This window comes from Schistocerca americana, chromosome 7 (genome assembly GCF_021461395.2).
Source record: "Schistocerca americana isolate TAMUIC-IGC-003095 chromosome 7, iqSchAmer2.1, whole genome shotgun sequence".
Lineage (NCBI taxonomy): Eukaryota > Metazoa > Arthropoda > Insecta > Orthoptera > Acrididae > Schistocerca > Schistocerca americana.
The window spans coordinates 356,134,415-356,422,772 of record NC_060125.1 but is presented as its reverse complement, the minus strand read 5'-3'; the positions used below and the strand labels follow the sequence as shown (position 1 = coordinate 356,422,772).

At 42.0% G+C, this 288,358-nt stretch overlaps 1 protein-coding gene and 1 non-coding gene across 2 annotated transcripts; one reads left to right on the top strand and one right to left on the bottom strand.

Annotated features, from left to right (window-relative positions):
• Positions 1 to 99,108: 99,108 nt before the first annotated feature.
• LOC124622927 (nose resistant to fluoxetine protein 6-like) lies at positions 99,109 to 229,339 on the bottom strand. The gene is made up of 11 exons (XM_047148717.1): positions 229,282 to 229,339; positions 228,965 to 229,107; positions 218,903 to 219,162; positions 203,247 to 203,332; positions 195,522 to 195,703; positions 182,867 to 183,199; positions 180,492 to 180,685; positions 161,147 to 161,279; positions 139,979 to 140,162; positions 113,565 to 113,707; positions 99,109 to 99,294 (listed from the first exon to the last, which is right to left on the bottom strand). The coding sequence occupies exons 1-11, from the start codon at positions 229,337 to 229,339 to the stop codon at positions 99,109 to 99,111; spliced, it is 1,902 nt and encodes a 633-aa protein (XP_047004673.1).
• On the top strand, positions 105,034 to 105,108 carry Trnal-caa. Its single transcript has one exon. It is a non-coding gene; the product is annotated as a tRNA-Leu (tRNA).
• Positions 229,340 to 288,358: the final 59,019 nt, after the last annotated feature.

The window sequence follows — 288,358 nt, the reverse complement described above, 5'->3', positions numbered from 1 at the left end:
TCAACAATTTTGTGTATCAGACTGAGATATCATTACATTCAGTGATTCATGTGATGGAGTCACTTAAATGAACCACTGAAGTATAATAATGTTTAAAAAATTCCAAAAGAATCATGCTAAATTTGAAATGTCCCATGATAAATCAGGGCTATGATAATTTCATGAAAGTGGGAACCTCGTTTTGCGCCACAATGGAACAGCTTACTTCCCTTTGAATTGCACTTGCTGGCCTGTAGACTTCTCCTAATGATTGTTTCTAGTGTAAAAACTAGTAACTGTTATTAATAACTGAACTTCTCCTGAATAAATTGTGTGTGTTATTGTCAACTAAACTGTCGCTGTTGTGCACATTTTTGAGCATCACCATTCCATACTTATGGCAATCAGCCTCAAGGTGATTAGGAGGAGGTGCTAACTACTTGAGGCTACAAATCACAAATCAGTTTTGTCACATTTGGTGCCCAATCAATTGAGAAGTGTTCTGTCCTGGCAAAGTAATTGCAGACTCATGAAAACTGAAAAACGTGACATTTTAGTAAACTGTTTGTTAGACAGTGAATTATTTATATAAAGAGGAGTAATGGCTATTGGACAGTGTAAATATATGCGTGTGATACAAGCACACTAAAATTATGTTAATGCTGGAGAATGGGACAGGGCACAGACAATTTTCAGAACAGTGTAAATTTTATGTTTTGAAATATGCGGGTGCAATTATACAGAGAGAACTTCAGCCAATGGGAGAGCAGGACTGCTTGACATCCTGGCAAGTGCCAACTTGGACAGCAGCCCAGCAGCAAATGATCTCAGTCAACATCACATCATGGAACACAGAAACTGGCTAGTGTGGAGTAGATTGAAAAGCCAACAAAGCAACATAGAGGAGACAACGTGGAGCTTATAAGCTGGAGCAGCTAGCAGATGATGTGAGGGTAGCCACAACTGATACAAAAACTTAGAGGTAAAATGTTGAGGGCTTCACCTACTGATTAGTGTAATGTGAAGGAGGAGGACAGTTCCAAATAGGTGGAAAAAGTTAACTTGGACTCAGACTCACGTGAAGTCAGCTGAGGAGAAGAGAAAAAATTTTGGGCTGAAAACATTAAATTGTTGGTAGATAAGATTAAAAAATGGACAAAAGCGATAGAGGAATTGGTGGGATTAATAATAGCCTCACAAATGTGGATACAAAAATTGAATCTTCAACATTTGATATTGAAAATGGAATAAAAAAACTGGTACAAAATACTGAGGTGAACTTAAATGAAGTCATCAATGTTTGTGCAGCAAGCAAAAATTAAATTGTGTAAACTGATAAAAAGGGAATGGAATCTGTTATGAGGTCATCTCATAATAATTTATGAGTATCAAAGAAATTTTGCTCTAACTGTAGGAGATTGAAATTCAGTTTGATCAGATTAAAACAGATGTAGATGATACAACAAAGACAGTAAAAAAAGAAGTAGAACCTGAATATGTGTCCATCACTGAAAAGTAAATGGAAAAAGTCAATGAAGATATAGATTCCAAGTTTGTTGAAATTGGAAAGAAAGTCAGCAAGTACAAAGTGTTATACATGATGTTTGTACAGTATCTAGTAGAGCTTCTTTTGTTATTTGTGTAGTGGCACAGGTTGAGACCTCTACTGTAGTCAGGTTGATGGAGTGTGGAGAGTGGTGGAGCAGGCCAGTTGGCATGTCAGGCGCTAATGATACAACATTAGCGGATAATTCACTAAGCTTTTATGTGAGAAAAAGAGGTTATAAATTAAAACATCATCTCTGATGCTAAAGTTTTACTACACAAAGAGTGAAAATGTAGTAAAGTTTGTTGGAAGTCACGACATGCTCTCATTCTCAAATACCACATATGAAAAGATCTTGCATAAAGTAAAACAAAAGTAATTAAGACTGAATCTCAAAAAATCTTGATGAACATTTCTCAGCTTACTTTTTCAACACTTTCTTTTAAAAGTGTGCTGAAGAAATTGAGGTATTAAGTCTACACATGAAGTAGAATTACGTCGACAGAGGCAATCTATTCCAACTAAAAGTTGATATCTTAATTAATATTAATTAATTATAACATCAATCCAAATACATCATTAACTTAGCAAACATATTACTTTGGCAATGTCTGAGTTCAGATTTGTAATCGATGTATCCAGTAATCAAATGACTGGACTGGATTCACAGATTACAAATATGAACTCAGAATGTCATTAATATGTATCAACAACATTCTCTTTAGATTTTTAAATTGAATTTACAATCTGTTTTATGACCATTAGTTTGGCTTTATGACAAGCAAAGACACCAGAAACATAGTTCTGATGTTGCACTTGACAATGGAAGCAAGACTGAACAAAAATCAAGATAAGTTCATTGGCTATGTCGACTTAGCAGAAGTGCTCGACAACGTAAAACGACGTAAGTTGGTCAAAATTCTGAGGAAAAATAGGAGTAATCCATAGAGAAAGATGGGCAATATGCAATAAGTAACAGAACCAAGAGGAAACAGTAAGATTGGATGACCAAGAACGAAGTGAATCAGATTAAAAAGGGTTTGAGACAGAGCTGCTACTTTCTGCCCCTACTATTCAATCTGTATGTCAAAGAAGCAATGACAGAAATAAAAGAAAGGTTCCAGAGTGGGATTCAAATTCGATGTGAAAGGATATCAATGGTAAGGTTCAGTGATGAAATTGCTGTCCGAAGTGAGTGCAAAGGATTTCAGAATCTGTTGGATGGAATAAACACTTGCAAAGTAACAGCGCATTTTTCATAAGGTTTAGAAGCTGATTTAGATTGCCTGATTAACTCTTAAATCTTTAAGTAGGAGCCATATATGGAACTTCGCCTCTTGAGCTCTGCTATGTGATTTTCAACAACTTCATAGTAAAGTATGGGCTAATAGTAAGTCCCTCTGTTGGTTGAAACATATATCATTGATTCATTTGGTTGGTATTAAGGTTTTTCACTTATAAAAAATTGGATAACAAAATAAGCTCCAAATATAATGTATTTTATAATGTTAAAAACCTATAAAAACTCTGTCTGTCATGCTGTGGACTTGCAATTCTATTGTTTAACATAAAAGCATCTAATTAATTCATAATTACTGCAACTGACAATAAGAAAATAATTGACAATGTAAACAAACTATTTATTTAGGCTATTGAATTGTATACTGAATTTCTATGTACACTAAAAAATTATGTACTCATATTTGAAGCATGAAGCATGGAGGGATCCTTGGAATAATGTAGTTTCAGTGCAATTAACAAAAATGTAATCAGAATTATTTGCTTGAATTATTTCACTTATTTGTCCATGAAAACGACAGTATATATTTGAGTTTGTTTTCCATTTCATGTATTTAGATTTTAATCTGCGATTCATAACATTTTTTGTAATTTTGAATAACCTCTGTGACTGTAAGTAACGAAATTACTAAATGCAATGGTGTTCGAATTATTACTGGGAGTTATAAGACCTGCAAGAAATCATGCAGGAGAGCCAATACACGTCAGAGTTTTGGCTGTACTGTGTGAGATAATGTCAAATAAGTTTGTGTGTTTTTATTTGATAATGATTGTCCCCAGCAGGCTGGCTATACTGCTAGATGGTGGGGTGAGCTGGAATAGTGATTTAGCTTGGATCAAAGTGATAAAGTAAGCTTGTGAGTTTCAGGCGTACCATTCTAAAATCAAGACTGAAAGACAATATTATTTGGCAAGCAAAATTTTGGACTGGATGCTGAAATATTCTGGAACCAAAAGATTATGAGGATGAGGGAAATGGACTATGGAAGTAAGAGTACCAATGGCTACAGTAATTTGGACATCACAAGAACTGAGATGTATCATCTTCTATTATTTCATCTATTCCTTAGTGTTGTCAGTTCAATAGGCCCTTTGAAGAACTTGTTGTTTAGGTAGTGTCTTTCATTTGGCTTCATGATCTGCGATGGCAGTAACGCTGACAGTCAGGAGGTGGAGAAGGTGGTAAATTTGATGCAAGAGCATGAGGAGACAGTTCAAATTAATTTTAGTGATATACAATCAGAAAGGGAAACAGTAGGTGAAGATTCAGACAGTATCTTCACTGATTCAAGGTTACAGTTGTGAGGAAATAGTTGGCAACAGCAGCAACATTTTTAATATGCTTGCGAAATTCACTGGAGAGAAATTAAACAGTGTCAGAAGCTAGACAGGCGGACTGAGAAAAAATCTGAAAAATAGAGTGTGAAATTAGACAAAAATTAGAGTATTAAGAGGCAAGGTCAAGTACTAAACTTCATCAAAAAATATTTAGACGATGTCAGAGTTTTGGTAGAAAAAACTGTAGAGATAACTTAGTGTTTAGAAGTGGATTTAAATGATTTTGAAATGCATGCAAACACAGTGCATAGTACGATCTGTAAAAAAATCTGTAGAAAACAGTAGCGAGAATGCAGGAAACAAACTGATCAACGAACAGAGAGAAATGATAGGAGCCTAGAAACCTTAAGTTACATTAAAAATGAAAATGACAGTATTCATTTGAAATTAAGTGATTGAAATAGAATATTTAATTAAGAACTGTTAGATGTAAAAACTGATGTTGTGCATATGTTAGTGATATTTCAAATGGTAAGGCAAAGTTAGATGAAACCGAGGAATATGTTACAGCCAGAAGTATTTGTAGAAACAACGGTATTACTGGGAATTTTATAAACATGAAGGACTTACCTGGGTAAAACAAACTTCCCTCCATGGACTTTATTGTCCAGTGTTGGAATAAGTTTACTGATAGTGTGTCAGACAACTTGAAAATTAAATTCGTAAAGAAATTTTTCGATGGAAAGGCACTCTCGTTGACTAAACAGAATGTATGTACGGAGCTGACTTTCGCAGAATTCGAAAATGCATTCTGAACAGTTTGGTCTGAAACCAAACAAGCTAGGATTAAATTAGAAGCCTTGATTGGTCCATGTTTCAAAGAAGGTCTGGCAGTTTCCGGTGATTAAGGGCGGAAGTGTTGTACTGGTGTACAAGAAGCACACACCCCCTTGGTTACAGAACTTACTTTGAGTTGTTTCGCCAATCTTCTTTTCAGGATAGGCGGTTGTGATGTCCTGCACAACTTCTTCGCCGAAGATAAGATGCTACTTTGGAGGAATTTTTGTGTACTTTTAAAATAACTCCGTACACTCGAGAATGTTTTGAACTCAATCTCACTCTATTTTCAGCACACATAACAGTTTTCATACAACTAAAACATTTTTCGTAAACTCGACGCCTTCTGGTCCGTCAGAAACTACAACATTAATTCTTCCATAAATACAGTCTACAAATCTCTCCAAGTTTAATAAGACAACTTTCTGGACCTTATGAAAGTGAGAGAATGAATGAATAAGTAATTGTCTCTTCTCTTCTTTCAATAACATTCAAATGTTCACACGATAATGTTTGATGTCGCATGGAGTACAGCGCGTTTATTCCTTGAGCTGGACATGTCACTTCTTAGGCGGGCTTGGCGACTACCTGCCCGCGCCGATCATCCGTCTGCTACACGTCCGTCCTGCACACACATAATTGTGGTGCAGTAGATGCAGGTCTACTTTACGACACTCATCTCTAAAATAACGCGTGTTCGAGATGGTGGAAATACGAGGGTCTCTAGAATTTACCCCAAAATTCTCGAGGCACTACAAAGGTGGCATTCACATGAAAGAATTTTGTGAAGTGCAGCTTAAAACACTTGTACACTTAGGTACACTGATATGTGAGATAATGAAGGTAGATGCATTAAAGAGGCATTTGCCACAGAAAGTTGAGTTGAGGTTAGCAGAGGGACCAGATGACTCTACTGAACCTTTTTTAAAATATGTTGACGAATTAGATATGGCATGGGAAAGAAATGAGGGACAGAGGAATTGGCAAAACGAATATGGATTTTATCAGAATGGAGGAGGGAGAGGTGGTCGCCCAGTGATCATCATGGAGACAAAGACAGTAGAAGAGATAACAGGAACAATTACCATAATACTAGTAATAGTATGAACAACCACTGGAATGAGAGACACACAGATGACAGCAGAAATAACAATTGGAATGATACACAAAGGGATGATGGGTCATGACCTAAGCAATAGGCAAGGGGAAGGTAATGATAAAATGTTTGATAACAGCGATTTTGAAAACAGGAGGAATGGATCACAACATTAAACTGTGCCTCATGGGGAGGACAATGGTTTGGGGCAAGAGAACAGAGATACCAAAATCAGGCTAATCATTTTGGGAAAGGAAGAGGTAATTTTCTGGGGGTTCTGCAGTAGAGATTACAGTAGTTCATATTAAGTTAATAGGATAGAGTTTAGTGGAGAATTTTGGAAAGATATATTAATGGATATGAAAGAGGAAGAAAATAAGGAGTGGAGATGAATCTTGTAGTTAAACAGAGTGTTGATTAAAGATATTAGCGATGATAATTGTGACAAGTTGAGTCTTGTGAGGTTAATGAGTGTTGAAGATACAGAGGAGAACAATGAACCTATTTGTGCTAAGGTTGAATGTGTTTAGACTTAGAATCAAGTATTTGAGAGAGGAGAATGGAAGACAGCTGCTAGCTATGTTGCTGGTGATACTGATGATGCATGTGCTGTAAAAGTGCTGTTATTGATGACAGTATAGGTAATGTCACTGTTGATGATGTTTCTGAGGTTGAAAAAGGCGATGGTGTTAAGCTTTGTAAAGAATTAAGTGGGGTGATTTATGCTGAGATTAAAGAGGAAAGGTTGATCAAAGATGATGATAAAAGTACAGTTGTAGGTCTTGATGCTGCTGATTAAGTGTAGAATAGGGAAGTATATGATGAACTACTTGTACCAGTTAATATCATGTAATATTGTTCACTGCTTCTGATGCCAGTGAGCCGGTAAGCAAAGTGAGCTAAATGCTGATGGTATTTGGAAGGTTGCTTGTGATTGTTTTGATAATGATGTTAATGGCCATGAAATGCATCATGTTTCCTAGGAAATCTGTCAAAATATACATCCAAAAGGGTGGGTGAGTTTTGAGCCTAATAAAGGGCCAATGGATTACAATGCAGTTTTGGAAAGTTTACAGCCTGTGAAAAGTGGAGAATCTGTAGAAAAATAGAAAGGTATGGGCTGCAGAGAAATAGAAGAAATTTGTTGTACAAAGATGGAAACGTTGGTAATTGTGATACACAGGGGAGTCCAGTCCATATTCTGTGTTGAAACTGATAATTGGGGGGGGGGGGGGTAGTTCCCTCGTTAACATGGGAAGTCCTGTTCGTGGAATATCAGGAAAGCTTAGAAAGAGAATAAAAGATGTGTAGAAATTTGCTGAATTTCCTGTAACTGGAGTCAAGATTAAAGGCACCACTGAAAAATGTAGTAAAGTGATTACCGGATAAGTTATGTTGTTTTTAAGATAAATGAAGTTTCTTTTGTGCAGGGAAGTTTAGTGATTGAGGATATGAATGAAAGTTTAGTATCAGGAATGAACTCAATTATCAAGGCCAAAATTGTTTTTAATTGGAATGAGATGAAATTCTGGGAAGACAGAGATTGTGATGATAAATAATGGTAATATCAGTCAGATCAAGGGGTAGATCAATTTAATGATAGAAGATGCTATGAGGAAGATGAAGGATTTTGTGATGGGGAAATTAACTTCTAGCAAAAAAGACAGGGGAAGCTGAACTTTGATGCAGAGGATAATGGGGAACTAGAAAACTTTTTATGGGAATGTAATTATATTTTTGATGAGAGACCAGTTAGAGTGAAGAATTATCAATGTAAACTAAAGCTGACCTCAGGACCTGTTTTTCATTGGGCCTTAAGGTTACCCATCTGTAAGAAAAACGTTGTTGAAAGGGAGTTACAGAAAATGCAAAAGTGAAGGATAGTGGAAAGGCATTGTAACCACTATAATAATTTATTGGTGGTGATTTCTAGACAAGATGCTGGGATTAGACTAGTTCTGGACTATCATGTAATTTGAACAAGTTCTTGGAGAGAGAGGCTGATCACACAGAAAACCTAGATGAGTAACTGAATAAATTTGAGATTGTAAAATACATGACTTACCTCAACCTAATTTCTGGTTTTCATCGAACTGAATTAGAATATAAGTCTAAGAAGTATGCTGCATTTTTATGTAATGATAAATGTTTTCAGTATTGTGGGTTTGTTCATTTGGCTTGAATGATTCTGTAGCTGAATTTATTAGGACTCTGATTTAGTTTTGTGTGAGGAACTTTTAGCCAAATTAAGTATTTGTGTAAATCGCGTTCTATTATCCACTGAGAGCTCGAAAAATCATATGAGTAATTCAAGGGCAAATGGAAAAACTGAAACGAGGAGGTATTACTTTGAAATTAGAGAAATGCAGATTTCCTGTGAAACAACTTAACTAACTTGACCACAGAATAAAGAACAACAGGGGAGGGATTTTGCTTACCAATGAGAAAACCCAATCAATTCCCAAATTTCCCAAGCCAAAGTCTAATAGGGAGCTAAAACTTTCTTTGGTCTTGTACATTCCTATAGAATATATGTCAGGACTGGAGCTTTAAGTGCATCTTGTTTAAGCAATCTGTTGAAAAAGAAGGCTATTTGGGAATGGAGTGAGGAGTGTTATACTGCCTTTGATGAGATTAAAAAACAACTTAGTAAGAGTGAAATTATACATAGACCAGATTATTCTTTGCCATTCTGTTTAATGACTAATATCAGCGATTCAGGCTTGGATGTTGACATGTTTCAGGAAAAGGTAGTAAAAGTGGGTTGCAGAACATCATTCGGTTGCATTCAAAACCAGAAATTTGCAGAAATGTAAGAAAATGAGCGTTTAGCAATAATTTGGGGATTTAGGAAATTCAGAAATTATTTAGTTGATCATGAAGTTAAAGTTAACTGATATTATAAAGCATATATCACACTGTGGAATGTAAATTGTATCATGGAAGGATCACAAGGTCTATTTATAAAAATTTGATTACACAGTAGAGTGCATCAAAGGAAAAGAGAATGTTATTGTTTATGCTTGTCTATGTTACCATTTGGGGGGGGGGGGATGAACATGGAAATGGAAGTCAAGAGAGAAATTTGTAAATTTTACAGTCAATTCAGGAGAAACCAAAATCATGATGATCATTGAAAGGTAGTTAGAAGTTTCTTGGTGCAGAAGGGTTATGAGAAAGTGCAGCGTTATTATCAGGTTCTCAAAGATGTATCGTTCTATAGACATGGCCCATACTTTGACAGATGGAAAGTTTGCTGGCCTGAGCAATACACTGACACATATGAATGCTTTTGTCGCAGCAGTTCATTGAAATGGACACAGAAAATTCAAGAAAGTGCTTACTTCTGTAATATTTTTGGAAGAGTCAGGAAATGTTTTGCTACTTGTGACAGATGTCAGAAAGTCATAGTTAACAAGCAGATAGACAGAGGTCATTTGGCTAAGTGTAATTCCTAGCAAACAGATGGAGCTAGTTGGTTTTTATGTATTTGGCCAACTGGCTAAAGCAAAAGGAGGATACTGCTATATATATATCATGGTAGACTTATTTTCTAAATTCATTAAAATTTATCCTTTGAAAGAAGCTGCTGGTAGAAAAGTTATAACCAAAATTACCATGACTATTTTCACACTGTTAGTATTCCCAATACTATTCTTTCTGAAATGAGAGTAACTTTATGACAAAAGTTTGGAAGGAGTTTACTGATGGTTACGTATTTCTGTTTATTCACCATCTTGTAATCCCACTGAGACATACACGAGGGAAACAGGCTGTCTGTGCTGAAGTGCAAAGATTACTCAAACTGGATAGATTATATTCGTTACTTTGAAGATGTACTAAACACTTTACAAAACACCACAACATGAAATTTTATATGATAAGAAACCTGTCTATATTGTCAACGAATTGGTTGAATTTCCATCAGGTAAGATTATTCATGCGCTTGAGAGAGAAGTCTTTGTTAGGAAGACCTTGGAACAACACTATAGAAAAAAAAAAGAGTTCTGACAACCAGTGAAACCTACACAATTCAGTATTGAAGACTTCATATTAACCAAAAGTCATACCAAGTCAAAATTTATAAACAGTGTGATTAAGAAGTTTTTTAATGTATGTGTTGAACCCTTTGAAGTTTTAGAAAATTCACATCCAAATGCATTCAGAGTTATCTATAAAATCCAGGAAACTTTATAGACTTTGGGATGTAACACAGCGGATATTACACAAACAAACTGAGCTGCTGACTGACGTATACTATTTTGTTTACTTGAAATTCTGTGTTGTACTACATTTTGCATTCTCTCAGGAGAATTTGTGAGTCATGAGTGTGGCAAATGCAGGCCCCAGTCATGTGACATTTGCTTCTACAGTCATCCATATCTGATATCACATATTTTCTTAGATTATTATTTGTTGTGAATCATAGTAGTAAGCAGCGATTTATAGTCTTAACACAACACTTCATTTAGAAGTCACAGATCGTACATATATCAAAGAATGCAAAGATATAAATGTCCTGACGACTTCAATTCAAGATGGCGTGCGGCAATCCACAAATGCTACCATATCTCTGAAAAACCATCAAAAATGTGTTGGTATTCATATTGGAGCAGAGCTCTAAATATACTGCATGTGTTGTTGCGCAAGTGAAGAGTGTTATTTAGTCCTTTTCCATGGTTAAGCCTGTCTTGATGTAAAGAGGTCTGTATAACACTCTTCACTTGCGCAACATGTGCAGTGCACTTAGTGCTCTGCTCAAATATCAATACTAACACATTTTTAATAGCTTTACAGAGATTTGTTACTAGATGTTGATTGCTCCACACTGCCTACATTGACAATACAAAAAACTTTCACACCTCTAACTATGAATTATTGGAACTATGGAACCCACTAACCACCTCAGAGACCCACGGCTTCTTCACCAAAAACTTAATCGCTTGGAAGTTCATTGCGCCACAGATGTCTTGGTGGGGAGGATGGTTGTAGAGGATGGTGGGTACCATCGAGCGATGCTTACAGAAGATATTGGGACGTTCAAATCTAACTGCAGAACAACTCTATATCATTTTGGTCAGCATCAAAGCTACAGTAAACTCAAGGCCGATCTCTCCAGGAGATGATGCAGAAGTTCTCACAACAGCACAAATTCTGGTTGGTAAAGGCCATTTAAATGTGTGCATTGGACCAGAATCTACCATTACCCACAATCTGACTAAAGAATTTAAACTACAGAAAAAACTAGCAGACGACTTTCTGAAAAGATGGCCCAAGGAGTATCTCATGGACCTCAGGAGCTTCCACAAAGTTAGAAGCACCTCTGCAAGATGCATTGACTTCTGACCTACTGACCATATTTCTCGAATCACACTAGTAAGCAGCGGATTGTAGTCTTAACAAAACACTTTCTTTACAAGTCATAGATGATACATATATTAAAGAGTTATATCTTACAAAGATATCATTATTCAGAGATATAATTGTCCTTACAAAGAGTATCAGTATTCAGAGATACAAATGTACCAACGACTTCAGTTCTCAACATCCTTGATCTCTAACTTGCACACCTATGTATATACACTTATTTATTTTGCCTGTACACTTTGATGTTTCGATATGTTTATAATTGGTGAAAGATGGAACTTTGAATATGAAGATGTACTTAATTTTTTTTACACAAATACAATGAGATAACAAAAGTCATGGAATATCTCATAATATCGCATTGGACCTCCTTTTGCCCAGAGTAGCGCAGCAACTTGATGTGGCATGGACTCAAGTCGTTGAAAGTCCCCTGCAGAAATATTGAGCCATGCTGCCTCTTTAGCTGTCCATAATTTCGGAAGAGTTGCCAGTACAGGATTTTGTGCATAAACTGACCTCTAAATTGTTTCCCATAAATGTTCAGTGGGATTCATGTTGGATGAAAAATGTCCAGAATGTTCTTCAAACCGATAGGGAACAATTGTGGACCAGTGATATTGTCATCGTTGTTTTGGAACAAGAAGCCCATGAATGGCTGCAAATGATATCCAGGTAGCCAAACATAACCATTTGCAGTCATTGACTGGTTCAATTAGACCATGTATACACATCCAGCACCATTACAGATCCATATCACCTTGCAAACTGTATTGTTGGCAACTTGGTTCCATGGGTTCACATGGTCTGCATCACAATTGAACCATACCATCCTCTCCTATCAACCAAAGTTGGGACTCATCTGACTAGGCCATGGTTTTCAAGTTGTCTAGGTTTCAACCGATGTGGTCCCAGTAGAGGCGCTGCAGGTGATGTTGTGTTCTTAGAGAAGGCACTTGCGTCGGTCATCTGTTGCCATAGCCCATTAATGCCAAATTTAGCCACTCTGTTCTAACGTATGCATTTGTCGTTTGCTCCGCATTGATTTCTGCAGTAATTTCACACAGTGTAACTTGTCTGTCACCACTGACACCTCTGCACAAACGGCACTGCTCTTGGTCGTTAAGTGAAGGCTGTTGGCCACTGCATCGTCTGTGATGAGAGGTAATGCCTGAAATTTGGTATTCTCACACACTCATGACATTGTGCAGCTCGGAATATCAAATTCCCAAACGATTTCAGAAATGGAATATCCCATGGACTGAGCTCGAATTACCATTCTGCATTCAAAGTCTGTTAATTTCCGCTATGCAGCTATAATCATGTTGGCCACCTCTTCGCATCAGCCAACTGAGTGCAAATGACAGCTTTCTCAATGCACGGGCCTTCTAAATCTTGTGTACACAATACTACCGCCATCTGTATGTATGCATATTGGTATCCCATGACTTTTGTCAACTTAGTGTACACTGCTCTTATAATATTTATGCCAGGAATACTTCTACCATGTTACGATAAGAAGATTTTGTTTACACTATGTCATAAACACTTATATATCTCTCTTGTTTGCTGGAAGTTTATGATTTGTGGATTGACTGTACTCTGAATGCGAAATGCAGGAAGATCTGCAGCAGATAGGCACTTGGTGCAGGGAGTGGCAACTGTGCCTTAACATAGACAAATGTAATGTATTGCATATACATAGAAAGAAGGATCCTTTATTGTATGATTATATGATAGCGGAACAAACACTGGTAGCAGTTACTTCTGTAAAATATCTGGGAGTATGCGTGCGGAACAATTTGAAGTGGAATGATCATATAAAATTAATTGTTGGTAAGGCGGGTACCAGGTTGAGATTCATTGGGAGAGTCCTTAGAAAATGTAGTCCATCAACAAAGGAGGTGGCTTACAAAACACTCGTTCGACCTATACTTGAGTATTGCTCATCAGTGTGGGATCCATACCAGATAGGGTTGACGGAGGAGATAGAGAAGATCCAAAGAAGAGCGGCGCGTTTCGTCACAGGGTTATTTGGCAACCGTGATAGGGTTACGGAGATGTTTAATAAACTCAAGTGGCAGACTCTGCAAGAGAGGCGCTCTGCATCGCGGTGTAGCTTGCTCGCCAGGTTTCGGGAGGGTGCATTTCTGGATGAGGTATCGAATATATTGCTTCCCCCTACTTATACCTCCCGAGGAGATCACGAATGTAAAATTAGAGAGATTAGAGCGCGCACGGAGGCTTTCAGACAGTCGTTCTTCCCGCGAACCATACGCGACTGGAACAGGAAAGGGAGGTAATGACAGTGCCACGTAAAGTGCCCTCCGCCACACACCGTTGGGTGGCTTGCGGAGTATAAATGTAGATGTAGATGTAGATGGATGTGTCTGGAAAACTACTTGGTTCTTCCATTTGAGACTTCAACACTTCTCATCTCTATGATACACATTATTGGATCAACAATCATGAATATAATCTTACTGCATTGATCTTGATAAGGCAAGTGTTTTTGAACCACATACTCAGATGCAAGTCTCGCTACTTAAAGATCAATGCATATGCAGTAGCTTCTACATACATACCTAGAGTACACAGTTACTTACAAGTGGATGATTTATTTTGCTATGATAATTACAGTGAAGTACTTTTGATTATGGATGCTCTTCATTACACTGCACTATGATACTTTATCAAGTGAAGGAGGAGGTGCTGCCATCTTTATTTGTTCATATCACTATTGCATTCAGTTTTTGTATTGTCATGTAAAGCACTTGATGAATAGGTACATATACAGATGAAGAATGATGATGAGTTCTGAAAGTATTTCATATTTTGTTTTGCATATTATGTGTTATGGTTTGTGGTGTTAAAACACTGGAGAGACGTTCAGAATTGATTTGTGAATTACTCTGTTGCAAATTGAGATACATACTGTTATGTGGAACAGAAATTAAAGTTTAACAACTGAATGAATCACTTAGTAAGTCAAAACTGTAACTGACTTCCTAATGGATAATGATACAACAGTGCTCATGTCAACATTTGACCTAGTCTAAACTGTACTGGGCTACATAGTTTTTTACATTCAAAAATGTTCAAATGGTCAAATGTGTGTGAAATCTTATGGGACTTAACTGCTAAGGTCATCAGTCCCTAAGCTTACACACTACTTAACCGAAATTATCCTAAGGACACACACACACACCCATGCCCGAGGGAGGATTCGAACCTCCACCGGGACCAGCCGCACAGCCCATGACTGCAGCACCTTAGACTGCTCAGCTAATCCCGTGCAGCTTTTTACATTCCATCTTTCCAGATAGGGAATGTAGGTTTTGTGCTACTGCCTGCCTATAAGGTGAAATCTGATTTCCATACAATTAGAGTGATTGTTGTGCTTCTGTTTTGTGAGTTGCAGTAAATGCTATAAACATATATGGCACATTGTAGTTATGTTATGTTCATTGTTCGTTTCATCATAAGAGAATGGGAGATGTAAACTGATATAGACATTTTGATGTTATTTTTATGATTACATGTTATGCACTTGCTAGTAACTTTGATGAATTGATACACTTACTACCAGAAATGTGTATATACATATTTGATTTTATGAACTGTATTATTGATTATGTGTAATCTTGAGGCGAAGACATATTGATTAGGCTGCGGCAAGAAATTTTTACATTACAAGAAAGACACTATGATACACAACCAGATGTATAACACAGTAGTACTGACAAATTCATTGATGAAAAGTTGACCACTCATGTCATTGCACTACCCTGTATTCAACACTGCACTTTGTTAATGCAGAAACACTGAGACAGAAATGTAGGCTCTGTTTATTTTTCACCCATGCCATTTTATATGTGTTTGAAGAAATGGATAGAAGGACGGGTTTACTTTTGGTTTTAATTTGAAGTCTGACCTTTTGTTGATTGTGCAACCATGCAACAACATCAACAATTTTGAATGTACTCAACATCACCACATTTAGCAGTAGCTGACATTACCAAAAGATATATATATATATGCTTGAATTTGTGAACTGATTTGTCATTGCCAGACACATGATGTACACCTTAACATTACTGTGTGTATACACAGTAATGTTTCTTAGGTATAAGTATGTGATTTCTTGAATTGAGTATTACCATTTATACTAGCAAAACTGATATAAACAGTACTTATTTACATTACTTACCTTGTACTTATGTGATTGTATAAACTGAGGGAATCTTTATTTGATTCTAACACTTACTGTATGACTGAGAGATGACATACTCAAATAATTCTGGAAAGAGAGAACCGATATTTTAACTGAAAATGCCTTGTCATAGGCAGCAGAACTTATATTGCTATGCTCTGTGAAGAAAGAAAACGTGTATTTGGATGTAAATGATTTATGCTGGGAAAATATTGATAGCTTATTCTATGTGCTTTTAGCAAATGTAAAGTATTTATGGTTGACTGTCACAGATTAAACAGAGAGAAATGATATACTGAAATGTCCCCTTAGAAAAATTATAAAAATGGCAGTACTGGAAAACCTCTTACGTTATTTGATTTTTCAACAGCTGAGCAAAATTGAACGCACTCAGACATTTCTCTCTTTACTTATTCTGATCATCGCTTAACTGACACACAATATTTTTAGCGCAACACAATCTGATTTTCAATAATCCCTACAAAAGAATGGGCCTCACTAACAATAACCTATACCTTTCATGAATCACTTACCTCACAAAAATCTTCATTACTCGAGCTACTGCAATACAGCGAGTGCCAATACTGCCAGCTAAATAAAAGATTCTAACTACTGAAGGCACTAACTACTGACAGGTGTAGTTAGCAAATGAAATATTTTGATAGAGAACAAACAATGTATTTACCTTAATAATGTTCAAAAGTCATCATATATATATATATATATATATATATATATATATATATATATATATTGCACAAAGTCTGACCAGTAAAAGAAAATGCGCACGGAAGTAGTGGATTTCCATGCAGTCTTGAAGACGTAGTGTTGTCCTTCCAATGGAAAGACAGTGCTGACTCTTGGTATGCAGATAGGTAACAGGCCACAACAGAGCAAACCCACAGCAGAGTCAGTCGAAGTTTTGAAGAATATTGGTAGGTAGGTCATCACAGAGCAGACCCACTGTAGTCCTGGTAGAGATTATGGTATTGGTGGGCCACCAAAGGAGCAGTCCTAGTAGAGATAATAGTATTGGTGGGGCATCAAATGTGCAGACCCACTGTAGTCCTTGTAGAGATAGTGGTATTGGTGGGCCATCAAAGGTGCAGACCCACTGTAATCCTTGTAGAGATGGCCAGTAGCCATCTGTTCCGACTGTGTGGGTGCACAGTCACCATCGAAGAGTCTTGTAGACAATATAGCAAGTCTCTAAACCACCACTTGTGCTCTTGCAAACTTTTTGGAATGTTCTTAGAACCAGCAGTGCTGTTAACCAGTCCCTTCATGAATTATCAGCACACATGCGAGCACTAACAGCCCCCCCCCCTTTTTTTTAACTTCTCAAATATTGTGCATATACTAGACCAACAGAAATGTGTGCAGTGAAATGAAACAACTTGAAGAACTGGTGTCTATATGATTACAAATTTATGACATGAGAATACAATTACAAAGATACAAAATACATTAAATAACATAATAATGCAGATAACATTTGTAGTAATACGGGCTTTACAAAAAAATAGAAATAAACATATACATCAGTGTTACAGGAATTATGACATAAGTAAATAAATATAATAATGAGAATAGCTTTCAAAACATTCACTTTACACATGAGTATTAAGACAGAACAGAATAAATAATGTCTAAAGATCTTTACAAAGTAAATAACATATTATTAATGAATTTTATATTAGAGGATAACAGTATTCCTCATCATAGTGAATGTAGTATAGTATTAGAAAAATTCTACAACATAACTCTTATCAGATGAAAACCTAAAGACAGGAAGAACACAAATACACAAGGGTACACAAACACATAGCAGAATAACACAAAAGGAAAGGACAGGGTTTGTTTTCAGTGTAACATTTGGTACTGCAACCCAAAACTTCGTTCCATAGATATTTCCTCTTATTTCAACGTTTGTTCCCACAAAAAAAAGAAAGAAAAATCCTATCCAAGCATGCTTTCTGTATGTGTATGTTCACATATTTCTTACCTCATTATTTATTTTCCCTTATCTCACCTCATCATTTGTTTCCAAGAAAATTCTACCTAAACCTTTTTTCCCTAAACCCTACTTTTGTGATCATATCCTCTTTCAAAATAATTATTCTTCATTGTATTCTACTTTTTTGGCCAAACCTTTTTCTTATACCTTGCCAATGCATTTCTTCCAATTCATCACAACTCATTCTCTTATACAGCCTGTCTACCCCCTCTTAAGCTAACTCAAATCTACTTAGCTCAGGTATAAATACTAGAGAATGAGCCAATGCAGCAACACAAAGCAATTAACACAAACAGCAGGGAAAAAAAATGCAAATTGGCAAAGCAAGCAGCAAAAAATATAAATTAACAAAGCAAATGCAGAATTACAATTAATATGAGCCAATGTGCAGTAACAAGAAAAATACATCAGTAGTAAAACTGGCTTAGTACAACGTAAAATTCAGTAGGACAATGCCTGGCAAACAGCAGCAGCAAATGCAATAACTTGTACCAAAACATGACAAAGTTCAAGCATAAAAAATATTACAGTAAAGTTAGGAAATGTCTAATACCTATGTCACATCTTAACACTAGAATGATGCATCACAATAACTTACTCTACCAAACAAGTTAAAAAACAAATCGTTAAAAAATTATGTAAGCAATTCCTGTGATCTTAACACTAGAGTGATGCATCACAATAACTTACTCTACCAAACAAGTTAAAAAACAAGTCGTTAAAAAAATTATGTAAGCAATTCCTGTGAAGGGAAATGTCTATTTACATCCTAACGTCTATATCAGTTCTCCTCCCTGTAGTTCTTTCGTTTCCTAGTGCTCCCTTTCTTTCATGCTTTCCTTTTTTTTAAGAAAGTAGATGATAAAGTTATTATTTAATGCATCTGTAGAAAGAAACATTTCTATTAGTACATCTCTTAAATTTTATTTTAACCAATGCTGCAGTGCAGCTACAAACTAGATATTAAACAAAATGAGCAAATATATACATAAAGCAAGGCATGAAACATCATTCACTAGCCATATGGCATTTCATAAGACAGTAAAAAAATCTCAGTAGATGTAAAATGTTTCTTATCATTTCGTTGGGTATTTCAATAAAAATCAGAAATTTCGAGTTTCAAAGTGTAATCATATGTTTTCAAGTATGAACATGTCATATTTGCGATGCTTTCTACAAAGAAATGTCAATAGCGATGTTAATGGCTTCATTTTTCTCCAATGGCTTTTTCCAAGCGACTGTTGCGCAGCTGGGCGCCCACAGCGCATTATGTCAAGGTCACTTACCTTCTTTACCGAAACATTTACAATGGCAGTTTCTGCTACAGTGACAATCTCGTATAAAAATTTCACTGGTTGAAAATTTAAGTTACAAATCTGTAGAAACAAAATCCCGTAAATATAACAGTGTCCAAAAATTGCCATTGGCATTGTGATATATTCACGCATGTACACACATTTCATAACTCTTAAAGTACGATTCTTGGTTTCCAACATCCTTTTCACAAATCAGTCCCTAACCACTACTCATTACTCCTTACCTTACTACACATATACATATTTGTCGACACTTCTTCAATATTTTATCATAATAAATAAGTAGCATAATCAAATTCCTCATATAGCATCATCTCATTGATCACAAACATACCTCAACAGCATAATAGACATCGTCATTGCTGTAATATCATAACACCTCAGTCAAATCTCAAAATCGTCGTAGCTTCCTCCAGTAATTTCAAAACCTAAAGAAAATGCTCTCTGTTCGTTTCAATAAAGTCATCTACCGCAAATGTACCTCAAAAATCATGATCCCATACCAAATACATCATTGAAAGCTCTCATAGTATCATACTGGTTCCAAAAAAATATGAACATTTTACAAAGTATAGACAAAATACAAAATTCATGAGTGTGAATTCACTGACATAGTAAAAAAAATATTTTTCTCTCTTAAATGATCAGACAGCTGTGTAATTCTGTGTTAGAGAAATATGGTACTGATGTGTAAAGTTGTATAAGCAAACACCATTTTAACTAGGGCTGCTAGTGCTTGCCACACGCTTAGTACTCATAGCAAATGTGTACCCCCTGAGGACAAAAGTAATTATACCCTCAGGTGTTACAGATTACAGCAATGGAATGAAATGTATCACGAAAAACCTTTGTATCTTTGTAATTCAAAAATCTTTAAAATAAATGTTTTAAGTACAAAATTAATCACTCAAATAACGTGTACTGTAGCGCTGAACTGTGCATCTTGTTGTAAGATAATCTCTGTCATTACTTAACGGTACAAATGTGCCAAGTGTCGTAATTATCGTCGTCCATAAGCAAAGTTCTGCAGAAGTCAATGTACTTACCTCGTCATAAACAAAAGTGAAATGATTTGCGTATAGATATCGTAGTTATTACGCTTATTGTCGTGATGAAGAAAGTACTATACTGTAACATATTGTTGTGCTACAGAAAAGGCTGTCTCATTGTAGCTATACCACAAAGTTCCTACTAAAGTATGTTTTACTTTCCAGTATAATATAGAAAAACTGCGCAGATATAAAACAGATACACCGCAAAAGCAACAATGTAAATTGTGTCACACATTAGTAGCATCGTGATATAATCGTATAGCTGTCCAACAAACCAAATACTAAGTCATCTGTAATCTCACAGAAAGTACTTTATATAAAGAATGCCTTATCAAGTAAACCAAAATGTTGCATTAAAATCTCATTAGCAGTATATGTTCCAAATATGTAAGCCTCATAGTCGTTACATAATCGTGCAACTAACAAGAAAGAATGTACACACAATAACACTGTGTCGTCTGTTCACTATAAAAATGCATTCGTAATTATTGTCTAAATAAGTTCCCTAGGTTCTTGCCTGGATAGTTGACTTCAAAACATTGTTGCATGTTAACAGTTTCTAAGAGTGACAAAGCATACAAGTAATGTGACGTGAAAAATTTTATGGCAACGATTAAGTTAAAAAGCAGATGATCTCTTAATAAACGGTTTTACATGTGAAATGTGGTGTAAACCTTTACTCTTCCAAGTATGTAGAGTTTCAAATTGAACGCAATTATTGTGCAGTATACGTCTGTAAAAAATGCTCAAATTTTTCTCAAGGTTAGCGTCTATGTTATTTTTCTCTGAGCCAGCTGGCGCAATTGGCTGCCTGCGGTGTGAGTCATTGTCTACTGCCTCTTTGTTGGTGCACGTCGTTTTGGGATTAGGAGACCTAACTTCTACCAATTCACCTTGCCAAGAGGGCCCTGCCTGGTTTGAATCCCACCAGTTCTGATGAAATTCAGTTCTGTCGTTATGATTATATCGTCTGTCGTCATGTCGGTAGTTTCTATAATTTCTTTCTTGTCGGTCATATGGTGGAGAATTTCTCCTGGAATCGTAACTGCACAGTTGACCGTTACATCTAAAGTTATACTGTCTCCCTTGATATTAATCATTCTGGTTCCCATATTGTCTGTTTCTCTGATTGTCTTGGTCATAGTCATTACTGCAGAGAGGTGACCTTTCCCTGAAATTATTATTACTCTGCCAACGGTTGTCATACGGGTGTTGTCTGTTTTGGTCACGATTTGCGTTGTAACAATAGCCTTGTCGTGTCCAGTTATTATTTCTGTCGTCACAATATTGTGATGGATGTGACCTGAAACTGTCGTTCTCCTGGTTTTGGGTCCCGCGACTGTCTGTGTCAATTTCTAATTCTTGTAAAACTCCCTGAAAACCTTTGATGTCGTCTTTGCAACGTCCTGCCAAAATAATATGTCTTAAATGTTCAGGCAATTTGATTAAGCAAATGCATTTAAGTTCCGAGGGGCTTTATGGGTTTGACAGATACTGATTCTTGTGCACCATATCTTCAAAATATTTGACGAGACTGGAAAATTCAGACTGTTCGAAATGTTTCATCATTATGATGCTATGTTTTACGTGATCTTGAGTAACTTGAGACCAATATGCTGAGAGGAAGGTATGAAAATATTCTCCTTCACTGTGACAACCGTGAATGACCGGTCGCATTCTTACAGCTGGTTCATTCTCTAAGTAGCCACACATAAATTCTAATATGTTCTCTAATGTTCATTTGGGCGGAAAACAATGTGAGAATTGATGAAGCCATGCTTGTGGATGAATGCCGTTGCCAGAATTCTTAAATGTTTTGAATTTATGTTTAGTAATGAACAGCTTATAGTCAAAGTCATCATGATGGCGAGTCGCATATCGGTCATTGTTACGTCGAGTCCACATTTCCGTCTCAAAATTCGGTGCACCTTGCCAATTTCTTTCATAATTTCCGAAATGCCCTGTGTTATTATTTTGTGGCTTTTCCGTATTTATAAGTCCCTCTTCCCATGTTGGATCGCGAGTGTCTTCCGAAATATGTAATTGTTGTAATACTTGTGCCAACTGATCTTGTACTTCCTGGATTTCTCTTCTGTGTTGTGTATTAATTTGATTCTAATTTTGTTTGAATTTCCTAATTTGTTCGTACTCTTCTGTATCAGTAAAGACTACTGGTCTTGTATCATTCAGATCATTATCTACCTTTGTAGATAAGTTAGTGAACTGATCCGAAAGCTAGCTACTTTCTCTGATAATGAACTGATTTCCTCCGTGTGTTTTTCTGAACCAAGTTTTAGAGTATCTACTGAGTCCTTTAAGTTTTTCTGAGTTTTTGCAAGTTGTGTAACCTAATTGGTAGATGCAACTGAGTCAATTTTAGTCCACAAGGTCTCGTGACTTTCATGAACAATAGTTTGTAGTTCTTTTATGGCTGCCTCGTGATTCTGTAATGCATTTTCATGCCACGAAAAAATAGGTTCAAAATGCTCACAAATTTGTGTTTTTACGTCATTACAGACTTTTTGACATTTAGATTCGATGTTAAGTAACTCAGCAGTTAAATCTTCGTGTGTTTGTTGAAGCATTGCGTCTAACTTTTGAAGCTTTTGCTGTGTTTGTCTCTGATTTTGTTCCAATGTGTCTAGCTTTTGAAGCTGTTGCTGTGTTTACCTCTGACTTTGTTCCATTGCGTCTAACTTTTGAAGATGTTGTCCCATTTATTGCATTAAATTGTAATAACAATGCACTGGTGTCTGAAACATGTCCCTCTGTACTTTTCGGCAGTGCATTTATACCGGCAACATTTGCATTTTGAAAGGCAGAATATGTGTCTTGACTTGATTGAGAAATGGGTAATGACACAAAACCTGAATCTACAGTATTTGCAAGACTGAGTCCTGTCATTTCAGATTCCTGGGGCGAGCTGTTGCCGACCGGCCGATCGACAATACTACCCTGTTCACTAGCTGTTTCACTGTCTACACCATTATTTATTGCCTGTTCCATTTCCCTATCCAGAATTACCAAATGACTGTGTAGAACATTAGTTATTTAATTACACAGTGGCGCTAACAAACTACTGTCGTCTTCACTGTCATTTATCAGTTTACTTTTGAGTCTATTATTACGTTTTTCACATGCCATACTGTCACAATATTTCACACGATGACAAAGAAACGCACAATTTGAAGAGAAAAATAAGAAAACATATTAACATAGCACTGAAAATAAAATCTAATTAATTGTAAGCACAGCTGCGAAATATATGGTGCAAATCTACATGCATGCTACAACTGTTTTACAGTACAACAAAGAAAAACTACAACTACAAAGGAGATTCTCTCTACAATTACACACCAGCAATAAACAACAGCTACATTAATTCCACAAACTACAAGAAAAAATCAGAAGATTCAAGTGAAGTATCCTGGCAGGGTCGCCATATGAAATGTCCCCTTAGAAAAGTTATAAAAATGACAGTACTGGAAAACCTCTTACGTTATTTGATTTTCTAACAGCTGAGCAAAACTGAACATACTCAGACACTTCTCTCTGTACTTATTCTGATCAACGCTGAACTGACACACTATATTTTTTAGCGCAACACAATCTGATTTTCAATAATCCCCACAAAAGAATGGCCCTCACTAACAATAACCTATACCTTTCATGAATCACTTACCTCACGAAAATCTTCATTACTCGAGCTACTGCAATACAGCGAGTGCCAATACTGCCAGCTACAGAAAAGATTCTAACTACTGAAGGCACTAACTACTGACAGGTGTAGTTAGCAAATGAAATATTTTGATAGAGAACAAACAATGTATTTACCTTAATAGTGTTCAAAAGTCATTATATATATATATATATATATATATATATATATATATATACATATATATACACAGGGTTATTACAAATTATTGAAGCGATTTCACAGCTCTACAATAACTTTATTATTTGAGATATTTTCACAATGCTTTGCACACACATACAAAAACTCAAAAAGTTTTTTTAGGCATTCACAAATGTTCGATATGTGCCCCTTTAGTGATTTGGCAGACATCAAGCCGATAATTAAGTTCCTCCCACACTCGGCACAGCATGTCCCCATCAATGAGTTCGAAAGCATCGTTGATGCGAGCTCGCAGTTCTGGCACGTTTCTTGGTAGAGGAGGTTTAAACACTGAATCTTTCACTTAACCCCACAGAAAGAAATCGTATGGGGTTAAGTCAGGAGAGCATGGAGGCCATGACATGAATTGCTGATCATGATCTCCACCACGACCGATCCATCGGTTTTCCAATCTCCTGTTTAAGAAATGCCGAACATCATGATGGAAGTGCGGTGGAGCACCATCCTGTTGAAAGATGAAGTCGGCGCTGTCGGTCTCCAGTTGTGGCATGAGCCAATTTTCCAGCATGTCCAGATACACGTGTCCTGTAAAGTTTTTTTTTGCAGAAGAAAAAGGGGCCATAAACTTTAAACCGTGAGATTGCACAAAACACGTTAACTTTTGGGGAATTGCGAATTTGCTGCACGAATGCGTGAGGATTCTCTACCACCCAGATTCGCACATTGTGTCTGTTCACTTCACCATTAAGAAAAAATGTTGCTTCATCACTGAAAACAAGTTTCGCACTGAACGCATCCTCTTCCATGAGCTGTTCAAAGAGTTTGACTTTGTCATCGGGTGTCAGGGCTTGTAGCAATTGTAAACGGTAAGGCTTCTGCTTTAGGCTTTTCCGTAAGATTTTCCAAGCCATCGGCTGTGGTACGTTTAGCTCCCTGCTTGCTTTATTCGTCGACTTCCGCAGGCTATGCGTGAAACTTGCCCGCACGCATTCAACCATTTCTTTGCTCACTGCAGGCTGACCCGTTGATTTCCCCTTACAGAGGCATCCAGAAGCTTTAAACTGTGCATACCATCGCCGAATGGGGTTAGCAGTTGGTGGATCTTTGGTGAACTTCGTCCTGAAGTGTCGTTGCACTGTTATGACTGACTGATGTGAGTGCATTTCAAGCACGACATACGCTTTCTCGGCTCCTGTCGCCATTTTGTCTCACTGCGCTCTCGAGCGCTCTGGCGGCAGAAACCTGAAGTGCGGCTTCAGCCGAACAAAACTTTATGAGTTTTTCTACGTATCAGTAGTGTGTCGTGACCATATGTCAATGAATGGAGCTACAGTGAATTTATGAAATCGCTTCAATCATTTGTAATAACCCTGTACATATATATATATATATATATATATATATATATATATATATATATACAATAATTATTTGCTAATTTTTTTATATTAATGGTAACAATTATTGATACAATGTTGATCAAAAGCAAAAATTCTTCCCATAAAGACAGCCCTGATCATTCATCACAGTAGAAATTACATTGCACAAAGTCCACCACTGCTGGTGGCTCACCTCCAGCTGCCCAACGCTATGTGCTGTTCACATTCCACTGCCCAACACTACACAAGCGAATATTCCAAGAATGAGCCCAATCAGCCACACACTGCACACAGCACAGTCAGTGACTTTCATACAGAGCGCTATGTTGCATTACCAGCATAAAAACCTAAACAGCCTACTTACAATACTGATTACTGACTACAAAAACGTGCATGGGGAGATCTATTACACAATCAATATGTATTATATTTTAAGTTAGAGACTGAGATATGAGTTGTGCTTGCCTGTCTCAAAATGAAAGTCAAGTGATATGTTAGATTTGTCTGCGCCATTCCAACATTATTAAAATGAGTCGTGTTAAAGAAGAAGACTGATCTTTAGTATATAAGGGAAAACTGAATTTTGTTGGTTTGTACACAGTATTACATTGCATTACTATTTCACATAAGTGATCAATTCTAGAGGATGTATGAATACATATGTTACTGTATTTTGTGAGCTTTCTCACAGATTGCCTGCAAACGTTTTGTCCACCCATGTTTCTACAAGACTTTTGAAGGAGAATGGCACTGAAATGTAACAGCCCATTTTTCATAAGATTTCTGGCTTAATTTGGATCGCCTGATTAACTGTTAAGTAATTGGGTAAGACCAATGTATGTAACCTCAAACCTCACCTTTTGAGCTCTACTATGTGGTTCTCAACAACTTCATAGTGAAGTATTGGTTAATATTACGTCTATCAGTTGGTTGGAACATGTATTGGCGATTCATTTAATTGCGAATAGGACTTACCATTTACAAACAATTGGATAATAAAAGAAGCACCAAATACTCTGTGTTATACTGTTAGAAACCTGTAACAACTCTGTCTTTCATGCTGTCAACTTTCTATACTGTTGTTTAACATAATGGCATTTAATTACTTCGTAATTGTTGTAATGTATGATAATGTAAAGAAAGTATTTATTTAGGCTGTTGGAGTATACAGGGTGTTCAAAAAGTCTCTCCACAGTGCTGTATGACTGTTAGCCACACATGCCGTATGCCGCAGTGAATATACCAAAATGAAACTCAGTGAAATACAAGTTATTAATTTATCGAATATTCATTTTTACTGAGGTAAACGAAACAATGGAATGGTGGGAGAGTCAACTTGAAGGGAAGTATCCCAGGCAGGCGAACACTCATACAGCACACATGGCTAACAATCATATGGCACTGCGGAGATCCTTTTTGAACATCACGTATATTAAAATTCTGTAGACACCAAAATAATAATGTACTCATATTTGAAGTATGAAACATGGTAGGAGTACTAGGGATATGGTAGTTTCAGTGCAGTTAACAATAATGTAATCTCCATTGTTTACTTGAATCATTTCACTTATTTTTCCATGAAAACGACAGGTTCGTATTTGAGTTTGTATACTCTTTCGTGTATTTAGATTGCAATCTCTGAATGGTAGCATTTCCTGTAACTTTGAACAACTTCTGTGACTGAAATTAACAAAACTGCTAAATCTAACAGTGTTCAAATTGTTAGCAAGAGTATGCAAGACCTGCTAGAAACTGTGGGGAGAGCCAGCACAGTGTGAGATTTTGAGCTGCACTGTTTAATGTAATGTAAAATAAATTTGTGTACACCTGAACTTTTCTTTGACTTTTCACGTTATTACAGAACTGTGGTGTACTCTGGCCCACTATCGCTTAAGAAATTTACAGGAAGACTCAACTGCAATGGAGCAACGAAAATGTGCGACATTCACACCAACATTTTTTGAACAATATGATTTATACCCATCGAAATTCAAGATTAACATTTGTGAAAACTTTTGGTTAAATTTACTTTTATTTGACAATTATTATCTCCAGCGAGGTGGTTACACTGCACAGTCTAATGAGTTTGCAATATAGATTGAGGTAAACCGAAAAAAGACAAAGGTAATGAAGTGTAGCAGGAATCAGAATAGCGAGAAACTCAGCATAAAAATTGGTGACCACAAAATAGACAAATCTGAGTAATTCTGCTGCCTTAAAGCAAACTAACTCATGGCAGACAAAGTAAGATGGACATACAATGCAGACTAGGACAGACAATGAGGTCATTCCTGGCCAAATGAAGTTTACTGGTATCTAACAGAGTTCTTAATTTGAGAAAGAAATTTCTGAGAATGTACGATTGGAGCCTAGCATTGTATGGGAGTGAATCATAGACAAAGGAGAAACTGGGGTGCAGGAGAATTGAAGGGATTGGGATGTGGTGCTACTGAAGAATGTTGAAAATTAGGTGGACATTGAGATAAGAAATGAAAACGTCCCCTAAAGAATTGGCGAAGAAAGGAACACTTGGAAAACGCCGACAAGAAGAAGGGACAGGATGACAGGACATCAGGAATTAACCCCTGTTGATCTAGAGGGAGCTGTAGAGGGCAAAAACTGTAGGGAAAGGCAGAGATGGAATATATCCAACAAATAATTGAGGATGTGGGGTGGAGGTGCTACTCCCAGATGAAGAGGTTAGCACAGGAGTGGAATTAGTGACAGACTGCATCAAACTATGCAAAATACATATGACTAAGAAAACGTTTTTAGGTCTAACCCCAAGTCATGCCGGTTAAGTCAATATATTATAAACATGATTTGCATGTGAACAGAACCAGCAATCTGTGAGGATTCCCAAATTTGATCCACTGAATCATACTGAAAATTGGACTCCAGTGTCGCTTGATATTCTACGAATCATAATTCGATTCATAAGACATTTTGCATTTCTGATGAAGAGTTTGTTTGATGATATAAGAAAACGTCCAAAGCCACCATAATAAAAAGGAACTGCCTTAGCTGAAAGTCAACAGTTCCAAACGTCAGTTCTGGAGGGTTCTCAGTAATCTCGCCAGTTATTAGGAGAGAGACAAAAGCGATAGTTCCAGATGATTCAATTCTAATAAATAATATAGTGGAAATACTGATGACAGGATACTGGGAGGTGCAATATATTCTTATTTGTCGATGAATAATAATTAACAAATATTAGGCAAAGTTTTGTTCTTTATTTATTATTTTAAAATCAAATCAGTCATGATATGAAGCCATGAGCCTATAACCTTGGGCAAATCAAAGAATACAAGGTAAGTATATCCACTAGAGCTCTACATTAGCAACTGTAGTGACTGCAGCTCACCTTTCCGTCAAAATAATGGATGCACATATAAAGGTTTTACGTGTGTTATGTCTTGCAGCTCTCAAATACAGAAGAAAAGACTTTTTTCAGTTTTACCACCAAAGCTGCTATTTGTTTATTGGTTGACTAGTTTCAGGCTTTGCCCAGTTTCACAAGTCACATATTTTATATTTGGGATATACTCTATGTGACGGTCCTGTTTATGTCATCACAGTTCAGATGTAGCTCAGATACTCATTATTCAGCATGATCCGAAATATCGTTATCACATGGATCAAATCGTGTTGGATAATCGTCTGAAACACACCTAAGTGAGATGACATAAATAAAACTGTCTACACCAGTTATATTCCAAATACAAAACATGTAGTTTTTGAAAATGGGCAAAGCTCGAAACTAGTCAGCCAATAAATAAATAGCAGCCATGTGCAAACAATTTTTCTTCAAATAATATATATATACATACATATATATATATATATATATATATATATATATATATATATATATATATATATATATATAAGTAGGTCTTAACTGGGGCCCCTTGTTCTTTGATATCCTGTATTTTGAGATGAGGTTTTGTAAGTAGGCTGTTTTCTTGCAGTCTTTCATTGTTGTACTGTAAAACAGTTGTGGCATGCATGTAGATTTGCACCAAGTATTTCGCAGCTGCGCTGGTAATTAACTAGATATTATTTTCAGTGCTATGTTAATGTGTTCTCTTATTTTTGATCTTCAAATTGTGCTTTTCTTTGTTATCGTGTGAAATACTCTGACAATAATGGCGTGTGAAAAACGTAATACTAGGCTCCAAAGTAAACTGAGAAATGACAGTGAAGACGAAAGCAGTGTGTTAACGCCACCATGTAATGAATTAACAAATATTCAAAGTAGTAATTTGGTAACTGTGCATAGGGAAATGGAGCGGGCGTCAAATAATGGTGTAGACATTGAAACATGTAGAGAACAGGGAAGCATTATCGATCGATCGGTCGGCAACAGCTCGCCTCAGGAATCCGAAATGACAGGAAACAATCTCGCAAATACTGTAGATTCGGGTTTTGGATCCTCACCGTTTTCTCAAATAAGTCAAGACACATTTTCTGCTTGTCAAAATGTGAATGTTGCCGGTGCAAATGCACTGCCGAACAGCGTAGAGAAACAGATTCCAGACACTAATACATTATTATTGCAATTAATGCAACAAATGGAACAAAATCAGAGACAAACACAGCAACAGTTAGACACAATGGAACAAAATCAGAGACAAACACAGCAAAAGCTTCAAAAGTTAGACACAGTGGAACAAAATCTTAAAAAGTTAGACTCATTGGAACAAACACTTGAACAAACACGTGAAGATTTAACTACTGAGTTACATAACATTGAATCGAAATGTCAAAAAGTCTGTAATGACGTAAAAACACAAATTTGTGAGCATTTTCAACCTATTTTTTCGCGGCATGAAAATGCATTACAGAATCACGAAGCAGCCATAAAAGAACTGCAAGTTATTGTTCATGAAAATCATGAGAGCTTGCAAGCTAAATTTGACTCAGTTGCATCTACCGATTCGGTTACGCAACTTGCAAAAACTCAGGAAAACTTTAAGGACACAGTAGATACTCTGAAACTTGGTTCAGAAAAACACACTGAAGAAATAAGTACACTATCGGAGAAAGTAGCCGAACTTTCGGATCAGGTCACTAACTTATCTACAAAGGTAGATGATGATCTGAATGACACAAGACCCGTAGCCTTCACTGACACAGAAGAGTATGAACAAATAAGAAAATTCAAACAAAATCAGAATCAAATTAATACACAACACCAAAGAGAAATCCGGGAAGTACAAGATCAGCTGACACAGGTAATACAAGAATTACGTATTTCAGAGGACACTCGCGCTCCAACACGGGAAGAGGGACTTAGAAACACGGAAAAGCCGCAAAATAATAACACAGGGCATTTCGGAAATTATGAAAGAAATTGGCAATGTGCACAGAATTTTGAGATGGAACGGCCGACACGACCTAACAATGACCGATATGCGACTCGCCGACATGACGATTTTGACTATAAGCTGTTCATTACTACACGTAAATTCAAAACATTTAAGAATTCTGGCAACGACATTCATCCACAAGCATGGCTCCATCAATTTTCTCATTGTTTTCCTCCCAACTGGTCATTGGAGCACAGATTAGAATTTATGTGTGGCTACTTAGAGAATGAACCAGCTGTGAGAATGCGATCGGTCATTCACGATTGCCACAGTGAAGGAGAATTTTACCATGCCTTCCTCTCAGCATATTGGTCGCAAGCTACACAAGACCGTGTAAAACATGGCATCATAATGATGAAACATTTCGAACAATCTGAATTCTCCAGTCTTGTGAAATATTTTGAAGACATGTTGCACAATAATCAGTACCTGTCAAATCCATACAGCCCCTCAGAACTCATCCGCATTTGCTTAATCAAATTACCTGAACATTTACGACATATTATTTTGGCAGGACGTTGCAAAGACGACATTGAAGCTTTTCAGGGACTGCTACAAGAACTGGAAAGTGACACTGACAATCGCGGAACGCAGGAGCACAACAATTACAGATCACATCAGTCGCAATTCCGCGATGAAAGAAATAATAACTGGACGCGACAAGGCTATTCTCACAACACAAATCGTGACCAAAATAGACACCACCCGTATGACAACCGTTGGCAGAGTAGTAATAACTACAGGGAAAGATCACCTCTCCGTGGTAATGACTATCACAGAGACAATAAGAGAAACAGACAATATGGGAACCAAAATAAATACTATCAAGGGAGACAGAATAACTTTAGACGCAACGGACCAGCGCGCAGTTACGATTCAGGGAGAAATTCTCCATCATGTGACCGACAAGAAAGAAACTATGGAATCTACCGACATGACGACAGACGATATGATCGTAACGACAGACCTGAATTGCATCAGAACTGGCGGGATTCAAACAGAGCAGGGCCCTCTCGTCACGGTGAATTTGTAGAAGTTAGGTCTCCAAATCCCAATAACGGCGCGCGCCAACAAAGAGACAGACAATGACTAGCACAGCAGGCAGCTGCGTGCGGCCGCTGGCTCAGGGAAAAATAACAAAGACGCTAGCCTTGAGAAAAGATTTAGCATTCTTTACCGATGTAAACAACATGATAATTGCTTTGAAGTTGAAAGTCTGCGTACTAGGAAGAGTAAAGGATTGCACCACATTTCTCATGTAAAACCATTTATTGACAGATAATCTGCCTTTTAACTTTGTCTTTGCCATATAATATCACGACGCTACTAATGAGTGACAATTTACAATGTTGCTTTTGCGGTGTATCTGTTTTATATCTGCACAGTTTTCTGAATTCTTCTGGAAAGAAAAACATGTTTTAGTAGTAACTTTTGTGGTATAGCAACAATGAGACAGCCTTTTTCGTGGCACAACATTACGTTACTGTACAGTACTTTCTTCATCACAACAATAAGCATAATAACTAAGATATCTCTACGCAAAGCATTTCACTTTTGTTTATCATGAGGTAAGTACATTGGCTTCTGCAGAACTTAGCTTTTGGAGGAAAATAACTACGACACTTTCACAGAGATTATCTTACAACAATATGCACATTTAGCGCTACAGGACACGCATTTCAGTGATTAATTTTGTACTTAAAACATTTATTTTTAAAGATTTTTGAATTACAAAGAAAGTTTTCCGTGATATATTTCATTTCATTGCTGTAATCTGTAACACCTGAGGGTATAATTACATAAATCCTCAGGGGGGTACACGCCTACTTTGTGTACCATGTGTGTGGCAACCACAAGGAACCCTAGCTAATATGGTATTTGCTTATACAACTTTACACATCGGTACCATATTTTTCTAACACACAATTTACACAGCTATCTGATCATTTAACTGAGAGAGACAAACATTTTTTTTACTATATCAGTGACAGATGTTTACGTAATTACACAGTTGGATAACTTCACACTTACGAAATTGTATTTTGTCTGTACTTTGAGAAATGCTCACATTTTTCGGAACCATTGTGATACTATGAGAGCTTTGAATGATGGATTTGGTAAAGGGATTATGATTTTTAAAGTACGTTTGAGGCAGATGACACTTTTGACATGAGCAGAGAATTTTTTTAATTATTGGAGGAAGCTACGACGATTTTGAGATTTGACTGAGGTGTTATGATGTTATTTTTACGACGACGATGTGTATTATGCTGCTGAGGTATGTTTACGATTACTAGGATGAGGCTATATGAGTTATTTGATTATGCTTCATATTTATAATGACGAAATATTGACGAGTGTCGATGGATACGTATATGTGTAATAAGGTAAGGAGTAATGAATAGTGGGTAGGGACTCTTGACTTGTGAAAAAGGATGTTGGAAACCAAGAATCGTGCTTTAAGAGTTATGACATGTGTGAATCATATGTGAATGTATCACAATGCCACTGAACATTTTTTGGACACTTATATTTATAGGATTTTGTTTATACAGATTTGCAACGCTAATTCTTGACCTGTGAAATATTTTTATGTGAGACTGTCACTTTAGCGAAAAGTGCTGTCGTAAATATTTCCGTACGAAAGTTAAGTGACCACCTGCACGTAATGCGTCGCGGGCACCCAGCTGTGTCAGACGTCTGGAGAAAAAGCCATTATTGTGAGCCCTTGTCAGCGGCACAGGTAGAACAAAAAAAAGGGGAGGCCATTATCCTCGGAAATATTTTTACATCTGCACACCTGATTACGACAAGCATCTTTCTACGAGAGTTGAGAGAATTTCTACTAACTTATGAAATGTCACATGACTATTGAATGATATTTTTATGCTTTGGTTTGCGTAATTGCTTATTTCATTTGACATCTGTTTTCCAGCTGTGTTGCAGCATTGGTTTCATAAAATAAAATTAAATGCATTTGCTAATGTGAACACTTTCTGTCAACAGATCTATTAAATAATAATTTTGTGATCCACATTCTTCAAAAAAGGAGCACTTGGAAAGGAAAGAACAATAAGAAGGGACTAGTAACAGTAACTGCATACATAATATTCTTTTCAAGTACATGGTAATTTTTTTTTACAATAAGTTGTTGTGGTGCACCACTTTAATTACATAGATATTAAGATGTGAATACACATTTCCCTTATCTGCATTGTTGTTTTTACTGTAATATTTTTTCTGCTTGCGCTATGTCATGTTTAGGTATAAGTTGCTGCTGTTTGCCAGGCATAGTGTTATTGAATTTGACTTTTGCTAATTTATACTGTAGCTTGCTTTGCAATTTTCCATTTTTTTATTGCTGTTTATATTAATTGTTTTATGTGCTGCTGCATTGCCTCATCCCTTAGTTTAGCATCTGAGCTCAGTAGATTTAAGTTAGCTTAAGAGGGGGCAGCCTCTAAGAGAATGAGTTGCGATGAATTGGAAGAAATGCATTGAGAAAACAGGTTTAGGTAGGATTTTCTTGGAAATAAATGTTGAGGTAAGAAATGTGTGAACATATAAATACAGAAAGCATGCTTAGATAGAATTTTTTTTGGTGGAAACAAAGGATGAAATAAGAGGAAAGATATATGAAGTTTTGGGATGGAATGCAGTACCAAATGTTACACTGAAAACGAACCCTGTCCTTTCCTATTGGTGTTATCCCACTATGTGTTTGTGTACCCTTGTGTATTTGTTTTCTTCCTGTCTCTGTGTAGTTTCATAGAATTTTTTCTTATTTTAATATTAAGCTACATTCACTATGATGAGGAATACTGTTATCCTCAAATATAATTTGCATTAATAATATGTTATTTACCTTGTAAATATGCTTAGAAATTATTTATTCTGGTCTGTTGCTCACATGTGAAGGTGATGTTTCAAAAGTTCTTGTGATCTTTATGTATGGACTCATGTCATAATTCCTGTAACACTGACGTATATGTCTATTTCGATTCTTTTGTAAAGCCTGTACTACAAATGTTCTCTGTATTGTTATGTTCTTTAATGATGTATTTTGTACCTTTGTTATTGTATTCTTATGTTATAAAATTGTAATTGTTACCAGTTCATGATATTATTAACTTGTTAGTTACATTTCACTGCACACGTTTCTGTTGGTCATAGTATGTGGACAATATGTGAGAAGTAGGGACTGTTAGTGTTTGCACGTGTGTTAATAACTCAGCAAGGGACTGGATAACAGCATTGCTGGTTCTAAGGACAATTTCAAAAACTTTGTGAGTGCACAAGTGGTGGTTTATGGACTTGCTATATTATCCGCAAGACTCTTCAACGGTGATTGTGCACCTGCACAGTCACAACAGATGGCTGCTGGCTATCTCTCCAAGGACTACAGTGGGTCTGCATCTTTGATGACCCACCAGTACCATTATCTCTACAAGGACTACAGTGGGTCTACATCTTTGATGATCCATCAATACCATTATCTCTACAAGGACTACAGTGGGTCTGCACCTCTGGTGGCCCACCAATACCACAATCTCTACCAGGACTACAGTGGGTCTGCTCTGTGATGACCTACCTACCAATCTTCGTCAGAACTTCGAATGGCCCTGCTGTGGGTTTGCTCTGTTGTGGCCCATTACCTGTCTGCATGTCAAGAGTCAGCACTGTCTTTCAGTTGGAAGGACAACAGTACTTCTTCAAGACTGCATGGAAATCCACTACTTCTATGTGCATTTTCTTTTACTGCTTGGACTTTGAGAAAAACTCTGCATTTTTACTGTGATGAACAATGTGGACTGTCTTTATGGACTGTGAGAAATTTTGATCTTTTGACCAACATAGTATTAATAAGTGTGTGCATTTTATATCTTTGTTACTGTAATTGTGAAAAATTTTTGTCAAATCTGTATTGGCCAGTGCCCAACACCATTTGTAAAAATTTTTGTGGGGAGCATGGGGGCTATGTAAGTAGGCTGTTTATGTTTTCTCTATGTAAGTAGGCTGTTTATGTTTTCTCTATGTAAGTAGGCTGTTTATGTTTTCTCTATGTAAGTAGGCTGTTTATGTTTTCTCTATGTAAGTAGGCTGTTTAGGTTTTTTATTGGTAACGCCACCTCTGTATGACAATCACTGGCTGTGCTGTGGGCAGTCTGTGTCTGCTTTGCATTGTTGTAATACTCGCCATTGTAGTGTTAGGCAGCTGGCTGTGAACAGCGCGTAGCGTTGCGCAGTTGGAGGTGAGCCGCCAGCAGTGGTGGATGTGGGGAGAGAGATGGCGGAGATTTATAATTTGTCATGAACTGATATATATATTATGACTTGTGATGATATTAAGGTAAATACATTGTTTGTTCTCTATTAATATCTTTCATTTGCTAACTATCCCTATCAGTAGTTAGTGCCTTCAGTAGTTTGAATCTTTTATTTAGCTGGCAGTAGTGGCGCTTGCTGTATTGCAGTAGCTTGAGCAGCGAAGATTTTTGTGAGGTAAGTGATTTGTGAAAGGTATAGTTTAATGTTAGTCAGGGCCATTCTTTAGTAGGGAATTTTGAAAGTCAGATTGCGTTGCGCTAACAAAATATTGTGTGTCAGGTTAAGGACAGTCATGCATAAATTGTTAAAAAGGGGACGTTTCAGTTTAATTGTTGCGATATTTTTGCAACGAATCTCCTCAGAATGCTTGACTGAGTGGAATGTTTGTCAGACACAAGAAATGTAACTGTGTATTAGAGGCCATGAAGAAAGAGGTGGGGAGTTAACATAGCTGCTAGAGCGCCTGCTTTGCATGTAAATGGTCCCAGGTTCAAGTCCAGTCCTGCAAATTTTGGAGTTGTGTTACAGTAAGCCTTCGCCACTGATGCCTTGTAAGTATCTTGTGATTGTGTGCTGTCCTTAACGTGGGTGGGTGCTGCACAGTCATGTGAAATATGTAAAGACAACAGCAGTCACACGGTATAGACAATGACGTGATGAGAGGTTGACTGATGAACCAGGGGATTGGTTGCACTCAACGTGTCCTTGTAGGGGAAAAGACTTACAGTATAACAGTTTAATACCGATGGAGACATGAGAGCAGGTAATCTGCTTCATTCAGAGGGCGACCTAAAATTTATTATTGACATAGCCATGCCTCTCTGACTGCAGTCAACTAGGAGTAGATCAAAGGCAGGAAGCACTGCAAATGATATATTCACCTGACATATTGGGAATAGTGGACTTGAGCCTATAATAAAGCGAATGTTCGTGTGTTTGCCATGAAACTGCCCAGAAGAGACCATAGACTGCAGAAGATTGCACTGGCAAAGTGCGCATTTATAGTACTGCAGTATTCGCTGTTGCCAAATACACTCCGTGTGGTGAGCTTAGAGTACATACTGCGTACACCTGTATGTATAAATGTGAATACAGTTGACTAACGATTGCAGTGATGTTGTACCTAGCTAGGAAAGATACCCTGAAGCTTAAATTGACGGGAACATTACTCAACAAAATTAGTTTGAAATAGAATCCTGGCTAGAAGTAGTACCGGAAATAATCTATAAAGATGTTATGGCTATTAACATATCTATAGTGAACTGCACTGTCTACATCAAAAAGAAAAACTCTGAATCGATTGAAAAAATAGTAGAATCTTACAGAGATGTAATGAACTTTAAACTTACAGACATAAATATTAGTGATGTACGAGTAGCAGTTACGCATGCTTTGTCATCCACACTGTCAAAATAACTCTGGGGCAGATAAATGCTGTAACATAACTTCGTGGCAACGTTATCAGTAGATTCGCCGAAAGGTGATCCAACTGTCAGGTAATTCCTTTGATAAAAGTGGTGAGGCAAGTTTATATAACCGTTCAGTGGCATGTTAAACTATGCAGACGTCACACTGTAGTAATATATGACTTTAGTGGCGAACTTGTGCTGCCTATGGTTCGGTGGACCGTTTACAAGCAGTTTTAACAATTGCGAGTGGTCGAGATACCTGCCGCTTGAAGTGCAAGACCCCCCTTCACCCCCACCACCCGTTGTTACAACAACGCTACCCGTGACATAAGCAGTGGCAGCCAGTGGACTGAAACTCTGGTCAGGAACCATAGATGTCACCTTAACTGATAATATACGAGACCTGGATTCTGTCATGGAAAAACGTAATGTCACAGAGGTGACTTTGCCAAAACAAGAGGAAACAAAAATGACCAGTGTTTTTCATGAAGTGCATGCTTCTGTAATCCAGGATGGATCAGCACAAAAGTTCAATTATAACGCTGCAAAGTAGAAAATCCTAAAGGAAATTCTTCTATACAGAAGAGCAGACTGACACACCAGGGCGCTAAACAAGTAGCACCGCTATTACGACAAAACGTGAAACAAATCAGTTGCTAATTTAACAAGAAAAATTCTGAAATTCTGCAAGAATGTGGAACAGAAGAGTTGCCAAAGTACAGCCAGAAGGATGTAGAATGTTTTAACAACAGTGTAATGCAGGAGATAAGGAGCAAAACTGAAATTTCTGAATGCTCTCAGCTAGAAGAATTGCAAGAAGGAATGGAGGTGATTGTTAAAGCTATAAAAGAGATAGTTAGCAGGAACAATTGATATGTATTAGAATTTGAGAACAAACTGTCTTTCCATTTGTCAAACTACTGCGTGGAAAAAGAAGGTTTAAATTACGAAGTAAGAATTAAGCTAGATGCTATAAAAGTTACACCTACCAAAAATAAAGAGTGATTTTTGTGTGTGTAATGTATGTGTGGAAAAAGCAATAAAGATTCTGCACAAGAATATTTGTTTTCGTATTTGCTCCCCCACGAAAAATTCTGAAATACTCTGCTATTTACGACTCAGTGGCCGTGTTAAATCTGACATTCGACTTCTTGGTCAAAGAAACTACGATTTTATAACTAGAGTTACTGACTGTACACAGACAAGATGTTTTACAATGTTCCATACTGGATGTCCACTGGTGTCATAAGATAACAATCTTCTGTTTAGTCAGAGGCGAAGAAATACTCTCGCAAGTCTCAGTGCTGGACTAGGCAGCTGTCATGGTTGACAGATGAATAGGCGGCACATATTAGTGTGGTGTGGTTGCTGGTGCGGCACTGGCTGCAGCGACTGAGCAACCTACTTTATGGGTCTGCAGACGATCACGTAATTGAAATAAAACAACCAGATAAACAAAACAGTACCCAAATCCTAGAATAAAACACCAACCCACTTCCCTATACTACTTCAAAAGTAGTGGTAACACAGTACATGTTTTTTAACCTTTTATTTGGCACACATTGAAACATCATGAAGCAAAAGAATGAAGTTACTTAAATGAGATGCCTACAGCCATGCAAACAATTTTACATACATTACTTCAAAATACGGTACGTCACTGGTAAGAATCATTGCCCACAAAAGGTCCATGGCTGGTACAATAAAAGTACTGTAGTGCTGTTCCTGAGGTTGAGAAAATGATTGCAATTTTTACTATTGCATGTGAAATGTCTCAAAACAATTCCTTTTTGCTACAGAGCACAGAACAATTTCAAATTTTCCGCATTTTACAGTCAACTGTACCAGAGGCCAAAGTCTACACTTTCCTTTCAGCCCGTACTCTGGCCAGTGACGAAAACTATCCTTTATATGAATGCGTGGTCTCTGTCCGAAAGAACAGACACGACACAGAATCCTCAGCTGTGAATCATTCCATACATCTTTCACTAAACAGGCGCTGCTGTTTTCTTCTCCTTCTGGACTTGTTGTCCACCGTATACACAAAGCCAGGCTTCCTTTTTCCAGAAAAGATAAGTCCATTTTCAACGACTCAGATAAGATTTCGCTAACACGTTTGTATAATAATTCACCTTCAAGACTTTCTCCTTCCGTTGGTAAGCAGTTTTCGCTGCACGTTAAAAAGCAACACCATAGAATTGAATGAAACTGATACATCGAAAACCGATGCTCATATAAATTTGCAAGATGTCTACTAAAGATGCATACTATTCAGAAACTTTTCACCAGACACAACAGAATATCGCTGTATATGAGGGCTTAAATCTTGTTTGCAAGAACAATTACCCATTCACGAAGGAAACTTGAAACATGTTGCAGAAAATAGTGTGCAACGTTGCTTGAGACCGGCATTGCCGAATAAAGGGTTAAGGAAAAATAAAAGAAACGAGACACACATTTGTAATTTTACTACTGTAATCATTTTACTAGGCGCATGGGGAATAGAAATGAGCGTTTGGCGTCATTCGCCAGGAGGCCCCCCTGCGGGGCACGTCCGGCCGCCTTGGTGCGGGTCTTATTACGTTCAGCGCCACAGTACGGATGAAATGATGACGAAGGCAGCACAACACCCAGTCCCTGAAGGGAGAAAATCCCCGACCCAGCCGGGAATCGAACCCGGGCCCGTAGGACGGCATTCCGTCACGCTGAGCACTCAGCTATCGAGACGTACACTAGTCTTATAACATGCTCTGATCTGCGTCCTCCTGACTACAGGAAGATGCATTAAGCTTTTATTTATAACTCGATGGTGGTGCAATGCATTATTTTCATACTAAAATACATCCCTGCTATAAATGTCACTATTGTGCTGTAAACTGCCGAATGGTATATTACATTTAACAACCATTGGTTTGTTAAAAGTAGTGGAAAACCTAGTTCTATACGGAAAAAGTATGGTGGAGAAGTGTTGCTGACGTACACCAAGGAATATTTCCAATATGAGATTTTCACTCTGCAGCGGAGTGTGCACTGATATGAAACTTCCTGGCAGATGAGAACTGTGTGTCGAGCCGAGACTCGAACTCGGGACCTTTACCTTTCGCAGACAAGTGCTCTACCAACTGAGCTACCCAAGCACGACTCACGCGCCGTCCTCACAGCTTCTGTTAAGTTTGGAAGGTAGGAGACGAGGAACTGGCAAAAGTAAAGCTGTGAGGACGGCGCGTGAGTCGTGCGTGGGTAGCTCAGTTGGGCAGTCTGCCTTCGGCAGTGACACAGTGCGGACCGTGTTGCCTGCCGGCCGCACTGTGGTGCGCGCACCTGTTTGTTTACGCCGGAGCAGCTTCGCGTGTGCGGTGTTGTGAGTCTAGAACGAGATGGCACACTCGTACAGAAAAACTACTTTGAAGCTCAATTTTGCGAACGACTACACACGACCAAACGCACACGAGATTGAACGTTTCTTAAGAGAAGAGGTAAAAATCGATCCACAGGAAATCGTGGGAATCAATTTATCGATCGTTTCTAGCGTCGTCTATGTCAAGCTTGTTGACGAGGCTACCTGCGAAAGACTTCTACAACGATCACCGAACGGGTATCGTTTCTGTCATGCTGACGGGAATGTTGGTGCGGTTACAGTCGATCACGCGGGAATGGGGATCCGCACTAAACGAGTCTTCGAACTTCCGTTTGAGGTCCCATCTGAACTTGTTACCGACGCCTTTCGACCATACGGTACAGTTCTATCCCATGTGGCCGAAAAATGGACGAGTTTTACCACGTACCCCGTTTTAAATGGGGTGAGACAAATACGGATAGAACTGCGAAAGCACGTCCCCTCTTATTTGTACATAGGAGGTTGTCGAGCGATTATAATCTGTGATGGGCAACCTCGCACTTACTCGGGGTGCGGGAAAGAAGGTCACATCCGCTCGGAATGCCTCCAGCGACGTTTAGTGCAAACTCCACAGGATGACGTTCAGGCGCCACAACAGATGACTGTCTTACCGTCGACCTTTGTGGAAGCCCTGAGAGGCGATGTGAGGGAGATTTCCGATGGCCACCAGCAGCTGCCCCCTATAGAGAATATGGACACCAACGGACTGGAACTCCGAACACCGGTTCCACCACAGCAGACACAGGACACCACACAAGAGATGCAGCTGACGGACGCTCCAGGATCATCCGTGGTGGCTGCCAGTGCTTCCACCGAGAGCGTGGTAGGCCAGGCCCAAGACGGAGGATACGCAACCCAAACAGCCGATGCGGAAGCAAGGCAACGGAAACAGCGTTCGCCGAAAAGAAGAAAGAAGCGCCGACTGACTTCTGCTGACGATAGCCATAGTCCCGAGGGGACAGTGGACGACAACGACAGTATCGACCTGAGACCAGTTGATTCAACAGATACCGAGATGACGATGCAGGAATTACACAGCGACGATAACTTGAACTGTCCTTCTGGTGACCGGAAGGCAGAAGTGGAGATGACGACTGTCCAACACCAGAGCGGTGACGACGTTGCCTCCCATCCTTCGACCAGTTCCGTAAACACGCTGGGGGACTGGGCGCAAGAAATGGACCACCAGGAACAGAATGAAAATACGAACGCGACGATTGAGGATAGTCCTGGCCAGAGGCCGGGAGGGGTCGGGAAATGTTGAACAACTTAGTGTGGTGAGGAGCGCCGGGGGTGCAGATAGACGCTTAATGTCACCGCCCTACAACTGATGAACACACGTCAGGCGTACCGCATTGCCACGATAAACATTAATGGCATTCGGACACCGCTTAAAATTCAAATGCTGAAAGATATGTTAAGCGCTGCGGTCGTGGATATTGTACTCCTACAAGAAGTGCGTTCCACATCGCCGCCAGAGTTCTACGGCTACGAGGCACGTTATTCAGTGCACAATGAAAATGGATGCGGTGTGGCGATTCTCACCAGGGAAGGAATAGGACTGGAGGACGTCATGTCTCTCCCTTCGGCACGTGGCATAGCGATCACTGTAGACGGCGTTCGTTTCATCAATTTATACGCGCCATCTGGCTCCACAAAACGAAGAGAAAGGGCGACCTTTTACACCGAAGAGATAGCACCGTTGTTCGCTGGACGCTATGATAACTGTATAGTGGGCGGCGACTTTAATTGTGTCGTCGACAAAAAGGACCAAGTACCTCATTATGTACCATGCATGGAACTGCGTGCGTTGATTACCGAAATGGCGCTTCTGGATACCTGGGAACTGCAGCATGGCGACAGACCGGGTTATACGTTTGTAACGGGACACTCGGCGAGTAGACTTGATAGAGTGTATGTGACACGAGCTCTACGGACGGCGATACTGGATGCCAAAATCTGGCCAGCGGCTTTTACGGATCATATGGCGTACGTCTGTACGATTTCACTAACGCGTCAGAAGTTATGGCGGAGTAAGGGTCACTGGAAAATGAATTGTGCACTTTTACGTGACACTGAATGTCGCCGGACGATACAAGCGGCCTGGGAGACCTGCGTTCGCCGCCAACGAGCATACACCTCGGTTCTCCAATGGTGGATTAAATGCGCAAAACCAACGTTACGGAGAACTTTGATACGATACGAGCAGGACAAATCGCAGTGGAACCGCACGACGGCTGATTTTAATTTTACAGCCCTGAGGGAGCTGATGACCCAACAACCATCGCCGGAAAGGCACACGGCCATGCGCAGGATAAAAGCCAAGTTATTACAGCTGACGAGACTAAGAATGGAAGGTATAATGGTCCGGGCGAGATTGGCGGACACAGTTGCTGCCGAAACCCCCTCCATGTACCACGTAGTACGTGAACGCCAACGACGACGCAGGACATTGATTAGGGAACTAATCTCTGAAACTGGCCAGCAAGTTGTGCACCAGCGTGATATTGCGCATGTGTTTACTCACTATTTCCGCCAGTTATATGGACTTGTACAAGGTTGTAGAGAGTTTCAGGGAGAGCATAAGGGAACAATTGACAGGAATGGGGGAAAGAAATACAGTAGAAGAAGAATGGGTAGCTCTGAGGGATGAAGTAGTGAAGGCAGCAGACGATCAAGTAGGTAAAAAGACGAGGGCTAATAGAAATCCTTGGGTAACAGGAGAAATATTGAATTTAATTGATGAAAGGAGAAAATATAAAAATGCAGTAAATGAAGCAGGCAAAAAGGAATACAAACGTCTCAAAAATGAGATCGACAGGAAGTGCAAAATGGCTAAGCAGGGATGGCTAGAGGACAAATGTAAGGATGTAGAGGCTTGTCTCACTAGGGGTAAGATAGATACTGCCTACAGGAAAATTAAAGAGACCTTTGGAGAAAAGAGAACCACTTGTATGAATATCAAGAGCTCAGATGGCAACCCAGTTCTAAGCAAAGAAGGGAAGGCAGAAAGGTGGAAGGAGTATATAGAGGGTTTATACAAGGGCGAAGTACTTGAGGACAATATTATGGGAATGGAAGAGGATGTAGATGAAGACGAAGTGGGAGATAAGGTACTGCCTGAAGAGTTTGACAGAGCACTGAAAGACCTGGGTCGAAACAAGGCCCCAGGAGTGGACAACATTCCATTAGAACTACCGATGGCCTTGGGAGAGCCAGTCATGACAAAACTCTACCATCTGGTGAGCAAGATGTATGAGACAGGCGAAATACCCTCAGACTTCAAGAAGAATATAATAATTCCAATCCCAAAGAAAGCAGGTGTAGACAGATTTGAAAATTACCGAGCTATCAGTTTAATAAGTCACAGCCGCAAAATACTAACGCGAATTCTTTACAGACGAATGGAAAAACTGGTAGAAGCGGACCTCGGGGAAGATCAGTTTGGATTCCGTAGAAATGTTGGAACACGTGAGGCAATACTAACCTTACGACTTATCTTAGAAGAAAGATTAAGACAAGGCAAACCTACGTTTCTAGCATTTGTAGACTTAGAGAAAGCTTTTGACAATGTTGACTGGAATACTCTCTTTCAAATTCTGAAGGTGGCAGGGGTAAAATACAGGGAGCGAAAGGCTATTTACAATTTGTACAGAAACCAGATGGCATTTATAAGAGTCGAGGGGCATGAAAGGGAAGCAGTGGTTGGGAAAGGAGTGAGACAGGGTTGTAGCCTCTCCCCGATGTTATTCAGTCTGTATATTGAGCAAGCAGTAAAGAAAACAAAAGAAAAATTCGGAGTAGGTATTGAAATTCATGGAGAAGAAGTAAAAACTTTGAGGTTCGCCGATGACATTGTAATTCTGTCAGAGACAGCAAAGGACTTGGAAGAGCTGTTAAACGGAATGGACAGTGTCTTGAAAGGAGGATATAAGATGAATATCAACAAAAGCAAAACGAGGATAATGGAATGTAGTCAAATTATATCGGGTGATGCTGAGGGAATTAGATTAGGAAAAGAGACACTTAAAGTAGTAAAGGAGTTTTGCTATTTAGGGAGTAAAATAACTGATGATGGTCGAAGTAGAGAGGATATAAAATGTAGATTGGCAATGGCAAGAAAATCGTTTCTGAAGAAGAGAAATTTTTTAACATCGAGTATAGATTTAAGTGTCAGGAAGTCGTTTCTGAAAGTATTTGTATGGAGTGTAGCCATGTATGGAAGTGAAACATGGACGATAACTAGTTTGGACAAGAAGAGAACAGAAGCTTTCGAAATGTGGTGCTACAGAAGAATGCTGAAAATTAGATGGGTAGGTCACGTAACTAATGAGGAGGTATTGAATAGGATTGTCCCATACATCTTGCACACAAGAGTAGAGTTTTGCCAGGACTGGCTCTCCCAAGGCTGTCAGTAGTTCTAATGGAATGTTGTCTACTCCTGGGGCCTTGTTTCGACTCAGGTCTTTCAGTGCTCTGTCAAATTCTTCACACAGTATCATATCTCCCATTTCATTTTCATCTACATCCTCTTCCATTTCCATAATATTGTCTTCAAGTACATCACCCTTGTATAGACCCTCTATATACTCCTTCCACCTTTCTGCTTTCCCTTCTTTGCTTAGAACTGGACTTCCATCAAAGCTCTTGATATTCATGCAAGTGGTTCTCCTTTCTCCAAAGGTCGCTTTAATTTTCCTGTAGGCAGTATCTATCTTGCCCTTCGTGAGATAAGTCTCTACATCCTTAAATTTGTCCTCTAGCCATCCCTGCTTAGCCATTTTACACTTCCTGTCGATATCATTTTTGAGACGTTTGTATTCCTTTTTGCCTGCTTCATTTACTGCATTTTTATATTTTCTCCTTTCATCAATTAAATTCAATATTTCTCCTGTTACCCAAGGATTTCTATTAGCCCTCGTCTTTTTACCTACTTGGTCGTCTGCTGCCTTCACTACTTCATCCCTCAGAGCTACCCATTCTTCTTCTACTGTATTTCTTTCCCCCATTCCTGTCAATTGTTCCCTTACGCTCTCCCTGAAACTCTCTACAACCTCTGGTTCTTTCAGTTTATCCAGTCCCATCTCATTAAATTCTCACCTTTCTTCAGTTTCTTCAGTTTCAATCTGCAGTTCATAACCAATAGATTGTGGTCAGAATCCACGTTTGCCCCTGGAAATGTCTTACAATTTAAAACCTGGTTCCTAAATCTCTGTCTTACCATTATATAATCTATCTGATACTTTTTAGTATCTCCAGGATTCTTCCAGGTATACTACCTTCTTTTATGATTCTTGAACCAAGTGTTAGCTATGATTAAGTTATGCTCTGTGCAAAATTCTACAAGGCGGCTTCCTCTTTCATTTCTTCCCCCCAATCCATATTCACCTACTATGTTTCCTTCTCTCCCTTTTCCTACTGACGAATTCCAGTCACCAATGACTATTAAATTTTCGTCTCCCTTCACTACCTGAATAATTTCTTTTATCTCGTCATACATTTCAGCAATTTCCTCATCATCTGCAGAGCTAGTTGGCATATAAACTTGTACTACTGTAGTAGGCATGGGCTTTTTGTCTATCTTGGCCACAATAATGCGTTCACTATGCTGTTTGTAGTAGCTAACCCGCACTCCTATTTTTTATTCATTATTAAACCTACCCCTGCATTACCTCTATTTGATTTTGTATTTATAGCCCTGTAATCACCTGACCAAAAGTCTAGTTCCTCCTGCCACCGAACTTCACTAATTCCCACTATGTCTAACTTTAACCGATCCATTTCCCTTTTTAAATTTTCTAACCTACCTGCCCGATTAAGGGATCTGACATTCCACGCTCCGATCCGTAGAACGCCAGTTTTCTTTCTCCTGATAACGACGTCCCCTTGAGTAGTCCCCGCCCGGAGATCCGAATGGGGGACTATTTTACCTCCGGAATATTTTACCCAAGAGGTCGCCATCATCATTTAATCATACAGTAAAGCTGCGTGCCCTCGGGAAAAATTACGGCTGTAGTTTCCCCTTGCTTTCATCCGTTCGCAGTACCAGAAGAGCAAGACCATTTTGGTTAGCGTTACAAGGCCAGATCAGTCAATCATCCAGACTGTTGCTCCTGCAACTACTGAAAAGGCTGCTGCCCCTCTTCAGGAACCATACGTTTGTCTGGCCTCTCAACAGATATCCCTCCGTTGTGGTTGCACGTACGGTACGACTATCTGTATCGTTGAGGCACGCGAGCCTCCCCACCAACGGCAAGGTCCATGGTTCATGGGGGGGGGGGGGGGGGAAGATATTAACGATGAATAATGATTAGAAAAATGAATTATCTTAGTCAAGCCAGACATTGGGTAATAAAATGAGGTCGTTGGACACCAAAATTGGTGAACAGGTATAAAACTCTGACGCAACAAATGGACGATGAAATAGCTACGGAAATATATGAACTAGACTGTAAAATTGACAGTAAAATGGAGTCTTTAAAGAAGGTAGTAAGCGATGAAATCACAAAGCAAAGTCGAGAATTGTACGATGTAGTTGGTGGTAAAATAACTGAAGATTTTGACGCTCTTCATGGGGATTTAAAAACGAAGGTAGACCAGGGGATTAAAACAGTAAATGATGAGCAGGAAAAAATTCGTGGCGAATTAGATCGATCTGTTAAAACTTTAAAGGGATAGAGCATGGAAGTTCAAAACGAGACAGAGACCAAATTAAAATAAACCATGTCTGGTATTAACACTGGCGTGCAGGCTAAAATTCAGACGATAGAAGTTAGCTTCAATCACAAACTGGTGAAATTTAAAAATAAATAAGTAGAGAGTTTGGGATCTGAAAGAAATAAAATCAAAGAACAAATGAAAAAAACTAGAGAATGTGAAGAATAGGGCTGCTACATTTCTGTAGGAAAAACTTGCTCTAACTATGTAAATTTTGAGATTGAAATGTTCCACCCAAAAGACGGAGGCCATCCTGTTATTTTTATGGACGCATGCAGGAAAATAATCCCTTCAGCATTTCATGAAGAGAAGCGAATTAGAACTGCATGAACAAAATTAACCAGTGACGCTAACAGCTGGGCAGTCCACACCAAGGCCTATTGTCGCACTTGAAACGACTTTTTAAATAAGTTTGAGGTCTGTAGATAAACAGGACGAAGTATTGCAGGAATTTACGCAAGTTTCTCCATGCCAGCCAGGCAAAAATACAAACATGAAATCTCGTTGCGAGGAATTGCTTAAAAGAGTCGAGTACGTAAAAGGCCAAATGCCAGAAAGGTCTTTTTAACGGTGCTGCGCGGAAAATTACCATGGAGTGTCAGAGGCCACTTTGTGAGCGAAAATGACAAAAATTCTTTTCTGAAAAAGGTAGGCGACATTGATGTTTGGTACCGAGACAACGAAGATAGGTGCCACAGCGACAACAATCACCAAAATAGGAACAATTTTAACCATGACAGCCTGAACAACAACCGTAACAATGATTACGAGGTGTGCTCACGTACAAAGGGGTAGGAGGGGAGGAAGGGGTGGCGGTCGCGGAAGACGAAATCAGAATGGACGAATGTGAGAAAATCACTGTTCGGAAAACGGAGATCCACAACAATAATGGAGCGCACTGGTTCGAAGAACAAGGTTATTGTAGCAGTCATAACACAGTACTCAGTAAGCAACAAAGTGAAGCATGTAAATACGAGCATGTTCAAGTAAGAAACAATGCGGATGAATATCACCGCAAGGATTATGACTTTTGTGAATAAAGTAAATCAAATGCGGTAGTGAATGAAATCAGAGGTGTTGTCGAAGCGACGTCGGGTCCGGCGCGTACGAGTTGTACGGCGGCCGCCGATAATGCATGTGTCCGGTCGCGAAGAAGCGTGTTGTCGTTTTCAAGTACGTCGGATCGGTAGGCAAGGAGAAGAAATGACTGATGAAATTAAGTAAACTGTATGATGGGTTTGAAGAATGGAAGGTAAATAGGAAAATAAGTTTCAGTGGGAAGATAAGTGGCCGGCCGTGGTGGCCGAGCGGTTCTAGGCGCTACAGTCTGGAACCGTGCGACCGCTACGGTCGCAGGTTCGAATCCTGCCTCGGGCATGGGTGTGTGTTATGTCCTTAGGTTAGTTAGGTTTAAGTAGTTGTAAGTTCTAGGGGACTGATGACCTCAGAAGTTAAGTCCTATAGTGCTCAGAGCCATTTGAACCATTTGAATTTGAAGATAAGTAAGAGTAATGATAATTATGAAGCGTGTGCTGCGAAAGGGGCAAGCAGTATGAGAGAGATGCTGTCCGATGTAGATGAAGTTAATAAGTGTGTGTTACGAGTAATGTCGATGATATTAATGAATATAGTGAGAAGGTGGGGGCACGTGAAGGGCGAGTGATTAAGAACTTCGCAGATTCCATTCCCGATTCAGAAATCGGCAGATGTAATCAAACAGCCAGAAACTGTAATATACGGCAAGAGTATGTAGCTTCTGACAACCGAATGAAATTAGTAAGCGAAACAGATGGTTGCAATGTGTTCGAAGTGATGGTTGATGAGATACGTTCAGATGACAGTGAAAATGAAAGTGAACCTCACAATTACTTATGTTAGATGCATCGATGGTTAAACATCTCTTGTGTCAAAAGGAGGGAAGGGATAGAGGAAGATTGAAAAAAAAAAAAGATAAATTAACTGAATGAGGTATCGTTTTGTGGAACGATCTGGAAATGGAGCAAGACTTGTTGTGGGAAGATGAAGGGAATGAATCGAAGCGTTGTGAGCAATTTATGTTGCCTGTTGAGGTGTACGGAATAGAAACTCAAGTATTAATTGCTAGTGGTAGTCAAATTAGTGTCATGTCTCAATCATTTTATGAGCATACCAAGAGAGTGGTAGATATCGTTGGATGCCTGTTGTGGGAGTAAAAGTTATTGGTGCCACTGGTGCCTATTGAAACCGATTAAGAAGCAAGTCTCGCTGCAATTTCGTATTAAAGACATTTTATGTCAGCTTGACTTCTTAGTGGTGTATCAGTTAAGTACTGAAATTATTATGGGTATGGATTGAATGATTAAATATAAAGTAATTGCTGACTGTCAGAAGAAGTTAACGACGTGTTCTGTAGGAGACGGTGAATTAGAAACGAATTTTGACGATTTTAATCAGGTAATTGATAATCACAGTACAAGACTGAGTTTAATTGCTTACCTAAAAGTGAAGAGTCTGAGGCTTATATTGTCAGTAATGTGGACGTGACATCTTCTTCCTATGACGACCTTGCAAAGATAGTGGAGAGTGTTTCGGGTGTATCTCCCGAACACATGGGTGAGTTGTATAACATTTTGATCGTTACTAGAGAGGTATTTTCAGACAAACCCAGCCGCATACACGATTTTGGGTACAAAACTGAAACGATACCCCGTGAACTAATTTTTGGACCAGTGTATCAGGCACTGGAAAGCAGTAGAAAAAGAGGTAAACCGTGTGGAGGAGTGGGGCATAATAGAATAATCTAAGAGCCAATATAATAACCCGCTCGTTTTGGTAAATAAGAAAGATAATAGCATGAAGATCCAGATAAATGCATGCCACCTTAACAAGGTTGTGAAATGTGAGACAGGTCGTCCTGAGTGTTTAGACGAGGTTTCTATAATGTGCGGTATAAGATGATCCTTGACCTGATGGCCCTCAATTGGTAGATCGCTCTCGAACAAGAATCGCGAAAACTGATCGTACTCTTGTTTGCAGGAAAATGTTACCAGTACAAAGTCATTCATTTCGGATTTAACATGTCTGTGTCAGTTTTCATACGAGCATTGGATAGTATACTAGGGAAGAACTTGTTGCCAGAATTACAATTGACGTTGACGATATGTTAATAAGGGCTCTTCATGGGAGCAGCATTGTGAACTGTTGAATGAGGTTTTCCAAGCATTAAGACGCAAAGGAATGACACTGAAAACAAAAAAGGGTGAATTTGTGAAAAAAGAAATAGAGCTTCAAGGATTGCTGTACTTCAAGGATTTAGACGGAAAAAAGAAAATAGAAAATGTATGTAAGAATATGTGTCGTTATCAGAACAAAGATGAGAGTGTGCCAAGAATGAGAAAGGTGAAAAATTGTGGAGATAGCATAAGATCTATAGTGGCATAGTATACTCACGAAAGAAAACCGACAAGGAAGAGTGGCAAGTAAAGTGGGCAAATAAGTATGTACCTGAGTTGATTGATTATTTTTAGTTAGCTATTGGTGATTGCAGGATAAAAAGTGTGTAGACAAGAGAGCTGAATGTGTTTTACAAAATGAACTGAAGAGTGGCAAAGAGAATACAGACGTGTGACAGATGAATGCAACTAGCCAAGGTCCCTTACAGACTATTCAACCAAATGATAATTTAGAAAAACTTGCGACGGATCTTCAACGTCTGTTACCTAAAACAACTGGTAATTCTGCATACATTTTGGTCTTGTTGGATAGCATTTCAAAATTTGTGAAACTGTATGTTAGTTAAAGCCACAGCCAAAGAAGTATTTAGTGAATTGGGAGACGATTATTTCGTAAAGATAAGGGAACCAAAAGCTATATTGTCGGACAATGGACCTCAGTTAATATGCAGAATTTGCAATGAAGGCACGAAGGAAAAAGGTTTAGCGGTGATTCGTGTATTGGCCTATTACCCGTCGGGGAACCCCTCGGAACGTTATATGCGTGAATTAGGCAGGTATTTTAGGATATGTTATCGTAATAACCACACGGCGAGGGACAAATATGTGGCTGACATTGAAAAAAATTATAAACTCTCTGCCTCCCAAAAGTACAGGTTTTATGCCTGAGGAAATTATGTTGGGTGTTAAGTCAGAGAGTATAACAGCAGAGATGATGGTTTTTGCGCCACGACAAGACCTAGACATTGCCCAACAGAAAGAGATGTTACGAGAAAAAAATGAGGAAGTGTGCTGAGGCATGAATTAGAAGACACTATCCTAATCTGAAAGCAGTAAAGTTTAAGATAGCGGACACTGTCCTGAAAACACACGAAAAATCTAGTGAGACAGTTAATGAAACCTCCAAGTTAAAGTGTATTTCCAGAGGGCTTTTCCAAGTTGCCAGGCCTCCTCACCCTAATGTTTACTGTTTGATATACCCTCAATCAAGCAGAAAGTTAGATGTGCAAAACTCTGTAGATCTGAAAATGTATCAGGGCAGAAACAGTTAATGTTGACGCTGACTGTAAATAACAATGAGTAATTAGAATAAGAAAGACTTTTGACTTTTTCATTTAAAATCAGCAATACTAACACCATATTAAAGGATTATGAATAATGATTACGTTACACAAAATCTCGCTACGTTTTGTTTTGTAAATAGTAATTAATTTAAAGAGATAAACATAATTTTTTACCTCAGATGAACTTCGACAGGTGAAAACCTAAAATGAATGGATGCTTATTAAAGGGCGGAACTGTGTGTTGCCTGCCAAAAGGACGAAGAGAAAATGATGTAAAAAAATTGTACTTGTGGACATGTATGGCATGCATGTGCAGGAGTCAAAGCTGGTGAAAATGCACAAGGCAGTCCTCCACTAATGTTTTTTTATTTTCTGGAAAGACATGTGCATATAATGTTTATGTGAACTTTGTAATTTTAAAGGTTTAGTTGTGATTACAAAAAAAAAATATTCACATGCACACAGATAATATTAGTGCCTGTGAGATGAAATTGCTTTGAGTAATAGTAATTCAAGACATTAGTAAATGAGAAGTGGTAGGTTTAAAAAATAGACGTTGCTTTCAGATTTATGCGATTACCAATTCATTTACTTTGCAACGAAATATTAATTAAAAATGACTTATGTAAGGTAAACCACCTGTCTGTTCCTATAATGAGATTTTTTTGTAGTGGATAATATGTTAACTGCAAAAGGATGTCATGTGAATAGTGTAAAATGTTTCAAGCAAAAGACAGTGCAAATAAGTAATCAGTTTTTTTAATATTTTGCTAAAAAGAATGAAAAAGCCTAGCCACTGGTTGTTGTTTGGACGTTTACTTAAGTCTATATTAGCCAATATAAATCAATGAAACTTGGAGCACACGTAACACAACAACACAGTGTCTGACATAAGAGGTTTTCCCAGAATTAATGTTATAATTTTCAGTAACAGGTATTTTTTGTGTAATATATTGTGTCATTAGTTTGTAAATATTTTCTCATGAATGAATATGATTATGTGATTTAAATGCAGTATCTAAAAAAGAATTATGTAATAACATTTAATAAACACGCTGGTCTAGGCAGGGCAGTTTGCTTTTCTTGCAGTCAAAGGGTTTATTTGAAGTAGGGAACACTGTAGCTGAGCGCAGACATTCACAGTTCAGGTCTGCCTCTCGCGAGCTCTTTGGCAGCGGAGTCTGAAAGAAGCGCTCAGGCATAGTGGTTATTAGCGGCATGTAGTGCGGTACATTGTAAGGTACCAAATTGGAAGAATGGTATGTTATGGCCAGGTTCAGTTATGGTGTTAATTGGGCACAGTGCAAAATTGTTTGTTGCAAAACAACTCTAAGAAGAGCCAGTTACCATGCATTGTTGACTATTATTACCCTATGTAGCACCAGCAACAACTCACCGAAGTAAGACTGGACCAACTTTAATATTTAGAAGTTTGTCAAGGTTAGTCAGCATAGCAGTTTCATTTTGTGAATAATTACCAACTTAACATCAACGCTGTGTTAGAAATCCTTAAACATGAACTATTTCCAAGGAGGGACCTTTCCTGTCATTATTAATTAAAACCAAGTGTCACTGTTGATGGTAAAAAGAGTGAAATTGCTGAGCTAGTTTAATTTTGATAATTTATTTAAAAAATTGAAAGTTATCAAAACTTAAAAAGTAACTGAGACTGATAGTTAATGGACTTCGTTCCTCAGCGAAATCTTCACTTGAAAAACCAGTATTAATATCAAATGACCATGAAAAAGTAATTCCAGTGAGTTTTTAAAGATTACTGTAGACCAGAATGTTTAATTTCTTTCTGTGACGAATAATTTCTGCTTTAATTTCCAAAACACCTAACACTATTATGCAAAAGTTAACCAGTACTTATTTAATGAAAGTTGCATGCTAATTAGACATATTTTGCTTCACAGAAAATATTTATTCAAGAAAAACTACAATAGTAGAAATATTAACAGTAGCCATTATGGTAGGCTGTGGAAAGCTATTTAATACAAAAACTGAGTGTCAAACAATTAGCAGTGAAGTGCATATGCTTAGCACAATTTGCTTTACTGATTTCGCTATTAGATTTATTTCCTGTTGCTAACTGTGATTTTGATTCTGAGTTCGAGTCAGTGTTATTGTGCCTGTTCCCCCCTGACTGTCTTGCATTATTTACTATGTAAACACTTTTCCAAATTGATTAACAACTATACATATTGTTCTCTCCAACTCTGAGCTGGCGACCGCTTTCTATAACCATTATAATTTAAACTAAAAAATATTTACCTTCATTATCTGAAATTTTACTAATTACTTTGCAGCTTTTATCATTTGTCAAAATCCTTTCGATTGTTATTGAGTTGAAGTGGTACCACAATTACGATTCGGTTGTAACTGATTCTACATGTTTTTTGAATTTAATTTGTTCTTCGGAACCGATGCTTTTCCCCAAAAACTAGTACACTAGGAACACATGCCATCAATTATTTCAATTAGCTGAAAGTGTAGGTCTGTTATAAATGAGCCATTCCACTCAAGAACAAGCCCACCATGTTGCATATAAATACGTCTGCCTAGTGAGGCTAGCGAATGGGATTAGCGAGTCATTGAGTCGGTGTCCGCTGTGAGGACTTCCACAGTGAGGCCACCACCATCATTCAGTCGTCATCCTGACACGACCCCTGGCGTGATGGTCCAGCTGCAGCACCCATGGGCCGAGAAGCGAACTGAAGCTTTTTCAGTTGTAGATCTATCGAGAGTCCGCCATAATCTGAGGCAGATTGCTAGCCCTCTTTATCTACAGCCTAACCAGCCCAAGGTACCTTGCAACCAACTGACCCAACAGAGCTATGTCACATCCACATATCGTACACTGTGGTTCATGTGTTCGACGCCCACCATGTGCATGAGTCTTCTCTAATAAACTATTGGAAAATAAATATTGAAATGTCTTCAAGCTGTAAATGACTTGTGCTTCTCATCCATGTCCGCCAGAGAACTCGGCACCCATTCACTTCCCTTCCTTTCTGGTTTAATGAAACACTGTGCTCATTCCATGTGTGTGGCTGGTACCGATGTTGAGGTTTTTATCCTATGTCTGGTTCTTCAGTTGGATCTCTCTTTCTTCCTCGTTCTTCCTGTGTCTTGCGCTGTATTTGTATGTGTGAGACTTACTCTCCGTTTAACACTATGGAGACCAATCCCTAACACAGCTCGGGCTGCCACTGTGTTACAAAGACAGCACCCGAGTAGTGGTCGGACCGCGATTTTATTGACGCGCGGGCTACCAGTCGCTTTAAAACTGGACTCAGTTCATATAACAACCATGTACGAAAGTCCCACAACCCGCCCCTTCACTGGTGCTGCATTGTTTTGTTCATTTCTAGAGTTATTTCGAAAGAAACAGTGAACGTAATAGCTGCTGTCGTTAATGTCTGAGCCAATACGAACACTGACGTAATTTTTTGCGTGTACTCGATGGATTTCGCTGTTCTCTGTAATTCTGCTACAAACACGTCACGTTTGTTGACTGAGCAAGTAATTTTGGAAGTTCAAGGAGAAGAAATTTGCTCAATAGCTCGCCTCGCATTTTTTTTTTTGGGAAAATAATTATACTTTCTGTCATTATTTTAAAATTTGTGATCTATCGAAGAACTAAATGTGAAAAATAAATATTGAAGCTTGGCCCCTTTTTAGTATGTATTACTCTTTAAGATCCATCAATTACATGTGTGCCAGAAACGCTTTAAGTAACGGCAGAAATGGCCGGTTCCCTAGGCCCAATATTCCTCGAAGTGCATGCTCTCTGAAGTGTTAATACCTCTTTGTTGGTTTTGCTGCTCAATTATTTTAGCGTACTGCATAGTCGTATATATTCATTTAAAACCTGTTACGATTCTGCCACCATCCTCAGTATGCTGGAGCTTTCATCTATGGTGAATTTTTGGTATATATCGTGGCTGGATTGAAGTATTATTGTGTCCTTGTTTGTTGGCTAATGGCTGTGGACCATTTCATGCTCAGTGTATGTGGAATGTGAGTTACTGAATTTTTTTCTTCTGTAGTGTTTCTGATGCAACATTCTGTAAATGGATTATTTGCAACAAAAATGACAGTTCTTCAAATAATATTACGTGTTTCATTAACCCAAACGTTCTTAAAGTAACTTAAATTTTAAGTAACATAATAGAATAGTACATTTAGATTTAAATTTTAATGAGATGAGTGGGGCTGCTTTTTTATTTTCGCAGATACTTAATATTAGGCTTTAAGGATGAAAGGTCATTTATCACGACAAGTTCATCATCAAATGAGTAGCGTTATTTTTTTTTCGACACATAAACTGAGTACTCCGTTTCTGAAATATATGTGCTTTCAAATGGTAAAAGTACTAACATAACCCTTTGCGAGATTTGAGGTTACTCTTTTTTAAAACCACATCTGAATTCTGAAAGCATCGTTGATTTAAATTTAATTTAAAACGAATTGGATGTTATTTCAACAAAAGCTTCGTATCCTTCTGCTGACAAGACAGAAGGTCATGTTTTGACAATAAATGGTTTTTAATCGACCATTAATTTTGATATTTAATCTGCTTTCATTCTGAAACTATTTATTGAAAGCTTCATTCAACTTCTTCAACAAGTGTTTCTGCTGTTTCAACCACCTCCTCCCTCCTCTAAAAAAGCTTTTACTTTTGGGTAGGAGTCAAACTCAGTGAAGTTTGTGTTATAGTCTCAAATAATTCTGAATTATTCGTTGTAAGTGTCGCATTTGTACTGACTATCCAAAGAAGTATGAATTTTAATTTTGTAGATCCATTAATTGGTACTGTTTTGTTTGGTTGCTTTCTTGAACTGAAAAATAATGCCTTCGAATTTTTTTAGTCTGTTATCAATATCAGTTGAGATATTCATGTAATGCATATTACTCATCCGATTTTCCCACATGGCTGACGCAAGTTGCAGCCCTTTGGCGGTAAAGGGCTCCTAATTGTAACATGTAAATTTCAGTGTGTAATGTAACTAATTCGGTGCGTGAAAAACAGCGTGCTGTAATCCTTCAGAAAACTGAAAGCACGAATTCGAAGAGTTTGTACAAACATGGAGCGCCCTTTCCTCCAGCATGATGGTGCCAGACCACACACGAGTGCTGCGACATATGCAACAGTCTGACGCCTCGGGTTCACTGTCATCGACCATCCACCAAACAGTTCTGACTTGGCCTCATCCGTTTTCATCTGTTTCCAAAACGTGAAGAACACATCTGACGATTTCACATTGATAATGATGAAGCAATGTGAGCAGAGGTGAGGTTGTCGCTCCGTCAACAATGTCAAACATTCCACAGTCGACTATCAGAAAACTGGTCTCTTGCTGGGAGAGATGTGTTCATCGCCATGGTGACTTTGTTGGCAAATGAAGATACACATATGAGGAATAAAGATGTTGAACGTTATTAAAGTTTTTTATTTAAAAAGCTTTAATGATTTTCATATAAAAAATTCGGAGGCGTTACCTTTCAGTAAGTCCTGTATTAAGTTATGAATTCCGAGTTTGGTTAGTTGATATAAAGCTTTACTGTCGTGGAAGGGGGCTTAGTTGTGTAAAGTTTACAGAATATTGCTTCTTTTTCTTCGGACATGTTGCATGTAGTTTAATCTGTTGCCTGATAAAGCTCCATATCACTCTAATTATTCTTAACTGTATGTGTTTTCTTGTAAATAGCGTCATGATTACCTTCCCTGTAGTAAGGCACAAGGAAAAGAACGTACATCGACGGATGCAGTATTTTCTGCCCATCCCCTTTTCCTTTCAGTCGTTGTTTCCCGTATCTTTTTCCTGCCTTTCTTTCCTGCGCCAGGGAGTCCCTTAGCTTCATTGACCCAGGAGCATAGCCCTGGGAGCCCTGCCTTGTTTACAATTGTCAGTCAACCTAATGGAGTGAAGTCTCATCTGTCATCTGTCTGTGCCTCGTACAAACTTTATTTTGTATGTTGTCGTATTTTAACCGTTTGTTTGAGACCAACCAAGCATTTGCCTTAAGAAGCGTGGCAAACGATACACTGTCTTTCCTGATTCTGGCCATAATGTAATTTTTGAATTTATAATTGAAAAATAAACTTTAAACTTGACTAGAATAAATATCGCTATTATCTCATTTGCATGACGTTACTTCTTGAAATTAAAGTAGGTAATGTCTTTCCTTTATACAGAGTGGCCCAAAAAAATGTATCCATTGTTTAAAAGTCCATAACTTACAAACTAATTGATGGAGTTGTCTCAGTTTTGGTGAAAGTGTTGCTTAAAGTCTTATACAGTGGAATATATCAAACCAACCACATCCATGTATTCTAGTGGTCACGAGCTGCTCCGCACTTCTACATTGACTTGCTGATACTTTCGTAGTGACGCCCAACAGTTGGCAGCACTTCGCATGATGGAATTTGAGACATTGAAAATGTGTACTTCAGGTTTTAATTGAAAAAAAAAATACTTCTGTTGCAGCTAAGACACAGTAAGAGTTAATGTACACCATTGTAGCTAGAGGGTCTGGAAGGGTTAATCATACCTGAATGTCTTCGCATATGCACCACTAACCAGACCTGCCTTTAGCTAAGATTTTTGCTGCTCACCTCTATACTTTCTAGAATGCCTTTTGTTTTTATTTTTTGTGCCTGCTTATCTCTCTACAGCGTTGCATCTCCAAGTGCATCATGTTTATTGTGCTGCTTCGCGTTACACAGTCCGCCTACTTAGCTGGGTGTTAACGTGCTTGCCTCCAGTGCAGCGGTCCCGGGTTCGATTCCTGACCGGGTTGGAGATTTTCGCTGCTCTTGGACTGGGTGTTGTGTTGTCCTCATCAACGACCACAAGTCGCCCAATGTGGCACCGACTGAAATAAGACTTGCACTTGGTGGTCGAACCTGCATGGGAACTCCCGGCCGACAATGCCACACGATCATTTCATTTCATTTTTTACCGTTACACAGATCCACTTCAATATGATGCCGTGCTCCAAAAATGCGTTTTCAGCAGCATCTTCCTGAGTTTCATTTGAATATTTGGTACCACTAGAGTAGTTTCGTTGAAGAAAGCTTCTTGATAAGCCCTTTCTTGCATGTCTTTCCTGCTTAAGATGTACAGAAGACTCTGTTATCCTTTCTATTACCCTTCACTTCCGTCTCTGTTTTCTCTATCCTTAGCTATAATTCTGTGCTAAGTTGCCTTTTAATTGTGTGTTTATTTAAGGATTTAGGATACTGAGCTGCGACAATATTAGAAACCTTACAGAACTGTGAAGCGTTATTACAAAACTGACTGTTACCCGCAGCTGCGCTCAATCGTTTTGTTATGAGTGATGGTGAGTAAGTAGGCAGCTGTTCGTGCAATAACATCAGCTGCCCTCGCATGTCTGCCTGTTCGGATAAGCAGAGCTTGTGATATGTGTGCCCCACTCTCCTGCCTCCCAAGCTGTCCCAGTGCATGATGTGTCGGGATGTGCAACGTTGATCTACCAATAATGTTATTGAAGTAACTATACTGTACATTGCACAAAGTGTATATTCTAGAACAAATAGTGTGGAAGTATGGGCTGAAGACACTGAAGATTGTATAAGCACTGTATTCATTAATTTGAATCGTGTCATGTAGCACGTTTCAGCCTATAAAAGCATTTTCACAAATATGATAAAGATCACAAGTCAAAGAGTAAATAGCTTTTTCAAATAGTAAATATTTTTCACGCAATATTCTTCAAATCAATGAATATCTTGTACTATAGATTGAGGTGACGAAAGCAGTATGTACATACACACATGGCGGTAGTATAGCGTACGCAAGGTATAAAATGGCATTGCGGGAAATTCATGTGAAAAGGTGTCCGACGTGATTTTAGCCGGACGACGGGAATTAATAGACTTTGACCGCGGAATGGCAGTTGGAGCTAGACGCATGGAACATTCCATTTTGGATATCGTTAGGGAATTCAATATTCAGAGATCCAAAGTGTCAAGAATGTGCCGAGAATACCAAATTTCAGGGATTACCTCTCACTGCGGACAACTTAGTGGCCGACGGCATTCACTTAACGACCGAGAACAGAGGCGTTTGCATACAGCTGTCACTGCTAACAGACAAGCAATAATGTGTGAAAAAACCGCAGAAAAAATGTGTGCATGCTTTTTTTTCTATTTAACAGTTAAGCTTATACTTACAATTTTTCTTTCTTTTTAGCTTCTTGGAGATTAGAGCATTCTATTATTTAACCAACGTCAGAATTGTCGTCATTGATTTAACGCAACACGAAATATTAGATTTAGTTGTCAATCGAAGCAGGCTACATACATCACTATTGTTATTTGTTAGATCTGCGAGGCGTTTCGGAGGTTGGTACAACACGAGAAAAAATTTGGTAGCAACTGAAATGTTGTTTAATGCCTATCTGTACAACATGTTGGATGATGTGTTTGACAAGTACGAGAAACTACAAAAAAAATTTCAAATTCAACATCACTCCTGCAGTGCTATAGTACTCCATCTGCACATGGTTAAGTGAAATAATCGACGCGCACCTTGGAGATAATATGTGATAATAGTGACTGTATGTTTTATTTGTCAATTGGTTTCGTAATATTCGTAGACTGAACCTCAAATCCACGAATATTAGTTGTTGGTGTTTGAAGCCGGTCTGGCCTACGCACAGGTCACTCACACTGACACACATATGTGTGTAGACACACACACATACACACACACACACACACACACACACACACACACACACACACACACACAAAATTAGTCTCTTTCCCGCGGTTCTGACCAACAAGGTCTTCCGGAATTTTTCTTGGTTATCAGGCGAATGCCGGAACCAGAAATCACTGCCCAAATATTACCATTTGGGATTCCCAGTGTCCCATTCCTAGCCTGCTGAGACGTCTGAATGAAGCGAACCACATCTCTTTAATGGGTCGGATCTGAAACAGTACGCTCTGCTCCTTGGGTTAAATAATGGAAAGCACTTATATAAAATTTCGCACGCTTTCAGACTGCACCGTCTGCAGCTCCTGCAACAATTAAAACCGGAAATTTATGGCCATTATGGCCAGCGTCTTCAGGTTTGCATTATAGTACAGGAAACATCTGAGGATGAAAATTTCGCCTCGAAGCCGACATTCAGCGATGAAGCAACCACTCATTTATCTGGACGGATTAATCGCCACAATGTGAGAGTGTGAGGCACAGAATATCCTCATGAAAATTGTGGCGCATGAACGAGATTCACCGACGGCCGGGGTGACCGAGCGGTTCTAAGCGCTACAGTCTGGAACCGTGCGACCGCTACGGTCGCAGGTTAGAATCCTACCTCGGGCATGGTTGTGTGTCATGTCCTTAGGTGAGTTAGGTTTCAGTAGTTTCTAAGTTCTAGGGGACTGATGAGCTCAGAAGTTAAGTCCCATAGTGCTCAGAGCTATTTTGAACGAGGTTCAGCAAAGATTGTTTTCCGGGCAATGTCACAGACAAAGGTCTATGCGTCGTTTTCCTTTTCTGAGAAGACTGTGATATGTTGAAGTTGTAGCTATTCCCGCAACTGACCCGTGATTCCGACAATTTCACCTTCCAGGACGACGGAGCGTCTCTCTCACTAGAGCATCAATTTTCGTTGCTGTCGAAAAGACTAACTTCCCCATCACTGTATTGGGCGTAGTGGTGAAGGTGAAGTGTTTCTGGTCGCCCGACCTTACTCCTTGTGACTTTTTCCTTTCAGGGTACGTTACAGACGCTGTTTACGTACACTGCTGCCAGGAATACTGGAACAGCTCAGAGAACGCAAGAATCCTGCTATTGTAATCATTGACAGGATGTTGTTACGTAAGGTAAGAAACATGACTTCCACTTGGATGTGTGCCATGTGACCAAAGGGACACTCGCAGTACATTTATAGAGTGCAAAATGCAAAGTTGATGAGTTTACGGTTCTAGTCGTGCACCATTCCGGTCTGTGATGTAATACCTTGAAAAATACAGAGATTAGAAAACTAAGATATTAATTATAGTATCCCTGTAAGACATAAAATAAAACGACAATCCGAGCACGTGTCGATTCCTGTACTGTCGGTTCATTTCCCGACATTTGACAAGAAATTCAGCCAATTTAACGAATTAATTGCGCACAAAGCACTTTTTTTTAAAATTTCATATAACGCTTCTAGTGGAGCGATAAATCAGTATTGTTTCTGCTTCGTTGTTTTCGAATGGAGTTTCCTATGATGGTCCACACTTATTTCATTCTTCCAGAATCTTGTTCCTTCTCTTCTAGTTCCTACAATTCTCGATTTTTTTTGGTCCTGAAAGCTTGCTTTTGTATTGCTTCTTTAAAATGTCTTGTGTTGCTTGTTGTGACTGAGTAGACTCTCACATTTTGGATATATCTTTCTATTCCTCTCACCCATGTGACCACGCGGTCTAATTCGCCTTGTCACGGTCCATGCGGCTCCCCACGTCGGAGGTTCGAGTCCTCCCTCGCGCATGGGTGTGTGTGTGTTGTCCACATCGTAAGTTAGTTTATGTTAGACTAAGTAGTGTGTAGGCTTAGGGACCGATGACCTCAGCAGTTTCGTCCCATAAGACCTTACCACAAATTTCCAAATTTCAGCCATGTGGTTTTGGATTTGTAATTGTTTAGCAAGTCAAAGATTGAAGTTGTCATTCTCTCTTTATTTTTCCTGCGTATAAAGATCTCCGTCCAAACAGGCCATGAAGGCCCAAAGGTAGCGACCGGCCGCCTTGTCATCCTCAGCCCACAGGCGTCACTGGACGCGGATATGGAGGGGCATGTGGTCAGCACACCGCTCTCCCAGCGGTCAGCGGTATGTCAGTTTGCGAGACCGGAGCCCCTACGTGTCAATCAAGTAGCTCCTCATTTTGCCTCGGAAGGGCTGGATGCACTGTGTCCATAGAATTCCGTTTGTTATCATACGAATGCCAGAACATTACTGTTTTCTATGACATCCGATAGAAAAAAGTGGGAACAGAGACAGCTTTAATTACGAATGTAAACTTTGTCCGATGTAACAATACCAAACACATCGAGATCTGCACTGATATTTGGTAAACTATCTGTTTTCATTAGAAGATATTTGTGTATCGTTATAATAACAGTTCGCTTTTAAATGTGCACATACATAGACGAACAAACATATCATGATCCCTGCTTAATAGCATCATGATCCAGATGTGGAACGCAATACAGCAGCGATTCCGCTTGGCAGGGATTCGACAAGTACTTGGTAAGTTTACGCAGGTAAGTGGCACCAGATGTCTACGTGCTGATCACACGATTCTGTAAATTATGACCTGGTAGTCTGTGAGCGTGGAGGTGATGCGCGGTAGCGTCCCAGATGTGTTCCATGGACCTTACAGCTGAAATCAAGGCGGAACCACAGCCGTAATTTTTCCCGAGGGCGTCCAACTCTCTTGTATGGTTAAATGATGACGGCATCCTCTTGGGTAAAATGTTCTGGAGGTAAAATAGTCCCCCATTCGGATCTCTGGTCGGCGACTACTCAGTAGCATGTCGTCATCAGGAGAGACAAAACTGGCATTCTACGGATCGGAGCGTGAGACGTTAAATCTCTTAATCCCGCAGGTAAGTTAGAAAATTTAAAAAGGGAAGTGGATAGGTAGAATTTAGATGTAGTGGGAATTAGTGAAGTTCGGTGGCAGGAGGAACTGGACTTCTGGTAAGGTGAATAGACGGTTATAAATACAAAGTAAAATAGGGCTAATGAAGGAGTAGGTTTCGTAATGAGTAAGAAAACAGGAATACGGATAAGCTGTTGTGAACAGCATAGCGAACGCAGTTTATATGCCAATTAGCACTGCACATGGTGAAGAGACTTAAGAACAGTATGATGAAATAATAGAAATTCTTCCGATAGTTAAGGGAGACGAAAATTCAATTGTGAAGGGCGGCTGGAATTCGATAGTAGGAAAAGGAAGAGAAGGAAAAATAGTAGGCGAATATGGACTGGAGGCAAAGAATGAAAGATAATGCCGTCTGGTAAAATTTTGCACAGAGCATATTTTAATCATTGTTAACACTTGGTTTAAGAATCATGAAAGACGGTAGTATAGGTGGAAGAGAACTGGAGATACCGGAAGGTTCCAGATAGGGGTAACACAGAGATTTCAGAATCAGATTTTAAGCTGTTAGACGATTTCCAGGTGCAAATGTGAACCCTGACCACACATTATTCGTTATGAACTGTAGATTGAAAAGGAAGAACCTGCAAGAAGGTAGGAAATTAACGAGATGGGACCTGGATAATTTGGAAGAACGAGGGGTTGGTGAGAGCTTCAGAGGGAGCATTAGGTAACGATTGACTAGAACGGGGAAAATGAATGCAGTAGAAGACGAATGAGTAGCTTTGAGAGATGAAATAGTGAATGCAAGAGAGGATCAAGTGGGTAAAAAGCAAGAATACAAGAGAGGATCAAGTGGGTAAAAAGCAAGGCCTAGAAGAAATCCTTGAATATCGCAGGAGATAATGAATTTAATTGACGACAGGAGAAAATACGAAAATGCAGCAAATGAAGCAGCAGAAAGAAAATACAAATGAGTAAAAAAAGACATTGATCGGAAGTGCAAAATGGCTAAACAGGAACGGCCATAGAACAACTAGGGGCAAAATAGATACTGCCTATAGGGAAAGAAAGAGATCTTTGGAGAAAAGAAATGCATCTGTATGAATATCAAGACCTCAGATGGAAAACGAATACTAAGCAAAGAAAGGAAACCTTAAAGATGGATATAGTTTATAGAGGGGCTATATAAGGGAAATGACCTTGGAAACAATATAAATGGAAGATGATGTGAGGGTGAGATGAGATATATGGTACTGCAAGAAAAATTTGACAGATCACTGAAAGACTTAAGTCGTAAAAAGGCCCCTGGAATAGACGACTTTCCGTTAGAACTACGGATGTCATTGGGAAAACTGACCATGCCAAAATTATTCCGTCAGGCGTGCAGAGACAGGAAAAATACATGCCGACTTCAAGAAGAGTGTAATAACTCCAATTCCAAGGGAATCAGATACTGACAGGTGTGATTATTACCGAAAAATCGGTTTAAAAAGTAGTGGGTGCGAAATACTAACACGAGTTCTTTGCAGAAGAGAGGAAAAACTAGTAGAAGCAGACCTCGGGGAAGATCTGTTTGGTTACTGGAGAAATGTAGGAACATGCAAGGTAACACTGACCCTATGACTTATGTTAGAAGATACGTTAAGAAAAGGCAAACCTACGTTTATAGCTTCTGCAGATTTGGAGCAAGCTTTTGACAGTGTCGAATAGAATACACTCTTTGAAATTCTGCAGGTAGCAGGGGTAAAATACAGGGATCGAAAAATTATATACGACTTGTTCAGAAACCAGACGGCAGTTGCAAGAGTCGAGGGCATGAAAAGAAAGCAGTGGTTGAGAAGGGAGTGAGACAGGGTAGCAGCCTATCCTCGATTTATTAAATCTGTGGATTGAGCAAGCATTGAAGGAATCCTAAGAAAAATCTGGAGAAGGAATTAAAGTTCAGGGAGAAAGATAAAACTTTGAGGTTTGCCGATGACATTGTAATTCAACAAGACTCAGCAAAGGACGTGAAAGAACAGTTGAATGTAATGGACAGTGCCTTGAAAGGAGGATATAAGATGAACATCAACAAAAGATAAATAAGAATAATGAAATATAGTCGAATTAAGTAAAGCAATCCTGAAGGAATTAGAAAAGGAAGCGTGACATTAAAAGTAGCAGATAAGTTTTGCTATTTGGGAAGAAAAATAATTGATTATGGTCAGAGTAGAGAGGATTTAAACTGCAGTCTGGCAATAGCAAGAAAAGCATTTTTGAAGAAGAGAAATTTTTTAATATCGAATATAGATGTAAGTGTTAGCAAGTCTTTTATGAAGGTATTTGTTTGGAGTGTAGCGATGTGCGGAACTGAAACGTGGACGGTAAACAGTTTAGGGCACTGTCTGAGACATCAAAGGACCACCAGTTTGGTATTGGAGGGAAGTGCAGAGGGTAAACATTATAGAGGGAGATCAATATATGAATACGGAAAGCAGGTTTAAATGGATGTAGGTTGCAGTAGTTGTTCGGAGATGAAGAGGCTTGCACAGGAAAGAGCAAGGTGGAGAGCAGAATCAAATCAGTCTTCTAACTGAAGGCCGCAACGAGACCCGGGTTCAGATCAGGCGAATTTGGTGGTAAAAACCTCGCCGTGAATTCACTATTATGCTCCTGAAACCAGTTCTAATCTTGTGGCAGTTATCCTGCTGGAAGATGCCCTTGCCGTCGAGGAAGACTTCAAGCGTGAAGCGTTTCAGGTGGTCCGCAATAATGGTCGCATAGTGCACAGCAGTCATGGAGGCTTTGATTACAATGAATGGTCCGAATGAAGGCCAGGTGAATGTCCTCCATGGCTCAATATTGCCACCGTCGGCCTGCGTCCGTGACTCGATGCATGTTTTGAGCGAGAGCTATAGCAAATAGTGAAGAGTATTACAAGAAGGAACGAGGAGTATAGAATGAGGATGAATGTAAGAAGGAAAAAGTGATAAAAATAAGCAAGTATGAAGCACCAGTTGACACATTCTTAGACTGAAAAATGATCGAACAAGTAAAATCCTTTCTATATATGGGAAGTTTATTGACATGGAACGTAAGCTATAAAAAAGACGTAAGGAGGAGGATCTCTATGGCAAAGAGAGACTTGAAAAGGTAAGGTGGTTACTAACAACTAAAAGATTTCCAATGAAGCAAAGGGAAAGCTTTGGTAAATGTTATGTTATACAGCAATGAATCATTGACACTTAAAAAGGAAGAAGAAAGATAATGGAAAGTTTAGAAATGTGCATATAGAGACGAATACCTAAGGTGAAACCCACTGATAGACACTCATTCGCAATTTTCGAGACACTTGTTGCCAGTTGACGGCCCATAACATCCTGCCATATGTCAAAGTCGTTTAATTGATGTAGGTTTTGGATGTCTGCATTGATGGAAACCATTCTGATTTAACTTTGCCCGAACAATGTTTCGGCAAAGTTTTACCATCGTCTGTGGGTCTTCATTTCTGAAAATGAGAAATAAAATTAAAATGTACTGTGAAAATACAATATTGAAATTCTCTCTGGTTTTACTATTCTCACGTACTATCTCTTTCGGTTCTTTAACTCACTCAAACTTATTTATTTTCTAAACCAATGTGCCATCTGCAACATGAATGCTTTTTACAACGGTGAAATTTACTTTTCTCCGCTAATTGGTATGCAAAACAAATCTGTTGAGCTCTTCAGAAAATTAACAGTCACGATAAAAGGCTCTTAAGCTTTCTCGTTTAACGTCACATTAACTTGATGGAGAACTGATTAGAGCGTCTGCTCGCGATGGAATACAATGACGCATTCTTTCGGAAAAAATTCTTACACTTACTTTACATTAGTCGTCTTTGTCTGAGACCGCTATAATTACAGAGCTTCGCTATGCATACACGCCCCGTGCTAAAACAGGCAACTCTCACCGCGTCACCGATAGGGTCGCATACGTGTGAGCTTTCGTCGCCTTTAAATGCATCATTAATGAATACCTTTAAGCAATTAATGAGTACATCAGCGGCAAAGCACTTAGCTCACTGTAAATGCGATACAGTGCTCTGAATGAACGTCTTGCACATATTTTCCACGTTCTCTCGGCGCATTTAGCTCAGGACCAACTGTTAGTTGCCTTACTCTTTCTTTTTCAGTCCTTTACTGTCTTACTTCTCACATGGAGGTTTCACAAAACGACAGTATCTTTTCCCTCGATATAATCAACCATAAAAGAACAGTGGAAATTTTAGATTGATTTTTATGTGTGTGATAATATATATTGCGGGTATCATCTACGGAACATGTTGTAGGTAATTAATTATTTAAAAAAGCAGATTCCGAAAATTTTCAGCAAACGGAAGTGGCTCTAGTGCCTTACCATTTTTTTCCGTTTTTAGCAGATGTCTTTAAAATACTCTTTTCTGCCAGTATGAAGCCATATTATTAACTGTTCGTGAAATATTTGGTTCAATTGAAATATTCGTCTTCATGAAGTCTATCGTGAATGTGATCCATGGAACTTGCAACTAACTGACTAACTAGCACCTGTTACAAGAAAATCACACTTTTACACTTGGACCATAGCCTTTCCGGTCTTGATAGCGGTCAAATACATGTGCTGATCACATGCTCTGTAGGAATAAACATATGTGATTGGCTGAGAAGTATGAAAATGCCTTAAATAAATGTGTTATGGAATGAGAATTAATGACGGAGCTGAACAGATGGTTCAGTCCAGGTTTTGACGGGAAGAAGTTCTCTGGCTTGACAAGTATCAACACAGGGCGATCAGTCTTCTTCATGCACTGGTACACACGCCAGAGAACGACGTACTATCACAGATGAATGAACCCACGAGCTCTCAATATATCAAGGTGATTTTAATGAACTGGTGGACTCTATGAAGGAACGGCTCTAAAGGAATCCCATTTTATAACACTAGCGTACCTGATACGCGAACGTGTTTTAGTTAATGTTCAAGAGCTGAAGGGAGTATGTTTTACCGCGAAACATTGGTTGAAAGTTGCTTTCTCCACTGGGAGCAAGGTTTATGACTGCAAGTTCGTATATCAACAGCAGAAGATCTGCGCCGAGACGACAGAGATTAAATATTAGCTACCATACAATTATTTTGCAGCCTCATGTCTCATCAGAACTCGTCTTTCCGAATGGAGATTCTTTTTCCGTATCGTGACAAACTCTCTATTGAAGTGGACAAGCCTCAGGCCTATATATAAGGGGCGTACGAAAAGAAACGAGCCGGAGTCTGGAATGCACAAACCGGTGACAGGAGGGTCATATCGTGGCGTTTGTAACGAGGTGTGGTTCCGACAAGAGCGTGGAAGTTCACAACCCGTCGCTAGAGGGCACACTTGCACGTCGCGTGACTACACAGAGCTATCAGCAGCATGCATCAATCGTCCAACGCTGCCAGTCGCATTACAAATAGTGACATGGAGGCGTCAACAGAAAAGCAAAGAGGTGTTGTTCGTTTTCTGAAGGAGTAGGAGAAACGGACATTCATCGACCAATGTCACAAGTGTACTGCGAACACTGCATGTCCCTTGCAAGGGTCAAGGCGTGGCGCAAGAGCTTCAGGGACGCACCGGTGTCGTTAGTCGATGATGCACGCTCAGGAGCACCACACTGCATTACCGATGACATCGTCCAGCTGGTGGATGCACCCATTACCCAGGACCGCCGAGTGACAGTGAAAGCCATAGCCGCCGTGGTCGGATGAGCGTTGGGAAGATCGCACCAATCTCTCATTCTTTCAGATTATCAAGGTCTCATCTCGTTCATGAAGGAACGACTGTAAATGTGCAAAGTGTGTACCCGATGGATGTCTCACAGCCTTCAACCACACCAGGCAGCATGTCGAATGGCCCACTGTCTTGCTCATCTGGAGCGCTATGCTCGGGAACGAAATGCGTTCCTTGCACGAGTGGTGGCTGGAAATGAATCATGGTGTCATCACTTCGAACCAGAATCGAAACGACAGAGTCTCCAATGGAAGCATCCAGGATCACTACCACCAAAAGAAAGCCAAGGCCATCCACACACGTGCAGGAAAGGTTATGCTGACGTTCTTCTTTGGCCAAGATGGCCCCCTTCTGATTCACTTCCTGCAGCACGGGACAACAGTGAATGCCCAGCATTACTCGCAAACCTTGACCGCACTTCGCCAAGCGATCAAATCGAAACGACCAGGCAATCTCACCTGCGGAGTCATTCTGCTCCACGACAGCGCAAAGCCTCATATGGCCAACACAGTCGCGGCACTCCTGCAGAAATTCAAATGGGAGGTTCTCGTCCACCCTCCATACAGTCCGGACCTCTCTCCCTGTGATTACGCCATCCCCTTAAAAAGGCTCTGAGGGGCAAACGATTCACCTCGAACGACGATGTCCAGCTGTACATGCGGAACTGGTTAACATCGCAGCCCTGGAAATTTTATGAGACAGTCATTCACCGCCTTGTGTCACAGTGGGACAAGTGCCTCAGCAGCCAGGGTCAGTACTTCTAACATACAGGTACTGGTTTCTGTAATTACGCCTCCGGCTCGTTTCTTTTTGAACGCCCCTTACATAGCGAGGGTATACTTGATGAATACATATTCGATGGCGCTTACTGCGTTGCTGTTTCAATAGTGAAGAAACTTCTGTGCTTCCAATGGAGAAAATATTCCAAAATGACACTGAAATTCTTGCTAAGTGATTAATAGAGAACAGGTAACATCTGTGTTTGATTAAATTGTACTTAGTAATTTTTAAATTAAGATTAAAGTAACAATACAGTTATATGTATAATCGCCAGGTAGCTGTATGTTCTATGACAAAAATTAAATTCAGTGGGCAAAATGTTAGTGATCCTTTTTAAAGAGCACACTGGTTGCTTTGGAACGCCATGTTGTCTCGTCATTTGACTCTTAACCGCTGACATACGGCGGAGTGGCGTTGGGGGGGGGGGGGGGGGGGGGTGGATTGGGGGAGGGGGGGATGGACAACAGTATGAAAACACCAAAGACACAACATATTATCATGCCTAATATTGTACAACACTCCGTTGCCATTCGAAACAGCTTCCAGTCGTCTCGGAATGGATAACTACAGGTTATGTATGGTTTTCAAGGGAATCTTATCCCGTTCTTCTTGAAAAATAGTGGGAAGTCCAGGTAACGTTGACAGAGGTGGATAGCGATCACACACTCTTCTCTCCAAGTAGAGCACGAATGCTCACTAATATTGAGATCAGGTGACTGGTGGCCAGGGCAGATGCGACAATTTATCCTCGTGCTTATAAAAGTACTACTGGACGATGTGAGATGTGTGAACAGTAGCCCTGCCGTCTTGGGACACAGCATCACCACTTGGGATCAAGCGTTGTACTGTGGATGGAGCTGTTCAGCCAAAAGGGTCACATAATCGATGGTAGTAATGCGGCACTGCAGAGTAACCATGGGGCTCATGGAGTACCATGCCATGACTGTCCAAATCATCAACGAACCCCGCCAAGTTTCACTCTTGGGACGTAAGCTCTGCCGGAAGTTGGAAACAGTATGCAACAAGACTCATTCGACCAAATGACATTCTTCTATTGCTCCACTGTCCAGGTTTTATGGCTTCAGCAGCACGTTTTCCTCTTGCGGGTATTTGCGTCACTGATGAGTTGTTTAGGCATTCCAACTCACCCAGCAGTTCCCTGCTTATGGAGATCCCTTCGTGTTGTTTTGGTACGGACACGCTCACGAAAGCGACATTCAGTTCTGCATTGACTTTTGAAGCTGTCATTCTCTTATTTTTCGTTACAATCCTCTTCAATGACAGTCCGTCACGACTACTCAACACACACTTACGTCCGCCTTGTGACTTATAGGAAAACGATTTTCCGCTTTCTCTGCACCAACAATTTGCCCAGGTTCGAGTTTTGTTAACTTCAACATTATGCACTAACAACTACACGGAACACTGTTCTGACCATGACTGAGGCTTCCAACTTATTGAGAACATTCCACAGGTGCTGTTTGTGGTTAAATACACTTAGGTGACAAAAGTCATGGGGCATAGCTGTCATTTGTACTCAGGTGTTTCAGGTGAAAAGATTTTCGACGTTATTATGGTCGCACGACAGGAGCTAACAGACGCTGAACGCGGAGTGGTAGTTAGAGCTACACGCATGGGACATTCATTTCCGAAATCGTTAAGGAATTCAGTATTGTGTGGTACAAAGCGCCACGAGTGTTTCGAGAATACAAGATCTCAGGCATGACCTCTCGGACAACGCAGTGGCCGAAGGCCTTCACGTAATGTCTGAGAGCAGCGGCTTTTGCGCAGAGTTGTCAGTGCTAACAGATAAGCAGCACTGCATGAAATGACTACAGAAATCAATGTGGGACGTGCGACGAACGGATTCGCTTGGACAATGCGGCGAAATTTGGCGTTATTGGGCCATGGCAGCAAAAGACCGACGCGAGTGTCTTTGTTAACAGCACGACATCACCTGCACCGCCTCTCCTGGACTCGTGACCACATCGGCCGCCCCTGTGAAACCGTGGCCTGCTCAGATTAATCCCGATCTCAGTTGGTAAGAGCTGATGGTAGGATTAGAGTGTCACGCCGACCCCATGAAGCCATGGACCCCGGTTGTCAACAAGTATTGTGCAAGCTGGTACAACAACCCAGCTTGCAAGCTTGGCTAGCATCTGCCTTAATGTTTAAGTAAGCAGAGTTTTCATATTTTTGTCCAACCATGCAAATAATGGCTGTGAGGTCGAGAACAAGAGAGAAGAGAGGGCTGTGAGAAGACGTCAGCCAATTGCACTCTGACCGACCTCTCTCCAGGACCACAACGCGACAGCAGTGGCCCCTAGGTAAAGAGTACATAAGCGCCACGCCCGACCAGTCGCGACTCAGTTCTACAACAGCTTCAGGACTAGCAACTTGGATAGAAGCTTCAACTCTAATCACTTGCTTGTAATTTCTGTGTAACACAGACTTCGGAATTGTTGCACTGAAGACATTTCTTATTTTGTCTTTTGCTCTTTTGTTGCGACACATCTGTGTAACACAAAGTTATGTGTTGTATTTTTGCATTTTATAATAAAACTCATTATTACGATTTGTTTGTATGTTGCCTAGCGATCCTAAAAAGCAGGGTTCCTAGACACCCCATATTTGCCGACTAGGCTGGATTTAACAGTAATCTTTTCTACACAATATACTAACGTACAAGTCCTGTGAATATGAAGGTCCTATCTCTAGACGTTCCAGGTTTTCTGATTTTTCTCAACATGGAAAATGAAAATGAACGATTGGCGTCATTGGCCGGGAGGCCGCTTACGGGGCTGGTCCGGCCGCCTTGGTGCAGGTCTTATTATATTCCACGCCACAATGGGCGACCTGAACGCCGGATGGGGATGAAATGATGTAGACAACACAACACCCAGTCCCTGAACGGAGAAAAACCCCTGACCCAGCCGGGAATCGAACCCGGGCCTCTTAGGACGGCAGTCCGTCACGCTGACCATTCAGATATCGTGGCGGACATTTTTCTCAACATGAGCGTCCATAAACAGTGACTGGTAGCAGTGACCTTGTTTCCTTCGATATCAGTAACAGTCACGGTAGAGCCTAACCTAATATGTTCGCATTTGAATCTAAACAACTTGATTAATAAACTACTGTTATGTGATGTTTATAATTGCCTGAGATTTACTTTTGAGTCATGAACGACCAGAGGGACATAGTTTGCGAGGAAGTTGTACATGTGTGTGTGTGTGTATGTGTGTGTGTGTGTGTGTGTGTGTGTGTGTGTGTGTGTGTGTGCATAAAGAATCAGTTCGACTGTAATATGACTCAAGACAGTACGTGTAACAAATTCATGTTCTTGCAATAAATATTACATGCCAGCGCAATAGCGACTGTTCTAACAGACATTTCTCTGATACAAATAAAGAGGGAACTGTAGCACATGGCTACATGGCAGAAAGATTGTCAGTTACATGAAACGTATCGAATGTTCATCATGAAAATCGCCGCAGTACCACGAACTGGAGCCGCCTTGGAACGCTAACGAGAGAACTTGGTGATTAATACATTTCATATCATAATTATTGTTTTGGGTTGCATGTTTAATATAGCACTCATTGGCGACTTGAAGCAAAGAAATAACTTAAAAGCACGTGTTTACATCTTGAAGAATACGCTGATCGACATCCGCGTCAAATTAAAATTATGTTCTGGACTGGGGATCAGACCTTAATCTCTGCCTTTCGCAGAGAGAACGTTGCTAATTGTAATATCCAGACATGGATAACACACCGACTCATATCATCAGCTGGCCACGAGTTACTCTCCAAGACTATCAAACTTCAATTTTCCACGGATGTTCCTTCTTAAAAAACTACTTCATGACATATGAGATCATTCACGGGCGAACTCATGTTCTGTGGCTTTCGAAAGTTATGGGGTAAAAAGCAGTAGCAAGCTAAACCTTTCAGCAAGATTGTGAAAGGCAGGATTAGAAATCGATCCTCGGTCCAGCAGCGACTTTGCCTTGACAGAGATAGTTAGGTTGTGGTCTTTAGTTTGTCTCAGGTATTGCGAAAATTGCTGCTTACTCTTGTTCACAAATGAAGTCATTCCTGCTTTTCTTTAGTGTACATTCCGTGTTTCTTCATTCCAGAGTAAGTGAGTTATTATTTAGCAGTGTTCTAATTTGTTTAAAAGCATCCTAACACATTGTTAACAAATGATTTTAAGTTATAGCTTAGCAAGCAGTCGTTAATTTGTTCCATGTTTGATGTGCCATCCAGAACAACCGGATTATATGCAGTCTTTTGGTACAGAAGGAACCATGGGAGTAGTCCGAGAGTCTTTCTGAGAGACTCGGACACATACTTGCAAGTCAAAGGCGTTGCGAAATGAAAATGAAAAGAAAGAACAAAATGACTATTGATGCAGGGACTATCCGTTGACTCTGAACGTAAGTAAATGTAACTCATTGTTCGAGTCCACTTCTGGCGACAAGTCACTAGAAGTAGAAGCTGCCGTAAATTACCTACAACCGGAGTGGCCTAAAGCAGAATAACCACACGTAACAAACAGGGGCCGAGGTCGGATTCATTTGGAGAATCTCAAGAAAATGTAATTCATTCATGAAAGGAGCTCCTTATAAAACACTTTTTGAACCTATTGTTGAGTACCGATAACAATTCTGGTGCCCTTGTGAAGTAACATGCGTAGGGAAGATAGTGAAGATCGAACGACGAGTGCTATATTGCCCAGGATATCGTTCAGCTGGTGCGAGAGCGTTACGGAGATGCTCAACAAATTCGAATAACAGACGGTGCAAGAGGAGTATTGTCCATCACGGAGAGATTTACTCTTGAAATTCCAACGAATGTACTTTCGAACAAGAGTCCCGCAACATTTTACTTCCCCCCCCCCCCCCCTCCCGCCCCATATACTTCCCATATTTTTTTAATTATGTGTCAAGAATTTCTAATGCAACTACGTAGGTTTGAAACCACAACATTTACGATTAATTTATGACTTAATATAATCTCCATCCATTTCCACAGTTTTCATCCATCTTTTATAAAAATGTGGTAAAAGTGTACTAAACCACACGGTCCTGCTTCCGAAGCCATAGACACACAGACGTTTTCACTACACCTTCACCTTCATCCCATGATGAGCTTCTGTTAGTGGCCGGAACAGATGGGAGTCTCATGGTTTTATATCAGGACTGTGTGAGGCATGAGGCAAGACTTCCCATATAAATTTCACAATCTCTTCAGTGGTCAGTTAACATTCTTGGTACCCAAGTTTCACAAACCTTTGAGTATCCCAGTTGTATAACCGTCATCACATTGCCTTACTGAGAAAGGTAATGCAATGCAAATCATCTGAAGTCACCCAGCGGTCACCACGAATGATGCCATCAACTCGTTGAATGTTGTGTGTAGTCACTGCAGTCACCTACCTGCCACTCCGCGTTTCCTTACCGAACGGTGTCTGTCCTTGAGCTTCGTGACAACGAAAAACACCTCGCCTAACAGTACTGATATCTACTGCTGCATCACCATAAACGTTTTTAATCTTTTACGAATGCGAATGGGCGTTTCACCTTCTGCATTCAAGAATTCTGTCATTGAACGCTGTCTAATACCAACATCGACGTCGGCCATTTTGCAAGCGACCGCAGTACTGGCATCTGTTAACGCAGAAAGTTATTATTTGCCGTGGATTGGAGAAGAACCTTCGCCGAATAGCGCCAGATCTCAATTTCTCACTTAACAAATTTTATTTAAGGAGCAAACAGAAAAGGAGGTATTACTTTTTGACTGACAATCGTACATATAAGGAAACGACAGCAACGAAAAAAAAAAAAAATTAGAGAAATTAGAGCCCACACGGAGTTTTATAGACAGTCGTTCTTCCCCATGTACCATTCGTGATTGGTACAGGGAAGACGGCGAAAGATACTTGGTACCATATGTATTCTCCGCCACGCACCTTAGAATGACTTGCGCAGTGTAGAAGTAGATGTGTAAACTTTGTTCAACAGTCGGCGTACAATCGTACAACCATGAGAAGCCCACGTGACTCGAAGATTCTTCAAACAGAAGTTCTCGCGAAATACGGGAGACGCAAGGCGCCTTTCGACTGAGGCGATCGTGAAGATCTAAATGTACACACAAGACTCGTGATACCAGCGCATTTGATTGAGGCCGGATGTTAGGTACTCCGCTCGTCGGTGCAGGCACAAACTTTTTCGCAAACTGCCTATTAAGGACTTAACCGTTAGCACGTCTGTTCAAGGAAAACAGCCATCAGCCGTCTCGGATAGCAACAATGGAGATACGGCCCATAGCGCATCCAGTCCGATGCTGGGCAACAAGAACCAGCGCGTAGCCGTGGCGTGGAGCTCCATTAACTCGATGCAGTCTACAGAGAACGTGTACCTCTGGTTCACCGCAGGTCAAATCTCACAGACGTTTGCACGAGCTCAGGACCACTGTAACTGAATGCTCCCGGTATGTTTGTACGGCAAGATACGTGTACATCAAAGACCAGGTAAGTTATTTAAATTGTAGGGTCTAGTGAAGCAGGGGATACAACCCGTCGGCTTTGACCAATGACGTCATACATTACTCATAGATAATAATGTCTTCACTTTCGGCCATAGATAATAAAACAGTTCTGTGTTCCGGATAAGCGCTATCATTGTACATTAAAATAATTGAATGTGATTTTAAAAGGTATCACTCCATAATGCTCAAAATAGTCTTCGTGTGCATTTATTTAAATAATTGGTTGTTTGCAATTCATTCCGTTCTCAATTTCATTCTTAGTGATATTGAGGTAATTTGGAATATTAGTTTATTATTTTAGGACTATTTTTAGTATCTCATTTTCGGTTGTAGGCATTGATTTATCTGTTCCGATGAACATAGATGATTTGAGAGAGGCTATGAGCGTAGACATGTTGGCCACGATTTGTTTTTTACAAATGTGTGGTCTCGTTGCCGAATATGTTTGATGTCATGAGTGCGGCGAACATATGCGCCTCACAAGTGTATCTCGTCGCCGTACTCACGGCTTATTCGTATGGCGCTACAGGAAGGATCGGTTGTGGTGGTCCATTAGACGAGGGACGTGGTTAGAAAAATCTAAGCGCGCCTTGAGAGACGTTATGAAAATTACCTACTGATGATGTCTGAGATATCCTGTGTGGCGGTGTGTCCATGAACGTCGTGTGAGTAAGCGTACAGTGTGGATTGGTACTCTTTTTTGCAGGGAATACTCGAGATATAGGGGGCCGTTGAGGGGTGGGGGGAGGGGGGAGGGTGTTATGGTCGAAAATGACGAGTCGCATTTTGGCAAAAGGAAGTACAGCAGGGGGGAACCTCTGGTGGGATTATGGGTTTGGGGGGCTGTAGCTTGTCAAGAATGTGACGATGTAGTGTTTAAAGTAGTACCCAATCGAAGGAAGGAAGTTTTGGTAAGCTTAATTTAAGATCACGTTGCAGAGAGTTCCACTGTAATTTCAGATGGTTTTTCTTCTTATAGGGATTTGGGGGAAAGGGGTTATCAGCATCTCGTAGGTAATTACAATATTGAGTTCAGATCATTATCCACAGGGGCTCGCACAAATAGCATAGAGGGATATTGGTCAGCCGTGAAATCTCTTGTAGGGAAGGGAAACGCCGGATTTCCACACTTCAAAGTCACTTAGACGAATATTCATGGAGGTGTAGTATTCCCCAAACATATTGCCCGTTTAAATGTTTTGTTAAACGTGATGGGCAAATGTACCGCCCGAAATGTGTTAGCTAATATCACATTAGGATGGGGGGTGGGGTGAATGAATGTGTATGCCTGTGTGTGTGCCTGTGTGTGTGTGTGTTTGTGTGTGTGTGTGTATGTGTGTGTGTGTTTTCGTAATGTTTTGCTTGTTGTGTATGTGAGTATCTCATTTTTGTTGACGTCTTTCTAGGCGAGCCGAGCTTCGGTTCTTTTAAGAAGTTCCTGCGTGGTAAGTTCAGTTTTCCATTTTTTTCTTTTACTGCATTTGACTATTTGACGTATTTCATTTTTGTATTACGCCATTACGTATGTTTTCGTGTACTCCAGAACGTACTAGAAATTTCGCAGCTGTCGTTCTTCTTTCGTTTACCAGCACTAGTATCAGTACGATTTTTCTTGATCTGTACTAGCAATATTAAAGGCGAAACACCCGACACAACTAAAATTTGTATCCCGTCCTTCAGTTGACATTTACACTGACACTATCTATTCGAAAAGAACGACATATGTAACATTGATGATGTTTACCTATACGTGTCAACTGGAAGAGCAGGATACAAATGTTGTGTATAGCTATACAGCTCAACTAAAGAATGGCATACTATTGTCACTTCTGTCATCAAAACTATAACTTTCAGTCGATACTATTACCATCAAAGGCGAAAAAAAGCCGTACCGCATAGTGAAGTGCGGGATACAAATTGTGTGTGTGTCGTCTTATTGCCTCTTCGTGTAGTTCAACTGAGGTACAGGTTGAAAATGTAACGTACGTCCATTTCCACGTTTTCGTTAGCAGTGTGCATATATATAGGTCAACGGTAGTATGGGGTACAAATATTATGTACGTAGCCCCTTCTGCCATCGGTAATACGACTATCTGCGTAAGAACAGACTATCAGTGGTAGCAGAGGCGAAATAATCAACACATGTAAAATTTGTATCCCGTGCTTCAGTTGACCTATATAGTTTAACTGAACAACAGAATTAATGCTAACGAAAACGAAGAAATCGACGTACGCTAAACTTGTATTCCGTACTAGAGTTAACCAAGACTGTTCGAATGAGGTTCGAGATACAACCCATATATATGTGACGTGAGGTACGTATTCTATGAGACCAATATTTCCATCCATTTTTCCCCTTCATTTTCCACAGAAATAATACAAACACGCGATATCCTTAACGTGAAAATACTACTTGTCTTGATAAATGTCAACTATATTTTTCGTCTGTCGTATTCCTTTGTTTCTGAACAGTCTTATCAGCTCTTTCATCTGTGTAATAAATGCTCTCTGGCCAATTCTGACGTCATTGGTCAAAGCCGACGGGTTGTATCCCCTGCTTCACTAGACCTGGGATAGCAACAATGGAGATACAGGCCATAGCGCATCTAGTCCGTTGCTGAGCAACAAGAACCAGCGAGAAGCCGTAGTGTGGAACTCCATTAACTCGCTGCAGTCTACAGGGAACGTGTACTTCTAGTTCACCGCAGGTCATACCTCACAGACATTTGCATGAGCTCAGGACGACTGCAAATGAATGCTCGTGATATGTTTGTACGGCAAGGTACGTGTACATCAAAGACCAGGTAAGTTATTTAAATTGTATTGTTCTTTATAAGTGTTTCATTTGATTGATGTTTCCTTTTTTATTATATTTGCGGTCTGATCTCCAACTGAGCTATACAGCTAAAGTGTACTTAATGGTATCGCCATCTATTTGTTTACGATAAATATGTAATTTTTTTTAAAAAAAGTTCGAAACGTGTGTCGCTGTATCTATTATAGTTATAGCCAACATTTTACCACACCAATCCTTGATTCATCTTCTTTCCAATAAATCTTTGTGTTAATTACCAATGCTTGGGCATCGTAGCGTTGAGCGTGACGTTATAGTTGCCTTGTAGTCGTCTGAGGCATGTTTATTGGCTCACTGGTCATAACTGACAGCTTGTATCACAGTTTCCACATTATTCCTTTTCCTCTGATGATTTTTCCTCTTTTATTACATTTGTATTTAGAGCCTTGTTTCCTTCTGTAAATTGTAAGGAAACGTAAGGTCCAAGTGACTCAAACAGGGATAAAAACTGCATTATATTCACTTAAAAAAACTGCGAAGAGGTAATCGAAAGAAAAACTACTGCACTTAGGTGCTGAGAAACAACAGGATACCTGAAAAGAAATCCTGAAAATTAGAGTCTGAAAATTAGTGTCCGCTCAAACTTTGTGGAAATTACGACACACGAATGGTAGGTCTAAGAAGAATTCAAACGAAGGAGGCAACTGGAATGCCTGAAACAGACGCAGCTCATTCATGTCAAAGAGCGTATAAAAATGATTTCTACAGAATTAATGTAATGCGAAAATTTAGAAGTGAATGCTATCCTAAATGAAATGGATATCCTGACTGGAAGCAATGTTTTAATGACCATCAACTGGGGAAAAAGAACATGAATTAAGCAATGAATGTGATACTAAAAGACCTGTTCTTTGGATGTGTTAAAGTTTCTGTTGTCGACAGTAAATGTTCCTACCTGTAGATCTGCTACTCACATACTGTACCTTGGAAATAATCTTTTTCCTGTCGTGTTCTTACGAAAGCTAGTGTCAATTGTACAGGAAGGTTAGATTTAGAGAGAAGGTTCGAAGCAGTGTAGGAGAAGTGTGAATGTAGCGCTGACTGAAGTCTACCACACAAAGGTAGGCGAAAATGAATATTATTTCCAGCACTCTTGCGAAAATATGATGCTTTCATTAGGACAAGAGGCTTTAGTCACGTTCCTCACGTCTTCATTCATTTTGAAAGGCTTAAGCATTTGGCACGTGGAAAGCTATGTGAAAAGAGAGATTGCTTTCGTTCACTAAACGCAAGTTACTTGTTTAATACATGTTATTTTGTGTTCAGCGACATGTTTCCTACATACGTAAGAGCTGAGATGGATTTTGTAGGTACTTATTACTGAACACAGTTAAAGCATTTGTTTTAAGAAGTAATATCTCGTGATGTGTAATGTGCTTTTTTCGTACGAATTCCAATAAGAAAACTTTGTATAGAATACCCAATAGCATATTGTTAGGTTTGCTGAAATGCTGTTTCGTGGCCATAATACATCAGCCGAGAATCATTCTGTCAAGGGCACAGTTTATTTATAAATTATGACAGTAGAAGCAGATGTCCTGACAAGAGTGTTTTTCATGATTACCAATTTACATGCTTAAATACACTCCTGGAAATGGAAAAAAGAACACATTGACACCGGTGTGTCAGACCCACCATACTTGCTCCGGACACTGCGAGAGGGCTGTACAAGCAATGATCACACGCACGGCACAGCGGACACACCAGGAACCGCGGTGTTGGCCGTCGAATGGCGCTAGCTGCGCAGCATTTGTGCACCGCCGCCGTCAGTGTCAGCCAGTTTGCCGTGGCATACGGAGCTCCATCGCAGTCTTTAACACTGGTAGCATGCCGCGACAGCGTGGACGTGAACCGTATGTGCAGTTGACGGACTTTGAGCGAGGGCGTATAGTGGGCATGCGGGAGGCCGGGTGGACGTACCGCCGAATTTCGATGGCACCAATGACGACCTCATAAACCGTGACTGTGGCTATAATCTTAGCAAGGCTTGGGAACCAGCGATTGGGTTAATCAAGAGTAAATCGAGCAAACGTATAGTTGTGACGACCACGGCGGACAGAGCCATCACACCGACGTCATCTCAGACGCCGTCGCAATCTGTTCCACCGCGCGACCGTGGCGCGGGGCGCGAACGGCGGAGGGAGCGCGCCGCGGACGGAGGGTATTTAAATCGGCCGCCGCCGCCACCGAACCCAGTTCCCTCTGAGCAGCCATAGCGTACGGATCTCCGTGCCGGCACGTTCACAGGAGCTCAGTCCGTCAGTTCACCTGATGATGGCGACATGTATGATCGCCGAAATATTGTGCCCGTTGGACACTATAGACCGGCAGCACACCCGTGGATATTTTGATTAGGATCATTTTTATTAAAAATGGAGCTCTTCCGCACACTGCACAGCCAGTGAAGCGTCTGCTGCAGAGGCATTACGGAAATATTAGAATTATCAGCAGCCATTTCCCTGCAGCGTGGCCGTTCAGATCACCTGGTCTTAATCAGTGTGACTTCTGGCTGTGGGGTTATCTGGAAGATGTTGTGTTCAGTGTTGCAATTACGAACGTAGCTGAAGGCACGTATTGCGCAACGCACTCTGAACGTGACCCCCGAAACACTCCGATCTGTTGTGGAACATGCTGTTTCTCGATCTCAACTTGCAGAAAACGGTGGGCAGTATATGAAGCATGTTTCGCGCCAATCTCACGACAATTAATTTTGCTTTTTATGCGAATTTTGGTCCCAGGACAATTAAAAACCAACGTCAATTTGTTTTCTGTGCGGGTTTTGGTCTCATGACAAACAAATACCGATATTTCCTATCCTATGTGGAACGACCTTGCCGTAGCAGATGGGCTAAGTTAACTATCAGTTCCACAGCTACTGATTGCCGAACTTGTGCAGTCATTCACAATGAACAATACGGACAGTGTAATATGCAACTCAAATCGCAGCCATCATACAGCGATTCATCTGTCATTTGTAGCCGACCCCATTTACGTTAAGACGCTTACAGCACCATCTATTGGTAAAATTTTCGTTAATTTTTTTTGCTCCATGATGTTTTTCTCATACGTCAATAAAATGCTGTTCAAATTTGACGTCGTTAACATTTAATGCAAAGTCAAGTGTTTTCTTCAGGCGACTGTCAGCAGAGGATATATGTTTCAGAAAATTCATGACTCCTGGCTGCATTAGAAGAATTTATTAATTTTGCACCTGTTTCGGACACTGACCATCATCAGGCACCTGAATCAACGTTATAACAGAAATGACAACAAAACGACATGTGCAAAACGTCATAAAGACACGAAATACAAAAACGTAACTTACGAAAACTTTGGCCACTGCAAGTCACGCCTCAGTCACGTTGAATCACACTGCTGAATTAACTGTTAGTTGTACGAGGAATAAAATAGAACAATACGTTTAATACATCAACAAACTTTCACATCACACACAACAGGAAACTGACCATATGTAGTAGTTAGGACATAGCATGAGAAGTCACAGTAGTTGTAACCTCGAAGACAAGTCTACGAAGATGTCCAGTCAATAAAAACCATGACATACAAAGATAATTTTAAGATAAAACATCAATAATTACAATCCCTGCTGTGGATAGTTATGTAAGTGTGTTAATAGGTTGCAGTAGATGAAAACTGTTTTTATATTTCTGATTCTATATTTTTAAGTTATCCATTTATTGATCACACTCTTCATTCCATTCACTATATTGGCTAACTGCCTAAACCTGAAAACCCTGATTCTTCCTTGGTTTCGAATAACTTTTATAAGCTCATTAGTTATGTGTTTAATGTTCCATAATGATCTGACACATTTGGGTATTGTGTATTGATAGCTCTGAGGTAACGTGTTCCATGTAACTCCTGTTTGATTATAAATTAGATGTGTATGCTACATTACTTTAGTCACACATACAGACATGAAATAAAGTTTTAATTGACCAGTATTTTGCATATTATCACTAAGGTACCCTTTATTAAGTTTTCGAGTTGTAGCGCTGTGCACATTGTAGTGTTAAACATGGTTTTATTTCCATGTTGATGCAGCTTCTAAGTAATATAATGGGAAACTTAATCGTAATTATTTGTTCCTGTGACCCTCCCTGTTGGGAGACCTGATACAGTGATTTATACATTATACGCAGGATTTGTCACTCTTGTTTTAAATTTGGAAGATCTTTGTCATTGGACGCTTTACTTACATTAGTGTCGTGTAATGCTTATTAAATCAGTGTTTTTGATAATTGATGCTTGTGGATTTTGTACATTTTTTACTTATGACTGTCCTGTAACTATTGTAATTATGGTTCTTTTTATCTTAAAATCATATTTGTATGTCATAATTTATGTCGACTAGACATCTTAGTGTCGTCTTTGAAGTTACAAGTGTTTTGACTTTTCGTGCTATGTCCTGACTACATATGGTCAGTTTTCTGTTGATGTATAAAACGTATTGTTTTTCTGTATCATTATTCATGACACTGACATTAATACGATTTCAAGGTTCAGCATGACTTGCATGTGACATGCAGTAGGCAATTTTTTCGTAAGTTATGTTTTTGTATTTCGTGTCTTTGTGTCTTTTGTACACGAGGTTTCTGTTTCCTGCAGTTGATTCACGTGCATGATGATGGCCAGTGACCGAAATCGGTAGCAATTTAATAAACTGCTCTTATTCAGCCACGTGACATGAATTTCTTGAAACAAATTTAACTGTTAGTCTTTTATGAAAATATTTGTCTGGGGTGCAGTTTTATTTTGAAACGAAATGAAGAAGATAAGCAGTACAGACAAGATCAGACTAGAAGGACTGGAATTTTGTGCTGCATAAAAGTGCTGAAGATTAAATAGGTAGTTCGAATAACTAATGAAGAGGTATTGAACCGAATAAGGGATAAAAAGACATTTATTGCACAGCTTGACTAGAAGGCGCGTAGATGGATTGCACAGAACTTGAGACTTCAAGAAATAGTTAATGTGGTGATAATGGGATGTGGAATGCTGCGAATTGTAGATGAAACCCAAGGCTAGAGTACAGAAAGAGATGGAACTGGATCTGTGCTGCAGTAGTTATGCAGAGATGAAGAGGCTTGCACTGGATCGATTAGCCTAATGATCTGTATCAAACCAGTCTTTGGACTACAGACTACAATAGAAACAACAACATTAAGAAAAATGCACGACAATTCTAAATCTCGTATTACAGTAAGGATGGGCGATTGAACGACCGTCTAGGCTGCGTTTGTGTGTATTTGGCTTGAGAAATGAGCAACGCAAGTGAAGACCCTTCAAGGATTCTATGCATTCTTCCGTTTGTTTGTTGTCCAGGTATACTACCCAAACTGGGACTAGATTATCATTCACTCGTTCGGTGGTCGAACACTTCGGGCTTAACTCAACTCTCTTCAAGAAGAGTAAAAGGAAATATAATTATTTAGCAAGGCTCTAGGTTCAATTACATATGAAATAATTTTTTCATGGTGTAATGGAATCTTCGAATTTTTATGCAAAACTGCGTCACAGTGAGGTTTTTATCAATGCTCTGCACTTTGTATCTTTTTTTAAAGAAAGTAAATATACCTGCACTTATGCAGGAGTGTAACAGACGACGTTGATACAATAGACATTCCCAATATGTTTCACACAGTACAGATCTGACCATTGCGTTTGCAGCTAGTCTAAGGACCAGCAAGCATGCATGTATCTCAATATCCATTTCTGTAGGAAATTGTAGATGCCGTCAGTAGAAACAGGGAAAATTTTTGTACTCCCCCTGCCCCCTCTATAGATGCACGACTTCGTTCGGGTTGAACCCCGATTGCTCCCTGGAATTCACAACTGTCATATGGATATCTCTCGTTTGCGGGTCTGCCGGCAGCTTCTGTTCAGTTGCATCCGATACTGGTTTGGCTCGAGAGCGCCAGCAGTTTCCCTGTTGTCTCCCTGGAATCGAAAAAAATGCGATACATTAGTGGCTCCATAGAAACATTTTGTGCTTCGCTGCTGCTATCCAACACAGGACACTCCGGCATGTCGGTTACAGCACGTCTTTAGTATTTAATTAGGTATTACACATTGTCAATTTAATCTAGTAACAACGCGTGAACATATCGTAATTCATAGAAATTTTTGCTACAGAAAATAGTAGTCAAAAGCAGGAAATAACGGTAAAATAATAACGTTTTCAATTTTACTTAATTAAAATTTGTGGTTTCGGATGTCTTCATAATCATCTTCGTAATGTACTACTTAGATGCAAGTGGATGGTCAGTGGCAGCCAGTGGCTGAGATACTACACTTCGTTACACTTCGTTACACTGTGTTTCAGTATTATATGAATTATGGTGAAACATGTTTTGAATTTTTCACATGCAGTTTAAGAATACAGACATGCTGAAGAAATTCACAACACTGATAAATACAGCATGTCGGCTGGCACTCGTTCAGCTGAGGAAGTACTAATAAAATGTAAGTTAACGTACTTTTTGCAACAAATTCAAGTGACAGTTAATTTTTATTGCATTTCATTAAGATTTTTTTTGCAATGTCAAAAATTTTTGACATGTTTCGAATTTAGGTCTAGAAAATATGGTCACCTTAGCAACAAATATTATGCTTATAATGCACGTTTGTGCAATGATCACTTTTCTCCTCAGTGACAAGTTACCCCAGTATAAGGTGCCCTGTAATACTAGTGAATGGAAATAGGAAAAGTAAATGATTTTCACACTTTCAGCCTTTGCAGAGTCTAGACGTTTAAGATAATGTGTAACTTGTGACATCCAGTTCAGGTTATTCTTAATAAAAACACTGAAGAATTTGAGTAGTCTGTTTTTTTCTTTATTATTCTCTACAAAATACTCCATAGTGAATTAAAAATCACCTGATTTCAAAACTTAATTATGTGTAGTTTTTATTTATGTCTAAGGCTAATCAAATGCACAAAAGTAATACCTGACAGTAACTCACGAATAGCTGCTACTGGTCCATATTTAAATTAAAACTATATTTTACATCTACACAATAATATACGATACATTTCTTGTGCTAACAGATGTGACAGAAATTAGAATACACAAAAATGAAATGAGGGTGAACTATTGATAATTACTGCATACATCAATCCCGCCCCCCTCCTGACCGAGGTCGTTAATGTACGCTTGTGTGGTGGTGCTCGACACAGGGGTAAGCCAGTTTGAATCTTGGAGGTGGAAAAAATTTTCACTGCTAGCATTTGATGGTGGTATAAAGCTCCTTATCACCAGACTTTGCGCCAATGTCCTGGTTTAAATACCCAACCTCTCTGCAGTGTCTCTTTTGACAGTTATCCATCCATCGGATGGGAACGTTGAGCTTGGCGGCCCCCTTGGTGTTATTCACGAGGAGTAGGCTATGTGCCAGCACTGGGTTTCATCATCATCGTCATCATCCAACACACGCACACACACACACACACACACACACACACACACACGTACACACAATACATACATACATGCAGTATCACGAAAAGTTGTGATGGAGCATGTTGCAAATAAACAAACAACTGCATCCATTGATATTGTAAAATATTTATCGTAGCTCCCAACACTGCATATTATTTGTTGTCCAACAACATATACGTGTATCTGACTTAATAACTGTGTATACCATATATGCTAATACGGATCCTATAACTACACTATCAAAAAGAAAAAGTCGATTGAGGGATGACAAGAAACCACATATTTATAAGGGATCTCCCCCCCTCCCCCCATGAACCATGGACCTTGCCGTTGGTGGGGTGGCTTGCGTACCTCAGCGATACAGATAGCCGTACCGTAGGTGCAACCACAATGGAGGGGTATCTGTTGAGAGGCCAGATAAAAGTGTGGTTCCTGAAGAGGGGCAGCAACCTTTTCAGTAGTTACAGGGGCAACAGTCTGGATGATTGACTGACCTGGCCTTGTAACACTAACCAAAACGGCCTTGCTGTCCTGGTACTGCGAACGGCTGAAAGCAAGGCGAAACTACAGCCGTAAATTTTACCGAGGGTATGCAGCTTTACTGTATGATTAAATGATGATGGCGACCTCTTGGGTAAAATATTCTGGAGGTAAAATAGTCCCCCATTCGGATCTTCGGGCGGGGACTACTCAAGAGGACGTCGTTATCAGGAGAAAGAAAACTGGCGTTATACGGATCGGAGCATGGAATGTCAGATCCCTTAATCGGGCAGGTAGGTTAGAAAATTTAAAAAGGGAAATGGGTAGGTTAAAGTTAGATATAGTGGGAATTAGTGAAGTTCGGTGGCAGGAGGAACAAGACTTTTGGTCAGGTGAATACAGGGTTATAAATACAAAATCAAATAAGGGGTAATGCAGGAGTAGGTTTAATAATGAATAGAAAAAATAGGAGTGCGGGTTAGCTACTACAAACAGCATAGTGAACGCATTTTTGTGGCCAAGATAGACATGAACCCCACGCCTACTACAGTAGTACAAGTTTATATGCCAACTAGCTCTGCAGATGATGAAGAAATTGATTAAACGTATGATGAGATAAAAGAAATTATTCAGGTAGTGAAGGGAGGCGAAAATTTAATAGTCATCAGTGACTGGAATTCGACAGTAGGAAAAGGAAGAGAAGGAAACGTAGTAGGTGAATATGGATTGGGGGAGAGAAATGGCCGGCCGCTGGTGGCCGAGTGGTTCTGGCGCTACAGTCTAGAACCGCGCCACCGCTACGGTCGCAGGTTCGAATCCTGCCTCGGGCATGGATGTGAGTGTTGTCCTTAGGTTAGTTAGGTTTAAGTAGTTCTAAGTTCTAGGGGACTTATGACCTCAGCAGTTGAGTCCCATAGTGCTCAGAGCCATTTGAACCATTTTTTTGGAGAGAAATGAAAGAGGAAGACACCTGGTAGAATCTTGCACACAGCATGACTTAATCATAGCTAACACTTGGTTCAAGAATCATGAAAAAAGGTTGTATACATGGAAGAACCCTGGAGATACTAGAAGGTTTCAGATAGATTATATAGTAAGACAGAGATTTGGGAACCAGATTTTAAATTGTGAGTCATTTCCAGGGGCAAAAAAAATATTTCAAATGGCTCTGAGCACTATGGGACTCAACATCTGAGGTGATCAGTCCCCTAGAACTTAGAACTACTTAAACCTAACTAACCTAGGGACATCACACGCATCCATGCCCGAGGCAGGGTTTGAACCTGCGACCGTAGCGGTCGCGCGGTTCCAGACTGAAGCGCCTAGAACCGCTCGGCCACACCGGCCGGCGTTTACAGGGGCAGATGTGGACTCTGACCACAATCCATTGGTTATGAACTGTAGATTAAAACTGAACAAACTGCAAGAAGATGGGAATTTAAGGAGATGGGACCTGGATAAACTGAAAGAACCAGAGGTTGTATAAAGTTTCAGGGAGAGCATAAGGGAACAATTGACAGGAATGGGGAAAAGAAACACAGTAGAAGAAGAATGGGTAGCTTTGAGGAATGAAATAGTGAAGGCAGCAGAGGATCAAGTAGGTAGAAAGACGATGGCTAGTATAAATCCTAGGGTAACAGAAGAGATACTGAATTTAATTGATGAAAGGAGAAAATACAAAAATGCAGTGAGTGAAGCAGGCAAAAAGGAATACAAACGTCTCAAAAATGAGATCGACAGGAAGCGCAAAATGGCTAAGCAGGCATGGCTAGAGGACAAATGTAAGGATGGACAGCCTTATCTTACGAGGGGTAGGATAGATACTGCCTACAGGAAAATTAAAGAGACCTTTGGAGAAAAGAGAACCACTTGCATGAATATCAAGAGCTCAGATGGAAACCCAGTTCTAAGCAAAGAAGGGAAAGCAGAAAGATGGAAGGAGTATATAGAGGGTCTATTCAGGGGCGATGTTCTTGAGGACAATATTATGGAAATGGAAGAGGATGTAGATGAAGTTGAAATGGGAGATATGATACTGCGTGAAGAGTTTGACAGAGCACTGAAAGACCTAAGTCGAAACAAGGCCCCAGGAATAGACAACATTCCATTAGAACTACTGACAGCCTTGGGAGAGCGAATATAATTATTCCAATCCCAAAGAAAGGAGGTGTTGACAGATGTGAAAATTACCGAACTATCAGTTTAATAAGTCACAGCTGCAAAATAGTAACACGAATTCTTTACAAACGAATGGAAAAACTTGTAGAAGCCGACCTCGGGGAAGATCAGTTTGGATTCCGTAGAAATGTTGGGACACGTGAGGCAATACTGACCCTACGAGTTATCTTATAAGAAAAATTAAGGAAAGGCAAACCTACGTTTCTAGCATTTGTAGTCTTAGAGAAAGCTTGTGACAGTGTTGACTGGAATACTCTCTTTCAAATTCTGAAGGTGGCAGAGATGAAATACAGGGAGCGAAAGGCTATTTACAATTTGTACAGAAAACAGATGGCAGTTATAAGAGTCGAGGGACATGAAAGGGAAGCATTTGTTGGGAAGGGAGTGAGACAGGGTTGTAGCCCCTCCCAGATGCTATTCAATCTGTATATTGAGTAAGCAGTAAAGGAAACAAAAGAAAGTTCGGAGTAGGTATTAAAATCCATGGAGAAGAAATAAAAACTTTGAGGTTCGCCGATGACATTGTAATTCTGTCAGAGACAGCAAAGGACTTGGAAGAGCAGTTGAACGGAATGGACAGTGTCTTGAAAGGAGGGTATAAGATTAACACCAACAAAAGCAAAACAAGGATAATGGAATGTAGTTGAATTAAATCGGGTGATGCTGAGGGAATTAGATTAGGAAATGAGACACTTAAAGTAGTGGAGTTTTGCTATTTGGGGAGCAAAATAACTGATGATGGTCGAAGTAGAGAGGATGTAAAATGTAGACTGGCAATGGCAAGGAAAGCATTTCTGAAGAAGAGAAATTTTTTAACATGGAGTATAGATTTAAGTGTGAGGAAGTCGTTTCTGAAAGTATTTGCATGGAGTGTAGCCATGTATGAAAGTGAAACATGGACCATAAATAGTTTAGACAAGAAGAGAATAGAAGCTTTCGAAATGTGGTGCTACAGAAGAATGGGTAGATCACAAAACTAATGAGGAGGTATTGAAAAGGATTGGGTAGAAGAGGAGTTTGTGGCACAACTTGACAAGAAGAAGGGATCGGTCGGTAGGACATGTTCTGAGGCATCAAAGGATCACCAATTTAGTACTGAAGGGCAATGTGGAGGGTAAAAATCGTAGAGGGAGACCAAGAGATGAATAAACTAAGCAGATTCAGAAGGTTGTAGGCTGCAGTAGGTACTGGGAGATGAAGCTTGCACAGGATAGAGTAGCATGAAGAGCTGCATCAAACCAGTCTGAGGACAGAAGACCACAACAACAACAAGAATGGGTTTTATTTTCTCTGTATGTATCTGGCTTTCCTAGATGGATATGAAAATAGTTGATGGTCAAATAATTCTGAAACTATAAAAAAGTAACTAGTTGTTATAAACTGCTCCTTTGTTGTACACATTACAATCACAGTGTTGAACAATTCACTGTGGGAAATCTTAGCTATGACATCTTGGCCCAAGGGGATGAAACTCATGTAGGGACTTCCTGTAACACGACTTTAGTTCACTGTCGGGCCACTTGGAGAGCTGCAGTTTTATCAATTCTTCACCATCTCATTTTCTTATTGTGTAATTTCAAGTCTTCCATCTATGCTTCTGTTTCGTAGTAAACCGAAGTTGGGTTCATCGCATTGTGCTTCTATTTGCAAATTCTCGTGTGTGTTGCACTCTGAACTGCATTGTAAATGTATTACTCATATTCTTCTTGATTTCTACTCGTATCCGTAATATTGCACGAAATAAATGATTCCATATTTGTTTTTGTTTCATATGAAACAGAAGCTGGTTTGATTGCATAGTATTGTGTGTATCAACGTTTGTTACTGCTTACTTATTCCTGTGTGAACTGCTCGATTTAAATGAACCCAACTTCTGTGTCATGTCATGTCAGATGATTTTTAGGTGCCAAAGCGTAATTATTCCCACTTGATAATAGACGCACGGTCGAAATTGCAATGCTGGGTTTTACGAAAAAATAATTTTACAGTCCAATTGCGACCAAGATGGCATTTATAAAATTTTACATCTCTCAATCCCAGTTACTATATATTAATCTTATTTTTGAATTGAGATTTGTGAAATATATTACTTTATAAGGTCACAAACGTTTCCAAGTACACACGTTACCATCAGGCTAAGAGGCACACTGATACCGTATAAATGAAAAATATCAGGTATTTCGCAAAGCAAAAATACCGATTTCCGTGCTGCATTTTCCCATATTCAAAGTTGACTGTCAGGCCACTAGGAGCGCTACTATCGTTCTCTGTTTCTGTGTCGTAACACGGGCTTGCACTTATGACTTGGTGTTGTGTGATCTGATAGCTAGTAAAGTGAGCGCAGAATAATGTGGCTGGTAGATGCGCAGTCGGCTGGGAAGGCCTGCGAGAGCGATTGTAGAGCGCGGCGGTGGGGGGGGGGGGGGGGTCCGGGCTGTCAGTTTACAGTGGGAGAAATACAGAGCGCTGGAAGGAAGTGCCGTTCTAAGCTGAAGCCTATGCTCATATTTTTTGTAAATATTAAATAGAGTCCTTCTACGCCCGCACTCGGATGGCGACCATCTGGAAAGGTCTGCTGTCACCTCTTTGGTTAGTATCTAAATACATTCGTTGCAAGTGTAGATCTGCGATGTACTCCATGTGTCTGGGCCTGATCACCCTTTTTCGTGGTCCCACGAAGGGAGACAGCGGAAAATAAGTGGTTCTGCAGAAGTGTAGGGCACAAGAAAAAAGTGTCGCAACTTGAAGAGCAGTGTGAAAAAATCTCCGCGACAGTATAGGCTGGAAAGCAGGGCAGCTAGCAGAAATTTGGTTGATGTCGTGATAGTTCTGGGATTCAGAATAAGGGCTGATTTGTTAGTACTGTTAGTGTGGATGGAGGAACTACGATATTACCAACAAACCTGCACATAGAAAATTTTTCGTTAGTGGTCACCTAACTGCACTTATTTAGATAGTGCTTAAGCGAAGGATCAGTCGGAAGCAGTGCTAAACGAAACACCCACAACGCAAAATAAATGTCACAAAACATGTCTTTCGCTGTTAACAAGATAAAAGATGCCACGAAAGACGTTACGCACTGCAATGCTCAAAAGCCTCCCCCCATGAACCATGGACCTTCCCGTTGGTGGGGAGGCTTGCGTGCCTCAGCGATAGGTGCAACCACAACGGAGGGGTATCTGTTGAGAGGCCAGACAAACATGTGGTTCCTGAAGAGGGGCAGCAGCCTTTTCAGTAGTTGCAGGGGCAACAGTCTGGATGATTGACTGATCTGGCCTTGTAACATTAACCAAAACGGCCTAGCTGTGCTGGTACTGCGAACGGCTGAAAGCAAGGCGAAACTACGGCCGTAATTTTTCCCGAGGACATGCAGCTTTACTGTATGATTAAATGATGATGGCGTCCTCTTGGGTAAAATATTCTGGAGGTAAAATAGTCCCCCATTCGGATCTTCGGGCGGGGACTACTCAAGAGGACGTCGTTATCAGGAGAAAGAAAACTGGCATTCTACGGATCGGAGCGTGGAATGTCAGATCCCTTAATCGGGCAGGTAGGTTAGAAAATTTAAAAAGGGAAATGGATAGGTTGAAGTTAGATATAGTGGGAATTAGTGAAGTTCGGTGGCAGGAGGAAAATACTTTCGGTCAGGTGAATACAGGGTTATAAATACAAAATCAAATAAGGGGTAATGCAGGAATAGGTTTAATAATGAATAAAAAAATAGGAGTGCGGGTTAGCTACTACAAACAGCATAGTGAACGCATTTTTGTGGCCAAGATAGACACAAAGCCCATGCCTACTACAGTAGTACAAGTTTATATGCCAACTAGCTCTGCAGATGATGAAGAAATAGATGAAATGTATGACGAGATAAAAGAAATTATCCAGGTAGTGAAGGGAGACGAAAATTTAATAGTCATGGGTGACTGGAATTCGTCAGTAGGAAAAGGGAGAGAAGGACACATAGTAGGTGAATATGGATTGGGGGGAAGAAATGAAAGAGGAAGCCGCCTTGTAGAATTTTGCACAGAGCATAACTTAATCATAGCTAACACTTGGTTCAAGAATCATAAAAGAAGGCTGTATACCTGGAAGAATCCTGGCGATACTAAAAGGTATCAGATAGATTATATAATGGTGAGACAGATTTAGGAACCAGGTTTTAAACTGTAAGACATTTCCAGGGGCAGATGTGGATTCTGACCACAATCTATTGGTTGTGAACTGCGGATTGAAACTGAAGAAACTGCAAAAAAGGTGGGAATCTAAGGAGATGGGACCTGGATAAACTGAAAGAACCAGAGGTTGTAGAGTGTTTCAGGGAGAGCATAAGGGAACAATTGACAGGAATGGGGGAAAGGAATACAGTAGAAGAAGAATGGGTAGCTTTGAGGGATGAAGTAGTGAAGGCAGCAGAGGATCAAGTAGGTAAAAAGACGAGGGCTTGTAGAAATCCTTGGGTAACAGAAGAAATATTGAATTTAATTGATGAAAGGAGAAAATATAAAAATGCAGTAAGTGAAACAGGCAAAAAGGAATACAAACGTCTCAAAAATGAGATCGACAGGAAGTGCAAAATGGCTAAGCAGGGATGGCTAGAGGACAAATGTAAGGATGTAGAGGCCTATCTCACTAGGGGTAAGATAGATAACGCCTACAGGAAAATTAAAGAGACCTTTGGAGATAAGAGAACCACTTGTATGAATATCAAGAGCTCAGATGGCAACCCAGTTCTAAGCAAAGAAGGGAAGGCAGAAAGGTGGAAGGAGTATATAGAGGGTTTATACAAGGGCGATGTACTTGAGGACAATATTATGGAAATGGAAGAGGATGTAGATGAAGACGAAATGGGAGATAAGATACTGCGTGAAGAGTTTGACAGAGCACTGAAAGACCTAAGTCGAAACAAGGCCCCGGGAGTAGACAACATTCCATTAGAACTACTGATGGCCTTGGGAGAGCCAGTCATGATAAAACTCTACCATCTGGTGAGCAAGATGTATGAGACAGGCGAAATACCCTCAGACTTCAAGAAGAATATAATAATTCCAATCCCAAAGAAAGCAGGTGTAGACAGATGTGAAAATTACCGAACTATCAGTTTAATAAGTCACAGCTGCAAAATACTAACACGAATTCTTTACAGACGAATGGAAAAACTGGTAGAAGCGGACCTCGGGGAAGATCAGTTTGGGTTCAGTAGAAATGTTGGAACACGCGAGGCAATACTAACCTTACGACTTATCTTAGAAGAAAGATTAAGAAAAGGGAAACCTACGTTTCTAGCATTTGTAGACTGAGAGAAAGCTTTTGACAATGTTGATTGGAATACTCTCTTTCAAATTCTGAAGGTGGCGGGTATAAAATACAGGGAGCGAAAGGCTATTTACAATTTGTACAGAAATCAGATGGCAGTTATAAGAGTCGAGGGGCATGAAAGGGAAGCAGTGGTTGGGAAAGGAGTGAGACAGGGTTGTAGCCTCTCCCCGATGTTATTCAATCTGTATATTGAGCAAGCAGGAAAGGAAACAAAAGAAAAATTCGGAGTAGGTATTAAAATTCATGGAGAAGAAGTAAAAACTTTGAGGTTCGCCGATGACATTGTAATTCTGCCAGAGACAGCAAAGGACTTGGAGGAGCAGTTGAACGGAATGGACAGTATCTTGAAAGGAGGATATAAGATGAATATCAACAAAAGCAAAACGAGGATAATGGAATGTAGTCAAATTAAATCGGGTGATGCTGAGGGAATTAGATTAGGAAATGAGACACTTAAAGTAGTAAAGGAGTTTTGCTATTTAGGGAGTAAAATAACTGATGATGGTCGAATTAGAGAGGATATAAAATGTAGACTGACAATGGCAAGGAAATCGTTTCTGAAGAAGAGAAATTTTTTAACATCAAGTATAGATTTAAGTGTCAGGAAGTCGTTTCTGAAAGTGTTTGTATGCTGTGTAGCCATGTATGGAAGTGAAACATGGATGATAACTAGTTTGGACAAGAAGAGAATAGAAGCTTTCGAAATGTGGTGCTACAGAAGAATGCTGAAGATAAGGTGGGTAGATCGCGTAACTAATGAGGAGGAATTGAATAGGATTGGGGAGAAGAGCCCGCATCTCGTGGTCGTGCGGTAGCGTTCTCGCTTCCCACGCCGGTGTTCCCGGGTTCGATTCCCGGCGGGGTCAGGGATTTTCCCTGCCTCGTGATGGCTGGGTGTTGTGTGATGTCCTTAGGTTAGTTAGGTTTAAGTAGTTCTAAGTTCTAGGGGACTGATGACCGTAGATGTTAAGTCCCATAGTGCTCAGAGCCATTTTTTTGGGGAGAAGAGAAGATTGTGGCACAACTTGACTAAAAGAAGTGATCGGTTGGTAGGGCATGTTTTGAGGCATCAAGGGATCACATATTTAGCATTGGTGGGCAGCGTGGAGGGTAAAAATCGTAGAGGGAGACCAAGAGATGAATACACTAAGCAGATTCAGAAGGATGTAGGTTGCTGTAGGTACTGGGAGATGAAGAAGCTTGCACAGGATAGAGTAGCATGGAGAGCTGCATCAATCCAGTCTCAGGACTGAAGACCACAACAACAACAACAACAACAACATGCTCAAAAGGTAAAGTAAAAAGTATGCAGAATGTCAATTTCTTTGTCTTCTGTCCTTCCATTTATTCGCTGTTCTCAGAATGGAAAGGAGAAAAATTCATTATCGTCCACCGCTACCATCCTCAGTATTGCTACAGGAGTGAGCGACTGTGATGGTCATGCCAACATGTGTGTGCAGTGGAATGCAGAAAACCATCTGTTTGCAGATAAGCAACAGTTTAGCTTGTATCTGACGGATAATATCCATCTGTAAGCAAGGAGTCTGGAACTCATGTCAGTAAACAAAAAATAAGAAATGCCAGGTGATGTATCATAGACGCCGAAACTTCTTTGCAGAATATTATGATTGTGTAGTTCTATATAGAGGACATTCTTGGTCCTTTTTTGAGTATTCTTGAGAGCTGCGTAACTCTTCTCAGTCGTCTTTCCAGACCCTTGACAGGTTTCACTACCTGCTGAAGCTCACAGATACCATCGTTATCACTACCACATACCACTGAATGAGCTGGATTGCTTCGTAGGGTTACTGCACTGTGTAGCGGCATTACTTGTGCTGTACAAAACAGCCATATCAATTTTGTTAACTTAAGACAAGTTCTTTGCTCGAACTTATTTCGTTTTAATGAAGCTTCATGCTGTAGTTGTTGCTGTATATTCTACATTTCACCTAGGTTTGGCTGAACTCGGCATAAAACGTATTATTAATTTTCGAATTTATCTTTGATTTATGAAAACCAATAGGTATTACTAAAACGTTAAGCAATTTTATAATTTAGATTTACTATAAGAGCTAATTGTCCATCTTTTTATGCACAGCCGAACGTTCGTCGGACGATGAAATATCACTTACATTCGATGTTTATTGAGACTTCTTGCCTGGTACAGATAACCTCAGTGGCGCAAGTTTTAACACTTTCTTGGTGACTTTCAGGCTTGTAACTAGTCTGAGATTTGGGCAGAGCCCCGAATATTCTTTTAATTTTAGAACTAGAAATTGTAGATTGCTGTTGGAGAACGAGAACAGAGTATGAAGAAAAGAGGCGGAGATGGGCAACGGGACACGTGAGAAGACAATTATAGAAATTTACTATGCCTCTTTGTTCTAACAGATGCTGCATAACGGAACACATTACACATTTATCTTTGGTTTAGTTATACGCTGTGCAAAACGATACGTACTACATGCACACAGTGAGCTCTCACAAAGGTGCAACTAAACTGTATGCCATCAGCTTGGCAGTGACTATAAGAAACATAGGAAGTGTCCTGAGCTGGAAAGTCGGCTGCAGAAAGAACTGGGGAAAAGTAAATAAAAATGTCGTGTGACTAGGGCCTCCAGTCGGGTACACAGGTCGCGGGGTGAAAGTCTTTCGATTTGACGCCACTTCGGCGACCTGCGCGTCTATGGGGATGAAATGATGATGATTAAAACAACACCACACACAGTCTCTGAGCGGAGCAAATCTCCGACCCAGCTGGGAATCGACCCCGGGCCCTTAGGATTGACATTCTGTCGCGCTGACCACTCAGCTACCGGGAGTGGACTGGGGAAAGTACTTACATTATACGCTGTTTTGCGTTAAAGGAAATATTATTTCACGTTGTCTTGACGTGGATATTTATCACTTTCAGTATTAATTTTCCACGTAATACCTCTCAGGTTCATGTAATCACAGTAGATACACTGATCAGCCAATACATTGTGACGACTGTCCACCGCGACGTTGGATGCCGCCTGGTGGCGTTTGCGCACGTGACGCGGTGACAAAAGTGTGTGAGCGGAGCACACACTGACGGCGGATCACCCTAGCGAAGATACGGGCCCAAATGGGCGAATCCTTTGAGTTAAGCGACTTTGACAAAAGGAAGATTATTATTACGCAGAGTCTGCGATCGAGTATCTCAAAAACGGCAAAGCTGGTTGAATGTTCACGTGGTACCGTCGTGAGCGTCTCTACGTGAAGAGGTAGAAAGAAATTACCACTAGGCGCTGAATGGTTGGATGCCCACGACTCTTCACAGAAGTTTGTCTGCTTTGTAAAGTAGGACATATGGTGGTCTGTGATATCACTGCCGAAAGAGAACAGCGCTGGTGCACGCAAAAGTGTTTCGGAGCGCTCTCTTCATTGCACATTGTTCAACATGGAACCTCGCAGCAGACCACCCCTACTTGTTCACACGTTGACCCAACGACACCGTCAATAACGACTGTAGTGGGCACGGGACCATCGGGATTCTACCGCCGATCAACGGAAATGTGTCGGTTCTTCGGGTGTATCAAATTTTTGCTACACTGGCTTGATGGTAGTCTCCACAAAAGCCGTCATCGAAATGAACGGCGGCTCGAAACGTGCAGCGCGCCACGGACGCAGGCCGGTGGGAGCATTATTATGCAATGGGAGACATTATCCTGAGCTCGCATGGGACTTGTGGCAGTAATCGAAGACACGCTGACATCTGCATTCCTACATTCATCCCCTTGATGTCTTTCCTGTCGGCGATGTCATCTTTCAGCATTATAACTGTCCGTGTGTCTGAGCCAGAACCGTGCTACAGTGGTTTGAGGAGCGTTATAGGGAACTCACGTTGATGAGACGGCGACCAAATTCGCCTGATGCAAATCCTATGGAACCCACATGGATCGCTATCGGGTGCCATCACCACGTACCCAAATCAGCGGTCCGTTATTTACGCGAATTACGTGACCTGTGCGTAGAGATCTAATGCCGCATACCTCCACAAACTTACCAGCAAACCGTCGGATCTCTGATACGCAGAATCAGTTATGCGTTTTGTTCCAGAACTGGGCAAACAAGCTACTAAGTAGGGGGTCATAACGTTTTGGCTCATCCGTGTAACAATAAACGAAAAAAACATCGACATTTGTTTTTGGCAGCCTGTGTTTCTATTGCTAGTGTCTCACCTGGATTGAGAAAAGCCTTAGATAGATTGAGGACAGGCATCTCGAAGCTCAGTGAAAGGACCGCTGCCACTGGTAACACCATCAGCAAGACGCCCAGTGCTTTCTGGACCTGCAATTTACACACAATGTATATAAGCATACCAGCTTTTTAACCGCGGCTTCTCTCGTGTTAAGTCTTTATCACAAACAATGCAGACATATATGTCTGAGCCTGTGCTGTTTTACACCATACGACTTCAAAGAGAATCTTAAACTTTCCTGTGTTATTCAGCTGTCATGAGTTGATATAAAAGAGATAAGGAACCTTGTATTAGAACCATAATTTTAAAAAAAAAGCTTTGGAAGACTTGATATCAAATGAAGTGGGAGGGATAGATAACAATCCATCTGAATTCATAAAATCGTTGGGGGGAGTGGCAGCAAAACGACTGTTCACGTTGATGTGTAAAATGTATGAATCCGGAGTTACACCATCTGACTTTCGGGAAAACGTCATCCGCACAATTTCCGAAGATTGCAAGAATCGAGAAGTGCGAAAGTAATCGCTCAATGAGCTTAACAGCTCATGCATCCAAGTTGCTGACAAGAATAATATACAAAAGAATGGAAAAGAAACTTGAGGATGTGTTAGATGACGATCACTTTGGCTTTAGGAAAGGTAAAGGCACCAAATAGGCAATTCGTAATGGAAGAAAGACTGAATATAAATCAAGACACTTTCATAGGATTTTTCAATCTACAAAAAGTGTTCGACAATGTCAAATGGTGGAAGATGTTCGAAATTCTGACAAAAATAGGGGCAAGCTACAGGAAAAGACGTGTAATGTACAACATGTACAAGAGCCAAGAGGGAAAAATGAGAGTGGAAGGCCAAGAACGAAGTGCACAGTTTAAAAAGTGTTTAAGACGTAGGATTTTGCCCCTACTGTTCAGTCTGTACATCGGAGAAGCAATAACGGAAACAAAAGAAAGGTTCAGACGTGGAATTAAAAATTAAGGTGAAAGGATATCAATGATAAGATTCGCTGGTGATATTGCTACACTCAGTGAAAATAAAGAAGAATTACTCGTTCTGCTGATTGGAATGAACAGTCTAATGACTATAGAACACGGATTGACAGCAAATAGAAGCAAGAGGAAAGTGATGATAATTAGCAGAAATTAGAGCAGCGAGAAACTTAACAGCAAAATTTGTGATCATGAAGTTCAGGAATGCTGCTACCTAATCAACAAAATAACCCATGGGGACGGAGCAAGGAGGATATAAAAATCAGACTAGCATTGGCAAAAGTGGCACTCCTGGCGAAGAGAAGTCTAGTAGTGTTAAATATAGACCTTACGGCAGTGAGACACGGACTGTGGGAAAACCGGAACAGAAGAGAATAGAGGCACTTGAGATGAGGTGCTACAGAAGAATGTTGAAAACAGGTGGACTGATAAAGTAAGGAATGGGGAGGTACGCCGCAGAATTCGCGAGGGAAGGAATATATGGAAAGCAATGACAAGAAGGAAGGATAGGATGGCATGGCATCTGTTAAGACTTCACGAGATAACTTCCAGAATACTACAGGGAGCTGTAGAGGGTAAAAACTGTACAGGAAGGCAGAGATTAGAATACGTCCAGCAAATAATTGAGGACGTATGTTGTAAGCGCTTCCCTGAGATGAAGAGGGTGGCACAGTAGGGGAATTTGTGGCTGGCCGCTTCCAACCAGTCAGAAGACTGATGACCTAAAAAAGTCATCTGTCTGGTATAATCTTAGTTCCCGGAACACATACACAAAATTATTGTCTTCTTGTACTGCTAATTCTCGCGACCTGGTTGACGCGCCGAGCAGCACACGTAGGAGATAAACTGCACTTCATATTTTTAAAGCATTCTAAGTCTTCTAAATTCGCGGAAAAGATACCAGCAGGCAGCACGTTTTAGAACATTTTTATATACCCCCTTCTCATCTCCATCCCCATCCCTAGGGGTGAAGGCGTATCTTACTCCTACAATAGTCACATTCAAAAAATTAGTCATGTGTATATCAAATAGGTTGAAATTGTGCTTGGCGTCGCTGAGTCATGCTTTTATGACACTCCGTTTCGCCCCACCTGCAGCTGAATGGATTCCAGGAGAGTCTCACTGTCACAGTAATTTTTTCCAGGTTACAAGTGATACATGTGCCCAGTTAGATAGAAATTACTTAAGGGGTTACAGATATGGCCTGATATGTCACTGGTCATGCACCATCCCCCCCCCCCCCCCCCCCCGTCCCCCGGCCTCTGCCCCTACATAGCTAGAGCCGAAACGTCCAAGGACTGTCACCAATAAGCGTAGCGATCCCAAAACTATGGATTCGACAATAATATTGGTTGTTATCAGAGGTATGTATATGGCAATCCTGGTTGCTGGCTTTTAACCATCTTACCAAAAGAATCAGGGGGCAATGGAAATGGTCTTGAAATCATTACGTACTCATGCAACCTTCGCCCCCCCCCCTTTCCCCAACCCACGCCCCTCCGCCTCCACCCCCCTCCTCCCCCCATCACCCCCAACTACAATCTAGTATTGAAGTGGAACACCGAGTCACAATGTAGCTGTCATGATACTACTGAATTTTGTAAAAATAGTACACATTCACAGATATTTGTCAATACCACAGTATTTTCCATATCGAAAAATACGTAAATTTCAGTGAACTGTTTCCATGTTGAAAGATTTATGCCACAATATTTTAAAAATGTATGTAAGCATCTTCATCTAAATTGTGTACGCAAGACATATGCGGGCGCACACACACACACACACACACACACACACACACACACACACACACACACTTACTGAAATATATATAATACATTGTAGAGGGAATGGGAAGGAAAAAAAACTCAAACAAAAATACTCTAGGCATAAAATTTGTTACAAACTTTTTTGTCTTATACTGTTTTTACATTCAGCGTTTCTTACATATTCAGTATCTGAGCACGTACGATATATAACAAAATTTTCCTCGAAACGTATTTATGAAGCTAACGAGAACATGAGTAAGAAGTATGTGAATTCACATCACTTACAAAGATGAAAGTGACCTCAAATTAATACCTACAATTTACATTTTCACACACATTTCATTTCCATTTTTAAAGTATTTTCGTTTATACAGCTACTGAGGATAAAATCGATCATCATTATTAATGCAGTAGTGATCCAAAGCCATTGTATTTTCCTTATCAGGAAGTATCAAATGTTTGTCGTCTTGTGCAGATGAGACGCATTTATGTTGCCTAATGGAAGAAGCAATTTACTGCTTAGTTTGAATTAAATGTTGCTCAGTCATTTGTACTTCCTGGTGCAATACACACTGCTTGTAATCATTGATGGTTAACATTAACAGGAGACTGCTTTGTTCCCTTCGCTCGGCACATTACGTATCAAAAGCATACATCTTTGCTCAAATACTGACAAATTCTGTAATAGGTTCAAATTTTTGTCTGTCTTTCATTAATCCAAACTATTTTTTATTTATCAGTGGAATATCTTAACCGTTATTTGCATTGAAACCCATAAACCGAATTTCGTATGCATATACGCTCATAAATACTCAGAGTTTTAATCTGGTAGATTAAGTTGTTAGTATCCTTGTAGTATAGTTTTCGATGATGTGCCACAAGTTTGTTTAATATGTAACCAAAATGGAAGTCTAAAAGAAGCGTTCACGAAACATCCAAAATGGCCATTCCTGCTGTAGTGAGTTTATCGAAGGCAGCATTTAGCCCGATCAATGCAGTGGCGACTAAATTTTCGTTAAAAACTCACAGTCCTTCGAAAATCTGGCTTAGCAATTAATGCAGCTGACTCAAATCTGCGTCTCCAGGATATCTGAAAAAGTTCTTCTCGAAACCATTTAATGCACTCATGTGTTTTTGTGCATTAACGTCAATATATAGCTAGTTCCTGTATAGCTTGCCTCAATTACAAAATACTCTGAATCTTTTTGTAAAGCCAGTTTGTGCTGTAAATATTATCACAAATTCGTGTAATGAAAATATGGTTTTTCTTCTCAGACAAAGTCAAAATTAATTTCTTTGGTTTCTTAATATCGGATGGTGGTGGCATTTTCTCTTCAAATGCAAATCGTGAATACTCTCACGGTATTTGAGACTCACTTCTAAAATGTACCCTACTTTCGAATTGTTTGGTGCGTTTTCCGTCGTCATAATTTGCCATGTAGGTGTTGTTGGCAACTGCATATTTGCAATGGACAATACCACGTCTAGGGCCTCTCTCAACAAACTGAAGTTGTTTGATGTCGGTAATAAACTACAATTCCTCTTTAATAATTTTCCATGACAAGCCAGGCGAAGTAATGTAATGTGCAGGATCCAATTCGTATGTCTTGAGGCGAAGACCGTGAAAGTTTTTGAACATATCAGCAGGAAACAGAATGTCAGTTTTTAAATATAAATCAAAGTATTCTACAGGTATTTTGCACTTGAATACATTTCATAGGTAGAAAGCTCTTTGATACTCAACCGATGTTACCGTTTCGCCTGCTAATAACCTTTTTAATTTTTCGATTGAGACTATGTGCATTTCCAATAAAACTGATTTGTTGCTGACATATACGTCCTAATTGTTTTGTGTTCATCTGATTTTAAGCATGTTGGGCACGTTTTGAGTGAAAATGTCAACAAATTTAGCAAATCAATAAATCTGTAATTTGTTATGTAGTACTGCTTTTGGTGCAATACTGCAACACTTATCGGAGAAGATTTATGTGTTTTCACATTTAATAAAAAATAGCATTAGCGAAACTGGATTTAACTTAAATTCTTCCTCGCCATTTGTTGTCTTTTACTCACAAATGTTCATTATCAAAAATGCCTGTAGTAATTCCTCAAGTTGTAGAATACAAGGGGACTGTATATTAAGGTCTTCAGTCCGCATTGCAGTTGAAATATGCTGTGCTTCGGTATGTACGGGTGAAATGGAATGCCGGCTGCTGTGGCCGAGCGGTTCTAGGCGCTTCAGTCCGGGACCACGCGGCTGCGACGGTTGCAGGCTCGAATCCTGCCTCGGGCATGGATGTGTGTGATGTCCTAAGGTTAGTTAGGTTTACTTACACTTTTCATTATATGGAGGCAACTGCCACTTTTTTCACTGTACAGATAACTTGCCCTAATCGTTTGGCAGTTGGTTTTGATCGTCTGAAGACTTTACAAGACGGTAAAGTACAGCATCATCTGCAAACAATATAAGAGGGTTGCTCAAATTGTCTCCTAAATTGTTTATGCAGATCAGGAACATTTTCTTGGGGAATGCCAGATTCGAACTGTGACCTTTCTGACAGGAAATCGGGAATCCAGTCACACCACTAAAGATGATACTCTGTAGGCATGCAATTTGATTATAAGTTGCTTATGAGAAACGGCGTCAAAACCGTCCAGGAAATATAGCAATATGGAATCATTTTAAGATCTCCTGTCGGTAGCACTTATTACTTACTGAGAATAAAGAGGAAGTTGTGTTTCACAAGAATGATATTTTCTGAATCCGTGTTGGCTGTTGGTCAATAAACTGTTCTCTTCGAAGTAAGCTGCTAAATCTTCCACGGGGTAGATGTCTGACAAGCAATTGTAAGACACAGGTAAACAAGAACAAGGGTTTATTAAGACCGCATTAGAGAGATTTAATAATAAAAGAAAAAGACAGAGGTAAATAAGAACAAGAGAATGAGATTTTCACTTTGCAGCGGAGTGTGCGCTGATATGAAACTTCCTGGCAGATAATGTTAAGTTTGGAAGGTAGGAGACGAGGTACTGGCAGAAGTAAAGCTTTGAGGACGGGGCGTGAGTCGTGCTTGGATAGCTCAGTTGGTAGAGCACTTGCCCGCAAAAGGCAAAGGTCCCGAGTTCGAGTCTCGGTCAGGCACACAGTTTTAATCTGCCAGGAAGTTTTATATCAGCTCACACTCTGCAGCAGAGTGAAAATCTCATTCTGGAAACATCCCCCAGGCTGTGGCTAACTCATGTCTCCGCAATATCGTTTCTTTCAGGGGTGCTAGTTCTGCAAGGTTCGCAGGAGAGCTTCTGTTAAGTTTGGAAGGTAGGAGACGAGGTACTGGCAGAAGTACAGCTGTGAGGACGGGGCGTGAGTCGTGCTTGGGTAGCTCAGTTGGTAGAGCACTTGCCCGCGAAAGGCAAAGGTCCAGAGTTGGAGTCTCGGTCCGGCACACAGTTTTAATCTGCCAGGAAGTTTCAAGAACAAGAGTCAAGAGTTTATTAAGACCGCAGTAGAGAGATTTAATAATAAAGGAAAATCTCTTCTTAGTAAAAAATGATACAACTTCTCAGACACCAAAAGGCCAGGAGCACACAGTGAATAAGCGTAGTGGGACGTGGAAACTTTGCCACTGATAATCCCTAACGACGGAGGTTGAGCGTTCGGCGTAGCTGACTGACGGGTACGTCTCAGAATGTCGCTGGAGAGTCGTACGTTCCGCTGCGGTTGCTTCCGACCGGTCTCTGACTGATGGACTGCTAAGAGCCGGTGCACAAATTGTCTCAGAACTTCGGTGGAGCGAATTGCGGAGGTGTTGGCTTGCCCTGTGTAGCGGGGGCGCGGAGAAATTCATGCCGATCCAGTTCCACACAAGTGACACGCCGGAGGAAATAGGTCCCTAGCACGGAGGATCTCTTGGCGCTTGTCCTGCAGTCTTACGTCCTTGTTGTGATCAGCCCAGCCTCTTATATATGCAATCCCGTAATCCTTCAATGCCCGAGAGCTTGCCGATCTCTTTAGACGAACATCGGGTACATGGCCAAACCAACAGTATATGTTCCAAAATCCTACTTCGAATCGACATTAGTGTTATGGGTGTGTAATTCAGCAGATTACTCCTATTTCCTTTCTGGAGTATTCGTGTAATCTGTGCAACTTTCCATTCTTTCAACGAGCGAAGGCTTGTTTAGGATTGTTAAGTATGGAGATATTGTATCAGCATACTCTGAAAGAAACCTAACTGGTATAGAATCTAGAACGAAGGCCTTGCTTTTATTAAGTAATGTAAGTTACTTCGCTACACCTAGGATATCTATGTCTAAGTTACTCATGTTGGCAGTTGTTCCTGATTCGCCGGCCGTGGTGGCCGAGCGGTTCTAGGCACTACAGTCTGGAACCTCGCGACCGCTACGGTCGCAAGTTCGGATCCTTCCTCGGGCATGGATGTGTGTGATGTCCTTAGGTTAGTTAGGTTTAAGTAGTTCTAAGTTCTAGGGGACTGATGACCTCAGAAGTTAAGTCCCATAGTGCTCAGAGCCATTTGAACCATTTTTTGTTGTTCCTGATTCGAATTCTGGAATATTTACTTAGACTTTCTTGGTGAAGGAATTTAGGAAAACTGTGTATAGCAACTCTACTATAGTGGCACTGTCAGCAATAATATTACCGATGCTATCGCGCAGTGAAGGTATTGATTGCGTCTTGTCACTGATGTACTTTAAATATAATAGAATCTCTTTGGATTTTCTACCAGATTTCAAGACAGAGCTTCGTTGTGGAAACTATTAAAATCATCTCTCTTTGAAGTTCTCACTAATTTTGAGCTTCCATTAGACTTCGCCAGTCTTGGGGATTTTGCGTTCTTTTAAATTTGGCATGTTTCTTTCGTTGTTTCTGCAACAGTGTTCTGACCTGTTTTATTTGGTATATATGTCTCAATTGCCATCGATACTATTTCTTTGAATTTAAACCAGTCTGGTCTGTATTTACATAAAGGAGTGGAGATGTCTCTTAGAAAACCGTCAAGCGAGTTTTTATCTGCTTTTTGAAAGGGATATAAGGGTGAGTTACTAACTATTGCCACCGAGAAAAACTCCGAAAATAAGGAAAGCGCTGGAAAGTTTGTGGTACAAAAGTTGCATAGGACAACGGGGTCCATAATATGACGTTGGTTCTTTGTTGCTAGGTGCGGTCGCTTCAGAGATATGAATGTCAACTTTGTTTTTTTAAATGGGATACTATACTTTGGTACTTATTTTCTGATAGCTGTTCTCGAGACGAATCCAGTGATGTGTAGCTGTAAAGTCTTTGAAGGTCAACGAAGATCAAAAAGGTGGCATGAACGTCCATTTACAGAATGTGTTCGAAGTGATGACCATTGATATGAATGCAGTGGTGAATCTTCGTATCATGGATTGAGTGGTATTCCTTATCACTTTGACACTTATCGAAGCACTTGTTATGACAATTCTGTCTCATACATCGCGTAAATAGTAAATATTCGTCGCATACGCCGTATCCATCTAAAGTGCCATTGACATATGAACACCATTCGACGGTTTAGCAATACAACGCTAATAGGAACGGTAAGGCCAGTATCGTCGAATCAAGCGAATGAGAATTATGTATTCTTTCGATGAACAAATCGATATGCGTCTCATTTACGAAGAATGCCAACGAAATTCAGTGAGAGCTACAGACTTATACGCTGAAAGATATCCTGAACGTACTCACCCTATACGTCGTACACTTAAATATGTGTTTGATAAATTGAGAACAACTGAATCTTCAATGCATCCGAAACATATCCAGCAAAGGAAAGTTACTAACGAGGAAACGGAAATTGGTACTATTGCCACTGTGATTCGAGATCATTGTGTTAGTTCGCGTCAAATCGCAAGGGAATCTTGCATGAGCCAGAGTAACGTTGTTCGTGTTCTGCATCGTCATGAATATCGTCCTTACCATGTCAGTCTCCACCAAGAATTAACTGATACGGATTGTATGCGTCGCACTGAATTCTGCCGATGGGCTCAACTTCAGATTCAGAGGGATGACACATTTATTAATTTGATTTTATTCACTGTCGAGGCTACATTCAGGAACCATGGAAATGTTAATTTGCATGACATGCATTACTGGGCAACTGAAAATCCATGTTGGTTGCGGCAAGTTGCACACCAAAAACGGTGGTCGGTGAATGTACGGTGTGGGATTCTGGAGGACAGAAATATAGGACCCTGTTTTATCGAAGGAAATCTTAATGGTGGGAAGTACACCACATTCCTGCAAGAAACATTAGGTCTGTTATTGGAAGAAATACCTTTAGGAACGAGGAATAGAATGTGATATCAACACGATGGATGTTCGGGACATTTTTCGCTAATGGCTAGAAATGAGTTGCAATTCCCAAATCGTTTGAGTGGACGCGGATATGTGTCGTGGCCGGCTCTTTCGCCAGGCTTGACGTCTCTTGATTTTTTCTTGTGGGGATTCGTAAAAGACATTGTTTATAAAGACGTTCCAAAGACATCTGAAGGTATGCGAGAGAGAATTGTCAGAGCATGCGCTTCGATAAGTGCCACTGTGATAAGGAATACCACTCAATCCATGATAAGAAGATTGCAGCATTGCATTGATACCAAGGTCATCAGTTTGAACACCTTCTGTAAATGAACGTTCATGCCACCTTTTTGACCTTCGTTGATCTTCAAAGACCTTACTGTTACACATCACTGGATTCGTCTCGATAGTCGCTATCAGAAAATAAGTACCAAATAATAGCACCCGATTTAAAAAAAACAAAGTTAACCTTCACATCTCTGAAGCGACCACACCTAGCAACAAAAAACCAATGTCATATTTTGGCCCCGTTGTCCCATGCAACTTTTGTCCCACGAACTTTCCAGATCCTATCATACTTTCGGAGTTATTCTTGGTGGCAATAGTTAGTGACTCACCCTGTATATTTGCGGTTATTTTTGGTGGATTCGGATGGAAGCACAGTAGTTTCGTTGTCAGACGGGAAGACAAATAAACCAATTTAATTGTTAATTTTATGCTGCTAGAATTCGCAAAAGTTTGAGGTAAAATTTACACAAACGTCAATTCTACTCTTTGTAAGAGCTACAACAAGGAGTTTTTAATATTCAAGGACGATTTTAGCCGAAAGCTCGCGCAGCACGCATTCGCTGTAGCTTAGATGGTTTTTGTTGGCTACTTTGAAGCTGTTTCTCGATTTGATAGACCGCAAGTGTACTGTATCAAGTTGTTCAACTCGACTGCCCCAACAAAACGGTGGTACGTTCTACACGGTTATCGTTTACACCCTGCATAATCAGTGTTTATTTATTATATGCTAACGTGCTGTGAACAGATTCGTAAGGTCAAATAAAGAGGGAATGAAAATTGACAGCGAAAACTTATAGGGGTGAAAGTACAAAGTAATAGAAGCAAACGTTACGGCAAACAAGCGTCCACGAAAGTGCAGTTTGTGGGTTAATTGGGGTCAACTGAATAGTGAAGTGTACAGAACGCCCATTGATAAGTTTGAAGAACCAGAATATGAATTGAACAGCCTTCTCAAGCAATACGAAGTAATCCAGGGGCTGTGTGGCGACGAGTAAAATTTTTTGGTTTGTTATTAGTTTTGTAAGTTGAAATGTTTGGTAGTCTTGTGCGATTTTAAGGTACCACAGCCATTTGCAAGGGGCTGAAAACTTTTTGTGTGAACAGCCAAAAAGGGATGGAAAATATACTATTCATAGGCTTCAGTGCACAGATCAACAATTCAGCTCGCCGAAATTGAAATAAAATATTATAACTTTCTAAGAATAAGCCAGAGGAGTCAGGTACCACGACGATAAATAAAAGTCTACTGTCATTTAAGTGAGCTGTGGATTCTGACAAATACTCACAAGCACAAGAATTAGTTTGAAAATTCATTACAGATTGTTCTATCGTAGTTAGCAATTGGTACAGTTTAGAGAGTTTTGTTCCTGAAGTTAATAGCTCACCTTAAAGGTGGAGAATAATCTCATTCGGTTGCCTCACAGTTTTCTACAATGTAGCGTGTGAAACAGAATCGCAGCTCGCTAAACTAAACACGGGTTTTCAAGTTAAATTATTAATCCAAGTACGTTCACTTTCACACCGTTTCTCAAGATGTGCGCGATATCTCATTCGATCGAAAAACCAATCACATCAGTCGTCATTAACGCCATCTGGGGCTTAAGCGGAAAGAGACGCGGACAGAATCATCTGAACCGTCTCTTTCTAACGTTTGTACCTTTTGTTAAATTACAGTATCACAGTAAAATTTGGTACAGTTTCATTATTACTTACACGAATACAGTGCTGTCATTTTAGTTTTGTATCTTATTTACTAAGGTAAGTTAATCTAACACCTTTTTCTGGCTTTTGGCACGAAAATTGGTTTTTACTTGCTAATTCAAAAAGTAAAAGTTCCAAAAAATTGTAATTGAGGTAGCTTCATAAAAACTTCTACCCTAGGTTTTTAGAAAAAACTGAACCTCACTGCAAAAATAGAACTTTTAACTTCAATATTACGTGCTTTTAAGATTTCGAGGAAAGTAGAATAATTCGAAAACTAAATGAGGTAGCTTCATGAAAATCTCTAAAGAATGCTTTTATAACCATCGCAACATAATTCCGAAGTTGAAACATTCCAAGTTCAGTATTATGCACTTTCAAAATTTAGAAAAACTTGTATTAAGTGTATTTTTGAAGAAACAAATAGCGGATCACTCCGAGACTCAGAACCTAAGGCCTTTGCATAGTTTTGTATAACCCGGCTAAATTCTGTAGCAGTATTTAAACATTTAATTTCACATAAGATTATTAGGCAGTCTCTTTGTTCCTCTATTCATGGTAGGCATTAGGCTTGGCTTGGCTTGGCGTTGGCCGAGCGAAAGAGAAAATTCATTTTCTCCCTTGCCACACTAAACATACCGATAAGTGCTTGCTTCCCAAAAGCATCTTTGACAGAACGGAATACCTCCATTTAGAGGTACGAGTGTAGAGTGAACTGTAAGATACAATGCACTGAATTAGTATTGTACTTCCTGTTAATGTAGGCTATGGGTGGAGTTTGAGTCCAGTTGGATAGGGACCTAATTGGAAATTTACATTTCAAACACGTTTGTACTTACTAGGACATATTCCATGCTGAACTCTCTAGCGGTTCGCAACAACGCATTTATCTCGCATATATATTGTTTCCATGTCTTCGATTGTATTGTCGTATACTTAACACTTTTGTCAGTTTCCACTATTAATTAGGTTATGCTCTGTATACAATATAGGTGGAAAGCAATATTTGTGGGAACTATTCACCCCGAAAGATGATTAATAAGAGTGCATTATTCAAGGATGAGCTGGAAATGCCTTGGGATAAACTTCGAAAATTGGCACAACAAAGCCATAGTAAAACTACACTCATCCATTCATTAAATTGGTGATTACATCCTAAAACTGTCTAGTATTTAGTAATCCTGACTGTGAAGCAAATCTGCAAAGAGTCCGGAAGCAGCTTAAAGAAAAAGTGTCATTAGAAACTCTCGGGCCCTAACAAATTCCAATATATGGCTTTGTCGGAAATCACACTTTTTAAGTTTAAGACGAGTATTTGTTTATCTGAGATTTACTCAGTTCATACCACAGACGTGAATTTTGCGTAAACTGACATCCTGGTATTTTGTTACACTCAGAGAGCATAGCCAGCCGACAGCCAGATTCTCGTTTTGATCGAAATAAAAATAATTAAAATGTTATTAAATTGGGTTAGTATTTGGTGGACAGTAAAACCAGTAAGATATTTAGAAAAATGAAATTGTCATCTATTTCTTCTACCACTGCCAATTCCCGACTTTCCTGTTTCAGTCGCGAATAGTGTGTGGTAACAACGACAGTTGATAAATCTTCGTATGAGCCCGAATCTCTCTGATTTTACGTTCACTTTCTTTTTGCAAGACATATAATGAAGGCAGAAAAATATTGGTTGGCTCTTCTACCAACGTAAGGTCTCGGTAGTTAAACAGTAAACCACATCATGATGAAGAACGCAACTATTGTAATGTCTGCCACAGGAATTGGATGAACATTCTCTATGACAATTTCTCACTTGCTAGAATTATGATAAAGATAAAATACGCTGCTCCTCTTCGTAGGTTCACTAGTTTGTTTTTCAATCGTACATGGTAATTGTCTTGGACTGAGGAGCATTTGTCGAATCTCAGAGTTTTGGAGACCTTCGTGAGTAGTCTTTACTCCATGTGGACTCTTCCAATGTATCTTGTTATGACATCTGCCTTTTCGACGCTTGCTCTTTCCGCATCCGATCGCTCCGTATGCATACTCCTAGATATTTCCAAACGAGACTGTTCCCAGTGATTGCTTGGATATCGTGTATTCTAACAGCAATGGTTTCGCGCCTATTTGCCCGCAAGAAGTCGTCTGTCGTAATTTCTCAGCCTCCTAACTCTTTTTCCGTTCGATAGCGGTATTATTGGGGTATCAACTCGCATTATACGTAAAAACGTGATTTCTGTGTAAAAGGGTGATTCTATGTAAAAACGTGATTTCTGTGTTAACGCAGAATTTCAGCGGGTGTTACAAAGACCTCATTTTTATTGATTTCTGAACGCTGCTTGCTGACATGCCAGGTAAAAAATACTTGCAGTTTATGTTTAAAAAGGTCCAAGTAATGTCAGAGGACGAACTTCTTTTAGAGAATGAAGGGATGTATGCCGTCTTCGTAATGGCGTGTTGTGTGGTAATCGATTTGTTTACTGCCACATTAAATTACCTAAATTTGTTAAGTGAAAGGCAATAGTAATCACATTTTATGTCGCCCTGATTTTGTTTGCACACCTGTAGTGACTGATATCATTAATGCTAGTACAACAGACTGTTACGTAAATCCATGTTATAATCACGAACAACTGGTTTTTATGTTTTCTGTCCACTGTGAGCACTGGCAACAGTGTTCTTTTGTAGTTTAATTAGTATTTCACTTAAATACGAATAGTGATTACGCATTATTCCAGCTATAGTGTTTGAGTATAACTGCACCACACCTATGATAGCTTTAATTTGGTATTTGCTAAGATAAAGGAATAAATTACCATTCTGGTGAATAGGTGAGTACTTTCCCATACAGTTCCATTTGCAGTGCTTCGGAATCAATGGTTTATTCTGATTTTCTGATTTATTAGGTACACGGGCTAATGAATTGTGCCGAGTGCAGTGGAGGGTTACTGTATGAGCAGAAGTTGTTGCTTTAAAGTGTAAGTAATTTATGTTGATAAAAAGCTAAATGCTCATTTTCAGCAATTTGTTCCTTATCTCAAAGTTCCAGCTAAGAATCGCCCACTATCAGCATAATTATGACCCTAAAAGTTTGGGGACTCATACATCGCAGTACTTCAACATGTAAGACTTAATTTTTCATTGTCCCCTGCGTTTCTGTAATGTTTCTTAATTTGGTCTCCGTTTCAAAAGTATATTAGGTTTTACATGAGCAGGGCACTTATTAATTTGGAAAAGTGAGTGGTATCTATGAGTGTAATAGCAGAGAGCAATACTTACAATATAGTACCGCCCGAAGGTGATAGGTGTCCTCGTAATCCCCCAGTGGTAGAAGAGGATGACTGGATGTGCCAAGTAGACGCAGTAGCTCAGTTTGGCCAGTGGCTGGAAACCTCGCCACGACAGAAGAGTTTTCACTGGCCCTGAATATGATGACAGTAATGTTGTTTACATGTAACAAGCAAACATAATACATGCAGGATAATCTTAAATATCTACCATTGTCCTCAGTGTAGTTTTGATAATGATGGATAATTAGATAATCGATTCAGCGTCATATCATCCATACTATTGGATTTTTCTTATTCTTACAAAACTTACATCGAACTGAACGCTGAAAGTCGTACGTAGTATGTGGCATGACGTTCTGTAACAAGAGCATAGGAAGAACTGCATAGTTTTGTTTACGTTTGCACATATGCAGGGCAAACTGTATTAATTACAGTGAAGTGCTATCCACCATCTAGAAGAGGAGAAAGAGCAGGTTCGTTGGTTGTATAGAGAGACTGCGTAAGTAATGTATGTAGTTTCGTTCATTGTTTAATGTGGTTAAAGATACGTGAATTTAGAGTGCAACAGCGAAAAGAGGAGGTCATTTCCAATAAAATACACGTAGCATACATGTATTTACAATAATAATTCGAGACGCAGTATGTATTCATTCAACTTAGATTTATGGGCAACCTACTTAACGTATTATTAAATGTAATATGTCAATATAATCAGGGTTTTAGCATACTCTTAACATCGTATCTAGTTTTAAGATTGGACTTACGTATAAAAATATGCCAGTATAACTGGTGCAATTGCTTGGACGGAACTGAACAGGCAGGACCTATTCTGCTCTGGACGATGATACAACTGCACAGGTTTATGAACGTAGATGTTTTTCGAAAAGACGGCCGCGACACTTTGAAATATTTCCCGCGATAGTTCAGTGGGGACATAAAAAAAATTGAATTGGTCAGCACTTGGAATTATCTTGTCTGAAGTTCACTGGAATACGTAATTTTCGTGCGTTAACCTGATTCGGACTTCGAGTGATTTCGTTTCGAGTTGAATTTTAACTCAGTCTGCTTAGAGGAAACTCTGATTATTTTAGTGCTGGTCGACACTTACAATCATTTCATTCGGTGTCTATTCGACTTGCACATGCTGTGTTAGCGTTGATATGAACATAGGGCAATTTTGAACTGTGAACACGTTCACTGTTGCCAGTTTTTTTAAATACAGGATGTTCGGAAATTCCATTACAAACTTGTAGAGGGGAATCAGTACATGACGTTTTGAATAGGAACACATGTCCGGTAACGTGATTCAACGACTTTGCAGAGTGTCACAGTTATAGGTACTGGCGCATGTAAGTATATGTATATACAGGGTGATTCCGTGATAATGTTACAAACTTTCAATGACGACGGAGGAGAATAAATGTATCAATTTGAGTAAGGGTCCCTATACCGGAAATGAACGAGTAGGAAGCTATAACCGGAAATCATTCTGATACATCTGACAGTGGAATACATGTGCCGGTACTGCTGCTGCTAAGAACGTGATGTATGCGACTTTCAGAGGTGATAGTATGGACCAGAACAAAAAAGAAAAGTTTAGTAAACATGGGTACTTGTTCAACAGAGGAGATGTGTTTCACACTATTGAAGATGAACAAGTGCTCATAGATCCTCGGATATGCATTTCAGAACCCAAATTTACTAGACATTTTTCTTGTTTTGTTCCATACTACCACCTCTGAAAGTTGCATACCCTACATTCTTAGCAACGACAGCACCGGCACATGTATTCCACGGTCAGATGTATCAGAATGATTTTCGCTTGTCACTTTCGACTCGTTTGTTTCCGAAACAGGACCCTTACCTCAAACTGATACATTTATCCGTCTCCATCACCATTGACAGTTTGTATAACATCATCACAGAATGATCCTGTATATACAATACATCTACAGACGCAGGCGACTGTAACTTTGGCGCTCTCTAGCGTCGTTGGCTAAAGTTTTCGGATATTCAAAATAGTATGTACTCACTTTCCTCTATGAGACCTACAAGTTTGTAACGGGAACTTCCGCACACCCTGCATATAATGAGTTTACAAATCACTAAGTTGGGGGCTCGAGCTATTTTATATTCGTTCAACAACAGCGATGAGGTTAATCATCAGCCTGTATTTTACTTTTGTGATAAAGCTGAACTAACCCGTTAACAATGAACATTAAAAGAATAGTCGTCGGCGGACATTATTTTCCACATTGCATCTTCATCCTAACGTTTATTTATTGTGGTTTAAGAATCAGGAACAATTCACCATTTTTTTTACGTGCCTGGTATGGCTACAGCATCCACTATGACAACGACGACAGAGTCGACTGGTCATGTAGTGTCACTACTCAGATTTAAGTAAAGCTTGTGGCTGCCGTGTGGCGCGTTGCGTTAGCTACCACGGGCTGTTAAGCACAGTGTGTTGACGTGTAGGTCAGAATAACACACAGGCAAAAGGACTGTGACACGGGCGAGACATGCTTGGTGAAACCTGCACCGCACATCAGTGACAGCAGAAGCTGGCAGGACGTCTTAATACACCAGGGCAAGACCCATGCTGTGAGCTACGTGAGCCCGCATCTCGTGGTCGTGCGGTAGCGTTCTCGCTTCCCACGCCCGGGTTCCCGGGTTCGATTCCCGGCGGGGTCAGGGATTTTCTCTGCCTCGTGATGGCTGGGTGTTGTGTGATGTCATTAGGTTAGTTAGGTTTTAGTAGTTCTAAGTTCTAGGGGACTGATGACCATAGATGTTAAGTCCCGTAGTGTTCAGAGCCATTTGAACCATTTGAGCTACGTGACCGGGGGCTGGGTGATAGTTCAACGATAAATATGTGTGAATTTTGAGGCAGATACGCTCCGAGTCTAGCAGGACCACCACGACATCAGGTCCATGCTAGATGACGAGAAGAATGGGTACCCCGCTTCCGAAGCGATTTAATGCTACAAATAAATTGTTGTCAAGTGTTGATACAGATTCGGGGACTTTAATAAAGTTGTACGATTCTTGACTTGATTACGTTCGAGAGAAATGTTCTACGCACGACACATATAGAAACGCTAGAATCGAAAAGAGTAATATAAATATGTACGAAACAGCCACAGAAAGGTAAAATTTAAGAAAACTGAAAGTGGACGAAACTGCCTTGTCAGATACTACTTTGAAAGGAAAAAAGACTTTCTGCTTATTGTAGAGAGATTGATATTTGAATTGGAGAAAAGAAAAGATCGCTAAAAGAGTTTTGTAGCAATTTTGAGTTTCTAAGTTGATTTCCTTGAAGAGACAACAGAGAACTACTGAAATATGCTAGAAAACTGCAAAATAGTTACACAGACGACCTGGAATAATTATTGACTGGCGAGGAACGCAATATAAACCTCCTGTGTAACTACTCTGTATAGAATGTTGCGTTAGAACCACGTTCAAGAACTGTTTCCTTATTTAGATTTTACTCTACGACTATTTCTATCAATCACTGCAAAAAATTGCTCGGCCGAGTGATCTTTCTCGCTCCTCAAAAGGCTTAAGAATTATTTGCGATCATCCATGTTGGAAGCTCGAGTGAATAGTCTTGTCGGCCTCTTCACGAAATCTGTCATGACAACGCAATAGGAGTATGAAGACGAGATCAATGCATTTGCTGCAAAGAAAGCACGCCGTAAACAGCTTTGAATGGCTCCAGTGTGATGAGTTCAATATGCATATATTCTTTGTTGTTTCTAGCAGCGCCGCGCGGGATTAGCCGAGCGGTCTTAGGCGCTGCAGCCATGGACTGTGCGGCTGGTCCCGGTGGAGTTTCGAGTCCTCCCTCAGGCATGGGTGTGTGTGTGTGTGTTTGTCCTTAGGATAATTTAGGTTAAGTAGTGTGTAAGCTTAGGGACTGATGACCTTAGCAGTTAAGTCCCATCAGATTTCACACACATTTGAACTCTTTTTTTTTTTGTAAGTTACTTGGTGGTACATTTAAGTCGAAATGAGAGGCGGAGACATTTTTCTCTGGCTAAAGGCGGCAAACAGCTAAATTCACCTCTGCTTGTGGGACCCGGCGCCACAGCGTTCCTGACCTTCTGTCAGCTCCTCCCATCGTCAGACGCCTGCCAGAGAGGCAGTGGGTCATGTCTCTTGCACAGCAGTCTTAACTCGCCCCCGTGATGGATGCGAGCAGGGCCTGAGACACCATACCACATGGAATGCCGTCGCAGCAGAAGTAGGAGAGCACTGGTGACGTCGAAGCTGTAGCCCAGTGTCCGGCCACCGGCCACTGCTCGGCCCGACGCCAACAACGCATGGCGCCTACACATGCATCTCTTCACTGGGCCGGAAGACAGCTGTCTGCCAGCCGACGCCAGTCAGGTTCACCAGAGGACGGTGTGCCTGCCTCACATTGCTAACGGTAGAGGTTAAACTAACTGTAGATGGCACATCAGATGAATTCGGAATTGCGAATAACGACTACCATCAGCTGTAGAATGGAATAACGACAATGTAAATTTTTGCCGGACCGGGGCTCGAACCCGAATTTCCCGCTTATCGCGAGCGGTCGCCTTACCATCTGGCTACCCTTGCACGACTCACTGCTAGACCCAACCCTCCGTATGTCGTCAACCATGCGTCTGCGACCTGTGCTCGCACATCCATTATGTACAGTATATTCCCGTACAGGTCAGACGCTGTACTTGAAAGTCGGTTGCCCGGTATTGGCAGATAAATACGATATTGCAGTGCCTGTGTTATTCTGATTACGATGCAGAGTTCCTCTGGAAAAGCGAGCATGTCCAAAGGAACTTTTCATCGTAATCAGACTAACACAGGCACTGCAATATCGTATTTATGTGCCAATACCGAGCATGCGACTTTCAAGCACAATGTCCGATCTGTAAGGGAATACACATAATGGCTGTGCGAGTACAGATCGTAGACGCATGGTTGACGACATATAGAAATTTGGGTCTGGCCTGGAGTCGTGCACGGATAGCCAAATGGTAAGGCGACCGCTCGCGATAAGCGGGGAATCCGGGTTCGAGCCCCGGTCCGGCACAAATTTTCATTGTCATCATGCCATTCTACAGGTGATGGTAGTCACTATTCGAAATTGCGAATTCATCTGATGTGGTTCATAACAGCTGTGGTCAGAATAACACGACCACTGCAGTATTGTAATTGTAGATGGTGTCGTAATAAATACAAATTCCTGAGAGGTAGCCCGAGGCACAGAGTAATGACGCTGAAGTTAAAATGAGTAATGTACAAGTACCAGCTCCTATATCGAGTGAAATTGTCGAGTCTGAGGTAGCAGGAATGAGTCCGGGCTGTAAAGAAGTGATTAAGTGCGGGGCTGGCAACATAGCTTATTTAATTGCAGTAGTATCTGCGCCATTGGCTGATAATGGGGGTTGTATTGAGGTCGGAGAGTCTGGGCCAGATGCACAGGGAAGTGGATGTGCCGATAATTCTTGCGTCGTACAGAGTGGAGTTGCAGACGATGTTATTTTAGATACTAAGAAAATTGCATAAGAAGTTAGTAGATGTTGTGGCACGGTACAGGCACATATACCGCGTGTTTCAGAAATAAATACACACTTTTTATGGGATTATAGGTTGGATATAGATAGTTATCTTAAGTATACGAACGTGGGATCTCTGACTCGTAGTTAGTGCGCTAGGCAACGCTAAAGTGTATTCGCTTTGCCTGGAGGAAACATCACCGTACTCGTACATTGTGATTACTGCAGTAAATACTCTAAGTGTGCGCCATTGACTCAAGCCGTCTAAAAACGGAACGGTGAACAACGGATAATGTTACGTTGGCGTGATCTAAGACGACTCCTGCAGCAACAGTAATTCGATTTACTAGTTCTTCCACAGTGTTTACAGGAGTTTGATACGCAAGAGCCTTCAGGTGGCTCCAAAGATAAAAATCAAGTGATGTGAGATCTGGGGATATTGCAGACCAGTGAACAGGTCTGTTCTGTCGAATACAGCGTCCAGCGTATTATCTGTCCAAGAACCTTCTCACTCAATTTGTGAAATTGAGAGATGCCTCATGACGCTGGAAGAAAATCCGTCTTCTGGCCTGAAGCGACACATCTTCGAGGAGACCGGGAAATACATGTTATAGAAATACATGGTAAACGCGAGCAGTTAGACGGTGTGGAAGATTGTAAGGCCCCACTACTTAGTTGTGAATAATTCCTGCCCAAACATTAAATCAAGATCGTTCCTGAAAATGGTGAACAGCAGTGCCTTAAGGATTTTCGCGAAACTATGCATGGGACTTGCTACTGTTGAACAGCCACAGCGACATGGAAGCGGAAGTGCAGGGACAAGTTCGGTAGAGATACAGATAAAATATGTGTAGAAATATGTTTGAAATACGTTCTTCTTTTTTTTTAATTGCCTTTCGCTATGTGCCCATACAGCCGTCTCAGCAATGGAATGTCACTTATGACGATACGAATGCAAGGACAACACAGTATCCAGCCCACAAGCAGAGAAAATCTCTGACCCGGACGGGAATCGAATCCAGGTGCCTTTGGTTAGCAAGCCGCTGAGCTGACCGTGCAGCTACCGAGGAAGACCGAAGTACTTTAAATATATGTGACACTTGCGCATGCGGGCAAAGCCATGGATAAAAAGCCCCCAGACCCTAGTACGGATTTCAACCGAACTTGGTAAACATGATGCTTACTGTCTTGAAAGACATACTGTTGCGACGGATATAAAAAAAGGAATATTGTATTGGGGTAGAAGTGATAACGTGGAGAGAGAGAAGTGGGGGAGGGTGTGGAGGAGTTGGACAGATAGAGAGCAGGAAGGAAGAGATGGACATAGAAAGGCAGGAGAAGGAGATGGACAGAGAAAGGGAAAGGCGCAAATTCACAGAAAGGGAAGAGGAGGAAGTGGACAGAGAAAGAAGGGAGTAGGAGATGGATGCGAGAGGGCGCCAGAGCAGATGAACAGGCAGAGGAGGAAGGGGAGATGAACAGAGGCAGGAGAGAGGAGGGGATGGACAGAGAGAGGAGAGGAGACAGGTAGTTAGGGGAGAGAGCAGGGTTGCATAGAGAGAGTGTAAGGAGGAGATGAACTGATAGAAGGTTGGAATAAACACATACGCAGGCAAACGTCGGATACTCATTTAGTTATGTCTAAGATTTTTGAGGGATCCTCGGTGTGTCTGTAGGTTAGTACCGTATTAGAAATCATAAAGCCTGGGGTTCACCCCACAGTCCATCCTATAATTTTTCTGTCATTTATTCCTTGTATCGCCTCTGCAATGTTTTCTGCACGGAAAAAATTCCACCTAAGCCAATTGTCAGAGTTGTAGATCCCCTTGTAGCTGCCTGGGTAAGATAGATTGAAAGACAAAGTACGTCAAGAAAGTCCGACTTCCACTAGGGCTACGTCTAGTAAAGCAATGCGGTGTTCAAACCAAGCTTCGCGATAAGGACAGCTCAGTACAATTATTTATCATTTTCCGTTGGTGTGATCTTACGTTTCGTAGTAGCCCGTTGTTCAGTTTTTGGAATGTAATTCTAGGTATGCTGGTGATCTCGGAGAAGTATGGTTACTGAACATTACCTCAGATATCGTGTATAACAGAGCTAAGTGCACAAACACAGTCTTTCAAAGTGCATAAAGAAACTACTCAGTCCAGTAACTTTAATGTAACCACTTACAGACGGCATGTGGCAGCGCTAGACACTTATCAGGAGGATGCGGGAAGTGCTGTAATCTTTATAGAATGAGATGTTCACTCTGCAGCGGACTGCGCTGAGATGAACTACCTGGCAGATTAAAATTGTGTGCCGGACCGAGACCCGAACTCGAAACTTTTGCCTTTCGCGGGCAAGTGCTTTACTTTACCCAATCACGACTCACGACCTGTCCTCACAGCTTCGATTCTGCCAGTACCTTGTCTCCTACCTTCCAAACTTCACAGAAGCTCTCCTGTGATCCTTGAAGATCTAGCACTCTCGGAAACAAGGAGACGAAGTACTGGCAGAATTGAAGCTGTGACGAGGGGTCGCGAGTTGTGCTTAGGTTGCTCAGTTTGTAGAGCACTGGCCCGCGAAAGGCAAAGGTCCCGAGTCCGAGTCTCAATCCGGCACACAGTTTTAATCTGCCAGGAAGTTTCATATCAGCGCACTTTCTGTAATGCAGAGAGGGAGTGATTTATTTGACGTCCAGAAGAGTCTGATCATTGGCTTTTGGGGCAAGGATTGAAGCATTTTCGAAAGGCCTAAGTTTGGCGTACCACCGCTGTAAAAGTGTACCGTGTACGGCAAAATGCAGCACAGGCCATAGATGACAGGGGTGAACGACAGCTGCAGAAATGTGTACAGGCGAATAGACGTGCAATTGCTGAACAACTGACCGCCCAATTGAAGCAAGTGGCTATCAACTGTGCTTACTGGGCACAGTCTTCTGTTCTCATAACTATATGAGGTACAATTCTGCCGTCTTTGCTATGGATAGGGACTGTGACTGCGCTGTCCTCATGCGAGCGGAGTGGATGACCCTCGCGCACAGTTCCAGGCGGTGTTCATTTCTGTCACAAAGGTTGAGGCTGTTGAGGTTGATCCCTCACTCGTTGGCGAGTGGGAGGTCGCTGAAAAGTGTGGGAGGTGGCGAAAGACTTCCGCGAGGCCGATTGCAGAGCCTACCTGTTGTGTCTGACGAACATATTTCGAAGGATATCTGTGGCTGACGAAGCCAGAGCTCCAAATACTAAGAGAAAGCACTGGAGCTTAAATCGTTATAGGCACGGAAAGCTGGATAAGGCTGAAAAAACGTTCAAACGAAATTTATACAAAGAACCAAGCGGTGTACAGAGAGGATAGATTAAACACAGTTGGTGCTGGAGTGTTTATTGCTGTCAGAGGTAGTTTACTTTGTAGTGAAGTTGAAGTAGATACTTAGGTAGAAGTTATACTTGGCCGCCAGAATAAATTAATAATTGATTCCTTTTACCTTCTCTCTCCCCCCCACCTCTGACTCGGATGATACAGTTTCTGAAGAGTTTAAAGAAAACTTGAGTTTCATTTCAAGTAGGTACCCCATTGGTACAATTAGAGTTGGTGGTGACTTCAATCTACCCTCGATACGATGGCGAAAATACATGTTCAAAGTCGCTGCTAGGTATCGTCCGACTACGTTCTCAAAGCGTTCTCAGAAAATTATTTAGTTATTTAGAACAATTAGTTCAGGAGACTACTCGAAGTGTAAATGGTTGCAAGAACATGTTTGACCTTCTTGCAACAAATATTCCTGAGCTAATATGGAGCGTCATGATGGATACAAGGATTAGTGTTGATCAGGTTGTTGTAGTGAGACTAAATGCTATGCCGGCCGCTGTGGCCTCTAAACTTACTTGCATCTGCGTTAAAAGATAACAGAGAGTGGACGGGTGATGGATTCAGATAGAGCTGTGGCGAAGTACGATTCAATGGTTGACTGATTCATTCTAGAGAAGGAGAAGTTGCTGTAGGTCAATTTTTTTCCCTTGTTCTGTCCGGATGCAACAGTCGCGTGACATAGCCTGCGTTCTACTCGTATACAGCCACGTGTTCTATATGCCTTTAAAGCACTGTCTGCTTGCGATCGTTAATGGTAAACATGTCGGTCATCAGAGGACTTCCATCTCATATGTGATCAACCTTGACACATTGCTCTAAACGATCTTTGATTTATGTGATGTATTCCATCCCCCCTATCGCATCTTGGGTGTAAAATCGAGACATCAGCATCATAACTAAGTTAGCGATAGGAGCTTGTGATGCGTTGCAATCCCCATGTATACATTTGCCCGACAGATGTGTTGTTTACAGAGTTAGTGATGGACTGAGTTATAATTTTCACACTTCGGACGCTCCTGCTATGCGTTTATTTGTTTCCATGTAGGATGTATCCCCTGCTACTAACGATCATTTTTTATTGGTTTGATGCAGTCATTGTATAATTCCTGAACGGTGTTCGGATGTGAACAGTGGACACTATACGTCTCTGGAAAGCTGTATTGTGCTCGAATCTCATAGAGCAGGTGTTTTACGGTTCGATAACATAGTTTTTCGTAGAGAAACCAGGAAGGAGGATTATGTACTGAGGTTGAATTATATTTCTCACAAATGAATATTAACAACGCTGCGTTCCATACGTCTGATAGGTCGGAAGCGCAGGTGATATAACACTATAGGCCCGTTTTGAGTGCAGAACGATGTAGCCTTAGGAGTGCGTGTGTTTATGTTCTCTCTTACCGATACATTCCAGGTACCGATCCTAGACTCTTAGAACAGTACTTCAGAGTTGATAGCTTGGTTGATTTACGTAAAAATGCGCCGAACTTCATCTGTCTGGAGCTCCATCGCCTCTAAAAATCATTCCTTTCTTGTTCTTCTTAACTGTCTGATATTACATCATGGCACTTTGAAATCTATTACTATACATCGATAAGGAGTGCTAAGCTCTCGCCATGGATGCATCTCGAGATTGGACAGGACTCGGAAAGCTCCATTCATTCACTCGAGGTGGAGTGTAGCGGTCTTTTCTGGTCTGTTGCAGATTAATTCGCTAAAGGTGTTGCAATGCGGGTTGGTCAATGACAATGTGAGGAGGGTTTTTCACTCTCTAATTTTACCCTAAGACATCGAGAATGCTTCGTGACTCCCATATCCAGAGAGAGATAGAACGTAAATTAAACATTATGTTTGAGGTGATAGAAATATGTGGAGGGCTGTCTGGTATACTTTGATTATTTATTTGTTCGAGAATTAAAATTGAATGGATGTACTGCACAGTCATCTATACATTTTCGCACTGATACTCGCAAAGTGGAGAAGGGGTAGTTTAGCTATGATACTCAAATTGGGAAAACATGCTGCCACATCATTGGGCAGCGCTGAAGTTACTGTAAAATTGTTCACACTATGAACTATGATGCTTATTATTAGAGTGCATGGTTGGTGTCTTATCCATCCCATCCATGTACTGGCTACCAGATAATGATTGACTGATATCGCTTGTTTGAGTCGGGAAAAAGTTTTGGTGGATGGACAGCAACTTCTGGGGTGGATAGCACCAAAACACCGACCGCGTACGTGAATGCAATATGAGAAATCAGCCGAAAGGGAATGCAGAGTCATCAGCTATTCCGTCAGTGTGAGAGAAGAGTCTAAATGTAGAGCTCGTGAATGACCTTAGAACTGTAGTTTGGTGACCTACGCCAACGCAGTACAACTGTTAGAGTTTGCTTATGTTGTAACTGTTTTATTTAAAATCAACCGGTGTGTGACGTGTTATGCTATCCGCCGTAAGAATTTGATTTACATCATGCAATGTCTAGTTATCTGCGGAAGGCCGTGGATCAGAACTTCTCAGCGTCAGGTTAGAACCTGACACTGCCCTCGAAGTCGTGGCAGAGAAACGAAATGTTTGGCATTGTACGAAAGCGCGTTAGAAAACAGTGTTTGAACCAGGACCAGAGGGAGCATCTCTTGTGACTTAGTATAGTCTGTGGGATACGATCATTCGCCTAGAGTGTAGGTGATCAAACTTTATAGTGGCCTCTGCGGTGTCTGTATATTTAATAGGCGGCAGTAGCAGAAGCAATTTAAGGTGTGGATTCGGTGAGGGATTGGGTATACTGTTAGGAATGCTTGGAGGGCTGCACGCTTCGCTATTCTGGGGTGAGCGATGCAAAATCTCTTTCTCCGTCCTGGAGGCCCACCGCAGGTCTGCGTCATTGCTTCGGCATCAATGCCAATGTGACTTCTATATCAGATGAAGTTAGTGGAACTTCTATAGTTCGTAATTTTTCTATGTTGGGTGAGGGGGGGGGGGGGGGGGGGAGGGGAGAGAGAATAACGATGATAGCATGTTGGGCTGATTGATTTGAATGGACGCGGATCTGTGGTACTTGTATGTAGTTTGGGGTCGTACCACAATGTGAGCATTTCCATCGAATGGTCAAAACCCGCTCCTGTTGCACTAATTCAGATCGTTCTGTTTCTACATGGGATGCAGAAGGTGGTGGATCTGTCTTTCTCCAACTTCTGGTCAGTTATGACTTAAAATGGAGTGATCACATGAGCGAAGCCGTAGAAATGGGCGTGGCTACAAGATGCGTAGGGGATGACTAAGACCAGGTTGTAATTTTACTATAGCAGACAGGTTTGAGGAAGGTGACTCGTTTCGAGATATGTTAGTGCCAGAAATATGATTCACTCATGGATGTGATCCGTTGCAGGTATGTGCTTGAATGGAAAGACCTGATTCCAAATGATGGACATCATTTCTAGAGGACAACGTAAGACTAGAGAGCTGAAAAAGTTAGTGTACATTTTATTTGACCTCAATCGGCACATCATCTACTACTACTGTTTGTGCTCCTTCTCAATCAGTCATCGCCTATAACTCAGTGGATATATAGCAGAAGCTATGACATGGTATCGAGACAGAATGGGCTAGAAATAGTATAGAATTATCTGTTTGAGAGAGTGTCAAATACCTCTTACGTACTATGTTCCCTAGCCAAATCACTTTCAAAATGCGATAATTTTGTCTCGAGGGTGCATCGTGGGCTTACACCCTCCTACGATCACCGTCATGGTATTTGTCCGGAAAAAAACCATCTCATTCAGAGGTAATGTCGTATCTAGATTCGTAAAGTGGGTATAGCTTTTAACCTGGATACTTGTGTGCGCCTGTAGAACGAAGATCGCTTGTGATAGTAACATACGGTAGTTGCTGCGATCGGATTTTTCTTTAACATCAGGCCAATTACGTCTCTCTTTCTAAGACACAATTGTCGCACTTGCAAGAAAAACATAAGAGACATGGCCACCCGTGGTTGATTTTCGATCAGTATTATTTCGTATCGTGGGCAATCAGTTATTGAGGAAGTATTTTACTTAGTAGTTGTGGTGTGTGGCTCAGATGTTCGCATTTGAGCACCAGGTTTATAAAGTATGTGTTTGTGGAACAGAAATGACTATGTCCAGTCGTAAGGAGAGTATGGTTTTGACTTGGGGTACTGTGATAGCAAAGGGAAGAGTATTTCAAATGATAAGAAAGGTAGTGATATTTCTATTTCCAGAGCTACTGCCGACAGCAGGGTGTATTTCTGATACTTCGCTCATTGTCGAGTGCTGTTCAATTGAGACTGCGATCGTAACATTTAATTGTGAGTATAATGATACAATATATTTGTGACAGGTTTTCTAGAATGATTCCGTGCATGCATGGCCTGTGGTGGGAATGATTAATGTTTCCCATTAACTGCAGCAGCTGTCCGAATTCAGAGGCCTGTTGGATTGTAGGAATGTATGTGAGTTAACTTTTCCGTCCTCTAGACGACCAAATAGCGAACTAATACTTAGTATGTGTTGGGTGGCTTTCGTAATCAAGTGGAAATTTGAGAAGATGTTGCGTTTGCGCTGGACCGTTATTCCCTCCCATGTAAATTGTTCAGTTGATTTCTTCTGCATATTTCGCGCTTTTATTTGGTTGAGAGAAGATCGATTGTGGAGTGTGGCAGACACGTTTTCCTGTTTTCTAGACATGGGAAAGACCTTAGTTGGCTTGTAAATTATAGGAATGATTTGGAATCTGTTACATCGCCGATTTCGGCATTCGAGAGTGGAAAAATCGGTTTACTCCATTTGTTTCTAGTTACTGAGTGGTTTACAGCACGCTGGACCTCGCTAAAGTTTGGCGTTTGTATAGAAATAATTTACAGTCTATTTCTTGTAAATTATGTTGCGCTAGCGATCGGTAGGATGCTGCCTAGTGCGTGATGTCGGCGAAAATGGTATGATATTATGGTGAAAATAAGTGTGTTCTTGTAATCCCCGAGTCTGGAGATGTCTGTAGAAAAGAGATCAGGTTCAGAGCAGAAACAGTAACGCGTTTGTGCCGAGAGGAAACGATCTCGAATTTGTAGAAGAGTTCTGAGAGCGACTTCGGTCCGCTGAGGGTGCTCTTATGTAAAAGGGATGATTTTGTATGGCGCTGAATGTCAAGTCTGTAGAAAGAAAGAAAAGGCTGACGGCGCTTCCCTAGGACTGTGGAGCATCGTGATGTATATATAGCCTGTGTGAGTGTAGGCATTCCATAATTTTTTCGGGTGCTGTACAGGTATAAAAGATAACTGCACTGTTTGTGTAAAATTTGTGTATATTGTATTGTAAAGTTACTGTGGCTTACATTGTGTAAAATGTGTATATACTGCATTGTAAAGTTACCTGGTTTATGTTATGGCAAGAGTAGAGAGGATGGCTGTGTGTCTTTCCTTATTTGACGATATGTATGGTAGTTTGTATGATTTAACTTTCAGTGCAATATGGCGATCTGTGTAAAATAACCGCTGAAAGTCTCGTCTGCAGAAGGAAAAAAGGGCGGACAGTGCTTCGATATCGGCGGTATCAGAAATTCGGCGGGTAAATTCGACAATAGCCAATCATAATGCTCGATTCAATCACATCCTTTGTGCTGGGATATAGGAGCCTCTACACAACGGTTAGAACATTTACGTATGTTGAGAGCAGGAAAGGTAGCACGTGATGGAGTGGGTACCACGTTAGGTACGCAAGGAAGACTGCGTTCGACGTTATTGTGCGTTATTGTCGTAAAGAAGTTCTGTTAGGGCAGGAATTTCCGTGCATGCAAGCTGAGACAACACGAAAACTCCTACAAAAGCGCACGTTATGTATTTCTGGGGGACTATGCAATTTACCAGAGTTCGACTTGGTTATTATTTTAGATAGCAATGTGGCTTCATTATAACATTAAGAACATTGCTAGATGCACTTACGATGGTAAGTAGCTACGTGCAGCAAACCGTCAACCACACGTCACGCATGGTCCATCAGATTTGCTAAGGAGAAAGCAGCTTGTGCTATTATGGAATGGATTTTTGCAGCGTCTTCACCGGACTACAGTTATAGGGAGGGTAGCGACGAACCCACGCCCGTGGCCCAACTTGGAGTGTCTGTGGTCTGTAAATAAGTCTTCACTCCTATCTGATCGCGTCATCAATGGCGCCAAGAGGCAGCTTTCACCTGTGTTCGGCGATGGCTCATGACTGCGACAGTGCGCACGTCCCTGCCCAGTCGCTCCAGGACCTGTGTCTAGGTGAACACATATTTGGATAGGAATTTCTGAGAAATCAAGTATGAAACGGATGTGGCCACCTAATGCTTGCAGGATCCGAGCAGGGGCCTGTGTGTGGTTTGACAGCAGACGGCCGCTCACTTCCTGGTCTGGTGGACGGGGTGTGGAGAGGGGGGGTGGGGGGGGGGGGGGGCGAGGCAGTGCTTGCGCGCTTTGATTGCATTATTTTGCGAGCTGGCCAGTAGGCTGTGCCATGCGCTATTTGGCCAGTTTATGAGTACTGAGCATGTCTACAGATCACTGTGCTGCATTATTTAGAAGCAGTTTGCAGGTATTTACTGAAATTATTTCGGAAAATTAGGAGTTGTTTGCGAGTCTGCAGACTGTGTATTGTGACCCCAAGCACATTAGGGCGAGTGTTTCGAGTTAGTGTGATAAATATACTCAATCGCTAAATAAAATGTTCCAACCTAAATAGAGTACACTCATTCCTTACTCTCCCAAGCAGCCCAGCGCAACCTGAGTCATTTTCGCGCCATTTTTCCTCTGCAGACCACCATCTGCGATTAGGTCACAGGAGAGATGACAGTACCCTCTGGTGGCAATAATGTGTACTAGGTCAGTTGGAGTCTAGATCTTGTGGTGGAGAGATTGTTTGCAAATTAATTAAGACTTACATTTAGCATAGGCAGAGTCGTTTTCCCGCCATTTTCCCCCACTATCTTTGATTACATCGTGTACTGTGCACGTTAGTGCATGTTAGTGTACGTTAGCCTGACAACATGGGTTGGTAAGGGTACATGGCAGTCGGTTGAGGATCATTGTGGAGGGTTTAACTATTTCCTTCCAAGTCCAGATGGGCGGGGCATTCACGAAAATTCTTCCAAGTCTACAGTAGCGCACTCTGGTGGCGTTAATATGTACTAGGCCTCGTGGTGAACACAATGTATGCCTCCATCTTGAATAATGCTACTTCCGCCATCACCTGACGTCACATTAGCGCCCTCTGGTGGTGGCGATATGATCTAGGTCACGTGGCAAGCAAAATGTATGCACCTATCTTGAGTAACGGTACTTGTGTCATCACCTGATGTCATGAGAGTGTCCTCTGGTGTTGGCGATGTGTACTAAGCCAGTTGGGCTCTGGACTCAGTGCGAACACACCTGCATGAAATTGTTTGAATAATAAAGACATATCTTCAAGTCCTTTTCTCCCACGAATCCATATGAGGAGGTGGTGGTCGGGTGCGTGAGGTTAGTAAAAGTGTCCTTTCTTTTGCGCCATTTTCTTAGCTTAGTAGATAGGGGAATTGAACTTTGTTTACTGTGAAAATTTAAACTTGGCACCAGTTCGTAGGAAGAAGTGGCGGTCGGGTGACTTAGGTTAGTGGAGGTAGCCCAAGTGAGCTATCCTCCTGTGATTTTCTTTGCTTAGTAGAGATAACCGTGGTGTGGTGCATTATCCTCTTGGAATTTGAACTTACCACCATTTTTTGGGGGGAGGGGGTATGGCACTTTCCCGCCAAAATTCAAATATCCCGCCATCTTGGGTAATGGTACTTTCATCATCAGCTGACGTCATGGCTTCCATCTTGGATGACTTTATCAACTGACGTCACAGACTCCATCTTGGATGATGTCATCAACTGACGTCAGTTGATGACGTCATCGCCGCCATCTTGGATAACGGTACTTTGGTGTCGTACCGCCCTTCTCCCAATACTAACGTAACGAATAATGCTGTACTATGATCTGAAATGTGTACCACACTAGTGGAAGTTATTCGTTAACTCAATTGAATCCTCATCCCATTTTCGTTTTTAAATTGAATATAGTTATATCGTCCAGTGTCAGTGTGCAGATGCAAAATATCCATATTCTCGATGTTGCGTCGACTATCATCATTCTGAAGTAACATAGATTTCAAAATCGAAATTCGTTTCGTAATTTCATTTGAATGGAAGGGGAGATTTTTTCGAAGCTGCTCACCATCATTGAAAAAGATATTACTGAAAGGATACAAACATGAGGAAGTCCATAAAACCAAGAGATAAGTTTATGTACATTTCACATAAGGTTTCAGAAGAGTAAAAACTTCCTGTGTGTAACTTGTATTTGCTTTCTGACATAGACTGACAATTACGTTATGATTTCTCGGCACTGGAGAAACATTCCAGTTGTTGGTCTTTGCAACAAGAATTGCAGCAAATACATTATTTATAAAATTTAACTTCTACTGCTGCAGGTAATACGAAGAGCGTTCAAATAACTAATGCAACACATTTTTCTCGGCCCGTTCCGGTTGAAAAAATTCGAAATTTGTCGTGAGTCATCGTAGAATATTCCCTCTTTAGCCGCTCTACTTTCATGGAGTTCCGATAGGTAGCGGCGCTATCGTCGCTTTCAAAATAGCGCCTGTAAAATATATCCGCAGGCGCTGGGTGAATGTCTATGGAAACCTGACGGTCAACAAATGCATGGTGAGTCGTTGGGCGAGGCGTCTGTCGTCATCGCAGCAAGATCGCACAAACCTGTCCGATCTGCCTCATGGCGGCCGGCCATACACAGCTGTGACTCCTGCAATGTTGGAATGTGCGGACACTGTTATTCGTGGACATTGACGGATTGCAATGAAACACCTCGCTGCTTAACTGAACATCTCTGTTAGTGGCGTTGACACACTTGACCACCAACTGTGGTACTCAAAGGCGTGTGCGCCCTGGAATCCTCGCCGCCTGACAGAAGTCCATAAAGAGCAACGAAGGACCATCTGCGCAGAATTGCTTGTGTACGAGGCTGATCGTGACAATTTTTGATGCAGTTATTTGTGCAGCATGACATTGGCTCCGACATCGACCATTGTAGTGGTATCATGTGGGCATACGAGTACAGACCTCTGTAAGGTGGCATAAGGCCATCGCATTGAACGGAGACTGTTTTGAAAATTAGGGTTTTGTAGCCAAAAGAATGAGGAAAAATGTGTGTGGTAGAATACTGAAAAAAAAACCGACCTGCTTTGAGAAACAAAGTGTTGCATTACTTATTGAACGCCCCACGTGTTTCTATTAAACCATTAAGAAAGACCCAGAATCTTTTAGAAAACGAAGCTGAAAATAAATATTTGGAAGGAGTGCATGCAGCTCACGACGCTATCAGCTTAGTTACGGCTTCACCATGGCAGACACGGCTACTTTTATGGTATACACTGTTTAAAGACTGTATCTACAAAAGTCATTATTTGATTCTTTACTACGACAAATTGTATCGATACGATGCGCTTTTGATAGATCATCATTGTGCCGTAGCAGTAAACGGTAAACTTTCGTAGCACACATGTTGTAACAATAAAAACATGAAATACAGGAAGTCTTTATCTACCGATATATAGTTTCTTGTCACTTTATTACGACCAGTTGTAGCTAAAATGCGTTTTCGACAGATTCTCAGTTTGCTGATACTTTGAAACAGCTTATATTCATACCACGTACTCTATGATAAAGAAAACCCGCCAAATATGTAGTTCAACTCAGTACAATATGGCGGCGCGTAAGTTCTGCTTGTGAGGTAAAACGATGTCAACTGTTATTGGTCACGTTCCTCTCCACGGGGCAAATATCGTACATGCCAGCTTCTTCATTTCAAGCTCCGCAGTGTAGGGGAACGTGGAATTCCCCGCTGTGCCGTCACCAGCTCCTCGTCCACGCGAGTCCTCACGTCCCGTGAGAGGACGCCTTTAAAGCCAACCGACCGTCAGCGCAACATGAACCTATAACCATCTGTCCTAAGCATGGACGCTCCTTCATTTTGAGTGAATGGGGGGTCATAACAGATGCATACAAGTAGGCAAATTCAGGTGGAAGGTCTTGGTTTAGCTATGTGGTAGCAGCCTGGGAACGCAGCTGAACACTATTTTCGACGCCAGCTCCGGTGGCGACAGGTCGGCGCGACATTATGTCGCCAGACGGAGCTGCGCTTTTGCAGAGATGGAGCTTCGCGGTTGGCTATTTTCGAACCCGAGCACTGGGATGCGGTTCTTCAAAATTTCAGCCGTTGAACTGAGTGGAACATTTTAGGCCGAGAGAAGCGGAAATCTGTTCTCCTGTCATCTGATTGGAACAAACGCTTGCACTTTCTAAGAGAAGCAGTTTGGGGATTGGTCAACACGTCCCCAACTTTTGTCATTCTCTGTATACAGAGGCGAGGCAGCTGAAGTTGAACCGAATTCGGTATCTGAACGCTCACGAAGCACTTGTTGCAACGTTCACCCAATTGGTTATCATGATTCTTTTTGCTATGAGTCACGAACTGGCCTCGATGGCTCAGTTAGTAATGGAAAGTGGCGAATTTTGCTTACGAATTTTTGTATGAGAGTAATTGCGCGTCCGTGTTGCGCTCCCTCGATCTACTCGTCCCTTTGATGATAAATGATCGGAGCGTTAGTATTGTTTGATCGTGTGGAGCCATAGGATTGGTGTTTTTATGTGTGTCCCTAGTAAATATAGTCTCAGAAGTACTCTCCATTTGTGAAATAATTGACAATAATGCAGCTACACAGTTCGTTAAATCTCGCCTCAAAGCGCTCGCCATCACGTTTCTACATGTCCTGTAATTAACATCGTGAACCTCGTAAGAGAAAATTATTTGATATGTTTTGCAAAGTGTTACCTCTGATCGGTCGTTCTGGAGGTCACATATTAAAATTCTGTTGCTCTGTTTTCCCTTTAGGGTAGAGACTACGGCTAAAATCAATCAAAATTCGTGACAATTCAGACAGTTTGGCTCTCAAGGCTGAAGAAATAATATTAACTGCAGTATTAGTGAAGGTTAGCACTAAGCTCCGCAAAATACTTGTTGTAAGGTGAAGTGCACCATTTTTATTCCTATTATGCTTAAGAGAACGCAAAATGCGGAAGGATACGAACACATTTTGCAGAGCTGTGTAAAGCGTATAGTATAAGAATAGTTCGGAGGCGATATAACAACATGACAATGCATCCTCTCATAAAGCGACACGTGTGGGGCAGCGGTGCGGACAGTAACGTTCTTGAAATGGACTGGCCTTCCCAAATTACCGAGTTTTGCCCAATGGAACACCTTTGCGATGGGTCAAATCGTCGAATAGGCTCCAGACCCCAGTGTCTAATGTCAATACCTTCTCTGTCCCACAGACATTCAGTCGCCTCATTAAAAATGCCCACAGTAGAATTCAAACCATCGTAATGGCGAATGGTGGACACGCCTCTTATTAATGTCTAGTAATAGGTGTTCGGATAATTTTGATCAGAGAGTGATGAAGGTATCGTCGTTGGACGATCCTAATGAAATGAAGAAAGTACTTGGTGTAATGAATGACAGCTCTTTTTAAACTGGGATGAATGCAAGATAATACCTTCCAACCCAGATTGCTTACTAGTTAGTTTCCTTTCAAGAGTGTGCTAGTGCAACAGCTCCATACTTAACAATACAACCTCTCGTTCGACGAAAGATTTGCACCCAAAGATTGGACAGTTGCACAGATCATGCCAATATTCAAGAAAAGCATTATGAGCAGTTCACTAAATTACAGGCCCATATCATTAACGTCGATATGCAACAGGATTCTGGAACGTATACAGGGTATTTAAGGAACCATTTGCACTCGAGCACAGACAATATTTAATTTAGTTAACTTAGATTATATGTATCGATTTTTTAAGACAAGAGAATGCAAAATAAAGCAATAAACACCGCTCTCTCGTCACAGCCAGTAGGCATCATCACTCTCATGTCATTCGTTGTCTTAGGAGGACATATTATTTTGTGCGGCTCCACAGTAAGCCATTTGAAATTTATTTGCAGAAAAGAGGCGCAGAATTAATAAGTCGCCCTCATTTGTGAATTATCTGCAATTATTTAGATAGAATTTTACGTGTCATTTATATCGCAGTGTATATGTTAAAATGAATATATGTTTTATTTAATCGTATGCTTTTCTTTGTTTTAGTAGTTTTAGTCACTCCATTTTCATGATTGAAGCTGAGGTCAGATATGAGCTTTGTCTACAAAAAAAATGCATAATGAGCCCTGGCTACGTTCCGTACATCTTCGGACGTGCGAAGCTCGACAAATTCACGGCGTAAAATTTTAATCCAAACTAACAATTGTTATTATTACAAATTATTATATATTTTATTATATTTTTTATTTGTTACAGGTGTTACAAAAAGGTACGGCCAAACTTTCAGGAAACAGTCCTCACACGCAAATAAAGAAAAGATGTTATGTGGACATTTGTCTGGAAACGCTTAATTTTCATGTTAGAGCTCATTTTAGTTTCGTCAGCATGTACTGTACTTCCTCGATTCACCGCCAGTTGGCCCAATTGAAGGAAGGTAATGTTGACTTCGGTGCTTGTGTTGACATGCGACTCATTGCTCTGCAGTACTAGCATCAACCACATCAGTTCGTAGCATCAACAGGTTAGTGTTCATCACGAACGTAGTTTTGCAGTCAGTGCAATGTTTGCAAATGCGGAGTTGGCAGATGCCCATTTGATGTATGTATTAGCACGGGGCAACAGCCGTGGCGCGGTACGTTTGCATCGAGACAGATTTCCAGAACGAAGGTGTCCCGACAGGAGGACGTTCGAAGCAATTGATCGGCGTCTTAGGGAGCACGGAACATTCCAGCCAATGACTCGCGACTGAGGAAGACCTAGAACGACGAGGACACCTGCAATGGACGAGGCAATTCTTCGTGCAGTTGACGATAACCCTAATGTCAGCGTCAGAGAAGTTGCTGCTGTACAAGGTAACGTTGACCACGTCACTGTGTTGAGAGTGCTACGGGAGAACCAGTTGTTTCCGTACCATGTACAGCGTGTACAGGCACTATCAGCAGCTGATTGGCCTCCACGGGTACACTTCTGCGAATGGTTCATCCAACAATGTGTCAATCCTCATTTCAGTGCAAATGTTCTCTTTACGGATGAGGCTTCATTCCAACGTGATCAAATTGTAAATTTTCACAATCAACATGTGTGAGCTGACGAGAATCCGCGCGCAATTGTGCAATCACGTCATCAACACAGATTTTCTGTGAACGTTTGGGCAGGCATTGTTGGTGATGTCTTGATTGGGCCCCATGTTCTTCACACCTACGCTCAATGGAGCACGTTATCATGATTTCAACGGGATACTCTACTTGTGCTGCTAGAACATGTGCCTTTACAAGTACGACACAACATGTGGTTCATGAACGATGGAGCTCCTGCACATTTCAGTCGAAGTGTTCGTACGCTTCTCAACAACAGATTCGGTGACCGATGGATTGGTAGAGGCGGACCAATTCCATGGCCTCCACTCTCTCCTGACCTCAACCGTCTTCACTTTCATTTATGGGGGCATTTGAAAGCTCTTGTCTACGCAACCCCGGTACCAAATATAGAGACTCTTCGTGCTCGTATTATGGACGGCTGTGATACAATACGCCATTCTCCAGGGCTGCATCAGCGCATCGGATTCCATGCGACGGAGGGTGGATGCATGTATCCTCGCTAACGGAGGACATTTTGAACATTTCCTGTAACAAAGTGTTTGAATTCACGCTGGTACGTTCTGTTGCTGTGTGTTTCCATTCCATGATTAATGTGATTTGAAGAGAAGTAATAAAATGAGCTCTAACATGGAAAGTAAGCGTTTCCAGACACATGTCCACATAACATATTTTCTTTCTTTGTGTGTGAGGAATGTTTCCTGAAAGTTTGGCCGTAGCTTTTTGTAACACCCTGTATTGTGTTCGAACATTGTGAATTACCTCGAAGAGAACGGTCTATTGACACACAGCCACACGAATTTAGAAAATATCGTTCTCGTGAAACGCAACTAGCTCTTTATACACACGAAATTTTGAATGCTACTGACAAGGGATTTCAAATTGATTCCGTATTTCTAGATTTCCAGAACGCTTTTGACACCATATTTCACAAGCGGCTTGTAATCAGACTTCGTGCTTACAGATTATCGTTCCAGCTACGCGACTGGATTCGTAATTTCCGGTCAGAGATGTTACAGTGCGTAGTAAATGACGGAAAGTCACCGAGTAAAACAGAATCGATTTCTGGCGTTCCCCAAGAGAGTGATAAAGGCCCTCTGCTGTTCGTTATCTATACACACACATCAACAGAAAAAAAAAAAAAAATTTGCATCACCCCAGTTCCCAGAACTCCTGAAGATAGACGTTGGCTACGGATACTGTATCACTGACACAGTCCCTTTGACGCCGGCCGTAGTGGCCGAGCGGTTCTAGGCGCTACAGTCTGGAACCGCGCGACCGCTGCGGTCGCAGGTTCGAATCCTGCCTCGGACATGGATGTGTGTGATGTCCTTAGGTTAGTTAGGTTTAAGTAGTTCTAAGTTCTAGGGGACTGATGACCTCAGAAGTTAAGTCCCATAGTGCTCAGAGGCATTTTTTTAGTCCCTTTGACGGTACAGACATGTCATTAAACCCGCCCAAAGATGTAAACAACCATGCATAAGCATCGCCTAACAGACGGAGGGGGTCCGACAGCCGATCAGTCCCAGTCATTTCACCAGGAAGGAGGTAAACGGCTCGTGTTGTCTGTAGTTCAACCATGCCTAGACGGTCAATACTGAGGTTCGATCGCGTCTTTATTGTTACTTTGTGCCAGGAAGGGCTCTCAACAAGGGAAGTGTCCAGGCGTCTCGGAGTGAACCAAAGCGATGTTGTTCGGACATGGAGGAGATACAGAGAGCCAGGAACTGTCGATGACATGCCTCGCCCAGGCCGCCCAGGGGCTACTACTGCAGTCGATGACCGCTGCCTACGGATTATGGCTCGGAGGAACCCTGACAGCAACGCCACCATGTTGAATAATACTATTCGTGCAGCCACAGGACGTCATGTTACGACTCAAACTTTGCGCAATAGGTTGCATGATGCGCAACTTCACCCCCGACGTCCATGGCGTGGTCCATCTTTGCAACCACGACACCATGCAGCGCGGTACAGATGAGCCCCACAAAAGCCGAATGGACGACTCAGGATTGGCATCACGTTCTCTTCACTGATGACTGTCGCATATGACTTCAACCAGACAATCGTTGGAGACGTGTTTGGAGGCAACCCGGTCAGGCTCAACGACTTAGACACACACTGTCCAGCGAGTGCAGCAAGGTGGAGGTACCCTGCTGTTTTGCGGTGGCATTATGTGGGGCCGACGTACGCCACTGGTGGTCATGGGAGGCGCCGTAACGGCTGTACCATACGTGAATGCCATCCTCCGGAGAATAGTGCAACCATATCGGCAGCATATTGGCGAGGCATTCGTCTTCATGGATGACAATTGGCGTCCCCATCGTGCACATCTTGTGAATGACTTCCTGCAGGATAACGACATCGCTCGACTAGAGTGGCCAGCATGTTCTCCAGACATGAACCGTATCGAACATGCCTAGGATAGATTGAAAAGGGCTGTTTATGGACGACATGACCCACCAACCACTCTGAGTGGTCTACGCCGAATCGCCGATGAGGAGTGGGACAATCTTGACCAACAGTGCCTTGATGAAGTTGTGGATAGTATGCCACGATGAATACAGACATGTATCAATGCAAGAGGACGTGCTACTGGGTATTAGAGGTACCGGTGTGTACAGCAATCTGCACCACGACCTCTGAAGGTCTCGCTGTATGGTGGTACAACGTGCAATGTGTGGTTTTCATGAGCAATAGAAAAGACGGAAATGATGTTTATGTTGATCTCTATACCAATTTTCTGTACATGTTCCAGAACTCTCGGAACCGAGGTGATGCAAAACTTTTTTTGATATGTGTAAATGATTTAGGAGACAATCTGAGTAGCCGCCTTAGGCTACCTGTGGATAATGCTGTCGTTTACCGTTTAGTTAAGTTATCAAAAGATCAAAACCAATTGCAAAACGATTTAGAAAAGATTTCTGTGTGGTGTGAAAATTGTCAGTTGATCCTAAGTAATGAGTGCTAAAAATAATCGGTTAAACTGCGGTTACACGATAAATCAATCAAATCTAAAGGCCATAAATTCAACTAAGTATCTAGGAATTACAGTTACGAACAACTCAAATTGTAAAGAACACATAGAAAATGTTGTGGGGGATAACGAACCAAAGACTGAGTTGTATTGACAGGACACTTATACGATGCAACAGATCTACTGAAGAGCTTGCCTACATTACGATTGTGCGTCCCCATTTGGATTACTGCTGCGTGGTGTGGGATCCTTACCAGATAGGATTAACGGGTGCATGGAGAAAGTTTAGAGAAGGTCAGGACGTTTTGTATTATCGAGAAATAGGGGAGAGAGTGTCACGGAGAGGATACAGGATTTGGGATGTAGATGAGTAAAACAAAGGCGTTTCTCGTTGCGGCGGGATCTTCTTACGAAGGTTCAGTCACCAACTTTCTCCTGCGAATGCGAAAATAGATTGTTGACGTCGACCTCCATAGGGAGAAACGATCATCATAATAAAATAAGGGAAATCAGTACTCCCACGGAAGGATATAGTGTTCGTTTCTTCCGCGCGCCGTTCGCCAGTGGAATAACAGATAATTAGTGAGAAGATGGTTCGATGAAGCCTCTGGCAGGCACTTAAGTGTGATTTGCAGAGTAGCCATGGAGATGTTGATGGAGATATAGAAATAACCTGACTGTTTCCGATTACAATGTTAGTGGTGAGCATGTTGAGCACGTCACATCGTATTAGTATTTACCTGCAGTACCGAGATGCGATGTGAAATGGGACAGACACGTAAAATTAGTATTGAAAAAGGTGAGTGGAACACCTAGATTTGTTGAAACGGTTCTGTGAAAGTGTAATACATCTGTAAAGGAAACTGGATGGAAGACTATATATAATCCGACTTGATTGCAAAAATGTTTATTCACATGACCGGTTTCGGTTCCTCTAACACCATCTTCAGATCTGCACTTTCGTGACACACCATGTGAAGGTTGTTGAGTGTGGACGGGTTACTCCTGTAACCGAAATTGCAGATCTGAAGATGGTTCTAGAGGAACCGAAACCGGTCATGTGAATAAACATTTTTGCAATCAAGACGGATTATAAATAACATTGTATAAAAAGTGATTGCGGTATCCCTGCAGACATTATGTCTGTTTTTGCTATGGATGCAAGGTGCTAGTGTTATTAGCATGTTTCAAGTAAGGGAGTGTTAGTGCGAGGTACTATTACTGAATGACCTGTGCCAGCAACTGACCTGCGCGTCCCTTTTCGCAGGCGTAGATGACCCACGAGATGGACAGGGCCCAGGCGAGCGGCTGCAGGGTGGCGAACAGCGCAGCCTCCAGCCTGCTGTAGGGCCTGTGGTAGCTGAGGTGCAGCCCGTACGTGGCGAACAGCGCCAGAGCCGTCGACGCTGCCCAACAGGCACTCACCGCCACCTGGAAAAGGAATTTAGCTCTATCAACATAAATAGCTGATACCTAGGATTACTGCGCGAAAGTGATACTCTAATCTCATTAGAGCCAACTGAACATTACAATACTGTGAGATAACGCTTTTTCTGATCTCCTTTTCAGGGCAAAATTCGACTGAAATCCGCGTGTATTTTACTTTAGTATACCGGGTGGTCCATTGTAGGTGACCGGGCCAAATATTTCACGAAATAAGCGTCAAACGAAAAAACTAAAAAGAACGAAACTTGCCTAGCTTGAAGGGGGAAACCAGATGGCGCTATGGTTGGCCCGATAGATGGCGCTGCCATAGGTCAAACGGATATCAACTGTTTTTCTTTTTTTTAAATAGGAACCACCACTTTTTATTACCTATTCGAGTAGTACGTAAAGAAATATGAACGTTTTAGTTGGACCTCTTTTTTCGCTTTGTGATGGATGGCGCTGTAATAGTCACAAACATATGGCTCGCAATTTTAGACGAACAGTTGGTAACAGGTAGGTTTGTTAAATTAAAATACAGAACGTAGGTACGTTTGAGCTTCTTATTTCGGTTGTTCCAATGTGATTCATGTACCTTTGTAAACTCATCAGTTCTGAGAACGCATGCTGTTACGGTGTGATTACTTGTAAATACCACATTAATGCAATAAATGCTCAAATTGATGTCCGTCAACCTCCATGCATTTGGCAATACGTGTAACGACATTCCTCTCAACAGCGAGTTTCGCCTTCCGTAATGTTCGCACATGCATTGACAATGCGCTGACGCATGTTGTCAGGCGTTGTCGATGGATCACGATAGCAAATATCCTTCAACGTTCCCCACAGAAAGAAAGCCGAGGACGTCAGATCCGGTGAACGTGCGGGCCATGGTATGGTGCTTCGGCGACCAATCCAACTGTCATGAAATATAGTATTCAATACCGCTTCAACCGCACGCGAACTATGTGCCGGACATCCATCATGTTGGAAGTACATCGCCATTCTGTCATGCAGTGAAACATCTTGTAGTAACATCGGTAGAATACGACGTGGGAAATCAGCATACATTGCACCGTTTAGATTGCCATCGATAAAATGGGGGCCAATTATCCTTCCTCCCATAATGCCGCACCATAAATTAATCCGCCAAGGTCGCTGATGTTCCACTTGTCGCAGCCATCGTGGATCTTCCGTTGCCCAAGAGTGCATATTATGCCGGTTTACGTTACCGCTGTTTGTGAATGACGCATCGTCGCTAAATAGAACGCGTGCAAATAATCCGTCATCGTCCCGTAATTTCTCTTGTGTCCAGTGGCAAAACTGTGCACGACGGTCAAAGTCGTCCCCATGCAATTCCTGGTCCATAGAAATATGGTAGGGGTGCAGTCGATGTTGATGTAGCATTCTCAACACCGACGTTTTTGAGATTCCCGATTCCCGCGCAATTTGTCTGCTACTGTTGTGCGGATTAGCCGCGACAGCAGTAAAACACCTACTTGGGCATCATCATTTGTTGCAGGTCTTGGTTGACGTTTCACATATGGCTGAACACTTCCTGTTTCATTAAATAACGTAGCTATCCGGCGAACGGTCCGGACACTTGGATGATGTCGTCCAAGATACAGAGCAGCATGCATGGCACACGCCCGTTGGGCATTTTGATCACAATATCCATACATCAACACGATATCGACCTTTTCCGCAATTGGTAAACGGTCCATTTTAACACGGGTAATGTATCACGAAGCAAATACGATTCGCACTGGCGGAATGTTACGTGATACCACGTACTTATACGTTTGTGACTATTACAGCGCCATCTATCACAAAGCGAAAAAAGTGGTCCAACTAAAATATTCATATTTATTTCCGTACTACATGAATATGTAATAAAAATGGGGGTTCGTATTTTAAAAAACGCAGTTGATTTCCGTTTGACCTATGGCAGCGCCATATAACGGGCCAACCATAGCGCCATCTGGTTTCCCTCTTCAAGCTAGGCAAGTTTCGTACTTTGTATTTTTTTCTTTTGACGCTTATTTCGTGAGATATTTGGCTCGGTCACTATCAATGGACCACCCTGTATATACTGATCAGACGGAACACTATGATCATTGGACTACTATAGATATAAACCCGTCCAAGCGATAGCAACGTCACCTGACACGATCCATCTGAATTTGACCAAGGGCAGATTTTGATGGCCCAGAGGCTCGGAACGAGCATTTCGGAAACTGCACGACCTATTGGGTGTTCAAGGAGTGATGTGGTGAGTGTCCTCAACACGTGGTGAAACCAAGATGAAACCACGTCCACACGTCGTGGAGTAGGGCAGCCACCCCTCATTGCAGATGTCGGATGTCGCGATGTAGGCTGGGCAGCCTGTTAAAAAAGAACAGGCGGCTAACCGTGGCGGAACTAAATCAGACTTTAATGCTGGCCAGAGAACAGGTATGTCTGAACACACAGTGGACCGAACGCTCCTAACGATGGGCCTCCGCAGCCGACGATTTCTCCGTGTGCCAATGTTAACATCACGACATCGGCAACTACGACTGAAATGGGCACGTAACCATCGGCACTGGACACTGGACGTCGGCGTAGTGGGCAGAGCGTTGTATGTTCTGATGATACCTTCTTCATCTCGCCTATGGGAAGGCGTGAGTCTGTCGTCTTCCCGGGGAACAAATGGTTCAAATGGCTCTGAGCACTATGGGACTTAACGTCTGTGGTCATCAGTCCCCTAGAACTTAGAACTACTTAAACCTAACTAACCTAAGGACATCACATACATCCATGCCCGAGGCAGGATTCGAACCTGCGACCGTAGCGGTCACGCGGTTCCAGACTCCAGGTGTACAGCTCCTTGATACTTGTACTGCAGAATTGAGACAAGCTGGCGGCGGCTCCATTATGCTCTGGGGAACATTCAGGTGGGCATCCACGGGTCCAGTGGAACTCGTGCACGACATCTTGACGGCCAAGGAGTATCGTACACTGGTTACAGACTTCGTACACCTCTTCATGACGAACGTGGTTTTAGACGGCAGTGGCATTTTTCAACAAGATAATGCAATTAGCCATGTCACAAGGCCAGGTATGTGATGGAGTGGCTCGAGTCACACAATAGCGTGTTCTAATTGATGTGCTGGCTCAACCAAATTGCCAAATTTGAACCAGATCAAACATATCTGGGATGAGACTGAACATGGCGTCAGAGCTCATCGCCCCTTCTCAGGAATGTTTGGGGATTAGACAACTTGTGTGAGCAGATGTGGTGCCAACTCCTTCCAGCAACCTAGTAAGGCCTCATTGCTTCCATGTTATGGCGCGTCTCCGCTGTTATCTGTGCCAAAGTTAAGCATACTGGCTATTAGGTAGGTGGTCATAATGTTCTAGCTGATCAGTATAACAGACATTATGCTAACTGACCCATCACTTGCAAACAAAATTACCTTAGAAGAACAAAAAAAATATAGTTGATAAATTTAAATATTTAGGTGAAATTATAACTTACAATCTAAGTGGTAAACCATCATGGCAAAACAGAACAAAAAACTGACGAAAGCAAATTACATTAGAAAAAACACATACAACAAGAAAAGCCTATCCATGGATGCAAAACTAAGACGTAATAAAACAGTTACACTACCAGAAATAACTTATGCAGCTGAAACCACCCTCAAAACGACTAATACAGCAGAAACTGACAAAACAATAAACATAGAAACAAGAATAATTAGGACATACATAAATAAACAATATCAAGTAAATGGTCCATGGAAAATAGCTTCAAATGAGCGCAACTAGGAAATAATATATCTCATTCTTTGGACATCTGATGACAAAACCAGGAAACAGAATTAGTAAGAGAATAATAGAAAAATTGTGGAGCACTAAGAGGAACACTAAATGGATCAAAGAAATTAAGTAAGACATAAGAGAACTCGAAATCACAGCAGATGTGACAACAAAATAAATGGAAATGGTGCTATACTTTAACCTCTTACAGTTTTGCGATGGTTTCGTATTAGCGAAGTTGTTAAATTTCAGGCAAAATCTTTTATTAGCCGTAACTCCGTAAGGAGTTAATTTTCTGTATTGTCCAGTGAAAGAACATAATAAGAACAGTGTATTTAAATGAAACCACATAGTAACTATTGTAGTTTCTAAATTATTTATGAAATATGCATGCTTTTCAAATTTACGTCAGTGGAACACGTCGATTTGGTGTTTATTTATGGCATATGTGATGGTAATGATACGACTGCAGTTAACGAATAACGCGTACGTTATCCAACTGGGAAGATACCGAATGCACGAACCGTTAGCGGAGTATTTCGGATGTTACGGGAAACAGGTTCTCTACCTAGCGTTCATAATCAGTACGACGCTCGATTCTTGAAGAAGATGGTGAGGATATTATGGATGCTGTTCAACGTAGCCTGGGCACAAGTACACGACGTATGTCTAAACGATTTGCCATTTCACGAGCTAAGGTATGGCGTACACTGAAGTACAATTTGTATCCTTACCATAAACAAAAAGTGCATCATTTACATCCGGGAGATCCTGCCCTTCGCAAGGAGGTGTGTAACTGGTTAAATACTAACCGGTGGTTACACAAATACAGTTTATTTACTGATGAGGCATAGCTTACTCGAAATGGTGTAAACAATTTACGTAACGAGCACATATTGTCTGAGGAAACCAAGAGATGAATACACTAAGCAGATTCAGAAGGATTTAGGTTGCAGTAGGTACTGGGAGATGAAGAAGCTTGCACAGGACAGAGTAGCATGGAGAGCTGCATCAAACCAGTCTCAGGACTGAAGACCACAACAATATTGTCTGAGTCAAACCCACACGCAAAAGCGCAACGCAATTTCCAGCAGCGATTTAGCATAAATGTGTAGTGTAGTGTAATAAACACATACTTTATTGGACCATTCATTTTCCCAGAACGTCTAACTGGCGAGACGTACTTACAATTCTTTTAAGAAGAAATACCACGCTTGCTCGAAGAAGTTCCACTTGCTACACGATTGCAAATGTATTTTCGACAATACGGCGCGCCTCCACATTTCTCCAACGCCGTTACTACACATTTAAATGAATATTTTTCCCAGAAATGGTCTGGTCGTGGTGCTACACGTCTGTGGCCACCCAGATCTCCCGATTTAACACCAGTGGATTTTTGTGTATGGGGATGGATGAAAGACATAGTTTATGAGGGCAAAGTCAATACACATGGGGCGTTACTTGCTCGCATTGTGAATGCAATAGACGAAATTAAAAACAGCCCTGTCAAACTGAAACGAGCACCAAAATCTGCTCACACGCGTGCAGCTAAATGCATCGAACTCGGTGGAGACATTTTTGAACATTTATTGTGAGTGTATTGCAAAAATGTATGTACACAGTACAACTTCATTAACAGTGAACTTTGTTTTTTCCGGTTTAACATGAATTCCCGTGTGCTATGGTATTAATAAAAGCAGATTATCTGACACATTCAAACAGCTTCAGTTAACTTCCTTACCATCATTTTTCTAAAAATTAAATCCTCTACAACTTCTGTTGAAAACTTTGTGCAATTGTCTGGAATTTAAAAAACTAATTGGGCCAAATAGTTAATAAATTAAAAATTTTACCAAATTGCGTCTTTCCTTCTCTGGGTGTTCTGGAAAACTACTGCAGATACACGTCTGGGACATGTTTTATTAGATTCACCAGATCAGTGACAACAAAATAAATTAAAATCGTGCATTACTTTAACCTCGTAACCGTTTTCGAAACCTTCATATTTGCGAAGTTGCTAAATTTCAGGCAAAATCTTTCATTAGCTGTAACTCCGTAACTAAACATTTGCGGACCTATGTTTATATGAACTATTTTCTTCAGTTTTACTTGTAGAATAACATATAAAAATATGTGCATATTTTCGTGAATCACTCTGTACATAAATGATCTAGTAGAAAGCGTCGGAGCCAGCCGCAGTGGCAGAGTGGTTCAAGGCGCTTCAGTCTGGAACCGCCCGACCGCTACGATCGCAGGTTCGAATCCTGCCCCGGGCCTGAATGTGTGTGATGTCCTTAGGTTAGTTAGGTTTAAGTAGTTCTAAGTTCTAGGGGACTGATGACCTCAGATGTTAAGTCCCATAGTGCTCAGAGCCATTTGAACCAAAGCGTCGGACGCTCTTAAAGGCTATTCGCAGATGATGCAGTTGTCTGTGCCAAAGTAGCAACGCCAGAAGATAGTACGAATTTGCCGAACGACCTGCAGAGAATTGATGACTGGTGCAGGCTCCGGCAGTTGATCCTGAACATAAATAAATGTAACATATTGCGCATACATAGGAAAAGAAATCAACTACTGTACAGCTACACTATTGATGACAAACAACTGGAGACAGTGTCTGCCGTAAAATATCCAGGCGTAACTATGCAGAGCGACCTTAAGTGGAATGACCACATGAACCAGATAGTGGGAAAAGCAGTCATCAGACGCAGACGTATCGGAAGAATCCTAAGGAAATGTAACTCATCCACGAAAGAAGTGGCTTATAAGGCGCTTGTTGCTCTGATTCTTGAGTACTGTTCATCTATCTGGGATCCCTATAAGGTAGGACTGATAGAGGAGATCCAACGAAGAGCGGCGCGTTTTGTCACAGGAACGTTTAGCTGGCGAGTGAGCGTTACGGCGATGCTAAACGAACTCCACTGGCAGACGTTACGAGAGAGGCGTTGTGCATCACGGAGAGATTTACTATTGAAATTTCGGGACAGCATTTTCAGGAGGAGTCGGACAATATATTACTTCCCCCCCCCCCCCCCACCCCCTAAGCAATACATCTCCTGCATTGACCACGAGGAGAAAATTCGAGAAATTAAAGCCAATACAGAGGCTTACCGACAATCATTCTTCCCACGCACTGTTCACGAGTGGAACAGGGTTGGAGGGATCAGATAGTGGTACCGAAAGTAACCTCCACCACACACCATAAGGTGGCTTGCAGAGTATGATGCAGACGTAGGTGTAATGCAGCAGAGAGCCGACTGCCTTTATACCCAGTTCCACACTCTACCACCTGAATCGCTGATGTACTGAACTGCTGACATCAAATGCGATATCATTTGACTGAATTTGTCGGCATACTGGATTCAAACTATTGCATATATATTATGCACAACTATTCCAACCGACAATTTTAATTTTCCTGCAAATATCCATGCCTTTACAGTGATTTCCATTACTGTATGCGACAGAAATTACGATTGCAGAGATCACTCTTCCTATTTTAGAAAGTAGTGAGACTGTATATAGTTACTGATCGCAGCAGCTGTGCCATAGCCAAGGCAGCTCTCGTAAAACTGCAAGGGGTGCAGAAAGGACCGGGGGCCCGAAAGGGCCAGGACCACGTGATTTCCCGTCAGAAAGGTCACAGTTCGAAGTAATAGACGGAAAGTCATCGAGTAAAACAGATGTAATATCCGGCGTTCGTCAAGGAAGTGTTATAGGCCCTCTATTGATCCTGATCTATATTAACAGGATACAATCTGAGTAGCTCTATCAGATTGTTTGCAGATGATGTTGTCATTTACCGTCTTGTAAAGTCATCAGATGACCAAAACGAATTGCAAAATGATTTAGGTAACATATCTGTATGGTCTGTCTAGAGACAGCAGAGGACTTGGAAGGGCAGTTGAACGGAGGGTATAAGATGAACATCAACAAAAGCAAAACGAGGATAATGGAATGTAGTCGAATTAAGTCAGGTGATGCTGAGGGAATTAGATTAGGAAATGAGACACTTAAAGTAGTAAAGGAGTTTTGCTATTTGCGGAACAAAATAACTGATGATGGTCGAAGTAGAGAGGATATAAAATGTAGACTGGCAATGGCTAGGAAAGCGTTTCTGAAGAAGAGAAATATGTTAACATCGAGTAGTGATTTAAGTGTCAGGAAGTCGTTTCTGAAAGTATTTGTATTGAGTATAGCCATGTATGGAAGTGAAACATGGACGATAAATAGTTTAGACAAGAAGAGAATAGAAGCTTTCGAAATGTGGAGCTATAGAAGAATGCTGAAGATTAGATGGGTAGATCATATAACTAATGAGGAGGTATTGAATATAATTGGGGAGAAGAAGAGTTTGTGACAAAACTTGACTAGAAGAAGGAATCGGTTGGTAGGACATGTTCTGAGGCATCAAGGGATCACCAATTTAGTACTGGAGGGCAGCATGGAGGGTAAAAATGGTAGAGGGAGACCAAGAGATGAATATACTAAGCAGATTCAGAAGGATGTAGGGTGGAGTAGGTACTGGGAGATGAAGAAGCTTGCACAGGATAGAGTAGCATGAAGAGCTGCATCAAACCAGTTTCAGGACTGAAGACCACAACAACAACATCTGTATGGTGCGAAAAGTGGAAATTGACCCTGAATAAAGAAAAGTATGAAGTTACTCACATGAGTACTAAAAGAAATCCGCTAAATTTCGATTACTCGATAAGTCACACAAATCTGAAGGCTATAAATTCAACTGAATACTTAGGAATTACAATTACAAATCACCTAAATTGGAGTGATCACATAGACAATGTTGTTGGTGGAGCAAACCAAAGACTGCGATTCATTGGCAGAACACTTAGAAGGTGCAACAGGTCTACTAAAGAGACTGCTTACACCACGCTTGTCCGCTCTGTTCTGGAGTATTTCTGTGCGGTGTGCGATCCGCTTCAGGTGGGACTGACGGATGACATCGAGAAAGTTCAGAGGAGGGCGGCTCGTTTTGTACTATCGCGAAATAGAGGAGATAGTGCCACAGACATGATGCATAAATTGAAGTGGCAATCATTAAAACAAAGGCGTTTTTCGTTGCGACGGGATCTTCTCACGAAATTTCAATCACCAGTTTTCTCCTCCGATTGCGAAAACATTCTGTTGGCACCCACCTACACAGGGAGAAATGATCATCACGATAAAATAAGAGAAATCAGGGCTCGCACAGAAAAAATTAAGTGCTCGTTTTTCTCGCGCGCCTTTCGAGAGTGGAACGGTGGAGAGACAGCTCGAAGGTGGTTCAGTCAACCCCCTGCCAGGCACTTTATTGTGAATAGCAGCGTAATGACGTAGATCTAGATGTAGATGAGACCACAGTGGCCGCCTCCTGTGTCGACCAGTCAGTTCAGGTGGTCGGTCGACAAGCGCCGTTTGAGGGGATCAACATTTCGACGAATTGGGGGCGCCTATCTGGCGGGGCCCTCTTACGGTAAACAGCACATACGCGAGGCTGACATTTATCAACAGGGCGTCTCACGATCGTAGGAAACCGAATGCAAGGTGGGTGGGGGCGAGTGGACGTGGACGTCGGGCTGTGAACATAGAGCATGTAACCAAGTAGAAGAGCCTCTCCCGTGGCGAAGGACCAGAGGCCGTGCGTCTGGACCGCCCACCCCTTGGGTACCTACAATCTAACAGCGCCTAGCGCAGCACCAGTTGCGCTGCTGTTTTCTCTATATTTGCTTTTTTGTTCACTGAAACATCTCGCCTTTCTGTCAGGTTTGCTTTAGATTTGTTAGTTTAAATCTTAACTATAACTTATTCATTTTACAATTGCCAACGGCAGTACTCGGTGGACACACGTGTCTCGGTGTTGTATAGTCACGTTATGGTCATAGTGCGTTACTACTTATGCGAATCCTTAGCATCGGCTGAAATAGATTGTCACCGTCCAAATATACAGTATCGAAGAGTACGCTCCGATGGAATAGTGTTCATAAATAAAGCAGTTCAATTCTGTTGAGAAGAAAACTGAAAGGCCTGCTACGTTTTAAAAAAAAATATAAAAATGGGATAATTCTGGTTGAGGAGGAGGACACTGTAGATGGCGTGCACACTTTCTTAGAATAATGGGATAAAACGAGAAAAGTGCGAAGAAATCTCAACTGTGATCGGAATCCCAACTCCAGTTATTAGATCGAAAAACAACAGTTTTATTTTAATTTCGTACGCTTCTCTCTAGAAGAATGTATAAATAGCAATTGTATTCCAAGTTGGCTTCAGAAAGTTTCGGTGACTTGAGAGAATGGATCCTGCTAAAATCAGAAGTCCAATGACGGCTTTTACTTCAGTATCATCAAATATGCATTTCTGCCATTCTTATTCTTTTCTCTGTCTTTATCAATTTTTATGTTTGTACTTATTGTAATAGCACTAATACGTGTGATATCTATTAGCGCAGAGAAACAATCATTGAGAGATTTACAAATATTTGCCGATCCCCTTATTCCAGGAAAAGCAGTTATGATATTGCTCCTCCTAGCTTTGACTCTCTGATTGACAGGAACCTTCCTCCATTTTGTACTCTTGTTTTTGCCTATGAAAAAATTGGACAAGTCTGAATCTGCATCATCTGAATCACCAGACTGCTTACTAGTGGTGTTATGTTGAGACTCGATACAGTAGTCTGATACAGAATCGGACGACAGCCCAACTACACAGGCATCTTCATCTGAAACCTCCTCAACGAAGCAACTGGAAGCGTCTTCTTCCATCATCTGTTACAAAAATAAAATCATTAATGAGAATTCCAAATTCAAAAGCTTCAAAGTGACAGGAAAGCATGAGTAAACGAATTTACACCTACTTCTTCGACACTGTCTTGTAACGGAAGTGTTGATGTAGGGGTCTAGGAAATCTCCAGCCACTAAATAACTGTCAAACGCTTACAAAAATGAGCAACATACGAATGAAAAATTGGTGACCGAAAATAAATTTAGCTACCATAAATGTGCTGGGGATTTGTCGGACGCCATGTTAACAATTAAAGGCTAAGGGACAGCTTTGTAGTCTGCCGATGGCTTGCTAGTGTCACTATTTAGGGACAGTCCACGTGGAGTTTTGGACACGGAAACCAAGCCACGTTCTGCTTGGTCGATGCTCGGAAACTTTAGAAAAAGAATTATACCATTCGTCGGATCACTCAAGTTTCTGAAGCAGCGGTATCCCACCACTTGTTTTTCCTTTAAATAAATAAAAAAAAATTAAAAAAACTTTGGCTACACCTATAACAAAAATTCAGCGCAACAGAGAGAAATGTTACAGCCGTAGACTCTCATTGGCTGAGGGTGAGACGTGAGACGATCCGTCAGATTGACTTACATGTAATTCTTGGGAGCATCACGAATGAAGGAATGGCAGAGCGTAAGCTACAGCTTCATTCAAAATTCAGTATTTGAGATTCTAGGTTCAAGATTCACGATTCAGAATTTGACAGAGATATCCAAGATTCGTCATTCAGGTTAGAACTTTGAGCTTGCAGAATAGTATGACGCCCATGTCCGTCATTAAAGAGAAGCTCGATGGCCTTCTGCAATCCCCCAACTGCTATAGTGCAAGCTCACCACATATTAAGTGTAGGTTCAGGCAGCAATGGGCGAGCAGTAGCAATGATATGACAATAGGTGCCTTTGTATATGCTTCAAGTAACTAGGGACTTACATCGGTCATGCATCTTGAGTTTTCCGGGTCATGCTATTGCTAATTGGTCTTCATGTATGTTTCACCCCTTCACTTTTCGGAATCGACCCAATCATGACCAATCCAACACCGCACTTGCTGTTCAGTTTGGTATATCGTACAAGAGTCTTCCATTTTTTCCTGGTGTGCCCTTCCCCATTCTATATCATCATGAACTAATGTCTACAGAGTCAGATTACATTCTACACGCATCTCCGATTTGTGAGATAATCCGATTTGTAATTTCATGTCCTGTGTTTACATATGGGCAAACCACGGTTTTAATGAATTCCATTTTAATTTTAGTAGATGAACGTACCCTCCCCCCACACCCACAATTATTGAATTAACACCAATTTCACAGCTACGATTGATTTGTCGGGGTCACTCACATGTTCGATTTCCAGGTGCATACCTCATTATCATACACATGAACTGTAGTGAGGTGATCTTTATATCGAGAGGGAATGGTCGAAGCAGACCACTGGTTAAATACATTCATGTATAGCACAGTGCATTTTATCTTGGCCAAATCATGAGGCTCGATGTATAGGACATTCCGAGGTCGTACAGGCGCTGAACTTTGCACTCGTCACTAGGTTACGCTTGTGTTGCGAGGAACTTCTTATGGAAAAAAACACCCACTGCCAAAATTAACCGTGGTGCCCATCGAAGGTCCGAGCATACAGAGAAGTCATACCTCGCAATTAATTCAACTTACGACGAGGTGGCGGAGTGGGACTGGAATGGGAAAAGTGCTAGCGAACTTTTAGAGAGCAGAGGGTTCGGAGTATCGGTAATTTTATCAGCATTTAATTGCACGGCAGGAGAAAAAGTCCGCAGTGCTGAGTATATGGATACAGCGTACTCAAACGACACAGGGTGGACGGAAACGGCCAAACTTGGTTTGGCGCAAGTATCCTTCCAAGAGACATCCGAGACAAGGTAGCTGATGGCATTACCGTACATAACGGGAATCGCGACGGAACGGTCCAATCCGACATGTCGAAACCGGCCCTGAATTTTTTTTTATAGGAAGAATACACCAAAAGGAACACACTGCCAAAATTTTAGCTGCTAAAAATTGAAAATTGCCAATTTATTGCTCGCTTGGCGGTTGGAGAACTGGACACCTCTTCTGTAGCCATAACAGACAGAGCATGTGCAGCATGAAACGTGAAGAACATGGGATGCAATCAAAATCACCAACTTTTCCTGAGCACCTAGATATGTATTACTTAGTAGTTAATTCCGCGTATATCATTCAAATGATGTCGACATTTCGTTAGAAAGTGTGGAAAAGTTAGAAGAAACAGGAAATAACTCGGACGACTCCGTGAATTATATTTCGAACGATGATTATTGTGCTAATAAAGTATAGAACAAAAATAGAGTACTTTCCAAGACAAAAGAACACATGTGCAGTGATAGCTTCAGTGAAAAAGATAAGGCTGTAATTTTTTTTGGTTAAACAAAGGAGGAAGAAGTGCATAAAGTTAAGCACTGAGCAAAGTCGGTTTCATTTCGTAAGATCTGTACTTGAATTGTATAAACGGAAGAAAGGTTTATACAAAGTAAGAAATATGAGCCAAACTGAAACTAGCAGAAGTGTGAAATAAAAAGTATTCGAATGGTTTAGAACTGCTCGTGAGTTTCAGTACACTGTTACCGAGAGAGTACCATGAGACTGGGCCTTCTGACTTGCAAGTGGGTTTAACATTTCTGATTTCCAGGCTTCTTCGACCTGCTTAAACAGATTCAGGAAATTATACGGAAAAAGAAGTCGCAAAATTACGAAGCTTACTTCAAGTGAACGTGCAGAGGGGATGTCATTAATAGGTAATACTGTAGATAAATTCGTACCTGACGTGAAGACGAAGTTTCTTGTTATCCCCTAAAATGCTGTGTATGAAGCCAATCAATCAGATTTCGGGCAAGAACAGTGTGCAAATTGCATTCGAGCGAGAAAAAAACCAGAGTCATTCGTGCAGTCGATGGCTGATACAACACATTCGTATACAACAACGCCAGTGTTAAGTATCAATGAATTTCTGTTTTCGCAGTTTTATTCTGTGTTAAGGAATTCGCGGGAAATTAGAACGAAAAATTCAGAAAAGGGCTGTTTACTTCCAAAAATCTTGTAATCATGGTAACAAAATATGGAAAAGTAGCAGAGAATAATTTTCAATGTTATATCCAAAACGTCTTCTTACTAGTTGCAGAAAATAATTCAGTTCTTGGTCTGAACTTAACGTCACCTCTGTCCTTTAGGGGACGACGAAAAGATGTTAATACAATTCGGATACCACGCGAAATTAATGGTGTGATTCAGGCTTTCGATTAAAAAAACTCAACAGTGTATAGCATCTTTCAGGTTGTCCGACGGTACAATTTCCGAAAGCTGTGCTGTTGTCATTTCAGATTTTTCAGTGGAACAGTATTGTTAAACTTCAGTTATTTCTGCATTGTCAGTTTGCATCACCACATTTTAAGAATTTTAAAGTATACCTGGTACGCAGGACAATATGCAGAACAATGGCCATGGTCATTTCTTGCGGCATTCCAGTTATGTCTAAAGAAAATTAGTAATTACTCTAAAGAGCCTGAGTGCATAATTTTTTTTCAGGTATGCCTGGTGTATGGAAAATGTTTGTTTTCATCATCCAATAACACTTGCATTTTTGTGAAGATTATAGGGAATAAACAAGGAACTGTTTCATTGTTATTACAATGCACGTTATTAAAAATTATCATAAGAAGTGCGCTACAAGAATTGTTATAAAATATTTAATGTCAGAAAATGGAAGTCCCAGTTGTTGGAAGTCGTCTGTAATGTAATATTATACACTGCCTAGATTTTTCCCCTTTGCTTGTCACTTGTAAGACAGTTACATGTGCAACAGTTTAACTTTTAACATGAAGTGCAAGTTATTCAAAAAAATGTAATAGCGCTACGTTGCACTACGTTTTCTTGTCACGGCTGCGCCTGCCTATTCGCCGAGTCACGCGCAAGTCAGGGAGGGCTGTACAAGGTTATAAGCGGTTCTTTGTGCAGCAAAAACGAACAGCCGTAACACTGAAAAAAAAAAAAAAATCTTTCTGATAGCCTTAGCAGGTAAAATTTTGAGAGCGCGTTTCTTCGGTTTATTCGTCCTGCGGGAAAACTTTGTTGGATTCGACCGTTCCCTTGTCAACACACTTTGGCGCTCGAACATTCAACACGTGTAAAATTTCTTGCGAATCAGAGTTCATCACTTTCAAAATCTTAAGGATCGACAAAGAGGTGTGGTGGCCACTGGCCAGAGTACGAGTAGCGCCGATAACATCATATACTCGGCCACTTCGTGACAGACCGAGCTAGAAGGCAGGCGTGGCTTAGTAACACTCATGGATAATTAACTGTGTATGACCGTATTCATGCCTGCATCTATCGTAGTGATGCTCTCTAAGCTTAGAGCCATAAGTATAAGACAATTAATCCTTTTGTTATCTTGCTACTGATAAGAAACCACCACTAGTTGGCCACTTGGGTCAGCAGAATAAACTACGGTTACAAGGAAGTATTTCATTTGTAATTATGGCATCAAACCCAGCATTATTAAAGTCCTGTTATGACATTTCCACACAAAGTCTGTTGGTGACCTGCTAGTGTTACCATATGCTAATTTATCTGGTTTTACCTCTTATCCTGGTGCGAACCACTGGGAAAGTCAGAGGCCAAAGAGACAGATGCAGGTAGTCGTGTGGTAATGTGTAAAGTGGCGCGTCTGGAGTCGCAAACAACACACGTACTAAAATAACAATAGCCACAACAAACACTGATGAGCCAGAACATTATGACCACAGCCCACCTCGAGGTTACATGCTGCCTGGTGGCCCTCAGGGCACTTGACGCGGTAAGAGAAGTACATGAGCGAGCAGAGACAAACGGGGAGTCTTCTAGCGACGACAAGTGGCACAAATACGGAAATCAGCCGACTTAAACGACTTTAACAAAAGCTAGATTGTCGTGGGCCAGTGCCTGGGAGCGAGCATCTCGGAAACGACGAAGCTGGTCGGCTCTTCGCTACTCTCGTGAGGATCTATGAAGAGTAGTTGAAGAACACTGAAAATACGAATAGGTGACAAGAAGTTGGGCGTCCATATCTAATCAAGAACATAGGGATCAGAGGTTTGCCCGCTCTCTAAAGTAGGATAGGCGGTGATCTGTGGTAGGTGGTGGCTCAAGCAAAGGTGTTTTGAAGCACACTGTTCAGTGCACAGTGCTGAACATGTTGCTCCATAGCAGATGACGCCTATGTGTTCCCACGCTGACGCAACAACCTCATCAATTACAATTACAGTGGGCGCGAGATCTTCGCGATTGGACCGCGGATCAATGGAATCGTGTCGCATGGTCGGATTAATCCCGTTTATTGTTGTATCAGGTCGATGGTCATGCCCTGATGCGTCATCATCTAGGCGAACATGCAGCGCACAATGGACGCAGGCAGGTGGGAGCAGTGTTATGTTATAGGGGACATTCTCCTCGGCTTCTATGGACTCTGTGGTAGTAGTGGAAGGCACCATAACAGCTTTGGACTACATGAACATTATTAGGGACCATCTGAACCCCTTATGCTTGATGTCTTCCTCAAAAGCGATGGAATCTTCCATCAGGATAACTATCCGTGTTAGAAAGCCACACCCGTGCTGCAGTGGTTTTTAGGAGCATGGCAGTAAACTCACGTTGATGGTTTTGCCATCAAATTCGGCTTTCCAAGTAAAACAGATCGCTCTTTCCACATTCTTAAAATGAGAAATTTCATCCTTGAGTACTGCTCAAGTGCTTCGAATCGCTACCACGTCGGCCTAAAGGAAGACATCGAAAAAATTCAGAGGGATGCTGCTAGATTTGTTACCGGTCGGTTCGATCAACATACGAGTATTATGGAAATGCTGCGAACCCAAATGGGATTTCTTGGATGGAAGGATACGCTCATTTCTCGAAACATTACTGGGTAAGTTTGTCACAGAGAGCGGAAGTTGTCTACTGCCAACAACGTACGCTCCTCATGAAAACCATGAAGAAAAGATAAAGAAATCAGGGCTCGTATGGAAGCATATAGACAGTCGCTTTTCCTTCGCCCCGTTTATTAGTCTAACAGGAAAAGGAATGACTAGCAGTGGTACAGGGTACACTCCACCATGCACCATATGCTGGCTTGCATAGTATGTACGTAGTGTAGATCATTGTTCTTGAAATGGGGCGCGGCCAAATGCCGCAGATTATATCAGTGAATAAACGGGGCACAGTTCCAACAAATCAACAAATCACTCACTAATCGAAGATATCTGTATGGTGCGAAAATTTGAATTTGACCCTAAAAAATGAACAGTGTGAGGTCATCCATGTGAGTGCTAAAACGCATCCGTTAAGCTTCTGTTACTCGATAAATAAATCACATCTGAAGGCCATAAATTTAACTAAATACCAGGATTTAAAATTACGAAAAATTTAAATTGGAAAGAACACACAGAAAATGTTGTTGGGAAGGCAAACCAAAGACTGATTTATTGGCTGAATATTTAGAAGATGCAACAGATCTACTGAAGAGACTCCTACACTACGTTTGACCGTCCTCTTTTGGAGTACTACTGGGCAGTGTGGGATCCGTACCAGATAGGATTAACGATGTACATCGAGGAAGTTCAAAGAAGAGCAGCACCTTTTGCATTATCGAGTAATAGGGGAGAGCGTGTAAGGGACGTGATACAGAATTTATGTTGGACACCATTAAAACAAAGGCGTTTCTCGTTGCAGCTGGAGCTTCTCATGAAATTTCAATGACCAATTTTCTCCTTCGAATGCGAAAATACACTATTGGCCATTAAAATTGCTACACCAAGAAGAAATGCAGATGATAAACGAGTATTCATTGGACACATATATTAACTAGAACTGACATGTGATTAAATTTTCACGCAATTTGGGTGCATAGATCCTGAGAAATCAGTACCCAGAACAACTACCTCTGGCCGTAATAACGGCCTTGGTACTCCTGGGCATTGAGTCAAACAGAGCTTGGATGGCGTGGAATGTTCAGCTGCCCATGCAGCTTCAACACGATACCACAGTTCATCAAGAGTAGTGACTGGCGTATTGTGACGAGCCAGTTGCTCGGCCACCATTGACCAGACGTTTTCAATTGGTGAGAGATCTGGAGAATGTGCTGGCCAGGGCAGCAGTCGAACATTTTCTGTATCCAGAAAGGCCCGTACAGGACCTGCAACATGCGGTCGTTCATTATCCTGCTGAAAGGTAGGGTTTCGCAGGGATCGAATGAAGGGTAGAGGCACGGGTCGTAACACATCTGAAATGTAACATCCACTGTTCAAAGTGCCGTCAATGCGAACAAGAAGTGACCGAGACGTGTAACCAATGGCACCCCATACCATCACGCCGGGTGATACGGCAGTATGGCGATGACGAATACACGCTTCCAATGTGCGTTCACCGCGATGTCGCCAAACGCGGATGCAACTATCATGATGCTTTAAACAGAACCTGGATTCACCCGAAAAAATGACGTTTTGCCATTCGTGCACCCAGGTTTGTTGTTGAGTACACCATCGCAGGGGCTCCTGTCTGTGATGCAGCGTCAAGAGTAACCGCAGCCATGGTCTCCGAGCTGATAGACCATGCTGCTGCAAACGTCGTCGAACTGTTCGTGCAGATCGTTGTTGTCTCGCAAACGACCCCATCTGTTGACACAGGTTCGAGACGTGGCTGCACGATCCGTTACAGTCATGCGGATAAGATGCCTGTCATCTCATCTCGACTGTTAGTGATACGAGGCCGTTGGGATCCAGCACGACGTTCCGTATTACCCTCCTGAAGCCACCGATTCCATATTCTGCTAACAGTCATTGGATCTCGACCAACGCGAGGAGCAATGTCGCGATACTATAAACCGCAATCGCGATAGGCTACAATCCGACCTTTATCAAAGTCGGAAACGTGATGATACGCATTACTCCTTACACTAGGCATAACAACAACGTTTCACCAGGCAACGCGCGGTCAACTGCTGTTTGTGTATGAGAAATCGGTTGGATACTAACTGGTGTTTGTGTATGAGAAATCGGTTGGAAACTTTCCGCTTGTCAGAACGTTGTTGGTGTCGCCATCGGCACCAACCTTGTGTGAATGCTCTGAAAAGCTAATCATTTGCATATCACTGCATCTTCTTTCTGTCGGTTAAATTTCTCGTCTGTAGCACGTAATCTTCGTGGTGTAGCAATTTTAATGGCCAGTAATGTATTTTGTTGACACCGACCTTCATAGGGAGAAACAATTATTATAACAAAATAATGTAAATCAGAGCTCACACGGAAAGATATAGGTTTTCGTTTTTTGCGCACGCTGTTCGAGAATGGAATAATGGAGAATTAGTGTGAAGGTGGTTCGATGAATTCTTTGCCGGGCATTTAAGTGTGATTCGCAGATGTAGAAGAATATTCTCCTGGACCACAACAATATTGGTAAGCTACGACACCATCCAGAACCGGCTTCTTGCTATGGGATGCAGACGGTGCCACTTATATCGTATGCCTCATTTCACGCCACGTCACAGGGCATAAAAAATCATCATTGGGGAAGATCATCCAAATTGATGAGTTGCAGTACTTAGTGCAAGATACGAGCCATCGGCATCCACACGAAGCAATAAACACCTATTGCCGACACGTCACCATTCTGGCAAGTGTTGTGTGCCCATGTGTGGGTTGTAGGAGGGAGGATTGTTCATATTTGGCCAATGAACGACGCTGGAACATATCAGAACGTGCGAATCCGCTTATTTTCCTTCACTATTCCGCAGCTGCAGGCGACCAGTCCTATCAGCCACATATGCACTATCGCATCACTTCTGGATTGTGGCAGAGTGGTTTGAGCAATATTCCATGAACGGCGGGAAGCAAAGTGCTTGTGAGCTCAACTCCCTCCAGCTCCTATGCCCATCACATGACTAATGTGTACTGAGCGCATCTAAAATGCTACAGACAGAGATGCACTCATCAAAAGTATCTGAACCCATATCAGTGGATATTAATATTGGATGTTTTTTACCCTTCATCTTTTGACGGCTTGAGCTCCACTGGGACACTTTCAGATGTCGGACGCTAGGGTTTCGAGCAAAGTTGACGTTATAACTCATCCCAAATATGTTCCACTGATTTTAGCTTGGGACTCTAGGCAGACCAGTCCAGTTCGGGAATGTTAATTTTCACAAACCTTTGCCTCACAGATGCTTACACGGTACGTTGTCATGCTGATATGGAGAGTCATCGTCATGTTCCTCCACAGTACACAGTATGCATGATGTAAAATGCGTTCATATCCTTCTGCATTTAGCGATTTTTTTAATTGATATCAGGGTATCACACCCTAAGCGCGAAAAACATCCCATACCACAACGTAGCTATCTCTGTACTTCACTGTTGGCACAATGCATGATGGCACGTAAAGTTCTCCATCCATTGGCGAAACCCAAACCATTCGAGAGGGAGTAGCGTGATTCATCACTCCAAATCGCTCGTTTCAGTGCTCGTCAGTACGTGAGGTCTGCGTGGACTATGTTTAGCTGTGGTTGTTCCTTCGCGTTTCCACTTGACGATCACATCACCAACAGTGTCGACTTGAGTAGCTGTGAAAGGTTTGAAATTTGCCTGATGGATTTGTTGCTCAGGTGACATCCGATGACTAGTCCACATTCGAAGTCACTGAGCTCTCCTGACTGACTCATTCTCTTGTTACAGCTTCTCTACTTTATACTGACAGTTCCGTGTCTTGTGACACGCCCTGACTGACTCATTCTCTTGTTACAGCTTCTTTACTTTATACTGACAGTTCCTCATCTCGTTACACGCCCTGACTGACTAATTCTCTTGTTACAGCTTCTCTACTTTATACTGACAGTTCCTCATCTCGTTACACGCCCTGACTGACTCATTCTCTTGTTACAGCTTCTCTACTTTATACTGACAGTTCCTCATCTCGTTACACGCCCTGACTGACTAATTCTCTTGTTACAGCTTCTCTACTTTATACTGGAAGTTCCGCGTCTCGTGACACGCAGTGATTAAATCTGCATTAAATACGGGGTACTTTTGATCGGATGGCGTGTGAGCAATGGTGAACAGTCATATATCAGCCTAACTTCCCAATAATTACTGTGAAATCCATGCCAACATGATGGACGACCTCTGTAATTAGCGCTATAGGAGCACTACCAGTACCCCACACGTGGTAAGCATCTCGTAATTCAGCAGCACGTGAGTCTACTGTTCATGCTGCTGTAATCTATATTTTGAAAAGGAACATTTGTCGAGCGAAATCTTATGAAACGCCTTATATTTAGAACATACTCGTCAGGTAGCTGATAGGCAACTAAAATCTCGGATATTCATTTCTAGCTACTCACCTCATTCATCCCGCACTTCTTGTCTTTGCTGTAGAAGAGGACCCAACCAAGACCCACACCAGTCACATAGGGCACGATCCTCGAGTATGTGGGCACGTACATGAGCGACACGTACTCCGCCCACTGCTCGTGTCTGTAAATTTCGTTAACATAGTATGAGATGATCGAAGAACATCACAAGGAATTACATCTATAGGTAATCGTTACGTTTTCCTCGTACTCTGTCAGAAGAGAATAAAAGCATAATCACCGTTTAATGTTTCTTCGATAGCATAGCTACTACAATCGAAACATTACTTCAGTCGCAGTAGGACAGAAAATTAACTACAGTTTTATCAAAGACACTCATCTCATGTGATCCGGGAAGGCCATGTTACATCTTATTTTCAGTAGTCCCACTTGAATCCGAAGGAAGATTTTGCAAAATGCGAGTCGAGTGTTTTGGCTGGAGCACCACCGTCAAAGTAGGTGTCAAAATCTTGCTCACCTACAGAGACTCTTGTAAATATCAGCAGGATGTAAGAACCTCAAGCCAATTATCAACAACCGTCAACGTGAAGGTAACTTCAATTAAAATAGATCCATGGCGTAGTCCAGTGGCAACACCAGACCTCAGGTGTGAAGACTTTGGTTGGAGGGCAAACCGACAGAATCGAGACCGCCCATCCGAAAAGTCCAGAGACTGATCTTATTCCTGGCGTCTAAGCGTCGTCAACGGAGTAACTACGTGGCAGTTTGAACTAATAACTGTAAACAAAAGATGAGATGTACATTCGACCAGCCAGCTGTGAGCAGGCAGTTTTAAGTAGAGGATGTGCGGCCATACTTGCTGAACGTTGTTGCGTCACAAATCTCAATGAAGCAAGATCTCTACATCATGTGTTCAAGACAATCTCTAGACTCTCTTTAAGAAGAGAAAAATGTGTGCAAAATTGGTCCCACGTATCTTTACTGCCAAATAAAAACAACTACACGTGGACCCCTGCCGCGACGTGACTGAAATAAACACGCTGACAGTTCTTTTCTGGAAAAAAATCATCAGGGAGGTGACGAGACTTGACGTTATCAGTACAAACCTACCACAGAGCGACAAAGTGCATAAATTCGCACTTTTACGACAAACCGAATTTCAAGCCAATGTGAAGCGCGAATTGAACATCTGACAGTTTCACAAGATTCTACGAACATTCTGTGCACTGTACTCAAGTGAGAGGAGACTGAAGAACATATGAAGCATTAAAATCACCATATTAAGAGTTCTCTGTTTTTTTATAAAATCTAGTTTCCAAACTCTTTGGACTAATGTATCATGTGCTGTCCACATCGTTTTAGAGTCAAGCAAGTCAAGCCTGGCAGCCAAAGCATGCAAGTGTGAAGAGGTACTTTTCAGAAATATCGTAATGACAGACTGATGATATGGTATGCACTTGAAATTGTAATTTGCAGACGTCGTTCTAATTGTGTCATCGAGCTCGCGAAGTCCTTTGAACCTATTATTCTGGGGTCCGCTAGTGTCGTCAACAGTTATGGATGATACTGTTTTCCACCCCCCATACTCCGCCCCACTAAGATAATATATATACTGCAAAATGAGTTTCGGGCTTTCAGCGCATGAATATTATTCTGTAGGTGTTGGGTTGAGTACTTTGAGAACTTGTGTTAAACTAAGCTGTGTGCTTTCACAACATTTTGTTCTACATGGATCATACATTGCACTTCCAGAAAAAATTGATACTATTCTATACAGTCCATTAACATTAATGTGACCACTGATTATGTTCCATGTCAACGTGCAATAATCACTCACAGACCAAAGGTGGCAGCACTACAGTGGAGAGCAAATAAAGCATGTCTGGGGACACAGAGAACAGTGCAGCCATTGTCTTAATGTGGGAATGGGGCGATTTATCTGGTGTCAAAAAGGGCTTCATCATAGGCTTTCTGGCCAAGGATGGAAGCTTTACGGAAACTACTAGATATGTAAACTGTTCGTGTGCTGCCATGGTTAATGTACTCTGTGCATGGCAAAATGGCGCTATCATAAACCAGCATGGTGCACTGGGAGCTATATATGATGGAGGTGAACAGTGTCTGTGGAGATGTGTATGGGAGAATAAATGCGCAACAGCTATGCAATTGATCGCTCAGATTAATCAAGGGGGCTACCTTAGTGTGTCCTCAGCGATCGTCCAGTGAATATTGGTGCTTGTGCGTCTGCACGAAAGCACTTGGTTTATGCATCCATGCAGAATGCTGTTCATTGACGATGAAGGCTGGAATATACATGCCAATATGTCAACTGGACGCCCACATAGTGGCGATAGATGACCTTTTCCTATGAATCACATTCTATACTTCATCAGACAAAGGGCCATTGGCATGTATTGTGTGTGATAGTAGCAGAGCTAGGGGGCTGCTAGCGCATTTTGTTAGTGCAGGTTGCCTACATCAGGGGCATGTAAGCACTCAGGGGCAAACCTGTCAAGTGCTTTTCCATGTCAGCCTATTGGTCTCCTTTGATTGACAGGTACTTAACCTATTGTTCTTCTAAGTGCTTTTACATGTCGCTGCACTTAACCTGTTACCCCCACCCCATCCCACTCCCCTCCCCCCTCAGGAAGGGGATGCTGGTACATTCTGTTAGTGCAGGTTGCCTACATCAGGGGCAGGTATGCACTCACAGGCAATGCTATTGTCCTTCTTTGATTGCCAGGTACTTAACCTATTGTCCTATTAATTGGTTTTCCATGTCACTGCCATTAATCTATTGTTCCTCCCACTGCTCCCCCTCCCCCAAACCCCTCCTCCATCACTGCTACAGGTACACTTTCAGGTCTGAGTTACTAGAATAGGCCCCTCTCACTCTTATCAATTTGATTGACTACTTAATTAAATTTACCAATTAGCTAACCTCTCTGGTGGGAAAGTGCCACACCTTCCAGGCGGGAAATTCAAATTTTGTCATATTTTCGCGAGTGCACGCCCACCTGGACTTGAAAGGAAATAGTTAAAGTCTCCACCACCATTCTCAACCGGCCACAACGTTCCCTTACCAACCCATGTTGGTGGGGTAACGTGTACTAACGTTGATTAACGTATGTGACATTTTTGTCTAAACAAATAAAAACACAAACACAAATTTTACATTCTAGATATATTTATTTATTCACGATATATAATTATCATCAGCATGGCAAAAAGTTAAGTTCATTCTTTTGTAAATGGTGAAACAGCAGCACAGTATTTGGAAAATAGCTGCTTCTTGTATCCCTCAAATTCAGCACGTATATCTCGTAATGTTATAGGTGCATTGCAACAGTACAGACACGTATTCTACGTTCGATATTTGGTACACCAGCAGATGGGACTGGGTCCTGGGACCCTTCCACGAGGCAAGCATATACATAGATATACAGAAAACAGAGCAAACGCTCTCCGAATATGGAGGTGACTGGATACATTTGAATACAGTTCTATATTACCCCCCCCCCCACCCCCCTCCCGATCAATGCATTTGGAGTAGGCGTTGGCAGCTGTGCTACATTTACAAGCAATTTTAGAACACAGAACTAGAAGTTATGTCATGATCGCACGGGTAGGCCTGACCTAAATCGATTGAATTGCGAAAAATGAGGAGCTAATAGGCATAAATTGACCGAATATAGACCCAAATGCGGTGAAATTTAGGAAGTACTTTGCTATCTTCTGGTTCGCGCCGAACAATTTGTATATGGTACCAAATATGTGGCAGCAGGAGGAATCCCGGAAAACGTGGACATCGAAACGGAGGGAATAATGGAGGCAGTCAATTTTTCCCACTGAGGAAGCATTATACTGTATGTCTATTGAGGTACCAGTGATACACGCGAGGTGACCACTGTATCTGATGCTTTTTGGGATGACAGGACTATTCATTTCTAAACTTACTTCCATCTGCGTTAAAGGATAACAGAGAATGGACCGGGTGATCGATTGAGATGGAGTTGTAACAAGGTACGATTTAATTGCAGACAGATTCGTTATAGAGAAGGATAAGTTGATGGAGGTCAATTTTTTTTCCCAGGGTTCTTTCCGGATGCATCTGTCATGGGACATAGCCTGCGTTCTACTTGAATACAGATACGTGTTCCGTATGTGCTTTAAGACACTGTCTTCTTGTGATCGTTAACGGTAAACCTGTCGGTCATCAGAGGACTTCCATCTCATGTGCGAAGAAAGTTGACACACTCGTCTAAACGAGCTTTGATTTATGCGATCGCGCTTGTCGCATCTTGTGTGTAAAATCGAGACTTCAGCGTCATAACTAAGTTAGACGTATGAGCTTGTGACGTGCTACAATCCCCGTGTACACATTTGTCCAAGAGATGTTGTGTTTACAGAGTTAGTGGGGGAATGACTTGTAATTTTCTCATGTCAGACGCTGCTGCTATGCGTTTATCTGTTTCGTTGTAGGATGTATCCCCTGCTACTAACTATCATTTTATATAGACCTGATGCATGTATAGTATAATTTTTGAACTGTGATTGGATGTGAACAGTGGACACTATACGTCTCCGCAGAGCTATATTGTGCTCGTATGATGTAAAGTAAATGTTTTACGGAAGTAGTTTCTTCGTTTTACGATTCCGTAAGTTAGTTCAGCGTAGAAAAACTGTGAAGAAGGATGTATGGTCCATCATATTTCGGGCTTGCAGCCGGATCACGTTGAGATCTTGGCACGATATTTCGGCTAACAAACATGCAGCCATCTTCAGGTGAGTACGAGACTGAGGATTACTGGTGCGCGTCGTTCTATGTATACCGAAAATTGACGCGGCGGTGCCTGCGCAGTGGAGAAGGCTAATACCGCGCCCCCTATCTAATTTGGCGCGCCCTGCAGCAGAAGCGGGCCGCGCATGCGTAGTGGTGTACCTACATTTGCGCTATCTGTCGTAAAGCGCCTTCGCGCAGCTGAGGCGCGGTAGTCGAAAGTATAAAATCAATTTACGTCAGCCGTCGCACTAGATGCAGACCCATGTCCCTGTGAAGCGATTAAAGAAATTACAGGATCGCTGTCTCTGTGAAGCGATTAAAGAAATTACACTGTCACGGTATTTGTCCAGAAAACAGAAAACTACTTAATTCAGAGGTAACGTCTTACTACAATTTGTAAAGCGGATATAGTTTTCAACATGGTTATTTGTGCGCACCTGTAGAACCAGGAGCGCTTGTGGGAGTAACATGTAGTAGTTGTTGGGATCGGTTTTCTTTTCTTTAACACCTGGTCAATTGTCTCTCTTTCTATGACATGGTGGTAGGACTCGCAAGAAGAACATAAGGGGCATGCACACGCATTGTTGATTTTCGGTCAGTATTATTTCGTATCGTGGGCAAAGATTTACTGACGAAATATTATAATTAGTAGTAGCGGTGGGTGCGTGACATGTACGTATTTGAGCATCAGGTTTATGAAGTATGTGTTTGTGGAACGGAGATGACAAAGCCCTGTTGTAGGGAAGGTATGGATTTGACTTGGGATACTGTGATAGCAAAGGGAAGAGTATTTTCAGTTTAAGGCGGGTACAGATATTTCCATTTCCAGAGCCACTGCCTTTGGTAGAGTATATTTCCGATACTTAGCTCATGGTCGAATGACGTTCAATTGAGACCGTGATCGTAAGATGGGCAACTTTCGAGATCAAGTGGAAATTTGAGAAGATTGTGTATGGAGGTGCTCTTGTGCTGGACTGTTATTCGCTGCCGCGTAAATTGTTCAGTTGACTGCTTCTGCACATTTCGGACCTTTAATTAGTTGAGAGAAGATCGATTGTGGTGTGTGCATCTGGCATGTGGAAGACACGTTTGCTGTTCTCTAGACATGAGAAAGACCTTAGCTGGCTTGTAAATTATAGGAATGATTTGGAATTTGTTAGATCAGCGAGATAGGTATTATTGGGTGGAAATAACATTTTTCATCTGTTTGTTTCTAGTTACTTAGTGGTATAGAGCATGCTCGACCTACCTAAAGTTTGAGGTTTGTAGAGAAATAATTTCCATTCTATATATTCGGAATTGTGTTGTGTGAGCGATCGGGCGTCTACTGCCGTCTGCTTGATATCGAAAAGTACTGCAAAAATAGTTGTGTTCTTGTAATCCAAGAGTTCCGGAAATGTGTGCAGAAAAGCAACCAAGCAGTCAGGTCTGGAACAGAAACAGTAGCGCGTTTGTACCGAGGGGAAATGAACCAGTCTTTGCACATACGTTCTGAGAGTGACTTCGATTGAGTGAGGGCTTTCTCATGTAAAAGGGGTGATTTTGTAAGGCCTAGGATAGGAATTGTAGCCGGCCGTGGTGGTCTAGTGGTTCTAGGCGCTCAGTACGGAACCGCGTGACTGCTACGGTCGCTGGTTCGAATCCTGCCTCGGGCATGGATGTGTGTGATGTCCTTAGGTTAGTTAGGCTTAAGTAGTTCTAAGTTCTAGGGGACTGATGACCACAGATGTTAAGTCCCATAGTGCTCAGAGCCATTTAGGAATTGTATGTTTACTACATCGAAACAGTACGTGTTGATATAATGCCTGGTTGGAGATCGGTTTGACAACCTAATATTCTTGCGAGTCTCGTATGTATCAGATGACATGTAGACAACTTTACAAGTTGTCGTTGCAAAATGGTGATTAGTGAAAAATAGTTTATTGCCACTGAGTGTCGCGTGTATAGAAAGAAAGAACAGGTTGAAAGTGCTTCACTAGGAATGGAGAGCCTTCTGGTATATAGACGGTGTGAGTATAGGTATAGGATAATTTTTTCGGGTGATGTAGAGATATAAAAGATAAGTGGAGTGTTTGTGTCAAATGTGTATATATTGTATTGTATAGTTAGTGTGTATATATGGCATTGTAAAGTTAGTATGGTTTATGGTACGGCTTGATTAAAGAGGATGACTGTGTGTCCTACCGTGAGGGATATACTGATTGAGGGAACTGTCAGTGCAATTTAGCAATCCGTGCAAAATAACGACAGAAAGAAAAGGTGGATGGTGCTTCGATACCGAAGGCGTTAGTAATTCGATTGGTAAATTCGATAAGAGCCAATGAGAATGCTCGATTGATTGTGGTGGGATATAGGAGTGGTGAGAACATTTGCGTATGTTGAGAGCAAGAGGGCTGTCACGTTATGTCTGGCAGGAAGACTGGATTGGGCGATATTTTCGTAAACAGGTTCTGTTAGGGTAGGAATATTGGCGAATAAAAGCCGAGACAAGAAGAAAGCGAGCTTCAACTATTTCTGGGGCACTATAAAATTAAGGAGATCTGGACTTGGCTGATACTCTTTTTCCCCAAAGCGATGTGATGTAAGAATAACATTGAGAATCTTTTAGATGGCGAGGTGTCAGTCACACTGGGACGTGTATGCGTGGCTGAACTCGTGTGTCAACATGCTCTGTGCTATTATGGCTTCAATGGTAAAGACAAGTGGCTCCTGGAGATGCCTCGAATATGCAACTGGCGTGAGCATGCTTTGGAATGCTATGATGTATGTATAATAGAGACTTAATAGGAGCATGGAACTTTCACCGGTGTTCGACGACGCCGGCTCGGGGACTGTGGTGGAGCGCACAGGACCCGAGCTGCGGCTGCCCCACTTCACGGAGGTTGTGGTGCGCGCGGCCCTAAGTGGACGTCTGTGAGTGCTTTGACAGCTGACGGCCGTGTCGACCTTACGTGCGATCGCGTCGTCATCGGTGTCTTGCCGACAGGAATTTCTCATGTGTTACATATGAAAGGGGGTGCCGCCAACCTCTTGCCTGCGGAAGTCGAGAAGGGGCTGTTCTCGGTTTAACATCTGACGGATGCGTCACTTATCACTACCTCCTGTGCACTCTATTGGACAGAGGGTGGTGGACTGTGCTTGCGCGTGTTGATTGCATTATTTCGCGAGCGGCTCTATAGGACGTGCTATGCGCTATTTGGACAGTTTACGAGTACTGAGCGTGTCTACACATCAGTGTGAAGAATTATTTAGGAGCAGTTTGCTATTGTGTACTGAAATTACGAGTTGGTTGTGTGTCTGTGGGCTGTGCAACATGACCCCAGGCACATGAGGGTGGATGTTTTGTATCAGTGTGATAGATATACTCTACCCTTAAATAAGTTGTTTGAAAATAAATAGAGTGCACTCCATCCTTACTCTCCCCAGCAGCCCAGAGCAGGCTGAGTCGTTTTCCCACCATTTTCCCTCACCATCTTGGTTTGCATCACGAAACGGACGACAGCGTCCTCTGCTGGTGGTACTGAGTACTAGACCTCGTGGAGAACACACTGTTTGCCGCCATCATGGATAACTGTGCTTACGTCATCAGCTGGTGTTACGGAGGCGTCCTCTGGCGGCGACAAAATGTACTAAGACAGTTGGGGTCTGGAGCTAGTGGTGAACCCACTAGGTGGCGCCATCTTAGATTACGGTACTTGCGTCATCAACTGACGTCACTACAGTGTCCTCTAGTGGCATTGACATGAACTAAGTCATTTGGGCTCTGTGCTGAGTGGCGAATACACTGGGTGGTGGTGCTGTCCTTAATTGTGTAAATAAAGGGTGGTGTATGATTTCGAAAGTTGACGATTAGCAGTCACAGTCTTTTAGATGGATTATTATTTTGATATGACGTAAATGTACTGCATTATTTACCAGTGGTTCTCATGTCTGTTGGCTGTGGAATGCGTTATTTCTGACGGTTTACAATTAGCAGGCGTCTGTGTAGAGCCTTATACATGAGTTATGTCAGAGTAGTTTGTAGGTCCGTATGCTATGGGGTATGTGTTCTGTGATACACATACTCCATCCATAAATAAAATGCTCTCAAATAAATAAAGTACACTTCTTCCTCTCTCCATCAGCCTAGTGCAGACTGAGACCTTTTTTCAAGCAGCAATCGACTGTTGATAACTTATTCAATCTAGGCATGGCAGTAACTAGTACAATACAGAGACTAAATAGATGGCACCCATATGTTCAAGCTGTATACAGTGACAGCATTAACTGACTTCACACATGTAGCATTCACATAGAAGATATAGATCATTGTTATAGTAACTATATAACTGCAGTGCAGAAGTCTTGTACTATTCCTCAAATAGGTGTTGAAAATGTTGAACTCAAATTTACTGATGGAATACCAGACTATTGCAATGCGCCTATAACATTACGAGATATATGTGCTGAATTTGAGGGATACAAGAAGCAGCTATTTTCCAAATACTGTACAGCTGCTGCAGCGTTTAAAAAAGAATGAACTTATTTTTTTCCATGCTGATGATAATTGTAGATTGCGAATAAATAAATATATTGTAATGTAAAATTTGTGATTGTGTTTTTATTTCTCTAGACAAAAATGTCACATATGTTAATGAATGTTAGTACCCATTAGTACACGTTAGCCCACCAATATGGGTTGGTAAGGGGACTTGCGGTCGGTTGAGAATTGTGGTGGAGACTTCAACTATTTCCTTCCAAGTCCAGGTCTGCGTGGAACTCGCGAAAATTGATTCCAAGTTCAGGTGGGCGTGGCACTCTCGAAAATATGACAAAATTTGAATTTGCCACCTGGGAGGTGTGTCAGGGAGGGCGTGGCACTTTCCCACCAGAGAGGTTAGCTAATTGATCATTTTAATTAAGTAGTCAATCAAATTGGTAAGAATGAGAGGGGGCCTATTCCAGTAACTCAGACCTGAAAGTGTACCCGTAGCAGTGAGGGAGGAGGAGGTTGTAGGAGGGAGAGGGGTGGGGGGAACAGTAGGTTAACTACAGTGACCCGCGCGACTGCTATGGTCGCAGGTTCAAATCCTACCTCGGGCATGGATGTGTGTGATGTCCTTAGGTTAGTTAGGTTTAAGTAGTTCTAAGTTCTAGGGGACTGATGATCACAGCTGTTAAGTCCCATAGTGCTCAGAGCCATTTGAACCATTTTTGAACTACAGTGACATGGAAAACCACTTAACAGGACAATAGGTTAATTACCTGTCAATCAAAGGAGAACAATAGGCTGACATGGAAAAGCACTTAGCAGGTTTGCCTCTGAGTCGCCTTATGTAGGCTACCTGCACTAACAAAATGCACTTGAACCCGCCCCCCTCCCCCCCCCCCTTAGCTTTACTACTTGTGACATCTGAAAGCAATCATTCTGCAACAATCGTCAGAGCATTATGATCTAGGGATTGTTTTGTTGGCATTCCCTAAGTGAGCTTGTGATTCTGGAAGGCACAATGGATCAACATAAGTGTACATTTATCCTTGGGGACTATGTCCACCTCTACCTGCAATTTGTTTTTCCTCAGAACAATCGCATGTGCCTCTGCACTGCTGGCCGTTAGAGTTGAAATGCCCTGAAAACAGCATGCAACAAACCTCGAACTTGCATGTAGTATACTACATGTTTCAAAATGCATCTTGTTAGTATTTCATCGCAATGAAAGTAAATTGAAGTACTACCATCTACATCCTGAGTGTATGGAAAGAGCACACAATGGGTTTTTGTCATCCAGAAATCTTATCAGAGTGTTGTTTCTGTGGGGGAATGGGGTGTTATGCATTCTGTAAGAGACAGAAACATCTACCAGTACATATCGGAAATCTTCAGAGGTAGGATCCTGTTCTATCTACACTATCGTTTATCGTTTCGTTATATTGCTGCTTGCATTAATCGATATTCCACGAGACTTATATGAATATGGAGTTGATAAGCCTGCAAGGCACATGTTGTGTAGTAAAAATGAACTACTAGCACGAGACATTGAGGAAAGGCCAAAAGTATCAAGTTATACGGTAATATATAATTATTTATGCCTCAGAAAACAAATTATAAACGCGATCTGAAAATAATTTTTAACAAAATAGTCACAGACACACATGTGTGTTTAACGATGCCTCAATGAACATGGATTTTGGACTAACTACATATCTAAACATCGAACAGTAGATAATGTGTATGCTTTCAGATTATAGACAAAATTACTGCTATGAGGTTGATGCCTCATATCTGTAAACACGTAATTTAGACTCGAAAACAATATTATTCAAACACCTCATTAAAATATGTAGACTAGAACTTATCGTGAGAACAACATCTCCACTTACTGTTGCAAATAGAGAGCCACTCGCTATCATATGTTCAACAGAACATTTCACTAATGGTTCAAATGGCTCTGAGAACTATGGGACTTAACATCTGTGGTCATCAGTCCCCTAGAACTTAGAACTACTTAAACCTAACTAACCTAAGGACATCACACATTTCACTAATATACCTAAACACTGTGCACTGTATTCACAAATCATCAGTTTTTACCAACACTATCTGACGACTTATTTTTCTCCACCTGCAACTTTAATACATCCAGAGAACAGGATGTTTAATGCTAATGGTTTGCGATGCTAGAATATTATTAATTTAGTTAACTGTTCATGCCATATCTGAGGAGAGATGTGATGAGCCAAGAAGTGTGAACAAGATCTTGGCACAGCAACATGTAGCTACGTTACGAAAAACCATAAATGAAATGACTTAGGTTGAACGAAATAATTTAGAGAAAATGTTCACAATATACATGCAGGGTGTAATGGGTATTAGTGCAGAATTTCTGTTGGTGACTAAGGATGGTGTACTGAACATTACTTCAGCATTTGCGTTATTTGAGGACTAGTAATTACAGCTATTACGAGTCGTGTGTATTTATTTTGGGTAATACCTCCAAGTATGTATAGAAAGAGCAAGACATTAATTCTTATTTTACCCTGGGCAGCTGTCAGCTGTTGAAGTGTGGCCGCCTTGACGCAAAATGGGTAGCCTATAGTGACAGTTGCAATGAAGTTAGTGCTGCAGTTAGGACCCTAAAGAAAACATCAGATCATAAAGTTTGTGAGGTGTTTGTGGGAAGACTGTTTGTTATGTGAAAGGTATATATACATATATACACAAGGTGTAATTGATTAAGGGAAGGTATTTTTATGCAGTTAGTTCCAGAAGAAAGTGTACTCCGTTACCTGTATGTGATAAAAGACACTATTATAAATGTTGCGTCGTAACCACAACTGCTGGCACAAAGTTGAAGAACGCAAAAGCAGAGAAGGCTGTGAGACGACCGTCAGCCAATAGTGTGCTGACTAGAACCGCACCACGACAGGAGCGGCCTCTATCTGAAGAGAATATAAGCGCTGCTCCAGCTAGCGTCGACCGGACAGTAGAAGATGGACACTAGTAGACCTGGGCTAGAAGAGAGCAGTAGAAGAGCAGTTACTTGTGATCCATATCCATTACTTGCATGGACATTCTATGTAGCGAAAGGCATTGATTAATTGCACGTCGCCAATAGCTTGCGACATGACATTTTAAATCAAAGTTAAGTATTGTCAATCTATTTTATTGTAATAAAAACCATTAATGTGATTTTTTTTCATCTGTTGTTTAGCTATCCGGGAAAACAGCATCCTTTAGGCACGCTATAAGAGAAGAGGGGGCAGGACCCCACAATAAATATATATTTACATGTAAATACACGTTATTACTAATTGCACGATTACTCAATAGTTAATCTAATTTCCACCATTATCGATTATACTTTGGCACCTTTTTGGCGTGATTTTCACGAGATTTTCTGCATATTCTCTCGGTAACGATCTCCATATCGTCCTGATTTGATATGGCAGCTGCTCCAAAGTGCATATTGGCTTTCCTTTAAGCTTCATTTTAATATACGACTAAATATTTCCAATCGGATTTACATCTGGAGACATTGCAGGGAAATCCATCGTGGACACCCTCATTGTCTTGTTTCCACGCTGTACAGAGAAGGGTGCGAAGTTTCGGATCATTATCCTCTTGAAGCACCCAGTTTGCCTCGTTCGGACCAAATAGCTTCTTAACGGACCTCAGAAAGCATTTTCGATAAATATAAATATAAATAAGTGACACTTCAGATGTTTTGCACTCATTTCAAACTGCAACCGACAACACAAAACATTCAACTCTCACGCTGTTTATATACAGGGTGGTCCATTGATAGTGACGGGGCCAAATATCTCACGAAATAAGTGTCAAACGAAAAACTACAAAGAATGATTCTTTTCTAGCTTGAAGGGGGAAACCAGATGGCGCTTTGGTTGGCCAGCTAGATGGCGCTGCCATAGGTCAAACGGATATCAACTGCGTTTTTTAAAATAGAAACCCCCATTTTTTATTACATATTCGTGTAGTACGTAAAGAAATATGAACGTTTTAGTTGGACCACTTTTTTCGCTTTGTGATAGATGGCGCTGTAATAGTCACAAACATATGGCTCACAATTTTAGACGAACAGTTGGTAACAGGTAGGTTTTTTAAATTAAAATACAGAACGTAGGTACGTTTGAACATTTTATTTCGGTTGTTCCAATGTGATACATGTAACTTTGTGAACTTACCATTTCTGAGAACCCATGCTATTACAGCGTGATTACCTGTAAATACCACATTAGTGCAATAAATGCTCAAACTGATGTCCGTCAACCTCTATGCATTTGGCAATACGTGTAACAACATTCCTCTCAACAGCGAGTAGTTCGCCTTCCGTAATGTTCGCACATGCATTAACAATGCGCTGACGCACGTTGTCAGGCGTTGTCGGTGGATCACGATAGCAAATATCCATCAACTTTCCCCACAGAAAGAAATCCGGGTACGTCAGATCCGATGAACGTGCGGGCCATGGTATGGTGCTTCGACGACTAATCCACCTGTCATGAAATATGCTATTCAATACCGCTTCAGCCGCACGCGAGCTATGTGCCGGACATCCATCATGTTGGAAGTACATCGTCATTCTGTCATGCAGTGAAGCATCTTGTAGTAACATCGGTAGAACATTACGTAGGAAATCAGCATACATTGCACCAATTAGATTGCCATCGATAAAATGGGGGCCAATTATCCTTCCTCCCATAATGCCGCACCATACATTAATCCGCCAAGGACGCTGATGTTCCACTTGTCGCAGACATCGTAGATTTTCAGAGTGGCAGAAATGTACACGACGTTCAAAGTCGTCGCCATGCAATTCCTGGTGCATAGAAATATGGTACGGATGCAATCGATGTTGATGTAGCATTCTCAACACCGACGTTTTTGAGATTCCTGATTCTCGCGCAATTTGTCTGCTACTGATGTGCGGATTAGCCGGGAATGCAGCTAAAACACCTACTTGGGCATTATCATTTGTTGCAGATTGTGGTTGCCGTTTCACATGTGGCTGAACACTTCTTGTTTCCTTAAATAACGTAACTATTTGGCGAACGGTCCGGACACTTGGATGATGTCCAGGATACCGAGCAGCATACATATCATACGCCCGTTGGGCAATTTGATCACGATAGCCATACATCAACACGATATCGACCGTTTCCGCAATTGGTAAACGGTCCATTTTAACACGGGTAATGTATCACAAAGCAAATACCGTCCGCACTGGCGGAATGTTACGTGATAGTACGTACTTATACGTTTGTGACTATTACAGCGCCATCTATCACAAAGCGAAAAAAGTGGTCCAACTAAAACATTCATATTTGTTTACGTACTACACGAATGTTTAGTAAAAAATGGGGGTTCCTATTTTAAAAAACGCAGTTGATATCCGTTTGGCCTATGGCAGCGTTATCCAGCGGGCCAACCATTGCGCCATCTGATTTCCCCCTTCAAGCTAGACAAGTTTCATTCTTTGTAGTTTTTTCGTTTGATGCTTATTTCGTGAGATATTTGGCCCGGTCACTATCAATGGACCACCCTGTATACACTGTGCAAAATCACATTGATTACAGATTCGAGACCACTACCAGAGATGTCACTGCGGACGTTACATTTAAAATTATGGCGTACGCTTTCTTGTGGAACTGACCGTATGTGGTACACACATCAGTATGTTGGTCGTTTTTTCTCTGCGTCGATCAGTCTTCATATAAAGACATCACAGAGTTTATGAGCTGATGTCTACTGCATTGTCGTACTGCACAACTAAATGTGTCCTGTACAGATTCGCACACAGCGGTAAGGAGAGGAGGGTTTAAGAGTAGTGTAGCAGCAGTCGCTGTAGGAAAGCAGGACAGAAGCAGAAATAATTAGCGACAAGCTATCACAGTAAATAGAAGATTTACTGTACTTGTATTTCTGCAAGCATACAAAGACTTATTTTGAATAATTCAGTAAGAGGTAGAGTGCAGCTAGTTCAATAGCATCAAAGTGAGGCTTTCTGTACTAAAGCACAGATAATAGCACCACAACAGTGACTGTTCGCAAATATATCTTCATTCAATTACCTGTTTCGATAGCTTTGATCATCATCAGATTGATCGAAACACAGAAATGTGCATATGCTATAGAATGTATATAACGGTACGCTATGAACAGTAATAAGCAATGGAACTTCCTGGCAGATTAAAACTGTGTGCCAGACCGAGACTCGAACTCGGGACCTTTACCTTTCGCGGACAAGTGTTCTACAAACTGAGCTACCCAAGCACGACTCACGATCCGTCGTCACAGTTTCAATTCTGCCAGTGTCTTGTCTCCTACCTTCCAACCTTCACAGAAGCTCAGTTGGTAGAGCACTTGCCGGCGAAAGGCAAAGGTCTCGAGTTCGAGTCTCGGTCCGGAACACAATTTTAATCCACCAGGAAGTCCCATATCAGCGCACACTCCGCTCCAGAGTGAAAACCTCATTCTAGTAATAAGCAATGTCGTAATAAACATAGAATGGGAAGTTAGCAAAACGCAAGTGTATTCGTAGCAGTAGTAGCATTGTCACGTGGATTGAAATCAGGATACAATAGTAGCCACAAATGTCCCGTAATTTCGGGTCGTCGCTTGTTGCGTACTGTGCTTAAAAATGTAATCTTATACTACGTCTGCATACACCTACATTTAATACACAAAATGTAGTTTTAAAGGGAGCTGGAGTCAAACGGGAAATATTATTTTAACTCCTCAAGGGTAGCTGCAAATAAATGTACGTGCGGTATGCAGTACAGTAAAGCTAGACAATGACTTGTCAAACCATACAAAAAGTAGCAGATACAGCGGGCATACCAAAAATAGATCTGAGGAACGGCTGGCGCCATGGTCTAAGAGAGAATATATATTAAGTTTTAATATGTATTCAGTTTAGTTGTATGCAGACGTAGCTGCTGTCAATTAATCTTACGGTACCCTTTTACTTGCGTTTTACGTGTGCAAATATAGTCTCAGAATAAAACTCCTTGAATGCGAGATCGGAAAAGGCCAATGACTTTACGGCATTCGACGCTTTAGATATTGTGTACCATGCAACCACAATATTGGCTACCAGTGGTAATAGGAGGCGGGCCTGGAGGTATGCAATGGCAAGCACAGCACGTGGAAACGGAGCGTAGTTGAACTGTTTAGTCGACGAGTACCTCACAACAGTGGTACAGTGATAGTGGTGTTGATACAAGGCAGAGAAATGACAAAGATAAACAAAGCAAACATTATATATACAACAACAGTTGCCGAAGTTGACATTTCGTTAGAAGGGAACCAAATGAATTTCGCAGAGTGAGAAAGAAGTGACATATGAAATACTAGCCTTTCTGAAAGATGAGTCAGTGGAATGTGTGGTGTCGTATACGCTTGACTGTGCAGGCAATGGACATGAGGAGTGCAATGATGACGATACATGCCTAACAAGTGAAAGTGATATTGAAACAGGTGTCGAGCCATGTGGTGTCTCCAGTGAAACGCAGTAAAGGACAATCGTTGTACAAGGAGCAGGTACTAAATATAATTCTGTACATGGGATATTACCCACACCATACTAAAAATAAAATTATGAACAGGTTTCGAATAAGTCTGCAGCAATATGACCTCGTAGCGCACAAGAAAAACTACGGACGAGAAGGCGCACTTATTACAAAAACTGGTGTTTGCTCGTTTCAAGGATGCTCGAAACAGTTTACAGAATCTGCATGATAGTGACCTTTTATGCTATGCAGATCAAATTGCGCGTGACGTGGATTACAGTGATGTCATGAGAAGCAGTGGTTGGTTGCATAACTTCAGACAGTGCTACGGAAGTGGTAGCCGTAAGATAACGAAATTTCAAACAGAGCGTCAACTTGATGACGCGCATCAAACTGCGGTAGTGGCCCGAAAATTTGTAGATGGCATAAACAAACTTATCCCGTCATTCAGTGAGAAATTGTTTTCATCCCTTACCAATCGGGATTTGAAGAGGAAAATCATACGAAAGGAACCTTGGAAATTAGAGGTATCAAGAGAGCAGTTTCAGAATCAACTAATGTCAATGCCTTAACGCATTCATACACAACTATATCGACTGTTAATGTGGATGGGAAATTGACTAGTAAGTTATTTATTGTGCTGAGAAAAGTTAGAGGTGCTCTGCACCCTACGATTCTTCCTCCTGTGCATGCTCTTGCAAGGGCAGTAGATAATACTTACGTCACAGCAAGCAAGAGAGTGAAATCTGGCGTAAGAGAGCTACAACTATTGTATGAGCACTGCTTTTGGCCACTAACTTGTCAAAATAACTTGCTTGTGCTTGATTCTTGGTCTGCGTATAAAAATAACACTCCTTTAGAGCAACCCATCCCGCCTCAAAAGTGTGTGACATTACAATTTGTACAGAAACCAGATGGCAGTTATAAGAGTCGAGGGACAGCAAAGGGAAGCAGTGGTTGGGAAGGGAGTGAGACAGGGTTGTACCCTCTCCCCGATGTAGTTCAATCTGTATATTGAGCAAGCGGTAAAGGAAACAAAAGAAAAATTCGCAGTAGGTATTAAAATCCATGGAGAAGAAATAAAAACTTTGAGGTTCGCCGATGACATTGTAATTCTGTCAGAGTCAGCAAAGGACTCGGAAGAGCAGTTGAAAGGAATGGACAGTGTATTGAAAGGAGGGTATAATATGAACATCAACAAAAGCAAAACGAGAATAATGGAATGTAGTCGAATTAAGTCGGGTGATGCTGAGGGAATTAGGTTGGGAAATGAGACGCTTAAAGTAGTAAAGGAATTTTGCTATTTGGGGAGCAAAATAACTGATGATGGTCGAAGTAGAGAGGATATAAAATGTAGACTGGCAATGGCAAGGAAAGCATTTCTGAAGAAGAGAAATTTATTAACATTGACTATTGATTTAAGTGTCAGGAAGTCGTTTCTGAAAGTATTTGTATGGAGTGTACCCAAGTATGGAAGTGAAACATGGACGATAAATAGTTTGGACAAGAAGAGAATAGAAGCTTTCGAAATGTGTTTCTACAGAAGAATGCTGAAGATTAGATGGGTAGATCACATAACTAATGATGAGGTATTGAATAGAATTGAGGAGGAGTTTGTGGCACAACTTGACTAGAAGAAGGGATCGGTTGGTAGGACATGTTCTGAGGCATCAAGGGATCACAAATTTAGTACTGGAGGGCAGCGTGGAGGGTAAAAATCGAAGAGGGAGATGAATACACTAAGCAGATTCAGAAGGATGTAGGCTGCAGTAGGTACTGGGAGATGAAGCTGCTTGCACAGGATAGAGTAGCATGGAGAGCTGCATCAAACCAGTCTCAGGACTGAAGACCACAATAACAACAAGTACTGTTTAAGTTTAGGGGCTGATGATCTGAGCACTTTGGTCCCATAAGATCTTACCACAAATTTCCAAAATTTCTCAAAATCTGATGTATGCACAGTCCGCCACCTCTCGGCACGTTCTTCTGTCTGAAAGGACCCATGATCACACAAAGGCCCCAAACTGGCTTGGAATGTTGTGTGATGCGGTTAGTGTCTGTGAGAAAACTTGTTTTGGCATAACCGTGCTAGCTCTTTACCATTTCAATCTGCTTGGTCGAACACAAGACACCATCTCGCCTTATTCTCGATATAAATACCGGGCCATTTTGCTGCTTACAATACGCTTGGCTAATCACACAGCATGCAATACATAAGGAACACATGGCACGCGGTTAGAGCAACGTACATTCGTCCGTCCAATCTATCATGGCAACGACATATTTCCGGACACATGTTCATAGGACTTTTTTACCTCCATTTCCGGCCAGGAATCCGATCATGCAGTTTGGCGGTTTTTTAATGCTTACCCTGTTTATGTGTGATGTATGATAAGAAGAGGGGCTCACCACATAGCCATACGCAATGTCAACTTGCATACCTTGGTATTTGTCTGAAAATAATCGACATCTAAAAAAGAAACTAATAATGAAACAGTTTTGAGCTTGTGTGAGCACAGAAATGGCCGTTGATAGCCTCACACGACTAGAAATGTAAGACATAGGCTGGAAAAGAGAACTCACGGGAGGCCAGGAATATCACCCCAGGGCAGGCTGTAGCAGAAGGTGATGGCAAAGGCGGCGGCAGACGCGGCGAACACAATGCCCAACAGCAGAACGCGGCCAGCCCGCCGCCACTTGTACAGTGCCCATAGCAGCAACGGTGATGCCCAGAACAGCTGCATGTCCACTGCCAGGTACCACGTGTGGTCCATGCACTGCACACAAAGACGAAAGCTACTGTGGCGTGTGAAGGGCTATAATCTGCAACTGCTGACACAAAATAACAGCTAGAAACACATGCACGTTGTGACCGGTGGATAGTTCCATTCTAGAACTGGGATTTATAATCAGCTATTGGGCTGCTGGCTGTTACGTAATCAATCAGTGTAAATAGTGAGCTGTTGGTGATTTTCACTTGGTCAATTAGTAGTATCTTCGTTGCGGACTTTTGTAAACTTGGTGATTTTCTTGTAAGGTTAGGAGGTATCTTTCATTATTTATTCTAACTATTTTCATGTCTTTCTCTCTTGTAATAGGTTTGGTATTATTTCCTCTTAAACGTTTTGCAAAAGTTGAGTGGCTTGTCCCATATTTCCATACTGTGATATGTTCTTTTTACCTGGTGTGGAATATTTTGCTAGTTTGTCCCACATAATATCTTCCATTACATGTGTTGCATTGCAGTTGTTATATTCCTATTTTCTGGTACATGTCTGTGTTTTTTGTTATTTTTGGAGTGTACTTTTGGATTGATCTGTCTGTTTTGAATGCTACATTTATGCCTTGCCTTTTGAAAACATTTGTTATTTAGTGTGTGAGTTTGTGCTTGTAGGTCATTGTGTATTATCTTGCATCTTCTTTCTGTAATTGTTGTGTATTGTTGTTCTGTTGCTGTGTGTGCTTCTTTGTCTGGTGTTTTGTTGTGCTGTTGTTTTTGGCCGAGTATGTGAATGCTCTTCTGTGTTCTGTGTACCTAAACTGAAATTTACGCTTGTTTGTACGGTATAAATTGAGTTGCTGTCTTGACATATCAGCTTCTTAATACCAAATGTGTTCTTTATTTATTATTTATGAATTTATTTATGAATAATATCCAGTTATACTGCTATGGAAGTTGTTTATATTTTATCTCATTCACAATGAGCCCATTTTGGCAAATTGCCATCGTCAGGTGCTCTGTAAATACATAGATAAGCGATGGTCTCGATATAATTGTTTTGTAACTATGATATGAAAATTTATAATATATAATTGGGTGCTTTACCTTACACGTAACATTGTTGCTGTCATATCCTGTCTGTTTTGGAATTGTTACTTTCTCCAAGGTGAAGAGGGGAGGTGTATATCATATGTTACTTGTTTTCCAAATATGCTACTTTTCTAACAGTTGGATGACAGTGGGTCAGTGACGTTACGTGTTTACATAGTTACCATTATAAATAAGTGATGTATAAAAGTCAGTTGTTTATTATTACTTTTCTCTCATATAGGTTTGTTTCTAATTATGTTTTTGCCTAAAGTTAGTTTTAGTTTTATTTTACGTTTTTAATTTTTCGTAATAGTTGTTTTTGTCTATGATTTATGTTGGTATTTTATCTCTGTTTTATACTACTCATGTTATCGCTGTTGCTATGAATATTTATTATTTAGAGTCACTGACATTATTATTTTACCCGTTTTCCCGACTTATAATGTGAATAAAGTTTTCTATATACTTTTTGTGCTTTAGGTCGGTGTGTTCGTTCAGTAAATTTGTTGGGTTACTGCATGCATGTGAATATATATCTATTTCCTCAAGGATGTTCAACAATGTTCCCTTTTGCGTAATATGGAGGATTTCTATAGCTTCGTTTATGTGTTTTGCATAGTGTTTCTCTGTTTGTAAATGTTGAAAAGATGTAGATGGGTTGTTTTCACTGAATGATTCCTTCAAGAAATCCGTGATCGATTTTCCATTTAATCTTTGTTCAATCCAAGGTGTCTTTCTTAACAAGATGTTGCTGCAACATAACTGGCAGTAATCTGTGAATGAACATGAGGTGTTAGCTCTTCTGGGTTATGCAACCAAGCTAGGTAGACACACATTAAAATGTTTCAAAATCCTAAGTTTATGGTTGTCCTTTTGTGGTTGCTTCGTTTGAGTTTCGGTTGTATGTTAGACCACAATATTTCATATTTCTCGAGTTACATATTTTCGTATTTGTAAGCTTTATTTCATCTCATAACGGCGCTGCTAACAGTGGTTGGAAGTGGTTCGACTATTGGTCTGAAGATTTAATATTCCATATTATATCGGGTAGGGTCAACTCAGAAATTTATACCCTTTTGCTAATTCGTTGATTGGGGTCCATCTTTTTGTTCAGTTGTTTACTTGTGAAGACTTAAAGCTTGCTTACCACGTTAGGCCTAACCTCGTAGTTGTTGACATACAGCAAGTTGTGCCACCAGTGGCGGGTACATTGCTCACTGTCGACCACCATCTCCTCAGACCAAAGGGGTCCGTTGCCAAGCCGAGGCAAGAATGTGGCATAGAACCAAATCATTACGGCATAGGGGGGCGTCAGGCGCAGGTAGCGCTGCAGGTAGAAACGGAAGAGGCCGAAGGGCTGGCCGTGGGCGCGCTCCCTCAGGAACCCGAAGCCCACCAGCATGCCGCTCATCAGGAAGAACGAGTCCACAGCCAGGCTCCCGCCACTTATCAGAGGAACAGTAGTCCAGTCGTCAGTCGTCTGCAAATAGACAAACAATTTTCTTTTCTTATCCACTACACTTTCGTTCTGACGTGCATTGAGTATGAAAGGATGATTAAAGAAAAGAACGGTACCTTTACAGGATCACTTTGTTGACCATCTGTCTGTTTCCGCGCGACCGCTACAGTCGCAGGTTCGAATCCTGCCTGGGGCATGGATGTGTGTGATGTCCTTAGGTTAGTTAGGTTTAAGTAGTTCTAAGCTCTATGAGACTGATGACCTCAGAAGTTAAGTCCCATAGTGCTCAGAGCCATTTGAACCATTTTTCTGTCTGTTTGATAAGTTGAAATTTATTTCAAATACTAAGGTCTACATTCCGATGGCGGTGTAAGTTTCTAACATTCCGATGGCGGTGTAAGTTTCTAAGTCAGTACAGTCAAGAGATATGGCCATTTATGCCACGTATTATGATACTCGCAAATTAACTCATAAAAACCTATATGGTACGTCTCGTTGACCTAAAATCACGAAAATTTCGACAGGTTTTCCCGGTTTTGTTAGCCGAGACTGTCGTCGAAAATACCTTTGTTGCATTTGCAACTCTCGCGATTTTTTCGACTCTTAAAAACCTGTTTTGTCTCTTGCTGCATTTGTGATTGCTGCATTTCATTTTTGTAAAACTTTACTAAAGTTGAAACTTCCTGGGAGATTAAAACTATGTGCCGGACCGAGACTCGAACTCGGGACTCTTGCCTCTTGCCTTTTGCCTTTGGGCTGGAAAGTGCTCTACCAACTGAGCTATCCAAGCACGACTCACGCCCCATCCTCACAGCTTTACTTCTGCCATTATCTCGTCTCCTACCTTCCAAATTTTACAGAAGCTCTCCTGCTAACTTTGCAGAACTAGCACTCCTGAAAGAAAGGATATTGCGGAGACATGGCTTAGCCACAGCCTGGGGATGTTTCCAGAATGAGATTTTCACTCTGCAGCGGAGTGTGCGCTGATATGATACTTGCCCGCGAAAGGCAAAGGTCCCGAGTTCGAGTCTCGGTCTGGCACACAGTTTTAATCTGCCAGGAAGTTTCATATCAGCGCACACTCCGCTGCAGAGCGAAAATCTCATTCTGTTTACAAAAGTTGTCAGGTGGAAGGCAGTGAACTTCTGAATACAAAGTTACCTTTGACATTTGGGTTGTCTACACACAGGGGTAGGGGCAAATGCATGACATTGTTACTCCACCTCCTTCCCCCTCCCCTCCCTGCTTCCCCTCCTCAGTCCCCCCCTCTGCTCTTCTAAGCCAAATCCCCCCTCCCTTTTCCCACTGCAGTCACAATACAGTATTTTACTGCCCACTGAAACGAAACACCCAGTGAGAATGTACCCAAGAGCTGCCATCGTGTAAGTAATCACAGCAACCTCACAGCTCATCAGCAGAACACACGCACAGCTTTGTCAAGTTTCGGCTTGTCTGAGACCTTACAGACTTCACAGCAAACTGATGCAGCTTTTTCAGCAACACACACACACACACACACACACACACACACCGTACGATGGACTAGCTCCCTCACAGAGGAAAGTTTCATTTCATCGATCTTTGCACAAAAATAAAATAGAAATTTAAAGAAACCGAAGCTTGTCTTTATTATTTACCAAAATATCGAAAGATTTCTTCTCTAACAGTCCAAAACACAAGTGTCAAGACTGGCTGTCTTACTGGTACTACTGTTGTAACTCACATATTGATGTGCTCTTAGCAACGGGTGTTATTCAGTCTTTGTACACTATTGTTCTACAACAGTACAGACTTGTGTGGCTTACTTATTCACACAACTGTTGTCACTTATAGGTTAAGTTGGACTTCCCAACAAGTATAGTTCGATGAATATACCGCTTCATGCAAGGCACAATGGAATCTCAAATTAAATCTCACAATGTTATTTTCATGTCTAAAGCGCCTGTACCATTGTTATGCAACAGTAAAAACACACATGGCTTGCTTATTGTCGCTACTGTTGTAACTTATAGATTAAAGGTGCAGTTACATGTGTTTGCTTTACATCTAATTGCTCTGTGCCTGTTCTTGCCCCATACTCAAGTAGAGGCTTGCTATAGTTGCATGCCTCTTTCTCAACATTTGCGCTTGGGTGATTCTATTCACACCTAGAGAGAAACAGGCATGCTACTCCACGTTATCAAGTTGCAGTTGCGAGTTACGTGTGCCTATGTGGTTGGCCCGTGGTCGGTGAGTTTGTTTATCAGAGCCAGCCGCCAGCATGTGTGCTAGCAATGTGCATCAGCGAGACTGAAGCATAAACATGTTCTATAAAAGCAAATTGAAGACCACCTAACATTACTTATAACTCTCACTGCGAGGAAAAAAACGCTTGTTAGATCCTTAACATAAACAGTAAACAGGGCAAGAATATGCAGCTGCACATGTTGTGTTTATCTCGCAAAGCATTTAATCACAATGATGAAATCTGAATATGAGAAAACCTTATTTTAATTAAAAAAGTAACAGCTCTCAAATAAACATGCTTGGAAAATCTTTCAGTTTATATTTGGAATGTATACTTTTGTCCACTTTCAGAGCTCATAGACTGAAGCACTGGAAACAGTCAGGAACATCTGGACATTTTGTTGTTGCTCTGATAAATTCGATTCGCTGGCTAGGCCAGGTGCCTTGGAAGTTGCAACTTGTGAATAATAGGAGAGAGGAGCTTCGGCAGTACATGGACCTTCATCACAAGGACTGCTGACGGCTGATGAAGAAATACCAGATTCCATTTTCAAATCAAAGGTATTTTATGGTTGTACATTTCTACTAGAGGTATAAGTGTTCTTTTATTTTCCTCTTATTGATACAAATTATTTATGAATCAGAACGGTTCATAAAGGAATCAGGATGGCTTCAGCACAAGTTGGCCATAATCACACCCAAACTTCAACGTGTATTTATCAGAAGTATGAATAAAGTTTTTTTTATTTTGTTGAGATTTCCATTTGTCGTTTCCAGGTTGTTATTTGTGAGGAAGTGTAGGCAGTTAGTTTCATTCTGCCTTTATAATCAAAGGAACTGATTAGGCTGAGAAAAGGAAATCATGACAATACTTTTACTTTGCCAAAGTGCTAAGGCAAAGGCAAACTTGAATGCATGTAATAAAATGAATCTTTTAAAAGTGAGACACAGTAAAACAAAGCCCCAAATGGAGCCAACAGCGGACAGGTCCATGAGCATTACACATACCTCCTGATCTGGTATGGGAAGACTCCTGTGCACCTTATTGCCTCTTTATGCAACGGCTGCATCGGCCTACTGTGCACAGAAAATTACACAGGTGCAATCTCATATCAAGGTACACTTGTCGAGGACAAACTTAAGCTGTCGCAGGGTGGAAATTAAATGACACTTATGAAATAATATACTGAATAGTCTTTTTAATGTCTCAATTAAATACAATTTCGAATTGATAAGAAACGAGTGTTTCCATGCTTACAACTACCCATCTCCGACTACTTTTCAAAGTCAGATAAATATTATAGTGATCTCATGCTAGGGTATTAAAATTATCTTGCAAAACTAAACATTTGTAATCTTCTCCTAACTTCTCCTAACTTATGCTGTCTCCTTGCACATAGAAGTCACGGTTTGGTTTTAGGTAATCACGTATCTCCGTTTTGTTAAATCACGCTTTAAATCAAGATCCATAAGCCTATAGTCGTCTATATGAAGTTGCTGAAATATCCCAGGCAGATCACTCTGGGGAATTTATGACACAGATAACTGTTAAATACACCTTCTTTAATATTACACACTCCTTTCTCTAATTGTTATTGGCAGTCCAGTGTTATAGTGTCTGATAGCAACCTGATATATGTGCAATATGTGCAGCCCACATCTCTCTAATGAGAAATACGGTTTGTGCAAGGTTGAATATCTCAGCAAGCCTCAACTTGTCTGAGACTTTGCTGACTAAGCATAGGTACACATCTTAAAACAGCCCCCTTACGAATTCATGACGTCACTTCCGGTTATGCCTTCTGAACTTGGAACAAATATCGACTCGTCTGAGAGCTTGCTGACTAAAATACATGCATATCCTAGCACAATTCCGTTGACATTACGTGCATGGCAAAAGGAGGGTGAGGCAGGGATGTTCAGTACACTATTCAGTGTGTTATTTCATCGAAATGTCTTGCTGTTTCCACTGTGCACGGAATAAGTTAGTATTATCGTCGGAAGACGACGAACATTTGTACTGCAAAACAAAGTTAATAGTAACAAACTTAGCAGCCGTGATCTAGGGGTAGGGTTTTCTATTAGTAATACAAACGTCTTTGGTTCCAGGTTTGGACCCTGCCACCGCTTAAACTTTGAACAAAAATCAGCATTGTGAGCCGAAAACTTCCGGCATACTATAAATGGCGTTGTCAAAGAGGGCGGATGAGCGGACAGAGGTTCAGGGCAATCTCTTACCCATGGGGTGCGAAACTGCTCCTAAAGACGGAAGTATCAGCAATGATCAACGACGTGAGCATGCAGAAGGCAATGGAAACCACTGAATTAAAGAGACGTAACGTGTAACCACAGGACTTGTGGCCTGTAATTGAAAAAGTGTCGTGATGATCTCTCCATTGGCAAAAGATTCCGGAATAGCCCCTGTTCGGATCTCCGGGAGGGGACTGTCAAAGGGGAGACGACTATGAGGAAAAGACCGAATAACCAACAAAAGGATAACGTCCTACGAGTCGGGGAGTGGAATATCAGAAGCTTGAATGTGACAGGGAAGCTAGAAAAGCTGTAAAGGGAAATACAAAGGCTAAATATAGATACAATGGATCAGTGAAGTGAAATGGAAAGAAGATAAGGATTTCTTGTCAGATGAGTATAGGGTAACATCAACAGCACCAGGAAATGGTGTAGCAGGAGTAGGATTCGTTATGAGTAGGAAGGTAGGACACAGAGTATGTTAGTATGTACACATCGTGATAGGGTTGTACTCACCAGAATCGACAGCAAACCAACATCGACAACGATAACTCAAGTATACATGCCGACGTCGCAAGCTGAAGATGAAGAGATAGAAAAAGTATTTGAGGATACTGAACTGGTAGATCAGTACGTAAATGGGAAATGATAATCTAATGATCATGAGGCACTGGAATGAGGTTGTAAGGGAAGGAGTAAATGAAAGGATTACTGGAAAGTATGGGCTTGATACTAGGAATGAGAGAGGAGAAAGACTAATTGAGTTCTGTAATAAATTTCAGCTAGTAATAGCGAATACTCTTTTCAAGAATCACAAGAGAAGGAGGTATACTTGGAAAATGCGAGGAGATATGGGAAGTTTTCAGTCATTTCCATGGTACTTGAGGGAGCGCAGTAGAGTTTAAAAACTTTTGAGGAAGACAGAGACTGGAATACATCCAGCAAATAATTGAGGAGGTAGGTTGCAAGTGCTACTCTGAGATGAAGAGGTTGGCACAGTAAAGAAATTCATGGTGGGACGCATCAAACCAGTTAGAAGACTGATGACTCAGATAAAAAAATATAAAAAATAAAATAAAAGAAAGGAAAAGTCGATTGCCTCCTTACTGTTGTCTTCGTAGAGTTATTTCTATGCTTTTACCTGTTTCATACTCAGAAAAGTGGTTTTGTGTGATCAGTTTTATTTCGCTTAGATTGTGTGTTGTGAGTGCTGCAAATCTTGTGAATGAATTATTTTGTACAATATATATATATACATATATATATATATATATATATATATATATATATATATATATACTCCTGGAAATTGAAATAAGAACACCGTGAATTCATTGTCCCAGGAAGGGGAAACTTTATTGACACATTCCTGGGGTCAGATACATCACATGATCACACTGACAAAACCACAGGCACATAGACACAGGCAACAGAGCATGCACAATGTCGGCACTAGTACAGTGTATATCCACCTTTCGCAGCAATGCAGGCTGCTATTCTCCCATGGAGACGATCGTAGAGATGCTGGATGTAGTCCTGTGGATCGGCTTGTCATGCCATTTCCACCTGGCGCCTTAGTTGGACCAGCGTTCGTGCTGGACGTGCAGACCGCGTGAGACGACGCTTCATCCAGTCCCAAACATGCTCAATGGGGGACAGATCCGGAGATCTTGCTGGGCAGGGTAGTTGACTTACACCTTCTAGAGCACGTTGGGTGGCACGGGATACATGCGGATGTGCATTGTCCTGTTGGAACAGCAAGTTCCCTTGCCGGTCTAGGAATGGTAGAACGATGGGTTCGATGACGGTTTGGATGTACCGTGCACTATTCAGTGTCCCCTCGACGATCACCAGTGGTGTACGGCCAGTGTAGGAGATCGCTCCCCACACCATGATGCCGGGTGTTGGCCCTGTGTGCCTCGGTCGTATGCAGTCCTGATTGTGGCGCTCACCTGCACGGCGCCAAACACGCATACGACCATCATTGGCACCAAGGCAGAAGCGACTCTCATCGCTGAAGACGACACGTCTCCATTCGTCCCTCCATTCACGCCTGTCGCGACACCACTGGAGGCGGGCTGCACGATGTTGGGGCGTGAGCGGAAGACGGCCTAACGGTGTGCGGGACCGTAGCCCAGCTTCATGGAGACGGTTGCGAATGGTCCTCGCCGATACCCCAGGAGCAACAGTGTCCCTAATTTGCTGGGAAGTGTCGGTGCAGTCCCCTACGGCACTGCGTAGGATCCTACGGTCTTGGCGTGCATCCGTGCGTCGCTGCGGTCCGGTCCCAGGTCGACGGGCACGTGCACCTTCCGCCGACCACTGGCGACAACATCGATGTACTGTGGAGACCTCACGCCCCATGTGTTGAGCAATTCGGCGGTACGTCCACCCGGCCTCCCGCATGCCCACTATACGCCCTCGCTCAAAGTCCGTCAACTGCACATACGGTTCACGTCCACGCTGTCGCGGCATGCTACCAGTGTTAAAGACTGCGATGGAGCTCCGTATGCCACGGCAAACTGGCTGACACTGACGGCGGCGGTGCACAAATGCTGCGCAGCTAGCGCCATTCGACGGCCAACACCGCGGTTCCTGGTGTGTCCCCTGTGCCGTGCGTGTGATCATTGCTTGTACAGCCCTCTCGCAGTGTCCGGAGCAAGTATGGTGGGTCTGACACACCGGTGTCAATGTGTTCTTTTTTCCATTTCCAGGAGTGTATACATAATATGTATGTGTGAATTAGAGAACTTTATGGTCAGACACAGATTCCGAAATCAGATACTGGATTGGAATGTGCACCCAGGAGCAGATACAGACTCAGATTACAATGTAGTGGTGATGAAGATTAAGCTGACGTTTAAGAGGTTAGTCGGGAAGAATCAATATGCAAAGAGTGGGAACCAGAAGTATTAAAAAATGAAGAGGTGCGCTTGAAGTTCTCTAAGGCGATAGATAATGCAATACGGAATAGCTCGGTAGGCAGTGCAGTTGAAGACGAATGGACACATCTAAAAAGGGCAGTAACAGCAGTTGGAAAGAGTTGGAAAGAAGAACATAGGTATAAAGAAGGTAACTGTGAAGAAACCATGGGTGAATGAAGAAATTCTTCAGTTGATCGATGATAGAAGAAAGTACAAAAATGTTGGGAAATTCAGGAATACAGAAACATAAGTCGCTGAGGAATGACATAAATAGGAAGTGCAGCGAAGATAAGACAAAATGGATGCATGAAAAATGTGAAGAAATCGAAAAAGACATGATTGTCACAAGGATTGACTCAGAATATAGAAAAATAAAAAAACTTCACTGAACTTAAAGCAAGGGTGGTAACATTAAGAGTGCAACGGAATTCCACTGTTCAATGCGGAGGAGAGAGGTGATAGGTGGAAAGAGTACACTGAAGACCTCTATGAAAGTGAAGATTTGCCTGATGTGACAGAAAAATTGACGGGAGGAGGTTTAGAAGAGATAGGGGATCCACTATCGGAATCGGGGGTATGTAGAGTGTATGAATCTGGCGATATACCATCTGACTTTAGAAAAAAATATCATCCACACAACTATAAACACTGCAAAACCTGGTAAGTGCGAGAATTATCACATAATCAGCTTAACAACTTGTGCGTCCAAGTGGCGGACAAGAATAATATACAGAGGAATGGAACAGAAAATTGAGGATGTGTTAGATGACGACCAGTTTGGCTTTAAGAAAGGTAAAGGCATCAGAGAGGCAATTCTGACGCTGCAGCTGATAATGTAAGCAATACTAAGGAAAAATCAAGACACGTTCATATGATTTGTCGATGTGGAAAAAGCGTTCAGTAATGTAAAATGGTGCAAGATGTTCGAAATTCTGAGGAAAAATGGGGTAAAGTTTAGGGAGAGACAGGTAATATACAACATGTACAAGAGCCAAGAGGGAATAATATGAGTGTAAGGCAAAGAACGATGAGCTCGGATTAAAAAGGGTGTAAAACAGGGATGTAGTCTTTCTCCCCTACTGTTCAATCTGTACATCGAAGAAGCAGTGGTGGAAATAAAGAAATGTTCAGGAGAGGGATGAAAGCTCAATGTGGAAGGATATCAATAATACGATTCAGTGATGTCACTGCTATCCTCAAAGAAAGTGAAGAAAAATTAGATGAACTGCTGAATGGGAAGAATAGTCTAATGAGTACAGAATGTGGATTGATAGTAAATCAAAGAAAGATGAAAGTAATGAGAGGCAGCAGAAATGAGAACAGTGAGAAACTTAAGATTAGTATTGACGGTCACAAAGTAGATGATGGGGAATTCTACTACCAAGGGAACAAAATAACAAATCACGGATGGAGCAAGGAGGACATCAAAAGCAGACTAGCACTGGCACAAAGGGCATTTCTGGCCAAGAGATATCTGATCTGTTAGCATCAAACATATGCCTCAATTTGAGGAAGAAATTTCTGGGATTGTACGTCTGGAGCACAGCATTCTGCGGCAGTGAAACATGAACTCTGGGAAAACCGGAACAGAAGAGAATCGAAGCATTTGAGATGTTGTGCTATAGACGATTCGTGGACTGGTAAGGTAGGGATGATTAGATTCTGTGCAGAGTTGGACAGGGGAGGAATATGTGGAAAACACTGATAAGAAGAAGGGACAGGATTTCAGGACACCTGTTAAGAGAGCAGGGAATAATTTCCATGGTACTACATGGAGAGCTGTAGAGGGTAAAAACTTTAGACGAAAACAGAGACGAAGACATATGGTAAATAAATGAGGACATGGGTTGCAAGTGCTACTCTGAGATGAACAGGTTGGCACAGTAGAGGAATTCGTGGTGGGCCACATCAGACCAGTCAGAAGTTTGATGACTCAAACGCCAAATAAGTCGACTGTCTCCCTACTGTTGTCTTAGTAGAGTTATTATTACATGTTAAAAATATATAGGCTCAACCACTTGTTTATAGTGTAAAACACTAAGATTGACGCGTTTCGGAAGTCAAGCTTCCATCATCAGAATAATAAAAAGTAAAAGAACGTGTTAAAACTCGCTAAAATGGAACATGCACCAGGCACAGTAAAATTGATAATAAAATTAAAACATCGTGGCTACTTCCCTTGTTGCAGCCGTGTCCTCCAAGGTGCATCTCCACGTAGTCGTCAAAATATAAAAAAAACCTCTGCAATGGTGTCGCCTATGGTGTTCAACATCTAACCACATGGCTCTCTCCTCTATCGGTGTAAACCGCCCGTGCGTCTTCGTTGGTAACACACACCACGTAGCCAAACACGACACTGAAACTCGAGTGAGCTCACGCGCAAGTAAACAAGGAAGTCACAGAGATGTCTATACAAACAGATAACGTATCCATGTTCCAAGGACCTCATGAAATGATGGTATCCTGCCAATTGCTAAAAATGTAGTTACTAAAAGAAACCAGTGAAATGTTTAAAAAAGTTATTTCTATCACCAGTTAGCTGTTCATTCAGTGTGTTCTGGATCTACTAGAAGAACTGGAAATTACGATACATAGCGTGGATAATCAGGCGACACCATTTTAAAGTTTTTTTAAATATTTTGACGACTACGTGGAGATGCACCTTGGAAGACACGGCTGCAACAAGGGAAGTAGCCACGATATTTTAATTTTATTATCAATTTTACTGTGCCTGGTGCATGTTCCATTTTAGCGAGTTTTAACAGGTTCTTTTACTTTTTATTATTCTGATGATGGAAGCTTGACTTCCGAAACGCGTCAATCTTAGTGTTTTACACTATAAACAAGTGGTTGAGCCGATATATTTTTTAACATGTATATTCACAACCACGACCTCTCATCCAGTATGGATAAAATCAGAGTTATTATTTCCTTTTACCTGTTTCATACCTGGAAAAGTGGTTTCGTATGTTAAGTTGTATTTCGCTTAGGTTGTATGTTGTGAGTACTGCGAATCTTGTCAATGAATTATTTTGTACACTTCCACTTCCACTTCCACATTCATATGTGCGTGCCTTTGTGTGTGTGTGTGTGTGTGTGTGTGTAAATTAGACAAATTTTGGATGTACAGTAGAAAAATGGATGCATTGGTGCAGGAGTTTGGGAGAGGGGCAGTGATTATAGGGAAAGCATCTAGCACTAGATGTGAGTAATGATTTGGAACTGAGTGACTGTGAGGTGGTGGGTGACACACTTGAAGTTGTGTGCCTATAGTTAATAACGTTCTGTGTGGTCTAGTAATCTAATAAGTAAGATTAGCCAAGTAGGTCTGATCGTTTATGAGATGGTTTTAAGAGTGTGGTAATATTCTTATATTGTGAGAAGATATTATTTGTAGTTCATTCTTACGATATTCGCGTCTGTGTCCTTAGTGTAAATTTCTGGTGGTAATTTTGTGTTGCTGTGCCAACAAACATAAAAATGATGATGCCTTCATAGCTTGTGTGGACCTGGAGCAAGTCTTCAGCATAATTGGAATGAGATGTTCTAAATCCGCGCTGACTATGCCGTGCCTAGCAGCACGTGGGCGCGATGTATAGGCAGCGGGCAGGCCCAAGCTCGGCCTGTCTCGGCTTTGTTCGGTCCTTCCCGAAAGTATCCGTGCCGCGTGACTTTTTATTTAGTATTGCGGCGCGGCATTTTTCGGTCGGCAGGACTGTCTTCATTTCGGCATAATCATGCGTCCAACGCTGTTTTACCTTTCGCTGTTTGTCGTGGTATGAAAGAGGCTGCCCTTCCTCGACACACATTCATACACTTCAGTGAAAGTGTCTCCAGCAGAGTTCACGCCGTCATAAGGGCGAAGGTTCACTCCCTATACTAACGTCCACTAATAGATGTCCAGTTACATTTGATCAGAAAATGTAGCGCAACGAATAACAGGTAGACATTCCACGCCTCCATGGAGAATGTAAGTCAGTAAAACAGTAATGACTGGCGTGCACCGCGCGGAGTGGCCGCTTGGTTTGAGATGCCATATCACGGATTGCGCGGCACCTTCCGGCGGAGGTTCGAGTCCTCCCTCGGTCATGGGTGTGTGTGTTGTTCTTAGCAGAAGTTAGTTCAACTAAGTTTAAGTGGTGTGTAGGTCTAGGGACCGAAGACGTCAGCAGTTTGGTCCCTTCAGAATTCACACACACACACAGGCGTGCTTTTAAAGGAAACAAGTGGCTAACGAATAAAAGATATAAGGTTCTATATGGAAAGGCGTACTTTTATTCATATCCTCGTAGCAGAGGAAGTAAAAAGAAAGGCAATCATTCTTGTCAATGTCCCCTTGGTAGCTAATCAACATTTTCTTCATACATATTTTATATAGCTGATTCAAATGGCTCTAAGCACGATGGGACTTAACATCTGAGGTCATCAGTCCCCTAGACTTAGAACTGTTTAAACCTAACTAACCTAAGGCCATCACACACATCCAAGCCCGAGGCAGGATTCGAACCTGCGACCATAGCAGCACCGCGGTTCCGGACTGAAGCGCCTAGAACCGCTCGGCCAGATCGGCCGGCTTTTATACAGCTTCTTGATAAAACAGGTATTTGGTCACGATAAATGGAACATCTTGTATATTAACATTAGCCTAAAAATGAAGTTACACCAGATGCGAAATACTATACAGAAATGTACTGCACATTGTGGGAAAATGAAAGCGTTTCAAATGCAGTGTTGGCGAAGAATTTTGAAAATTAAGATGTCAAATAAAGTACGAAACGGCTAATAGCCAGAATAGTTGAGGAATGAAATCTACGGAAAAACATATTTGCATTAAGAAGGGAGGGATGTACAGCGGTAACGAAACGGACTAATGAGTAAATGAAATAAATAAAGCTGATTTCATTTAAATGGTTACTGAAGTGCACAACGCACACTGAACTCACCGAAGTAACAGTTGTGTCCCAGTTGATGGCGGGAGTAACGTTGTCAATCTTGTAGACGTGATAGAGTATGACCCACGCCATGGTGAGGCACTTGAGGCCATGGACGCTGCAGAAGCCCGAATTACTGATGGCTGTGAGAGAGATCCAGTTTCTGCGCACCGAGAATGCTTCCCATACCATGCCTGTAACGATAAGAAAACGAAACCTCAGGGGGATTTATTTATTAGTATCATCTTGTTGTAAGTAATCAGTTATCCAATGTGGCTCACTACATCTGCACATGCAGCGTTTATAGTTAGCATCAAACGTAAGGATTTTCGTGTAACAGAACTTGCTTTGCCACGCCACGTTACTGTCAGCCAATCTAACCTGCAACATTCGTGAATGCTGGACTCCTCTTCCTCATCCCTCCAACTCACTGCCTGTGCCAAATGAGTGCCCAGTGGAAGCACATGCTGTGGCTGTATCACATAAAACAGAATATTTTTTTTTAGTATTGTTTGGAATCCGCTCGTCAGCGAGTGTATAGTAAACTCGAAGCACAGTGTCGCAAAATATTCCGTCCGTCCTAAGTATATACCATACCTTCAAATATTGGCATATAAAATTGTCATTGCAATCAATTTTTAATTAAATCCCATCTATGACCGTAACAAATAATCATTTTTCTTTTAATTTTTGACGTTTCAGAGATTTACGAAGAAAACGGCGTCATACGAGATTTTGAAGACAGCTTTTAGAATTTGTAGGAAAATCCACCCCGACTGACTTTTCGTTTTAAATTAACAGAGTTGCAAAAATGCATAATGGTATTGTGATTAACATTTAAATTAGGAAATGTCTTTAAAAACTGCTAACATGCTCAGTCGGAAGACAAGTATTTTCAAATATGTCATTAAACTTTTATTTAATCTATACCTTGTACACAAGGGAGTTTGGGGATTGTGTGACGGGCATTAACTGTTGTCTCAGGAGAACCCATGCATCAATTAGAGCATCCAGTCCTCACCATAAAGGGTGTCCATACGCAGCTGTCGAATAAGGTGGATGAATAAATGTTGTTTTGGTCTGACATGATTAAAGTGATACGGGTTTCATCCACTGATTGCACTCGTATACAGGAAATGATGTTGCCTCTTATTCATTGTGTGGACCAGTAATGCAAACAAAGTGAGACTATGACTTCGCTGACCAGTTTAACAACTGAGGTCGTGGTATTACGTTCTACTTGTGAATATTATCATTAGTTTGACTAATTTGAATGTTGTTAATGTCCTGAAACCATGACATTAGGAGATGTAATTTCAGAATACACTAATAACTGTTGTCTGGTAGTCTGCCAGTAGGCATTATTTTCTTAGACAGTGCACTAACAACTTTTTTTCTCTTTACATTTCCTGTAATGTTTATCCTTTTTCAACAACTCTACTTAATAATTGTTCATTCTCAATTGTTTCTGTCCAACTTCTCTTATCTGAGTAATATTTCTTGTGTGAAGTTAACTACTATTAGTACGAATTCGATATGAACTTAAGAATGAAGCCTTACACAATGGCAGTGTTGTAGAAAAACATTCTCGAACTTGTTGCAATGGCAGTTACCTCAGACGTCTTCATTAATTCGGTGGCTTAACTTTTAAAATAGCAAGTAGAGGATGACAAAAATAAAACTGGTCTGGAAAATATTTACAACTAGCTTCTCCACCGGCTTCACCTGTGTATGTGCCCAACACATACATTGAATACACCTCCTCCTACCCCCCTCTGGGTCCACCAATTCCTCCCTGTGTCTGCCCATCACATCCTTCCACCTCCGTCTCTCTATCTCCTCCTCTCCACCGATTCTGACAACTAAACCTGGAGAAATCGCCTTCATTGACATAGCTTGGCCATACCCTCAAGGAAGGGAAGATGTTAAATGACTGCTTCCCTCGCTTCGGAAAGCAAATGCCATATTGTCCGATAAAGCTTCGAATTTTACTGGGCGAGTTTTGTGAGCATAACATCTAGCAGATTTTAATTTTACGTTTCCACCCGGAAAGTAATTGTACAGAAAAAATTTACAGAAATTCAACCGTTTAACTCGAGCCCATACTACGCATAAACAAAGTGGGTTGACTTCATCACCCTCTTTGAGCAAATCGATCTTCCACATCTTTCCAAGGACACACACCAAACGAGATTATGTTAAACAAAGTAGAGAGAAACGAGTGGGTGGCTCCACTTCCACTCGCCCCAAGAAGTGATATCTCGTGGGAAGGAAAAACACCTAAGGGATTGTGCCTTTGAATGCTAGGGCTGTGACACGAATGAGAGCGAATGATGAAAAGCTAGGCCGAAAGCAGTCGTTTGATCTAGACGAGATGGTGCTTCCTAGATGTCATCCTAAGTCATCTGTTCTCAAGAAACGGAACAAGAAGTGTCAGTTATTGTGTACTGGCTCGTACCGTATTGTGAAAATTCTCCACGAAGGATGTTTCCTCCTATCACATCCCAATTCTTGTGAAGCTGATAGGCTAGAGTACTACAGAGATCAAAAAAATTTCTAAAGTAGAAATTTATTTTAATGTTGCTTGTAGTTATACCTGTACTTGTTTTATTTGCGAAGTATTGTATAGTGTTTCTGGATACGTGTATGCCAATGAAAATATGTAAGAGCGCTTGACATCTTATCAAATAATCCTTGACTGACATAGCTTTTTGCTCGAATGTACGTAATGTTAATAAGGCTTATGCAAAGCCGTGAATTATTCGCTTAAACGATGCCACACTGTATGATAATCTACGGTGTACTAGAATGCTGATTCATGTTTTGATAATTGTGTCCTGTACACACTGATTTGTGCCTCCTTGTCAACAGTTTTACGTAATGTTAAATAGTAAACTGACAGTTAGTGATTGTGGGTGTGGATCCTCTCTTTAACTGTGTCACTAATCAGTGATATTTCATTGCAATTACCTGTTCGCGGATGACTTTCTGTACTTGAAGCATGTCCCATAAGGACATTCATGACCAGTCATTACGTGGACTACTCATTGTAGCACACTTAGACGTAGCATTGGTCGCTATCCTACAAGTTTCTATGAGGTACAGATCTCTACAATCAGACTGTATATAGCAATTTTAAAATTTATTAACTAAACACATCAGTGGAAGTAATCTGTAGTGCCTAATTAGTCACACAAATTTAAATTCTATGTTTTTTGGGTTGGATTAAATGTACTTTATGACATGTTTTTCAAATGTATTTTGATTAAAGCTTTGTATGTATGTGTTTTTTGTCTATGTCCTGAACAGTATGCAGAATATGAGTTACTGGGTAGATGTTTAAAGTGCGTCATGTAACGTTAGCTTCTGGGGCATTGCGATGTTGGCATTCGCATTTACGAGCTTTGTTGCTTTTCTGGCAATGGTCGTTTTGCTTTGTTTCTCTAATATATTGGTTTAGGAGACTTGATGCACCAACCTTTTCTTCATATTATCATATTTGTTACACCATGGAAAACATACCGTTTGTAATTGAGGATTGTTAGTTACTTGTCAAATGACTAAATGTAATTTAACAGGGCATGATTTTACGTGTGAGAATCTTGGAAAGACTATTGTCACGATCCTGGGATTATAATCCAAACATTTTGCACAGTTCTGGTGCGCATCTTATTTATAGACTGTCGTGTTGCTAGCAGTGGTCCATAGACATTCTGTATATCGTAAAATGAATAAACAGGCTAACGTTTTGGTGAAGAAAAACTGTCTCACCTCTGTGTGATATCAATCAACACGAAACAAAGAATGTGTACAGTAGTGATGTTTACTCACCCTGGCCGGCCGGAATGGCCGTGCGGTTCTAGGCGCTACAGTCTGGAGCCGAGCGACCGCTACGGCCGCAGGTTCGAATCCTGCCTCGGACATGGATGTGTGTGATGTCCTTAGGTTAGTTAGGGTTAATTAGTTCTAAGTTCTAGGCGACTGATGACCTTAGAAGTTAAGTCGCATAGTGCTCAGAGCCATTTGAACCATTTTACTCAGCCTGCCTGATCTCGATCAGGTGCTGATGTATTGTGAATCCTTGGGCACTATAATTCTGTGTTCCTGCATATAGTGAACTTTTCACAAACACTATCACAAATGAAAAGCGTGTGTGATGAGCTTAGAAGTTTTGAGAACTTACGAGTCGCCTGGCTGCGAACGGTGGCCGACGGTCTCATGCTCAGCTGTGAACATGATTGTTGACAGAACGTGTGCATTCTTAAACCCTAAAACTTTCTGCGAGGGGTGTATGGTATATATGGATACTCGAGGAGTGCTTGTGGCGTCACTTTTATTATGAGTGTGAGTTTAAGAGAGCTTTCTGCTCTATCAAGCACCCTTATTTATTTAGGTTAAACGATTTGAACGCTAATAATTGTTGAGCCAGTAGAAAGGCTTTATAGTACCAACTTATAGATGGTGCAGCGGATCGGGACCAAGTTTTGTATAGAGCACGAATTTGTTTACCGTGAGCGGCATCAGCTCACAACATAGCGCTGGTAGCATTGTGCGAATGAGTCTTAAGCACTGATGCTGCGATTTGACTTTGTTCGTGATTCTGTGAAGTACTCAGCAATGAGTTGGCAACACTTAAGTCTTCTGACATGCGCCTGCGCACTCGTAACACATTGCCTCGGCATACCGCCACTATGATGACGATGTGGGTGGAGGGGCTGCTTGCGGTCATCAACCAGACGCTCCCTCAATGCAAGCATTTCTCGGCGGGTGCACAGGATATATAAACAATGAGTGTACATTGAGTTTATATCACCTAAACAAATTCTTATAAAGCACTATGCCAGATGACCATGAGCCTTCTTTGGTATTGCACAAATTCATTTTCTGTGAAGATTTCAGCACAGCACAATATGAGAAAGCCTCGGGTCGACTTTGCTCCTGTATAAGTTCATACACTTTTTGTCAGCCACTGACAGAATACTGCAAGTCGACTCTGAGTTTGTATTAATTCACCTTTCTTTAAACGAAACTCCTAATCCATCGACGAAGGACATTGAGTCTACATTGCGTTTGTGTAACTTCAACATTTTCTTTGGACCATCGCTGTCCGTCGATTCATGAAGACATCGAGTCCACTTAGCATTGTATCGAGTCAGATACCTAAAAATTGTAACGATCTGAATCACAATTAATCGATGATTCATTCTATACAGACGTAAGATATGAAATTATTGAAATCTGCTACACCATATGTAATTCACAAATGATCAAGTCTTTGTTTGTCATTTGATAGAAGCACTCTGTATTTCCGTGAAAATTTTGTTCACTAGAAACTGTGACTGATCCATGGATCCTTATTTTTACCTGTAAAGATGCAAATACTTTAAAAACTGGAAATGAATAATAATTTTCTGTAGCAATCGCTATATGTGTAAATAAGTGATCAACTTCGTTGTGTGATTCTACTATCTGTAATGCTTCCTGAGTTTCTTACTATACATGTATATTTAATCATTACTGAATTCCGTTACGTACTGAATGTATTTGTAAGATGAAAACTATGCAAGTAATGGTACAATGATTCCCACCCTAACGTGGTCGAAGACCTAAAGGTATTCGGCATTTTTACTCTGTTTTACTCTATTTACTCTATTACTCTATTTACTCTAACCGGCATTTTTACTCTATTTTTAACATTATTTTGCTTCTGTTCCAAAGATATTCGATATTAAATATAACTAACACTCAAATAAAACAGTCACTGGTCGCACAGAATTTGATACAGTATTTAGCAAAAATTTCACATGAAGTTTATCACTGAAATCAGAATACAGTGTGATTAAGTACAGTCACTGATCTGGTGTCAATACTGATTGACTTTCAGTGATGTTATTAGCCTCGCTTCTGTTTGTGGCGGTCGTTCGTGTCCACTGACCTGATGAAAGATCATGGGAATCAGTGATACTGGGAGACCCATACCTCACCAACTCTTGGAGAAATTGTGTGAGGGAGTTCTTGAAGAGCTCCTGAACGCTCACCAGTATGTGGCAAGAATGGAAAATCTGATATCATACCTTTACGACCAGAATAACAAATGATATATTCTAGCAAGACAATGCAATACCCCACACAACAGACTCACTAAGAAATGTTCAGATATTTGACTGGTCTGTCTGCTCCTCTGATCTGCCGTTGTGTAGCATGTCTGGGGAGCATTGGAAAGACATATACTTCCATACCAACCTCCAGATAGCAGTCTACAAGAACTGAAGTAGGATGAGTTTCAGGCACAAAAAGAAATTCCTCAGTATTACATTCGGAAGCTATTTGCTTCTGTTTCATAACGAGTACAAGAGTATACTCATTTGATATCAGTTGTGACATTAACATCTCCCCATGGTATGATAAATTCATATTCATGTAACCCTGTACATTCGTGTCAACGTATTTATTCTTGTTCGATTGATCAGAAGTTTTGACGCCTGACAGACCAGATTTCTAAAGAGGGAAGGAAGACAAGGATTTAACGCCCCATCGACGAAGAGGTCAGTAGTGATAGAGCACAAGCTGAGATTGATGAAGGATGGTGTGGGTAATGTATGTTCTCGTTTTCAAAGCAACCATCCCAACACTTGCCGAAAGGATTTTTAAGAAAACATGGAAAATCTAAATATGGATGGCAAGGTGGATATTTCAACCGCCAACCTCCCGACTGCGAGGCCATCTGGTTCTAAATGTATGATAATATAATCGGCAATCAAAAAGCTTCCGTTTGAGGGCGTTGCTGCAGTATATACGCAACGTAGCGTGATTCTGATGCAGGTATATAATCACCGACATGTAGCAAGGGTTTAGTGTGGCATTTGTGTTTTTCTGACACGCGTGCAGTAAAAGTGGAAACACGAACTTTGACGACGTTGTTATCAAATGCGTCCAAACAGAACCATCAGGCTACCGAAAGACTAACACCGGTAGACATCCATCAGAGAATGAAGAACATATTAGAGCATTACATGTTTTGGAAAGCACCATTGTGGAATGGTGCACCAAGTTCCGTGCTGGTCGTGGTTTCACACAAGACGTTGGTCGTTCCAGGAGGCCAGCCTCATCTAATACGGACTAGTGGGAGAAACCTGAGCACTCCCCCCCCCCCCCCCCCCACCCGCCCCCCCCCTATAGTCCTCATCTCTCCCCATGCGATTATCATGCCTTCGGTTCCTTAAGAAAGGCCTTGAAGGATCGAAAATTCCCACCAGATGAGGACTTGCAGCAGGCAGTTATGGACTATTTACACAGTAAGCCGTGGTGTGGTGGTGGTTAGTGTTTAACGTCCCGTCGACAACGAGGTCATTAGAGACGGAGCGCAAGCTCGGGTTAGGGAAGGATTGGGAAGGAAATCGGCCGTGCCCTTTCAAAGGAACCATCTCGGCATTCGCCTGAAACGATTTAGGGAAATCACGGAAAACCTAAATCAGGATGGCCGGAGACGGGATTGAACCGTCGTCCTCCCGAATGCGAGTCCAGTGTGCTAACCACTGCGCCACCTCGCTCGGTATGTGGTGTTTTACCAAATGGATATCTTCAGCCTGAAGCTTCAATTCTTACGCCAATTTTGCCTGAGGACTGTATTGGCTTTGAACAGAAACTTTTCTGATCGGCAATTATGTTTATATGAACTGCACATGCTTCATATAGGAGATAAATGGAACTTTAGATGAAATTCGTCAGTGTGATTACCTTTCTGCAGTTGATTGCTCTTTGACGTGACGATGTCACAGACTGTAGAAACGATGAGGATGACTGCTACCAGGACCATGGCTCCTCTGGAACACATATTCACAGTTTCAGTGTCGAAAGTAAGGTAACCTGCAATGACATTCTAAAAGAGAGAGAAATTTATTAATTCAGTTAATGTTCGAAACTAGGAAAGCGACTCATCATATCTTCTGCTTCAGTTTTAATACTCTCTGGTGTTAACTGAATGTAGATTTCAGTCGAAATGTTGTTCAGCATGGCCAGTGGAAGCAAAACAGACAGATATCAGCACTGCATCTGCTGTCAAAAATGTTTTACAATGATATGAAGAACACAAGACCGGAATCCCAGCAAAATGAGAAGATGTAACATTAAAAGCGACAAGTCCCCTAAGAATTATGAGTATGCAGTTGATATGTCTGTGTCGGGCAGGTTCCCATAATATGGCTTGGCTGGATGAGCTGGGTTTTTACGGCTGGACAGAGTGACTGTAAGGTAATGGCAAGGGTTGGCGTGAGGTAGGTGTTAGGCATCAGGCAGCAGCGGTTGGCAATCCCAGTAATGGGGGAACTCAGGTGGCATACCTGCTGAATGAGTTAAGATGACCAAGTGAGTGTATAAAATGAAAACCTAACATATTCACTGAAATACCAAAACAGATTACAGGCATGCAACGAAACCTCTAAAGACAATGTCTGATTCACGATTGTGAAATGAACTCACTAAAATTAATACCCTGCAATAAAATTATTACTAACAAAGTTATTAACATTTGTAATTATAATTTCTTATAAAGTCTGGAACTAATGAAGCAGACACGTAATGTATATGTACAATACATCATTTGAAAGCTCTTGATACCAGCAATGGAGAGAACATGTCACTATTACTGATAAAAAAATAGGTAAACAGCTATAAACTATTTATAGAACAACATGGAAAAAGGTACATAAGCTAGAACATCGCTGTTAGCACCAACTGTGAACAGGTTTCAAATGGATGATGTACACAGTCCATCAGCTGCCAATTTTTATTATCTTTTGTCTTGGACCCGGTTTCGACACCGTTATGGGTATCTTCATCTTCTGAAAAGGTCGTGAAATTCCAACCTGCCCAGATATCCAAGGCTGCAACTAAATACACACCTCAAAAAAGTTTTGCATCACCCCAGTTCCCAGAATTCTTGAAGATAGACGTTGATTGTGGATATTGTATCACAGACACAGTCCCTTTGACTGTTCAAAGACGTCACTAACCCCGCCCAAAGATGTAAACAACCATGGATGAACAGCGCCTATTAGACGGAGGTAGTCCGACAGCCGATCATTTCCAGTCATTTCACCAGGAAGGAGGTAGATGGCTCGTGTTGTCTGTAGTTCAACCATGCCTAGACAGTCAATGCCTTCTAGACTCTCAACAAGGGAAGTGTCCAGGCGTCTCGGAGTGAACCAAAGAGATGTTATTCGGACATGGAGGAGATACAGAGAGACAGGAACTGTCGATGACATGCCTTGCTCAGGCCGCCCAGGGGCTACTACTGCAGTGGATGACCGCTATCTACGTATTATGGCTCGTAGGAACCTTGACAGCAACGCCACCATGTTGAATAATGCTTTTCGTGCAGCCACAGGACGTCGCGTTACGACTCAAACTGTGTGCAATAGGTTGCATGATGCGCAACTTTACTCTCGACGTCCATGACGTGGTCCATCTTTGCAACCACGACACCATGCAGCGCGGTACAGATGGGCCCAACAACACGCCCAATGGACCACTCAGGATTGGCATCACGTTCTCTTCACCGATGAGTATTGCATTGCCGTCAACCAGACAATCGTTGGAGACGTGTTTGGAGGCAACCCGGTCAGGCTGAACGACTTATGCACACTGTCCAGCGAGTGCAGCAAGGTGGAGGTACCCTGCTGTTTTGGGGCGGCATTATGTGGGGCCGACGTACGCCGCTGGTGGTCATGGAAGGCGCCGTAATGGTTGTACCATACGTGAATGCCATCCTCCCACCAACAGTACAACCATATCTGCAGCATATTGGCGAGGCATTCGTCTTCATGGACGACAATTTGCGCCCCCATCGTGCACGTCTTGTGAATGGCTTCCTTCAGGATGACGACATCGCTCGATTAGAATGGCCAGCATGTTCTCCAGACATGAACTATATCGAACATGCCTGGGATGGATTGAAAAGAGCTGTTTATGGACGACGGGACCCATCAACCACTCTGAGGGATCTACGCCGAATCGCTGTTGAGGAGTGGGACAATCCCATCCATTGATCTCAGGAAATCCTTTATCTGTTTAGACATATTTAGATATTTGAATGTATGTAAAATAGTAATTTGACTGGCATAGGGCTGCAGCGCCAAGGAGTATAAGTACACTAGTTTTAGGTGCAGCTCCAGATGTGACGAACAAAGTTAATAAATCCGATCGTTGCTATGAAATTTGGAATGAATGTTATAACATGAGATTGCAAAATAACCAGTAGTATTTAATATATATTTCAGAATGTAGAAACATTATTTTAATATCTGTACAACCTATGACAATGCCATGAACTGTCACTGGTGGCGTGAATGTGGCTACATTAGCTGATGGTGGCTTGGCTAAAAGCTGTGAAGCTGAAATCTGGAAGAGGGAAACTAATCTCGATGTGCAAATCAATCCATCTGGAGCAGAGAGTCTGAGCACTACATAGAGAATGAACATGGAGGAAAACACTACACAATACCAGCATTACCGACTGACAACTGAGCACAGGGAAACAAAGCACAGTGCGAGGCAAATGTTCACTCTACAGGGATTGATATGAGCATTAGGAACGCCACACAAGATCTGTTGCCTCTGGTAGGTCTAGGTAAATGCATGGGTCAGAGGCTCTATTCATGCCATGTTTGGCACACGCCCTCTGCAGTGCCAACGCTGCTTGCTCCATTGGTAGAAGGGGGGGGGGAAGAAGATTAAGTAGGCTGGAGTAACAACTGATCCACTGGTACTGGTAGGGAAGAAGACTCTGCCACTGGCGAGTGTGGGGAAGAGGACACTAGTGCGAATTCTAGGACTCTGCATCGGCCCCACTGATGTCCTATTCTGTTGTCGTAGGTAGGACAGCAGGGGGCGCTTAGGGGACACCAGAGGATGAGCTGTTCTTTGGAACAAAGTCACAACCGACTCCACTGACTAGCTGGCTTGCAAATGATGGCTTCGGAGATCCTACAGGTCCTGAACGCAAGTGAATGGGATGATGGATCAACTTCCCCCGACCGATTTTCACCACAAACAACTGACAGGACATACATATCCACACCCACCCACCCACTCAGCCACACACACACACACACACACACACACACACACACACACACACACACACACACACAATCACACCATGATTGCTGCAGTGAGGGAGGGAGGGACGGAAGGAGTGGGGGGACTGCCCCTCAGGAGCGTCACCCTGCCTGAGGCTGCATAGTCACATACTGCGTCTGGCTAGAGCGGGTATATTATCCATCTAATGCCCTGTACAACCCCACCAATAACCTCATCAGTGTACAGAACTATGGTCTGGCTAGTGCGCTGTGCCACTCCACACCATGTAAAACCATGTTCACATAAGGTGCTACAGTCTTCTAGCCGGTTAGTATACTATACCGTTATACCACTCCATGTTAAATAGCGTTCAGGTACAGCACCATAGCACTAGTGCACTGTACCAATCCACCCAAAACCGCGCTCAAGTACAGCGCTACGCTCTAGCATTTACTTAATGCGCACTACCACCTGTAGGTAAATTGACTGGTGTGCAAGTAAGTCTGCCACACTCTCAAGAGCGAGGAAAGTTTACAAGTTGTGTTCTGTCTGCAAAGAATTTTAATTGACTACCTGTGAACTATGTGGAGATTCTTACTATTGAATCCAACAATGTTGATATAAGTTTTATACAGGAGTTTTACATTAAAGCAAGAGAAACATGTTTTTCACAATCTAGGACATTAATCTCCACAATACCATCAAATATAGATATTGCCCAGTCGGGTCTGGTTCTCACAAACAATGTTATGTCAAAAGTGATAAGGAAAAGAACGAATGTGTCGAACAACCTAAACCACTCCATATTAAGGAAATATCTCCCTTAAGTACAGTTAATGTACTATGTGCTTAGGTAACAAAACTGGAAATGAATGACACTGAAGTCAAGAAACAAAAACTGGAGTATGTTGCGGAGACAACTGCCGTAAAGGAAGAATATAAACTTCAATTCCTCATATAATTTTAGAAATTTCTAAGGAATGTTCTCTACCCCTTACGTCTTGCAGATTGAAACAATAACAATAGAAGATCAAGATAGAAAAGGGAGTAAGTTAGGGACGCAGCCTTTCGCTTTTGCTATTCAAGCAGAAGTGAGAGTAGCGACTGTTAATGTCAAAATTGGGATCTATGCAGCAGACAACGTGAAGGCGTTTATCTACCTAGGAAGCAAAATAATGCAGGATTTATGAAGCAAAATGGAAATTAGATGCAGACTAGCTATGAAGTAAAATGGAAATTAGATGCAGACTAGCTCTGGAATGGAGATCATTCCTCACTGAAAGAAATTACTGAGAATGTAGGTTTGGAGTTCAGCATTGTATGGACATGAACCATGGCTGGTAGGAAAACTGGAAAAGGGAAGGCTCAGATTGTTTCAGATGTGATGTTACAGAAGGTTCTGGAAATTAACAAAAGAAGGAAGGGCGGTCTCACATAATCAGGGAGGAAAGGAATATATGGAAAACATAAGATGGGCCAGAATGACAGGGCATATGTTAAGATTTTAATAAAAGGCAGTTCAGATGGCAATAGATTTTTGTTTCTTATTCTTGTTTCCAATCTTGTTCTATAAGGCCATCCCCAGACCAAGGCTCTGATATATGTAACACTAGCCTCTTGCTTACAGCTTCGCCTGTGTACACTTTAATCACATATATTTCACAAATCTCCTCCTCAGCCCTCTTTGTCTTCATCTCTTCACTCCCTGCCTCTGTCCACCTCATCCTCTCCCACTTCAATTTGTCCATCTCCTCCCCCCAATACTGTTTGTCTCTCAATCTCCTCCCTTCCCCTCACTTTGTTAATCGTGCCCGCATCTTGTGATCGTGTGGTAGCATTCTCGCTTCCCACGCCCGGGTTCCCGGGTTCGATTCCCGGCGGGGTCAGGGATTTTCTCTGCCTCGTGATGGCTGGGTGTTGTGCGATGTCCTTAGGTTAGTTAGGTTTAAGTAGTTCTAAGTTCTAGGGGACTGATGACCTAAGATGTTGAGTCCCATAGTGCTCAGAGCCATTTGAACCATTTGTTAATCGCCTTTATCCCTTTTCCCTCTGCCTCAGTGAATATCTTCCTCCCCCAATCACATTCCATATTTTCTTACCTCTATTTCTTGTCTACCTTCCCACTACCCTTTGTAGCCTCCACCTAACTCCTGCATCTCACTCTTCCTCAATTCTCTCTGACCATCTCTTCCCCCCTTCTCGATGCCCACCCCTCTTCACCTATCACTCTGTCCATCTCCACAACCCCCATCTCTCTTCCGATCTTGTCTTCCTCCAGACTTTCTCTGCCCACCTCCTCTGACCTTCTCTCTCTATCTCCTAGTATCCCCCATCTCTCCAACCCCTACTCTATGTGTCATAACCTTCCCCCATCCATATTTATTTAGATGTGTAGCCCCAGAAAAGCAGGCCTTCCTATCCCAACATAAAATGACTGTCATGCAGGGCAACCTACATATCAGAGGCTGGAAAAAAAAAAAAATCTCTTCCTGCCCCTGAAATGTAGGCTGCCCTGCAAAGCAGGTTGATAAAGCAGGCTGATACTACCCACACAAACCATGACTGCTTTGAAGAGTGATCTATGTGGCAGGAGCTCAAATAGGTATTTTTTCTGTTATATACACTCCTATTGGCATTGGGATATTGTGATCCCCTCAGTGCTGATGCTTGTGGAGTTTGCTGTTTGTATGCCAAATTTGGTTGAAATCAATCCAGGGGTTCAGGAAAAAATTAAAGACATACTTACTTACAGTTGGTTTATTATATACAGGGTAAGACAGCTAAGACAGCCCACCCAAAATACATCCAGATTGAATAAATACATCCGTGTTGGGCTTTCGCAGAGTTTTAATGAGCAATGTAGCGAATTTCTTGATGATTGCAAGTAATTTTAACCGTTTATGGTCGCTGAATTACGATACACTTTTTTCTAATAGAATTACATGCTTTTTCTGTGGCATTTGACCGAAGCTTCTAAGAGAACTTTACTGACCGCAAAACATTGCCCCACTGTCACCAGAAAAGGTTCCACAACCATCTGCCCTATTCTACCAAAGGTAAACAAATGCGTCATTCAGATATGGTTCTTATGTTTACATGTGCTCTTGAAACTCATCAGTCTTTCTTCTGGTGTTATAGTAATCAGATACCTTGCCCGCAAAGCTATTGTGGCATTCACAATGTGTGCAACGGTCGAACAAGTGAATATTGTTTATGGCGAATGTCGCCAAAGAATTGGAGCAGCTGTGTAGTTGTATGCTGAAGAGTACCCAGATCATGCCTAACGCTCACGAATTGTCTATGCGAATAGTAAAAAAAAGCTATAGAAACTGGAAGTGTAAGGAATAAATTACTCCAAAGAAAAAGAAGAGTAACTGATAAAAAAATGAAATATACATTTTAGCAGCAGTAAAACACATCGGAAATATCACTAAGGATACCTCGGAAGTATGAGAGGATCAACCAAATGAGTTTTCTGCAAACGCTAGCTTCATCCCACTCCATCGTCTTCACATTTCGCTGCATCTGCACTTTCGTGGCAGTGATTTCCAACAACTTTACGAGCAGTTCAAAGTGATGTGGCGTATCCATACAAAATTTTGTTTCACAAAGCTGCATCGTTTATACACCGTGGGAAAGTCAAGCTTCACAATCTGCACCAATTATCAGTTGAAAATCCAATCTTTCTCAAAGAAGTGGATAAAAGCAACGCTCTTTGTCTATCAAAGTTCGATGTGTGTTTTTGAAGACCCGCATCGTGGGTTCCTGTTGATTGATGGGAATAATATATATATATTCATGTATCTCAAATTCTTAAGATATGCTGCTACCACAGTTATTGGAAGACGTCCCAGTACACACAACGCAGTCAGTGTGGTACCAACATGACGGATGTCCCTTCAATTCCGCACATATAATGAGAGACACTCTTAAGACAACATTTAAAGAGCACTGAAACGAGCGTTCAGGAATCGCAAAATGTTCTGGACGCTCAAAAAGTCTGTGAGAAAATTAAATCAAGAGGTCTACTAGGAAACACCGATGAATCCCGAAGGCATGACATGTGTTATAGCACGGGCCTGTGCTGCCGTTAACTCAGATAAAATTCAACGTGCAGTGTTGTTTCTTCTGAATCACTTTATAGCGTGTAGCACTTGGTACGGCCAGGCGTTTGTGGAATAGCTTGTCCAGACAGTGAACAACGGAATAGTGGTTTGCTTCGCTGTCATCTTTATACTATTTGATCCAGTCTCAAACATATTATGCCGTTGAAGTTCTCTTACAAGGGAACCTCCCCATCGCACCCCCCTCAGATTTAGTTATAAGTTGGCACAGTGGATAGGCCTTGAAAAACTGAACACAGATCAATCGAGAAAACAGGAAGAAGTTGTGTGGAACTATGAAAAAATAAGCAAAATATACAAACTGAATAGTCCATGCGAAGATAATCTGATCTCAGGAGCGCCGTGGTCCCGTGGTTAGCGTGAGCAGCTGCGGAACGAGATGTCCTTGGTTCAAGTCTCCCCTCAAGTGAAAAGTTTACTTTCTTTATTTTCGCAAAGTTATGATCCGTCCATTCGTTCATTGACGTCTCTGTTCACTGTAATAAGTTTAGTATCTGTGTTTTGCGACCGCACCGCAAAACCGTGCGATTAGTAGACGAAAGGACGTGCCTCTCCAATGGGAACAGAAAACATTTGATCGCAAGGTCATAGGTCAACCGATTCCTCCACAGGAAAACACGTCTGATATATTCTATACGACACTGGTGAGGACATGTGCGTCACATGACAGGAATATGTTGTCGAACCACCTAACTTGTACACTTGGCGAATGAGTAAAAAGATTCTTCTGCATTGCCCGATTTAGGTTTTCTTGTGGATGTGAGAATTACTCCCAAAAAAGTGATGAAAACATAAGAGTTAGTCACATAAACTGCAACAGATGAATCCAACAGTTTCACAGTCGCACGCTTTTCCCTGTGCTCTGTCAAAACATATGTTTTTAACGTTTTCAAATTTTTCCGTGTGTAGACCGTCAAATCCTGCATATGTCCAAGCAAATCTGAACATGTCCTAGAATTTTGGATAGCGAAGTTTATTATGTGTGAGTGCCTGAACTTTGATAATTGTCTGAAAATAAAAAATAAAATTTTACGCTCGAAGGAAGACTTGAACCAAGGACCTCTTGCTCCGCAGCTGCTCACGCTAACCGCGAAACCACGACGCTCCTAAATTCAGATTATCCTTGATGTTGCTTATCTGCGGATGGACTACTCAGTTTGCATATTTTGCTTATTTTTTTTCATAGTTCCACATAACTTCTTCCTGTTTTCTCGATTGATCTGTGTTCAGTTTTTCAAGGCCTATCCGCTGTGCCAACTTATAACTAAATCTGAGGGGGGTGCGATGGGGAGGTTCCCTTGTTAGAAGCTTCTTTCAAATGTCACAGAAAAAATTATATAGCTCCATTAGCGAAAAGAGAACGAAGTCGGTATCGTAATTCGGCGACTATAAAAGGCAAAACTTACTTGCAAATGCCGTGAAATTTCCATATTTTCAGCAATATCTTGGCGAAAACCGTACCTCGATACATTTATTCATTCTGTACATATTTGGGTGGCCCTTATTAGCTGCCTCATGCTGTATATTGATTTTTCATAGGTTGTGTATGATAAATGCTTAATCATCTTAAAACTAGCATATGGGCAACATCTACTAATATAAAATGTTGTTTTACCCAGATAACGTGAGGAGCCACTGCAGAAAGGCCCCGTATCTGTCACGTTCCTCATGTGATCCCATAATAAAGAACATCAGAATCCACAAACAGTGTATGTACCAACGAAAATCATTATGTTATACATGAAAACGGAATAGAATACTCCTTACAAAGCGCTAATACATTCAAAAACTTTTAAAAGGCTGAGAACAACAGCCAGAACAGTGAAAACTGCCCACTGTCTTCTGCGTCGCCGAACTACTAGGTAAGGGATTTCCAAGGGTATATGTGGACTCTGACTGTAATTTACTGGTTATGAACTGTAAGCTGAAACCTAAGAAATTGTAAAAAGAAAGGAAATTAAAGAGATGATTCCTGGGTAAGTTGAAATAACCATGGAGTATTCAGAGTTTCGATGGGAACATTAAGCACGGATTGAATGAAACAGTGGAAGCGAATGCAATAGAAAACGAATGAGTACTTTCGTCAAAGTGAAGGCAGCAGAGGATCAAGTAGGTAAAAAGGCATGGCCTAGTAGAAATCCTTGGATATAACATTTACTTGGATATAACATTTACTGACAAATGTGAAGAAATATAAATGCAGAAACTGAAGCAGGCGAACGTGAATACAGACTTCTAAAAAATGAAATTGACAGTATGCGTAAAATCGCTAAGGAAAGGCAAGCCCAAGCATTTGTAGACTTGGGGATAATTTTTGATAATGTTGACTGAAATACACTCTTTGGAATTCTGAATGTAGCGAGCACAATATAGGAGGAGGGAAAGGTTATTTACAGTTTGTACAAAGTTCAGTCTCCCCCCTGCACCCTCCCCATGAACCACGGACTTTACCATTGCTGGGGTGGCCTTCGTGCCTCAGCGATACAGATAGCCGTACCGTATATGAAGATGGTATCTGTTTTTTCGGACATCCGAAAGAACAGATACCATCGGTGACCATCCAGCTGTCTTAGAATGAAATGATAATTAAATCAAGACCCTAAGTTGTCGACAGGGGTTGATATACATCACATTGAAAATGTGTGCCTGAACCGGGACTCGAACGTGGAATCTCCTGCTTACATGGCAGACGCTCTATCCATCTGAGCCACCGAGGGCACAGAAGATAGCCCGACTGCAGGGATTTACCCCTTGCACGCTCCCCGTGAGACCCGCATTTCCGACTTAATGTCCACACAGTACATTCGTAGTGCCCCTACCCATTACACTCATTAATCGCAGCAGACAATTTTACCGAGTCCCGTGAGAGTTCGGGCAATGCGTGTGCGTACAATATAGAAGAAGGTCAATTGCCGGTTAGCCTTAACTATATGAAGATAGTATCTGTTATTTCGAACACACATTTTCAACTGTCCCCTTTGATGTATATGGACGCTTGTCGACAGCTTAGAGTCTTGATTTAATTATCATTTCAAGCCGTACCATAGGTGCAGTCACATCGGGCGGGAATCTGTTGAAGGGCCAGACAAAGGTTTGGTTCGTGAGCAGAGGCAGCAGCCTTTTCAGTAGTTTCAGAGGCAACAGTCTGCGTGATTGACTGATCAACCAAAACGGCTTTGCTGTGCTGGTATTGCAAACAGTTCAAAACAAGGAGAAATTACAGCCGTAATTTTTTCCAACGGCATGCAGCTCTACTGTATGGTTAAATGAGGATGGCATCCTCCTGGGTAAAATATGCCAGAGGTGAAATAGTTCGCCATTCGGATCTCCAGGAAAGGACTAGCCAGGAGGATGTTGTCATCAGGAGAAACAGAAGTCGCATTCTACGGATCGGAATGTGGAATGTTAGATCCCTTAATCGGGTAGGTAAATTAGAAAATTTAAACAAGGGGAATAGATGGGTTGAAGATAGATTTAGTGGGAAGTAATGAAGTTCGGTGGCAGCAGGAACAGGACTACTGGCCGGATAAATATAGGTCTATAAGCACAAGAAGTAGAGGAAATGTAGGAGTAGGTTTAATAATGAATAGGAATGTAGGTAAGATACTATGACCAGCATAATCAACGCACTATCGCAGCCAAGACAGACACAAACCCTACACTCACTACAGTAGTACAAGTTTATGTGCCAACCAGCAAGAGATTGAAGAAAAGTACGATCACATAAAAGACATTATTCAGATAGTTACGGGAGACGAACATCAAATTTTGTGTGGGATAGGAATTTGATAGTAAGAAAAGAAAGAGAAGGAAAAGTAGTAGCCGGCCGAAGTGGCCGTGCGGTTAAAGGCGCTGCAGTCTGGAACCGCGAGACCGCTACGGTCGCAGGTTCGAATCCTGCCTCGGTCATGGATGTTTGTGATGTTCTTAGGTTAGTTAGGTTTAACTAGTTCTAAGTTCTAGGGGACTAATGACCTCAGCAGTTGAGTCCCATAGTACTCAGAGCCATTTGAACCATTTTTGAAAAGTAGTAGATGAATATGGAGTGGGGGAAAGGAATGAAAGAGGACACCGCCTGGTAGAATTCTGCACAGAGCACAATTTAATCATCGCTAATACTTTGTTTAGGAATCATGAAAGAAGGTCGTACACGTGGAAGAGACCTGGAGACAGGTAAGTGGTAAGACAGAGACTTAGAAACCAGATTTTAAATTGTGAGACATTTGCAGGGGCAGTGGCCTCTGACCACAATTTATTGGTTATGAACACTAGATTAAAACTAAAGAAATTGCAAAAAGGTAGGAAATTAAGGAGATGGAACCCAGATAAGATGAAAGAACCAGAGGTTCAGGGGGAGCATTAGGGAACGATTGACTAAAACAGGAGAAAGAAATGCAGTGGAAGACGAATGGATAGCTTTGAGAGACGAAATAGTGGAGGCAGCTGAGGATCAAACAGATTTAACGACGATACCTAGTAGAAGTCCTTGTGTGACACAGGAGATACTGAAATTAATTGATGAAAGGAGGAGATGGAAAAGTACAGCATATGAAACAGGCGAAATGGAATACAAACGCATAAAATATTACACTGGCAGCAAGTGCAAAATGGCTAATCGGGAGTATCTAGAGGAGAAGCGTAAGGATATAGAAGCATATTTCAGTAGGAGATAAATAGGTACGCCTATAGGAAAATTAAAGACATATTTGGAGAAAAAAGAAGCAGTGATGTGGATATCAAGCAAAGAAGGGAAAGATGAAAGGGGTATATAGAAGGTCCTTACAAGGGAGATGAACTTGCAGGTAATGTTATAGAAATGGAGGAGGATGGACATGGAGATAAGGAGGGAGACATGATACTGCGAGAAGAATTTGACAAAGCACTGAAAGACGTATCTTGAGCCGGCCGGTGTGACAATTGGTTCTAGGCGCTTCAGTCTGGAACCGCGCGACCACTACGGTCACAGGTTCGAATCCTGTCTAGGGCATGGATGTGAGTGATGTCCTTAGGTTTAAGTAGTTCTGAGTTCTAGGGGACTGATTAACTCAGATGTTAAGTCCCATAGTGCTCAGAGCCTTTTGAACTTATCTTGAAACAAGGCCCCAGGAGTAGACGACATTCCGTCAGACCCACTGATAGCCTTGGAAGAGCCAGCCATGACAAAACTGTTTCATCTGATGTACAAGGTGTTTGGGACAGGTGACATACCCTCAGACTTCAAGAAGAATATAATCATTCCAGTTCCAAAGGAAGCTGTTACTGACAGGTGTGAATATGACCGAACTATAAGTTTAATAACTCATGGTGGCAAAATACTAACACGAATCCTTTACAGAAGAGTGCAGAAGTGATAGAAGCCGACCTCGGGGAAGATCATATTCCAGAGAAATGTAGGAAAACAAGAGGCAATGCTGACCCTACGACTTGCCTTAGAAGTAACTGATGGAAAGGCAAACCTATGTTCATAGAATTTGTAGGCTTAAAGAAAGCTTTTACACTGATTACTGGAACACTCTCTTTGAAACTCGGAAGATATCAAGGGTAAAATACAAGGAACGAAAGGCTATTTACAACTTGTATAGAAACTAGACGGCAGTTCTGAAAGTCAAGGAGCATGGAAACGAAGCAATGATTGAGAAGGGAGTGAGGCAGGATTGTAATATATCCTCGATGTTATTCAGTCTTTACACTGAGCCAGCACTAAAGGAAACCAAAGAAAAATTTGGAGAAGGAATGAAAGAACAGCGAGAAGAAATAGAAACGTAGAGGTTTGCCAATGACATAGTAGTTCTGTCAGCGACAGCAAACTACTTGGAAGAGCAGCTGTGCGAATTGGGTAGTGTCTTGAAAGAGATTGAGTATCAAAGAAAGGAAAACAAGGATAATGGAAAGCAATTGAATTAAATCTGGGAAAACAGTGGGAATTACATTAGTAACTGAGACCTAAAAGTATCGGACGACGTTTTCTATCTGGCTAGTAAAACGATGACCGAAAGAGAGGAGATATAAAATGCAGATAATCTTTGGCAAGGCGAGCATCTTGGAAAAAAGGAATTTGTGAAAATCTCCTGTCCATGCAAGTGACAGAAAGTCTTTTCTGAAGGTATTCATCTCGAGTAGGGAAGTGAAACGTAAACGATGAGCTGTTCAGACAACATGAGAATAGAGAAAGTTCTGAAATGTGGTGCTACAGAAGAATTCAGACGATTAGATGCTAAGATCTCGTAATTAGTCAGGAGGTACTGAATCAAATTTGGGAGATAAGAATTTTGTCGCGAACTTGACTAAAAGAAGGGATCAGTTGATAGGACACATTGTGAGGCATCAAGGAAGCATCAATTTAGTGCTGGAGGGAAGTTTGAGGGGTAAAAGCTGTACCGGGAGATCAAGAGGTGAATAACCAGTAAGCAGGTTAAAATGGAAATAGGTTGCAGTAGTTACTCGGAAATGAACACGTTTGCACACGATAGGCTGGAATTGAATGCTGCTTAGGACTAGTCGTCGGACTTGAATTGAATATCCTGGAGCTCAGGCCAGTCTTCGGACTTTAAAAATTGATTTGAATGTCCTGGCGCTATCGCATGATCTCTGAGCGACGTAAGGAATAATAGCAGGAATGCAGGTTGGTTGTGTATAGGTGTCAGTCACATTAATGTGGTCACCGACTGTGTTCGACGTTAACGTGCGAAAACCACTCACAGACGCAGGTGGCAGTACTACAGTGGAGGGTATATAAAGCCGTTCGGGAGAAGGCGGAAAATGTTGGAGTCGTTGTCGTGTATGGAAATGGAGCGATTTGTCTGACGTCTAAAAGGGCATGATAGTTGTCTTTCGGGGTAAAGGTGGAAGCATTTCCGAAAAAGCGAAGTTTGCAAACTATTCGCGTGCAGCCGTGGTTAACGTATACCGTGCATGCCAAAACGGCGCTGTCCAGAACCGGCCCCAAGGTAACTGTGCTGCGCCACATGCCATAGGTGACAGAGGTGAATGTCGCCGGCCGGTGTGGCCGTGCGGTTCTATGCGCTTCAGTCTGGAACCGTGTGACCGCTACAGTCGCAGGTTCGAATCCTGCTGCGGGAATGGATGTGTGTGATGCCCTTAGGTTAGTTAGGTTTAAGTAGTTATAAGTTCTAGGGGACTGATGACCACAGACGTTAAGTCCCATAGTGCTCAGAGCCATTTGAACCATTTTTGTGAATGTCGGCTGCAGAGATATGTACTGGAAAGTAGGGCTCTAAGTGTTGAGAAACTGAGCCCAAATCAACCAAGGGGCTATCAGCAGTGTCTCCTCAGCAACGTTTCTGCGTATGGGCCTCTTCAGCAGGTTCTGGGTCATGCACCCATGGTGACTGCTGTTCATCGGCAACGACGTCTGGAATTTGCACGCCAGTGGCACAAGTGGACGTCCACTGAGTGGCGACAGGTGGTCTTTTCAGATGAATAACGTTTCGTGCTGCATCGGACAAATGACCATTAGCGTGTACAGCATGAAACGTCCGAAAGCAGAAAACATGCAACAACTGTCGGAAGGTCCAGGTTAATGTATGGGCTGGGGAAAGTATTCGTGGTATTTCCTGAGTGATTTCGTCATTGGACGAACACAAGTATGCGTCTATCCTTGGGGACGACGTTGTCATGCACTCTGTTTTTTCCCCGGCACGATGGTATCTACCAGCAGGGCGACACAACCTGTCACACAACTCGCGCTGTACGTGAGTCGTTCAAAGAGTAGCAGGATGAGTTTACCATACCCCTTGGGCCACCAGACTGCCCGGATTTAAAGCCAATCAAGAATGTGTAGGACCACCTCGATCGAGCTGTTCGCGCCATGGATCTTCAACCGAGAAACCTAGTGCAGCTGGCCACAGCAACGGAGTCGGCATGCCTCCACATCCCTGTCGGTTCCATTCAGAACATCAGTGACTTCTTCCTGCACGTTTCGCAGCAGTCTGTGCTACAACAAAAGGTTATTAAGACTTCTGACAGGTGGTGACATTAATGTGACTGGACAATGTGTAAGTCACAGGCTACAGGGTATTTATTCCACAGTATGGCTTACGACTTAGCTTGAGGGAGCGAAGTTGCCACAAGTCCACGAAAAGTTTGTATCCTTAAATATGCAGTGTAGCTTCAGGGTAAAACAAGTGCTTTGAGGAGATTTCAAGTGGCTGTGTGGGACAGAGAACTTACAGAAAGGCCCAGTCCTTTGGCTCCAGTGGCGACGTCTCGTTGACACTGCAGAGGCTTTGCTGCACGTCCACTGCTACAGCGTCTGCCTGGACACCGGGCAGCAGGCTGGCCACCCGCTTCTGCAGCAGGACCACCACGTCTGCTGGCTCACAGGACGGGGGCACGCATGCCGCCCAGCGCAGAGCGTGGCCCGGCGTGGTCGCCAGCACCTGCCTCTGCGCAGCCAGGAGGTCGTCTGTAGGGGCGTTGCCGTCAAGGAGCTGCCAACAGACAAGGACCAACGTGGCACTCAGCGGGTCTTCAAACAAAGTCAAGCTAATATTCGATGGTGCAATATGTCAACAAAGGGCAGGACTGTTGATTCTCAAAAGTCTTTCTAGGTGTAAGACGTTTGTAAATATTGTCGTGAATATGCTGGTACCATCAACCCCCTCCTCTCCCATCCATTCCCTCGTCTCCACTCCCCCCTGCCCTCCACTCCAACCTCCACCACCACTTACCCCTCCCGTGACGTTCCCCCTCGTCATACTTCTCCTTTCCTCTCTTACTGTCCCCTACCTTCTCCTGTCCTCCCTTCCTCACAATATTATTAAACACCATCCTAAAATTTAGATACTAGCGTTATTATAAATCCAATTTGAAAGAAAGCAGCAGAAGATATTGTAAATGATGTTTTCGAAAGAATTATTAACTAATTCTCAGAAAATCGACTTTTCCTAAGTTTTGAATAGATGCACTACATTCAGTTCTGTACTACAGATAGAGCCCTATCAACAACTGATGTAGCACATGAATGGGAATCAGTAAGTAGGGTAGAATGCTCCCAATTTCTAGATGTACATACTGATGAAAACCTGAGCTGAACTTCTCAAATACTCAAAAGTCACCTACCCTTGCTACTCGTATAATTGCTAATCTTGGAAACAGACGAATTAAGCTCTGACCCATTTAGCGTATTTCAAATCAATAACTTCTTATGGAATAATTTTCGGAGGGTAACTCACTGCAATAAAGTATTAATTGCTGAAAATCAAACAATAAGAATAATACGTGGTGGTAACCCACGGGCGTCATGTAGCTACCTGTTCAAGGAGCTAGGCATTTTAAGGGTGCCGTCGTAATACATGCATTCGCTGGTGAAATTCGTCATAAACAATCCGTTACAATTCGACAAGAACAGTAAGGTCCATACCAATAACACTAGAGGAAAAAATGTCTTTCATGACCAATTATTAAAGCTGTCAGTGGCTCAGAATGGAAATCTTTGATCTTTTGCTCAATGACAAAAAATGTCTTGCAGGTATCACAGCAAATTTTAAATTTTGGACGACTCCTCTTCTGTACACGAATTTCTATTTAAAAATTGGTAGCCTGTAGAAGAAATAAAAAAATTGGTTTCAAGTTAAACTGTGTGAGCAAGACAGAAAAAATGTGTTCATTAATGTTTCCACAAATCGTACAGAGATATCCTGTAAAAAGGCTCGCTCAACGTCATTTCGATTAAAGACCCGTTCAAATAATCTATGGAACATGTAAGTAACTGTATAAATTTGTAACACTCGACACCCCTCATACATATCGTTCATACATGTATCAGCACATTTGAATCCTTCACGGAATCGCAAAAGTCAATAGTTGGTAAAAATGATAAACTTTTAGTAAACTTCATTAATATATAAGATGGACTACCTTTGCTGTAGCCATTCAAACCATGATTTATCAATTTTTTTTAGAAGGGTTGTCAGTTAATGGTTGTTACAGTAATGAACTTCAGTGTGGGTGTCATAAGAGCGCGAGCTTCCGTCTTTGTCAACCACCAAGTTCAAGGCGTGAAGGTAACAAAATTACAAACTCAAAAATGTACAGACTACAAATGAGTTTATTTGGACTTTTTTGTGTGGTAGTACAGAAAAGTAAGATTTTAAGGTGTCGTTATTAGAAGTGTGGTGTCACCATTGTTGGCTCTCTGCCGACAGTAAGCGAAATATAGCCTGCGTAAGCAGCAGCAACGCGCGGTTAAACCTCTCTGGTCATAACAATGAGATATTCAGTTAATTATTTTTGGGTGTGCACCAATTGTAGCAAGGTTCAGAGTCGTTAAAGCGGTGCCGTAATGTGTGTGAGGTTACCACACCAACACTTAGCCATGTACCAGTAACTGTGGGACTCGATCAATTGTTTGCTCATATCAAGTAATAAATAATGATCTGAGGCAGCAAAATAACAAAGGTCTGCGAGATAAAAAATTTTTATAGCGTTTTCAACGCTGATTTTGGGAAAAATAGTGAAAAAATTCCATCGCGTACAGTTATTTCACAAACTGCTTGTCTAGTTTTAGCTTTTTTCGATATTTCAGCATTCTAGTGAGTTTTAATTTTGATTTTCAGGATCTCCATAAACTGTTATTTAGATACACGTAAAATAAAGAGTAATTAGGAGAAACCAGCAGTATTTTCATGTCAGTGCCTGTCTGTCGCGCTGCCCCTTCCCCCGCCATCACCAAGCATTGAGCTTCTGATATTGACCTTCAGTTCGCAGTACCTCTTCACTCTGTGCTGTTCACGTGTTGTTGTTACTAGTGGTTTAAAGTAATGACTTTTTTCTTGTGTTCTTAACTTGTTTTATGGACAATGGCTACCAGAGGATGTTTAAACTCGCCAGATTGCTTCTGCTACATTTGTGGTAACTATACCGTTAAAAAGCAACAAAGAAACTTTTCCGATTTTGTTAAAAAAGTATATTTCGCCTATTTTGGTATAAAGTTAGGCGATAAAGATAAGCCTTAGGCCCTACACATAGTTTGCTCAGTGTGTGTTGAAGAACTGAGGCAATGATTTCAACGAAATCGCAATCCTGTAATACCAGTTGTTTGGAGGGAGCCCAAAACTCATAGTGATGACTCCTGTTTTTGTTAGTATTATTTGAAAACAGTCTTATTTACAATTTTGTTTTTTTTTTATCAACTACTCATTTCACCTTATTTAGGCGTCTTCAGGCCTGAAGATGCCTCAATAAAGTGAAACGCGTAGTTGATAAATAGAAACCTAAAATTGCAACCATAGAATGTTTTCGACTAATACTATTGAACACTGTTTTGCTGATTCATGACACAGATGGATTGAAAGAATTGCTATTTTGGTTCTTGCAACGTACGAGGTTTCAGTTTGAAAAACGTAAAGGATATTTCATACCCTAACATTCAATCAGCCATTCGCCCTGTTCCTCATGGACCTGAAGTACCAATACCCTTTCCTCCAGATTCTTTGGATGATACAGATGATCACGAGCCATTGGCTCAGCAAGGTGATAGTGAAGAAGACAGAGATTGCTACGACTTATGGCACGTTTCAAAAGATAATATGCTCCTGATGAGTGGAGACTTTTTATTGATTCTTCAAAAAGAAGCCTTAAAGCAGTACTTCTACACAATGGCAATAAGTATGCTTCTATACCAGTTGGACATACGGTTCACTTAAAAGAACGTTACGAAAACCTTGAACTGGTTTTAAGCAAATTCTGCTATTCAGACCATCTAATGGACACTATGTGGTGATTTAAAAGTGATTTCAATGCTGCTTGGTCAACAAAGTGGCTATATAAAGTTCCCTTGCCTTCTATGTGAATGGGCTACTAGAGACAGAAAGCAACACTACATAAAGAAAGCTTGGCGATTAGGAAAACCTTACATGTAGGAATTAAAAATGTTGAGAGGAAAAGCCTTGTGGATGCCAAAAAGGTGTTACTTCCACCACTTCACATTAAATTGGGGCTGATGAAACAATTTGTTAAGGCATTGCCAAAAGAAGAGGAGTGTTTCAGATATCTTTGTGGACAGTTTTTTGGTTTATCCGAGGCAAAGCTAAACGAAGGAATTTTTGTCGGACCAGACATTAGAAACCTAATGACTGATCCCAACTTTGTGGACAAAATGGAAACAAAAGTAAAGGCAGCAGGACATCTTTTAAATTAATTGTTACCAGTTTCCTTGGAAACAAGAGATCCAAACTGCAAGACAATCGTAGCAGGCAGGCTCGACAACTTTAAGAAGTTGGGCTGTAACATGAGCATTAAAGTTCATTTTCTCCACTCATATCTTGACTACTTCCCTGCAAACCTTGGTGATGTAAGTGAAGTGCAGTGTGAAAGATTCCACCAAGACATCAAAGAAATGGAAAGAAGATATCAAGGAAGATGGAACGTCAACATGATAGCGGACTACTGCTGGATGATAAAAAGAGATGGTCCTCAACGAGTCCACAGCCGGAAAAGCAATAAAAGAAGCTTCGACAGAAAGCGAAAGCGTTATTATAAGGACTTATGAGCTTAAAGAGAAATGGAAGTGTATTGGAAACGTAGTTTACAACATGACTTATAAATAAAATTTTTATAACGTTGGAAAAAATGTGATAAATTCCTTAAATTTTGTTATTGTACCCTGAAATACTCCCTTTTTTGTGAGAGAACCTGACGTGATAGAAAAGAATGAATTGCATATTTGAAATCAGCGCTGAAAAGTACATAAGACAGTTATCAAATTTCAAACAACTTTCAAAAAATATTTTTTGCATACCTGTGAATTATTTTAGCCAACAAAATGAGTAGTAAATTGTCGAAATTACTGACTGCATGGAGGATCAGGTCAAAAATAGCGCACACGAATATGTGGCGCAGTGCATTTTTCAAGTAGCCATTCGCCTGGATGACGGGGTATGAGGACTCAATCATAGACCTGGTGTAATAAGAACTGCGATTTATTCGACAGGCGACACGTTTCCATTGGCCGATGGTCGAATCCCAGTGGTTCCGCCTCCATTGCAACCTTAACTGACGTTGTCGTTGGGTCAACACAGGAACGGTGTTCTCCGAAACATTTGTGCATGCGCCAGCACTGTACTCTGTCGCCAGATGTGCCACAGATCGCTGCCTATCCTGGATTACACAGTGGCGGATCCTCCGACCTCTATGATCTGTGATGAGACGTGGACATCCAGTATCATGCGGCCTGCTCATTACTTCACCACCATTCAATCACTTTTTATATGCGCTGACGGCAGTAATACGCAAACAGGCGACCAGCTTCGCCTTTTCACTGATTCTCGTTTCTAGTCGCAGTACCACAACAATGCGCCATTTGTCAAACCCTCTTATATAAATGGATTTCCGCATTTGCGGCCAGTATCTTCACTATGATGACAGGCAATTTGTCCCTCTTCCGCTTACATTTTTCCTTACTGCGCCACGTTCCCGCAACATCACCAGAAGGCATGCAGTCTCGCGGTGGTCAGTGGTCATAATGTTTAGGCTCATCAGTGTAAATTATGTTCGCCCCGATAGGTGAGTGGTCGGTGTGACAGATTACCGTCCTTCGGCCCCGGGTTCGATTCCCGCCTTGGTCGGGGATTTTCTCCGCTCAGGGACTGGGTGTTGTGTTGTCTTCATCATTTCATCCCCATCCGGCGTGCAGGTCGCCCAATGTGGCGTCGAATGTAATAAGACCTGCACCAAGGCGGCCGCACCTGTCCCGTAAGGGGCCTCCCGGCCAATGACGCCAAACGCTCATTTCCATTTCCAGAGTAAATTATGTGTGTTGCCGGTTTAAGGCGATTCTGCCTTTGCCCATCGGCACTTACTTGAGCTCACATTGCCTGCTGTCGTAATGTTCGCCCTGAACTCTCTTTTCGCCTGTCGACTTACCATTGTTCGCAGCAGTGACCTGTCTAGTCCATCTCAGGCTACGATCCAAATTTGTTGTCCAGTAGTGCATTGTCGAATGCTGTACTCGTATGCGCTTCCACAATCGACTATGGCATACTGTGGTACCTGTCATTAAAATATTATTGCCCATCGTAGGTGACTCTAGCTGCTTCTTCTTCTTATTCTCATTCCTCAGTATTTGAACCGCAACGTAGAGCGGGGTCCGCTCTTTTGGGTCTTCATCTTCTCTTGGATTAGATTCGATTAGATTAGATGTACTTTTCCTTCCAGTTGATCCGTAGTGAGATCTTCTGGGACGTGAACCATGCCAGAAAACAAGAATACACAATAAACATGTACAAGCTAAGAACAGATATGATAATGTAACTTACATAAATCCCAAATGAAATTGGCCTTGTGGGTCTGGAATCGGAAAATAAAGAAAAGAAAAAAATTGATGCATATCTACATTTAAAAGGATAAAAAAAACTTGTCACCAAATATTAAATGTCCAACACACTTAAGTGCATTTGATAGTTCTTAGGCTAGTATATCCACGAATTATCAAATTAAAAAATAAAATAAATAAAAATAAAATAAAAGTAAAATTTTACAGCACTTATTTATAGTGAACGCATTACTGCACAAAATTTATGCAGAAGTGAGATTGTACGCAGTATTCACACATTAAGTGATATTATTAATAACATACATCTACATCAGCGTGATTACCCTGCTATTCACAATAAAGTGAACCACCTTCAAGCTGTGTCTCTACCGTTCCACTCTCGAATGGCACGCGGAAAAAAGAGCACTTAAATTTTTCTGTGCAAGTCCTGGTTTCTCGTATTTTGTTGTGATCATTTATCCCCATGTAGGTGAGTGCCAACAGAATGTTTTCGCAATCGGAGGAGAAAACTGGTGACTGAAATTTCATACATCAGTGCACGCATCAATCGGTTCCGCTAAGAAATTCATCAATAGAGTAGAAAGAGTTTGCCAACAGTAAATCCTTTAGACTCTTACCAAACTGAATTTTATCATTAGCTAAACTTTTTATGGCTGCTGGCATGTTAGTGAAAATGTGTATTGCTGAATAGTGGACAACTTTCCGAACCAAAGCAAGTAACTTTAAATATTTGTGAAACTTATTCTTATCTCCAGTATTAGTTCCATGAACTGAGCTGTTGCTTCGAAAAAAAACCATATATATTTAATAACAAATATCGTTAAGGAGCAAATATGTTGGGAAGCAATTGTTAGTACCCTAGTTCCTTTCTGATTAGCTTATGTTGACAACTATTTTTAAATAATGATATGAATTTATCATGGAATAGATTAAATTTTGTCAGCATTTCGTTCATTATAAATTTCATCGCAATTCATCTCTTGATAACTATTCACGCCGGCCGTTGTGGCTGAGAGGTTCTAGACGCTACAGTCTGGAACTGCGCGACCGCTACGGTCGCAGGTTCGAATCCTGCCTCGGGCATGGATGTGTGTGATGTCCTTAGGTTAGTTAGGTTTAAGTAGTTCTAAGTTCTAGAGGACTGATGACCTTAGTAGTTAAGACCCATAGTGCTCAGAGCCATCTGAACCATTTTTTGAGCTATTCACGAAAAAGTTTTTCCTGGAGGCTTTAATTCTTCTGACCGATTTTCACTGAGGAGGATCAGTACTGTAATGTGCTATTGTATTTACCCTAACTGTGCATCTTGATCAGAGAGAGCGTTTTCTACTGGGTAAACAGCTACTTTATTTCTTTGAGCTTCACCAAAGAAAAAATTATCAGTTATGGTGCTACTGTCTTTTTCAACCGGTGTTGTAAAGGTAATTACTGAGATGAAATTTTAGAATCCAAATGAAGTGTTCAGATAATGTTTCCTAACAGACTCCTTTAGAAAATCAGTGTCGAAATCACTACAGGCTATTAACTGCTTGCTGCTGTTTGACAAATACCACGGCAAGGAATCTAAATTCCTCATAAACAATTCAAAATTTCCTGTGGGGACCATTACACAGTTACATTATAAATGAACTATTTTTCAATATTAATTCAGAGGCACACACTGTTATGTGCTGATCACTACAAAATCTAACTGTCTCAACGTTTGTAGACTTGTGTACTATCATATACATGTAACAACTCCTTCTTTCCCCACATTCGTTCTGCACGAATAAGATGCTTGAGTGTAATCTTTTATATGTCACTTGTACATACACCCTAATGGTTATGTGTGCCTAGATAGAAGATGTCTATCTTTTACGAGCCCTCTAAATTTTCGAAACAGACAAGAAGCTCTTGTTTCTTATTACTCAGTCCTCTAATGTTTTGATGAAATAAGCTAACCTTATTGTGCATTCTTAGGCATTTTGTGTGGGTCTTCTGTTATTTTGACTTCTTTAAAACATGGTACCTTAATCCTGATCTAACCTCAAAAAGGGTACTTCTCTGATGCCTGTAACCACAGGACTCTTGGTTTGTGTGATGATGGGCCCTGTAAATTCTCTGTGAAAAGGTCAGCCAACCTATCTTCTCTTCTTTTCAGGTGCGTGTGGTGCCTAGTATATCTCCATCTCCTAATGGCAACAGCAGCCACGGCACTAATATAACATTTCATTTCCATCAGCAGCAACCTGTTCAATTTACAGCTATGTGATTTATGGTGCAACTGAAATTTAGCGGATTGGTTTTAGTACTCGTGTGGATGACTTCACACTTTTCATTATTTAAGGTTAAATGTTACGTTTCGCACCATAAACGTCTTACCTAAATCATTTTGCAATTGGTTTTGATCATTTGATAACTTTACGAGAAGCTAAATGAAAGAATTACCTGCAAACAATCTAAGATTGTTGCTCAGATTGTCTCCTAAATTGTTTACGTACACTATGTGATCAGAAATATCCGGACACCTGGCTGAAAATGACTTACAAGTTCGTGGCGCCCTCCATCGGTAAAGCTGGAATTCAATATGGTGTTGGACCACCCTTAGCCTTGATGAAAGCTTCCATTCTCGCAGGCATACGTTCAATATGATGCTGGAAGGTTTCTTGGGGAATGGCAGGCCATTCTTCACGGAGTGCTGCACTGAGGAAAGTATCGGTGTCGGTCGGTGAGGCCTGGCAGGAAGTCGGTGTTCCAAAACGTCCCAAAGTTATTCTATAGAATTCAGGTCAGGACTCTGCAGGCCAGTCCATTACAAGGATTACCACTGCGCCAAAGGTCGTGCATTATGAACAGGTGCTCGATCGTGTTGAAAGATGCAATCGCCAACCCTGAATTGCTCTTCAACGGTGTGAAGCAAGAAGGTGCTTGAATCACCAATGTAGGGCTGTGTTGAGATAGAGCCACGCAAAATAAGAAGTGGTGCAAGCCCCCTCCATGAAAAACACGACCACACCATAACACCACCGCCTCCGAATTTTACTGTTGGCACTACACACGCTCGCAGATGACGTTACCGGGCATTTGCCATACCCACACCCTGCCATCAGATCGCCACATTGTGTACCGTGATTCGTCACTCAACACAACGTTTTTCCACCGTTTAATCGTTCAATGTTACGTTCCTTAGACTAAACGAGGCGTTGTTAGGCATTTACCGGTATGATGTGTGGCTTATGAGCAGCCACTCGACCATGAAATCCATGCTTTCTCCCCTCCCGCCTAACAGCCAAAGAAATTGTTCGTGTACACGTTGATGGGTTCTCTTCAACGTGATGCAGTAAGGCCTCATCCAGTAATGGTGTGCGGCGTCTCCATGAGACATCGCAATCACGCCTGCTGACGGTCAAGGTACCCTGTCTCGAAGCCGATGCGTAATTGTGGCGAAAAGGGTATGCGATGGAGTCGAATGTTGTGCAGGACGCCATTGATAAAGGCGACGAGCAGCTCTTCTGTTACCGCGACCTTCGCCATTCAGAAAGATCATATCTGCGTATTCTGCAAACGTATACTCAGCCATATTGCTCTAACACTCACAGACTCACGTATGAGGCTCGAACCAGGTCAGAGAGGAAGGACAGACGTCAGGTGAGATCAGCCGATCCGACATAGCCAAGCCTGCCCCCCCCCCCCCCCCCCCCGTTTCCACCGTGACTACCCTATTGCCTACTTAGTGGGTATCTATTTAAAATATTATGTAATCACCTCTAAAAGTCCCAAAAGTTTGTAAAGCGAATTTCCGAACATGCTACATAAAGTACCATACCTGATTAGATCACAATATTTTAAAAAGTTGGGCATGAAATACCTCTCTTGGTACTGCGAAGGTTAAAGGGATAAAAATCAGCGGGATCGTGAAATCGATCACGAGCAGTATTCCTCTAACTCGTCGAAGTCGCACACAGCTAGGTAAGACTCACCTTTCTCAGTGAAGCCTGCGGCAGATGCACGGTGGCCAGACAGTACTTGGCGCCGGCATCCAGGCACTCGTCAAAGTTCCCCAGCAGCGCCGTGTTGCCCTCCAGAAATCCAGGCACCGGCAGCTGACCCCACGAGTCGAGCACTGCAAAAGTTACGAAATTTAGAACAAATGCAGTTGCGTTTTTAGCTGACTTTCCGAGAATACAGCATTGTGAGGACGAAGAGACCCGACAGAGGGAAGAAATTCTAAAATATTACAAGCATCTTTTAAGAAAGGACGCTTTTCAGTCGCACCCCTGGGGTTGAGCCCACATACATTGGTCTGCAATCTGAGTAGCTGTAGGAAACATCCCAGCCAGAAATATGGCGCCCATTCGCAGCCTGGCCACACCTGCTTCCAATAACAGGTGGAAATGCCAAACCGTATGAAGGAGACAAGGAGAAAGATGCTCTGCTAATAAAAATGACAGAAGTCTGTCTTTCCCAAGCAGAGGTGGAACAGCAGAAAGATATAGAATTCCACTCATTTACTCGATCAAATATCAACAGTCTGCAGACCTATGTTCACAAGCTTACAGCTAAGTCGAATACTGATAATGGTGAGTGCAGACTTCGATTTTATACCATATAAAATAATCAGGTGCCCAATTTGTGAAAGTTTGTTGCTGTTGTAGTTCATAAAATAGTTATATGACAGACTTATTTCTAAAATTTTTGGACAAATGCTTTCCTGATGATGTTCTATCTGAAGTTAAATTTTGTGGAGTTTATGCTGAAGCGATGTTCTGAGCACTGATGTAAATACATTCGTGAATGTTCTAATACAATAATAATAATAATAATAATAAAATAATAATAAAAATATTATTATTATTATTTTAATCTTTGGCATATGTGAGTCTTTGAAACTGAGTCTGATGGGATGTTACACTTGGAGGGGAGTCAGTAACAAACTGTGATCCCACCCAGAGCCGAAATGTAGATCCACCTCTGTCGTTTATGGAGAAAGTGGCGGCAATGGCAATGACACTATGTTTATGAATGAGATTCACATCGAAAAGTAAGGTACAATAACAGTTGGTGTCAGACGTTTTATTAATGAGTCAAAATAAGTTTGCAATGTGTTTCACGTAGAGTCGTTAGCATGAGAATGTTAACTGAACAGGTAGGATTAATGATTCACATAAAAAATTTCCATAAGAAAATGAACTGCAATGAACCATACTGAAGAAAAACATTGCACGCAACGAATTAAATCTGTCAGCATAGTTAATAAATTACAAACTGTACAGTCCCTATAGAAAAATTGAAAAGATTACATTATCTACATCTATTGTTTTTGTCAGATACTGTAATTTAGTCCATGTGGGCAGGCTGACAGGCACACCAAAACTAACTGTTCACTGACATTAGGTACAAGTATTACATGGGTTACACAAGGGCGTCCGCAGAAATTTTTCCGAGAGCAGTCAAGAACCAACACTTGCCAGTTTTGACATAACTGATTTGATGAGTTTGAGAATGCGTTGTGCTGCTAGAAATACATCCGATAAGAAATAAACAAAATTTACACTGTCCCAAAAGATTGATAGTCATCTATTTAGCATTTTTAAGATTGATTACTGCGATATCTATACTGTAAGCATACTTCAATAGTATAGACGAAGTACAACTGTTTGTGTTATTAATGTGAATCAGTTTGATTCAAATCTCTGAAATTCTCTCCACATTTGATTAAATCCAGGATATCGAATTTGTTCTGCAATAGAGCTTGAAAATATCTGCGAAAAAATTTATTCATACTCCTACAGTGCTAGACTGAAACTAAAAATGAAAATCAGAGCTAGGAAAAAAATTAAAATCACTGAGAAGATCCTGCTGGGTATCTATAAACATACCACATTAGTACCCCGTGAAGTGGAGAACCTGGGAATAAATTTTAAAAAAGGGTTACTCAACATGTACGTCATCCATAACACTTTTGTATCTTATAAAATTTCAATTCTGTTCGCATTAATAGATTTACTGCATTGCTTTCATGACTTCTGTCTTTTAATGCCGTCTGTCAAAATTAAGGTCAACAGCGTGGGTTTTGAAAGATATTATTTTGGGTTTGTTAGGTAAAGTGTAATCCAGAAAAAATATACGACTAGATGAATGTGGGAAATCTCCCTAAACTGCACTCAAAGCAGTCGATAGCATCAACTTTTAGTAGCCTAGGGCAAGTTTATCATGTTCACCACGTCAAAGTACTGTGACTGCACGTGTTACTGCGTCGTACCCACAAACTTTGAGAAGGTCTCAGTCCTGGAGAGCATATCTTTTACCTTAAAACTTCGCACTTTCCTCTCTCTCTCTCTCTGTCTCTCTCTCTCTCTCTCTCTTCTAGCGCAGAAGTGTTGTGTGTAATGGCTGAACGAGGGCACGATAGAAACGAGTTGATGTTATTACATCGGTGCGATTCTATAAAGGTTCGTATCCATCTTTTCTACAGATCGGTGCCAAAATTGCAGGCACACAAAGGGAACAAACAGAATTTCCCGTGAATAGAGTCACAAATAAGAAAACTCAACATACACTGGGTGATAAGAAACATCATGGCTGGTTACAGTGTCTGCATTTATACAGGGCTCGAAACATCGGTTACAATGTCTGCGTTTATACAGGGTCTGTATGATCTCATTACAACGTCCTTTGGACGTGCAGACACATCTGAAGGAGTAGAAACTGTTTTGTCGATTACAGCTGTGGTAAATATTGCAAAATAGATTCGAACCTCACGGATATGGATAGACTTCAGCTGTCTGCAACACACAAAAAATTTGTGCCGGACCGGGTCTCGAATCTGGACTTCCTGCTTACCTCGAATGATGCCTTAAGCCCTTCGGCTCTCCGACGACGCCTCCAGGTCTGATACAGACTCCTGTCAGGAAACCCACAACCTTTTCGCTCGCGATCAGCGGGAGATCTTGTTGTGGCACACATTTTCATGTGTCGTAAACAGCCGGAGTCAATCCACATTCGCGAAATGGGAATCCATTATGGCCAGGAACAGCCTGAAAAGCTAGTAAGGGACTTGCAGGGTAGGGAGTGCCGAGCAATAATTGTTCAGAAAAAAAATTCGATGCATTGCGCCGTTCTCGAGTTAATTAGCATCGCAGTTAGCCAATCAGACCGTTGTGCGCGCAAATTGAAGTGGCCCGTTAATACAATTACCGTTGTTCTCATGCAGGAGATGATAGAGTGCAAAACTGCTCTGCCTTTGGATCGGGTTCAATCCTTACTACCGACCTATGTCCAATTTTTTTATCGCCCTCTTTTTCGGTTTTAGGAACTAAACGGAGAACACGTTTAGGGATACCATACTGGCGTGCTGCTCGAATTTGCACGCGGAATGGCCTGATTGACTAACATCGGTGTTAATTAAGTCGGAAACGACGCGACGTATAAATTTATTTCTTAACAATTATTTCTCAGGACAACCTGCGCTGCAACACGCTTACAAGCTTCTCAGACGGTTTCTGACCACCCTGTATAGCGAGTGCTAAAGCTGAGGTATTTCTTGTAATGGTCGGCAGTATTAAACCTGCAATTTGTTGGAATCACAAACAATGACTGCTAAAATTCTATAGAAACCCGTAATGAATAAAAAACACGTACCCGGTTTTCAGGAGGGGGGGGGGGGGGCAAGTTCTCCCTCGTGCCAACCACACTCCTTTTAAACACGGCTATGGAGTCAAGACTTAGATGGTTTATAGAACCCAGTATATTGTTCTCGACGGCGATTGTTCATCAGAGAGAAGAGTATTGTCAGGAGTGCCCCAAGGAAGTGTGATACGTCCGCTATCATTTTCTGTATACATAAATGACATAGCGGACAGGATGGGCAGCAATCTACGGTTGTTTGATGATGAAGCTGTGGTGTGGGGGAAGGTGTAGGTGAGTGACTGCGCATGACAGAAGATGACTCAGACAGAATTTCTAGTTGGTTTGATGAATGGCAGCTGGCACTAAATGTAAAAGAAAGAAAGTTAATGCGGATGAGTAGGAAAACAAACCCGTAAGTTTCCATACCGCATTAGTAGCGTCGTTTAAATATCTGGGCGTAACGTCGCAGAACGATATAAAATGGATCGAGCGTGGTAGGACTGTGGTAGGTAAGGTGAATAGTCGACTTTGGTTACTGGGAAAATTTTAGGAAAGAGTGGTTCACCTGTAAAGGAGACCGTGACCTATTCTTGACTACTGCTTGAGTGTCTGGCATCCGCACCAGGTCGAATTAAAGGAAGACGTCGAAGAACCGGCGTTTGAGGCTGACTGCAGAGTGATCCTACTGCCGCCAACATACATTTCGCGCAAGGACTATGAAGATAAGATTCGAGGAATTAGAACTCATACGGAGGTATATGGACAGTTATTTCCTGACTGCGAGCGGGACAGGAAAGGACACTACTAGTGGTGATACAAGGTACCCTCTGCCACGCACCGTACGGCGGCTTGCGTAGTATATATGTAGATGCAGCAGTCTGGCTCCAGCTTTATCATTTCTCAAATAATCATTTGCACTAGAATAACAACAAAATGCCTAATACATAAGGCCTGCTACGAGTGGTTTAACGAAATCAGATACTGTGGAATGCAGGCGATGACCAATGGTAGATCATAAATTTCTCACGCGACAGTTCAGTAAATATGAACAGAACTTACAGGGTGCTCGGAAATTCCCGATACAAATTTCTAGGACATGTAGAGGGTAGTGAGTAAATAACATTTTGAATAGGAACCCATGTCCGGAAACGTATCGTTTCCGTTCTACGACAGTTTCAATGCAGATGATTATCTCAGCCACACCCACGTGAGGAATGTACTTAGGTGTGACCCAGTACAATTGTTGCAAACCATTTGAAAAGAATACCGACTCGTTCTGCTATTACTTACGCTTTTGCGTTGCAACTTACACCTTATGGTTTACATTAGACGACGACGACAACAACAAGAACCCGGCATCTACGGCACCAGCCGCAACGTACCGATGCATTACAACAGTGGCTCGATGCGGCGACCACCAACGTTGTTACACACATTGTACTTCCGAAGCATGTTCTGGTACGCTCTCTCCATCCCACCTGGTGTCTCTTCAATGTCTTGTGCAGCGGCCAGAACTCGTGCCAGCAGATCTTCCTCTGCCTCTACAGGTGTCTCATAAATTAGGCTCTTCATACGATCGCACAAGAAGTAGTCCATAGGGGTTAAATCGGGCGATCGTGGCGGTCACGCGGTTGAACCACCACGGCCTATCCATCTTTCACCATACCGTCTGTTGAGACGTCTCCGCACAGCCAGTGAAAAGTGAGGTGGTGCTCCATCATGCTGAAAGCACATTTCCTGACGGACATTCAATGGCACAGCTTCCAAGAACGGGTCCAGTACGTGTCGTAGTAAGTATGCGGGACCCGTGAGCTTGGATGGAAAGAGGTATGGTCCAATCACATGACCGTCCAGAATACCAGCCCACACGTTAATTCCAAACCTGTCTTGAAATCCCTGAACATGCGCGGCATGAGGGTTTTCGTCCACCCAGAGATGGCTATTTTGAGCATTCAGAACACAATCCCTTGTAAACCTACATTCATCTGTTAAGAGAACTCGATGTGGAAACAGAGGCGCGTCGATGCAACGGTACAGGAACCATGTGCGGAAGGCGACTCGTTGTGGAAAGTGTGGTGGACCCATAGCGTGTACCCTTTGTAAGTGGTACGCATGTAATTGTTCCTCATGCAGGACGTCCAAGACGGTACTGTGACTAACAGCCATTGCACGCGCAATTGTTCGCGAACTTGTTCACGGGCTATCTTCAATGCGACGCAGTACACCTTCTTCAAATTCGGGAGTGCTGCGTCGCCGTGGAGCACCACAGTCCTGCCTCCTCACGGTGAAGGTGCCCGTTTCTCGTAGCCGTTGTGTAACTTGGGCAAACAGTTTGTGCGATGGAGAGTGACGGTGTGGAAAACGTTCGTTAATACAGCCGACTAGTAACTCTTTCGTTACCTCCAACTTCGCCATACACAAGGAGCATGTCTGTGTATTCCGCAAACGTGTACTGCGCCATGTTTCCTCTACCGGTGATGCACAGATACTGACTCGGTCTCACAGAAAAGCGGGCAATAAGTGACATCTGGGGATCGTTTGACGTAGTACACGTCATCGTGTCTACCCCGTTGCATACCAGGACAGGGAACTCTGAGACGTTTCTCTTGCTCTAAGCGAAAGTTGACGAGGTACACATCTGAACTGAAACTGTCGTAGAACGGAAACGATACGATTACGGACATGGGTTCCTATTCAAAATGTTCTGTAGTCACTACCCTCTACATGTCCTTGAAGTATGTAACGGGAATTTCCGACCGCCATGTTTATAAGTAGCTGGTTACAAAAAAAAAATGGCTCTGAGCACTATGGGACTTAACTACTGAGGTCATCAGTCCCCTAGAACTTAGAACTACTTAAACCTAACTAACCCAAGGACATCACACACATCCATGCCCGAGGCAGGATTTGAACCTGCGACCGTAGCGGTCACGCGGTTCCAAACTGACGCGCTTAGAACCGCACGGCCACACCGGCCGGCGGCTGGTTACAGGCAGAACTTCTAACAGCTCCTGTAATATTATTAATCAGTCACACTAGACTTAATCTTGAATTCCTTTTTATTTGTACAGCCGATCGGACCAACCGAGAATTGGGGGCATCAAAAGTACTGGCGGGAGGGACAAATAAGCTGTACACACCCTCCACCTTTTTGTATTCTCCCTGCATGGTCGTGTCTCGCTCGTCTCCACTCGGAATAAGTAAGCAAAAATCGTAAACCCTCTGTCAATTTGGCATATTTGCTGCAGCATCCGCCCGCCGGTCTTTGGGACTATACGGGGTGAACATTAATAAAGCCGACAAATTGCAGGGACGGATTCACCACTGGAAATGGAGGAAGAAAGGTCCTATGAACATGTATCCGGTAATGCATCGTTGCCATGGTAGCTGGCGCTGACGAATGAAAGTTCCTCGCCGGCCGGTGTGGCCGTGCGCTTCTAGGCGCTTCAGTATGGAACCGCGTGACCGCTACGGTCGCAGGTTCGAATCCTGCCTCGGGCATGGATGTGTGTGATGTCCTTAGGTTAGTTAGGTTTAAGTAGTTCTAAGTTCTAGGAGACTGATGACCACAGATGTTAAGTCCCATAGTGCTCAGAGCCATTTGAACCATTTTTTTGAAAGTTCCTCTGACCACGAGCCGTGTGTTTCTTGTGTGTTTCAGGTTGTGTGGTTCGCAATGTACTGTAAGCAGCAGAGTGGTCCGGTATTCATGTCGGGAACAAGTCGAGATGGCGTTTGTGTACCGCCAAGCAGATGGAAACGGTCGAGAGGCAGCACGACTATACCAAAACAAGTACCCTGACGCACTAACCATATCATACAACATTTCAAGTCCTGTTTGGGCGTTCCTGTGATGATGGGTTCTTTCAGACAGACGAAAGTGCAGGGAGGCGGCGGACTGTGCGCACAACAGATCTGGAAGCCCGCGATCTGCAGGAGATTGAGGCGATCCGTAGTACAAGCTCCAAATCTGGTGTAACCACACAGTCCGCAACCTCCCTACACTTTCGTCTATCTGAAAGGAGCTGTCATCGCCCAGACAGGAATTGAAATGTTGTGTGTTGTGGTTGTTTTTGTATAGTCGTGCTGCCTCTCGACCGTTTCTACCTGCTTGACCGTCCATAAACACCACGTCGGCTTAATCCTGACATAAATACTGGACCATACTACTACTAACAGAGCTGAGTCAATCACGGAGCCAACAACACACAAAGAACACAAGCCACGTGGTCAGAGGAAGTGTCATTCGTCAGCGCCAGCTACCATGGCAACGACGCATTTCTAGACAAGTGTTCATAGGACTTGTCTTCATCTATTTCCAGTCAGGAATCCGTCCCCCCCAGTGTATCGGTTTTATTAATGTTCACCTTGCATAATATTGTGGCAAAGTAGCAGTAACAGCTCCACTGTTGAGCATGTGTGTCCCGTGTTGGTGGCAGCTGTGTGAACCAAGCGCACTGCTGATACAAAAGCCATTTAAGCGCCAGATACCTGTTCAGGTATTGAATTTAATTGATGAAAGGAGAAAATATAAAATTGCAATAAATGAAGCAGGCAAAAAGGAATACAAACGTCTCAAAAATGAGATCGACAGGAAGTGCAAAATGGCTAAGCAGGGATGGGTAGAGGACAGATGTAAGGATGCACAGGCATATCTCACTAGGGGTAAGATACTCGTAGATACTGCCTACAGGAAAATTAAAGAGACCTTTGGAGAAAAGAGAACCACTTGTATGAATATCAAGAGCTCACGTGGAAACCCAATTCTAAGCAAAGAAGGGAAAGCAGAAAGGTGGAAGGAGTATGTAGAGGGTCTATACAAGGGCGATGTACTTGAGGAAAATATTATGGAAATGGAAAAGGATGCAGATGAGGATGAAACGGGAGATATTATACTGCGTGAAGAGGTTGGCAGAGCACTGAAACACCTAAGTCGAAACAAGGACCCAGGAGTAGACAACATTCCATTAGGACTACTGACAGCCTCGGGAGAGCCAGTAGTGACAAAACTCTACCATCTGGTGAGGAAGATGCATGGGACAGGCGAAATATCCTTAGATTTCAAGAAGAATATAATAATTCCAATTCCGAAGAAAGCAGGTGTTGACAGATATGAAAATTACCGAACTATAAGCTTAGTAAGTCATAGCTGCAAAATACTAACGCGAATTCTTTACATGCGAATGGAAAAACTGGTAGAAGCCGAGCTCAGGGAAGATCAGTTTGGATTCCGTAGAAATATTGGAACACGTGATGCAATACTGACCCTACGACTTATCTTAGAAAACAGATTAAGGAAAGACAAACCTACGTTTCTAGCATTTGTAGACTTAGAGAAAGCTTTTGACAATGTTGACTGGAATACTCTTTCAAATTCTGAAGGTGGCAGGGGTAAAATACACGGAGCTAAAGTCCATTTACAATTTGTACAGAAACCAGATGGTAGTTATAAGAGTCGAGGGACATGAAAGGGAAGCAGTGGTTCGGAAGGGAGTGAGACAGGGTTGTAGCCTCTCCCCGATGTTATTCAATCTGTATATTGAGCAAGCAGTAAAGGAAACAAAAGAAAAATTCGGAGTAGGTATTAAAATCCATGGAGAAGAAATAAAAACTTTAAGATTCGCCGATGACATTGTAATTCTGTCAGAGACAGCAAAGGACTTGGAAGAGTAGTTGAACGGAATGGACAGTGTCTTGAAAGGAGGGTATAAGATAGAACATAAACAAAAGCAAAACGAGGGTAATGGAATGTAGTCGAATTAAGTCGGGTGATGCTGAGGGAATTAGGTTAGGAAATGAGACACTTAAAGTAGAACAGGAATTTTGCTATTTGGGGAGCAAAATAACTGACGATGGTCGAAGTAGAGAGGGCATAAAACGTAGACTGGCAATGGCAAGGAAATCGTTTCTGAAGAAGAGAAATTTGTTAACATAGAGTACAGATTTAAGCGTCAGGAAGTCGTTTCTGAAAGTATATGTATGGAGTGTAGCCATGTATGGAAGTGGAACATGGACGATAAATAGTTTGGACAAGAAGAGAATAGAGGCTTTCGAAATGTGGTACTACAGAAGAATGCTGAAGATTAGATGGCCAGAACACATAACAAATGAAGAGGTATTGAATAGAATTGGGGAGAAGAGGAGTTTGTGGCACAACTTGGCTAGAAGAAGGGATCGGTTGGTAGGACATGTTCTGAGGCATCAAGGGATCACCAATTTAGTATTGGAGGGCAGCGTGGAAGGTAAAAATCGTAGAGGGAGACCAAGAGATGAATACACTAAGCAGATTCAGAAGGATGTAGGCTGCAGTGCGTACTGGGAGATGAAGCAACTTGCACAGAATAGAGTAGCATGGATAGCTGCATCAAACCAGTCTCAGGACTGAAGACCACAACAACAACAACCAATTCAGGCACGTATACAGGGGCCATAATATTGCAGGCAATACAGACTGTCAATGCTGCCTGGTAACATTGCTAGTCACACGAATTTCAGCCAAATGTTTGTCAATATCGCTGGTCACTGTTACCCAACAGTACATCCAGTAATCAATTTGCAGGCCAAAAATGCTTACACAGCTCTGTCTATAGTCACCATAAGTATGAAAGCAAACTAGTGGAAGTTAGTGCGATTCTCCTGCATTTTATTTCCAGAAGGAAAAAAAGCTACCAAGAAAACGAGAAATCACGCTTTATGGATGCATTCTTGTTTGAGTAAGTGAACTGCTTCCGAACCATTGCCTCGTGAACTGATGTTGGCTACGTACCTTTTCCAGAACGCTGAAAAACTATTTAGAATATATTGTTTAAAAGCAATTCGTCCGAGCATTAGTAAAACCAGTACCAGTGTGAAAGACTGTGTATCGGTTACAACCACACTGATGTTCGCTCTTCGGTTTATATCTGCTGGTGATTTGTATAGAAGTTTGGTCTATAAAGTATAGAACACTTTTCGGACTTTTTCTCTTGTCAGCCCTGTTATGGAACTTTAATATATTTTCTTATTATGTTTTTGAATGATAGCGTTCACTTTGTATGTGCTCCAGTCTTTTACTGAAATTACATCGATTTGTCCGAAAAAATAAGTTTTTTTCAAATATGGAAACAAGTTCCAAGGTATCTAGGAAGAAATGAAGGGCTGAGAGTACACATGGCACAAGTGAGATTTCACAAGAAAATCTGGATAGTTAAAGTATGGATCCATACCGGCTAAAAGAAGTACAACCTCTTTCCTGCATAATGCCGCATTATGTGATGAAAAACTTAAAGCTCTGAACCAATGCCTCGACTGCGTTTAAAATACAACTGGTATAAGAGAAATGATAAACAGAAGAAGAATTGTTACTACCTTTAATGAAGGTTTGGATATGTATATTTCTGGAAGTACAGCAATAACTTGATGTGTGTACTATTTAGAGTGCTTACAGTAATATTTAATTCATCTTTGAATTCGTCATATTATGAAATAACGCTTGTACAGCTTGAGGCTAAATCAGCTTATTGGCACAATGGATAATAAGGTCCTTGAACCTAGCGGTACATATATGGAATGTGATAAAGATTTTAGTTTCTCTAGAAAGAGAAACACTTCAGATATCCATTTGTTCCCCAAGACAGGATGGAAGAAGTGGGGCAGGTCAGCAGAACGTTTTCCGTAGTGGAAGCCGAAACAGGAAAGCTTTCTCTCAGTTAAAGCCATGGATGCTATGGTAAAGGATAAAGTTATTAAAGACACAGAAGGAAACAAAATACGCCGAAGGAATACCACATGGATCCCAACCAGCAAAGAAAACCCTCTAACAAAGGAGTTCAAACATTCACTGAAGACTTATCTTGAGTTTATAGAAGTGGATTTTAGGAGGTCCAAAATTGGTCACCCACCAACACCTCTTCTACAGCCATTGAATCAAGATGAGTCTGAAAGAAAATTTGAGAAATGTGAAAATCTTGAAGAATGAGAAGAATGACCTCTCTCAATTTTATCGTGAGTTCCATAAAATATATCCCATTTCCAGGCAACAGGTACTGCGAATGTAAAAAGGGAGAGCAGAGAAAGAATAAGACGTGCGAGTAGTCAAAGAAGAGGACAAGGAAGAGTCAAAAACGCACAGCACAACGGTACAGCATCACAAGTGATGCCCAAGAACGAGATTCTTCAATAGATACTACAGCAGGAAACGATTATGATTCGAGAGACACTGATTGTGAGAGGATTACAGAAAGTGTCAGTGAATAACCTCTCATATGCATTGGAATTTCCCCAACATATTTTCGTTTTGTATTTTAGTTTTTTTGCTGTTTATCTATTGCTTTTCAGCTTGTTACATTAATTTCGTTTTAAATACTTACAAATCCTAACTTTATAAAGAACATGTATCATGCTATGTATATCATGTGTGCTGTACCAAAAAATCTTGAAAATACAGCACAGCAAGTAAAATGTTTTTGCACTTGAACTCGTTTCACTATAAAACGTTTCGTGACGCATGGAGTCTAAGAATTTTTAATACATTTCAAAAAATAATGCAGTGGCACTGTAATCTTTAAACTCTAACCTTACCTACAATTATACGTAAACTAAGCGACCGTTGGGAAAAAGTATCTGATGTTTCGATAGTGACTCACATAATTTATAAATAGTCATTTAACTTTGGTAGTCATTTACTCAGTTCCCTACTACAAGCACTTGCCCCTCAAATATTTAATTGAAATTTAGAAGTGGTGCAATCGAGAAAAATCTTGTCATTAGTGTATTGAGTCGTCTGTTACATTATTACTCTACTACACACCAATAATCAATGAGTGAAATCAAATTAAGCAGAAGATTTATCAACAACCAGTTACGAGTTAAATATTTTTGTAACTGAAATTATTGGAAAATGACAGTTTTCCATTTTCAAGACAGATGAAATTGTTCAGACATTAAACAACTCAGTTAATTTGCAAACATCGCATGTTCCATGTTAAAAGATTTCTTTTGTTTCAAGGTACAAGATGGTGCATAATCGATGAAGAATTGCTTAACCGTCCACACATTATGTAACTAGTTTTCAAAATATATAGAATTTTTATTTGCCATAAAGTTATGTAATGAATAATTAGCAATATGTACGTTCCAAATAGTTTTGGTATACGAGTATTATGCAGTACTTAAACACGTAAAACTCATAATATTTAGAAATGCTGAAGAAAACACAACCTTATGTCTAGCAACAACAAAAACAGCAGAAAAAGGCCGACACTGCTTATGGCGGTGTTTAGTGCAATGTCATTCATGTGATTCTAAAACCAGTCACTAGAATGAAGTACTGAGCAGAAAACGTGATGTGTTCCTAGTTACACCATCCTTCAGGTACAATACTCCTCTGAACTTTCGTCGATATGCCAGTAGAAGCTATAGGGCCTTTCACACACAGTTCAAGCAGCTGCCGCTAGTTGGTTCTGCAGTCAGTGAAAAAGGCAAGATGGCAACATTAGGAAATTTAAAAAAAATGAAAGACGGAAGTGGAGGGATATTGTGCTAGTTGGTGATCTTCAAAATACAAGAAGGCTGACCTATCTCGGTTGTGCTTTGTAGACCCTCCAAGATCACGGTACAGGTGCATGCTCAAAAGTGTCTTAACAGCCTGAATTATTTATCAAAAATATGTAAGAACATGCACATACGCATGCGCTCTGTCTCTTTGCACACATACACACACACACACACACACACACACACACACACATACACACCTGAATGTTGCACCATGTTCAAAAGCATTTGAACGACTTGAGCGAAGTACATCTGAAAAGTTTGGTGAATGCTTTCAAAAAAGAAAGAAACAAGAGTTACAAAACAAAAAACTTTTTTTGGGCTTTCAGAGCTACAGGATTTTCAGATATGAATTTTAAAGCTGTTCAAACTGTCAGCAAACGCTTCTTACGGTACTGACCGAAACATTGTGGTGTCGCATTACTGGATATCCACATCATTACAGGAGATGAGACCCAGTGCTTTCATTACGATCCAGTGACCAAGCGACATTTATTGGCATGGTGTTCATCGTCTTCCTTACCTTCCTCAGGTGTAGATTCATGATGACTCAAGCCCTCACCATACATTTGCATCTACATCTGTCGAGAAAGGCGATCAACATCATCTTAATCTTGGATTTTGCCAGCCGACTTGTTTTGGGAGACACAGACCACGGTTAGGACCATGACATTGACTGTCGCTTGGTCTCTGGATGGTGTTGGTAGCACCAGGTCTCATGTACTGTAATGTTGCAGAAAGTCAACAGTACATGATCACAGCACTTCGAGCCATTCCACAAGAAGCGACAGATGACACTTTGCAACAGATATCTCTTTTATTCTTCAGTAAAAACTTGTTGACGCCGACCTACATAGAGAGAAACGACCATCATAACAAAATAAGGGAAATCAGAGCTCGCACGGAAAGATTTAGGTGTTAGTTTTTCCGCCCGCTGTTCGAAAGAGGAATAGTAGAAAATTATTGCGAAGGTGGTTCGATGGACTCTCTGCCAGGCACTTAAGTGTGATTTGCAGTGTGTTCATCTTTTTATCTTACGCTGACAGAGAAATGTAGACAATTGTTTACAACAAATGCATAGATTTCGCATGAGTAATGGGTAATGGATTTCAGCTCTTAGTCCAGGTTTGAAATCGAATCAGAAGCTTCAGTAGACAAACTGTGAAGGTCTTCCACTGTAACTTCGAATGCTCTGAGGGAACATTCAAATGTTAAATGATGTACGGTTCGCTGCCCTTCATCGCAGTCACATTCAGAGGAAGACTTCTGTCGTGTAGCAATGTTCCACATCTGCCTGGGTCAGTTCTGATGAGATTCAGTGTTCACCGGTGTTGTCAGGGTAGATGAAAACCTGCTGGTCGCTCGCAGGTAGTTTTCATTAAGTGTTGCCTTACAGGAGATTGTCCCTGCCAATGATCGGTCCTGACGTTTTAGATGCCGAAGTTTATGTCCTGCAGGCTGATTTTTGCACGCCACGACGGTTTCTTAGACGTCAGTTGCGGGGGTTCGCGTGATGAAATTTCTGACTGAGTTGGTAATGGAAATGAGCGTATGGCATTGTGGGCCAGGAGTCCCCCATTCGGGCAAGTTCGTCCGCTCAGGGGAAGTACCTATTGCATTCGACGCCACATTAAGCGACTTGCGCGTCGGAGATGGGGATGAAATGATGATGAGGACACAACACCCAATCCCTGAGCGGAGGAAATCTCCTGCCCCGGTCGGGAATCGAGCCCGGGCCCCTTGGCGTGGCATTCCGCCGCGCTGACCACTCAGCTAACGGCGGCAGACGCTGAATTGGTTATTCTTGTTTGCTTGTTATTCTTGTCCACGTGTTGAGCAATGTCTGTGATCATTTTAGGGGTGGTGATGGAATATCGCTAAGTGCCGGTATCCAGTGCGTATACACCTAGAGATTAGGCACATTGCTTGACTGAGCTGAGGGATCACTGCTGCTCACGTGCACTGGCCGTATCCCTCTGCTACCCTGCACATTTTCGCTGGATGGCGCTAAGCGAGAAAAAACTGTTAGATGAGACCGAACTGTCCTAATGATCTCTCAATCAGAATCGGTGGAGGAAATATACCTGAAGAGGTCTTTCTTAGGACCTTCAAGCTCATATCGCTGGACCTTCAATATCAATTTAACAAGTGAACACTGACGCGTTGCTCCACTTGCACTATAGTTACACTGTTGTTGCAGAAACACTTCATAGTACACCCCTCGTAAGTATGGGCGTCAGTGGCACAATCTGTCTGTTGCAACTGATAATGCGTAATACAGGTCTTTAAGTTTAACAATATTTGCATGTTTTAGATAAAAGTTTGTGTTCCATGAGTTTGTTCTAAGTCTCCTTCGCCATACATTTGCATCTACATCTATTAGGGTCACTCCAAAAGAAATGCACACTATTTTTGTAAAAATACAGTTTTCGTTCTGCATGTGTGAAAGTTTTACAGTGTGTAGATACATCCTTCCCGCGTGTTTTCAAACTTAGTTCAACCTGTTCCCGTGAGTGGCGCCGTCACTGCATGTCTTCAAGATGGCTGCTACACTTGACGTTCGTCAGAAGCAACGTGCTGTGATAGAATTCCTGTGCTGTGAAAACGAGACAGTTGGAAACATCCACAAGAGGTTGAAAAAGGTGTATGGAGATGCTGCTGTCGATCGCAGTACAGTTAGTCAGTGGGCAAGCAGGTTACGTGATGAAAGCGGGCACGGCAGTATTGAGTATTACCCTCGCAGCGGCAGGCCACGTACTGCACACATTCCAGACAATGTGCAGAGAGTTAACGAATTGGTGACTGCTGACAGACGCATCACAGTGAACGAATTGTTACGCTACGTTGGTATAGGGGAAGAAAGTGTTTGAAGAATACTGAAATTGTTGGCGTTAAAAAAGGTTTGTACCAGGTGGGTTCCCAGGATGTTGACAGTGGCTCACAAAGAAACAAGAAAAACGGTATGCAGCGAACTTTTGGAACAATACGAGAATGGTGGAGATGAATTTCTTCTAATAATTGTGGCAGGTGATGAAACATGGCTCCATCATTTTTCATCAGAGACGAAGAGGCAATCAATGGAGTGGCATCATACAAATTCACCCAAGAAAAAAAAATTCAAAACCACACCCTCTGCTGGAAAAGTTATGACTACGGTGTTTTTCGATTCAGCAGGACTCTTGGTTGTGGACATCATGACACGTGGAACCACCATAAATTCTGATGCATATGTGACGACACTGAAGAAACTTCAAGCTCGACTGAGTCGTGTTCGACCACATCGGCAAAAGCAGGATGTTTTGCTGTTGCACGACAATCCACGGCCACATATCAGTCAAAAAACCATGGAAGCGATCAGAAAACTCGGATGGACAACACTGAAAAACCCGTCTTACAGTCCTGATCTGGTTCCATGTGACTATCATCTCTTTGGGAAACTGAAAGACTCTCTTCGTGGAGCAAGGTTGAAGATGATAACTCCCTTGTGCACGCTGCCAAACAGTGGCTCCAACGGGTTGGTCCATAATTTTACCGTGCGGGTATACAGACGCTGGTGCCAAGATGGCGTAAGGCAGTTGAGAGCGATGGAAATTATGTGGAGAAATGAAAATATTGTTCTTAAAGGATGTATCTACACACTTTCAAACATGTAGAATAAAAGATGGATTTAAAAAAAAGTATGCATTTCTTTTGGAGTGAACCTCGTACATGGACACACTGCAAATCACACTTAAGTGCCCGGCAGAGTGTCCATCTAACCACCTTCGCATTAATTTTCTACTATCCCTCTTTCGAACAGTGGGCGGAAAAAAGGAACACCTAAATCTTTCCGTGCGCGCTCTGATTTCCCTTATTTTGTTATGATGGTCGTTTCTCTCTATGTAGGTCGGCGTCAAAAAAATATTTTCGCATTCGGAAGAGAAAGTAGGTGACTGAAATTTCGTGAAACGATCCCGACGCAGCGAGAAATGCCTTTGTTTTAATGATGCCCACCCAAAATCCTGGATCACGTTCGTGACACTCTCTCCCGTATTTCTCGATAATCTTGTAAGGATCCCACACCGTGCAGCAGTACTCCAAAAGAGGACGGACAAGCGCAGTGCACGCAGTATCTCTTGTAGATGTGTTGCATCTTCCAAGTGTTCTGCCAATAAGTCGCAGTCTTTCGATCGCCTTCCCCACAACATTTTATATGTATTCTTTCCAATTTAAGTTGTTCGTAATTGTAATTCCTAGGTATTTAGTTGAATTAACGGCCTTCAGTTTTGATTGATTTATCGTGAAACCTAAGTTTAACGGATACTTTTTAGCACTCATATGGCACACCTCACACTTTTCATTATTTAGGATCAATTACCAATTTTTGTACCATACAGATATCTTATCTAAATCGCTTTCCAATTGGTTTTGATCTTCTAATGACTCTAATAGACGATAAGCGACATCATTATCTGCAAAAAACCTAAGACGATTGCTCAGAATATCTCCTAAACAGTTTATATTGATAAGGAACAGCAGGGAGCCTATAACAGTACGTTGAGGAACACCAGAAATCACTTCTGTTTTACTCGATGACTTTCCGTCAGTTATTAAGAACTGTGAGCTCGCTGATAGGAAACCACGAATCTAGTCGAGTAACTGAGACGATATCCCATAAGCACACAATCTGATTACAAGCCACTCATGAGGTACTGTGTCAGAAGCCTTCTGGAAATTTAGAAATACGGAATCAATTTGAAATCACTTCTGAATAGCATACAACACTTCGTGTGAGTAAAGAGCTAGTTGTGTTTCACAAGAACGATGTTTTCTAAATCCATGTTGGCTGTGTGTCAATAGACCATTCTCTTTGAGGTAACTCATAATGACAAACTGCCTATTGATTTCTGTATCAGGTTCTTCGGCCGACGTCCATCTAATGATTTTACTGACGTTTCGCCAGCACAAGTGGCTGGCATTGTCAAAGCTTCACCCTCCATTGCCGGTGGTGAACTGGAGCCGAGCTCGCGGCCGCAGACTACATGTACCTGGCGTGCCAACGTCCGAGGGCTTCTCCAAGGTCATTTCCGGTGCGGTTCTCCTCTTGCTACCTGCGACGGTCGTTCGCTGCAGTACAGGAAGCCAGGGTAAGTTTACCTTAAGGCTTTCCTCTTTCTTGTTGAAACTGTTCGCGTGTTTTTGTATTTCTACAGCTTCTCTGAACAAGCGCGTGTGATAATGCTTCTCTACAGCCAGAACTTCCGTGTCGGCGAATTTTATTACGTGGTCAGTCTCACTCAGTGCTTGCTCTGCCACGGCCGTTTTCTCCACCTGCCCCAGCTTGCTATGTCGCTTATGTTCTTTGATTCTGGTGTTGATTGATCGTCCAGTCATTCCGACATTAACTTTTCCGCATGTGCATGGTATACGATATACTCCCGACATTGCAAATGGGTCCCTTTTCTCCTTTGCCGATCTAAGACACTCTTTGATCTTCCCTGTCGGTTTGAAATTCGTCTTTACGCCGTGTTTGCGCAATATACGGCCGATTCTGTCCATCACTCTGGGAATGTATGGCAGAAAGGCCGTACGAGACATCTATTTTCTGATTCCTTCCTTCGCCGAGTGTTTGGCTCTGTTACACTTCTAATATAACTTGTGGAGTACCCATTGCTCCTCAGAACACTTTCCAGGTGTTGCATTTCGCATCTGACGTGCTACGGCTCACATATTCGTCGTGCTCGCGTTACGAGCGTATTAATAAGGCCCTTTTTTGGCTCGGGTGGTGGTTTGATAGTTTGTGCAGGTACCGGTCCGTGTGTGTCGGTTTTCGATACACGCTGTGTCCCAGGTTTTCACCATCCCTTGTGACCAGCACATCTAGAAACGGCAGCTTTTTGTCCTTTTCTACTTCCGTGGTAAATTTTATGTTGGCATGGAGGCTGTTCATGTGTCTTAGGAAGTCACCGAGCTGTTCTTCACCATGGCTCCACGCAACGAAAGTGTGATCGACGTGCCTGTACCACACTTTAGGTTTGCAAGTCGCCAAGTCCAGTGCCTGTGCTTCGAATTGTTCCATGAAGAAGTTGGCCACGACCGGACTGAGAGGACTACCCATGGCGCCGCCTTCCAGCTGTCCGTAGAAATCGCCATTCCACGTGAAATAGCTCGTGGTGAGAAATGCATGGAAGAGCTTTGTGATGTCTTGCGGGAAAATGGAACCGATGTGCTCCAGAGGCTCACTGAGTGGCACTTTCGTAAACAAAGGAACAACATCGAAGCTGACCAGTATGTCGTTTGGTGCAAGTTTTAGTTTCTTCAGCTCCTCAATGAAATGTCCTGAGTCCTTTATGTATGTGTCGTTCTTCCCAACGTGTGGCTGGAGCAGAGAGGCCAAGTGTTTAGCCAGTTTATACGTCGGTGAGCCAGGAGCGCTGACAATCGGTCTTAGTGGAACGTTGTTCTTGTGGATCTTGGGTAATCAATACAGCCGAAGTAGTAGGGCTTCTGTGTTGCGCAGGTTTCTCTGTATGTCCGGCGGCAGAGAAGACTCCTTGATTAATCGATTCGTATTCCGTGTGATACGCTGCGTCGGATCTGTGCTTAGTTTTCGGTACGTCGTCGGATCTAGTAGGTCTCAGATCTTTTGCTCATAATCTTCGGTCTTCATTACGACGGTCGCATTCCCCTTATCGGCAGGCAGTGCCAATATACTCTTGTCGGCGTTGAGATTCTTAATGGCTTGTAGCTCTTCTTTCTTCAGGTTGCAAACTGGCGGTTTTGCTCGGTGCAGTATCCTAGCTGTTTCAGTGCGTATTTCCTCTGCCCTTTCACAAGGAAGGGTCCGAATGGCCGCTTCGGTGTTGGCAATGATGTCCTCCAAAGGTATAGTTCTCGGGATGATAGCGAAATTCCCTCCTTTTTGAAGAACAGACACTTCCTCTTCGGTCAATTGTCGTTCAGTGAGGTTGACCACTGTGTGTGACATGTCGGAAATCGCCTTGTCGACCTGCTTCCAGCATCTTTCAAACTTTTTCTTCTGCCGCTCGGTGCAGCACTCGAGTTCGTTCTGCGTGCTCCTGTGAGTGATGCTGTCGATCTTGTCCCAGTCGTCTCGATGCATTCTGCTACTTAGTTGATAGAAAATGTCCAAAAGTTCCTGATCCGTTCTTGCCAAGTCTCTCCGTGTTGTATGAGTTCGCTCACGAAGGAAAGCTCGTTCTATTCTGTCGTAGATACGATGTGCTTGGGCGGTGCTGAATAGGCGCTTACATTTCAAGAACTTCGGTGTAGCACCTTCACATCGCCTTTCTGTCACGGTGCCGAGAGCTGGGAGCGAAGAGTCATCAACTCGGCTCACATCTGCATACAGCAGTCACAGTCCCTATCGATATTAAAGAACGTGGAAAGCTACATTGCACACACAGGTAAACGACTATCGACACATGCAATGCAACTCTGCTGTAAAAATCCACGAAAAAGTAAGAACTGTGTCTAATAAATTAGGTTAACATGCAGAGATTCAAAAACTAAACTAACAAAGCACACAGGTGACATATACTTACCATAGTCAAGCATTTAGAACCACCGGCAGTTACACTGTATGTGTTGGTGAATAACAGTACTCTTATGGGACTCTGATGTTGTGGCTGTGCTATGTCATAGTCGAACGACACGGGATCTGAAAGGTTGGGGAGACATTCTATGGGCGGTGACTGCTGGTGCTGTGGGTCAGGTGAGAACTTCTAAGTGTCCACATCCATCAGTGGATCAGAGGCTCATTCTTGCCGTTGTTGCAGCTGTGCTAATGCATAGATAATTAATCGATGCTAGGTCAGAAGAACAGTCAGTGGAAAGTGGCTGCAGCTGTGGCATTTGAAACGTTCTATATCCTCATCTGTAACAATTTTAGTAACAAAGCCCTTTTATACCGACATACACAGATAATAATGATAATAATTAAGGACAGATTGATAAATTACTTCATTGCTGCGGCTGGTGGCGCTCCATGCTGGACAGCAAATGATGGCGCACTCACAAATCAAATTATTACATAAAACGTTGCTGGAAGGACGGGAGCTGAACTTGTATGCAGCTGGTTGACAGCAAGAGAAGGGGGGGGAGTTGGGCTGGTGCTTGGGGTGGGCGGGGGGCAGATGCGCAGGGGGTGGGTGGCACCAGGGGGGAGGGTGGCCTTCGCTGGGCAGTAACGCGATGATTCAAGATCTTGATGATAATAAAGTAATGAAGCTGATAAGGAAGCAGCTCCACGGGTATCAGGGGCTGTGTTGAGGGGACTGGGCGTTTTCCTCGGTTAGGTGGTCTCAGGAAACTACAGAAAGGGCATCAGTCAGAAAGGGTGCAAGGCAAAGACACGACGAGGGTTGACCTAGCAACAATCGGTATTGCAGTTATAAATTGTCGTAGCTGTGTTGAGAAAGAACCAGAGCTCCAAGCACTAATAGAGAGCACTGAAGTTCAGATCGTTACAGGTACAGAAAGCTGGCCAAAGCTGGATTTAAATTCAGCTGAAATTTTCACAAAGGGCTTTGCCGTGTTCAGAAAGGATAGATTAAACACAGTTAGTGGTGGAATATTTACTGCTGTCAGAAGTACTTTCCTTGTGGTGAAACTGATGTAGATACTTCCCGTGAGTTTGTATGAGTAGAGATTGTATAGACAGTCAAAATAAATTAATAAGTTGTTCCTTTTACCAACCCCCCACTGACTCAACTGTGAACAGTTCAAAAAAACTTGAGTCGTATTTCAAATCTCATACAATTATAGCTGGTTGTGACTTCAATCGATCCTCGATATGTTGGCAGAAATTCATTTTTAAAGTCGGTATTAGGCATAAAAGGTCGTCAGAAATCGTACTGAATGCTTTCTCAGAAATTATTATGAACAATTGGTTCAGGAACCCAGTCGAAGTGTAAATGTTTGCGAAAACGTAATAGACCTCCCAGCAACAAATAATCCTGGGCAAGTAGGGAGCGTCATGGCGCATACAGGAGTTAGTGAGCACAAGTTCCATGTAGCAAGACTGAAAACGACAACATCCAAATCTACCAAAAATAAAGACAAAAATATGTCTGTTTAAAAAAGCGAATAAAAATTCACTTCATGACATCCTAAGAGACAACCTCCACATCTTCCAATCTGACTATGTAAGCGTTGACCCTATGTGGTTTAAATTCACGGAAATAACATTGACGGCAATTGAGAGATATGTACCAGATCAATTCCTAAGCGATGGTACTGATCCCCCATGGTACAGGAAACTGATCAGAACACTATTGCAGGAGATCCAAAAACAACACGCCAAATTTAGAACAACACAACATCCCAAGATTGGCAACGTTCTACAGAAGCACGAAATTTAGAGCGAACTTCAATGCGAGATGTTTATAATAGTTTCCACAACGAAACACTCTTTCGTACACTAGTGGCAAGACACAATCAATAGCGTCACTATACTATAGCAATGGCAATGTTACTGATGACAGTGTCACTAAAGCTGAATTACTAAACACAGTTTTTCGAAATTCCTTACCAAAGATGGTGAAGTAAATATTCCAGACTCCAAATGAAGAACAACTGACAGAGTATGCTGATACAATACCTCCATGCCTTGTAATCATACACAACTGCTCGCTAGTCAAAAGGTCCATACCTAATACTGGAAAGTTGCGCAGGTCACACCAGTACTCAAGAAAGGAAAAGGAAATAGTAGTGATAATCTGAATTACAGACTCGTATCACTAACGTCCATTTGCAGTAGAATTTCCGAGCATTCATATACTTTGTTTGAATATCATGGATTACCTTAAAGAACATGATTTATTGACAAACGGATTAAGAAAATATCTCTCTTGTGCAGCACAACTAACTTTTTATTCCCTCGAAGTAATGAGTGCTATGATAACGGATGTCAAATTGATACCATATTTTTAGATTTCCAGTAGGCTTTTTACACCATTCCACAGAGTAGACTTCTAATTAAATTGTGTGCCTATGGAGTATCGTTTCAGTTGTGTGACTGGATTCGTAATTTCCTGTCAGAAGGGTCGCAGTTCAAAGTAATTGATGGAAAGTCACCGAGTAAAACAGAAGTGATATTGGCGTCCCCCAAGGAAGTGTTATAGGCTCTCTGCTGTTCCTGCTAATGAGACTGCCTACACTACACTTGTACGTCGTCTTCTGGAGTACTGCTATGTGGTTGGGGTTCACATCACATAGGACTGACGGAGAACATTGAAAAAGATGAAAGAAGGGCAGCTTCTATTGTATCATCGGGTAATTGGGGAGAGAGTGCCACTGATATGATAAGCCAATTGAGGTGGAAATAATTAAAACAAAGGTGTTTTTCTTTGTGGCAGACTCACTTGTGAAATTTAAATTACCAATTTTCTCCTCCAAATACAAAAATATTTTGTTGGCGCCTACCTACGTACGAGAAAATGATCATCACAATAAAATAAGAGAAATAAGAGCTCACACGGGAAAATTTAAGTGTTCATATTTCTCACATGTTGTTCGGAAGTTGAACGGCAGGGGAATAGTTTGAAGGTGGTTTCATGAACCCTGTGCCAGGCACTTAATTACGTACTGCAGAATAATAATGTAGATGTATATGTAGACGGATGCTGAGTCAACGGTTTTGACCAGAAATGGCAGTGGTCACTGGATAAAGTTACAGCTACGCAAAAATGATGTATTCCCACAGAATAGATGCTACAGCGTATACAGAAATCCCATCATGAGAAATGCAGTAAAGTCATGCAATCAGTGTTTCGGTTTCTGGTACCATTGTGGATCTAACTCTACTTTGTGTAGCCTGTACCTACTATAGGCGGAAAATCACCTGACAACTTGAGCTCCCAGTGCATCAGTTAGCAGCAGACTGGGTCAATATTACAAGGTAGTTCTTCATTCAATATGCAGCCAAGAAACAATGTTCTTTCCACTGAGTCAGAGTAAAAATAAGGGAGCAGATTATAAACATACTGTGGAACACCTTGCTAAGATTTTTTCAGAAATGTAAATAGGTCACAGTCTGGTGAACTGGAGTTACTGAAGGGGAGAGGAGTGTTGTGGAAAGCTTTCATCTGGCGAGGTGCACAGCTTCTGCGTCTATACAGCAGGATGACAAAAGAAGGTGTGAGGTGCTGGTTGAACATTTAGTATACCCCAGATATACTAAGAGATCGGAACCTCGTGACCTATACAGAGTTAATCATTTAAATAGATGAGATCTCCCTGTCGAAATTATATAGAAGGTTACGATGCAGTTTGGAGAAAAATGTCCCACAACAGAGGGTATTACAAGTCAGCTCGGTAACTAACTGCCATGGCACAAGAACATGTATTCAGTATCCAAGAAGACATATCCACTGCACTGACATTGCAGAAGACGGTGCCCAGTGCTTTTTAATGTCAGAGTTTTGGCACAATAAAGCGCTGAGAAGGCTTCTGGAGGAGCTGACAAGGCAGGAAAGCCAGGGCAAATGATATCTTTAATTTCTAGTGATTACATCCTGCAGCTCTGCCTATAGTGACTTAGATGCCAGTTGTGCTACCATGTGAGAAAAACTAGCCAGTCTGGCTGGTATACATACGCCACCTAATTTAGACTCTCACTCTCAGCTGTGCTTCGTATCCTCAGTTAGCAGTCAACACCAGCCACTAGTCCCGAGACGAAGACCATGTCTGCTGTCTGAAATAAACCACCAAGCTGCTAGCGCCAGTCTTCGTCACCATTTGCTGCAGGCCACTGCCTTAGCATTGTCTGACTGCTGTCGACTTGGTACCTTCACACCATCAGGTTATCCACTGGGTGACTAGCATCTGCTGACAGCCGCCTCTGTGGTGGGAGGCCACCACTGTCTGAGCAGTCACACAGTCACTGCACCTCACTCGGGGCAGATATACACTGATCAGCCAGAAGAATGTGACGACCTACCTAACAGCCGGTATGTCCACCTTTGCCGCGGATAATAGCGGCAACACATCATGGCATGGAAGAAATGACGATTTCATAGGTCGCTAGAGAGAGTTGGACCATATCTACACACACAAGTCACCTAAGTCCCGTAGATTCTGCGGAGTGGGGCTACGAGCTCTGACGCCACGTTCAATCACATCACAGATATGTTTGATTGGGTTCAGATCTGGCGAGTTAGGGGGCCAGTACATCAACTGTAACTTGCCATTGTGTTCCTCGAACCACTTCATCACACTCCTGGCCTTGACATAGAGCATTATCTTGTTGCAAAATGCCACTACCGTTGGGAAATATGACCGTCATGATGTGGTGTACGTGGTCTGCAACCAGTGTAATATACTCCTTAACCGCCATGGTGCCTTGCACGAGCTCCACTGTACCCATGGATACCTACGTGAATGTTCACCAGAGAATAATGGAGCTCCGCCATCTTGTCTCCGTCCTGCAGTACAGATGCAAAGGGGCTGTTCCCCTGGAAGACGACGGATTCGCCCCCTCCCACTGGTATGATGAAAAAGGTATCGGGATTCATCAGACCATGCAGCACTCTGCCTCTGCTCCAACATCCAGGGCCCTTGTCGTGGTGTTAACACTGGCACATGTATGGGTCATCGGCTGCGGAGGCTCATCGTTAGGAGTGTTTGTTGCACTGTGTGTTCAGACACGCTTGCACTTTGCCCAGCATAAAATTCCACCACAGTTCGCCACCTACCCTGTTTTACCACCCTCTGATGTCCGACGTCTGTAATGACTGATGGCTGCCCAAACCCACGACATACAGACGTTGTTTCACCTTGTTGTCGACCTGTATTGAAGACAAAGACCACAGCACTCCTGGGGCATCCGACAAGTCGTGCAGTTTCGGAAATGTTCATGCCAAGCCTCCAGGCCATTACAATCCGCCTTCAGTCAACCACAGACAGATTACAAGCCTTCCATATTCTACATACAGACAGCACGCTCGTTGATACTGCACTGAAGCGCCAAAGAATCTGGTATAAGCAAGCGTATTTAAATAAACAGGTATGTAAATAGCTAGAATACGCTGCGATCGGCAACGCCTATATAAGCAACAATTGTCTGGCGCAGTTGTTAGTTCGGTTGCTGTTGCTACAATGGCAGGTTATCAAGATTTAAGTGAGTTTGAACATAGTGTTATGGTCAGCGCACGAGCGATGGGACACAGCATCCCCGAGGTGGCAATGAAGTGGGGACTTTCCCGTACGCCCATTTCACGGGTTTACCATGAATATCAGGAATCCGACAAAACAAGAAATCTACGACATCAAGAACGGCAAAAACGACGACTGAAGAGAATCGTTCAGCTTGACAGAAGTGCAACCCTTCTTCAAATTGCTGCAGATTTCAGTGCTGGGCCAACAACACTGTCTGTGTGCGAAACATTCAACGGAATATCATCGATACTGGCTTTCGGAATCGAAGACCCACTCGTGTACCCTTGATGACTGCATGACACACAGCTTTACGCCTCACTTGGGCCTGTCAACACCGACATTGGACTGTTGCTGACTAGAAATATGTTGCCTGGTCGGACGAGTCTCTTTTCAAATTGTATCGGACGGATGGATATGTACGACTATGGAGACAACCTCATGAATCCATGAACCCTGCATGTCAGCAGGGGACTGTTCAAGCTGGTGGAGGCATTGTAATGGTATGGGGCGTGTGCATGAGGAGTGATGTCGGGACCCCAGATATGCCCAGATAAGACTGACAGGTGACACATACGTAAGTATGCTGTCTCATCACCTGCATAGATTCAGGTCCATTGTGCATTCCGACAGACTTGGACAACTCCAGCAGGGAAATGTGACACCCCAGACGTCCGCCGGCCGAAGTGGCCGTGCGGTTAAAGGCGCTGCAGTCTGGAACCGCAAGACCGCTATGGTCGCAGGTTCGACTCCTGCCTCGGGCATGGATGTTTGTGATGTCCTTAGGTTAGTTAGGTTTAACTAGTTCTAAGTTCTAGGGGACTAATGACCTCAGCAGTTGAGTCCCATAGTGCTCAGAACCATTTGAACCATTTGAACCAGACGTCCACAGTTGCTACAGAATGGCTTCAGGGACACTCTTCTGAGTTTAAACACTTCCGTTGGTCACCATACTGACATGAACGTTATTGAGCATATCTGTGATGCCTTGCAAAGTGCTGTTCAGAAGAGATCTCCACCCCCTCGTACTCTTACGGATTTATGGACAGCCCTGCAGGATTCATGGTGTCAGTTCCCTACAGCAATACTTCAGACATTATAGTCGAGTCCATGTCAAGTCGTGTTGCGGCACTTCTGCGTGTTCGCGGGGGCCCTACACGATATTAGGCAGGCGTACCAGTTTCTTTGGCTCTTCAGTGTACATGCACCTTGCGTCTGTCTGACTGGCAGTCACTTTTCTCCAGGTGAAGTTGCTATCGCCTGTACGAGTTTACATCGATAGTAGGTCGGATTTCATAATATTCTGGCTGATTAGTGCACACTGTCGCTGTCCTTTAGCCCATGTGGACATACGCCATCATAATCACCCATGCTGGAGGCTGTGTTTGATTCTACATAGCGTGAACCAAGCTGCAGAAGGAGGCCAGCGGCTGTGGACACTTTCAGCCCACCGCTGTCGGCCGCTGGCAGCACCGCCACCTCTCTGTGACAATGCTGCTGCGCTGTTCAGAGCCCCCTGCTAACAGCCGCTGTCGCCTGTGGGTACATGCCATGCTTCGCCATCCTGGCGACCTGTTGCTGACGCCTGTATACTTCGCCGACGGTGCAGCTCCAACGGCACCACTGTATTTGGTAAGGAATGAGAGACATATTCAACAAGAAAGGTTCCTATGATGGGTCACCGTTTAAAAACTGCCACTATATCACCGCAGCCACGTCCTGGGAGGTGGATGGCACTGCATCCTGTCATATCAACGTCAGCTCATCTGCCACCATAGAGATTGTACATCCTGACTTCAACAGCCATAACACACAACGATTTACTTATTCTTTACCCAAGAGCATAGGCAAGCCTCCTCCACAACAAATAAAAATCCTCTGTTCATTGATGATGCCTAGATCACATACTGGTAACTTAATTTTGCCTTCTGACGATCAGGAAAATTTCTGTTATGCCTTGGAGGAACCTTTGGAGTCCCGGTCGGGTCAGTGGCTGGTCCGGAAAACATGAGCTAGGTACTCATAGCGGATATAAATCTTTCTGAGACTCAGATTATGTTCGGATTTGCGAGCAACGCCGGCATCCCAGGCCCGTGAAGTTCGGAACATCTTGCGAAAGTTGCGCGAATCTTGTGATTACGAAGTTTCTTCGTACTTTAAGTTATGCACCTAAAATAATTCTGCAGAGTTTTATGAAAAACAACTTTCAGCGTAACGTTCTATTCTGTATAAAAAGTGAAACTCATTGCCTAAATTCTCGTAGAAAGGTCCAGCAGAAACGAAACGGAAGCGAGAAATGAGATCATTCACGAGTACTGACAGCAGGAAGACAACGAAACGAATACACATCAGATGGCCTGGAACTTTTTGTAATAATTCCATTTTCAGTTCTGGTCCTCGTGAATACTGTCGGGACGTGCAGATCCGCAATTGCATACGGGAGATTTTACTATAGTTCTCAGTTGTGGTACTCGAATACTTGATAACGGTACTCAGCTACACCGAAGTACGTCCGAATGACGGGAATTTCACGCTTTTCGGATTGTCCACAGGTACCTCAACACTTAACATTGCTTTTGAAGGTCTAGTAGTGGTTTCTCAAGTCACATCGCTTCAAATATCTGATGAAGATGTCTGGATCAGTCCCTGAAATGTATATAGTGGGAGAAAATAGGATCATCTGGCAGGCTAGACATCGGAAAGCATCGCTGTATCACTGTGAGGAGCTCAGAAACGATATTGGTAAGCAGTTTGACATTTGACATCTTGGATATTCGGGAATCCAGCCGGATGTTCGCATCGTTCTCGCACGATATTTCAACAGCGTGCCTCGCTGTCTTCTTTAGGTGCTACCTGAGACTGGTCCTTGGTTCGATCGAGCCCAGTATTTATGCCTGGAAGGAGCTGGGCGATCCCTAATCGGTCCGCGTCGCGTCGTGTGTTCCGTCAGAGGTCCGCGCCCGCCAGACGCGGCTACATTGTCCCTCTCTGGTCGCCGGTGTTCCCTCCGCCGTCCACGCCCTGCCTGGCCATCTTCTGAAGTCGAGTTCGTGATCTGGGGTGTGTCAGATCTGGTCTCTAATGTCCGACACCTTGTCTCACGGCTGTTCTCTCGGTCTCCACTTCTATTTCTTGTAGAATCCCGGAGTGTCCTGCGTTGAGTTTTCACAAGCTCAAGCGCTGGATTCGAGGCAGTGCTGATTTGGTATCCCGAGTCACGGTTGATTAGATTGTCTGTGACCTTAATCTCAATGGCTTCTTTAATGACACTGTCTCAAAATCTTGAGGTCTGTGTCACAATCTTGGTGTCATTGTAATCCATTGAATGACCAAGTTACAGACAATGCTCTGCTATGGCTGATTTAGTTGCCTGCCTGAGTCTGGTATGTCTCTGGTGTTCTTTACACCTGATGTCCACAGTTCTGGTTGTCTGGCCAATGTATGACATCCCACACTGGCATGGTATGTTGTAAATACCTGGCTTGCGTAGCCCCAGGTCATCTTTTACATTCCCCAGCATAGCCCCAATTTTGGTGGGTGGGCAAAATATGCTCTTGATGTCATATTTATGGAGAATCCTGCTGATCTTGGCAGAGATAGGACCGGCGTATGGCAGGTATGCCATCTTCTTTGCCTCTTATGGTTCTTCTTCTGGATCCTTTGGCCGGTTGGCAGGTTGAAGTGCCTTCTGGATATATCTGGAGGAGTACCCATTGCCACTGAACACTGATCGTAAGTGTTCTATTTCTGTGGCCAGACTGACAGAGTTTGTGCTCTGTGGACCAGTGTTTTCAGCACTCCATTCTTCTGTGCCGGATGCTGGCAACCGCTGGCTTGTAGGTATAAGTCATTGTGCGTAGGTTTGCAGTACACACTGTGTCCAAATGTGCCTTCTGCCTTTCTCTTCACCAGAACATCCAAGAACGGAAGAAATCCATCCTTCTCCATCTCCATTGTGAACTGAATGTTCGGATGGCAAGAGTTCAGATGAAGCAGGAACTAATCTAATTTCTCTCTACCATGGGGCCAGATGACAAAGGTATCATCCACATACCTAAAAAAGCACTTGGGTTGATATGTGGCTGAAGAGAGTGCCTCCTCTTCGAACCTTTCCATAAATAGGTTGGCCACCACTGGTGACAGAGGGCTGCCCATCGCCTGGAATTCAGCGCTTGAGCTTGTGAAAACTCAATGCAGGACATTCCGGGATTCTACAAGAAATAGAAGTGGAGACCGAGAGAACAGCCATGAGACAAGGTGTCGGACATTAGAGACCAGATCTGACACACCCCAGATCATGAACTCGACTTCAGAAGACGCCCAGGCCGGGCGCGGACGGCGGAGGACACCGGCGACCAGAGAGAGACAATGTAGCCGCGTCTGGCGGGCTCGGACCTCCGACGGAACACACGACGCGGCGCGGACCGATTAGAGAGCGCCCAGCACGAAACAGAAGTGGAAATCATAGTAACAGTCAGGAGATAGAGTACCCAACATCTCAGATCGGGTCTGACACACCTCAGATGACAACCACAACCGTTGACGACGGCCAAAACGGGCGCTGACGGCAGTCGGAACATCCGTGACTGGAGAGGTCCGTTGAAGCCGAGTCTGGCGGGCGCGGACCACAGATGGAACACTCGACTCGGCGCGGACCGATTAGGGAACGCCCAGCTCCTTCCAGGCATAAATACTGGACTCGATCGACCCAAGGACCATTCCGAGCTGCGATGTCTCTTGCGAATGTTGTGTGTTCTGGAGCTGAGGGTGTGGCGGATCGCCGCCTGGCGGAGCTAGCTTCGTCGGCGGCCCCATCCGGCCAATGCACCCGGACTTTGAGATGGCTCATTCTTTGGATTCTCCGCCTTCGCCTGGAACTACTGTCTCCTCCGCTGGCGGCTTGCCGCCGACGCCGTCCTTTTCTGCTGATTCTTCTGGGCGATGTGGTATCGACTCAGGAATCGATACCGCCGCCCTTAGGCGGTTAGATAGGGCACGTGGCACGTCAGGGCCCCCTTCACGTGGGACCAGCCCGCGCGCGCCGAGGCAAAGACAGGATTCCACTTTCCTTCGTCCCTCGTCCGCCCTCGACATGCTGGACATTTCCGACACGGTCAATGTCCCTGAGGAGTCGGACTGCGCCTCCCTTGGCGGCTTCATGGATGACAGCGACATCGCGGAGGGCCTGGAGGAACACCTCACCGCTCTCCGTGACGCTGCAGAGGAAGAGGGCCAGCATGTCGACCCTGTCCGGCTTCAGACCGCCCTCTACCCCAACATGACTGCCGCGGCCACCGACAGCGATACCGGGGGCGGGATGGAGTTCGATGACGACCATCGGCGCCCGGTCGCTGAGCGCCGGAAGCGGCAGTTAGCCTCCTCATCGGACTCTGAGGCCCCTCCGCCCGCTGACCGCGGGCACACCAAGAAGAAGAAGGATGTTATTGACGCGGAGGGCTTCCAGGTGCCGCGCAAAACGGCACCTCGTCGCCAGTTCACCATGTCCTTGTCGGGCGTGCCCGTCAGCAACGCGTTCGCGGCTATTGATGGTGCCGCGGACGCCCCCCCCCCTCCCCCGCCCCCCCCCCCCGCCGTCGGCCACCCCTCCTGCCCCCCCACCCATATCCATCCAACACAAGGGACCCTTCAAGGTGCTTTTAGATATCCTCACTACTCACACTGACTTCCCCTTCCGTTTAAAATGGATGGGTAATGATGACTATCGCCTGTATGTACAGTCCCCCACTGACCTTGCTAAGTCCCTTATTATCCTCGACAAGTTCAACGTCGGATTCTCCACCCCTCCTAAACGGACCCGCCGCCTCCAGGTTGTTGTCAGGGGGCTCCCTATGGAGTGTTCTGATGATGACCTGCGGACGGCGCTTGTGTCATTGAACATCACCCCTACAGTTATATCCCGGATCATCTCCCCTCGAACCCGACGCCCCACCCCTCTCTTTTTCGTCTCCGCCGGAGAACCGCCACCTCCTAACCCTCTCGCTCCTCGATCACGTTAGCGTGACGATGGAGAAGCCGCGCTCCAGGAGGATGACCCTGGTATGCTACCGCTGCCAGGGATTGGCGCACTTCGCGGGTGACTGCACCCGCAAGGTGCGTTGCGTAAAGTGTGCTGGTGGTCACGCCTCCTCGGAGTGCTCTAAATCCCGAGACGTCCCCCCCACCTGTGCCCGCTGTGGAGGGAATCACACAGGCTGCCCCAAAATTAAGTCTTTCAAGGCAAGCCAGAAACGGTTTGCAGGGACATCGGCGGCGGCCCGCCCGGGCACCAGTTACTCTGGTGCGCTGGTCGGGTCGGCGTCGCGGGCCCGTCCCCCCCTTGCGTCTCGTTCCCATCCCGGCCCTCTGGGCTCCTACCCACCCCCGCTCCTCTCCCTCCCCATCCTACCCCCTTCAACAGCCTTCCCTCCCCTCCCCACCCAGCAGGTGTCAAGCACTGCTTCCCCCTCCTCCCAGCGGGTGTCACGCTCCACTGTTCCTTCCCCATCCCCCCGGCAGGCGTTAAGCACTGCCTCCCCCTCTCCCATCCCGGTACACTCTCAGCAGCACCCTCTCCCCACCCCCTCCTCTGTTCCCACCCCCCTTGGTGACCTCATCGCCACTGTTGTTGAGGCACTGACCTCAGCCATCTCCGACACATTCACCTCCCTCCTCCAATCCCTCCCACACCAACTTGCCACCGCCCTCTCCCAATCCATGTCCCCCATCGCCACTCCCGCTCCCATTCCAACCAGTCATGGCTGTTAGACATCACGGATTGACAGCCATGATCTGGAATGCCAACGGTCTCCCCAAACAACAGGGCGAGTTCCGACAGTTCCTCCTGGATGAGAGGGTTGATGTTTGCCTTGTTGCAGAGACGCACCTCAAACCCGGTATTTTTGTCCGTGTAGCAAACTACTCCTGCTACCGGACAGACAGGCCCACCGCCTATGGTGGCACGGCGGTGTACGTGCGTAACTCCCTCCGCCACCACCCTATTCCCCTCCCCCCACTTCACACTGTGGAAGCCACTGGCATTGTCGTCCACACGGTGAGGGGTCCCATCACGTTCGTGGCTCTCTACAGGCCACCACGAGGCCTTCTCGAAACACCGGACTATGAAGCATTGCTGTCGCTCGGCAACGACGTCTTCGTTGGCGGTGACTTCAATGCCAAACATGCTGCCTGGAACAGTAGGTTAACCAACACATCAGGTCGTCGACTCCTCCGGGTCGCAGAGCGGCATCATGCCTGCACCATCGGCCCGCACGACCCCACCATTTACCCTTCTGGTGGACGTCCCCCAGATGTCCTAGACATCGCAGTGGTGAAAGGTCTACCCCACACCATCACTGCAGCCACCCGCATCGCTCTAGCCTCCGATCACCGACCGGTCATCTGTTCCATCGATCTCGCTGGAACCTCGACCATGCCGAGGGAAGGCCTAGACATCCGCGGTATTGACTGGCAGTCCTACCAGAGACGGGTCGAAGCAGCCCTACCCACCATCCCTGCTGCCGATCACACGGACGCAGATTGTACCCTCATCCACCTCACCACCGTTGTACTAGATGCTGCAACAGCAGCGACCCCTCCCCGTCCGCACTGGCCCCCAGATCATCTGCGTCCGCTCCCCCCCCCACATCCTTGCTCTCATCACAGAGAGAAACCGGACCACCCGTGAATGGCAGCTCACTCGGAATCCGGCAACCAAGCACCTCATCAATAGATTACAGCTCCAAATCAAGGCTGCGGTGCAAGACCACCGCAATCAGGCATGGGAGAACAAAATCTCTGCCATTAACCTGCGTGACCCGTCTGCTTGGCGGCTCACAAAAAGCCTTCTGAGACGAGGGCAACGGATCCCCCCCTACAGGTCGGCAATGACTTTGTGTCCGAACCAGACGCCAAGGCTAACGCCATGGCTGATGTCTTCGCGCGCGACTTCACCCCGGTCAATGACCCCATTGACCCCTACCATATTCGCCAGGTCACGGCACGCCTCCCTCAATTCCTTGCCGTCCAGGACCCTGCGGATGAAATCACCCCCATCAACGAAGAGGAGGTTGCACTGCAATTGCGGTACCTCCAATCCAAGAAAGCTGGCGGCCCCAATAAGCTGACGAATGCCCTCCTCAAGCAATTACCCCCAGCTTCTATTCCCATCCTGACGGCCACATTCAACAACATCCTCACCACCAGGCAATATCCCTCTGCCTGGAAACACGCTGAAGTGGTCACCATACCCAAGGCTGGGAAGGATCTTCGTTCCCCTGCCAGCTACCGCCCCTTCAGCCTCTTGCCCGCCATCTCCAAGGTGTTCAAGAGGCTGTACCTTAAACGACTGCTCATCCACATTGCCCGAGAACGAGTCCTCCCTGATGAGCAGTTTGGCTTCAGGCAGGGCCACGCCACCACTCACCAACTCCTGTGCCTTGTAGAAGAGGCACTGGACGCCATTGAACGTAGGGAGTACTTCGGGGCCATACTCCTCGACGTGTCCAGAGCGTTTGACTCGGTCTGGCACGAAGGGCTGCTCTACAAATTATTTTCCCTTGGCTTCCCAGTGTCCCATGTACGGCTAATAGCCGCATACCTGGAAGGTCGCACCTTCCATGTTAGGATCCCTGACGGGAAATCCACGCGACGACGCATCAGGGCAGGAGTACCACAGGGCAGCGTACTTGGGCCGCTACTCTACTCCCTCTTCACAGCTGATCTGCCCTCTGCGCCGAGGGTACATTTAGCTCTCTACGCAGATGACACTGCACTCTTCTCTCGTTCTCGGAGTGCGGAAGTTCTTCAACAGCGGCTCCAGGGGGCTACAGATTCCCTTACCGACTGGGCTAGGACCTGGCGTCTGGCATTTAGTCCCTCCAAAACCCAAGCCCTTATCATCTGCCGACGCCGTATTCCCATTCGGCTCCCTCAGGTGGCGGTCCTTGGTACCCCAGTCCCCTGGACTCGTACTGCAAAGTACTTGGGTGTTACCCTGGACCAACGCCTAACCTGGCGCCCCCACATTGACGAGGTGCGTCGTAAGGCAATGGGGCGGCTATGCCTGCTCTACCCTCTCATCAACCCAACATCTTCCCTTCCCACGCACCTTGCTGCTCGACTGTACACCTCTCTTGTTCGCCCCATCCTTGAATACGCGGTGGTGGTGTGGGGCAATGCTGCCCCCACCCACCTCCGCCGACTCCAAACCGTCCAGAACCGGGCTCTCCGGCGTGCCCTCCGCCTCCCCTTCGACTTCCCAACCCGCGAGCTCCACCTCCTGGCTGAAGTGCCGCTCCTTCGTACCCGCATCCTCTCCGCCGCCCACTCCTTTTACCACAAAACTCGTCACTCTCCTAATCCCTTAATCCTTTCCCTGGGCACCCGTGTTCACCGACTAGCCACCACTCGATGGCCCGACCTTTTATTTCGCCCCCATGACCTCGCCTGAACCAGGCACCTCATCTCATGCCGACTACCTCCCTCGCGCCATAGATTATTCCCCCCCACAAGCCATGTCATTCGCTCCCCCAACACGCCACCCCCTTCCCCCCACACTACCCCCCAATGTTGGCCTAATCATGATAGGCCCTTCCTTTTTCCACTTCTTCAACTGTCACCCTCTGACTTCTTTCTCTTCCCCCCCCCCCCCCCCCCCCCAATTCGCCATTTCAAGACTGCCTGCCGCCGCCATCGCGTCGCCGATACGAAGCAGAAGAGGCCAGGATAATGGCCGTTCGCTTTCACTCACTCTCACTATTCCTCCTTCTGTCCTTTCTTCTGTAACTAATCGTAATTCCCGGCCAGTCAATTGGGCCGTTCGTTTTCCTTTTCTCTCACTGTCTCTCTTACTATCCTTTCCTCTTTCTTTTATTAAAAAAAATAATTAATAAATAATAATGCACAAAGAGTCAAGCCGAACAATAACGCCATGAAATTTCCCTAGCCAAACCGTCATGCCAGAAGGTGAAGCGCCTTGTTGCGCTAGTACTTCGCCCTCAGTCGAGGTTATCTTCCTCAGTCCATTGTGCAGGCGCGCACCCAAGGACCAGTCTCAGGTAGCACCTGAAGAAGACAGCGAGGCACGCTGTTGAAATATCGTGCGAGAACGACGCGAACATCCTGCTGGATTCCCAAATATCCAAGATGTCAACAGATCGCCGGGAAAGCATGAAGAATTACAGTTTGACATTTATTGATTTTTTAGTTATTGGCCAATATTTACGTCATTTATTGCATCATAGTTGCCTTGTCGACTCGCTGTTACAGCGGTGCAATCAAAGTTCTTAACGAGACATGTTTTCCCCAGGGTCGTAACTTAAGTGCACTCCTAGTTTATGATCCACTATCAGTCCCTTGTGCCATCCACCTTTATCCAGAGCGTTTTAATCTGACATGCGAACTTTGATCTTCATGCGAAAAAGACACACTGACAACTAGCACATCGTAAAATTGAAAACACGATACAGCATGGGTGTGACATACCAATTATGAGCCTAGCGAACATTACGGGCTGTTACAGTCCGATTCACGAACGATGGCGGTTCGTGCAGGTCGAGCCACGGACGGCCATTGCTTACTGTCGGTTCCAAGCAACAGCTATGGTACGTGAATACACATGTTTTGCGCTTGAAGAAAGCTTGTATACTGCAAATTATACCTCTCGCTTTCTTATGCAGAATTTTCCACTTGCCACCACTGTTAGCGATGACAGCTCACAATAGATGGAGCAAAAATTCACTAAACAGCTCGCTACGATAACGCAGATCTCTCAGAACTCTACTGAACGCTCATTGGTTGTCGGAGAAGGCGTGACGTAGGTGTGCAGAAAAAGCGTAGACTCGACTGCTTATCGAGTAGTCAAAGATAAAAGCGACCCTGTTTTGCCACTTAAGTTTATCACTCACCAGACGGACGTGACGTGTTGCTCTAAACGGTCACAAATGGTCTTACGTATGTAACAATAATGTAGCATGTTACATAACTGCTGCTCAGGGAATACTTAATGTCCGGGCTTTAATTTTAATGTCCGGTAATATGGTAAACTGTTTTACTAAACGACTTACACTCCTGTTGTATGCCTACCATTTCCTAAGTTGCCCATTACATTTTTAACGATGTATGGTAAGAAGAACGTTTATGCTGTTCCCCTAGTACGTCTGTTTTATTGGTTATTTTTTCGACTAAACAGCCAATGGTAGTTTCATATTTTGCATTTTTAACTATGTTACACCGGCATGTATTTCAGACTCAATTGAAAACGGCGACACAGCCGAAAGTGTGCAGTTCATGCGACACGTTTCAACGCTCAATATAGAAAGATTTTATTCACTGGATGCTAACAAGAAACAAGGATCATTAGGAGCACCCATCCCACTAAGCCCTGGATGGTCTTGGAATGTGAGAACGGTGGGGTGAGTTGAAACTATATCGTGCTGGAACATCACCTGTTAGGCTTGGCGCCAAGCAGTGTACCTTTTGTTATTTATATTTACTGTTTAAATTTGCTCTTGACGTTACTTGTACTGAGAACTTGTTAGCAGGAATTTCTATAAACTTCAGTTCGCATTCAGAGACTAATAAAAAATTAGTGTTACAGTTGATAGTCATTGGTGGATGAGATGAACCATTCCCAAGCACCCGCTTGGGAATGGAATCTACGCTCAGTTTCTGGGGAAGCAACACATGATTTAATGCGTGAAATGTTATATCGCGTACTGGTGGAACAGTTTGTTAAATGTTGCCCTGGGAGACAAATATTCTTAATCTCATGGTGGTGTGAAGCATTTCTTGTGACTTTATATGGTGTTCGGGAAATACTGATTAGTATCTGGCAACCTTGCTATGGACACTGATAGTAGAGTGGCTCCAGGAATCGTTTTTACTGATTTTGCGATTAAGCAAACGAAACGAAATTAGTTGACATCCTAACGTCTCGCAATTCTCATTACGGTAACAATCGAACCTTCCCATTTGCCACTCTGTTATGCACTGTTTATTGCATGCTCGTTAGCGCCCGTGAACAGCGGAGCAGAAGCCAACTGGGACGACGACTAGTGGTCATCTTTAGAAGATGAGAGGTAATTAAGTTTAGACGGCACGGATTCTGGATTCACAAATCCACCGTGTACGTCGCACGTGCTATATCTTTTTGTTGGAAAGTGTTACATGTAGCACCCCACTGTACAGGGTGGTCCACATACAATGACCGAGCCAAATATCTCACGAAATAAGCGTCAAACGAAAAAACTACAAAGAACGAAACCCGTCTAGCTTAAAGGTGGGAACCTAGATGGCGCTATGGTTGGCTCGCTTGTTGGCGCTGCCGTAGGTCAAACGGTTATCAACTGCGTTTTTTAAAATAAGAACCCCCATTTTTTATTGCATATTCGTGTAGTACGTAAAGAAATATGAATGTTTTAGTTGGACGAATATTTTCGCTTTGTGATTGATGGCGCTGTAATAGTCACAACGTATAAGTACGTAGTATCACGTAACATTCCGCCAGTGCGGACGGTATTTGCTTCGTGATACATTACTCGTGTTAAGATGGACCGTTTACCAATTGCGGAAAAGGTCGATATCATGTTGATGTATGGATATTGTGATCAAAATGCCCAACGGGCGTGTGCTATGTATGCTGCTCGGTATCCTGGACGACATCATCCAAGTGTCCGGACCGTTTGCCAGATAGTTAAGTCATTTAAGTAAACAGGAAGTGTTCAGCCACATGTGAAACTTTAATCACGACCTGCAACAAATTATGATGCCCAAGTAGGTGTTTTAGCTGCTGTCGCGGCTAATCCGCACATCAGTAGCAGACAAATTGCGCGAGAATCAGGAATCTCAAAAACGTCGGTGTTGAGAATGCTACATCAACATCGATTGCACCCGTATCATATTTCTGTGCACGAGTAATTGCAAGGCGACGACTTTGAACTTCGTGTACAGTTCTGTCACTGAGCACAAGAGAAATTACGGGACGATGACAGATTCTTTGCACGCGTTCTATTTAGCGACGAAGCGTCATTCACCAACAGCAGTAACGTAAACCGGCATAATATGCACTATTGGGCAACGGAAAATCCACGATGGCTGCGACAAGTGTAACATCAGCGACCTTGGCGGGTTAATGTATGGTGCGATATTATGGGAGGAAGGACAATTGCCCCCCGTTTTATCGATGGCAATCTAAATGGTGCAATGTAAGCTGATTTCCTACATATTTTTCTACCGATGTTACTACAAGATGTTTCACTGCATGACAGAATGGCGATGTACTTCCAACATGATGGGTGTCCGGCACATGGCACGCGTGCGGTTGAAGTGCCATTGAATAGCATATTTCATGACAAGTGGATTGGTCGTCGAAGTACCATACCACGGACCGCACGTTCACCAGATCTGACATCCCCGGATTTCTTTCTGTGGGGAAAGTTGAAGGATTTTGCTATCGTGAGCCACCGACAACGCCTGACAACATGCGTCAGCATATTGTCAATGCATGTGCGAACATTACGGAAGGCGCACCACTCGCTGTTGAGAAGAATGTAGTTACACGTATTGCCAAATGCACTGAGGTTGACGGACATCATTTTGAGCATTTATTGCATTAATGTGGTATTTACAGCTAATCACGCTGTAAGAGCATGAGTTATCAGTAATGGTAAGTTCACAAAGGTACATGTATCACATTGGAACAACCGAAATAAAATGTTCAAACGTACCTACGTTCTGTATTTTAATTTAAAAAACCTACCTGTTACCAACTGTTCGTCTAAAATTGTGAACCATATGTTTGTGACTATTACAGCGCCATCTATCACAAAGCGAAAAAAGTGGTCCAACTAAAACATTCATATTTCTTTACGTACTACACGAATATGTAATAAAAATGGGGGTTCCTATTTTAAAAACGCAGTTGGTATCCGTTTGACCTATGGCAGCTCCATCTAGCGGGCCAACCATAGCGCCATCGGGTTTCCCCCTTCAAGCTAGACAAGTTTCGTCTTTGTAGTTTTTCCATTTGGCGCTTATTTCGTGAGATATTTGGCCCGGTCACGTACAATGCACCACCCTGTATAGTACATGGGTGATCAAATATCCATTTGGATTGAAACTGCTAATAGACAGTCAATATTGGTAAACCCCATTCAATTACGCTTGTCATTCCTTGTATAGAGTACTAGTTTGAATACTGAAAGCAATAGTTATTACACTTTTCGTCGATTATACTCTCTTAATTATTACTATCGGTAATTACGAACGCGAGATCTATTTCTCAATTGTGGTATTCGAATATTCAACATCACAGACACCATGTCGAAATCGCGAAAACTTCACGTTTGTCGGATTTTCCCCAGAATACTGCTGCCTGCAACAGTATTCCGATGAACGTGTAAAGGCAGAGCTTTATGAGGCGCTCAGCATACTGGAGTGATCACACATGGCTGTGACTGATGAGTCTTCCTTCACTCGATTGCACCACACATGACATGGGCTACATCTGAATCTATAAAGTAAGAGGTAACTTATATGGTTAATTTACAGAACCACTGAATATGACCAGAGCGGTGTCTGCGCAGTTCCTGTCATTTCCTGTCATTTCCGATATTTTCACTAAGTCTTTCTTAGGGTGAGTGTTTCCGAAAGACAGAGCCGCTTAATAACTGTAGACACAGTTGCAGCAGTAAATTGGGTTTGTAGAGTAAAAAATTTAACAATCGTGACACATTTGGATTTCTCCTATAAAGTATAAGTAGATTTTTTTAATCATAATGTATCATCCGATGGGTGTTAAACAGAAAACACTCAAAACTCGAAAGATATTTCTACAGGTATGTTCTGCATAAGAGACAATCACTTGAAAGACGCAGAAGTTGAAGATGAGGAAAATGAGATGAGGGCCTTCGCAAAGAATCCTGATTATAGGCTTATGTGAATAAGCACTGCACAGCTATTTGAGTCCTGTACGTCAGTAATAAAACTGGAAACATTCGAGACAGCAGTTCTGACACTCTAAAATCCCCAAACAGGAAATGTTTTAAACATCATCAAGCAATTAGTAGAAATAACTGTGTAGGGATAATATGTGGAGGTTTTAATACATAATTCATTGCGGATAATCGAGGGCATACTGAATTACTGATGTCCATATGTGGTTTGAGCTTCCCATAACATTCCCAACAAGAATAGAAGGACGTGGGCAAGAGCCATATTATATAATTTATTTCTAAATCTTACTGTCTTTAATGAAATAGATTGAAACCCATAATAAGTGGATTATCTGACAAATGTCAGCAATAAAGCATTCCCATCAATTAGATTTAACAAAGAAAGGTACAGTTTCATTGAATTGTAAATCTTGTTTCAGTTATGCTATTCAGAGAGAAATTAAAGGGTCAAAAATAGGTGGAAGTTACCAAAGACAATTAGTAGGCAAGAAATTTAATTATTAGAACTTTTTGAATCCAGTTTTCCTTTACTATGGGTCAGAGGTATTTAAATTGGCCGAGGGAAGATTAGGAATATCTGTCTATCGTGTACTAGGAGGAGAGAATTTTATTTAATTCGAAGGATTAGATACAATGAAGACTTAAAAACGAACTATAAGCAGTATTCCAAAATTCTTCAGTGTGTAATCAAAATGGGAAAACGATATACCATGCATAAAAACTCAAAATATAAAAAACAATTCAAGAGTAATTTGGAGCAGTATTAGGCATTAAATGAATAAACTCGGCCAGGCAGATAATACTGAGCACCCAGATGACGGTAGCAGCCAGACAAATGAAATGAGATTCAAATCAGTGGTTACTAAATTCAACGAATTCTTTCTAACAGTCACTGAAAACACGAGGACAAAAAATGGCCATCGAAAGCAGATCCAAGAAAGTAACGTATGCAGATCTGTCAACTCATCTGTTAGAGAAACCACAAAGACCATTTTGTCACTAAACAGTAGTAACACTTCTGGCTATGACGGTATGTTAGCCAAAATAATAATTTCTTCTTCTAGTCCAGTTGAGTGACGAATTCCACTTCTCCCCACGTCTGTTCAGTACCTCCTCATTAGTTACGTGATCTGGCCACCTAATCTTCAGCATTTTTCTGTAGCACCACGTTTTGAAAGCTTCTATTCTCTTCTTGTCTAAACTATTTATCGTCCATGTTTCAACTTCATACATGGGTACACTCCACACAAACACTTTCAGAAAATATTTCCTGACACTTAAATCTATACTCGAGGATAACAAATTTCTCTTCTTCAGAAACGCTTGCCTGGCCATAGCCAGTCTACATTTTATATCCTCTCTACTTCGACCGTCATCAGTAATTTTGAGTCCTAGATAGCAAAACTTATCTACTACTGTGTTTCATTTCCTAATCTAAATCCCCTCCCATCACCTGATTTCATTCGACTACATTCCATTATACTCATTTTGCTTTTGTTGATGTTCATCTTATATCTTCGTTTCGACACACTGCCCATTCCGTTCAGTTGCTCTTCCAGGTCCTTTGCTGTCTCTGACAGAATTACAATGTCGTCGGCAAGCCTCAATGTTTTTATTTCTTTTCCATGATTTTGATACCTATTCCAAATTTTCTTTTGTTTATTTTGCTGCTTGCTCAATATATAGATTGAATAACATCGGAGATACCCTACAACCCTGTCTCAGTCCCTCCTCAACTACTGCTTCCCTTTCGTGTCTCCTGACTCTTACAACTGCCATTTGGTTTCAACACAAATTCTAAATAGCCTATCGCTCCCTGTATATCATCCCTGGCACCTTAAGAAGTTGAAAGAGATAAGTCAACATTGTCAAAAGCCTTCTCTAAGTCTACAAGTGCTACAAATGTATGTTTGACTTTCCTTAACCTAGCCTCTAAGATACATCATACGGTCATTATTGCCTCATGTGTTCTACATTTCTGCGGAATTCACACTGATTCTTCCGAGGTCGGTTTTTACCAGTTTTTCCATTCGTCTGTAAAGAATTTGTGTTAATATTTTTCAGCCGTGACTTATTAAACTGATTGTTCGACAATTTTCACACTTTTCAGCACCTGCCTTCTTTGAAATTGGAATTATTATATTCTTCTTAAAGTCTAAGGGTATTTCGCCTGTTGCAAACGCCTTGCACTCCAGGTCATGGCTGGTTCTCCCAATGCTATCAGTAGTTCTAACCAAATGTTTCCTACTCCAATTCCCTTGTTTCTAATTAGGTCTTTCAGTGCTCTGTCAAATTCTTCAAAAATGGTTCAAATGGCTCTGAGCACTATGCGACTTAACTTCTGAGGTCATCAGTCGCCTAGAACTTAGAACTAATTAAACCTAACTAACCTAAGGACATCACACACATCCATGCCCATGGCAGGATTCGAACCTGCGACCGTAGCTGTCTCAAATTCTTCACGCAGTTTCATATCTCTCATTTCCTCTTCATCTGCGTTCTCTTCCTTTTCCATTTTATTGCCCTCAAGTACATCGCGCTTGCATAGACACTCTGTATACTCCATCCACGTTTCAGCTTTCCCTTGTTTGCTTAGGACTGGTTTACCATCTGAGCTCTTCATATTAATGTAGGTGGTTCCCTTTTCTCCAAAGGTCTCATTAATTTTTCTGTAGGCGACATCTATCTTACCCTGAGTGATATAAGCTTCCCCATCCTTATATTTGCCCTCTAGCCATTCCCGCTTAGCCGTTTTGCACTTCCTGTCGATCTCATTTTTGAGACATTTGTATTCCTTTTCTCCTGCTTCATTTACAGCATTTTCTCCTTTCATCAATTAAATTCGACACTTCTTGTGTTACCCAAGGATTTCTATTAGCCCTCGTCTTTTTACCTACTTGATCCTTCACTGCCTTCACTATTTCTTCTCTCAAAGCCACCCATTCTTCTTCTACAGTATTTCTTTCACCGTTATTCTCAATCGTTCCCTAATGCTCCCTCTGAAACTCTATACGACCTCTAGTTCTTTCAGTCTGTCCAGGTCCCATCTCCTTAAATTCCTACCTTTCTGCAGTTTCTTCTGCTTTAATCTACAGTTCACAACCAATAAATTGTGATCAGAGTGCACATTTGCCCCTAGAAATGTCTTACAATTCAAAACTTGGTTTCCAAATCTCTGTCTTACCATTATGTAATCAGTCTGAAACTTTCAGTGTCTCCTGGGCTCTTACACGTATACAGCCTTCTTTCACGATTCTTAAACCAAGTGTTAGCTATGATTAAGTTATGCTCTGTGCAAAATACTACCAAGCGGCTTCCTCTTTCATTCCTTACCCCCAGTCCATATTCACCTACTACTTTTCCTTCTCTTCCTTTTCCTACTATTGAATTCCATTCCCTAATGACTTAATAAATTTTCGTCTCCCTTAACAGTTTGAATAATTTCTTCAGTATGTTCATCATCTGGGGAGCTAGTTGGCATATAAACTTGTACTACTGTGGTATATGTGGGTTTCGTGTCTATCTTGGTTGCAATAAAGCGTTCACTGTGCTGTTGGTAGTAGCTTATCCACGTTCCTATTTTTTAATCATTATTAAACCTACTCCTGCATTGTCCCTATTTGATTTTGTTTATAACCCTGTATTCACCTGACCAGAAATCCTGTTCTTCCTGTCACCGAACTTCACTAATTCCCACTATATCTAACTTTAACCTATCCATTTCCCTTTTTAAATTTTCTAACCTACGTATCTGATTAAGGCATCTGACATTCCACGCTCCGACCCGTAGAACGCCAGTTTTGTTTCTCCTGATAACGACGTTCTCCTGAGGAGTCCCCGCCCAGAGATCCGAATAGGGTATTATTTTACCTCCTGAATATTTTGCCCAAAAGGACGTCATCATCATCATTTAACGGTACAGTAGAGTTGCATGTCCTTGGGAAAAATTATGACTGTAGTTTCCCCTTTATTTCAGCCGTTCACAGTACCAGTACAGCATTGCTGTTTTCTTTAGTGTTACAAGGCCAGTTCAGTCAATAATCCAGACTGTTGCCCCTGTAACCACTGAAAAGGCTGCTGCCCCTCTTCAGGAACAACACGTTTGTCTGGGCTCTCAACAGATACTCCTCCGTTGTGGTTGCACCCACGGTACGGCTATCTGTACCACTGCACGCAAGCCTCTGCACCAACGGCAAGGTCCATGGCTTTAAGGAGTTTAAATTATCATGTACGTATGTCACATGCTAAATTTCTTGTGAGCAGTTTCGAAAAGCCAATCAGTGCATATGCAGATTCAAATAATGTCTACGTATAGAAAATTGCAGAATGAACCTAATTATTAGTGTGATTTAAGTAAATGCGTATAGCTCTATGTACAATATTGGTAGCTACCTATGCAGACTTCATCGCCTGAAACCAATCGAGAATATAGGAAGATGTTATGTAGGAAGTGAATGTTTTTACAAAGGAGAAAGGACTCCAGAAATAGTAACACTGACTGCTTTTCCGCACGCCCTTATCTTCCAGAGTCTGAATTACTTACATGTTAGTAATGGAGGCAGCTGCGACTTGTGACAAGTTAATTTCTATTTAACACTTCCATCGCTGGCTCCTGCCGGGCCATTCCAGCCCTGAAAGATATGGATAATAGTTACCAGAATGAGATTTTCACTCTGCAGCGGAGTTTGCGCTGATATGAAACTTCCTGGCAGATTAAAACTGTGTGCCGGATGGAGACTCGAACTCGAGACCTTTGCCTTTCGCGGGCAAGTGCTCTACCAACTGAGCTACCCGAGCACGACTCACGCCCCGTCCTCACAGCTTTACTTCTGCCGGTACCTCGCCTCCTACCTTCCAAACTTTACAGAAGCTCTCCTGCGAACCTTGCAGTTTGGAAGGTAGGAGGCGAGGTGCTGGCAGAAGTAAAGCTGTGAGGACGGGGCGTGAGTCGTGCTCGGGTAGCTCAGTTGGTAGAGCACTTGCCCGCGAAAGGCAAAGGTTCCGAGTTCGAGTCTCGGTCCGGCACACAGTGTTAATCTGGCAGGAAGTTTCATGGATAATAGTTGTTTCCGGCTTTAGCATACTGAAGCAAACGGCTAAGCCTCATTTAGAATCTTGGCAGAAGTGTTCCTTGTCGTCAGATAAACATAGTACACTAAACTAACTTACGAAGCTTCCTCACACAGGCTATAGCTCCTTGCAACACTATGAAATGGTGTAAATTACCCTCAGATATTTCTGGCATAGTGATAACGAGATCGCGATTAGGGTAACGAATCTGAGGCGAACGCGATCTTCAGGCGTAGCGCAGTACTCTTGGTACCAAGATGTTATGTCGGAAGTGAATGTTTTTACAAAGGAGAAAGGACTCCAGAAATAGTAACACTGACTGCTTTTCCGCACGCCCTTATCTTCCAGAGTCTGAATTACTTACATGTTAGTAATGGAGGCAGCTGCGACTTGTGACAAGTGAATTTCTATTTAACACTTCCATCGCTGGCTCCTGCCGGGCCATTCCAGCCCTGAAAGATATGGATAGTAGTTGTTTCCGGCTTTAGAATACCGAAGCAAACGGCTAAGCCTCATTTAGAGCCTTAGCAGAAGTGTCCCTTGTCGTCAAATAAACATAGTACACTAAACTAACGCACGAAGCTTCCTCACACAAGCTATAGCTCCTTGCAACACTATGAAATGGCGTAAATTACGCTCAGATGTTTCTGGCACAGTGATAACGAGATCGCGATTAGGGTAACGAATCTGAGGTGAACGCGATCTTAAGGCGTAGCGCAGTACGTATGGTACCGTCCCCGGCGTTATGCGAAACCAAACAGTGTTCCAGGAAGCGCTACTTTTAGCTATTTTCGATTACGTTAAGAAGACTACGACGGGGACTTTGATTCCACTACAGTTGGGATACACAACGTAGCCAACTTGGAACATAACTTCAGAAATGACCATAAGGAAAGTCGGCACGGTTCACAAGGGCGGCTTTTTTGCCGCCTTCATTTCATCCGCGAGACAGCACCGTGCTCATAAATGATTGTTACAGAACGGAGGGAGGTTCACAAACGAATGAAACACACGGTCGATGAGTGGTGTTTGACTGTCTAAAGAGAAGATAGTGACTGCTATAGCATTATCTCACTGCAACCAACCACATCAAGCTACAAGTGGCTGAACGACAGTTTTTGTGGAATTATGGGAAATCAGTTTGTAATATAAAGTATCTCTCTCTGTCAAGGATAAAGTTATAACTCTGTATCTCTACTAATGTTTACCAATAATTGATGTAATTTCGTTTTTCAAATTTTCAAGATAATTAAGGCACTAGAAGTTTCTTCTCTATTGACTTTTGTCTTCAGTCCGTCTTCATGCAAGGACGCATTTTCTTGTTACTCGTAACTTTAGTAAAAAGTATGGGGATATTTAAGATTAATTGCACTTTTACGTAGTAGGCATTTGGTAAAAATACATTTAATAATAGTATATTCTGGATCTGTTTATCTTACAGCTGTTTAAATTCGTTGGGAAGCGATTGATTTGGCAATGTATCGGTTTCGCGCCATCCGCGTGATCTGACATACGTATTTACGTTTTCTAGAAGTCGAACCTTGCAATCTAATTCTATCATTACGTAGTCCGATTACTGTTTTTGTGTAATGCAGATCATTTGGGTGCAGTACATTTCACATTATCACGGACCTACGTCACCAAGTTTCTCTGCTCCTCACACGAAACGAAAACCCGAGTAATGCATCTAAAGGAACCGTCTTTGGCCACGTAAGAGCTACAATACAATCTGATACTTGAAATTCTAATTATTCACGACTGTAACGTGTTCCTACAATGGTGACTGTGATGTATCCCACTTCCGAAAAATTACATTTTGGAAGATTTCAAGTGCAGTCGCTTCATTATACATTCATTTCTTTTTTTTTAACGGGACACATTAGAACTTCTAGTAGTGTATGAGAGTTCTGTAATGAATAAAAAGACTGTACTCCAGATTCCACGGCCGGGGGCGAGAACCTCCTCGCCGCCCCCCCCCCCCCCCGCCCAATTACGGACACACTAAGCGTACGGACGGTGTGTCGACGTCCGGAGCATCACAGACTGTTACCACGGCGACCACTGCTGTTCACTGTTGCAGGTTCCCTTGCCACGGCAGCAGAGTGAGGCGGGTAGAGAGCAGTGCAATCAACGACAACACTGGACACGGGAGTGGCGGAAAGCAGTTAGTTCAGACGAATTCTATGTATCGCTGTCATACGGATCGCGTAGACAAGACTTACAGCAATGCTGAAATGTCGTATCAATCCCATACTTACAGTGCAAAAAACACTCGAATGTACGTGTTTCGAAGGTCAAGGCTTCATCTTCAGAATAACCGTACGACAACCTCTAAAAGTGACCCATATAAAACATCAGCAAGGAGAAAAATAATAATAAAATATCGTGGTTGCTCCCCTTGCAGCCGTGACCTCTTAAGATGTTGTTCGATATAACAGTCAACTGATAAAGTAGATTAAAAGGAGTTCCATGTGCTGTCCTGCGTACTGACAGTTTCACAACAACGGCAGTAGGCGTACACAATCCTTGTGTCGTCCTAAAAGCCACATCCTGCAGCATCTACATGGATATTCTGCAGATCACACTTAAGTGCCTGGCAGAGGGTCATCGATCCACCTTAGCAATAATTCTTCACTATTCCACTCTCAAACAGCGCGCAGAAAAACCGAACCCCTACATCCTTACGTGCAAGCCCTCGTCTCCCTTATTTTATTATGATGATCGTTCCTCCTTACGCAGGTCGGCGTCAGCAAAATATTTCCGGATTCTGAGGAGAAAGTTGGTGATCGAAGTTTCGGGAGAAATCCCGCCGCAACGAGAAACGTCTTTGTTTTAATGATGTCCACTCCAAATCCTGAATCACGTCCATGACTTTCTTTCCCCTATTCACAGAGTTCAGTCTTCGGAGCTCCTTTAATCTATATTATCAGTTGACGGTGATGTGAAAGTACTTCTTACGGGGGGTAGGATGTCAAACGGGCCGTCTTGGAGCAGGAGAGGCACCACAGGATATTTTAATTTCCACTGTCTACACTTTTACAAATAAATTGATAAAACTTTGTCAGCATAACCAGGAACGATTCGGGATTCACACTCTTAGCAGTGAAAATTCAAAAACATAAAAAAACATAAATTTTTTTACACGTGAAATTTCATCATTTTTTCTCTTACTATTGGCTGCGTTTGTTGCTATAGGTACACTTTTCTCCATAAGTAAGAGAGATTCTTCGATGAATTTTGCACAGCATACAAACCATACTTACAGGTGTATGAAACTCCAGAATTTTCCAAATATATTAAAAAATTTGGTAAAAATTGAGATAATTACCCATAAAATTTGAGCTTTTTCTAAATAAGAAGTTTAAAATGTAATAGTTCATTCATTTTTTCATAAAATGAATAAATTCTAGAGTTTCATACTCTTGTAAGCATGGTTTGTATGCTGTGCAAAAATTCATCGAAGAATCTCTCTTACTTACGAAGAAAAGTGTACCTATAGCAACAAATACAGCCAATAATTAGTGAAAAAATGATGAAATTTCACATGTAAAAGAAATTTATTTTGTTATGTTTTTGAACTTCCACTGCTATGAGTTTGAATTCTGAATCCTTCCTGGTTATGATGACAAAGTTTTATCAATTTCTTTGTAAAAGTACCGATGGTGGAAAGTAAAATTTCCTGTGGTGTCTCTCCTACTCCAAGTCGGCATGTTTGACGTCCTACCCCCTTAAGAGGACTTCGCTGCAAGGAAAGTAGCCCTGTTGTTTTATTATTACTGTTCTTCACGTTTATGTTTTATATCGTTCACTTTCAAAGATTCTCGTACAGTTATTCAGAAGATGAAGACCTGACCTTCGAAACACGATAATTTTGATGTTTTTTTACACTGTAAATAGACGGTGGAGCTGACATTTTAACATTGATTTTACAACCATCACTTCATATCCAATATTGATAAAATCAAATACTCAAAGCGCGCAATGAAGCAATTAAGGGGTAACCCTGCGCATTCGTTTTCAGAGTATATACCGTATGTATGAGGGCCAGTCAAATGAATACCGAACACACGCCACAACGGGAACGTGGAATGGTTTCATGCAAAAGTAATGACAACATACGTAAAGACATTTACCCACTGGGAGAAGAGACGATCAATTCTCGTTTGGTGGAACGCAGTCGGCCGCTGGCGGGTACACAACCGCACTCACTCTTGCACTTCTGCGTCCGATTGAAATCGGCTTCCAAGCATGTTTTTCTTCGGGTCGTCAACGATGTGAGAATCAGACGGTGAAGTATCTGGGCTGTACGGAGGGTGTTGTAGTCTATCCTGACCAAGTAGCTGAAGCGCAGCCTTAGTTCCATTGGCAATGTGGCGGAGGGCGTTATTGTGCAACAGGATGAACTCATCCAACAGCATTCCGACAGCCCGAGGGCAAACGGTAAGCCGACAGTGGAAACAACCCACATTTTCCCCTGCCAAAGAAATCTGAAGCTGTTTACACAAGCTCCGGAATCATTCTGTTGCTCAGTAATGCCCGTCCCCAAACTGCCAGTCAGACAGAGGCTACGCTTCAGCGTTTTGTTTGTTAAACACTGCAACGTTTCCCTTACAGCCGACATGTGATTTTCACGTCGTTGGCGACCTGATGAAAGACGTGCGCCGGCCGCTGTGGCCGAGCGGTCCTAGGCGCTTGAGTCTGGAACCGCGCGACCGCTACGGTCGCAGGTTCGAATCCTGTCTCGGGTTCAAATGGTTCAAATGGTTCTGAGCACTGATGACCTCAAATGTTAAGTCCCATAGTGCTCAGAGCCATTTGAACCATTTGAAGGACGTGCGTGGGCGTTGGTTTCAGTCGGACAAGGAAGTGTAAAAGTGGGTGCGGCTGTTGATCCATCAGTAGCGAACCGTGTTCTACGAAACAGGAATTGATCGTCTCGTCTTCCAGTGGGGAGAGTGTGGTGATTTATTTTGAGGGGAACTCTTCCATGGTCCCGTTGTGGTGGGTGTTCAGTTTTCATTTGACTGCCCGTCATATTTACAGCTGCAATAATGAACAAGCTAGTCCAGTTATCATTCCTGTGGACCGCCACTGCTGTGATGAAGTTGTACACGATACAAATGATGGAACTCTAGCCATGAATGTTTGCGTAAGATATATGAGGAATATCGATTGCTTGATCAAAGCTGTTCACACAAGTTCCGGTTAAGTCATGGTGACCTTGCTCTTCGACTGCAGGGGTCCTCTCCTGGTCGAGTTCTTCGAGCGTAGAACCACAATCAATGCACAGCGCTATGAAAACACTTTGCACAAACAACGACGCGTCATGAAGTCAAAACAGCCAGGAAAGCTATCGGACGGAATCATCCTGTTGCACCTTAACGCCCGCCCCTACATTGGAAATCGGACGGAGGCTGCATTCAGCAATTTGGCCGGGAAACACTGAAACATTCTCCGTACAGCTCGCATCTTCTACAGTGTGATGTTCACGTCTTTAGTGACCTAAAGAAAGACATGTGTGTACGTCGGTTCCAGTCGGACAGGGAAGTGTGCAAGAGCGGGTGTGGTTGTGTTTCCGTCAACAGCCGACTGCGTTCAACGAAACAGAAATTGATCTCCTGTCTGCCAGTAGGATAAATGTCTTAACACGTGTGGATCTTCGAGAAACTCTCCACCGCCACTCGCCAGCTGCTGTGGTTCACGACTTCTGATGTGGAGATGAAGCAACGTGGAACACCCGTATCTGCCAACCAGGCTCAATTCCACTCGATGCCTAGCTAAGTTAGAGCCGTTGTTGCTACCATAGGTGGTAGCTCTGTGTACTAATTTACACCCTGTTTACCCACAAATCACCTAAAAATTTAATCACTATTATTTTTACTGTACAGTGTACGTACAGTTAGTAGTATTTCGTAATTTTCTATCCTTCCTGGTGGTTAATAGTCAGGTGTGTATAACGTACGATGACAAAAAAGAGAGTGATTAACTTCGAGCATGAAATTAATTAGATTTTCAACTACTCTAGGAAATCGAAAGCAGTAGTGTTAGGGAATGTTTAAGTATTAAATTTCAAAGGTATCTACGCAAAAAGATAAGAAGTCTGTAGAAATATCAAGGGAAAACACTACGCTAAAATATGGAAGAATATTGTGAACTCAAGAAACAGCAAACGGCGTGTGCGAAACTAAAGTCGGAACTTTGTACACGTTAGCCAGCATTATACGAAGAAAAGTAAATAAAATAAAATAAAATAATGAAACACACAGTCACAACTGAACGTACTGTACAAATAATATCGAATTTTTGGCTCCTTCTAAATCGTCGCACTAGATATGTAGGACTATATTGTGGCGGAAGTCAATAATTGCTCAACATTTTTCGTTACATCGCATAACATAGCTATATTTGTAGAAGTCATTCGTTCTAGGAGAGGCAAACAGTTTCAGTCACCAACGTTGATAATCGGGTCAAATTCTTTACGGCTCTGCCTTAAACATGGTATCGATAGAGAAAATGACAAAACTGTAAAGGCCAAAATATATCAAGTACGAGGGACAATTCATAAATAATGCACAAGTTGATATCACTGTGGATTTTTTGATGAAACGGCAATGAAAATTACATCAATTATAGTTGGGAGATTGAGGAAGAAGCACGTGTTTTCGTTTTTTCGCTGTATACTCTAACATAAAATTGCGAGGGGTCTCGTGTACTATGACTGTTGAAGACCAGAGATCGTACATCAAGATCGTAACTTTACGCTGCAAAAACCAGACATAAATCCCTAATGCTTTAAGTGAAGTTTGTGATGAGTTTAAAATGGACCGTAGCATAATTTCGCGTTGTGTCAGTCGTTTAGTGGTGGTAGTATGAGCATAGACAATATTCCAAGACCGGGATGGTCAAAAACGTCAACATATGAACGAAATGTGACACTCGTGGCAGATGCTGTGAGAAACTCTTTGAAGCCTCCGGAATTCCCACAACACCAGTGTTCCGTATTCCGACAAATGATTTGAAGAAGAGAAAAAAATTCTGCGAGATGGGTCCCATAGTGTTTGACTGCTGAAAGCAACCAGAAACGTCTAGATATTGCAAGCTTGCTGGAACAACTATTCGACTGTGAAGGTAAAAGATTCTTGAAACTTCCTAGGAGATTAAAACTGTGAGCCGGACCGGGACTCGGTGTCCCGGAAGTTCCATGCGGCTTTTCGTGGATGATGCTGTAGTATACAGAGAAGTTGCAGCATTAGAAAATTGTAGCGAAATGCAGGAAGATCTGCAGCGGATAGGCACTTGGTGCATCGAGTGGCAACTGACCCTTAACATAGACAAATGTAATGTATTGCGAATACATAGAAAGAAGGACCCTTTATTGTATGATTACATGATAGCGGAACAAACACTGGTAGCAGTTACTTCTGTAAAATATCTGGGAGTATGCGTGCGGAACTATTTGGAGTGGAATGATCATATAAAATTAATTGGTGGTAAGGCGGGTACCAGGTTGAGATTCATTGGGAGAGTCCTTAGAGAATGTAGTCCATCAACAAAGGAGGTGGCTTACAAAGCACTCGTTCGACCTATACTTGAGTATTGATCATCAGTGATGTAGTCCATCAACAAAGGAGGTGGCTTACAAAACACTCGTTCGACCTATACTTGAGTATTGATCATCAGTGTGGGATCCGTACCAGATCGGGTTGACGGAGGAGATAGAGAAGATCCAAAGAAGAGCGGCGCGTTTCGTCACAGGGTTATTTGGTAAGCGTGAGAGCGTTACGGAGATGTTTAGCAAACTCAAGTGGCAGACTCTGCAAGAGAGGCGCTCTGCATCGCAGTGTAGCTTGCTCGCCAGGTTTCGAGTGGGTGCGTTTCTGGATGAGGTATCGAATATATTGCTTCCCCCTACTTATACCTCCTGAGGAGATCACGAATGTAAAATCAGAGATATTCGAGCGCGCACGGAGGCTTTCAGACAGTCGTTCTTCCCGCGAACCATACGCGACTGGAACAGAAAAGGGAGGTAACGACAGTGGCACGTAAAGTGCCCTCCGCCACACACCGTTGGGTGGCTTGCGGAGTATAAATGTAGATGTAGATGTAGATGTAGACTCGAACTCGGGACACTTGCCTTCCGCGGGAAAGTGCTCTACCAACTGAGCTACCCAAGCACGACTCACGGCCAGTCTTCACAGCTTTACTTCTGCCAGTATCTCGTCTCCTACCTTCCAAACTTTACAGAAGCTCCCGATTTCGAGTCTCGGTCCAGCACACAGTTTTAATCTGCCAGGAAGTTTCATATCAGCGCACACTCCGCTGCAGAGTGAAAATCTCATTCTAAAAGATTCTTGTGTCGAATCGTCACTATTGTTGAAACGTCGATTACAGACTTCGAAAAGGGGTTGAAATCACAGTCCAGTGAGTAGAGAGTTTAATTCTCACTTGCAACAAGGGAAAAAAATAGCACATGCTCATTCAAGGTTAAAGCAAATGATGATCTTTGTTTATGATCGCTTAGGAATCACCATAACAGAAAGAGTCCCATGTTGCAGCAGGTGTCACAGTAGTGTATTCTCGTAGCTTCATGCAGAAGCTGCTCAGAAAAATGCACAATACCCGACCACAGTTGCTTGAGGCTGAGCCACTCATTCTGCACGACAACGTCCGCAATCTTATAGCCCAAAAGCTTCACAAATAGAGATGGGGAGTGTTGCGGCATCTTCCTTACAACCTGTATGTGAGTCCACCAGACCGACTTGCTCCCGAAGTTGAAAAAACCTATGCGTGGTCACCGCTATATTTTTCTCGGGAAGCTTTCAACCACCGTTACCCGAGCTATTCGACAAATGAACAAAGGTGGTGTCCTGGATGGAATAATAGGGCTTACAAGGCGTTGGGATTCAGTCACAGAGAAGCTGGGAGACTATATAGAAGAACCGTAAAGAGATATTAAAAAAAATAAAAGTGTAACTAAAAAAAATGGCGAGCATTATTTATAAAATATCCCTCGTAGATCTGTGGAACACACAATTCTTGAATGTTACTTCAGGGCAAAAGCCATTTGCGGAACTCACTTCGTAGCGCCCAAAAAGATCCGTTGCGAGCCGCCTGGTTCACAACGCGGTTGTCCGTTTCGCAGCGAGGGGTCATCGCTGTTACCTCAGGGGCCGTAACGGCAGCAGCAGCCAGCAGCATTGCCACCGCCCACATGTCTTCTTCCTCCAGACTAAAACGATGCCAACAAATTCTTAAGCGCTACTGCACGCGGTAGAGGTAGCTTATCGCACAGCTTATTGCTAGGGAGAGTTATCAGTGTACGACTACAGAAACCATTGTTTTGTCTAGGCAAGTACGTAGAAAAAGCAATTACCCGAACAACTGCTCCTTTTTCTTGCACAATTGACATTCGCTCCCAAGTAAACGCACAACCGTTTCTGAACGTGGTTGGGTTGTCAGATTCCTACATACAGTATTGCCTCGAATATAAGACAACATTTTTGTCGAAATTTCATGAGCAAAAAGTTAAGATGCGGCTTTTATCCTTTACGTTGTCTCTTTACAAGCCTTGCTGTAACATATATGCTAATTTGCAACGTTATAGCTAACGTCTACAACCGAAACTGGTGGCAAGGCGTTTTATTACGCAGCAATGCAAACTTATACAGGTATTTTATTGGCGTTACATTTTGTAGGTCTGCTAATATTATCTCGTTAGCTTGTAATTCAGTTTGAGTTGGATAGTGGTAAGAAAGCCTGATTTATGCCGATATGAGCGACCGTTCAGAGCGAAAAGTGTAACCAAACTAAGGAATGCGGCGCAGTTACGATGCAGCTTTCAGACTTACAGCTATACGTTATGCCAAAAACCATGACCAACACAGAGACAGGATGAAAGTATGGACTAGACTAATTCAATGTGCGACATTGGGTTGCTCCAGAGAAAAAAAGGAAGGAAGGCATTTTCAACGTGAGAATCTTTCGGGGGGACCGAAGTGTAGCAATTATCGATAACTTGACACTGAAGTTCTTTCCTGAGTGCAAGATAAGAGGAAAGCTCTTGCTCTCTGACGAATTACTACACATGCACAAAGAATGCCAATTGATTTCGAGGAGAAACTCGTTAGTCTCTAGCGGTACGTCATTCAGTTGCCAAAATGTCACTCATTCCCTTTCCATCAGACTGGCAATATTGACGAAACGCCAGTATTTTTTTACATGCTGAGCAATACAACAGTACATATGAAAAGGGCAAGAAGTGTCTCATGAAGAGGAGTCGGGAACAAGAAAGTTACCCCCTTATGGTATTCTGAAGAGCAGAACTACGCTCAAAGAAACGTCTCCTAAAGGCTTAGTGATTCACTGCCAAGAAAAAGGCTGGATTACAACGCAACTGATTGTTGACTGACTGTCTACTGTTTGGATTCGCAGACCTGGGGCACTGCTTGCTAAGAGATCCATGCTAGTTTTGATTGGTTTCAAGAGGCGCCTAACTGCTGAAGTAAAAGATAAACTTGCTGAAGACAGACCTTCTCGTAATACCCGGAGGAATGACTTCAAAACTACAGATGCTCAGTGTGGCCATAAACAAGTCATTCAAGGATAACCACTGAAAAATGTATTCAAATTGGCTCCTGGAAGAAGACCACGCCATTATGGCATCTGGTAAGATTAAGAAGCTACCATTCATCCTTTAGTGCGATTGAATTGTTGCTTCATGGTCTTCCATATCTTCAGAATCCATCATCGAGAAGTTCAATAAATGCTTCATATATCCCTGGGTGGCAGTGAGGCTGACATACTGTGGGAAGAGGATGAAGAAATTTACAGGAGTGAGAGTGATGAAGTTAATACCTGTACTGATAGTGAGGGGAGTGAACAAGACAAAATATGGAACCTGTGTGTTAGGTGCCAATGTGTTGAATCATATGTTAGATGAAATGTTTACGTCTTACATGTAAGTACATGTAAATTTCTGGTAATTTTTCTCCTCTCAATCAGTGTGCGGCTTATTTTGCGCAAAATATTGTTTTTTTTTCTTTCCTCGAAATTTAGCGTTGCGGCTTATGCGCGGTGGCGGGTTATCATAGATCGAAACAGTACTTTGGTTAAAGTGGACGAAGCGATTTTACGTGGAGTAAAGAAAAAGAAGTACTCGAATGATGAGATAGTAATTCATTGTATTTATTAGATCGAAGGAAAGGATATTTTTTCTCTATTTAGGTGGATTAGAAAAATCAAGTTGATTGGTAACAACCCTATATTTTGTGTAACTGGTTAATTTGTACATTACATTAAATTACATTAATACTTCTTCCATAGATCATGAATGTGACATTTCGTAATGATGTCGAACTTGTCATTTTAACATAAGTTTTCATTACACAGTATAATTAATATTTTTTTACTGCACCTGTTCTCTCTTTTAGTTGAACAGGCTCTCGTACAATGTCAATGGCTGGTGACAAATCATTGTCTAACTCTGTGAGCAAGAATGTAAAAGTGTCTTCATTCAGGTTCGAATCCTGCCTCGGGCATGGATGTGTGTGATGTCCTTAGGTTAGTTAGGTTTAAGTAGTTCTACGTTCTAGGGGACTGATGACCTCAGATGTTAAGTCCCATAGTGCTCAGAGCCATTTGAACCACTTATCTTCATTCATGCCAAAGTTTTTTAGCCCTACCATGGCACCATGAGAGTAATTTATGTGGATTAATAAAATAAACATATCTTCTTGAGCAGTCTACTGTTCTTCCTTACTTAACTGACACCCACAAGGCTGTAGTATTCCCTCTTTATTAATCATCACCGGCTTTGTGGAGTGTCTGGGGCTCTAGGGAAGTATGAAGTTGTAATGACTTTCGTATTTGTTGATTAGGGAGCAAGCCCTATTCGGTATCTTCCTGTGGTGGGAAGGCATGTTGCGTGCTCACGCGATTGTAATCTGCTATCGAGACAAACATTGTAGACACTGAACTTAAAGAGTCCCTGGGCCTCCACGACACAGTTAATGTAATATTTTCAGTTCAGTGAATATGTTCGTGAATTCAAAAAAAGTTCCTAATTTTCAGGAATGTTTAATAAGATGCTTTGAGAAATGTGATGCTGACTGTTTAAATCAAGACTGTGGGGCCGAGAGCAACATTACCTTCCAAAATGATATTCTAAGTGAAATTTTTGGGGATGGTTATGATGACAACGAGATGCAGGCTACGGAAGGTGAAGATGAAAAAATTGTGTGTTCAATGCATTGCAAGTCTACAAGACTTCTATGTATTCTCTCTTTTTAGATGCATGTTTGGATCAACATTTTACAGTTTTCCTGTAGAAGTAAATGTGCAAACTTCCGACTCCTTCATTTGTATCCAAGACTTTAACAAAATGCCAAAGGTAGTGTAAATCAGAACACAGGGAGGAGCTGTGGTCTAATTAACAATTGATTTATTAATTCTTAAGATCACATGACAAAAGATGGGAAATGCCACACAAACATTTTTTTGTTTGACAAACTCTTTCAATAATATGTTTCTATGGTTAACAAAGTGATCAGCTGGGGGTCGACACACAACACTAACCAGAAGTAATCACTTTATCTGACTTCATAAATGTGAATCTGTGGAATGGGCCAAAAACTACACTACTATCAAGCATCAGTACTCTACGATTCCATAAAGAACAGGGTGCCGAGAAGCATATATTGGAGCCCTACACCATAGCAGCGAATACTTTACCCTTCTCCAGGTCAGGGCGGCACAGCACAACATGCTCGCTGACTGCAGTCATGGACAGCGACAATCTGTCATAAACGGCGCGCGCTCGTAAATATGCAAGTATGCAGTCTCGTGTTCGGCTGATTCGAAACGCGGATACTTCCTTATGAGCCTCTGAAACCCTGGTGGATTCCAGTGTGCAGGTGGACCCGTTTGCTGGTCTTCCAAACTAATTTGACTCCATGACACGACTATGCATGATGGAATATGTCAAACGTTTAGACGGCCGACTCAAAACAAATAAGTACACCCACGCATAACTCGTTG

What these genes read in the sequence shown, in the direction of transcription:
- LOC124622927 (XM_047148717.1), bottom strand. Translation starts at nt 229,339, where the DNA reads ATGGGCGCCATATTTCTGGCTGGGATGTTTCCTACAGCTACTCAGATT. An exon ending in ACGAGGTTAGGCCTAACGTG is followed by an intron (nt 180,686 to 182,866) that starts GTAAGCAAGCTT and finishes CTTTGTGTGCAG; the next exon opens with TGCATGGACCACACGTGGTA. An exon ending in GGTGATATTCCTGGCCTCCC is followed by an intron (nt 161,280 to 180,491) that starts GTGAGTTCTCTT and finishes CGAAATTTACAG; the next exon opens with ACACGAGCAGTGGGCGGAGT.